The 287,562-nt window shown below is 42.4% G+C and overlaps 16 protein-coding genes, 1 long non-coding RNA gene, 1 other non-coding gene and 1 pseudogene across 30 annotated transcripts in view; 13 read left to right on the top strand and 6 right to left on the bottom strand.

Annotated features, from left to right (window-relative positions):
- LOC110979278 (tetratricopeptide repeat protein 8-like) overlaps positions 1-2,197 on the top strand; it is a 112,366-nt gene extending 110,169 nt beyond the window's left edge. For all 4 annotated transcript variants that reach the window (XM_087144177.1, XM_087144188.1, XM_022234936.2 and 1 more), the window contains exon 12: positions 397-2,197. In XM_087144177.1, the coding sequence (XP_087000303.1) occupies positions 397-513 (117 nt within the window). In that variant the 3' untranslated portion in view covers positions 514-2,197. The remainder of the gene's footprint in view (positions 1-396) is intronic.
- Positions 2,198-3,398: 1,201 nt separating this feature from the next.
- Positions 3,399-17,608, top strand: LOC147800302 (uncharacterized). The gene is made up of 3 exons (XM_087138503.1): positions 3,399-3,536; positions 9,777-12,397; positions 14,001-17,608. The coding sequence occupies exons 1-3, from the start codon at positions 3,479-3,481 to the stop codon at positions 14,397-14,399; spliced, it is 3,078 nt and encodes a 1,025-aa protein (XP_086994629.1). The 5' UTR covers positions 3,399-3,478; the 3' UTR covers positions 14,400-17,608.
- A 121-nt stretch (positions 17,609-17,729) lies between these two features.
- Positions 17,730-25,974, top strand: LOC110979262 (QRFP-like peptide receptor). Its single transcript, XM_087138520.1, has one exon. The coding sequence runs from the start codon at positions 19,071-19,073 to the stop codon at positions 20,145-20,147; it is 1,077 nt and encodes a 358-aa protein (XP_086994646.1). The 5' UTR covers positions 17,730-19,070; the 3' UTR covers positions 20,148-25,974.
- A 162-nt stretch (positions 25,975-26,136) lies between these two features.
- On the top strand, positions 26,137-28,546 carry LOC147800301 (protein trapped in endoderm-1-like). Its single transcript, XM_087138512.1, has one exon. The coding sequence runs from the start codon at positions 27,467-27,469 to the stop codon at positions 28,544-28,546; it is 1,080 nt and encodes a 359-aa protein (XP_086994638.1). The 5' UTR covers positions 26,137-27,466.
- Positions 28,547-32,285: 3,739 nt separating this feature from the next.
- On the top strand, positions 32,286-55,601 carry LOC110979234 (G protein-coupled receptor 84-like). 2 transcript variants are annotated; one of them, XM_087138508.1, is made up of 2 exons: positions 32,286-33,194; positions 53,898-55,601. In XM_087138508.1, the coding sequence occupies exons 1-2, from the start codon at positions 32,286-32,288 to the stop codon at positions 53,916-53,918; spliced, it is 930 nt and encodes a 309-aa protein (XP_086994634.1). In that variant the 3' UTR covers positions 53,919-55,601. The 2 variants fall into 2 exon arrangements, with proteins under 2 accessions (XP_086994634.1, XP_086994632.1); XM_087138506.1 differs by lacking the exon at positions 53,898-55,601 and having other exon boundaries at positions 32,286-38,604.
- A 21,309-nt stretch (positions 55,602-76,910) lies between these two features.
- On the bottom strand, positions 76,911-84,799 carry LOC110979264 (uncharacterized). Its single transcript, XR_015427243.1, has 2 exons — positions 84,577-84,799; positions 76,911-82,617 (listed from the first exon to the last, which is right to left on the bottom strand). It is a non-coding gene; the product is annotated as an uncharacterized LOC110979264 (long non-coding RNA).
- A 3,306-nt stretch (positions 84,800-88,105) lies between these two features.
- mok (MOK protein kinase) lies at positions 88,106-114,932 on the top strand. 2 transcript variants are annotated; one of them, XM_022234890.2, is made up of 14 exons: positions 88,106-88,363; positions 89,379-89,493; positions 89,944-90,033; positions 91,407-91,477; positions 95,213-95,291; positions 96,842-96,890; positions 97,698-97,712; positions 101,046-101,131; positions 102,365-102,457; positions 103,063-103,164; positions 105,339-105,515; positions 109,965-110,136; positions 110,513-110,731; positions 111,186-114,932. In XM_022234890.2, the coding sequence occupies exons 1-14, from the start codon at positions 88,357-88,359 to the stop codon at positions 111,270-111,272; spliced, it is 1,362 nt and encodes a 453-aa protein (XP_022090582.1). In that variant the 5' UTR covers positions 88,106-88,356; the 3' UTR covers positions 111,273-114,932. The 2 variants fall into 2 exon arrangements, with proteins under 2 accessions (XP_022090582.1, XP_022090583.1); XM_022234891.2 differs by lacking the exon at positions 97,698-97,712 and having other exon boundaries at positions 88,107-88,363.
- A 52-nt stretch (positions 114,933-114,984) lies between these two features.
- On the bottom strand, positions 114,985-123,605 carry LOC110979255 (uncharacterized). Of its 2 annotated transcripts, none has more exons than XM_022234883.2 (10): positions 123,392-123,605; positions 121,316-121,481; positions 120,466-120,522; positions 119,235-119,345; positions 118,584-118,689; positions 118,162-118,231; positions 117,564-117,741; positions 117,110-117,175; positions 116,435-116,545; positions 114,985-116,197 (listed from the first exon to the last, which is right to left on the bottom strand). In XM_022234883.2, exons 2-10 carry the CDS (start codon positions 121,455-121,457, stop codon positions 116,094-116,096), a joined length of 945 nt encoding a protein of 314 aa, XP_022090575.1. In that variant the 5' UTR covers positions 121,458-121,481; positions 123,392-123,605; the 3' UTR covers positions 114,985-116,093. The 2 variants fall into 2 exon arrangements, with proteins under 2 accessions (XP_022090575.1, XP_022090574.1); XM_022234882.2 differs by having other exon boundaries at positions 120,466-120,525; positions 123,392-123,591.
- A 10-nt stretch (positions 123,606-123,615) lies between these two features.
- LOC110979256 (MAD2L1-binding protein-like) lies at positions 123,616-129,758 on the top strand. Its single transcript, XM_022234884.2, has 2 exons — positions 123,616-123,895; positions 126,078-129,758. Exons 1-2 carry the CDS (start codon positions 123,686-123,688, stop codon positions 126,756-126,758), a joined length of 891 nt encoding a protein of 296 aa, XP_022090576.2. The 5' UTR covers positions 123,616-123,685; the 3' UTR covers positions 126,759-129,758.
- Positions 129,759-130,145: 387 nt separating this feature from the next.
- Positions 130,146-155,497, top strand: LOC110979253 (uncharacterized). Of its 3 annotated transcripts, none has more exons than XM_087145396.1 (17): positions 130,148-130,295; positions 133,967-134,164; positions 135,066-135,218; positions 135,910-135,977; positions 137,317-140,219; positions 140,903-141,133; positions 141,294-142,267; positions 143,026-143,230; positions 144,044-144,166; positions 145,307-145,423; positions 146,935-147,144; positions 147,416-147,478; positions 147,976-148,098; positions 149,231-149,302; positions 149,976-150,080; positions 150,798-150,938; positions 152,050-155,497. In XM_087145396.1, the coding sequence occupies exons 2-17, from the start codon at positions 134,016-134,018 to the stop codon at positions 152,203-152,205; spliced, it is 5,793 nt and encodes a 1,930-aa protein (XP_087001522.1). In that variant the 5' UTR covers positions 130,148-130,295; positions 133,967-134,015; the 3' UTR covers positions 152,206-155,497. The 3 variants fall into 3 exon arrangements, with proteins under 3 accessions (XP_087001578.1, XP_087001522.1, XP_022090569.2); XM_022234877.2 differs by having other exon boundaries at positions 130,149-130,295; positions 140,855-141,133; XM_087145452.1 differs by lacking the exon at positions 150,798-150,938 and having other exon boundaries at positions 130,146-130,295; positions 140,855-141,133.
- Positions 155,498-157,850: 2,353 nt separating this feature from the next.
- LOC110979226 (uncharacterized) lies at positions 157,851-166,846 on the bottom strand. Of its 2 annotated transcripts, none has more exons than XM_022234835.2 (3): positions 166,336-166,846; positions 159,773-160,691; positions 157,851-159,402 (listed from the first exon to the last, which is right to left on the bottom strand). In XM_022234835.2, exons 2-3 carry the CDS (start codon positions 160,637-160,639, stop codon positions 159,205-159,207), a joined length of 1,065 nt encoding a protein of 354 aa, XP_022090527.1. In that variant the 5' UTR covers positions 160,640-160,691; positions 166,336-166,846; the 3' UTR covers positions 157,851-159,204. The 2 variants fall into 2 exon arrangements, with proteins under 2 accessions (XP_022090527.1, XP_022090529.1); XM_022234837.2 differs by lacking the exon at positions 166,336-166,846 and adding an exon at positions 164,090-164,185.
- On the top strand, positions 157,855-224,154 carry aqr (aquarius intron-binding spliceosomal factor). Of its 2 annotated transcripts, none has more exons than XM_087145554.1 (39): positions 157,855-158,232; positions 170,188-170,406; positions 180,106-180,146; positions 181,066-181,147; positions 181,806-181,880; positions 182,494-182,634; positions 183,328-183,396; positions 184,029-184,129; positions 184,507-184,583; positions 185,088-185,152; positions 186,864-186,977; positions 187,604-187,717; positions 188,330-188,433; positions 189,215-189,317; positions 190,176-190,296; positions 191,090-191,182; positions 191,804-191,904; positions 192,763-192,889; positions 193,352-193,522; positions 194,340-194,506; positions 194,896-195,137; positions 196,349-196,486; positions 196,811-196,880; positions 197,813-197,923; positions 198,418-198,527; positions 200,080-200,215; positions 200,558-200,680; positions 201,131-201,178; positions 202,608-202,649; positions 203,131-203,268; positions 207,367-207,438; positions 208,663-208,850; positions 209,275-209,446; positions 210,781-210,951; positions 211,383-211,468; positions 211,956-212,067; positions 212,320-212,388; positions 214,798-214,911; positions 222,183-224,154. In XM_087145554.1, exons 2-39 carry the CDS (start codon positions 170,269-170,271, stop codon positions 222,435-222,437), a joined length of 4,401 nt encoding a protein of 1,466 aa, XP_087001680.1. In that variant the 5' UTR covers positions 157,855-158,232; positions 170,188-170,268; the 3' UTR covers positions 222,438-224,154. The 2 variants fall into 2 exon arrangements, with proteins under 2 accessions (XP_087001680.1, XP_087001638.1); XM_087145512.1 differs by lacking the exon at positions 157,855-158,232 and adding an exon at positions 167,291-167,387.
- On the bottom strand, positions 217,331-220,722 carry LOC147800300 (uncharacterized; annotated as a pseudogene).
- Positions 224,155-231,130: 6,976 nt separating the features above from the next.
- Positions 231,131-240,494, bottom strand: LOC110979235 (uncharacterized). The gene is made up of 8 exons (XM_022234850.2): positions 240,318-240,494; positions 239,290-239,421; positions 235,711-235,840; positions 235,025-235,137; positions 234,089-234,230; positions 232,984-233,168; positions 232,042-232,213; positions 231,131-231,712 (listed from the first exon to the last, which is right to left on the bottom strand). The coding sequence occupies exons 1-8, from the start codon at positions 240,429-240,431 to the stop codon at positions 231,573-231,575; spliced, it is 1,128 nt and encodes a 375-aa protein (XP_022090542.2). The 5' UTR covers positions 240,432-240,494; the 3' UTR covers positions 231,131-231,572.
- A 733-nt stretch (positions 240,495-241,227) lies between these two features.
- On the top strand, positions 241,228-245,993 carry cinp (cyclin dependent kinase 2 interacting protein). The gene is made up of 5 exons (XM_022234899.2): positions 241,228-241,406; positions 243,302-243,473; positions 243,662-243,797; positions 244,715-244,841; positions 245,103-245,993. Exons 1-5 carry the CDS (start codon positions 241,277-241,279, stop codon positions 245,297-245,299), a joined length of 762 nt encoding a protein of 253 aa, XP_022090591.2. The 5' UTR covers positions 241,228-241,276; the 3' UTR covers positions 245,300-245,993.
- An 879-nt stretch (positions 245,994-246,872) lies between these two features.
- On the bottom strand, positions 246,873-261,538 carry LOC110979277 (uncharacterized). Of its 2 annotated transcripts, none has more exons than XM_087135659.1 (8): positions 261,395-261,538; positions 258,133-258,430; positions 257,426-257,623; positions 256,384-256,517; positions 255,571-255,676; positions 253,532-253,735; positions 251,226-251,714; positions 246,873-250,297 (listed from the first exon to the last, which is right to left on the bottom strand). In XM_087135659.1, exons 1-8 carry the CDS (start codon positions 261,487-261,489, stop codon positions 250,106-250,108), a joined length of 1,716 nt encoding a protein of 571 aa, XP_086991785.1. In that variant the 5' UTR covers positions 261,490-261,538; the 3' UTR covers positions 246,873-250,105. The 2 variants fall into 2 exon arrangements, with proteins under 2 accessions (XP_086991785.1, XP_022090624.2); XM_022234932.2 differs by lacking the exon at positions 261,395-261,538 and adding an exon at positions 259,162-261,186.
- On the top strand, positions 261,394-261,481 carry Trnay-gua (transfer RNA tyrosine (anticodon GUA)). The gene is given in 2 exon segments: positions 261,394-261,430; positions 261,446-261,481. It is a non-coding gene; the product is annotated as a tRNA-Tyr (tRNA).
- Positions 261,539-262,374: 836 nt separating the features above from the next.
- On the top strand, positions 262,375-281,842 carry LOC110979265 (putative monocarboxylate transporter 5). Its single transcript, XM_022234898.2, has 6 exons — positions 262,375-263,014; positions 269,273-269,569; positions 271,154-271,605; positions 272,114-272,339; positions 275,121-275,264; positions 276,986-281,842. Exons 1-6 carry the CDS (start codon positions 262,711-262,713, stop codon positions 277,213-277,215), a joined length of 1,653 nt encoding a protein of 550 aa, XP_022090590.2. The 5' UTR covers positions 262,375-262,710; the 3' UTR covers positions 277,216-281,842.
- A 2,983-nt stretch (positions 281,843-284,825) lies between these two features.
- The window catches only part of LOC110979286 (uncharacterized), a 5,801-nt gene continuing 3,064 nt past the window's right edge, over positions 284,826-287,562 (top strand). Inside the window, exons 1-3 of one of the 2 annotated variants that reach the window (XM_022234948.2) lie at positions 284,826-285,019; positions 286,271-286,448; positions 287,123-287,253. In XM_022234948.2, the coding sequence (XP_022090640.2) occupies positions 284,944-285,019; positions 286,271-286,448; positions 287,123-287,253 (385 nt within the window). In that variant the 5' untranslated portion in view covers positions 284,826-284,943. Of the gene's footprint in view, positions 285,020-285,047; positions 285,388-286,270; positions 286,449-287,122; positions 287,254-287,562 lie in introns of those variants that run through there. The other variant, XM_022234949.2, reaches the window with a different exon arrangement.

The raw sequence follows: 287,562 nt of genomic DNA, 5'->3' as shown, positions 1-287,562 counted from the left end.
CTTCACAATCTCCCCTAATCAAAACAAAACCTAATTCCTTGATTTAAGTAATCAGAGTTGTTCTTTTTCTCTTTTCTTACTTACTGTAGACATCTACGTCATCATAAAGTAATCTCACTCATAATTTTGTTAACAGAAAATGTACAAGAAACAATGTCTTTGATGCGACTTTGGAAAATCTGTCAGATACTGGAGTGGGTTTCTTTGCAGTGTACTTCTGAAAGGAGCCCATTTTGTAGACTGAAAATATGGGAAGTGGCACGAACTTCAGCAGTCATCATATTTTACATGTGCTTTTTCCAGACGAAGTGGAAGAAAATTGATCCAAAGTTAGTTTCTCTCAACCCATCACTGTCTTATTTTAGATCTGAATTTCCTGTATGTTCTTGTCATCAGGTTGGGGACTTGCAGAGTAGCTACAATGCCACCAAGAAGGCCATCGAGGCTTACCCCGATCACTGCGACTCTAAGGAGCTCCTGGAACAGCTCAAGAAACACTTCTCCATCCTCTAAATCTGACCCCCGAAGCTTCTCCACCGTAGTACTGAGAACGACAGTCCCAAAGCGGACTGGCCAGTCAAGGCATGCCGTAAAGACGCTGGGATGCACAAACATGCGTTTTCCTTGTGTGGACATGGAAGCAAAAGATGTCCACACAACGCAGGCAGTGAAGACTTTGTGTAGACTGGTCCAAGTCCACACATCATTTCTCTGCTCTATGAAAAACAGATTCAGAGGCCTTTTGGGCTTAGGGTTAGCGTAGCAAAAGGAAGATAAAGAGTCCAGGAAACCATCAACAAAAATCCAGTGTATGGCAAAGAAATGTCTACTTGTGATGCTCACGTGGTCTTGGTCGTAGTGGGCTACACTCTGGAATTCGTTGGGAGTCAAAGTTCACATTCAAAAAAAGGGGGAGAGAGGTGGTGGAGCAACGGAATATTGAAAAGTTGGTCCCCCGGAATTCAACCCAAAGCCTGCTGAAATCACTCTGACACCCGCCTGTGATTATGCTCATGTCCAACGCCCAGCAGAGGACATCACTTAAGCCTGATTTCATCTCAACAAACCAGGTTGTTTTCTTTCCAGTCGTCACTGGAGAGTAATTTTCTTCACCTTGGAGAGAGTCATGTTTTTTTTGGTGGTGCGAGCACATGGCACTTGCACACAGACTCTGTGTGCATTGATTTAGGCCTCATTACTTTGCTCATGGCTGAGCACACTTATGAGAAGTTTTTATGAAAGTCATCGGCTGTCACCAGCACCCTTAAGGGCAGTGGGGCAAGCTTAGCGCGTGATCCAATAATTCTCATGGCATAGGAATGGTGGGGGGGGGGGAATTCAGTCATTTAGACTCTCACTCAAGCCACTGTGAAGTTATGTTAAGTCACCAGTAGAGATTGCCATCTTTTGCCTGTTTGCCATAACCTAGAGCAGGCGTCTTTGTTGAAACATACGCAAGTTCTTGTTCATGTACACAAATCCGAGTCATCATTCACAAGTCCCCATTCAAGTCTCCATTCAAGCAAAGATGGCCGCTAGATGTTTCAGATTCCTTTATTCACATTTTGTTCCCCCGTTCCCAAGAGCCTTTTAGATGCAAGCTGTCCATACCGGGCTTGTAATTGTCTAGCTGCTGCACCTGTGTTGTGTGTCCATCCAACACGACATGTAGAATTCCCCCAGGGAGTTGATTTTGTTTCTTAATAAAACATTTGTGATGAGCTGGGGTGGCAATCATTTTGGCTTACCTTCGTAAGCTTTATGCATTCGCAAATGGGGGTAGCCGTGTAGGACACAGGAAATATTTTGCCGTCAAACTTTTCAGATATATGTGTTGGTTGCATTTACAATTACCATTTACATCTTGTAACCACAACGTGGAAGAAGTGTTATCAAACTCAGCAAATAGTTTAGAGAGCCTAACCTTAATGACACTACTTGCGTCAATAGTAGGTCTTTGAAATTGAGAGAGTTTACCACCTTGAATGTTTTGAGTGTTTCATTAAAGAGAAGGCATCCGTATGTCTCCTTAACTTTTTTTTTTCGGGGGGAGCATTACTCATGTGCCACTTGACCTTATACTGTACATATTTTATTTCTAATGTCTTTACATAAGGTGTATACATGTTTCATAGATTATTCACAAAATGTGTCTGCATTAAAAGTGGTCAAGTGTGAAGTTTGTTGTGGAATGAAAGGTGTCGTGCTCTTGATCATTCAGTTCCTGAAGAGAGATGCCGAATGACGATCAACTAGTTCATAGCTTTATGACCGATTATGGCGAAGAACTAAATTTTCATTTGTCTGCTACCAGTTGGTTTTTTTTTTACCGGAAGATTTGTCTTTTGTCAGTCAACGTTCGAACGGTTGACTCGGTCATTGAAAGCACATCACGCAATTTCCAAATCTAATTTTTTTCCGGGGGGGTTGAAAAAGCCTGCACGATAAATTTGTTCATACCCATAGTTTGCTCAGCGTTGGGTCAAAATAACAGCTACCTGCCTCTCTTGGGCAGCTTTTGCCTGGAAAGTTTCACCCCAAAACACCCTTCACGCGTAGCTCAGGTAATTTTGTACCAACTGTCCGTTGAAATAACACGTTGCGCCATTTTAGCGAACTGAAGATCCGCAAATTGTTTGTTGACGTGCAGTTGTCATTAGGCCAAGGTTTGTTTGTCTTCGCTTATAAAGCCCTCGGAGTTCTGATCCCTGAAGATTCCACAAAAGCTCGTCCGGTCCGCGTGCGCTGTTTGGTTTGGCCCACCCTCTCAGAATTCCTTCCCTCTTGGGGAAAGACGGGCACCGTTCTGCACGTTCAGCTGTGTGGACCCTGGTGATTTAGGGCGTTCATTTCCTGAATACGAAAGTAATTGCCCACGTTATCAATATTCAGAGATAAATTATGACCCCGTGCAGATGGGGCAAAAAAATGAAAACATCTCGAACTCTCTATGGAGTTTTGACTCCGTCCGTTCAAAAAGATAGTGTGAATTCTTCGTGCATGCAGCCAATAATGTTACGAAAAAAGGCCTTCAAGGATTTTGTTTTACTTTCGTTTTTGGTTTGTTCTCGGGAGTTTTTTGTTTTGTTTTGTTTTTTGGTTTTTTTGGTGTGTATTTGCCCTTTCTTGTGCGAAGGAAAATGTTAGATTTTTTTCACGTAGAAAAATATAGCACGGCATTCCCTTTTTGCCAACTTTAAAGTTACATCGTAAAGAACAAATAACCATCAAGCGAGCACTGGAGGTTCATTCCTGATCAAAATTTCTCCACGCAGAATCTTGGCGAAGCCTCGTACACGAAGGAAAAAATCCATCCGGAAAGCGAGCCTCTTGACGTCATTGGAAAGGTTGGGGCAGCGGTTATAGGTGCGGTAATGGGGTCTGTGCGGCATGTCGTGGTTGAGGCTTTCGGTCTTGATAAAGCTCGTTATCGAATCGCGCGGCTCATTAGAAGGTTTTCTAGCCACGCCTGTGCATCATGGAGTTACGGGCCACGTTCCTCGTCGTTCTCTGTATGTTATCAGCCAGAGTCAGAGGTAGGTAATTATGTTGTAGCATGGAGGCGGGCAGATAGATCAGATGGAAGTGGTAAACTTGGGTGGATGGAGTGGTGACACTTTCCCGTTTTTCTTTAATTTTAAATTCTTTAATGGTGCTAAATACAAATTATTGCAAAGTACTAGTTCCCGAATTTGATAGAACAAAACAAGACAAAACAGAACCAGTGCCGAGATGATGGACAAAATCCCAATCACTCGAGTAAAGTCGTCACCGTTTTCAAGAAAAGCCACGAGTAGAGTTTGAAGAAAAAAATGGTTTCGAGAAGTTTCTCCTATTTCAAAACTGCAAATTAATATACTATCATGGAACGAGTTTATGCAATGAAAAATCCCCAAATGATTCTTTAAGAGATAAACCAAGTAATTAAAAATAAGCCGAATCAATTACAATTTTTTTTGTAGTGAAGATACGCGTCCGTTCGTGAAATCGAAAATTCACGTTTTCCCACATTTTGGCCCTTCTGTTCAATGTATTTGTCCATAGTGAAGGGGTACGCACGTACGTTACGTGCGCTCCGTTGTGAGTGTAAAACAAAGATGTGTGCCTCTTCGTGAAAATGAAAACCTCAGTTGACCTACTTTTCAGCCTTTCCAGTCCATAGGTTTTGCACGTGTTCGAGGGGGCGCCCGATTTATATCTCTTCGTGAACACGCAAAATGCTGTTGTCGAGATTTTGACCCCTAACATTTTGACGTTAATGATATTTGGCTTGAAGAAACATGTCACAAAGGTTAAGTACGATGTTTTAGAACAAGATAGTGACAACATCGAAATCGAAAAAACAAATACCATTTTCGAAAGTGTGGCTCTTCGTGAAACGGTGACGGACTGAGGGTAAAGGCATCTTTCTTTGTTAGGAGAATACATAGAGCAAATCTGTCACTTTCTGAAAAACAACGTGTAGAGAAAGTACCGTTGAATGGGGAATATTTCAATACCAATTGTCCGTGTAAATACGGCTTTATCAGGGAATCCTTTAAATAAGCCAGCCTAATGCTGCTTTGACTCCATTGTATTTGAAGTAGCAGCGCGGACGCGATTTGCTAGGAATTATACATAATGCTTTTAACGGAAACAGCGCGGTGTCAGCATAAATGGCCTTCTGGTTAAGCTCACTGTCAGTAGACTCTGCTGCAAGATGACTTGTTGGTGGGTTCGAATCCCGGGCGGATTTTTTTGGTTCTTTTAACGGACTCTTTGCCATAAGTGCGAATTTATAAATGATTTAATTTGCCGTCCTAAAATACCAACAGTACCTTAGCCAACCGGGTAAGCTCTTCTGCTGGGACTGTCCGCGAAGTCCAGGTGAGCGCCTTAGTACAGGTTCGAGACGTATGGCCGACTCGGCGGCCAAGGCTTAGGGGCCTGTCTCGTTTCCTCCCTTGCATGGTCGCTCGAATCCTTTTTAGGGTTAAATGGATGGGCAGGGAGGAAGTGTGGTGGGCCGGGAACCCCGAGACCCCAGAAGAGTCCTATATGGAAGCCGGTAACTGCGATTCGTAGCGAATTTCAGGAGTCCGTGCGCCTGAATGCTTGGTCAACACCGCATAACTTTTGGATTTTCTACCGCCCCACCTTTTTAATTAAATTTCGATTTAATTTTAATGTTTATGTTTTACATATACATGTTAATATATATTTTTTTGCGACCCACTTGCGCATGTAACAGGAAAAGTGGTCCGAAATCGAAACAGTTTGCCCATACACAATCAACTCTGTCAGGTTATCATAATCAAAACCATATACAAATTCAAATAAACTATAGCCCTGGCTAAACTCTTGAATAAATCCTTTGACTTCCACAACAGAGGAAGATTTCAGTAGTGGCGACTTCCTTTAAGTGATTTGTATGGAGGGAACAAGGAAAGCAACCCACAAATTGCCAAAATGGTGCCTCCCTTCTCATTACCCTCATGGGTGTATGATACACGAATTATCCTTTCCCACTTGATACGGGAAATAATGGCACACCGGCCCATATACGTCTGTAAATTGTCTGACTTGTTCCACTTGGAAACTATTGAAGCGAACCAAACTGTTACGCGTATGTCCACATGGCGTGCCAGTCTTACGAAAAATGAACGATAATTTCTAGAAAAAAAATATCGTGCTTGGTTTGATCATTTGCTCATTCAATCAAGAGGAAATTTCGCCGAAAAGGCCACGTATACGGGACAAGACAAACAACATCGTGAATTCGGGCGGTTCACTTGTTTCCCTGTCTCCTTTTCCCCAGACACATGTAAATAGACTGCAAACTATTACAATTTTATATTTTAATTATGCTACATTAAACTCTCTTTCACAAACTAATTCCATTTCAAAGAAAAAGGCCCTATCATTAACCACTTATCCTTCATACATGTTTTTTTTATTTCGATAAAATGTTTCCAATTCGCTTCTGACTCAAAGTTTTAAATTTGCATGAATGAAAAAAGCAAGATATAGGCCTATAAGGGCCGACCTCTTACAATCGGTTATATACGCGTGACTCCCCAGTTCCTTCTTTCTACCAAAAAGGATCCACATCGTCCAGTGATTTATTTCAATTACATTTCTTGTTTTCCTAATCAAATTAGCCTGACAAATAACTTCCTTTCAAAAACATGTAATGGCCTTAACTCAGTCCCAGGCATATTGACCAACACTCATCTTCCTTTTATCTGCCGTCGATCGATAATTACTTCATTTTGAAAAGGAAACTAAGTGAGATTTCTTGTCTCTGAAAGAACACACACTGGCTCTTTCCGAGATCACCATTTCCTACCGGTTCCTATAGCCGCACAAGAGGTAGCAGTGGAAAGTTTGATCATTTGGATAAATAGGTTTGATAACAGACGTTGGGCACAGAAATGTACCAGATTTCTCAATGGGAAAAAAACCGCGCATCTTTGTATTTTAACACCTGCAATTGTGGACCCTCCTGTTTTTCTGTTCCTCATCCCTCGCACCGTTCGTGAAACCTCTCAACATTTTGCCTTGTAGGACGTACATGCAGTCAGTCGTGGACCCTAAGTGCCCTCTTTTGTTTAGGGTCCACAAGTTGATTGCGCAAACAAAACTCTAAATCAAAGACGGTCAACGGCCAGGCCGATTGAAGAAGTAACTTTAGCCGATGTAATTTAAAATAAAAACCACTTTATTGACTTGATTATTTCACGTTTTCCCTTATGTTCTTGCCCTCCCAAACTCACAAATGTTCAGGCGCACAGCATGAGGTAATTTTAGAACTGATACCATGTAAATCACTGCCGACCGTACTGGACCTTCCGGGTTGAACCCAAATTACGAAACAATTGTTAACATTTCCAACCACAAATCTTGCGACGACTTCCAGCACATCCATAACGGGCAGAATACCACTTCGAATCCTCAGTCAAGTTCAGAAATAGTAACATAACCTGCACACCAAACTACTCGTCATATTTCGACCATTCGTCCAAAATTTTAAATTTCAAACACAGTGACATTGAACGCCTGGTGCGGCCTATGCCGAAGGCAAAATTTGCAATCGTGCCTCACCCGTGAATGATAATTGACGCGAATAATTCTCAGCACACGAATTCGGTGTAAGCTGGCACGAACTGTACAAGTGGGACCATTCGGAATGCATTTGACAAATGGCGAAACCTTGACTGTGTTTGTTTCTTAAAGAGCCACAGTGAAAAAAAAGCAGCAGCAAATCTGAAAGGACAGACAAACCGTAATTAAAGTGTAGCTCAACCGGAACGTCTGTCCAACCTTTTGTTTTCGTATCTCGTTCAGACCCATTTACCCATTTTGCTTCGTGCGTGACGGATATTGCCTAATGTGTGGAAACACCCCATACGAGCAAGCTGACGCTGCACCAAAAGTGCAGTTACAGTCGATATTTATCGCTCTTAACTAAAGTACAATGGCCCAGGGAGGGACAATTTTCCATGTATGTTGGCTGTCTAAAATTCCAAGACAATCGTGGACGTCAGGCCACGTGTTTACTACACAGTGAGTATTGCCCCCAGCTATGGCGGAAACGTATTGGCAGCCATAGCAAAAAAACGTTAAAAATTCATACCATTGCTGGGGGCTTTATTGATGCTTGCTGATCGCCTTACGGCTGAGTACATCACAGAGAACATGTAAACAGCGTTAAAAGCTCAAAAGTGAGCAGTGCGTCAGAAATCATCCCAGCAAACATGAGTGTACTGGTTCTATGCTAGTCTTGGTTCCAAGACCTTCCAGTAGTTATTCCGCGACACGAACCACACACGTACACTGTTGGAGGGCGCTATCACCACAGGTGATAGCGCCAGGCACAGCTGAGTGAGGTGACAGCGCCCTAGTACATACACGTATGTACATGTACAGTACGTGGGATGGTTCGCAGTGTCATGGAACAACTGGAAGGTCTTGGAACAAAGACTAGGTCTATAATTCGGCTTATCAGCTTGTCCTGGCAGTAAGATTTCACGGCACAAAACTAAGGGTGGATCCAGAACAAAATTTAACTCTAAAAAACAAAAACGGGTTATTTTTGCCCATCTCACAGCCGGGGGGGGGGGGAATCCGCCCCTCCAAAACTCAGCTGTGCCTGGCTCAATTTTTTTTTTAAAACTTGGCATGCATGTAAAATATTCCTTATGATTACAAATATATCGGACGTAGTTTTGTTATAGTGCGTGCCAGCCTGTGCGCATTTAGCACGGCAGTGGAAAAGTGTATTTTTTTTGGCTGACCCGTCTTGGAAAAATGCTTGCTGCGCAAGAACGGTATATCCGATTTTTACAAGTTTGGTGTCAGAATTTACCGCAACGAGTTACTCTAAATACCCCTAAAGGCTCAACTCCTGGAAAAAAATGCGCTGCGGTGATATTGGGAAAAATGTTGAGGGGGCGGGCGGATTCCGCCCCCGGCCCTTTTGAGATTAAGCGGGAGGCACTTTGTCCGGCCAAAGTTTTGAATGTCTTCACGTAAACTTCCAAACCTTTTCCTAGGGCGGGGGAGACGAACTTTGAGGGCATCTCATACCCTTGTGGAAGAAAGAGAAATGAAAATGTAAAATCACCTTTCATTAATTTGAAGATGTACAATATCGTGTAGAAGAAGGCCAATGTTGGCATGACCGCGGCAAACCGATTTCATGCTGTTAAAAAGGCCCAGTGAAGCTCTTCATCAGGTTCAGTTGCTGCATAATAAAGCACAAAATTCGGATGCTCGTAAATCACAATATAACCTTAATGTGTTCCAACTGTCGTAGAATTAAAAAAAAAATGATACCTTTACATTAATGATCGCGTATTAAATTCAACTTGTAATCCTGTCATGGTCTCTTCCCATCTCACTCACTTGATTCACGATTAAAATGACCCAACGTGGTGGCGGGATCGCTGTTGTAGCTGTTTTCCTTTCATTATCTCCAAGGTTTCTCCAGTGAAAGTCATGTAATCTGGTGCATCTTGAGCCCGAATGCAATTACGACCTTCGCTTTCTATTTAGTGAACGTTTTATTGATTACTGTTAAAGGAAGCCGTCGATTAAGGGGCGTCTATATGCCGCTGTCGCCGCTTGATTGGTCCCAACCCCAGGATTGTGCCTCGTTTGCAGAAAATGCTTCAGCAAAGAAAAAAAAATTAGCAGTGCGCTTGCGAAGCCACACTTGCCTGAAAGCGGTGAGGCCATAGCTTCATGGAGGGGGGGGTGTCCAAAAATTGGTTTGGGGATCGTGCGGGGGATTTCCATTTGATTCTTATGAGGTTTCAAGTTGGAAATGGAAGAGGGGACATTGCATGCAAGCGGGAAACGATGTCACATGCATGTACTGGAGGAAAACAACACATTTTTAACAGCCTTTAAAATTTTGAGGGAGGTGTGAAATAATATTTGTTATACAGTGAAAACGTCTTTGGGACATGTTGGTTGAGAACATCATGAACACCGTCCGGATAAAAGACGATTGAGTCGGATCAAGGGACCTTTACTTATGAAGCATACATGATTAGACTGCTAAAAAACATTAAAAACTAAAATATTGGTGGATTAATAATAGCATCAATAATTCGCTGACCCCACGCCGTAAAGGGCTTCGCGCTGCGCGCTCGCGGACCTTTTGCCATTGCTACTTTAGTTCACGCCCCCCCCTTGGAAAATCCAGGATCACACCCCCCGGAAAACTCTGGATCCGCCCCTGGTAAGGTACAAAGAACCCATTCCTCAAAACCAATTGATTATTTCTGCAGGTTTACAAATTCAACTCGGAAGCGTAAACGTCAGTTTGACCCCTGATGGATCCTGCTGCGGACCCTCAGCCCATCGATTCAACCGGCATTGCAAATGCGATCCCTTCTGCTCCGTTTATGGCGACTGCTGCCTGGATTATGCGCTCTTCTTTTACATCGACGACGAGACGCGGGCGACGGTGTCTGAAGCTGGGTCAAACTGCAGCGAAAGTTCGGCATCAGGAAACTGGACGTCACCGAGTGAGGGCGGTGCGGCAGGGAAGCTGTGCACCGTGTGGGAGTCGGACGAAGCGGGGGTCGTTGACGAGGCCGTGCGAGAGTACATCTGCCTACTGAGGGCGCTCTGGAGACCAGTAATACTCCGGCGCAGCACAAACCGGCGCTTCGTCCCGGCGCCGGCCATTGTAAGTCTAAGACACAAGAGAGTGTTACTTTTGGAAGACTGTGGGCAGGATGCTTCGTTGAGGGACACCGAGGCCTGCAAAATGAACCGCTCACTTGGGAGCATCCAAAACCTTCATGACGTCATATCACTCCTCCCAGTGACGGCCAGAGATGGTTTGCACTATAAGAACATACACTGCGCTAGTTGTCATGGTTACGACTCCCGAGATGCCACCTTCTGGTCTTTGGACCTATTGTGCCATCCTCCCGACCTTAATGTCACCGCCCTCTTTGTCAAGAACATCTCACGGGTGGCCGCCAACTGTTTGATTTCGCACCTTACTAAACCGAGAGAGATCCCGTGGACGACTGCAGAAACCCGCCCCGAACCGACCCGAGGATTTGAATGCGAGAAATCGCCCGAGAACGCTGACAATGCGGCCGCATGCCACGCCTACTCCTTGCCCTCCAACAACTACCCGAACCCTCACTGTGAAATATGCATCAGCACCAACCGCACCACGGGTAATGACAGCAGTGTCAGTGATGGACCCGAATGTAATAATTGGCTGTGTCAGGGCGGCCAACCAATCAGTGCGCTGTTCGACTTCTCTCCCGCGACGGGTTCAAGCCTGTCCATGCGCGGGAAGGAGACGGCGTTCATTGTGCCCGACTGCGACCGCGGCTACGCCTTCGACATTTCCACGGGGAGGTGCCGTGCCTTCCACTGCCCGTCCGGACAAACCCTTGCTGACGACGGCAAGACGTGTGCATCGCTTGGCAACCAGACCGACCAGTGCACGACCAGGACAGAAATCATGGGCGATGCTGGCTTCTTCGCCTGGAATTTCTCTGTCGAAAGTGATGTTTCTCCACATAATGCCAGCTGGAGAGAAATCGTGAACCACTTTCAACAGATGTTTGCTGGACAGGTCCAAGAATGGGGCCTGGAGGTCAACTCTTTAGGTCAATCAAGTGGTTATAATCATTGCTCCTCTTTGACACCTTACGCATACACCTTCACTTTCACAGGTCACCAAGCTAACACAACCGTAACCTCGTTCTCTAAGGCCACCTCAGAAGCTGTCAAAACTCGGTGCTGGAAGTTCGCAAACGTGACAGTCGCCATCTTGGAGTTGACAGTCAGGAATTTTGAATGGGAGCCCCTGACCAACGAATGTGCCATAAGGGGACGAGAAATTGAAGAGCACACCCCTGGAGAGACTGCCGAGTTGAGTGTTGACGGCGTCCCTTACGTTCGCATCACGGCAGATGACAACCAGACAGTGGCCTGTCCATCACTCGACACCTTTCAAGAACTTGTCCTGATATATGGGAGAGAATTCCCGACGGAACCGTCCGTTTTCTCGTGCAGAGCCAAACTTTATTGTCCCATCACCGTGCTGAATTCAAGCGAGCTCATTTGGCTCACCGACAACGGCACGAAGTTCGCCACACACGTGGCCAGCGGCCGTAATTTTTCTGCCGACAATTTCATTGAGATGACCGGCAGTGACATAGCCGTTTGCCGGCCTCCGCTGGTGACGAATGCCCCTGTCGGCCAAGCCCCAGTCCCCTCCACCGAGACGGTATTCTCCATTGTTGGAATCATGGTGTCGCAGGTTTTTCTGCTGCTCTCTCTCCTGAACTACTACATGTTCCCCGAACTCAGAAAGCTTCCTGGCAAAAATATGATCAGTTTCATCGTGGCCCTGTTCTCGTTGCAGCTGGCGTACCTGATTGGCCTAGGCTCACCGCTCTCCAAATACACTCTGACAACCAAAGCTTCCTGCCTCGCTTTCGCTGTCCTCACACATTACTTGTTACTGACAGTGTTCTTCTGGAGCAACGTCATCTCGCTGCATTTCGTGCGCACCTTCGGCGGCCGGCTTCGTCCCAGGTCCACCCGGTCAAGGCACGAACGCCGCGTCTTCCTGCTGTACTCTCTGTACGGCTGGGGCGCCCCCGCCGCTCTGGTTGGGACGGCCTGTGCCGTGCATTTCACGTCCGACGCCGGCGGTCCGCGGGATGGGGTCTTCGCCGCCGATTTGTGCCTGATCCCGGGCGGGATACTGTACTTCTTTGCCATCCCGTCCTCGGTCCTGCTGTGTCTCAACGTGGTGTTCTTCGTCGGCACTGTGGTTGGGATCAGGAGAACCAGGCGAGCTGCCAGCTTTGCGAGGAAGGAGAGGACAAGGCTGGAAACGATCAAGATGGACTTCAATCTTTGCCTCAAGGTACTGTATGAATGAATCAAGAGGATATTACTTTAGTACCGGACTGAAATAATATCAAAGTAATACCAGGTTCTGTAAATAAATTCTGAGTGTAAATAATGGTGATGCTAAAAGAAGATCAGGCGAAAAACCCAAAGGAACCGAAGGGCAGAATTTGCCTCTTTGACAATTTGTTACAATATCGTCTCAATAAAGTTTTTCACAACGAGCTTTCATTAGTTTAAAAGCAATGTTTTGCAGTTGGCGCCAATTTGCGTTCACATCGGATGTAAATTTCTGTTGACATCATGCCCATTTCCTGTGACAGGTGGACCCCAAAAATTATTTTCCTATTGAATAAATTACCATGATAACAAAACCGTATATCATACCGTATTGGATGGAATTGAAACTTAACAGATGTTATTGCGGGTTTCTGTTAATGGTGCTTTCAGCTACCCAAGCTATTTGCGCCAATAACTATACATTTATTCATAACCATTACTAATCAGCATCACGTACTACGGAGTTAGGAAGAAGGGCCAGTTTTAGAGGCAGGACGAAACTGGAGTAGACCTACCCGGAGAAAACCTGCGAGAGCGAGTATGCACTGGAAACCAAATGCACTACAGCCTGGGCCAAGCCGGGACTCGAACCCGGGCCTCATTGGTGTAAAACGACGAAAGAACCACTACGCTAACCGGCTCCCCCGCTTTACAGATGCACCCATGGCGAACGCTTTTGTAAATTTACGTTTTCAAAAGATCGACTGCGTAACAGCGGAGGCTGTGGGGCTGCATATTCTGCCACTCGGCTGTGAGATAAACCTTAAAAACTCAGTTTGAAAAATTCTCTTAAGGGCATGCGTGTATTTCGAAAAGGTTGGAATTCAACCCAATTCCTTTAATACGTGCGCACAAATTTGAGCCGTTTCTCTTCAGTTCAATTTGAACCTCGAAGAGGGTCAAATCTATTGCAGACTGAAATCCTCCGTAAAAATACAATTCCATGACAGATACTTTTTTCAGGGAAAAGGGTTTACCCCTAAGTCGTTTAACTACATAAAACATCGTTTCATAACTTGAGGAATAAAAACAAAATACCTGAACCAGAACGTTAGATTCGAAACGCAAGTTTCGGAGTGGGTAAATTTTGTAAAAATAATTGGGCACGGTGGAATGCCCAATTGACTTTGTTCTTGGTTGCAGTTCCTCAAAAATACTCCTAGCGGAGTTTTTACTGGAGGTGGTGAGGGTAGATTTCCGATGACTTTTTTGAAACAGAGCCGTCATAAATTTAACTGCGCCTGTTTGTGTAACTAGAGTAGGGTAGACTATTCCATGCTTTAATTGTACAGGAAAAGAATGAATTTTTGTCCACTTCTGAGTTTGTGATTGGCACAGTCATAAACTGAGTTGAGTGACCTAGTCTGCTCCTAGTGGGTTTTGGCTGGGTGTGGGCCTGATAATCTATGTTGGGATTTCCATGTAGCATTTTGTAGAAGCAAGTCAACGTGTGCTTCATGTCTGTCCAGGAGGACATTCAAATGAACTCAGGAGTTTGGTCACACTCACTTCCTTTTTGTAGGTGTTGGTCACACTTTCATAGTTTCCTTCCACTGCAGGTCTCCGTAGCCACTGGCATGTTATGGCTCGTACTGTTCATTCTGGGTAGCGTAAAGGTTGAAGGTATGTCCTACCTGTTAACCCTCGACTTCACTCTGCAAGGCCCCCTTGTGTTCTTCGCCTTCGCCTTCACCGGGAGAGTGCGCGGACTGTGGAGGAAGAAACTGTGCGCGGGCGCCGCCAAGGAATCGCAGCGGGCCAGCCAAGACCGCACCTGCGGCTCCGGGGGCACGAGGAGTACGACAGACGGACTGATGGGGGGAGACACCGTGGACGAAATCCATATCGTGAAGTTGCAACCTGTCCATAGTGATGAGAGTACATTCATCAACCCTCTGTACGGTATGGTAGACACCAAAGCTCAAATTCATGACTCCAACGGCAAAATGAACCTGTAGATAAGTGATGCAGTTTGTAGTTCGTAGAAGGCTTTTTCTCATGTGCGTACTGTAACGTTGGTGTCTACTGGATGCTTGTCCTCCTTGGTGAGCAACAAAGTCAACGGAACAACACTGGCTTTCCAAATCAAAAACAACTTAGGGGTTTTTATCTATTGATAAAACTTTCACGGCAAACCTCCAAGTCAACTACTGAGTTGAGGTACAGTGGACTTACAAATAAACGTACAAGAACGCAATTTACTTTACAAAACTGTAACAACTTTTACCTTGCCCTGGAACCTTGCCAAAACTTCCGGCGTAACTCAACAAAAGAGCTCAATAAAATTGTAGAAAGGTTTGCATGGCTGCCATCTTGTAACCCAGTGCTTTTGTTCTGCATGATATGCACAAAAGAGGTTTTTATGTGGAAGAAGAGAACTGCCCCGCATGATGGCTACCACGCAAAGCCTAGCTACCGCCAGTTGCCTGCATGTGCTCTAGAACATCGCGCACACAAATATCAAAATAACAAACCAAGCATGGTTACAAAACTTTCTTATTTTCAAAGAGAGACACTAGGACTTGACTAATTTGACTGAAATTCATTCTAAAGGTAGATTTTCAATAGTTGGTTTCTCTTGATCTCGGAACCAGAGTGTGGAAAATTGTAGTTGTTCATATTGCCGTTGGACGATGCTTTGGCTTGTTTGAGCTTGTCGCCTCATTAAAAAAAAAGACAATGGTCACAAGAGGGCGCTCTGCAGTCTAACCGTTAAACCCATACACTTTATTATAAACCCATAGGGGTGCAGTGTCCCAATTCAAGGAAAATTCTCCGCCTAGCGGAGGCGCACAAAAAGTACCCCCCAGAGATTGTTTCGAAAAGAGGGGTCTGTTTGGGCCAAGAAATGGTGGGATTGTGCCAGTATGGCCCAGGATTATCTCTGTAGATATAGGGGCACCCATGTGGGGGCAAAGCAGACAAAAATGGGACTGAAAATTAGTCAGAAGAGGCCGAGGAAGTCATTTGAAAAATGGCCGCTGGGAAGGCTTCGCAACATTCACTTTTGGGGGTGAGTTTGTTTTGGGCGGATAATTAAAAAATTCATTGGTTAACCTACTAACAATTGAAAATCAAATGAAATCTGAAGGACCAAACAACACATTGATTTTTGTTTGAGAGGCCTCAGGGACTTCAGTTGCCTGCCATGGGGCTCCAAACTTGGTTGATTTTACACTATTTTCAATGGAGCTTGAATGGCTGCAGTGCACCCATAGACGGAAAGCTCCTATTCAAAACAACAGTGGGGTACCATAGCCGAGACGGCACCCGACTTAATCAAGAAGGTCGACTTCGGGCGGCCTGTTCTTGACACGGGTTTCTTGTTCTCGCGCTTGAACGGCGGGAACACGACTCAAGAACACTGTTCTTGGAACAGGATCACACACTACCTCCTCGGCAAGGTTTTACAGTAACACACGGAAAAATTCGGGATATTTTGATTTCTGAACACCTGAAAAAGTAGAGAGATTGCTTCGTAAGCCACAAACAATGGGAAGTTTTAAAAATTAACATTAATTATTTTCCTAACACAGAAATGAATGTTCCAGTTTAAATAGAAAAGAATTCAGCCAATCCAAACAATCTCAAATAACGTAAATGGCCGCCGCCATGTTGCATGTTGCTTGTCACCAGCTGCCAGCAATAACTGGTTGTTTGTTCCCGGCGTTCGAGCGGCCGACCCACGACAACAAATCGAGCTGTTTGTGAACATACGAGAACAAGCCGCTCGAACTCAGCCTAAGTGAAACTGAACGAAACGTTTGAACGATTTCCAAAATTTCAAAAACGGTTTTAGTCAAAGTGACCATGGCGGCTAGTGGACCTAAGGCATCTCTTGAAATAATCGGTATTTTTGGTTTTGGGAAGCAGACTGAATTATAGGTGTTTGAGTCCTAGGGCCAATCCAGGAGCGGGGAGGGTGGGAGGCAATGGGGGCCATGCCGTCCAATAAAAAACGATGAGGATTTAAAAAAAAATAATAATCAGAGTGAAAATATTAAGTGTCTAAACTGGAGGTTGTTTTGTAAGGACAGAGCCATTTTGTTCGTGAAATTGTTCGTTGCTTACTTGTTTTGCTCCCCCCCCCAAAAAAAAATCGGGTCTGGATCCGGGTCTGTGTACCACCGTTGTTAGTGACTGGTCTCCTCAATGTTCACTCCCAAGCCCTGTCTACACAGGGTTTCGTTCGTTGGGATTTCCTTTCCTTGAACTGCCCTTCTCCAGTGTTGTAGTACTCGTACTCAGTACTAGTACTCGAGTACTACTCGAGTACAATTTTCAGATTACTCTAGTCTTATACTTGTACTCGAATATCCAAGTACTCGTACTCGAACAACAGTTCTTGTACTCGAGCTGCAAAATATTCGGAATAAAATTGTACTCAAGCATCGAGGTTCTCGTACTCGATTAACAGTATTCGATGAAAAATCCTTTAAATCCCGCAACAGCCATTGTACAACGATACAAGAAAACCAATTCTTGCAGACCGATATTCGGTACAGTCTGATAAACACAAGGCCTACGCATTTGCCATCTTAGCCAATTTACGAACGCGGCGTGGAACGCCAATGTATTCCTAGTCTTGGTTCCAAGACCCTCCTGTTTATTCGGCGACACGAACATCACCAGACGTAGCGGCCGGAAGGGGCACTGCCACTGTGTATGGCCTTGTAAAGTACACGTACCGCAGTGTCCAGGACTAGTAACACTCAGTTTAGTTGTAGTTAGCCTAGTTCCCGGACCTGACATAGAATCTAGAAAATAGGAAAACAAGGACATAGGCATATTAAGTCTGGAAAGCAGACTTCACCCGTTGTGAGTGCATAAAATAACACGAGTCGGAGTCGTACATGTACATTGTACCAATCATAACTTCATTGTGTAATTTTTTTTGGAATGTTATTTACATGTTTTTTGGTTGGACATGACTGTCACCCAGAGTTTTGGCTGGTAACCCTTTGTTTTTGAGCAAGTGTTTTGGGCATTTCAGCAGAGTTTGTACTTGTACTCGTAATTAGAATTACCCGTACTCATGCTCGGAGGTACAAGTACTCATGCTCGGAGGTACAATTACTCACACTCGGAGGTACAAGTACTCGTACTCATACTCGGAGGTACAAAAACTCGTACTCATACTCAGAGGTAGAAGTACTCATACTCAGAGGTACAAGTACTCGTAGGTACAAGTACTCGTACTCGGAGGTACAAGTACTCGTACTCGGAGGTACAAGTACTCGTACTCGGAGCTACAAGTACTCGTACTCGGAGCTACAAGTACTCGTACTCGGAGCTACAAGTACTCGTACTCGGAGCTACAAGTACTCGTACTCGGAGCTACAAGTACTCGTACTCGGAGCTACAAGTACTCGTACTCGGAGCTACAAGTACTTGTACGATCTTAAGGTGAATCTTCAGCACCAGTGGAACATGGCAATAGGTGCGAACGATCGTGACATTTGTATAAGTGATCCGTCTTTCTTGTTAGAAAACCTTGTCTCCTGATGTTATACCTGTGGTCAAGAATTGCCCGTTTTGCGTTTTGAAAAGAATTAGTCAGATCCATCTTACATATGATTTTCACGATTTGTATCTGGCATTGTGAGGGCGCTGTTCATTCATAGAGCTATATTAAATTATTAAATTGCAGAAATTTAGAATTCATGCGTGTTTATGTACAGCATAACAAATATAAGAACTGGGTCTACTCAAATTGTCCATCTTAGTTTGTGCACAAAACATGGATGTGCCCAGCAGGCTTCACCTTGCACAGCAATTAATCAGCGCTCTAGTAATAAATTATGCAGTCGTGAATTTCTTGCTGAACCATGACATGATGAACTACCGTACACAGCCAGCACCAATAGGCACTATTGGGACGGTGCTTTACCGAGTTTCATCAGCGAACAATGGTGGAGTCTGAAATGCTAAAGGTGATAAAGCTCGCTTGGTTTGCTGGCGATATCGTTGTTGGCAGTGATGTATGGCGGTGTGAAAGGGATTATTGAATCACAGGGTTACGCTGCCAACAAAATTGGAACTAATGACGTGCGCACAAACGTCGCTCAGCGCGAAGCGATTCTAAAAAAGTGTGAATTTAGCAGCCACTGAAGGTAATTTTGTGAAACCACGCGGCAACGTCAAAGGAGGACTTCCTCTCTGGCAAGAGACACTGTTAATATAAAAGGGGTCTTGCGTATACCCTGGCTTGACAGCAACACTGCCTCTGATGTACCGTCAACTGGAGCGTACCCAGCAAATACTTGCCCCGGAAGAGGAGATCAGAAATTGGAAGTGTAACTTTCGTCTTTTGTGCGACGTGGTATACTGAAATGCTGGATGTTTGCAAACTTCGAGTGCTATCTTTCCCTTTCGTCTTGTGATGTTTGTATCCTGCCCAACGCGCTATTTCACTAGAAGTGTCCACATAGCAAAAGTCTGCGCCCGTTTACAGTGTCTTTCATCTAATTGGGTACCACCAGACAATCTGCCCGCCATTATCCGTTCTTTTCATTCCGAGGCTAAGATAAAGTCTATAGGCGTACGGTAAGTTCCTGTTTAAGTTGAATGTAACTCATCAACGTTCCAAAACCAGAGTGTATCGTTCACCTCCACCCTGCAGAGTAAGCATGGCGGCAGAGTCCGGAGTAGGTGGGATTTCAATCGATGATAATGGTACGATATCCAACTCAAGGAGGGAAGGAGAGGAAGGAGACGTGTTTGTTGAGATGCACCCTGTCTGGATCGCCTTCATGTGCGTTTTTTACATCGTGGTGGGATTCTGCGGCGTCTTTGGCAATTGCATAGCCTTGGTCGCCCTGGCCGCCACCCCAAAGCTCCGTAACACCTGCACGGCGCTCATCGGTAACCTCTGCGCGACCGACCTGATCACCGCCATCCAGCTGCTCTTCCTGATGACTCCGACGCAGCTGAATAAGGGTTTCCCCGAGAACTGGGCCCTGTGCAAGTTCATGGTGTACCTACCGACCACGACCTATAGCGTGTCGCTCACCACACTCATGTTCATCGCTGTCAACAGGTATTTACTGATCACGCGGCCACGGACCTGCTTCAGGACCTGCTGTGGTAGCAAACAGGTGGCCGTACACATTGCTTTGATCTGGTTCATCAATTTTGTGGTCGTCGTGTTATCAGCTTTTACAGGCGTTAGCCCTGCAGTATACGACCGCGAAGGGCAGGGCTGCTACGCTGAAACTAACTGGTGGCTCGGGACCATCACGCTGTCCTTCTATGTGGTCATTCCCGCTTTCGTAGTCGTGCCGTTACTTTACGGGTTGACCGTGTACGCCGTAAGAGCCAGTCACCGGCGGGTGCACGCCCGAAACACAACCGGCGAGCATGCATCGGCGGCCCTGTCGGTTCAGGGCAGCGACACCAGGGTTATCCCGTCGTTATCCAACAACCAGAACGTTACGGCCCCGCATCCCCACCAAATCAGCAAGCGAGAGATCAACTTCACCAAGGTCCCCATCCTGATTTTCACCGTCTTTGCCGTCTGTTGGATGCCGCAGCTTATCTACCACATTGGAAGCCGCTTCGTGAAGGTGTCTGTCTATTACCGCAAGGTGGCATTGCTGTTCATCTGGGCCAACTCGGCCATCAATCCGTATCTATATGCGTGGACCAACCGGAATTTTAGGCAGGCATACAAGAGGATCCTGAAAAATTGTAAGAGGAGACCCTAAACTCTAGGTTTGTTGTAGACTCAGACGATCTAATTTATATGCAGTTTGAGGTATAGGTCCTTACAGGAGACAGAAATGGTTAGCATGCTTTAAGAACTTGAAAGGTATTACACGGTATAAAAATAATATCCTACTCAGCCGGTACTTCGCACCCTATTACTAAGTCCTGAACTTCATTTTGAACAAGCAATGGCTTGCAGAAGAATAAAGGGACATTTTCCAATGCAAGGCTTCATAAACATACACCAGTTTTGCTCTCAAATCCCTTTCCAAAGTAAAGCTGAAATATACGGTGACGTAAAGTAGGGATTAGGATAAGTTAACGAGGAAGCTATACAGTGTCGGATGACTTACAGCTTCATATTAAGAAAGCAGAACACAAGTGTTTGAGCACACATACGGAATAGGTATGCACGAACTCCACCGATATATACGCCAAGAACTTAACAGCATCAATTCCGAACAAATGTTTCGTCATTTCTGGTATAGAGATTCATATGAGACACTCAGATTTAATAATCCTAAAAAAAACACTGTAACTCCGTCCATACTGTCCAGTTAACTTTGCCAGGCTTGTTCTTTCACTAACCTCGTATTTTGGCACACTGTGTTGGACTCGAAAAAGGACTTCATTGCTTCACATATTGTACACAACAACATTCTCACTCCGGTCAATTTTGACGGAACTCAAACTGCCTTGGTAACAAACGGATGATAATTGTTGCAATCCAGACTAACATCAATGTAAGGCTAAGACCCCGCGCCCCATATAGAGCGCCAAAGTGACTACGTCACACGCACACTTATGTGTGTAAAAGGTAGCAGCGAGAGTACCAGCGCGTGAACCAACGCGCGCTTACTTCATTCGTTTGTAGGGCATCTACTGGTTCTAAATGACGTCACATTCGGTACTCTCTGGCCGAGTTCGGGCGGCTTGTTCCCGTATGTTCCCGAACAGTTCGATTTCTTGTTCGCCGGTCGGCCGCTCGAACGCCGGGAACAAACAACTGGTTAATATCGCTGGTCGTTAGTGACAAGCAAGATTCAACATGGCGGCGTCCATGTAGGCTACGTTATTCGAGAGTTAATGTCTGGATGGGCTGAATTTTTTTCTATGTAAACAGGAACATTCATTTCTGTGTTACGGAAAATAATTATTGTTAATGTTGCAAAACTTCCCATTTTCTATGGCTTTGGGAGCCATCTCTCTACTTTTGCAGCTGTTCAAAAAGTCAGAATCTCACGAGTTTTCCGTGTAACCCTGACGAGGAGGTGGTGTGTGATCCTCTTCCGAGAACAGCGTTCTTGAGTCATGTTCCCGCCGTTCGAGCGCGAGAACAAGAAACCCGTGTCAAGAACAGGCCGCCCGAACTCGACCTATAAGTCTAAGCTCGTAGCAAAAATAAAATTCAGAAAAAGGAAAGAAGCGAAAAATCTCTTGAGGTTAATATACTATACGGGTAGGGTCCTCTTTGGTATGTGTTTTACAGTCAAAGTAAAGTGTACTGTTTTGCACTTCAAAGGTCCCAGTATCATGGGGAACTTTGTTTAGGATCCGTCTGTATACGTTCTTTGTGCTTATACCGATCAAACGTACTATGAAGAATCCAATTCACTGTCGTGATCGAGGGTTTCATGTTTTAAACATTTCACGGTGAAGATTTTTTGCCGTTCTTGTACTGCAATGTGAATCTGAGGTTATTGAACAGTGATTGCATTAGTGTATCTGAGCTTGAAGTTGTGCACCATATTGACTGCACATTTAAACAAAGTATTCTGTTCTTATAGTGAAGCCTAGCCTGCAATCCAATTTTTTTTCTTAGTTTCCTTTAAATAATCTCTCTAGACCCTCTTCCCCCCTTAGCGCGTTTAAAGTTAAACGAATTTTTAAAATGGCTTATTTCCTTGTTGGCTACGTTCTTCGTTCTGTTTTTTTTTTTCGGGGAAGGGAGCATACGCGGAACTCAGTCTCTTCTTATGAACGGTTTGTATACTGTGAGAATGGTGAGAGCAGACTCACGGATGGCCCCTTAGCCTAAAAATAGAAGAGATATAAATGTGTCAGCACGGTGTGTTTGCATTCACTGATGTACGCGCCACTGCCTACCACACGCCCCCGCAAAAAATTATACCCATGGACCCAACTTCTTGTATCTCCTTGTGTCAGCACAAAAGCGGAAAAAATTAATGTCCGGCACTGAAATAAAAGCTCGGTGTTTACTCTACGCTTTAGGCTCCGAGATTAAAAATAACATATAAAAGCGACTCCATATTAAAATGGAGTCGAGTCATAAATGGCACGTGAAATGGTGTGCTTTATAAAGCAATTTGCAGGATCCACGTGAGCCAGTGCCATGCCTCGCGCTCTATTTTTTTTTTCATTCTGAAAATGCTGTATTATCAATAATGCATTTCCACCGTGCTCAGTAATTCGAAACTACCTTAAACAACCGAGCCTTGATTTGAAGTCTGATAAATGAAACTGATTAATATTTTCGTGATCTTTTGAAGTTTGACTATCCTAAAGATATGGTGTCTTGTCGGAGGGATAAGAGCGAAGTTCCAAAGGAACTCTTGTTGTCGAGTATGTCACTGTTCTGCAATGCTTGCAAAGATCATGCAGATAATGTCGTTCATCTGAAATCCTTGGGAGGCACTTGTCGCAAGCGGATTATTAGCAGAGCAGGATTTATGACCTTCGCCAATAACCGGGCACCTGGGAAGGAATATGCACATAAAGCGACCCTACATTAAATCGCTCACATCAAAGCGCAATTTATGGTGATGAATATGTGGCGCTTGCCGATTGTGTGCGGTTAGGTCCAGGTCATGGTTGGGGTGAGTGGGGGGACGGGGTAAAATGGATTTTGCTGTCCAGAATTGACTGTCCAATTTTTAGTCTGGAGTATTACCATGTTTGGACAGCCTATTACGTGACAATCTCGTGCAATCTGACCAATCACAAGGCTTGTTCAAGCAGCCTGCAACGGGTTGCATGGGTGTTTCTGGGTTACAAGGTGCTTTTCTTACACGTTGCAGCATATGGAGCAAAAAAATTTCAATTACAAAAATTGGATTGACTGTGCACAAAAAAAACCTGACTTCAAATAAAAAGTAAAAATTCTAAAACACGTTTGTACCAATGGGATTAAAAATTTGTCGTTGCCAACTTGAGTTATTCAAAATTGAATTTTGACAAAAATTACTTGCAGTATAGGAAAGGTCACTGTGCTCATATGTGGTAATACTCTAGACTGATTTTTCATCGTTGAACGAATGCTCAACCCCCCACCAAAAAAGGGGGTGGCAGCACCGTTTGTAAAATGTTGGCTCTTTCAATCACTCGAAAACAAAAACAAAAAAAGGAAAAACCAAACCAAAATACGAACAAACCCAACCAACCAACCAACCGAACAAACAAAACCATAAAGAGCAAAGAAAGATTAGTTATGTGTCTTCTGGATGGGCAACGTACCCCCCCCCGCTTGATACACCAGTCTTACGATGCCAATGTGGGAACTGATTTGGGAGATTTCAGTTGCCGGCATGATTGACGTTTTTCAAAGTGACTTTGTGATAAATTCTGTAGGCGTTGCTTTATGTTTAAACAATTACGCCGTGATCGGCAGAGCGTGCACCAAACCTAACTGATAGCCGTACGGATTGCGTCAAAAGTGAGGGGTGAATGAGGGGAAGCGTTCGCACAGTTTGTCAGCAGTGATCACTGTAGCTTTGCACTGGAGATTTTGTTGTTCTGAACTTCGACGAAAAAATCCTAGAATGCTGAGAAGCAGTAACTGCAAAATTGAGATATTGAGCTTTCCGCGGTAGCGTCGTCACTGATATTCTTCACATTATAATCTGCATAACCCGTTACTTTTTTCAAAATAATTTGAAGTCTTGAAGTAAAAGAATACCGTTTGTCTAACTTTTCAGAAATTGTAAATTATGCAGATCAGTTTTGCACAGTGAAATTTCTAAATGGCTACAAAGCTCATTTCCTGAGACGATGTTATGAGCTTTTTTAACAGGGATAAAAAAGGACATATTGAACAATACCCGAGTATTGCATCTGGTATAAAACCCAAACCCATTGTAGACATACATGTACATGCTCACGTTTGTTATCAGTAGACCTTTCTATATGAATATAATTCTAAAACGGAGGTTATTTCATTAAGAATTTCAGTAAAATAGTAAAACTAGCAGTGTGAAAACGAACTAGATGAGGACATGGCATGTAAATTCAATCATCGTGTGCGCACGTAGTTGTTATGGGCTTCAGAACTGCCACGCGTGGTCCATCGTTTCACTAAATTTTATCTATTATATGAGTGTGAACACACTAATCCAGTGTCGTGAAAATCGCGCACATTTGCTCTCTGTTAGTTGTAGTTAAGCTGGCGACTGATGTCGACACCAAAGTTCTTTGCTATAGACCTTGAGTATAAGGGCATAAAAACTTAACACCAGAAAATGCATGATTTGTTTCCTGAGTACCACACCTGGAAATGTTTATGAAAAAAAATTAGGGATTGATAAAAGAAGAAAAATGTGCGTTTCAATGAGCGATATAAATATGGATGAGCAATATGTAAGCTTCCGAACTGTTTTGTCATGACCAGGAGGCAAAACAAAATTATGAAAATTTATACAATACCTACATGAATCCCTGCATATCATCTGATTGGTGGATAATTAAATTATTTGTTCAACATGTATCATTCCACTGCGTACCGTTGAATAGAACTTCATTTCACTTGCCTGGTTAACGCCCTAATTTCCTATGTATATTTCACTCCCAATAAGGAAGAGCTTAAATAATGTAGGGAGGGAACCAGTCTAACTTTACACGGAACTATCAATGGGTGGTGATTCAGACACAAATCATTTTTGACGTTGTTATCTGACGTAATGCGCGAGGACCGTTAAGACTGTGTCTGTGAACAGAAGAACAGAAGAAGATTTATGCAGGTTTCATGAATGTTTCACATTAACATTCGCATGTTCCCATAAATATTCATCTATCACTTCATGAAATTATTCTTGCCATTGCACTCATGATAATTTATTTTCTTTAAATAATACCTGATACAGTATACCTTAAATTAAATGTTGTGTTGCCTGTGAAAAAGTATCAGAACTTAACCTGACGTCTCGTTCAATCTTACATGCTCGTATATACTTGTATATATCTTATTTGGAGATCGTTTAAAACCAAAAATGAATGAGTAACAGGAGCCTTCATTCAGTCACCTCATGAAATTATGACTACCATTGCAGTCACGAGAAATCATAATTTTGTACATTACATCCCGTATGATAATGCTGCTGTTTGAGTTTGATGCCCAGATTTCCACAAAGGACATAATGGGCTCCAGAGGTCGCTATTTGGTCTAACCATTCAGAGCATAGTGCTGCGACATGAGTGTCTCAGTTGTTGGAACCAAAATGGTGGATTATGCGTCAGTGCACGAGGACAATTTTGTTCACAGGAGCTGCACGCTGTACTACCCAGATAATGAACAGCCATTTTGGATCGAAAGACTGAGGTTCAGTGTTGTATTCGAGTCCATCACAAGTCCCTTCACAAGTACCTTCACAAGGACAGTCATAAGTAAAGATGAACAATGACAAAGGAATGCTTTTGTCACACTTCATTTGAATAGCTTGTGAATTGGCTTAAGACTGGATGACTTATGATGGACTCGAATACAACACTGCTGAAGTTTGTGCTACCCCATTCAGAGCTGTATATAAACCCGTAGACATCTTACAAGCGTACACCGTACCGCCCTAGAAAATTCAGTAGATTGGATTGTTTACTTTTCATAGTTTTTAATTTGTATATAAAAATTTGCGTATCCACGTATTTCCAGCAGTGAACACAAGCCATCATGCTATGAGCATGCATCATTGGCCTCACCAAAGACTAAATGCCATTTTGTAGGAAACGCACAAAAGAGCGCAATCCGAGACAGAGTGTTCCTTTAAAGTAAAGATGCCCGCGCATGGCAAGCTCTTAATTGGCTCTGAACCGATCGACTATTCGAAATTGTATCAGAAGACTTCGCAAAAGAAAGAAAAGGGCTGGTAGGCAGTGATTCATGTGTCTGGCATGATGCATGCACCGAAATTTGGGTGCACATGTACACAAAAGATCCAGCGAGAGTTCGAAGCTTCCACCAGCACCAATTTAAACACTGTGAAAGGAAGAAATGAAACCAACACGAGATTTCAATGTACCCCGTCCCAAACTTGTACATGTATTCTTATTCCAAATGTTGCCATGTTTTGTTTACTGAGTTCAAGGGTTACTTAAATGCAGATTTTTCGATGGCCACGGAGCCGATCGAGCTAACGGAGTTGCACTACTACTATCTAGGAGGCCTAGATATATAGGCCCTATATCGTGTAGTTGAATTGGTCACCAGTTGGAGATGTTTAAACACACTTCTCCCATGACGTCATAAACAACAGCAGCAATCGCTAGGACAACAGGACACCAAGAAAAGCATTGAAACACCGAGTGTCATCACCAAACAATGGTGTAGTTTAAAAATGTCAATGGTCATGAACCTTGCACGCGTCAGATGATCGACGTCCTCAGTGCTCGTAGATTCCTCCCCTCGACTGAGTTTGATTGGCTGGGAATGTCAGGGCTGTGATGATGGGCGGTGCTACTTAAGGATGATTGAATCATTGACTGCACTGCCAAGAACATGAAGCACGCACGAGCGGAGCTCAACAACAAGCGACTTTCAGTGATTACGAAACCAGCAGCCACGCGCTGATGGTAAGTTTCTGAAACCACGCGTCAGCCTGGAATTTAGGCAACTTCCTCGCTGGCAGGGGGAGCTCTTCCCACAAATGGGCCTGGCGTACGTGTGCTGCAGAGTGAAACTGTGGTGGGCCGAGGTTTCGTCGTGCAGTTCTGCCTCCCATGTAGCGTCGACTTTAGGTGCACACCGAGCAACATTTGCTCGGAGAGAGGGATTTGCAAACCCCAAGTGTAACGTTCGACTTTGAAGAGACTGGGGAGGGGGGGGCAAAGCCCACTCACTTTGTCGAGTGATGTCAATATCCTTTGACGTTTCTGCGTAAAACAAAAAATATATATTTAGCATGTAATCAGGTAATTTGCCAACTACCAGCAGCACTTCTTTATTGGGAAAAAGACGAAAAAAAAATCTGCTCGGAGCGTGTGGTTTTACTCCCCAAAAGACGGAGGTAAAATCCTTACCGCAGGATTCTGCAAACTTTAATGTCAACCATGGACGTTTCAACAGAGTGTAACGTCTAACTCCGACAGTGTAAACATGGAAGCAGCATATGTTACGGATGACAACGGTTCAACATCCAACTCAACGGAGGAGGGTGAGGAAGGAGACGTGTTTGTGGAGATGCATCCTGTCTGGATCGCCTTCATGTGCGTCTTTTACATTGTGGTGGGATTCTTCGGAGTCTTTGGCAACTGCATAGCCTTGGTCGCCTTGGCCACCACTCCGAAGCTCCGTAACACCTGCACGGCGCTCATCGGTAACCTCTGCGCGACCGACCTGATCACCGCCATCCAGCTGCTCTTCCTGATGACTCCGACGCAGCTGAATAAGGGTTTCCCCGAGAACTGGGCCCTGTGCAAATTCATGATGTACCTACCGACCACGACCTATAGCGTGTCGCTCACCACACTCATGTTCATCGCTGTTAACAGGTATTTACTGATCACGCGGCCACGGACCTGCTTCAGGACCTGCTGTGGTAGCAAACAGGTGGTCGTACACATCGCTTTGATCTGGTTCATCAATTTTGTGGTCGTCGTCCTACCGGCTATTACAGGCGCGAGCCCTGTAGTATACGACCGCGAAGGGCAGGGCTGCCACGCCGAAAGCAACTGGATGCTCGGGACAATCATGCTGTCTTTCTACGTCGTCATTCCAGCTTTTGTCGTCGTGCCGTTACTTTACGGGTTGACTGTGTGTGCTGTGAAGGCCAGTCACCGGCGGGTGCACGCCCGAAACACAACCAGCGAGCATCTGTCAGCGGCCCCAACGGGGCAGAACGGCGATTGCAGCGTCATCTCCACGGTGTCCAATTCCTTGAACAACCAGAACGATACTGCCCCGCATCCCCACGCCATCAGCAAGCGAGAGATCAACTTTACCAAAGTCCCCATCTTGATCTTCATCGTCTTTGCCGTCTGTTGGACGCCGCAGCTAATCCAACACGTATGTAGCCTTTTCATTAAGTCTGTCTATTACCGCAAGGTAGCCTCGCTGTTCATCTGGGCCAACTCGGCCATCAATCCGTATCTATATGCGTGGTCCAACCGGAATTTTAGGCAGGCATACAAGAGGATCCTGAAGAACTTAAAATCAGATTGTAAGAGAAGACTCTAACATAGTGAGTGACAAAATCAAAGGTTTTTTTAGTAACTCAGGAGAGCCAATGTAAATCCTTACAGAGGACAGTACGTGCCTGCCAAGCTGCGAGAATTCACACGGAGATTGATTACAAGGTACAAAAATCCCTGTGCCATACGAACTTCGGTTGGCCGTACTTAAGTAATTACAAAGAAGGAAGCTAGTGAATATAAAGTGACGTTTTCCAGTGCAATGTCAGATCATTTTTGTCAGTCAAATCCCTTTCCGAGTCTCAACGTAAAGCTGCAATAGAAGACGAAGAAACAGGAACCATGAAGGCCAAAGTATCAAGACAGTTAATAATTGGCTGAGGTACACTCAGGAAGAAATACAAGTGTTTGAGTGCACAGATGCAATGACTAGGCAAGGAATATTCAGATAGTTGTGAAAGAATTTGCGTTAAAGCAAAAGGTAACCTTAAAACCCTTTCTGTACCATCTCACAACTGTGGAATGAATTCCACCCATGTAAGACGGACGATATTGTTGGTTGACATCAAATGTCAAGCGATCAGGCTCTCTCCACATAAGCAGAACACACGTCTTTAGAATAAAAGCAGAGGCCCCGTGTGAGATTAATTTTCTAAATAAGTAGAACTACTTTTGGGCAGACGTATTTCACCGTCGGAAGAAACCGCACACTTTGCACTTGTGTTATTTTGTGGAACATGTTTGTATGTATGTATATTGAGACTTATTATGCTAATTCACTCTCGTGTTTTAAGTCTTTCATGTATTACGCAGTGTTTTTTGTGACGATTTCGTGTCTTTCTTGTACAGCAACGTGACAATTGGGGGATTCCAGTTTTGAAACAACAGCATTTATACCCGAGCTTATATTTTTGTGCATAATATTTCTGCACATTTAAACAAAAGGATGGTTGTTTACACCGCCGGCATTGGATTCACTTCACTAAAATGAAACTGCCATGATTGGCAACCACATGAATCTATTTTCTTCATCGTCTTCATTCACTTTCCTCTTTAGACCCTCCGTCCCCCACAAAGTTGATTGATTTCTGTGCTAGATTTTGTCCTAATTATTTTTAAAGCTTCCATTGATCCAGACCCCAGTTTACAGATTGCATGTTAGCGTAAATGACGAGAAACAATAATGTGTGATTTGCATTCACCCACATCGCTCCACTTCGTTTAGGTGCTTACATTGCGTCTTTGAAGGTCACGTATAACATGTTAAAAGACCTGCCATACGCCGACCGCTAAAATCTAATACATGTGCCTACCCAACTTCGTACCTTCGCTCAGGCGGGAAAAACAATGTATCGTGAAAAGATGCTAGCTCGCTGTGTATTCTCTGCCGAGGTAGCCCCAGTGCGCCGAGCCAAAAAAAAACAAAAAAACCCAGCTAAATTGCTAACAAAATAACGTGCTTTTGTGAAATGTGAAAAACGACAGGATCCCTGTAGCGACATCTATTAAAAAGCCATGCTATACAACTTGTTTTCATGTTCTAGAAATGTAACTTATTTTTTGAACAACACACATTTCCAGCTGACACCATGTAATTCGAACTTAATTTAGTCGATCGCGCCTAGAATGAAGTCTAGCAAATATGGCTGAAAGAAATCTTTATAATCTTTTACGGTTCTATATCCTAGGGCGAATCCAGCCAAATTTTTGAGGGCCAAACTTGTTTTGGGTGCGAAAAAATTTGGACATTTCTTTATGTGACCTTTAACGGCTTTCGAGGGAGGGATAATGATAAATGTGTGGGGCTTTTGTAATTACATGGTCTGGGAAGGAACAGAAGTGAAATAGTCCTTAAAGACCTTTTCTTAAACCAAAACCGTTCCATTTGTCCCCTGGATCCATTTACGCCTGTATCAATACCCTATAAGTAATCGTTTTCAAGCTCAGAGAGATGATCGTGGTCTGTGGCAATCCTTCGTATTAAATGGTTATCACATATGTTGTAGACTATATCAACTCTCATTGAGAATCCTTGGGAAGCACCTGCCACAAACGGGTTATTAGATGTGCAAGATTTATGACCTTCGCCTATAACCAGGTGCTGACGAAGGAATATACACAGGAAGAGACCTTTCGATGAAATCATTCACATCAAGGCACAAATAATGGTGATGAATTGTGGTGCTTATCGATTGTGTGGTTATGAAACTCACGAACTGATCCGAGGGTTTTGAGCAACGAGCTTGATGTTTTTTCCCAAACGAATTTCTGGTAAATTTGCCTACCATCATTTGCAGGTTAAAAACAAGCAAAAGTCGTGACTGGCGGAGCACAATGAATAGGGAACTTCCTGGTGTGCCAAAATTAATAAATATAAATACGCCTACGGGTGGATCACGTGATCTAGTGCTTCAAAAGCGCGACGCTTGATGTAATGAAAATCTCACATGATGCACTTGCAGTGTTCATAAAATCATTATATGCGGCATTTTTGTTCTTGACTTCGACAAGAAGACCAAGAATACCAAGAAGCTTTAGCTGTGCACAATAGGCATAACTAAATTTCGAAATTGTATCAGAAGACTTCGCAAAAGAAACAAAGGGCCGGTAGACAGTGATTCATGTGTCTGGCATGATGCATGCACCGAAATTTGGGTGCACATGTACACAAAAGGTCCAGCGAGAGTTCGAAGCTTCCACCAGCACCAATTTAAACACTGTGAAAGGAAGAAATGAAACCAACACGAGAGTTCAATGTACCCCGTCCCAAACTTGTACATGTATTCTTATTGCAAATCTTGTCATGTTTTGTTTACTGAGTTCAAGGGTTACTTAAATGCAGTTTTTACGATGGCCACGGCACCGATCGAGCTAACGGAAATTTGCTACTACTATCTAGGAGGCCTTAATATGTAGGCCCTATATCGTGTAGTTGAATTGGTCATCAGTTGGAGATGTTTAAACACACTTCTCCCATGACGTCATAAACAATAGCAGCAATCGCTAGGACAACAGGACACCCAGAAAAACATCGGAACACCGAGTGTCATCACCAAGCAATGGTATAGTTTAAAAATGTCAATGGCCATGAACCTTTCACGCATCAGATGTTCGACGTCCTCAGCGCTCGTAGATTCGTCTCCCCCGGTTGAGTTTGATTGGTCGGCAATGTCACGGCCGTGATGATGGGCGGTGCTACTTACGGACAATTGAATCATTGACTGCGCTGCCAAGAACATGAAGCACGCACGAGCGGAGCTCAACAACAAGCGATTTTCAGTGAGTACGAAACCAGCAGCCACGCGCTGATGGTAAGTTTCTGAAACCACGCGTCAGCCTGGAATTTAGGGGACTTCCTCACTGGCAGGGGGAGCTCTTCACCCAAATAGGTCGTGCGTGTGCAGTGTCGTGAAACTGCGGTGGACCGGGGCTTTGTCGTGCAGTTCTGCCTCCCATGTAGCGTCGACTTTAGGTGCACACCGAGCAACATGTGCTCAGAGAAAGGGGTTTGCGAACCCCAAGTGTAACGTTCGACTTTTGATGAGACTGATGTCAGTATCCTTTGACGTTTCTGCACAAAAACTATATTTAGCATGTAATCAGGTAATTTGCCAACTACCAGCAGCACTTCTTTATTGGGAAAAAGACGAAAAAAATCTGCTCGGAGCGTGTGGTTTTACTCCCCAAAAGACGGAGGTAAAATCCTTACCGCAGGATTCTGCAAACTTTAATGTCAACCATGGACGTTTCAACAGAGTGTAACGTCTAACTCCGACAGTGTAAACATGGAAGCAGCATATGTTACGGATGACAACAGTACAACATCCAACTCAACGGAGGAGGGTGAGGAAGGAGACGTGTTTGTGGAGATGCATCCTGTCTGGATCGCCTTCATGTGCGTCTTTTACATTGTGGTGGGATTCTTCGGAGTCTTTGGCAACTGCATAGCCTTGGTCGCCCTGGCCACCACTCCGAAGCTCCGTAACACCTGCACGGCGCTCATCGGTAACCTCTGCGCGACCGACCTGATCACCGCCATCCAGCTGCTCTTCCTGATGACTCCGACGCAGCTGAATAAGGGTTTCCCTGAGAACTGGGCCCTGTGCAAATTCATGATGTACCTACCGACCACGACCTATAGCGTGTCGCTCACCACACTCATGTTCATCGCTGTTAACAGGTATTTACTGATCACGCGGCCACGGACCTGCTTCAGGACGTGCTGTGGTAGCAAACAGGTGGTTGTACACATCGCTTTGATCTGGTTCATCAATTTTGTGGTCGTCGTCCTACCGGCTATTACAGGCGCGAGCCCTGTAGTATACGACCGCGAAGGGCAGGGCTGCAACGCCGAAAGCAACTGGATGTTCCGGACAATCATATTGTCTTTCTACGTCGTCATTCCAGCTTTTATCGTCGTGCCGTTACTTTACGGGTTGACCGTGTGTGCTGTGAAGGCCAGTCATCGGCGGGTGCACGCCCGAAACACAACCAGCGAGCATCCGTCAGCGGCCCCAACGGGGCAGAACGGCGATTGCAGCGTCATCTCCACGGTGTCCAATTCCTTGAACAACCAGAACGATACTGCCCCGCATCCCCACGCCATCAGCAAGCGAGAGATCAACTTCACCAAAGTCCCCATCCTGATTTTCACCGTCTTTGCCGTCTGTTGGACGCCGCAGCTAATCCAGCACGTATGTAGCCTTTTCTTAAAGGTGTCTGTCTATTACCGCAAGGTAGCCTCGCTGTTCATCTGGGCCAACTCGGCCATCAATCCGTATCTATATGCGTGGTCCAACCGGAATTTTAGGCAGGCATACAAGAGGATCCTGAAGAACTTAAAATCAGATTGTAAGAGAAGACTCTAACATAGTGAGTGACAAAATCAAAGGTTTTTTTAGTAACTCAGGAGAGCCAATGTAAATCCTTACAGAGGACAGTACGTGCCTGCCAAGCTTCGAGAATTCACACGGAGATTGATTACAAGGTACAAAAATCCCTGTGCCATACGAACTTCGGTTGGCCATACTTAAGTAATTACAAAGAAGGAAGCTAGTGAATATAAAGTGACGTTTTCCAGTGCAATGTCTGATCATTTTTGTCAGTCAAATCCCTTTCCGAGTCTCAACGTAAAGCTGCAATAGAAGACGAAGAAGCAGGAACCATGAATGCCAAAGTATCAAGACAGTTAATAGTTGGCTGAGGTACACTCAGGAAGAAATACAAGTGTTTGAGTGCACATATGCAATGACTAGGCAAGGAATATTCAGATAGTTGTGATAGAATTTGCGTTACAGCAAAAGGTAACCTTAAAACCCTTTCTGTACAATCTCACAACTGTTGAATGAATTCCACCCATGTGAGACTTATTATGCTAATTCACTCTCCTGTTTGAGGTCTTTCATGTATTACGCAGTGTTTTTTTGTGACGATTTCGTGTCTTTCTTGTACAGCAACGTGACAATTGGGGGATTCCAGATTTGAAACAACAGCATTTATACCCGAGCTTATATTTTTGTGCATAATATTTCTGCACATTTAAACAAAAGGATGGTTGTTTACACCGCCGGCATTGGATTCACTTCACTAAAATGAAACTGCCATGATTGGCAACCACATGAATCTATTTTCTTCATCGTTTTCATTCACTTTTCTCTTTAGACCCTCCGTCCCCCACAAAGTTGATTGATTTCTGTGCTAGATTTTGCCATAATTATTTTTAAAGCTTCCTTTTATCCAGACCCCAGTTTACAGATTGCATGTTGGCGTAAATGACGAGAAACAGTAATGTGTGACCTATGGCCTTAAAGCAACAAAACTAAAAATGTCAGTCTACAGTTTATTTGCATTTACCAACATCGCTCCACTTCGTTTAGGTGCTTACATTGCGTCTTTGAAGGTCACGTATAACATGTTAAAAGACCTGCCATACGCCGACCGCTAAAATCTAATACATGTGCCTACCCAACTTCGTACCTTCGCTCAGGCGGGAAAAAACAGTGTTTCGTGAAGAGATGCTAGCTCGCTGTGTATTCTCTTCCGAGGTAGCCCCAGTGCGCCTAGACTAAAAAAAAACAGCTAAATTGCTAACAAAATAACGTGCTTTTGTGAAATGTGAAAAACGACACGATCCCTGTAGCGACATCTATTAAAAAGCCATGCCATACAACTTGTTTTCATGTTCTCGAAATGTAACTTATTTCTTGAACAACACACATTTCCAACTGACACCATGTAATTCGAACTTACTTCAGTCGATCGCGCCTAGAAAGAAGTCTAGCAAATATGGCTGAAAGGAATCTTTATAATCTTTTACGGTTCTGTATCCAAGGGCGAATCCAGCCAATTTTTGAGGACCAAACTTGTTTTGGGTGCGAAAAAATTTGGACATTTCTTTATGTGACCTTTAACGGCTTTCGAGGGAGGGATAACGATAAAAGTGTGGGGCTTTTGTAATTACATGGTCTGGGAAGGAACAGAAGTGAAATAGTCCTTAAAAACCTTTTCTTAAACCAAAACCGTTCCATTTGTCCCCTGGATCCATTTACGCCTGTATCAATACCCTAAAAGTAATCGTTTTCAAGCTCAGAGACATAATCGTGGTCTGCGGCAATCCTTCGTATTAAATGGTTATCACATATGTTGTAGACTATATCATCTCTCATTGAGAATCCTTGGGAAGCACCTGCCACAAACGGGTTATTAGATGTGCAAGATTTATGACCTTCGTCTATAACCAGGCGCTGACTAAGGAATATCCACAGAAAGAGACCTTTCGATGAAATCATTCACATCAAGGCACAAATAATGGTGATGAATTGTGGTGCTTATCGATTGTGTGGTTATGAAACTCACGAACTGATCCGAGGGTTTTGAGCAACGAGCTTGATGTTTTTTCCCAAACGAATTTCTGGTAAATTTGCCTACCATCATTTGCAGGTTAAAACAAGCAAAAGTCGTGACTGGCGGAGCACAATGAATAGGGAACTTCCGGGTGTGCCAAAATTAATGGATATAAATACCCCTAGGGGTGGATCACGTGATCTAGTGCTTCAAAAGCGCGACGCTCGATGAGATTAAAATCTCATATGATGTGCGTGCAGTGTTTATAAAATCTTTGTAGCGGCATTTTTGTTCTTGACTTCGACAAGAAGACCAAGAATACCAAGAAGCTTTAGCTATGCACGATAGGGATTACTGAGATTTCGGCAGTGACGTTAAAATTGGTATCGTCTATTTATATGTATTTTTCCACAATAGTATTCGAAGTCAAGAAGTGAAATAACCCCTTTTTACTCAATTTACAAACAGCAGAAATGACACGCACATTAATACCAATACAATATTCAGTTATGCATTGTACAAATTATTTCCCAGTGTGGTGTAAATCATCAATCTTATGCTTTCTGAAATAGATTATGAAAAGCATATAGTATTTACAAGCTAACTTATTTTTTGGAATCCGTCTGTGTTTGTCCTTTGAAAGGAGTACATAATCTCGAGTTATCTTTTCACTACACATGTCTGTTAACTGATTGCAGGGGGGTGATGATTATAATTCGTTTTGCTTGGCATAAACATATCGGGGGCATAATTGCATGGTCCATCCTCCTGTCAAAAATGGGGAATTATTCCCCCGTTCCAGGGATTTATGTCAATGTAAACTCCATACATTTCTTAATGACTTAGAAAATCCATTTTTGGCAAAAATAGAGGATGCATTGGGTCCTTTGAATAGAAAAAAAGCTAGCTTATAAAAAAGTCTAGTAAAATATTTTCTGACGATTACTATGTATGCCTTATCATGCTAGCTGTGGTATGCTCATGTATTGACCTCTTTAATTTTTGTCTTCAGGATGCTGATCCATGTGATGATTATGTCGGTATAAGGAGGTTATTGGTTTAAAACTTTCCTTAAAAACCAGTGCACATTGCGAACATTGTTTAAGCGAACTACATCAAGACATCTGGTGTTTTATCATTGTTTGTGTGCGTAGTTTTGTATGCTTTAGAAATTGCTTCCCACGATACAAAGATTTGTGAAATTGAATCCAACAGGTACACACAGTGCGGTGTTACCATAGAGTAGGATGTTGTGTTACGAAACCTTCGGTATAGTTGGTTCTTGTTCTTGCTGTTTAGTTGCGTGTCAACACACCGTAGTTGTTCTCGACTTACACTCATTACCGGATGTATAGAAATATAAAATCATTGAAAAATTGTGATTTGTGTAATTTACTGCTTGTGTACTTTGCTCATGGGTAGCACATCACTTAAAATTATTTATATTTTCTGCTCCATAACCGTAAATCGAATCAACATTATGAAACTATGACCTTAAAGATTGTAAATTGTTAAAGCTTAGTCAAGTTAAACGTTTTCGTGAGCGTGAGATATTATCAAAATATTACATGAAGTGTAGGTCCAGTCGTATATATTCATGCTCTTGTAACGGCTGAAGGTATCACACTTATATTCTCGTGGCAGTTTATAGCATTCAAATAGCGTGTATTCAGAAAATCTATTTTCTTATTCCATTGTGCATGCTTGTATACTGAGTATCATGAAGGCGTATGTAGGTATTTAAACAAGAATGCTGATAAACACCACTGTACATATTCGAGTTTTGGCGTGAGGCTGAGGTAAACATTTTTGTTTGTAGAGCTGCATCGTTCAAACAGAAACGAGAACCTGACGTTAGTTCCAATATATCTATTGTTTACAATGGCACAAAGATCGTTAATAACTTGGCTTGAATTGTACTTTGTTTACTTTTGGTTTTTATTCGCATTTCCAGGCGTGATACTCAGGGGCGTAGCAACCGTCAGCAAATAGAGCTTCGGTTGGCATAAACGATATACCTTGACCGTTGGCATTTCCCCTAAACATTAAAATGTAGCGAATACCACTTCCTTCTAGAAGTCGGCAAATTGGCACCCCCCCCCAGAAAATGCCTTCGCTACGCCCCAGGTGATACTTGATGTAGAAATGGTACAAAAGAAATAATTATAATGCACGAACTCGTTATAAGACATGTAGCTCGCAAGCACAAAACCAACCAGGAATCAATTTAATAGAATAGTAATATCCAATATTTACGACTGACCAATGATTTTTTGGGCTGTAGCTTTCCCAGTATGCAATTAAGGCGCGTGCGTAGTTGGCTTTGCGAGCAAAGTGGTAAAGCAATTTGTGGGTGTGTTTAATTTGAGTTGGAACGCAATTGGGGGGGGGGCGCAAATGTAGTCACGAGAAGATACACTTCCTCATAGGCAGTGAGTGGGTGAATGGTGACGCGCGTCTATTTGTTTTTCATTTGAAATTTTCACTGCTTGACCATGTTGGTCTCTGTCACGTTGAGTTAATTTTGCAGCTTGGCAGAGTGTACGTGTTACGCAGGAGGCCGTCTGATTTGACTGCACTGTAAAATAGTTGGTTAAAACTTGTTGCTGGTAATTTCACGTTTAATGCAAAGTGCTATTTTAAGTGCTATACTGTTGAATGTCCTGTAAAATATAGAAAATCTTGAAAAATATTTGCCAAGAATACAGGCAGTTGATAATTGGGTAAATGTTTGGCTAATTACCCGGTGGTGTAGACTGAGGGAGGTGGGGGCACATCCTCATTTGAAATTTTGAAATGTATGCAACCTATGTACAAGCCACAGTTCGTTTGCTTTCAGTGCCCTCTAAAAAAAAACAATAAAAAATAAAGCACCTGGTTGCCCCTTCAGAAATTTCAACCTATATTTACGCCACTAAAAAACATAAACGGTTTCACGCAGATTGAGAGTGTAAAATCATGCGTCCGTGGGAGAGCATTTCTGGCATTTCGTTTCCGACGGTGAATTGATCCAAGTCAGTTAGTTATCAAAGTTGGATTATTACCTGTTAAATTAGTTATCAAAATTGGATTTTAAACTGTTAAGAATCAATGTCCATTTTTTTGGAAACGATCGTCTAATAGTAATGATCATCTTAATTGAGTTTGAAATTTACTGTCATGTAAAGGATTTTCTGTGCACATAAATCACGCACATTGTACGCTGAGGCTGATGATACTATTGCACTTAAATAGGTTTATTAAAGTCACTTGCAAAAATTATTTTCTGCGTGTTAAAAGTGCTGTGTGTATCGGGTTATTTTAAACGTATAAAGGCATTAATGTCAAAAATCTTATGAGAGGTAAATTTATGAAAAATGCAATGAACAGATATCAGAAACCGTTTTGATGAAAATACCACAAAAAACAACAAAAAACAGGATAATATGTGTTTCTGAAACACACCAAATTGTGGAAAATAAAAACCCCTATACTCAATTACAACACAAGAGTTCAGCGAAAACGTGAGCGGGTAGGCCTAATTTGAATGTTAGCAGGATTCGGTATGCGATATAAGCTTTTGTGCACTCAAAGCTGACTCCACCATATGCTTTCGGTTGACTCTCGATTGAGATTTGGGAACGAAACATCGAATCATATTGAACACTGAAAACATATCAGGTGCCGGGGATAGCGCTATACCTTTGCCGTGTATTTCCATGGCACGATTTTGCTTCCGGCATTGTTGATCTTGGCCATCCTTGTCGCCTGTAAATCGGGTTGTACAACTTCTCAAGCCCAGCGGACCCAACGCACAGCAGACTGGATGAGGCCGGCATTGCATCTCAAGAGTACATGCACATCTGATTGGAAGTCCCCTCGGGGGATATGATGGTGTAGACGGCTGGCACGGTAGGCTACTCCGTAAACACTCATTACCAGTTATCTCTTGATCCAGGCCTACCGCGGCGTTGTGTGTTTCCGACACTACCCTTACACATGCACGCCACTGATGTTGCGTCTGGAATGTAAAAACATTAATCAATGGGCCAGTCGATCATATAGCCAGTCAAGGGCAGACCCAGAACCAAATTTGGGAGTGGGGGGTTCGTTACTTTTTTGGGGGGGGGGTAATTTTGGTAATTCTTTATGTAACTTTGTATCGCCTTTCTGAAGTTGAGGCTACTTTTTGTGCTTTTATACAGGGTTTTGGAATGGAGGGTAAGGAAAAAGACGCCAAATATCGCCCTGTCTCATTATGTGAAAGAATTGTTTGCTTCTTTGGGGGGGGGGTGGTCCCCGTTTCCCCCTCCCATCCACCTTTCCAGCCTTTCATACTAACCAAATCAACCGACCAAAGATATTGATCGACAGATATCGACAAACGAAATTATCAAGCCACTAGATTTATTAAAAAGCTGGCACTCTCCAAAGAAAGAGACAACCTTAACCAAATCAAGCATTTGACCTTTAATTTAGGGCCTCTGGTGAGCCCCCGTACGCCACGGCGCCACAGTGTGTGTCAACGAGTAAGTGCGGTCAAGGTTGCTGCTAGAATCACAGTTGAATGAATGAATGACTAAAATTAATTAATTAATAAATTGCAGTCAGGCTTCATGTGAATGGAATATAATGGATATTCCTCACGAGGAGGAGACTAGACTCGAAAACGACGTGTGCCATTAACACAAATCATTTCCCACAGTGGCGTAAATTTGTGTCGAAAATTGGCGGGGGATGGGGGATTTGGAAAGGTGGGGGATGACTTGCCCGACCACGACAATTTGAAAAGCAGGGGGGGGGAACCACGTGACTCCATACAGAGATCAATGTTCATGATATTAATGTACATCTGTAATATGTATTTAAAATGGCACATTAGGCCCATGGCTTTTTAAAATTGTTTTTCCTTTTTTGTAATTTTGAATGCATTTTTATCTTTGGAAGTCTAAAACATTCTTCACAATCCGCTTTCATTTTTTTGATCACCACAAGAAAGTGAGGGAGGGGTGGCAATAGCCCCCCCCCACCTCAAAATGTAGGGGGGGATATATACCCCCATGCCCTCGGGATTGTCTCACAATATTGGTTTCTCACAATATGACACGACACTAAAAAAAGAAACACAACCCATCTTAGAAAGCACGATTCTTAAATGAATATCTTTTCGACTTTTCCTGAATTCTTCCTCTCCTTTGACTTCTTAAACTCAAGATTACTGAACAAAGATTGCTTTCACTTCGCCAGAATTGAACAATGGTGTTAAAATAGTTACTCAAACTAAAAAAACTAAAACTAAAAGTACGTCACGTTTTATGAAATCAGTACAATAAAAGTACTGCCCTTACCGTAGGCTCTAAGAAAAACTGTGTGGAGCCGAATTAGGGCAAGTGAATATTTCAAATGTATTTAACTGGGCCCGGCAACTTTTATTTCTTCCAAAAGCGCATCGTATCATTTGAGACCGAAGAACTTCATAATCGGTCTCTTTATAAAGCTTTTGCAATACAGCTATGAATGCGTATAACAGGGCCCGTTCTGGAGGAACCAACCTGCAAAAGCAAAACCAAATTTTTGTGTCACAGAGCAAGCGTTTCCACAGCACACCGGTGTCGGAATGGGGTTGGCTTAGGCGGATCGGAGATGTTAGAGGTTTGTAACAGCTTTCTTGTACCGGCAAAAATTTTATAAGGACAACGACACGACCCCTGTGAATCTCCCCACTTACAACCTTAGTACCTAGACCCATACTGGATGGCGCGTGCAGGCCATCTGCAAACCCGGCGGGTCTCGGTCCAATCAACGCAGGGCGTGCTTCCCTTCAAAATAATCAGCGAATGATTTTCTTTAATTGAGGCAGGTAATTAATTGAAAGGCAGCAGGTCGTTTGCTAATTCTTTCTCACATTCTCGGTGGTCATGTGAAGTTTGCCATAGTCGGCCACTCTGATAAAATGCACTAGTCACATGGTAAATTGCACATCAGGATGCCTCGCCCGTTTAATGCATGAAGCCTCCGTAGGCCTCCTAACAGAAGGTCAGATAAATAATCACTCAAGTGACACCAGTTATAAGATTAATTGGCAACGATACACATAGCTCAGTTGGCTTGTTACCATGGAATCAAGGGTATCAATTAACTTCTTCAACACTCGATCGGTTTTTATGGATTTAACAGCAGAGAGGCCTTAAGATAGGCTGTCCACGTTGGCTCAAGCCTGGTATTCATCCAGGGGCCAGTCCATATGCTGATTAATTGATATCAACACGGACATTTTTATCCCCTGTGGGATGAAGGGGCTTAGCTCAGTATCATTGGCCACGATCGACACGTTTAAAATATTTCCTAATCCAGGTAATTTCCTGAGGGAGTATACAACCTGAAAGTAAAAGGTCACGCGGCTATCTTCTGGAACTCCCGCCTATGGGAGTTTTACACGTTCTGTACTTCCTATTAGAGTGATTTATTGACAGAAACCACTCCAAGAAACACCACAGCGTGAATGGAATGCTTATATTCTTCAAGTAATAATGGGGAAAAGTCACCCTGAAATGAGTAAAAAAGAATTTCATTGATGACCTTCCACTTCCCGCATTATTGGTCCCATACGTCTGCTTATTCACGCACGTTTGTTTTGACTTCATGTACTTACGTGAAAACAAGAATGTTGCGGAGATTTAGCAACCTACAGTCATTGGTTCCAGATTTAGTCGGGCTTACGTGGTTGCATTTCTTGTCAGCAAAGGTTAGAGTAGAATATTGTTTCGTAAATTCAGACTGTACCTTTTTATTGTAAACTGCTAACTCATATCTATATTTAAGGTAGAAGGTTTGCGGAATAACTTTTAAGAACCACACGTACTCAAAGATATATTTTCCACATGGTGTATCCGCAAACCCTCTACCTTATCGTATTCCATCATATATATATATATTTTCCTGGATCTGTCAATTTATTGCTCTCCAATCAACTAATATTCAATGACATTTAATTGCAATGTTGACTAAGAATATCTCATAGCAATTAAAAGCAGTTACAAAACGATGCTTCATTACAAAGTGTAGATAATTTTCCCATTTTAGCAAAACTTAAGGGTAACGCCATTGAAAATCAGTCTTCCTCAACATTGCCCAAAACACAAACATTGGAACCCAGCTTGTTCACTTCAAATAAAAACGAATTTTTCCCATTTGTGCTGAACTTCCTTGCAACCTTTTTAGCGGAAACAAGGATATCATACAGTCATCGAGAACTTTTTATATCGTTGAAAAACATGAAAGTTGAATGGGCCTAATTGAAACGGAAATTCGCTGTCAGTGAGAAACAAGTTATGAAAAGCAGTCTTACTAATCTAACAACAGCACTATGTTCAATAAAGGTAATCCAAACATTAAACTTGGCCCTAAAATCTGTCAGTGATAAAAACAACCATTGTTGATCTACAGAACTTATATTGGTGTCCTGGTTTGGTGTCAGTTGTTAACTGAAACAACCACGAAATCGTATATTGTAACTGATCATCTTTGTTCGGGCACACTGAGTTGCACTGGTCTTCATGCGTTTTAAGATTTCTAAAAGCAGGAGATCAACTTCTGGCAATTTGTTAAAACTTAATTCTCGGTTGTTAAATATAACCCCTCCCCAACCCAAACCGGTGTAGATGTTGCATTTTAATTCTGCCTGTTAAAGAAAGTGTTTCCGTGAGCCTGGGATGATGCCTTTTTTATTTCAGACAGTGCACAGAAATGGCACCTTTTAGTTACCCACAAATACTGCAGTCTCAAAGGCAGAGGACATTATGTGTAGTGGCCGCACTGTACTATCTTTTTAGACATTTTGCTTGGCGTGGTCGAGACTTTACGCCACATACCTATTGTCATCTACATGTATACCGTTCCTACCAATAGGAAGTAAATACAAGGAACGGAAACACGTTGAACGCCAGAGTATATTGCCTATTAGTGTTTCTTCAGATTAATTTACAAGGGACATTAATTATCTTCGGATCATTTCTTTGGATGACATTTTTGGGACATGTATGGAAAGTGGCCCAGCGAAGGGGGTTGGGGTAGCAATATGCAATTGGTTGGACAATAAGCGTATAGTGTAATTTGACAACCAGAATTAGAAGCCATTACGGTGGCACAATGCTCGAGGACAGGTGGTACGCGCGCGTTACTTGACTCATCGACCAATAAGGTGTCGTGATTTGCCAAAGGCACGCGCGCGTCAAGCTAAAGAATGTGCACGTGAGTCTGGCCACCGCAGTCATGACGTCTAATGCGATTGGTCTACCCAAGGGTGACGTCGCTGAACCAGAGAGTGCAGTGCAAACGAATGGAGTAGACGCGCGTGTTGATTCATGCGCTGGTTCTCGCAGTAATGCCTTCTACACACGTAATATTAGGTGTGACGTGTTTACGTCAGAACTCTTTACCTCCTCATGATATGTGACGTCCTACTTTGTTTACATGTGCACTTTCCTATGGAGCATGGGGTCCTTGGTCTATACTGAGCACACATAGGAAAGTACACACGTGAACAAAGCGTGGCGTCGTCAGAACACTACCAGCACCTTAGGCCTACCCGTGGAAGGTTGACTTTTTACAGATCCAAATAATTTGAAAAATATCTTCAAACCAGAAAAATTCCCAGTTTGAACCCTTGACTCCAAATCTGGATATGCCACCTGGCAAACGGGATTATAATTAAAAAAAATGACGTTAGAAAAGATGACTAAAAGCATTGAATGGTGTTAAAAGAAGTATTTTCCAATCGATTATTATTTTCAGTAAATTTGGAATTGAAGCTTAACGGGACAATGGTCTATTTGCAGCGGCCAAACGAAACATGGCTGTGCGCCTGGCTTTGCAGAACTAAATACAAACTCCACTTAATTGTGTACGATAACGTGTCATGCTGGGGCGACATGCTTCGTTTGTCGTCCAGAGATGCACTTCAAAACCGAAATTTTGGAGATGGAACTTTAATCATGATAAAATGAATCAGTTTAACCCTACCCTCTTTGGGTCTTCGTTGTGGAGTATTGTGCTGTGTACTCTTAAATGAATATGCCAGTATCTTGATGCTCCAGACCCCCCCTCCCATGGATTACGGGTTTATATTTAGAACAAACTGCTCTAAAATGGATTGATTCTAGTGTGAGGGCAAGAGGGATCAACGTCTGATATCCCCTGGGAGGTATGAGTCCGAGTAATTGAGACAACGCTCAGTGCTGGAGTTGAAAAGACGCATAAATGTATGGAATGGAAACCGCCATTTACGTCACTGTACAAATCCTCAAAACTTCGGGCGGACGACATGAACGCAGTGAGATAGTTGATGGAAATGGATAGATAATTGAATAAACCAGTGAGAAAATTGAATCAGGATTTAGAATTTCGCTCAGCTTCCTGTCAAAATTGCAGAGATGTATAGCGATGACTCGGTGGATAGAAGTGCACACATGTTTTGGCGAAACTGATATTATACCGTCTGCATTTTAGGGAGTGTCCGTCGTGGGTTACCCTGAATTGAATGGAGTTTTGATTCAGTTGAACTCTCAGAATAAAAGGTACAGGAGGACTTCATGCTAAAGCACGTGGGAAATATTCAACGTGCTAACAACCTGTGTCCATTAAATGGTCCAAAAACTTCCTGTTCTCATGCAGTAAGAAGCAACACCAGTGTGAAAGCGTTGTGATTTTCGTGAAGAGTGCAGTGATGCATGGATGTAGCAATAAAGCGAAAGTAGTTTGTCTCTGGGTTCTAACTTCGTCTCGTCATAACCCACCCCTCCCCCGAAAACGGCAGAAGCGGAATTTGTCGACCAAATAAGAGCCCAGTTCTAGTTTATTGTAAACTGGTTTTTTAAAGTCGTATTTTTCCGCGAAACTTATAGGTACATACAGTTATTGTCATATGTGAGTTTGCCATGATCAAAGACAACACGATGTAGCAATCTGTGTCCAGTGTCATCAGGCTTAACCCTTCGAATTCCCTGGGGGAAATATCAATGGTTCCTCCTTCTAAAGCCTTCGAATTCCCTGGGGGAAATATCTATGGCTCCTCCTTGCCGTCCCGTTATACATTTCTGCTGTCGCTGACTGAGCTTGGGGGCCTAGATGCAAACGTAGTAAATTTAGTGATTATTATCACCAGTCTCATTGCTTCAGGCTCATTATATTTAGGCTATGCCCCCCTCTCTTTCTGAAAACACGCACCAAGATGTGCGTATAGATTAGATCTGTAATACAGGCCTTGTCGTCAGAGACAAAAGTAACTCGGTAGATGGATTGAAAATTTCTGTAGGATTTGACAAATGCCTGTATATAATTGCAAACTTGATAACAAGAAGATGATGTCATTGTAGTAGGCCTACTTTCAGGTAAAATGATGACCCATCAGTATACCGGGAACATTTCAGAGGCGTAAAAGGATGGGATTGTAAGGTGGGAACACTGTTTTATTTATGATAAAAAGTCCCCTTTGATTAGCACTCTTTGGTGTTCTTTGAATTTGATATATATTTGCCTCAATATATATAAAATTCATTTATTTTAAAATGATAAAGCGAAACTGGAAATCATATTAATTTGGATGCAAAGGAATGTTCACAAGAACTGAAATAAAAAGAAAATTACACAATCAGGTGCCTTTTTAGACAACAGATACAGGAAAGTTTGTACAGAGGCACTAAAGGTGGCATAATGTGATCGAGTCGACACACGTTTAATTTAGGCGAAACAGCTAGGCTTTCACTGCGATAATTTAGATTATTGCCCATTTTAAACCCGTGCGACATGCTCTAAAACAGCAAATAAACATTGTGTTTGCCCCTCTCATAGAATCAATATGCACATATTGATACTTATTTCTGTGCATCTCACAATTATGATCAGTTTAATACTTTGTGTGGGACTTTTGAATTAATGTAATTTGTTTTCAGCCCAGTTTCCAATACCTCATGGGGTCATCGTGAATGTATTTTAACACCCTCTGACTCTGTAAAACGCTGATTTCCCATGTTTTTTAATCACCTTTTAATGTTTTACAGCTTTAGAGGCTCCTTAATCTATCGATTGGTGAATTGAATATGGGAGAGAAAATTTAAATGAAAAAAAGACGGAAATATCGGAGGAAGATATAGATTTATGTAATAATGTCCTCTTTCAATGATCAGTGAATTCAGAAATGAGTCAAAAACAGGTCTAGTGCATGAAAGACTGGTTTCATGTAACTTATTATGCAAACAAAGAATGTTTGTCAAATGTCTCTGTCATCGGACGCTACAGCACTGTGAAATGTCTTTTGTCGGCAGCATGAACAAACTTTCCACGACCACCTGATATATCCATCTATAGCAGACTCGCTGGCTGTAATACAGAAAGCGTCCTATTCAAGTTGATTTCATCGCCTGAGTTGCTGAACATTCTGCAGGAATAGCGGGAATATCCGATTTCTGATTCGTAAGCGATGAATTGAATGGGCTTAGAGAAGTACCGGTACACTGCATATTTTCACAAAGGAGAGACGGACAGAATAACAAAGTCGGGAGGCTTTCCTGTTGACACTTACCTTCCTGACGGCTATTTTTTCCTCTGCGTAAATGAACAGAGGAACAAGGAGAAATGAAAACGGTCTGAACAAATTTACTGAGTGCATTTAAACTGAAACCTGTTTTGCTGCTGCCGGATCCCCAGCGATTGTGGTACTTTTAGGATGGAATTGAAATTTAAAGGTGAATTTTTGTAACAACCACACAGCGACTGCAGAGGCAATCGTGTGGCGCAATCACGGTACAAAAGAATAGACGAAAACTTGTGAAATGGAAGCCCAGTAAAAACCGTGTTTTCTTTTAATTTTCAGTTTCAAATCTTTGAAACCCATCATATCGTTGTTATCATTACGCCGTTATTAAACAATAGCTCTGTAGTCTCGACCTAGATCTGAAGGGATTCCAAAACAGAAGCTTGGCATACACAATTCACCAACCACACGGTCAGACTGGAAGGTAAAACAGCTATATAGGGCTTCACAAATTATGCAAAGGACAACACAAACGCTGTTTTTAAAATTTGGGTTCAGTTCAAGAGCACATCTGACGTCCGCCATTTTGTCTGTTTTGACAGGGAACAGTAGTTCAAGAAATTGAAAGACGTAAACACGCTGTGAATCCTCAGATTGAAGGAATGAATGCAAATTTAATACTGGAAGCAAATCAGGACAGCGTGTGGATATTTTGGGGACGGGGCGTTACGATCGACAAACTAGATCAGCTAATAAGCAACCAGGCAAGACGCGAAGCATACAATGGCCTTAAGGCAAGGCACGGCAAGCAGATTGCACGTCCCTAGGATCTGGTTAATCACACGGGGCGAACTGGTTAGGAAAAAGCAGGCTAAGAAAACAAGGCCACACCCGACCTCAGCCAGTAAATTTATATAAGAACATACATACAATAAAATCTTATAACGTTAAGCGCGTGTGCACTGCGCGGCCCCCGCTTGGCAACACTCCAAACGTATTCGTGGGTGATTAGTCGGTCAGCATTCTCGGTATCTGCAATTCTGTTTTAATCGATTAATCGAATGTCGTGACTTGGCAGCTAGTCCGGCCATGTCGTAGCATGTTTTTGCCCACCCTATCAGGTCACGTACGGCGGCGTTCACCTGGATTTCGCTAAAATGAAGTAGGACTCAGATTCGGTAGTCGCCTTATCGTCATTTCCGGGCCCCCGATCGCAATCCGAGCCTGAATGCAACTATTAATTTATGACATGAAAACGCAGAAAGTACAAAAAGATAAATACTTAAAGTCATCGAGAATTATTTCGACAAATTTAGGAGGACCATAGTACGGGATGACGCGAATGCTAGAGATGTATATGCGACTCGGATTGCCGACTGTTTCATTTGGAGAACTACGAGGATTTGTACGAAACGGTCAAGAGCAGAAAATGTAGGAATATATTCAGTAATTACTTCCGAGCTTTCTTAAATCGCTAAATAAGGTACACAGTAGTCGATGAGTCAACGTGAAGCTTCATCAAACACTGGGTAACATCTTGGTAGTGTGCTTTTGTTCAGGATTGCTTTAGGTGCACAACCGAATTGCATATTTGAAAATATACCTTTTTTCTTGGAATTGGATTGCCTCTGACTTTCGCTCTCCAGGAAAATTCCTACGAGACTAGTGTTTGTACAAAAAGGAGAATCGAAATAAAAGTGCACATTGCTTTATATTATTTTGAGAGCACTTTGGTCCCTAAAAATGGACTTCTAAGCTTTGTCCAAATTTTGTGCTTACTTATGCATCTTTCTCCCGAACTGGCTTAGTCGTCATATCACCAAAACTCCAGTCCTTGGGTGGCAAGTCAAATCTAAAATAAACGCATTTTCCAGCTGAAGACAGTGACCGATTTCTCACCTTGTGTACACCAGCTTTTGCAGTATTATATTTGGAAGAGTGTATGTTTGCACAGCCTGGTTAAGTCGACCGTTGTTATCATCGATCTGCTTGCACTTTTATTGCCTTTTTAACTGATGGGATCGATTCTTTGCAGGGTTCTCGAGAGTGCTGGACGATGCGTTTCCGTGTAGTACGCTAATCCGTCGGGTGCAACATTCAAAACTACGGTTCTAAGGGTTGCGTCAAAGCTTCGTTTCACTGGAAGTGACTGCGAGAGACAATTTATGCAGTAAATCCATAAGTGTCGCAGTCCGTTACTACGAATCTATATTGGGGACATGGTGAAAAAATTCTCTCCTTAGCTCGTACTTACGAGTTATATCTTCGTAAGTACACAACTTACCTGTCGTACGTACAAGTTTGCTGAAGGAGGAGAAAAGCTTTCCAACATGTCCCGACACAGGTTCTTACGTTATCCTGCACTTTATCCTATCTAAAAGCAAGGTTGCATTGCATGGTTGCGCGCAGTGAGGCCATACACAGTAGTTGTGGTAAATTTTTATTCACAATCTTTTTTTCACTGTCATTCAGTTCCAAGCTTCTCCTTTAATTTGAGAGGAAAAAAACTTTGAATACGACACTCTTGAAGTGGGCCCCTTGAATTATTCCAATCCTATTGTTCATAAAGTTCTAACTGTGGCCGACAGCAAGCGCAGCAGCAAGCAAGCATTTTTAAAATGTGGCCTTCGAAACTCGGACAGTTTGGCGTGCTGTGTTGTAATACCATCTCCCGAAGTTCAACTGGTAGCGTATCCAACTTTCTCGATTGTTTTCGTGCATGTTTCCGTCGGTTGGAATGAAGCGCTTCCATGCGTGGTTGTGCATCATCAGCGACTAATCGGGGATGATCTGTGAACATGCACGGAGACTGAAGCTTAAAAAAGTAGCCAGTAATAGCAGTGGCCGTCACGACTTTAATTTTCGGGGGCTTTTGCATTGATGAGTCTTTCGTTATTCATGAGCAAACTGTAATTTCATTTGGGCATGTCAACTTGGATGTCACTGTGGGATTACATTAATTTTATTTCTGCGAAAGAAATTCTCACTTTTGCAACTATCCCGCTGCGACTTGCGAACTCATCTGAGCGAAATGTATTTTTCTTTAGGAATTTACACGATCAGATGTGATGTATGTTTAGGTCCATTCTATTCATGAATACCAATTGTTGTAAATAAAGATTGTGTTGAATGATCATCTGGAATTTTTTTTGGACCACTACTTTATTTGCACAAAAAGCTCGTTCAGTTCACTTTGCAGGAAAGGTTGCCAAATTTATGATGGATAAATTTCATTATTTTGATGACGTTAAACTTGGTTTCCTTGTGCTCGCACATTAACTCCTCCCACCCAATTTCCTGTGTAGACTGATGTCCTGTGATGCAGAATTCACCCTTACAATGGAACAACGCAATCAGTTGTTAAACGTTCCCTGGATGGATTTCCTCCTGATTGCACTTCGCACACCCCTTAAGCTCAGTTTCCTATAACTGATGAAGTAGATTAGAGACTGCGTCGACAGAGAGAAAGAAGGGGTTGGGCATAAGGCCCAGGGTTTCAGTCGACTGAGTAAACATTACCTTAGGACTGAAAACAAATCCATCTGTGCGAAGTGACGGCTTTCTTTTTTCCGCCACCACCACTCCGGAGTGAAATTGATGAATTTGTTCGATGATCGCTGGCTTGCTAATGCTCGTAGCCCGACCCGGATGATGGATCAGCCTTGTCATCGCTCAACAAATTATACGCGCAAACATCTCCTCAACTTTCAAGGCCTAGCCAGTAAACTGATAAACTTGAGTGGCAGCACTTTGTGAGAAGAGAATTCCCTGTCGCCAGGATCGAAGAACTGTCTTATCATTCAAGGTAACAGTGATGGCTGCATGTGGTAACGGGTAATATTCAAACAAGCACGAAAAGTATTTTTTACAAATAAATGGGGGAAACATTCTAAATGTCAACACATACAATACGGCACACCCACGATGTGCCCTTTTTAGTAATAATAACACGACGAGGGAAGCGTTCAGCGATTACAAATTATAAATAATATTTCTATATCCTAATAATATTTTAGATATAAGTTTCACGTATCACTTACTTGGTATGTCAACTGAACTGTCGTAAAAAGGGAATTTTATATATTATTTATCAGTGTTGGCCTGTCAGCCCACAACCAGATTAAGAGAAATTAAAACTCGTCATCTTATCACAGAGTTCCGACTTGTTTATATATTGGTCGATTTACGATACTCAAGCTATTGAGGCTTTGCGTGGTAGCCATCTTACAGGGCAGTTCTTTTGTTCAATAGGATATGCACAAAGGAGGTTTAGCAAAGTTCTATACTGTTTTTTTTTCTGATTGGCAACTGATGGGGGACAGTATTTTCACCCTCACAAGAACAACGAAAGCAACACGTCACAAAGGTGCCTATAACCCTGAAATCTGAAAATACTGTCATGTGAGGCTATTTGTAAACTTCAGGTGCTAATCAGGAAAAACAGTATGGAGGCTTTGCATGGTAGTCATCTTGCACGGCAGTTCGTTTGTTCCACAGTTAATTTATTCGGGTGAACAAAGAAACGTTGCCGAGACGAGGCAATACAAGTAAACAATAACACAAGTCCCAATATACTCTACGTCAGTGGGCTAAATTATCTGATATGGAAATTAATGGGAAAAACTAAAACAAAACAATAACCCGAAAGCCAAGGATCTTTTGCTCGGATAATTTGTAAACGATGGCGGAACACGTCTGTTCTGCTTCAAACCAAATAAAAGAAATTCTAATGCTGTAACGCTGTTTTAATCAATGATCAATATATAAATCTCAAGTCAATCCATTGAAGGCACCTGCGTAACTATGCAGGTAGTTGGAGCCAATGGTAGGTGCCTCCCATTGGACACGTACCCTAGTAATGAACTACCTTGCATTAACAGCGGTTTAAATTTGTGCCCTATAAAGTTGAGCCTCCAGAGCAGCTCCCGGTGAAAGAGCAATTAATGCGCCTGCCGTTAAGGCCTTCGTTCATGCCCTTGCATGTATTGGCTGTTGAGACTGTGGCCTTTCAAACAATTCTAATGATTAGAATCTTTCCAAAAATGGAGGCAAAGTTTTTTTCAGTTTTGATGAAAACACCCTGTCACTTGTTCAATGCAGTGTCTGATATTTCAAGTGGCGAAATTCCGCTTCTGTGCTCAACACTGTCGATTTCATCCATAAAACATGAAAAAGGGGAAAACTCCAAATACCATGGGGTTTGTGAGAGACGTTCACACTTTGTCCTCTCGATCAGATTTGGTATGTCTAATTCCAGATCTCATCTTACGAGAGACAATTTATTTCTATTTGACAAAAACTGTTTTCAGGAGAACGCCGTTATTAGGAACTGAATTGTATCAACAGAACCAGAACTATCACATTACAAGTCATCGTCACGACTCTTGATATTTCCATCTAGACTGTAAATTTAATTTCAGCGGGAAATCTGTCTTCGACAGGAGACATCGAACTTACAATCGGGTTTAAGAAAAATAGAGCAAATCTCTGGGAAACATCTATTTTTTCCCCGACGTGAAATCTGAAAAATAGCATTTCCACATAAAGGTAAAAGGAGAACAATATTAAAAGTGCAGCGGCCGTGATGTGGGGGCGAGACTAAGATGGAGACTTGTGAATATCAGCAAGATTCATCAGCAATATTCCCCTTTTTAAAACTAGATGGGCACTTTGCATCTGCAGGACACAGCTGAAAACCCTTTTATGTTTGTTTGGGGTATGTATACACCTCCAGGTCTTGGACCAGGAGCAGGACCAAATGGATTTTTTCCCCTGAAATGTCTGTCCAAAGCAACGTGGTGCATTCTGTAATGATGTTGATTATGGTTCAATTTTGTTCATAATTATGCACATGCATTCATATTTTATAAATGTCTGGCAATATTGTGTTCACTCCTCGTTACTGTTGGACCGTGTCGCTAGACAGCAATAAAGCCATCCGAAGATGATTTTTTTTTATTAATTAGCCTTACGGTTCTGTGCATTGTTTGCATAAATATCTCCTTATGAAAACAGAACTAGGAAATTTAAACATGAGATAATGCAAAAACTGTGCTTAGTGATTAAATACTTTTTAGTTTGTAAACATACGTAAATAGGCCTACAAGACATGTTTTGCATAGAGTGTTTAACTTGGTTACTGACCTTTAGGAACTGGAGCCGTAATGTTAAGCGTTTACAGAGTGCAAGCAAGATTGTGTTAAATTTCTAAACACAGTTTTGGAGTGCATCTTATGATAAGGATTACATCAAGGTAAAGGCTGGTCTATTACTACAGGCGAATGCGAAAGCGAAGCTGGCGTCACGCAAAGATTTGCCTAAAGACCAGTTTGTACTTCAGGCAAATTTGAAGGCGAAGCGAATTTGACGTCATGAAACGTTGGCAGCGAAATTTCCTTCGGTTGAAATGTGTTCAGCCTTCGCGAATTCGCAGTACCTCGCACGGAAGGCTGGGTAAAAGATTCATAAGGCACTCTTTTCATATTGTCCGTTTTTTGGTCAGTTCCTGGTGCACATTCACTTATGATGTTCCATTCCTGTACATAAAATATAGAAACTGCCCACTACTTGCGCATACGGACCAGAACGTGCACTGAAAACCAGTGTGTATGGAAAGGTATGGCGTGCAAAGTTAACATTTAATCCGCGTATACAGATATCTCTATACCTACTCGTGCTAAGTTAACATCTATTCCCGGAGTGGAGATATTTCTATTAAAATAGAGATATCTCTTTTATTAATAGAGATATCTCTCTACTCCGGGAATAGAAGTTAACTTGGCATGTCGTCTAGGTAAAGAGATATTTGTATACGCGAATTAAATGTTAACTTTGTACGCCATAGTAGTTGAATGTGGATGTGTGTTTTGTAGATTATTATAGGCAAGACTTGTACCTCGTATACTTACAGGTGTTGGACGTGATCGGGAAACAATATTAGTCACCTGTAGCGTGTCCTGTAAAGTAAATCACCGTTGGAAAACACTCCTGTTTTTACCGGTTTAGGCCTGATACTGATAAATGATATCATCATTTCTCCACACAGATGATATGCGCAATCTGCTAATAAATTCTGCTAGCTTGACAACCTCAGTGAACCCCGGGCTGGTTTATAATGGAAATGCTCCGTGACAGGTGTCATGCATCACTATCAATGGTATCAACATCAAGAGGGAACAGTGGTAATATGATGCCGGCCTCCTCACCAACAGTGCAGCGACAAAAACGACGCACGATCTAAAAATGAATGGTTTCAGCTTTGTGAGCGACAAAAGTGCATGGATGCATGTAATAATGGCCATTTATGTCATTATAAGAAAAATGTGAGATAAATTGTCAGCTTGTGAGAGAGGACGTTCATTAAAGTGTAGCTGCGATGAATTTTTCTTAGAAACAGTTTTTCTTCAACTTTGTATTCTTCTTTATTGTATGAAATCTCTTATATTCCTATTTGGTTAAATGCACTTTTTAACAATTAAAATTATCCGAGCTTTCCTGGACAACTGAGGGCGCTGATACTGTAAAGTCATCTAGGGAAGACGCAGTTCAATGCGTAGGCTTAGGCTGTTCAAATTGCGAACCCAGAATTCACTTACTGAAAACATGTCTCAGAAAGGGATTGATGCATGCTCATTGCTATGCACGCAATTAACAATGAATCAGCAAAGCAGAGAAAACCGAGTCCAGCAATATCTACAAAAATGTAGGACTTTCGTGTACAAACCAATGTAACATTGAGGCTTCTTCCTGGCATGACATGACAGTTTTGTTCATGAATATGGAAAATCATTAGCATAAAACCAAAAAGGCAGTAGAATACCCATAGTGAAACAAAAGTTGAAAATAAGGTCAACTGGGACACAAGATGCAGTTTGAAGGTTTGCACAACAAATTGAGTGCAGCTACTCTAAGAATAATACGTGTGCCTCAAAGTCACTCACCTTTTGGGTTTATTGTTGTCTTTAACAATCATTTTGCCAAGAGCGAAGTTTCTACTATCATTCTGCATTAGTTTATCCTTTCCACGCAAACTTTCTTTTATCGCTACTGCAATCTGGTCTGTTTATTGAAACCTTCAGCTCTTCACAACGTTTTAATGAAACTTCGTGTATACATTTATGGCAGTCTTCCAGTAAACCAAGTTCCAATATAAAGTTCGAGTATTAAAATATGGTCTCTTTTCTTTAATGGCATCTATTATGGTGTGGTTTAGGGTCAATCGTCTCTAGTGGATATCATGGATGAGTTGCATATGGACCGTCTAGGGTCTCTTGGCGGTCGTATAACCGGGATCCCGTAATTACGTCTTGCACAGAGACTAGGCTGGGCAATGCCTGATTCAACCCCGCAATTTAGGGCGACCATGTCCCACTAATATCAACATGCTTCATTGGAAACTATTACGATGTTTGAAGCACTATCCCATAGCTAATAAACCAAGAGTGGTATGTTGACGACTGGAGGGTGGACCATCAAAGTTCCACGAGATCTCAGTTTAAAGAGGATAATTATTTAAAGGCAGCTTCTTTTTATTTTTTTATTTTTTTTTGCATTACACTGAGACATAATTACGGCGATGGACGGCAGAAGGATGTTTATGGGTTTCCTTCACAAAACTACTTGCAAACTATACTGCATTAGCAATTTTAAAAAACACCAAAAAAAATAAGGAAAAAAGAAAAATCGACATTGTCAAGAACGCATGGATGCATGGGCTTGTATAGACTAATTTTTAGAAGATGCCATAACTGCGGTGGTACCTCACTCACACGCACATTCTTCAGCTTGACGCGCGCGTATTTGGCAGATTACGACACCCTATTGGTGGAAGAGGTATGAAACGCGCGCGTGCCACCTGTCCACAAGCGTTGTGCCACCGCAGTAATATTGTCTAAATCTGGTTGTCGACTTCCACTATATGCTAAAAATAAGAGAAAAAAATTGCGAACCAAAACTGAAGTCAATCATTAAGTTGCTTTACAAAACTCACAGTACCGATACAAGGTATTTTTCTATTTTTTTCCAAATAACAAACGAACCAAAGTTGATTGGAAAATCTGTGGAATGATGAAGGACTAGAAAAGATTTGTGTTGAAGAAATGCTGAAGCAGATAAATCAATAGACCAACAAACAATCTCCATCACTCGCTAAAACACTGGCGTATCCAGGGGGCCTGAGGGAGGTGCAAGCCGACACTTAGGGGGCCAGGCAGGAATTGAAGACGTCAAGACTTCAAGACATGGCACGAGCACCTTTCTTCAGGTAAGGATAACAAAAATGAAAAAATCTCTATTTTGCCTTCCGGCCTGTGGACGTAGACGCGCCGCTTACCAAACACAATAAAATGGTAGCAACCAGCCGGGGAAACACCGGTTTCCTCAGCGGGTGTTGATGACCACACTCCTTGACAACAGGTGTTTCTTAATTTTTCCCGTTTGATTTAGGCGTCTTATTTGCTAGAAGTGTGCATTTAAAAAAGTGCACCTCTATACCCCAAAGGGGCATCTACACACGAGTGCCGTAAATCTGTGTTGGAAATGGGGGGGGGCATGGAAATTTGACAAGGAGGGGCGATACTTTATGCTCTGTATAGGGGGCGATGTTGATGATAAAGATTTGCATCTGTAATGTGTATCAATTTCATACAGAATCTTACACCAGAATGGCATATTTATGGCTTTTAAAAATTGTTTTCCCTTTTTAGTAATATTGCGAACATTTCAGTCCTTGGGAAATCTTGAAAAAACTTTGCAATATGCTTTAATGTTTTTACTCATCACAAAAAAGTGGGAGAGAGATGATTCGATAGCCTGCGTTTTAAATCTTGAGTTGAAAAAAAAATATGCATAGACAATTCAGTTGTTTTTAACGCCCCCTTAATAAGGTTGGCATCTCAGGTGCCCGCGTCCGAAATTTCATTCCAGCTACACCACTGAGCAATTTGGATAAAGTTTTTCTTATTCGCAAATGACAAAAGCATTGCTAATATAATTGCAGCTTTCAAAGCTGAGGAATACTTACATCTGCCCACCAGGACATTCGTTTTACAGCCATTGGACATTGACAAATAACAGTATACATGACGTCTTGATGAATACACCGATTGCGCCCGCTAAGTCAAGTGACCTAGAGTGGGAATTATTAAACCAACAAACACGGCGTCCGCCCACCAAAAGGAAAGCATTTCACTAGAATCATTTACCAAAAATACAGTCGACGGTAGGTACTGTACTCAGACAACATTCATAGAGCTGCTTAAGCACAAAAGTTGCTTAAGCGTGAAAAAACCTTGCTTAAAAAGCAAAGGTTACTAGCTCAAACTCTATCTGATTGTCATGCTAACCAGAAGACAGCTAAATACCTGATTTGTTAAGTAAGGTTTTCTCGCGCTTAAACAAATATTATGCTTAAGCAGCTCTATGAAATTGGCCCGTGCACTGCTGGGTACCATACCGTAACTTGGCTGTATTGTTTGTTAATTTACACCCATTGCTGTTAAGTGACGTCTGAATGTCGTGACGGTCTGAACGGCAAATAATTCCGTATGAAAAAAGTCGATAGGTCTGCAGAAATCCGGCTGAAGAGGACGGCCGTTTGGTTACCACTGTCCCCGGAAGATTATTTTTTCCTTCTGTTTCATGAAGGAAAGTTGTTTCAACCAAGCTGGTTGGAGTGGTCTCCTATCCAGTCGCGTCTTTGAAACAAATGCTCTTTATGGAGGTGTGTTAACTGACCCGGTGCCCTCCTCCGTCTCAGTACTGTGTATGGCACAAACACCAGGTTGGGGGGGGCATGCTGATCACTAGAACACTGACAAAACATGAACGGGCGAGTGCAGTCAATATCTATGGCATTTCCCATCAAATTGGAAATTTTCATCTCGTTTCATCTCTTCTTTTCACTTCTATTGCCCTTTCATTTCATCCTTGATTTAATTTGGGGAAGGGACACAATTGACGCGCATGTCCTCCTTAACACGTCCTATGTGCAGTAACCACCCTCAGAGGTGTTTGTCACAACACTAATAGCTAATGTGAGAGTGCATGCCTGAAACGTTCTTAACCCACAACATTCTGTGATGACTTTGAATTTGGAAAAAGTTGGACTTTTGTTTGGACTTTCCTTTACAGTAATAAATATACAAGTGATAATTAATGACATGCTGCCAAACTCGCAGGACGGCAATTTTGTAAGGAGCGGCTCCTGTGCATGGGCTGCTCGCATCTAGCAGTATATAATCCGATTCGTGAGTGACTTCGCCACACAGGCGAACGCGCCACAATTTGCAGGCACTCATTGGACAATCGCTGAAGTTGCGCGTTAACTTCCGGTTCCATGGTTCCAGAGCCGTTTTCCAATACTCGACTTGGCCTTTGTCGGAGGCTTCAACTGTTTTTTACCCCCTGACTTTGAGGTTATTAGTGCAATAGTAAGTCTGACAGTGCCACAAAACATCAAGTAAGATGCAAAAGAACTCAACCTTACAGTATTTCAATTTACGTTCAACGCTTCAGGCCCGCAATCGAGGATTGGTTTCCTACACGAAGCCCGAGACGGAGACGAAGTTGAGTATTGGATAACGGCCCGTGGTTCCATGCAAACGGCGATCAATGCATGTAACCCTACGTATAGTGCACGTGTGCAGTGGGCGTGGTTTAAACTGAAGTGACGTCACACTTACGAACCAGATAGGAATCACAACGGGTAGTAATTGGCGCGTGTTGTCAATCAGAAACAAACTCTAAAAGATGTCCACTTTTGTACAATATATTCACCAGTCTACTTCATTTCGGCACGTCTCAAGAATCGATAAGATTGTTTCTCCTAGCGGTAGGCCTGTGTCTCTACCTGCATTTCGTTAAATTATGAATAATGAGCAATGTCTGTTGTTTTCGCTTTGTGTTGTAAATTACTTAATGTTCCTCGGCAATTATTTTTAGCATGTAAGCCCACGTGTCACTGCACTTTGAGGAAGAAAACTGACCGCCAGGTCGGCTCCATCCTGTGTTTCATAATACAGGCGACTAAATTTCAGCCTCGGATTTGGTAACCTGGAAACGTGCATGCCGCCTACAGTGGGGTGCCTACGAAAAATAATGGGACTTGGGGGCTGAAATGGTTATAAGCCACAATTGCTTCCAGCCATAAATATTGATGAACACATAAATGAATAACAAATTGAAACAGTGAACACCCAAGACAATTTGCCCTCTCTGAATGGCTGATTCTATCTAACACACTGGGCATGCGCATTATTTCTTATCCAGAAAATTGTCTTGTTTTGGAGTGCACAATGATTTAGATGGTATTCAATTATTTAGCTTATAGGCACATTTTGAAAGCATTTCTTTTCATAAAAAACATTCTAAAGAACGAATAATATCAATTTTCTTGAAAGAGTCTTTAAAAATGAAGTCGGGAAAATGGCATTCTATATCAGTGATAGAATGCCAGATTTGAAGCTCTGCTCAAACATATAGTTATGAATTGGAATAAATTGTGATTGAGCATGGATATTGTAAAAGTCATCTAACAAATGCAAAGGTCGAGAGCGAATGCCATTTAGAGTTTTTGAAAATGAAGCAATGGTAAGTGTTCAATTTTCAACCGATTTCAATTTCTCAGTCTGCATGTACGAAAGAAATCACAGTTTCAGCTACCCGCCATAGTTTGGCGTTTTGAATAACTTCAAAAATCGAACGCTGGTAAGGCCCTCCCATGTAAAGGTTTATAATCGCATTATTTGTCAGTCTCGCGGATCAGTCTTGTGATCAGTCAGTCTTGTGGATAGCGTGACGCGGTCACTACCAGTTACAGCCGCTTCCGGGATTTTACACTTTTCCAACTCTCCAGCTCCCCAACATTTGATACATCAATGGTGATATACATACACATTGCCTTCTAAGACTGTCAAGAAGAGCTTTTACTTAAATACTTTGCCTTGAATTTATGACGTGGAATTTAATTTGACTGGGAATCTTGATTTACACAGTCCAAATTTGTATTGTCAGATACGCGGGGGGAGGCTGTCCGGTAATAAAATGGCAACTCCTAATTTGTCGTTTTGTCTTTTTTTTTCAGAAGGCTCGGGGGAATTGGATTCTAACTATGTAAACTGCGCCTGCGATGCGAAGAGCACTCACAGCGACCTGACTTGCTTGGAAAGGTGAGAATGCCAACGGAACACTTCGTGCTTTTCCTGGTAGGCCTACTGCATCAAGCCAAATGTTCGTCTCTGCGTACCACGCCATCATGAAAACCCGTGGAGGCATTGTCCGTCCTCGACCTGCTGCGTCAATTTGATCGCTTTATTTCCGCAGCGGATATGCAAAAGCAAAGGAGACAGTTGTACGCAAATCTTCTTTGGGACTCTCAGTTCACTTACAGCCTAGCTGAAAAGGACAAGATTCGAACATCCCAATCGCTTCTGGCCGATGGAATCGAAGGATGTTTTTCCCTCAAACAGAGAGGACCCCCCCCGCTTATCGCGCGTTCGGGACACTGATTGATAGAGTAGTGAACCCCGTTTAATACATTGATAGAGCACTGACCGATTCTGTTGGCGCTCATGAAACGAGTTCTTTGGTTGTGCAAAAGATGATTATAATGGCCTCTGAGGTTCGTCAATATTATTGGATTTAAGTGCCAGTTACATCACATTTGCAGCCATACATAATTAATAGATAATAATTAGCTGGCGTACAGTTTGATGCATGGGCAGAAATCTCTCCTCGATCGTAGGGCAATATTTAAACTTTTTTATGCACAATGCGTGTTTATTATCTTATTCCATTTATAAAAAGTGAAAAAGAAAAACCCTCTTTCCATCGATTCCTTTTATTTCGTTTTGCTTAAAACACACGGGGGGGGACATTCGACATAGTGTCCCCCCCCTACTAAATTCATGGGGGGGGCGTGCCCCCTGCCCCCCCGGATTTCCGCCCATGGTTTGATGACATCCCTACACCTGTTAAAATACTACATCTTTCTTACATGCTTACATGTAAAACAATTACTGTTTTTTGTAAATACATTTTCACGTTTTTCTTTCTTCTTCTAATTTTCAGCGTAATGTTTAAGCCTACTATCAGCTTTCTTTACCAGAGTTTTCCAACAAGATTGAGGTGTTTTACTCACAAGTTTCTGAAAACCTGGAAGCACATATTTACCAGTCTACAGGACTGCATGGAAACCTCCAAAATAATTCCAACTAATATTGTAGTCATAAAAAGTTGGAAACGGACGGGTTCGCCTTAACCAATCTTGGGCGATCTAAGTTACAATTCCCACAACTGAATTAAAAATGGTTCGCAATGTGAGGTTTGATTGATTGTGCCTGTATCTATATGCACTCCTGAAACAAATGCGATTACTGAAATACCCTGTCGGGTGGAGAAACACCCCAACTTACGGTCGCTAGTCTTTAACGGTCAAGCTATCGATCTACTGCAGGACGCTGATTGTAAATGGATACGTAATGCAGGAGGGCGCTGATTGAGGCACTCATTTTCTGGAGAGGGGATACGGTCACAACTGAAATACTGACCATGGTGGACTGTCCCCATATTGTTTTCTTGGTCTAATTTTTGGGGAGGGGAAGCACACAAGGGACACAATCGTGCATCGAATCGAGGCCCGTTCCCCCCCCCCCCCGTTTGTAACGTCGATGGTATTGAATGACCGGGAATCTGATCATGATATCTAGCTTAGTCGCAACTTGTTGAAGGACTGTGGGGATCTAGGCTTACACAAAAACGGATTGCACACTTCTTAGCTTGTTGGAAACCTACCGTCTATAATGTTACATCTGTGTCAAGAACTAGGCGATGCTTTTTCGTAACTTTTAACTTTTCTCCGCGCTCATGAGAGTCCACGGCTTTTAATAACACCGAGTTTCCAGCAGATAAGATAAAAAAAATGTATATTAATAAGTTACAGAAACCACGAATTGTGCAGTTTTGTGTTGGTTTTGATTTAAAGGGCCAAGGTGAGATTTTTGGGCACAGTGTTTATGCAACTTTTGCGTAATTTGGAATCCTTTTTGATGCGAAAGTACTCTGCTTAATGTTTCAAATTATCCATGCTCTTCCGCACAACAAAGAGCACTGTTGCTGGGAAGGCACTGCTCAGTGTACAGGTTTTTCTATTCAAATTGTGAACCCCTAAAATATTCAAGCGGGTGAAAGGTAACTAAATGTAGAACAGTAAAAGATTAAAAAGCCATGTAAAAAAGAGAGAAATCGGTGATCATCCCCGCCCAAACCTCCAAAATGCCTCCAACCCCTTTTTACATTTTTTTCTTCTCCAAACAAAAAGGGGTGATGTAGACAAAAAATGCAGAAAAAAAATTACACAAGAAACGATCCCAGCTTACCCTTCGGTCTGAAAATTCGCGCAAGACCAGTTCATTTTCGATCGGGGGCTGTTCCATTTATTGGACACGCACACTAGGAAAAGGCAAAGCTCCGTTCAATTTGAGGGAAAGGGTGATAAACGGAACAGCACGGCTGACTAATCAGACAATCGGCTGCATCCGAATAATTGGCTGTGGCTGCATGTACAAACGTATAAACACATATGGAAAATCGAGCAGGGTTCGACTGTACCAGTGTCCTGCATAAACTCGCCGTGATTTAAACATATGTGGACATTTCTTCAAAAAAAAAACACCTCCCCCTACCCTCCCTTAATGGGCAAAAAGGATGATCACCAATTTTTTTTTACGTGGCCTAATTCCAGCCGATTTTGCATAGATCGATTCAAACTTGAGAGTTTCTTCCTGTATTAACATACAAGGTTTGCACGTGAATACGGACACCAGCATTAGCAATAGGAAAACAAAAATTGATTTTGTTTTAATAAGTGTGCATTTTCAGCGGTTGTGTTAAGGTAATCATATTTCAAAGACCTTTTAACATTGGAATCAATAACATACATATATGCACTGAATTATTATGAAGAAAACTCAGTATTCCGTGAGCACTACATTGAGAAAAGTGCCAGCTCAAACTCAAAAACGTGCGTAAAATAGCACTTGAGGTTACTTCTTGTCGCAATTATCACTCCCGCGGAACCCGCCCGGAGGCTGTCCATCAATCTTCTGCCTTGATGAAGAACCTCCCGGTTTACATCCCACGTGAAGGTCAAATTTAATCGTCCAGGCTCCTTTCCATCGACTGTAGAAACCCATTATCGAACTTTGCATCTGGCCTTATCAAGTACTTGCATCTTTAGGCGTGAAAGTCTTTTGCCCTCTCTCTCGAAGGTCACGATTGTTGTCGTTTTGTTGCTGTCGCTGCTGTTTTCGATGTATTCACTGTTGTTGCTGAAGTTGTCGTAAATTGTCCTTGTCTCGTTTTGCCATTTCCTCTCGGTTGTTGCTATCATTCTCGTTCAGTCGTTTTTTTTTTTTTTTTTTTTTTGTTGATCCGCAAAACATTTCTTCAACATGTGAACAAACAACAAAGCACGATTTCATGCCTTTAACCAGGAATGGTACTTTTCATCCTGTGGCAACGTAGCAGCATGTCAGAATGAGTTCATCTTTTCGCAGATAGAAAGATACCTGGAAACTACAAATCGTCATGGGAAAAGGAAAATGGAAAAGAAGCGCAGAAGAAGAAAACAAGTTTACTTTCCAACGGACTACTGAGAGTAATGGCACAACACAAAGGTTTGTCGTCCGCTGGAATGACATGTCAGACATACGAGAATAAAAACCCTTCCTTCTCTGTTGCCTCTGGCTGCAGCAACACCTATGATCGATATCGAGGCTATAAAAACACTCACTTCCTGACGGAAGTTCTCGGGGAAAGCATCGTCAAAATAACAAAACGAACGCTGAAGAATTTAACTGGTGCAAAAGAAGTATCATCACAATATATTAAAAAGGATGGTGCTTTCTGCTTGAATGACTAGTGCGATTTGTAAATTGAGACAAAATTGCCCCAAGTAACAAATTTAATATGTGGTTACCGTAAGCCTATACTGCATAGACAATGGAGAAAGAGAGAGCAATATAAGGGATTTGCAGTGACATGTGCAGTAGGGGAGCAGGTTTTTTTAATGAAAGCACCGGCTTCCTGGGGGGGGGAGTATCATGTTCCGGATACAAAAGGCAGTCGTTTTTGGAAAAAAATCAACTGACGCCACTGAGGATTTACCTTCAAATTAGCCTGAGAGGACTGCTCATATCGCTTAGAAATCTCAGAAGGTGCTGAGGTAAAAATTGCTGGCTGTAGATTGAAATAATGAAAAGGGGGCATTAGACGGGAGTTAAACATAGTTAACCCTAACAGTCCTCAGTCCTCCAACAGGTGAAGGATTAAGGAGTGTTAGGGTTAATAAACCCTTAATAACAGAGCCGGGGTGGAATCCGCCTCTCGACAGTTTGTCCAATATTGATACCGTGTCGGGCTTTTTGGAGGTATCTCAATGACGTCTGACGATTATTTTGACGTCAACTGTATGAAAATCGGTCCTGCCACTATCAAGAGATGCCTAATTTTGTTTTCCACGGAGAGGTTGGCCACAACTATTAACTGTTAAGGTGCTCAGTACGCGAGTTGACGACCCCGAAGCCATGAACACCGAACTATCGTAACAAAATCCTGAACTCAAACTTCACAGATGTACCCATAATGAATATTTGTACATGTACATTAAAGTGTAGCTGCAATTAATGTTTCTTAGACACAGTTTTTCTTCAACTTGTATGAAAACTCCTTTACTTTTCTACTTGTTTAGATACATTTTTTGTGTACAAACCAATGTAACATTGAGGCCTCTTCTCGACATCATAGTTTTACTCATGAATATGGAAATACTCATTAGCAGAAAATCAAAAAGGCAGTAAAATACCCTTTGAACTAGTTAAATAAAAGATGAGAATAAGGTTAACTGAAACACAAAGGTGCATTTGAAGGTCTGAATTCTAATAAAATGAGTGCAGCTACCCGTTAAGTATTAAAAGGATAAGGCACGAGCCTCGTGCCACGAGACCAGAGCTCTTAGGAACGAGGGGAATCCGCTGATGAGAGATGGCCCAAAAAACCTTGGCATTTTTTTGGATTCAACAAAGTTAACAAACACCTCTGTTAACCTTTGCTCTCCCGGCCCCTTTGCTAAATCACCACGACCAAATGCATGGTGGATCGAATCGCTGAAACCGAAAAAGACTACAAAAATTTCAATGAGCCGTACAGCTGGAGTGGTGTCATACCTCACCGTTTGGTTTCCTTGGTGCGCACGCAGTCAGGTGGGGGAAATAAACAAAAATGGAAATACAACATGAAAGCCCTTTGAGTCGGTGCTCAAATATGATGCACGTGTCCTCATTCATAGAGATAAACCATTTTGTGCACTGCATTATGGCTATGGTCGATCAGCGGAGTGGGCCAGGATTCTCATAGCTCACTGAGAAAGGGGCGACTATAGGCTATTGGATGTCACGTTGTAACGAGTTCCACACTTGCCGTTTTTCTTAATAATTGAATTTTATCTGTCCAGTTCTCCAAAGCCTGCTTATCGGTTCTGCTATTGACTTTGGATGATGTGCATTGGCAAATATGCATAAGAACTGTCAGAAAAGCTACCGATACGGAGAGTGTACGCACTCAATTGTTGCTTGATCGCATGCACGTTTAAAGTTTAATAAAGAGCAGCTGCAATCAATTTGTTTTAATACAAACCTTCAAAGTGCACCTTTGTGTCTCACTCAACCTTATTTTCAAGTTTTATTTCACTATTTCAAAGGGTATTTTACTGTCTTTTTTGTTTTTATGCTGATAAAATTTCCATATTCATGAGCGAAACCGTGATGTCAGCCTAGTAAGAAAGCTTGAATGTGGCATTCGTTTATACACAAACAAATCCTTCATTTTTGTAGATTTTGCTGGACTCAGTTTTTTATTCTTTGCTGGTTTATAGTTGTTTATGTGCATAGAAACAAGCAAGCATTAGCCCCTGTCTCCGAAATGTTTTCATTGAGTAAGTTCTGTGTTCACAATTTGAACAGAAAGACCTTAACACTGAGCCACGTCTTCGCTATAACTATGACTTCCCAGCATGCAACAGGGCCCTAAGTTGTCCTGGAAGGCATGGACAATATAAACTGTTTATAAAAAGGCGCACTTTTCAATGCATTTAAGCCAAGAGGAAATTAAAAGAGTTTTCATACACTGAAGAAGAAAACAAAGTTGAAGAAAAAATTCATTGCAGCTACTCTTTAAGCCTCGCTCTATCAGCAATCTTGGGGGAAACGTGGAATGCGTAGCCATTAATGCCGTAGTAATTGTTTCTTCGGTTGTACTCCAGGGTTGTAAAAAACTGCAAGACGGCATTATGGTGAATGTCATGGCTATAAATTGAAGAGTACCACTCCCAGCCATAAATTCAGTTTCATGCACGCAAGAAACCCAACTGTATCAACACTGCTGCAGTATATGGGCTCATTTCAAGTGCTCAATGCATACATTTCATGCCCCTGCACTGTACTAAATTGATCGGAAATTTTACGCCTTGCCGTTGGAGCACATTGCCCCAAAATAACTAGCAATTAACCCCAGTACCGTCAGCCCAATTAAACAAAAAGAGACCGGGAATAGGGAGCAAGAGTCGATATTTTATATTGTAGAGGCCTTCACAACCGCTGTTTTTTCCAGTTCACGGCTATCCCAGGAGAGCGAATGGGAACGCATCACTTTCACCAATTTCACTGGACCATTCTATATGTTAGCGTCCACGGGACTCTACCCAATAATTGAAACTCCGATCCAGAGCCATGTTGGGTCGTACCCTGTTCCCCTAGGACGGTAACGGCAGATCTTGACATGGCGCTCGCAGTCCATGGAGGCCTGCTCTCTGCCTTAATTGCCATGGCTCGAAAGTGTCAGGCTATTTGAATTGTAAATGAAGCAGAGAAAGATTGCCCTCCATTAGAAGTCTTCGAAAAGAGCAATTAATATTGGACTGGATGTTTTTTAAGTACAGTGTATTCAGTATCCCACTCGTATCAGTTACTTTATATCCAAAGAATAACTTTTGATCTGCTTGAAAAGCAATATTTATGTCACATTTATGTCACTTATACACGATGGTAGACTTCGAAATTTGGTTTACCCCAAGCCCCATAAGCTTATATGTCGTCCAAAGGCCGGTTAATAATATTGTGCCCATGTCCCAAAAGTAAAAGCGATGTAAGATTCAACGGGGGGAAACGATCATGGCACGATGGATAGATCATTTCTAATGCATCAATCTGGTTGTTTTCTAAAAATTTCACCCATTGCTGTGATTCAAGTTACAGGAAGATACTCTTCGCGGCCGGGGGTTTCTTGTTTACATTATGAGCCCAATGAAGTTGCTCACTGAAGATATTGATGAGAAAACGGCTAACTGACCTACTGTCATGAAATGAAACAACAGCAAATCACCAACTGGAAGTACATGAAATATATGCCCGCACAATAAAAGCAGAAACAGTTGTATTGAACACTGCCTTTTTCTCCAGAAATATGAAATTTTTGTTGGTATGAAAAAAAGTCCCAAATTGCTCTTAGAATGGCACCACAAAACTTGCACAGCAGATTTAATCGGACACAAAGGAGTATTTACAAGAACCGCATTAAAACACATTAAATGCAAAAAATCCCGCGCCTTGATGTTATCGGATGTCAAACCCCGCCTTAATGAAGTCACATCAGTTGTGAAGCTAAGACGACATTTTGGAGGAAACACGCTTGTTCATTGATTGTTCGAGTTTCCATTCAAAAAATATCCCACGCCTTGATTGTGCCCCATGCACACGTTCGGATTGGTCTTTCATTTCTGACCTGTTTTATTCTTGTACATCAGAAGTTAATCTTTATTTTGTTTGAACGCTAATTGAGTCCTTTGTGATTTACTGGAAAAAGAAAAGGCGGGAAAATTCAATTTACATGTACCGGAAACACACGCTGAACAAGGTCGATGAAAAACACCAGCAATGATATTCTATAACGAAAAAATGCCCATTCTTATCGACAGTGGCTTTACTAGCCGAGTGAGGTTTGCCGGTTAAAATGTTCTGTCTTCGCGTGTGCGCCAAGTTTTTCCCACCGGCCTGTCTCTTCTTGAACGGTGAGGGGTGCTTCTGGTCAAACTGATAGTCCAGGAATCCAGGACTGCAAGTCGTTTGGATGATGCGACCACAGCTCTTTGGCATTATCCGGCTCGAGCAGAAGCACGCTTTCATCGGCTGAAGAGAGCTGCGTTGGTTGGTATGTTCAATTCGTTGGTAGCGATACGTCCGTGACGCGTACATTTTCGTAGTCCTTCGTGAACCAGCGAAGTTCAGTTCCGACCAAAGAAACCTCCGTTACTAAGGAAATAGCGCCCTCTCTTGTCTAGCTCAAGGCCCATAGACTTTATACTAAATGACAAAAGTAATACAACTCACACATTTTTTTCAGCCTCAGTTGGGTTACATTGCTTTCATTGATAAAAAAGATGGCTACCCCATGATAAAGCTGTATTGTGTACTTTCATCCAGATTTTAAAGAAACTTCATCACTGAAGTGCAAATTATTCAAAGGATTCTTGCAGATGCAGTATATACATGTAATCTACTTTCCATGAATGATGCCACGGCGCCACATCACCAAACTTTAAAAGCCAATACATCTGATGGCAGGCTTTGGTTGACAAGGCTAACCTGTCACTTAAAAGCATGCTTTCTGCCGCCTGGACGGATTCAGAGCAGACTTTCAGAAGATCACCTGGGTAACATTAGAATCCACATGTGCCGGAAAGGTTGGATGAAGAAACAGCTTTCAAGACGACGCTCAGTCAAAGCTGGTCAGATTTCGGTCCATCCCAGTAACTTATTATCTCTTGAGGCGCTGATATCCATTTTCGTCCTGTGAACGTCATTGTCAGAGATGGCTTACGAGATTCTGAATGGTAATTGTCAGGTGATTGGAAAGGTGGTTATATCTAGAACTGCAACTTGTACAAGGAAAATATCTGCATAATCGTCTACGGGGAACGATTTCTTGATATAGAATACTGAGTTAGAGGATACATATAGTTTTTTTATCAGATGTCAACTCCGCCTTACTGAACTCACATCAGTTGTTAGGAAACAGCATTTTGGAGGAAACACGCTTGTTCACTTCATTCGGGTCTCTATTCAATGTCCTGTGGAAAACAGAAATATCGTCCAAGACACGGGAATCACTTGGTGCCAAACAGCATTGCGTCTACGATGAAATTTCAGAGGGGCACCTGGGGTGCACATACAGGCTTTCAACGAGGCACTGAAAGCAGCGAAACTGTGGCTTGCACGTAGGTTGTGTGCCACAGTTGTAACGGGTCAGTTCAAGTTGTGACTCGAGTCGAGTCATTTGGCAAAAAAGATCGAGTCAAGTCGAGTCACCAATATTTTGTATCTAGGCACTACAAGTACGATAACAGAAAACAAGAGAGAAAGTCTTTTTTGTGTCTTAAATTTACCACATCTTACTCTTGATGATAGTACCACATGACAAGAACGTCGTAAACCGGCACTGTGAGTCACTGCAAAGATGTTTGATTTCATTTTTGGGACTCGAGTCTTATTAACGTCGAGTCATTTGATCACAGTGACTCGAATCGAATCATTTCATATTCCCATGTGTACTCGAGTCGAGTTGCCGAAAATTGTGATTTAAGACGGACTGGAGTCGAATAATTGCCTCAAGTTATTCAACTCTGTTGTGCACATTCTAAAATTTCACATGGAGCCACGGATGGATTAGGCTTCCCCTGGGGCACGTGCCCTCCTCCCCGTCAAGCCATATCAAATATGTTTGACTGATAAAAAATACCAGTAAACATAAATCCATTTGCAGCTGGGCGAAGTCATTTCTGTTTTGGTATTTTTTATATAGAACATCTTTGGCCAGTCAGTATTAAAGCGACTTCTCAAATGTAGTTAAAGAAGTTTTGCGTGAAACTTTATATGTACAATGTACACGTGAATTATCCTTGCAGAAGGGAGTGATGTGTATTAAATTAATCAAGGAAAGTACATCTTATCGCTTGGAGATACGCATATCAATTGAAAGGTCCCCCATCGGTTTGAGACACACTCATTGGTTTAAAGATGACTTCACCATCTGTTTATTCCTTTGTTGTTGTTGTCGTTGTCGTTGTCGTTGTAGTCGTTGTTATCGTTGTTGTTGTCGTTGTTGTTGTTGTTTGTGTGTCCTTTTTGGCGGGGTAATTCATATTATGGCGCTAAGTACATGTAAGTCCATCTTCATCTGACCCCCACATTAATTTGAGGTACATTACGGAAAAGCCAGTAGAATAAAAACAATTAATAGAAAGTAAAATTTTGATGACTTTCACGCGCCAAAAGCTGATGTCTGTAATTGGGTTGCCTTACGGATTTCATGGGCGAAGGTCACAAAAATGTCCCCGAATACATATCGAAATGAACTCTGTCACAAGACTTGAGGTTTTCTAACTTTGCGATAAATGATAATAAATCAGCCCTCTAGAAAGAGCATTAGGAAAGGATACAATTTACTTTGTGCCCCCCGGTCCCAACCTAACCTTAGAAATAGTACTCGGTTTACGGGAATATTGAACGTTGTCACTGTGTCCTTGCAAATGATTTTATCACTGTTTAAGAACCTGGGGGAAAAATTGACCAAACTGAAAAAAATAATTGACCTCATAAATGGCTTGCTTGTGTTTGAGGTTTATGAAGGACTATTAGAAGGGCGGTTTCATTATGAACGGGTTTATGTATGGATATCTTAATTAGGACTGGAGCGAGAGGTTGCACCTGACCCCAGATTGGAAAGTGGCTATATAAATCTGAGGGACAGCTGGGGTGAGTATTAATGACCAAGGTTGTGCTTCATCTGTCGTCCGTTATGGTGCTCTGAATCTGCCATGTCGCATTTCGCGTTAAATGACCCGCTGTTGCACAACAAAGCTTGAAAACGAGTGATGGAGTGGGAACATTATTACATGACATGAAACACTGTAGCTTGGCCGCGGCCATGGCGGAAGCGCGCACGCCATCATTGGATCTGTTTGTTTCACACGGATCTGGGTCTTGATCACTTTGATCCTATTACTGGTTCGCTCCATCCATTAGGCGGGTTTAGGTGTGTCAGTTGACCAGCGACGGATCACTGATCGCCATCCAGATCCGTGTGAAACAACGAGGCCTTTGTAACAACTTTGATACAGTGCATTGAATCGATTGCGTGAAACGAGAGCTCAGTGGAGGGAAGAGGCAAGTCACGAAATGAGAAATTCGATACGTAAGGCGAGATCTGTAAAGTGGGATGCAAGATACAAGATGCAAGATGGCAGATATAGAACACCATAGTCCGTTTAGACTCAATTACGAGATTATAGTGAGATGAACGAAACACGTTTTCGCTCATTGGTTGTTTTTCAATCATCTATTTGCAACGTCCCCGTTTTTAATTTTGCCGGCCCGGGGTGCTTTCAAATTATACCTGCAATGGTGTACAAATTCTAGTAAAAGCTGCTGCGGGCAAGAAAATGTATTTAACTTGCCCGGCGGGCGAGTAGGCCTTAAGGAATACCTTCCTGTTTGAAACTGCCATTTTGCCATTTGTAAAAAAAAAAAGAAGTTGCAAAAATAATAGTACGTGATCCTGTTAAGTGTAACAGTTTTGAACTCCCCATTAGTTTTAGAATTGACTGCAAGACCCCACATTAACGGTTGAAATAATGACGTCCATAAAAGTTTTAGTTTTGGTTTTAAAAAAGCCGAATAGGCTAGTGAGAATTCTTGCGGGCAAGTAAAACAGTTAACTTGCCCATTGAGCCAGTTAAAACAAAGCTTAGCTTCCAGGCCTGCTGTTGAGCTCTGCTACCCAGCATTCCACACCCCCTTTTACTGCGATACTCGATATCAACCACAGTGGTTGTAACGCAACACAGGAAAGGAACAGACGTTCAAGTTCATTCTTACTTCCACCTGACAACCATAAGACTTGTGCCCGTATTAGTTCAGTACAAATACATTCCTCCTGGTGATTCCAGCTGGTTAAATGAGATTGGAGAAGCAGAAAAAATGCCGACTGGCCAATTTTTGGTTGTTGGAATTGTCAGAGAATCTATGGCTGTAAATTTATTTTAGACCGCTTGTTTTGGTTCATTACCTTCTCCATATGAAAACCATCCAGCATCATCTAAAAAGTGCTCGTATTTGAGCGGTTAAATTTGTCCATGCTTTCCCGGACAAATAAGGGAACTACTTCGATGATGTTATTTGGGGGAATGCAGACACTGAATCTTCAGCCAAAAAATTAAAACATTCAAGAGAAAGGGTTGATCGATGGCTTGTGGCTGTGTATTTACACAGCAATGGATCAATAAACAAAAGGAAATTTTGGTTAGCAAAAAAAAAAGTCAAAAAAAAAAAATCCGGCAGATTTTCCCGATGTCAAACGTGGAGTTTTTCTCCCTAAATATCACAGTGTTGCTCGTGAATATATTGGAATTTACCGCAGCATTAAAAACAAAATGGCACCAAAATATTTTGAAATAGCAGAATGAAAATAATTGAAAATAAGGTGCACTGAAAACAAAAAGTGCCTTTTCAAGATTGCACCGCGTAGACCTTTCAATTCTCTCATAGCAGTAGATGATAATTCTATTTAAATGAATCCCCTTAAAAACCAAAGAACGTGAGAGCGCACTTTCTCTTGTAGCTGCAACCAAACACTAAAAACAAACGAGGACAGGATTTAATTATCTTCGGTATAATAGGCAATTTGTCGTTGCCATCCCATTAATATTATGCTGGCAAGTCGCCTTAATACCCTTGACCGGGCTTAATCAAATATTGGCCTGGGATCCAGACCTGATGCATGGCGGTGGCATGACGTATTGTTGGGAAGGGCATCCTGGGGGTGCACACTTTTTCCAGGGTAGTGAAAATTATTGAACGACGTTTTTCCATAGAAAGACGCTTTCCCTTAAAATGATCTTCAGTAAAATATGGCCACGTTTGCGCCGTAAGGTTGAGAGTTAGTATTTCGCACGAGACGTCCCTTTATCTTTTTTAAGTAACACCGCTAATTTCGGTTACACTTTGAATAAAGCGGGCGGTTTTCATGACGGACGTGTGAAATCAGAAGACCCAATTATGAGTTTTCCGATAATGGGAAAGACGCACTGAAGCTGAAATTCTGCCGTTGAATTGAAAAGATAATTTCGAAAGCTGAGAAAAAACCTAAAAGGTGATTAAAAGGATTTACACTCTCAGTGGAGTGGGTGGCACGCTGCCTCTAAAAGGATGACATTGGTTCAGTGCTCGTGAATAGTCACTGCTTGTAGCTATACAGGCCATCTAAATTTCCTTGGCTTGGCTTCTGCCAAGAGCTCTGGATCCATTGCAATTTGCACTCGAGGTAAAAGGAACACGCCACGATTGAAAGAACCAGCTAGTGCCCTAGGCTTAGTTTACTCGTGAGGCTGCTTCTTCTCAGCAATTATTCGATCCGTGTTTAAAGTGAGAAGAAATGACGTTCCCGGTAATGTATCTTTCCTGTGTGTCGATGCTTGTTTGTCCTCACCAGAAAAAGAGTAGTAGAAGTGTGGCCGGTGCAACCTCGTCCCCAGAGGTTATTTTGTTGACGAAGAGCAGGTAGCAGTGGGGGCGCACCGTGAAAGGAGGTTGAAGCTGGTGGGACCGAAAATGGCGTCCACATTCAAAACAAAACCCGTGCACGCACGTTCGCTAAGCCTTACAGGGAGCTGATTTTTAGATAGAGTTCAGTTATATAATAACATGTACACACAAAACATACACACCTTGATTCAAGCAGCAAGCAATCCACGGTGCTTTCAGCGTCTGTAACTGTGAAGTACCCTTCTTTCTTCACAAAATTCTGTGCAGGCTGGGAATTAGCCCCACCCAACGGTGGGCTATCCAGGTTTTTAAAGTCGGAGAACAAAATGGGATTTTTTTCAACGCAGAGTATCCCTGCGTCACATATGCGGCTTTTACCCACACCAAGTGGTTGGCAAATCTATGGCTGGCCATCAGTACAAAAACCCCAAAATCAAATTTCTTCTAAGAATCTCACGCAAATGTTACTTTGCATACATGGCTGCCTTTTGACACCAATGAACCACAACGAACATCATAAGGCAACCAGATGTGAACTCTGTTAAAACTTTGGCCACCCATAGCCAGCCGAATTCGATATCATTCATCTCGGAAACCAAATCGCTAAAAGACTGTAATAATGAGAACTAATTAACATAATGCTTGTTGGTTCTTGCTGAAAGGTGTGACTCAAGATCATAATATAATTACGTACTGCATACGGGGTCCCAGCTGCAAACGGTTTTGAATATTTTGAAGTGTTTGAATGTAATTTCAAAATAACTGAAAGGAATATTGGACAATCCATAGGGCGTACGTTTAAGGGTTACAATCAAATTGAACAGGTACCCTGACCCCCCCCCGACCAAAAGATGTGTGTGTGGGTGGGGGGATATACCACCCTCCTCCCGGATTAAAGCCCGCGGTCCCTTTTCGATCTCTTGGATCAAAGCTTGCTATATACGCCACGCCGGCATTGTAACAGAGGTGGATATACCAGACTTTCGCTTTTAAACCCCATTCTCGTCACCCATTTGATAAAATTCTACTCAGAAAACGCCACCTTATTGGTATATCAACTGCCAATGTGCGGGTGCGCGTTTCGTCTTTATCTTTCACCTTGATCAGAAAATAATTTTTTGAGAGGCAAATGGAGGCTTGGAATGCATCTCAGTTCCTCAGTGAGTGATAATTGCACAGGTTACATTTGCATGATTTGAATGATCTGTTAACAAGGCCAACATGACTTGGACGCCTGACGACATACGCTTGGTTTTGCTCATTATGCAAGTGCTTGCTGGTTTCAAATGAAATACCCAAACGATTCCATCTCACGTATATTCCCAATTACTTCTTGAAATTGACATTATAAGATATACATAAATTATTCTTAATTATTTCACTTACAAAGAACATTTCCAGTTGTTTTAAAATCCAGCGTTTATTTCTGCCTAATTTACCGATACCGTCCTTACTTAGAGGAATCCCGGGTCATGGGTCAAGGGTCAAGGTCGTGTGAAAAGGATAAAATGGAAACTGTGGAGTTTAGAAGATGATTGTCACGTATCACTAAATTTAGTATTAAATTATAGATTTATCACTTAAGTTATCAGTTAGTTGTTTGTGATTGGGATTTGTTCATTAGCTCGACAGGCCTCGTGCTACACTATTTGGGCATAAGAAGACCGACACTTAACGTTAGCATTGTGGAATATAAAGTAATATTTGAAGGGAACGATGCAATGTACTTTGCAGTGTCGTAAATGGGTTCCGGGGACTGGCCATAGGAAGCAAGATATGAGACAGAGAGAACCCCCTCCCTTGCTTGTGTTGGTCATTATTTCACTGGAATCTGAGGAATTCTTTTCAGACATCTAGGGATATGTGTTAGATAACAGTAGTCTAGAGTGGACATGTTGGAGGTACCCCTCGGTCTCATTTCTTGCTGGACATAGGACTGGATGGGATGGGAATGACTTCAGCAAATTGGAAAAGCGCGGGGGGAACACCAGGGGTGCTATTCACGATACAAATCACGTGTTTACTTAACACTCCTAAAAAAAACTGCGTATCTCATGGCTTTGATAATTTTCGAAAAAAAGTACTTCTGTGTGTGTGAGTGTGGGGGTTATCCAATGCCTATCTGATCCAAAAAGCGGCGGGGATATATCCCATGCATCCCCGGAATTTTTACACCCCTGGTACTTTGAATTTTCAGGGGAATCAAAGAAAATGTTGGGAAACCTCAAACCAAAATGAAGACAATTTCGCTTAAGGTCAAAAGGAAAAGGGCGTAACAAGCCAAACAAAAACAAGAGAGAAACAAAACACAACCAAAGTCTCCCCCCAAGTAAAGGCAAAAGGAACTTTCCTGCGTTGATTGTGAGTGAGGGAGGGCGCACAACCTCCATCCTCGCTCTTCAGCACAGCTGAGGCACGGATCCCGAAGGGGTTCGAGGATCAATCCCTCCCCTCCTAATCTTGCCAATTTTCTTCAAGGGCCTATGTCTAAAGGCTGGAAGACTCCTCTAAAAAGTATACACGTATGTAGGGGTCTACGGTTAAGGACGAAACAAAACTTTCAGTTGGTACGTTTTCTCTCCTATTGTTTTCCCCATCAATTGGAGATTTCAAATGGGACGCAATTGGTTTCAATTGGCATTTTTTCTTTGCTGTTTATTTTTCCTCGATCAATTGATAATCTCAAAATTTATGGGACGCAACTGGTTCCACTTGGTTTTCTTTCAGCTTTCTTCCCCAATCAAATGAATTTTCAAATGTGACTCAGTTGTTTTTAATTGGTACTGAAATGGTTTCAATTGGTTCTTCGGTTGGTTACAATTGGTTTGTGAATTCGCATTAAAATGGTGTCAATTGGTTTCGAAATTGTCCAACTGAGAAAAGGTCCAAAGTTACTATTCAAACCAATTGAACCTAATTGGATTCCAATTGATTCTATGCAAAGCAATTGGTCATGGAATTTGTATACTAATTGATAAGTGAATTGGATCCAATTGGTATGTGAATTGGTCTCAATAGGTAAATGAATTGGACACTTTCAGTAAGGAATGGCTTTCTCCAACGGTGTCTCCCGTAGTATTCCGACCCCCCCAGCAGATAATCCTGGATCCGCCCCTGTGATTCCGAAGATGAACATATGAAATTCAAATAAAACAGTCACAGGCAGATAACAAGATGGTTTCGTCTCGCACAACAGGGAGCTGGATCTTGATTAAAATTCACGGTGGGCTTGACAGGCAGTTATTCTTGGTTGCCAAAACGGGTCGTGCAGGAATAATTTCATTCCTCCACGGAAGGGGCGCCAATTAAAGCGCGCAGAAAACAGTATCCAAATCACGCATCTGTAACTTCGTTCAGCATTACAACAGATCCGCAGACTGCAAAATAACTGTGAACACAGCATGCAGCACTAGGATGCATATAAAATTGCTGTTTGATTTTTAATTGTGTCATTGACCACAGAAATCACTGTGAAAAAAAATACATGAAATACATGTAATGGAAACAATGCATACTTCTATAAAGTATAATGTTTACAAGATTACGTCCAAATCTAGGATCTCGTCAAACGCCCTTGCAGTGTGCGGGGCCGAGGAGGGCTGAAGTGTCAACTCATAGACCCAGGTCCTGCTCAGGAGGGGACTGAAAACTGCTTGTTTTTTTAAAAGAAGTTAGAGGATGAAATCGGACAGAGCTGTGTACAGAGAGTGGCTTCAGCCTCCGATATTGGAAACAAAGTGGCTGATCGCTATGTGCGCAGTAGACTTTGCGGCCCTTGTGCACTGGCACACACACCTGCTAGTTTGTTTTCAACAACGGTGACTCATACGTCGCAAATCTCCAGAATGGGACAAAGTACAGACCTTTGGAAGAGACACGGAAAGACAAAACCCTCTCCACCCCTAGTTACGCCACTGCCTTGGTCAACACTTCCATCGTATGTGCACAAAATGAACGTGTGTTGGTTATTAAACAATCATGTAATTTACAGTGGAAAGCTACCCAAAAAAGCTTAACCTTTCTTTCACTAACTTCTAGCAGGAAGTAACTATCGATGTAATTATGTACGTGTATAAACAGACCAATAGATACATGGAAGCTTAAGGGAAAAGTGAGTCAGCTTTTCTGTTAACTGCTTCTACACCGAATCGAGAATTCACACTAAGTCATTTCAAAATTACTTTTAGAAATATATCAGGGACCTTACTTTACTGTTGATACCATCTTGTTGACAATACCAGACTAAAACAGGCTAAAATGCCATCAACATCAAGGCACTGTAAATTCCCCACCTTAACAGCATAATTTCATGACAATATGTGACACTAAACCATTTCCAGTACCCTGCTCTTTCCGGATATCAAACTGTATGACTTTTAAACACTGGAATCACATACTTCATACTGCATTACTTCAAGATGGTAAAAATATCAACATTTCATAGGCAAGCAACCAAAAACCGCACTGAGCCTAGCACAGCCTATACCATCAAACCTTCCAGATGTACACAAACAGTGATACAGTTCCTTGAACAACATCCATTTTAAAATGTGACAAGATGGGGCTGGAAAAAGGGCTTTGCTTATGTTACCAGTTAGCGCACACCAATTTGTAGTTGTTCAAACGGCAATACTCTAAATAGGTTACACAAGTAGTGCACCAAGGGTTATTACACAAGAAATCAACTTCGTACTTGCCCTAAAAAAGAAAGAAAAAAGAAACAGAAAAGTACATGCATCTACAAGAAGGCAAACTTGGGTTTTAAACAGATCTAGTTGAAAACTGCATGTTCAACCCTGTTTTTCAAGTGCAAACTAATAGGAAAACACATATACATGTATCCTACAACCAAATATGAACATCTGTTTTCATTTGTTCATAACAAATAAATAGCAAACTAACAGAAACATCCAATTCATGTAAGGGAACAAGGACTGGATAAAACATATAGGAAGATGTTGGTTGGGAAAACTACGTTGAAAAGGAATAAACCTTGAATAACTGACGGCATAAAAATCAAAGAAATGTTTGAAAATAACAAATGGAAAAAACACAATCGGAAAGATGGATACCACTGCAGTTATAGGCTTCTAAAATTACTGTTAAGCCGAGGGGCTAATTTCATGAGTGAAGAAAAGTTTCCTGAGCCATCGGAAAGTTCACTCAGCAAAAAATGGGTTACAAGCCACTTCATGCTCTGCATGTATATACCGCTCACAGCAAGCTAATACATGCATCTGCTTAACATAGGTATCTGTTGAGTAATGTCCTTTGACTTACAGCTCCATGAGAAATTAACCCTCATGGGGTAAAGTGGCTGGACGTACAAGTTAAAATATATGCTTCTCAAGCAGGGCCTTTCCCTGTATTTTTTTAATACTGGAGTCATATCAAAGCCTAGAAGGCATAGAAGTGAAACATTCGCCTCGCAAAGTGTCCAGTCACAAACTCTGCTTTCATCAGTCCAATTAACAGTGAAAATGAAACGTGACACAAAGGACTTCAACCTTGGAAAACACTCCAGCAGAACGACCACAGTTGAGGCTCAGGAAGTCCCTTTACTTTCACAAGTGCATAAAATTTCAGCTAGCCTGTTACAAAGATTCAATACATGTAGGTCACTTTCTATGTCTGTGGAATTTGACAACAATATGCCAACTACCTGTAGCATTGCCGATCTTAATTCATTTTAACGCAGTTTTCACAGGAAGGAAAAAAGAAAGAAAAACACACCGGCTGTTTTCACAATCTACAAAGTTCAAAGTCACTCTCTTTTGCTCAAGCTTTGAATCTAGAGAACAATGCACTGAATATGTTTCTTTGATTGCAAAAAGAAAGATTCCTAGCAAAGTATGTACAGAACTTGCTCACAGTCAGCAAGAGAAATGTGCATTGCTGTTCACCAAAAAAAAAAGGAAAAAATCACATAGTTATACATCAACTATTTAACAAAGCAAGATACAAAAATCAAACAAAACCCAAGCCTCTGAAAACTGTTTTAACTTTTTATGATGACTGGAAGCTTAAAACAAAATATGTCCTTCTTGTCTTGGTCAAGTAGTTCCCACTGCACGTAGAGTTCAAGCTGCAACAAAAAAGCACAAACGTCAAAATGTAATTTGAATAACAAAGCCTTGTGCATATGTATGTATCCAACTGCATAGAGAGGAATCCAATGATCATGGTAATGCTATGACTGGTCAGTGGCATAACCCCTCCCCGTATCCCTCCCCCCCCCCAATTTTGTTGAAATACACCCAACCTATGTACAAGCTACAGTTTATTTGCTTCCAGTGCCCCCCTTGAAAAACTGTGTTCACTCCTGAGTGCAGCATCAGAAACTTCAACTCCTAACTACTGTCACTGGTCATTTGCGGTGGCCCCCGGTAATGGCAGCAAAGCATTGAAATAACTGTACAGCCATAGTTCTGTGACAGACACACCATACAAAACCTGGCACTAAAGTGTGGCCTCTGGAAATGTCCAGGAAAACATTGCTGGATTCATCTACAATGATTTAACAAGCAGGTGAACAGCCATTAAGGCTCATGTGCTGATCAGCAGGCAATCTAGGGCATGTTCGAGCAATGGTCACTTTGGCTCGGTACCCAAGTAATATTTTTGTGCAGTGATTACCAAGGAAAATCAACAGGCTCTTTTGCTTAGTCTTGTTTCTAGATTAATCTGGTCCACAATTCTGTTTCATTCTCCATGTGCCAGCTTTCCAAAAAAAATTAGGCCAGAGAGGAACTTTGGTGGTTTTTGAAATGGATTTACAAGGAACAGCTAAATGGTTGAAGTGGACAGATTGAAACAGAAAAAGCCAGATAATATTGGGGGATGCAGAATCCACAGAAAAACTAGCAGAGCGGTTGTAAGAATGACAACACCACACAGCGACTTGTACATTTTCACATGAAATCCACCTGGCTGGTTGGGCTGTGACAGGGAATTTTCATTTTAAACCTGATTCACATTGGGCCAGAAAAAAATCACGTGTTTCCACAACTTTCTAGTTTACCACCCAAAGCTTGAAAATCACAAGGAAATATGATATTATTTTCTACAAAATATTAAACAAAATAAAAAAGTATGGTGCCCACCCAGACGGAGATAGTTTGCTATCATGTGTTTAAACCTTTAACCAACCATTACATCAGTGACTATGCAAAGTATAAAATAGATCAGAGAGTCACTTGCAAAAAAGTTTGATAAACATTACTCCCACCCTAATATTTGGCCTCAAAATTATCCACCAAAGAAACATCCTTTTGGCAGCATGTATGCTGTGCAATCCACCCTGAGCTGAAGTGCATCCTCACCGGCAAAAGAAAGACAGATGGTACTAAGTTTTCCAACCAGGTTCTTGCACGTGTTCGGCGTGCACGCGAAGGCCATACATTCCAGAGTAAATTCATTGTGTGTACTAAGCGTGCTCCACGTCAAACGCGCATAAACTTACGCGCCTTTGCAGTGAATGCATACCAAAGGACAGTCAATTTCATTTCAAACACGCCCCCTTTTGTTCCTGCTCGGAGCGGATAGGCTCATGTGCTGATGATGTCATACTCTACTTGCATGTGCACATTCCTCTGTAGACAGTCTGAGTGTCACCTGTTCTACTCCACCATGTGCACAGACGTCTGGTAACCGCATGCATGCAGTCTTTAGGCCGTGTGGCGTATCATCCAATCAGAGCTGTCATTTTTCATCCGAACGGTGGTGGAGTATATTGATTGGTCAAATCATGACTTGGCAGATGATGGCATTAATGAAGGGTGACTCTTATTTTAGGAATTGCTCAACTTTAACCGAAGTTCAAGCTATGGACCAGATACATCAAGAATTAGGCTTAAGTGCTTCTATTATAGTAAAGTAAGTAAAATTGAAAATCTTGGGAAACAACAGTTTCCAAAAAGTTTTTAACCGGACCCTGACTCCAACCCCACTACTTGCATGCAAAATGCTTTCCGGCCAAAGGTACAATAAAAGACACCTCCTGATCAGCCAAAATCACAGGGTCTTGCATAATTAATCATGAAATCTCCAAACATGTAATAGAGATTCATCTGCAAGAGTCTGTCTATTACATTATAAGACAATATGAGCCCTTTGCCCACTGCAAATGGGAAAGCATCATGGGAAAGCTCGTATGCAAACAATGTGTGGCATTAGTCGTCAGTGCAGAGGTCTATTATCAGAAACTCAGCGACAATGGCTGTTTCTCATCACTTACGGAGGATTATCTTTCTTCACGTAGAGCTTCGGCTTCGTAGAGATTTTTGCTGGATGGCATCAAGGGGGCATTTTGATATTTGCTTTATCGCAGGCATCCGTGTAAGCTGTCTTATAGGGCAAGAGCACACCATCGATGAGCCCATGAACGCTTGTGTTGGCCGTCTTTGCCATTGATCACCTGTTGCAGAAAGAGGTGTGGTAGACAATAGAGGATTTGTATGGTAGGCACGTTGCAAGGCAGTTATTTTGTGCATACCCTGTGGAAAACAAGCACTGGCTGCATAAGATGGCAGCCGTGCAAACCCATACAAACCTATATGACTTAACATTGACTGTAAATGCGATGTGAATTTTGATTTACTCACAATTCAAATGACATGGCTGACTTGGGATGTGACCTATTGACTCGTGTGATGTATGACTGACTTGTGATTTGAATTGCGAACTTGACAACAGAAAAATAATGCAAATCTACAGGAAGCACAACAGCGCAGATTTTAAAACTAATAGGGTAAAAACAATGCGATTACTCAATACAGTTTTGTCTGAACAGGTAGTCATTATTTGAATTAGTTTTACATTGTGGCGATCATCATATTTTAGACTTTATTCATTTGGGTTATTTTCCATGGGCATAAAGGATTCCTTTCAGAACTCATAAGTGAAAAAAACTGATTGAATAAAATAAGGAACAGGTATCCTTAATAAAAATTTTGAATGACTGGAGTGGGGGATTCTCACACATTAAATGCAATACTCACTTTTCATAGTAAAGTCAATGGCAAATGAAACGTTGTTCCCTTTTTAAAACAGTGCACGGCGGAGTAGGGCCGCCCGACACGGTGACCTTGTTGATAATTCCTGTCAAGGTTTTATCAGCTGTTTTCAAGCAAAACGAGACCCCAAATTAGTGATAAATATCAAGCACCAGTACACTCATGTTCAATCTCCATATAAAACATTGGAGAGTCAAGGCGGACGAAACAACAGACAGAGTCCTAAATGTCAACACGGTTGGACATGGCAAGTCACACTTGGGCGTTATCTGTGACAAGGCATGGGAGAAGATGACATGACCGTGGGAATTTAAAAAGTGCAGGGGGGTGGACATCTTATGACACTAGTAGAGGGGTGCTGTTCACAACACAAATACATATCTTACGTATACTTACTCCCCTTAATCTTACATTGAAATGGCGTTTTCCAAGCTTTTGTCATTTTCTGCCCTTTTCAGTACTACAGAATACATTCTGGGTATTGAGAAGTAAAAAAAACACCTCAAACTCCTTTTTTTTCTCACCTCAAAAATGGGAGAGGGGAGGGGAAATGATCCAATAGCCCCCCCCCTGGTCAAACAGCAGGAGATACATGTACATGTATAAACATTTACCCCCAATCCCCTCTCCTCCAGGAGAGAAGGGGGGGTCACCCTGCTGGTGACCACACCAGCTTTCCTTTTCACTGCATAGGGGATAACAGTTATTCATCAATTGCTGTATTCACTAAACATTTGGGTGTGCAGGATTTCAATGACCACAGGATGACGAAACCACTTTTGGCTCATATAGATTAGTAATGCAGAAAAGTCAGCACTGTCAGATCTTGATCATGCTTGGCATAAATGTGCATCAATTTTGGGAGCCGAAAGGGATGTTTGCAATATCAGAATTTTCATTGTAATGATGTTTATTTAGTCACGTTAGTATAGCCGTGTTCCGCGCAATCTTGACTCTTACACAAAAATGCACTGGAAATAGGAACCAGACAAGTCTAGACCAACAACTAATGGATCATGGATTTTATTTCCTTAAAAAAAATCCTCCAGGGGTATGAATCTACTAAAAAAGAAAAACACAAACATATGTAAGAAGTAAACTCGTTATCTAATTGAGCAAATACATGTAAAACAATTAAGGGCGAAAAGGGAAAAAAATCCCATGACGAGTGGGCTCGATCCTAACATGTCAGGACTGCAAGCGCAGCGTGTGTACCGTTTGTGCCACCGCAATGCCAAGACATTGGGAACTTGAAATCTTATACAGATTGGCAATGATAATTGTGTAATGCTGTAAGTCACATTACAGTTACCGTAATGGAATCAGGTCCCCCTTACCGACTCGCCCCTTACCGACTCGCCCCCTCGCCAACTCGCCCCCTGACCGACTTGCCATCAGTGTCAGATTGCGTATGTGTCGAATTTACTATAGCCGCGCTTCCTCCGCATCTTGGTTCGACCATTTTCGGTGGCGAGGTTAGCATCTTTACTTGTTTTCATTGCATGACCGCCATCAGGACACGATGCGCAACATGCACTGGGCTGTGTAGCTGTGACAGACTGTGAGACTTAGAAATCCCAAGCCACCGAAAATGGTCGAACCAAGATGCAGAGCAAGTACGGCTATTGGTAAAGCTCGAGACGTGCGCAATCTGATAGGTGATAAACACAACGGCATGAAAGTAGCGATCGATGGCGAGTGGAAGTGAGAGACTGGTGAGCAAAAATCTCATTTTTTTAAAAAAATAGGCCAACTCAGTCTCATGCTCTGAAACCTTGTTCCCCCTTTTCATAAGCCTTGCTGTCAGGGGAAATTTTGATTGAATAGCTTTGTTTCACCTGTGAATCATTCACCTATCAAGTTTGATTCCAAAAAGCCATAGCGTTACGACACCATGTAATCTGTACTGGCGCCGTCACACCATGGAAGGAAAAGCAGCATGACGGAGTAGTGACTACAGTGTACATGTACTTTACTTTGAGTTCTGGAAGTAAGAACCTGCTTGAGCATTGTTGAGCTTGAGTTAAGCCCTACAAATTTAGTTTTTTTACGGATAACTTACTGCATGGTAGATATTGTGTCGCGTGGCATGTACTTGCTGCCACTGCCAACACCAGGACCACAAAATTTGTCAAGTTTGTAGAAATCATGGTGATTTTGAAAGAGATCGTGACAAAGTTTTACGTTGACCAACTACCGACCGACTGGCCTCCTTTCTTCCAGGACTTCTCTGAAAAGCCCACGTGACATATCACAGTAGTGAGTCACGTGCCATCAGGTGATCCTATCACAAAGAGGGCGCTCTAAAAAGCACTGGACTTGAAGGGTCCAGTCCACTAATTCAAGCCCCATTGAATACACTGTAAAATCAGCACCGTTCAGGGCCCAATAGCATGCACGCCAACATCCCTGAGATTTCTGAAACACAAATGAAATTCTTGTCTGGTCACTTATCTTTCAATTTCTTTTCAATTTTTTGTGGGTTAACCAATTACATTTTTAATTATTCCCACAAAACAAAATCACCCCCCAAAAAGTGATTTTTCCGAAGTCTGATTGCAGCCATTTTTCAAGTGGCAACCCTCAACTTTCTCGGGCACTTAGGACCATTTTTCAATCGTAGTTTTCAGCCCTTCTGCCCTCATATGAAAGCTCAAAGACCCAGGGAGTTGATCCTGGCGACGATTTACACAATCTCACCATTTTGGGGGCCAAACAATCTCTTTTTTCAAAAGATACTGTGGGGGCACGTTTAATGCTAATGAGCTGGTCAGAAATTCTCACTTGAATTAGTGGTCTGCACCCTGAAGCTCTTTCGACAGTTGTGACAAAATACCCCACTTCAGAGATCAAGAAAGACATTCAGGAATTTCCCTGGTGTTGGAGACACATCACATCAAAGCTCCTTTTTGTCATCTTTCATTTGGTTTTCAATTTTAGTGTGCTAATTGGTGACTTTCGAAGATATCGCTATCCAAACATGATCACCCCTAGGCCCTAAAAGTCCTTTATAATTTCAAAAGAGTGATATGCCACACTCAATTGTCTAGTGTTTCCAGAAAACAAGCCCTCAGTCCTACTTTTAAGTCCAACCCTTCTTTCCAGCAACCAGTTTCGTCCTTAATTGAAATAGCAAAGAATTCGAGGGTATGTCAATCGTAATGTTGACCCCCCAGGTACCGTTCTGCTACATGGCCTGAAAGTCAAGATTTTGTCGACCAACAGATCAGGGCGCGCATTGTTTGGGTCAACCAAAATCTTGCAGCACAATATAATACGGCCGTTTCACAATAGTGCGCCACCAAGAGTTTGCCACGCGTTGGCCAATCACAATGCGCGACAGTTGTCGACCTAATGCGCGTTTAGAAAGGGTCGACAAATTTCGAGCGTTGTGATTGGCCAACGCGTTGCAAACTTTTGGGGGCGCCCTATTGTGAAACGGCCGTATTGTAATCAACTGCACTATTATTATGGCAGCTGACATAAGGCCTAACCGTGCAGCACTTGGGGGATGTCTGCACAATTATTATTATACCTAGTCTCGAGATGCCACAAAGTGTTGCTGGCCCTGTAATGGTGAGACTTAGTGAGACTGAACATAATCACTTTACCAGTCAGTATGACCGGAACCCGGCGAATTCGGGGACTCCTTTAAACTCCTATTACAAATCGGCGGAAGATTCATATTGGAGGACAAAAGGAATTGTGGACCCGCCGTGCCAAATGGCGGGACCGCCACAGCTCAGTGATGCAGTCAAGTACTTAGTACAAGAACTGATTTTCAACTTGAGGTACGAGTACTTGTATCTCCCAAGTACAAGTACTTCTAATTACGAGTACAAGTCAGAGTCCAGGTAAATATTCAAATTTCTTTGTCAAAATGTTTTAAATTTGCAACTGATTGTTTTTATAAAAATCTGCCATAGCATTCCCAAATGTTTAGGTGAAGTTGCAGATTATTTAGTCCCAAAACTGTGCACGTGTATTTTTGGCTCCTTGGCAAAACATACAGTAGCCTACCTCGATGCTCGAGTACAATTTTATTCCGACTATTTTACAGCCCGAGTACAAGAACTGTTGTTCGAGTACGAAAAGTTGGACATTCGAGTACAACTGAGACACGAGTACTCTGAAATGGAGTGGTACGCGACTAGTAGTACTCGAATACAAGTATAGGCCTACCGATTTCGAGTGCTACAACACTGCTGCCGCTGTGGTCCATCATGTATAGTCCTCATGGTGTTAGGTTGGCACCGCACCGCTGGCTGTCATTACTATCTTCAATTATCGGTAGCAGTATTATATTAATCAACAACACAGCTATTGCGTCAGATAATTCCTGCATTTATAACAGTATGGTCACTGATGATGAAACGGTTGAAAAATAGTGATTTGGGACTCATACACAGCAAGATAAGAGTAAAAGTTAGCCAATTAGTTCACGATAGGACCAGCTTACATCGGCTTTACTCATTTGCGCCGAGGAAACTAAATTCACAAATGGTGTTACTCAAATAGAAAGAGTTGCTACAACAATCAAGGCTCATCCCGTTTTACAGTCGTTTCTCTTTAAGAATCAAGACAAAGGAAAATGTTGAACATAATAATTTTCTGTGAACATTGAGGATATGGTTTAATTTTCACATCGACTTAAGTTTAGAGCATCATTTTCGTGAATCGCCACCACTAAAACTTTTAACAGTCACTTGGCCCAATCATTTTCAGGGGGCCCACCGCTACAGCAGCTTCTCATCGTACTTCCGCACTCTCACATGGCACGTATGCTGAGGTTATAGAGACCACTCCCGTCAACTTCCATCTTAAACATCCCCCCAGCCGACTAGCGCCAACGGTATATCCAGAGAAGGTTGGGCCAATTACCCCTCCCCCCCCACATGTTACCTTTTTTCTTTTTTACATTCATTTATTTTTTTTTAGGGATTGAAAGCTCTAGCTTGTTAAAATCGGTACGACCACTTAATCGAAAGGGGGACCGGGGTCACGTAAAGATTCTTACAAAACTACGGTTGGGCAGTCGTTTTGGTGGAAAAGCCCATCCCCCAACCCACTGATGGTCTTTCTTGTGTTTACAGCGAGTTGGTAGACACCTTATTACGATTAGTTGTACTACACCAGCAGATACACCTCGGGAAAGCAGAATAACCTTCGGAAGCTAAATTTAAATTCACCATGCATGAGCTCGTAAGATGATAGGATTCAACACATTGATCTCTTTGATTATAGAGAACGGTGATTCAACACCACAACGAATTTACAGAGCGCCCTCTTGGTAAACCGGCTGAGTTGACTGTTGCTATAGTCACCATAGTTCCTGTTAACACCCCCACTCTCCTGTAGTACGCTAACGGATATAGGCCTGATCATTTCCCCACTAAGCATCTAACAATTAAGTAATTACTTTTTTAAAACCCAGAAGGAAAAGTAATGTGAATTTTAATAACAAAGTGCTATTTTTATTCAAGATTTTGAATGGTTTCAGAAATACTTTTATACTATTGCAAAAGTGATGCGCCGTTCATCCATTAAATATAGTTCCGGAGTACGCGAAATGTGTATTGGATTAGTTCCGGTATATATATCGCATGTAATAATTACGAGCCTTGAACAGGTGTACGTGAGCTGCATGTACAATGTCCATAGCAGGTGAAGATAAAGTGCTTCAGAATGAGTTGTAATTTTTTAATCCTGGTTACTTTACCTTTGTCTGTGTGATGAAACTATGGATTGGATAACTAACTGTTCAACTGTTGTAGTTGCCTCTGTCTTAGCCACTTTCCAGCTAAATTTATTGATGCTGAATTGGTGAATTACCTGCGACACCATGCACAGTGAGTTATGTTTACCATTTTTATCCGTAAGCCCCCATGATCATATTTTTGTTTGTTGCCAGACTTCGAGTTTTTATGCTGTATTGGAAACATTAACTCTATGCCATGTTCTAAATTTGGCTGTCCTAGGTCGCAGAGTATCCCGCCACCCAAAAGCATGCCTGAAAATTTATGCATAGGTGTAGGCCAGTGAAAGGTGTGAAAGCACTGCCGCGCACATGGCCCACTGCCAGTGAGAACAACTGCGTGAGTTAGAAAAAAGTTGAATCCAAACGGACTACTTTGTTGCAGGCTACGTAGCTATGGAGTCAGGGAGCAATAAAAAAAAAAGATGTGAAGTGATGTGCAAGTATGAAACTCTTTCCTGCGAACCAGATGGGAAATTTAGTCTCCACCGGGGAGTCCAACGTCAGCACTATACTTTGAGAACTCAAACCCACTACTCCATCTGACTTACTTTGAACCAATACATACAATTTACATGGTGGTGTAACGCTATTGGTTTTGGAATCAAACTTGATAGGTGAATGATTCACAGGTGTGACAAAGCCATTAAATCAAATTTTCCCTGACAGCAAATCTGAGTAATCTATAGCTGTTAAAAAGGGGGATGAACAGGGTTTGAGGGCATGAGACACAGTACTTTTGAAAAAAATAAGATTTTTTCTTACCAATCCCACGCTTTCACCTGCCAACGATCGCTCTGTTCATGCGTCTTGTTTTTATCAGATTGCGCATGTGTCGCGTCCATCAATAGCTGCGCTTGCTCCGCATCTAGGTTTGACCATTTTTGGTCAGGAGGAAGATTTCTAAGTCTCGTAATCTGTCACAGCTATCCTGATGGCGGTCACGTAATGAAAACTAGTGAAGATATAAAAGTTGCAAAAGTTACAGTACCCATTATTTGATGCTTGCAATCGTAAAAAAGTGTGATATTTGCAAAATTTGCATAAATGTCCATTATTTCCCTTGTCTTATACAGTGCATATGTAAATGTTTTTCTCTCACTCTGTAGAGTATCGAATCCTTGGGAAGAAGGGTGAGGGAACCTTTTCAGAGGTTCTAAAGTGTCAACACATCAAAGATGGGACCTACTACGCCTGCAAGAAGATGAAACAAACTTATGACAGGTACATGTACATACATGCACATCTGTGCAAGTGGTCATTGATTAGTGGAATTGGGGATAGACACCTGGGCCAGTAAATCGCACTGCATTTTATGCAAGCTGCAAGAGATTTCGTGTTTTCCGTCTTACTGTGTTGTGTTATTCCCAGGACTAGAGAGTACTTTTGAGAAAAAAAGCAGTGTGCTGGATAGTTTAACTTATTTGACGGGATTACATAGCCCCAAGAGTGACACGTACGTACCCGTACGTAGGAAATTGCAATATGGTTTTCAGTAAGCGACGATTAAACAATTAACATTTATAAACATCACAAAAATGTAACCCTCATATCATCAGAGAGTGCTTAAGTTTTGAAAAGAAAAGTTGGCAGCCCTTTCCCTCCTCAAAAGAGAAAACAGATGTTTGCATTTGATGTGCAAACTAACAGCAGTGTGTGTTTGGTCTCCTTTAGTTTGGAACAAGTCAATAACCTGCGAGAGATCCAGGCCATGAGGAGGCTGAGTCCGCACGAGAACATCCTGGAGCTCATTGAAGTCATCTTGTAAGATTTGTTCATTTCATGAGATCTGAAATACCAGTCTGTGCAGCAATGAAAGATGGCATGTTTTTTTTTTTCTACCTAACAAAGATGTCCTTGTGATAATGCAGACACAAAGCGTGCGTACAACAAGGGTGGGGATTGGCAGCTCTGGACATGGCCCTCAACAAAAAAAGGGGGATAAAATAAATGATGAAATTAAGACCATTTTTGGCTCCATTTTATATTTTCTTTCTTTGCTTCCTTCACATGTAACCTCACCTCTCAGAAAGGTCGTCAAAGGTTTCACAAAAAATTCCAAAATTTTGAAAACGATTTTGGGCCTCCCCTTCAATATTTGTTTTTGGATGCACCCTTTACAAGCGCAGATTGGTACCCTTGACACTGATGATGCTCAAAAGGTTGTAGGCTCTGTGCTATGAAGAAGAGGGAATTGTAGTAAAGCAAAGACTTCATTTGGGCTAGTACTTACACTCCACTGGTTGATACGATGTGCCTCACCTCATTTACCTATTCAATGTGTGAATCAACTCATTTGGGAGGGCTCCTTAAAATTTGGATGCATGTACATGTACATTTACCTGTCGGCAAGTCACAGCACCCTATTGGCCGAAGAGGCTTGTATGATACTATACATGCATCTCCTGCGTGTGGACGTTTGCCATCGCAGGAATGGCTTCTGGTCCCTGAGGTAGTCTGTACCAAGGCAGATGGAAGACTGTTCTCATCCTTTCCGTTGCTGCAATGTTTACATGTATGGAGATGGAAACCAGACAATCAGCCCAGAACCATTCGCTGGTGAAGGGTACTTGCATGTACATGTATTCATAAAATCAATGGGATGTTTTAAATTTTTTCTAAATCAGCATGGCGTTATCTTTTTGGGGAGGTATATTTGTGATCCAGTCTAACAAACTGAGATGTATTCACCTTTTGAGTTGCTTACATGTAAAGGCCTTCAGAAGAATCTGGCACACTGTAGATCACTTGGAACCATCAACATTTTTGCACCCAACCAATGTCCGTTTTCCTCAGGATGCCAAAACAGGCGATACGTCAAAACAAAGAACTCGGTGTGGTCTTCGTTTAGAAGGCAAACCGAGATTAGATGAAAACACAACCTTCAGATTTACACGTATTCTGTAAAAACTTAATGGAAAAACAATCATGCTTTTCTTGAGAGAAAAGTAATGAAAAAAAAAGCCTTCAGGCGTGCACTTTTATCTTTTTTTAAAACATACTTTCTGCTCACTTGTTAAAAAACCCCCGAGATTGATGATATCCCTTCTGTACCCCTGTCTGTGGCAGGTTGAAATAAAGCAAATTTGACCTCCTCTTACAGTGTTCTCTCCATTTATCTTCCCTTTATTTGGCAGTGATAAAAAGACAGGGACCCTAGCTTTACTATGTGAGCTAATGGACATGAATATATACGAGTTAATACGAGGTAAGCAGTATTCCATGCTTATAAATAATCCATCAAAAAAGAGATCTATCACCTCTGCATCAATGAATTCAATACACTTGGTGCATTAATTGTATGGATTTTCCTTCATGTAGATTAATGACATCCATGTAATAGATCCTGATTGGAATATTTCGTCAATATCTCTTTTCCGTAAATAACTGTACATACTGTCGCATCAGACTGCAGTTACAAGAATATTTTGCACCTTTTTTGGCATTGTAAATTAATGTTATTTCCCAAATTCAAGAGTCCTGCAGTGTTTTTGTCTGTTTGGTAACAATCACGGGTACATGTACATGTTCATGTATAAAGTGAGACATAATCACGGCAACCTGTTGAGCTAATGTGAACTTGTAAATCCATTGTGGCATAAACCCTCAGGAGTCTAGAGATACTGTAGGCAAGTCACAAAAGAGAGTATACTTTAAACTCCAAAAGGACAAGATGAAGTTAACTCCCAAAGTCTGGCAAAATGGGCTTGACCTGTAACCCTAATTACACTTTAGACCCCATGGAAGCAAGTACAGTACCTACATGTAGTTACCAATACTTGGAGGCTTCCACATACAATGCAGGTACATGTATGCTTTGATCCTGTGCCAAACATGCCCAGCGTATCCCCAAAACCTTATAAATAGGCATGCTGCAATCCTTGGAGTCAGAGGCTGCCACTGTGATGTGTACTGCTGTTAGCATTTTAATTCCGTGGCATGGGGATTTACTGTGCATTGGAGTGTTAATTCACAGCAGCGGCTTTATGTGTCCAACGTCTGACTAGCACAAAAGGCAGGAGTAAAAGAAAATTGTGGGTGGTTCTAAGAACGGAATGTTGGATTTAGGAGTTGGTTGTGAGGAGAGGACTGGAAATGCAAATTTAAATATGAGTGTGTGTTCTTTATGCAAGTATATCACAAAAGTATGCAGATTAACAAATGTTCATGCTTCGGCATCTTCCTCCTTCTCTACACCTGTGCCTACTGAAGTGTGCCAGTCTTTTTTGCTTATCACAATTTGATGAATAATCACTTTGAAAGGTGTCATGTAAGTGCACCAAGGCATGACTAATAGCAAAGTAACTGCACTGTAGCCTATGCATATGTGACTGGCATCTGAATGCTGTTGGCAGCCTTGTGGTTGCTAAGGCAACCAGGGTGGTCTCCAGTGGGAATGTTTGACATTTGAATGCGTGCATTGGATTATGCAATTGTTTTTTCCCCCTAGTTCTGCTGTACCACTATCAAAAAATCTTAACTGTGGCATGGCAGTCTCCATATGGCATCACAATTTTGAATAGTGTGGTGTAGTTGCTTACATGTACACATGTATACATGTACATGCATACATACATGTACATGTTGGAATAGCCAGAACATATATGGAACAAGCAAATACATGTACATGTATTTGAATAGGTCACTTAAGAGTATTGTTTGTTTACTTTTACATTTAGGGTCAAATGTGTTGGTGCCTCTTAGGGGATTTTTATACATGTAGATAATTCCATCACTAGATGCCAACAAGTACTTCACTTTGTAAAAGTAACATTGCAGATCATCAGTGTTGTATTTGAGTACTTTTTTCCGAGCACAGAATACTGCCAAATACTTAAATTTCCAAGTACCTAAAAGTCCAGGGACTTTACCAGCTGAGTAACAGAACTGATTTTCAAGTACGAGTACTCGTATCTCCGAGTGCATGTATGAGTACTTCTAATTACGAGTACAAGTCACAGTACTTCATGTCTGGGAAATAGTCAAATTTGTGTGAAAATGTTAAGTGAGTATGAACAATGGATCTACAAATTTTTTTGCAACTGATTGTTTTCATTAAAATCTGCCATAGCATTCCCAAATCAGTATGTTTAGGTAAAGTTGCAGATTAGATTTAGTCCCAAAACTGTGTCCATGAATAGGCTCCTTTTCAAAACACAGAAGTACAATATTTATACAGCAAGAGAAAGATCATCAATTCTGATGCATTGACAACAGCAAAAGCATTTACTCAGAGGTACATTGTAAAATGGAAAAGCATCAAGAGTAAGCAAATGCCATTGATGCATGGCCCAATTTCACACAGCTGCTTAAGCACAAAATTTGCTGAAGTGCCAAAAAGGCCTTTATCAAAAACAAAGGTTACAAGCTAAATCTCTGTGTGGTTGTCATACCGACCAAAAACATGTAAATAAGGCCACTTAAAAAAAGATACAAACCTGTAGTTTAGCATCAGTTGTATTTGCAAAAAATGAGGAGGGAGGAAGTTTTTTTAAAAAATACTTTGGTATCATGCTGATCTTGACTGCCGCAACCCTGGAACGAAAGTGCCATGTTCCCTTCAGGCTCGTGCACAGAAGTGCATGTGACAGTGTGTATGTACTCAGGTCACATGTGCGTGCATGAGGTTGTGTGGGCATTGTAGAAACTACAGGGGACGGCTAAGGACATCGGGAAAGACAACTTTTAAAGAAAAAAAAACATGCAGCAAAATTTTTTTGAGGCGGATGCTGATGCTAAACTAATTATTTTTTATGTGGCCTAACATTCCAAAACAATATACATGTACATGGAGTTGTGATTGGTGATCTGTGCATAACATCACACGTGGCCATGTGCAATGTACATGTACCAGTATGACTCTTGACTCGTGATGCATTATAAACGAACAATGTGAACACGTAAATAAGGATGCGTGAAGTCTGCTTTTTATTCAATTTTATTCTGAGTATTTTGCAACCTGAGTACAACTGTTGTTCGAGTACAAGAAAGACACAAGTACTCTGAAAATAGTACTTCAATAATACTCGAGTATTAGTTCTTAGTACGAGACTCCACGAGTACTACAACACTGCAGATCATATAAGTACTATATTTCTATGAAGACATTTGTAATCCCCTGATATTTGCTTTTTGGTATCTTTAGGAAGATCTGACAGGTTGTCGTAATAATAGCAAATCTACTCAATTTTCCAAATAAACTTACGTGTTGTGTAGAAACCTGGTTCTTGGGAATCTTGCGTCTGAAACATGTATTCTTTCACTTGCGTAGATTTTAGTTTGCTCTACCATGTCTATGGTCAAGATTGACTTTTAGACTTCAGCAAGTCCTTCAGCTCACCTGCCTTGATTCTCACAAATCTCAATATCACTGGTGGCAAACACCTGGCAAGTCGTGCCCTCTCCTCGGACTCTCTGACACAAGTGTCCCCTACACCTAGAAAATTTTCTACACCCTGCCAAATTTTTTTACCTATGTCACCCCCGGTGTTTATCTATTCTTCTTGCGAAACTGTCTAGTTTTAAATAAAAAATACTGCATGGAAACATACTGGTGCACTAGCCAAATTAAATCAATAATTTGTTTCTTTACATGCACAACTCATTTAACTTAGAACATGTTGGGCTACTTTGCGTAGAAATGTATGTTGTATGAAAAGAGTTGTTTTTCTACAACAAACTAATCTCACTTAGTGACACACGGTTTCGCTTTAGTGCATGTGTTCGATACAGCTGTGTGCAATCAGTTCAGGGGGAAAAGTTTTTGTGGAAGCCCGCAGAACTCAGCAGGATCCATCAAAATGGGTAGGCTGATTGCTGAATATGAGCAAATCATGCAGTTGTATCAGCCTCCAACAAGGCTTCCCGGCTGTTTGGCATGATTGGGATGAAAAACAAAACCTTGTCTGATAATTGGATTGTCTGTGCTGTTTTTCATTCACAGGGAGACGGCATTATCTGGCTGAAATGAAGGTGAAATCGTACATGTATCAGTTACTGAAATCCCTGGATCACATGCACCGGTAAGTTGCCATCAACTGGGAGTGTGCATTGGACCCAAGTACTCGAGTATCCAACCATTCATGTCAGAAATTTTTCATACTACTTGGCAGGGTCCCCATAACTTTTCAGAAAGTAAATGAAAGATTGTGAAGGTTTTGGGAGGATATTTAGAAATGCTGAAACAGATTTCACTGTAACCTGCAAAGATTGTTGAGAGTTTTGGTAAATTAGAATTTACCTCTAGGATGTTCCCTTCATGTTTTTTTTCTGAGAATTTGGTATTGGCTTTCTCCTACCAGTCCCTGGGTACAACTTTTCTATTTCAGTAGGTTACCCATTTCCTGTACTTTGTGAAAATGCACACAGTGCTATCACAAACGGCAATATTTTCAAAGAGCTGCATTCTAGGGCTGAGTCAATTTGAATAATTCACTATTAGAATATTCAACCTTCAATTTGATCAAATATCCAAATATTCAGTCTCACCAACAGGGAGGTTGTTGATGAACAAACCATATACAAAATCAGTTGCAGTAGCACACAAAGTCGTACATTATGATCAATGTAATAGTTTCTCATATCTAGGAGTATCTCCAGCCACGATTTAGCAAGATTTAAGAGATGAACAAGACTTCTTGCCCTGTTGAAAATTTCTATTCCTTTTAAATTGTTTACAGGATAAGGTACTTTTTACATGGTTGTAAGATTTCTGACGGTTTTCATTTGAATCTGCTTGAAACAAGCCTCCATAGTACAATTCTTCTCATTTAAAACAAAAGAAAATTTTGCATTTGAATATTCAAATTTGGAACACAATATTCGAATATTCGACAATCGATCAAATATTTGGTTATTTGGATATTCGGCATAGCCTTACTGCATTCTTCACAAAAAATTCTCACTTACACTGTGTGATTATTTGGTCATTTATTTTAAACAAAATTACTTATTCTTCCAGTGCAAGGCACTTGACTGGCCTCGTGATACTGGCTAAGCATACAGACAATCTTAAAACTGTCAGTGTGCATTGAATTCCATCATGTAGAATCCCTCCAGAATTTATAATGTCACTATAATGAACATTATGAAACATGTTTGTTTTGCCAAGAAGGCTTCCAAGAAGCCCACATTTTATTTTCATCCCGCAGAAGCAAACAATGGGCATCTTTTATCCTCGTATCAAATCTTTATAAGTCGCAAAGAACACAATTGCAAAATATAGTCAGAGGGACTCATGCGGTAGGCCATTACTAATGTTCAGCGTTGTTGCTCTATACCACCCAGACAGGGAGAGCCATAAATACGGTAACAAAAGGCGTACATTTTATCACGATGGTGGTCATTTTCAATTTCCATGGAGCCAGTCTGTCTTCTCATGCGTGTTCAGTCATGTATTGGCGAGAGATCAGGTCCTCTCAGTTTTAATGAGATTTGATGTGATTCTGGCTTTGATGGATGAGTCTTGATCATTACAAATATGCAGGTTACAACCATATCGCAGTCTCATTAAAGAGAATGCATGCATTTTGTAAAGTTTTTTCTTTGAATTGCTCTTAAACATTAATTTCAGAAATGGAATATTTCACAGAGATGTCAAGCCAGAAAACATACTTATTAAGGTGAGTCTCTGCATTTTCTTTCCTTTGACAGTCTTGTGAATGGTAAGAAATCTGTTACTCTTGCAACTATGAAAAACAGAGACTGTTTTCACTTTTCGTTTCCAGGATATGTAAGCTTATTTATGTCAGTTACCATGACAGCATGACAAAATGCTGTGGTTTTTTGTCATGGCATGTAAATATGGCATTATGTCTCTGGCAGAGAATGGATGAAAGAGCACGAAGGAGTGATGTACCTGTATGTACATGTATGTGATCACGTATGCAGACTTCTGCAATTGTCCTTGGTGGCATGTCATTTTTTATGCAATCTGCCACACCAATTTCATGCTTCATCGGGGGGGGGGAGAGAAATGGACTAAAAACTCAAAAACAAAACGACAGTGCACGGAGATGGTACGGGAAGTACACAACTGCTTGGGAAGTCTGAATATGTACTTGAACTATGCAGATATCGGTTTCTGTGGTTCCAGTGTACTGTAGAGAACAGGCTTTTGAATGCATTGCATGAGAGGAAGTCATATAACGTGAAATTATCCTCTTTGAAAAAATGGATTAATCTCTCTTGTGTTACCAATGTACATACAGTACATGTAAGCATGAGAGGCCAGACATAATGTTTACTGATGTTGCATGCTGTGTAATGCGTAGGCAGTGCAGTTATGCTGAAAACCAAGCATACATGTAACACTGAACTGAGTAAAGGATGAACCGCAGACGTGACTCACAAAATGTTGCATGATGTTAATGAGCATAATTCCACAATTTGCTTTCTTCACAAACCGTGCTGTGCTCCAAATGATAAAGCTGGCCCGAGAAAAGGTAAACGTACTTTGAAGCTTGCAAATCTCATTTCTCGTCCACATTCATGTGTGCAGTAGAATCATACAATAGATACATGTACATCTGTAGCTTTCAGTGAATACGTAGTAGCTCAAGCAGCTTGAACGAGCAACTTTAAAACGTCTTTGCGTATAGTGGACATTAGGCAACAAGCACAGTAGAATTGGTAGCTCGGATCATGAAACTCCCTACCCCAAAACACCCCAAACAAAAACAAACACAGGTGCCATGTACATCAGATTGCTGTCTGTGTCCCATTCACACATTACTCGTAGAACTAGAAAGACACATTGCTTTTGTTGGACTTCGTCATTTCAAGCTTGACTGACCAATTTGTAATGGAATGGGCACTGATGTTTTGTACCTTAAATGAGAACATGTCTGAATGGGCAGAAATAGTACTGAGTTGTTTTGCCGTATTTTGTTGGTTGTTTGGGAGTGATGCTTGAAGTCAGTATTTTTGTGGTATCTGCTCCATACACTTTAGTAACAGTCACACAGCAAAATGGGGACATTTATCACCTATCGTTATCTGTTGTGCAATTAGTTGCAGACAGGACTGAATTTCAATGGCACATCAGGTCAAATTTTTGCAGAAGGCAACAGTTTTCCTGTGCCTGATCCATTGAGCAAATTCACACGTTATACCCTTTGGGGACTAAGATTTGTCCACATAATTAAGTACTGCATTAGTTATTTTCAAACTTGTTCAAACTGCAGCCATATGCAGTTGTTTTTAAGAGAGAAAATGTAGGATTAGCCAAGTTGGGCACGTCTTAATTACTAGCTGGGAAATGGCTACAGCCATGACCATAGACGCATGCATTATTTCAAGGCACAGCCTTGTGCTTCTAAGTTAAGAAAGAGTCTGCTTATTAAAGTGGTCATTTCTGTCACTGAGAGTATTTTATTCTCTGTAATAGAAAATAGCATGATTAAGTATTCACTTTTTTCGTGCTGCATCGCATGAATTCATCCCACAAAACAATTCCACTTGTGTGTAATCTGACTTTAAAAATGCTTGCCACATTTGTGCGTCCAGATGTTTAAGTATGAAACATTTCTTTTGTAGCTACTGTACATGTACGTGTAGACATCTTGAATGTGATTCTGATCATGCTTGTTGCATCCCAAACCTGGTGTAGTTTTGTGCTAATCCAGCATTTCAAGGATTTCAGTGGAACATTGTCAATACATACACGTGTGTAATGTGTTTCAGTTCATTAACTCCTAGTGAAATTGCCTTGCAAAAAAACAAATGCATGTAATTAGATTTAAAAAGAGAAGAAAACTACATGTAAAGTTAAAACTTGCTGAAATAGTTATCTGAGGTGTGGGTTCTTCTGTCTTCGGAAGGCATGCATTCGTCAAAATTTCTCATGCACAATTACATGTATTTTTAGAGGTACATGAACATACGATACCTGTGCAAAAGCAGTCATATTGTTTAGACCCATCCTTTTTCCATTATACATGTATCACATTTTACGTGCTCTGCATACAGTGTGTACATGTACATTACACGTTCTTACTGGTACTTAGTGACAAGTGGGAAGTCAAATTGATGTGGAAATCAGACACGACGGTTTCATTTTCATTTTGATATTTCATTGTTTTTTAATTGTACCAATAGTCACTGTCATGCACTTCTGTAAGCATTATTGCTGATTTTGGAGCTCTGAAGACAATGCCACTGTGTTAAACATCAAACATTTCTCTGTCAAAACATGCATACATGTACATGATAGAATCATGAGATCTTAGTATCGTCCGAATAGTCATGCAGTGTGTTAACAGTCATGTGGAGGGGATGCCCTTGCCTGTACTTGGACCTAGTCAACATTCTACCAAGGGATTTCTGTTTGGAACTGACAAATGTCAAATAGGATTCACACCTTTAGCTTTTAAAGGCTAGGAGGCAGGTGTTACCTGTAAATTTGCTGTGTGTGATGTGTAGTTGAGTAAAACCTTTCTGGAAGGGTGGGAGAGAGGTTGTGACCTCACAGAAGAATTTGATGCATCAGAGAAATGATTTGAGGGGATTGTAAAGCCAAATCCTAACAGACTCATGCCCTTAAGTACATGTATTTCAAATCTCTGTCGATAAGTTTGTTTGTGAGGAGGGTGCTTTGAAATTGGCATTAAAGCATGAATCAATCAACGAACAAATAATTTAATTGTTCTTTTTCCATAATACATGTATGTCAGTGTGGAATCTTGTATCTTTATAATATTTCGTTCAAAATGGGGAATTAAACAGTACAATTTCCTTTATTATGTTCTCCAAACTACGAGTAGAAAAAGAAACTAACCATCCAATCATTTATCAGTGTTATCCATGGCCGAAGATTTTGGCAGGGCGGTAGACAAAATTGCAAGCGCGAAGCCCTTTTGGCGTGGGGTCCGTGACCCGCTTAAGGGCCCGGAAAATTTTGGATTCTAGATGCTCTGTGGTGCATTCTGGGGCAATTTCCAGTCCACTTCCGTCTGTAATTTGGCCCCAAATCTGATTGCATTTACAATGTGAAATATTGGCTAGGATATTCTTCAGGAGGAGTTTCTTCATCAAAAGATTTGATGATGAAAATATTTTAATTTCCGGAGCCTTTTTAGCAGAACCTCATGTTAGTGACTCGAGACATGCTTGAGATGAGCAGAGCATTTCTTGATCAGTTGAGTATGAAAAGGCAGATTAAAAACAAGCCTCAAAATGCACCCTTGAATAAAAAAGGACAAAAGAAATATGTTCAGGCAAAGGTAAGTTTACAATTTCAAGCTCACGTCATAAAAACGAAGCAACCCCTCCATCGGAGCAGAGCGTGGGGGCTGCTCAGGCATGGCACGGTCCTTCCACTGGCGCCCGCGCACACTCCGCAAAACAATGTTGCGCCGCGGGTACCAGTCACATGCACTGCGTGTACATGTACACGCTTGCACAATTCATTGTACGTGTACATGTACAAAACATATGCGATCGTTTTTCGGGACTGCTGACTATGCATAATGGTAGGCAGCCAACAATCACCATTGTCAGTACATCATGCATGTAAGCCTCGATCCACAAACTGCAGCAAAGCTCTTTTTATTAAAGTCTTGTGAAAGTAGACATTCAGGGAAAAATACACTACTCAAAAAAATACCAGGGTGGCACAAATTTTAGCAGGGCGGCAAAATTTTCGCGGGGCGGCCCAAAATTTTGGCAGGGCGATCCGCCCTGCTAAAACAGCTCGTGGAGAACACTGAGTTATGTGTACCGGTAAGCATGTATCTACTGCAGAGTTTAAAGAATTTTCCCCTTTTAAATCTGCACAGGATGACTTGTTGAAGTTGGCAGATTTTGGTTCATGTCGTAGTGTATACTCCAAGCAACCCTACACAGAGTATATATCAACAAGATGGTAAGTCCTAAAGTACAAATGTATACATTTCTTTTCCTTTTCATATATGTGTATCGGGTACATGTGTGTTTGGTGTATCAATGAGCATTTCTGTCACCCTCATACACTCAGTACTGAAAACTACACAAGTTTGAAAAGTGCATTGTGCAAAATGAAGTTGGCTTCAAATGAAACTTTGTAACTTTGGGTGGAGTCCTGAGACCAGTCAGTGAGTATGGGAAAGGGGCAGGTCAGCAGTCTTGACATTGGGTTGATATGTATCCAGTGTGTACATGTACATGTAGGCCAGATTATGCGGCATACATCATACATGTACCACACAGTTAACATTCTTTCTCCCTCCTCGATCGGAAATAGCTTTGAGAATTAAAAAGAATCCATCTACTCGTTTATCACAACAATATACATAAAGTAAGCATTTGTGTGCCCCTCCCACTTTAAGCAGTTACTTAGGAATAGTGCGGAAATAGGAATCTGTCTCCTTTGTGTGTGGAAGCACCCTGTCACTTTCATTTCCCTTAATGCATGCTGCATTCCCCAGTCCATTTGTGACGGTGTCTTGGTTTCCTCTTTTTTTTCATTGCGATTTTTACCTTTTTTTTTTTTTTTAAGAGGGGAGGCTTTTTGACAGTAATTATGTTGATTGTGTTCTGTTGTTGTGCATTGGTAATAAAGGAGATTGCTCGTTGTCATTTATTCTGAAATTGCCCCTTGTCAGTACTATCAGGTAATTTTCCTTTGCCATGTGCTTGTCAGGGATAAAATAAAAATCCATTTGGCAGTTGCATGAGTAAGATGCTGTTATTGTCTAACTGTGGAGTGGAAGTGGGAAATGGCTTGTTGTTTCACCAGGACAGTGTCTTTATCATGGCATTGCTAAACCCAAGACCAATAACAAAACCAAAATCTAAAACCCCGTATTCAAAACCCAAACCAAAACATCCAAACATACAAAAACCCCAAATTTACAAAAACAAACAAAATCCACATTGGTTTTTGCAATTTTGTTCTTGTCTCCTAGTTTACATGTACGTTATAAATTTATGATTTGGGGTCTAATGTACCCTCAGTTAGTTGATTGTGGATAGTGGTTACAATTATGATGCAATTCTAACCCCTCTCCCACTTGCAAACCCATCTATTATGATTGTTAAAATGAATGTTTGCAAATCCTTCAAGGAATAAAGGATTTCTTGTATTCAAGACTTACATTCATTATATGTGCATCTACAGGTATAGGGCCCCTGAGTGCCTCTTAACAGATGGGTATTACACGTACAAGATGGATCTCTGGAGTGTGGGCTGTGTCTTCTTTGAAGTCATGAGGTAAATATTTAAGCTTACATCCCAACCAGGTTACCAGACCTCTGTCATTCACATATTCCCAAGGATTTACAACCAGCAAAGGCCTAGATCTTGCTCGAGATGCAAGATTTGGGAGTGGAATAATGCAGTCGTTTTCAGCTGCAATGATGTAGTAGCGGGTCTACTCCTTTTTACATCGTAGAAGTTTTTTGGCCCATCAGTCTGTGACTGACTGTTACTACAGAAACAAAAGAATAACTCACTCATTGTTAAAAAATCTCATGCAGCTATCAAAATAGCAGAATTTAATGAAAATACAGCTCTCTTTGAAAGGGACAAGGCAAAAGCAGAGGTAAATTCTGACACCAATAGACAATATAACAGTGTCTATTTCCAAGCTAAGACCAGCTGTCGGTTTGCATCGACCCGCGGTTATTGCCCTCAAACCAAGTTACTTATCACCCAGTCCTGAGCAAACCAAGGTCACATACATATTACAGCTTCAGCTTCCACTAGGACAGAGCTCAACTGCCTGGGACATCATCACAAAGCTGCTCAACGAAGAATAATAGTAATTTGTGTCTTCAGGCAGTCCTCCTAACGTCTGGCAAATTTTTCTCCCTCAGCCTACATCCGTTGTTTCCTGGTGCCAATGAGGTGGATCAGATTGCTAAGATTCACGACATCATGGGAACACCGGATGCCAGCATTCTTAACAAACTCAGAAAGTAAGTGGCTCATGCTCTTCAGATTTACAGTCGACTCTCGTTATTACGAAATCGGCTGTAACGAAATTCTGTTATAACAAACACACGTCTTTGGTTCAGTCAAAAATGTGCACATTTCTACGGGGAGAAAATGAACTCGGACTATTGATCAATCCTGCTCATGCAGCTAGTGTCGAAAATCTCCCTGACACAATTTGTGTTAGAAAGACTACTTGCATGTACATGGATGGGGCTCCAGTTGATGAGTCTTCTCAGTCTCTCAGGTACACACAGGCTTACATGTGCATGCCGTTTAGTTACTGTTAACTTCGTCGTCATCCATGGCAAAGGAAAGTCTTTTAAAAATGTGTGGATCGATGCTTTCACACCTATGTATTTGCTTTTTATCACACATGTGCATTAATAATAATTATATAATGTAATTGAAAATTTATAATGCGCTGTTTCCATAAAAATGATTAACGGCGCAGTACAAGTTGAGGTAAAAAATAATGGATTTAAGAAATGAAGGGATGAATGTCACTGCGCTAGTACCCAAACTGCCGTATGGGGATACGTCTGTCCAGCCCACAGGGAGAATAATTTTACCCAGATCTAACCCTGCTGGAATTGGTGATGTCTCGATCTTTCCCAGGGACAGACGCCTCTAAACCTACCTACGCTAAAAGAGAAGTAATTATACCAGACACGGTGACACTTAAATTATGAATCACAGCTAAACCTACATTAAAATTAAAAATAATAATAACCCTACTAGATATAACTAATAAAATCAAGAATCTTGCAGTGCAATACCACTGTGCAAATGCAATATTAAAAAGGCGAGTTTTCACTTTACATTTGAAAACGACAAGGCTCTGCTCGCATCGTATGTGCTATGGAAAGGCATTCCACAGTAAAGCATTAAACATGTTGTCGTATGACAGTGAAGTTTGTTATTCTAAACACATCACTATATATTTGAGTAATCATAACCGAGAGATCTTTTTGATATCATTAACATCAACCACGCTCATATTGGACGTTGCGTTGTACACAATTGGACCTCCACTGTAGTTATGCAGTGCACCAAAGCCATTGCACTGCATTCTGCCTACAACAAATTTCCGATACAACAAACATTTCTACTTGGTCCCGCGGATTTTGTAATAATGAGAGTCATCTGTAGTATGTTCTGTATCCCTCTTTAAATTCATCAAAGCCTCAGTAGAAATATACATAATTAGCCTTCCCTTCCTGAAATGGTATCAATGTGATGTGAACCAGTAAGGAAATTCACCAATGAAAGACTTGAGCTTGCTCCACACGATTTCTCTGTACATCTTTACCGACACAGCGATTTAAAGTAATAGCATTCAGTTTTCTGTTAATTTGATTGCAGTAGACAGTTGACTTGTTTGTAGGCACTGCAAAATGTGAATGATGTGTGGATTCATTAGTTTGAGTTGTCCACAATTAGTGAAAGCTTGAGGACCTGTAAACATGATCTAGCAGTCTGCATGTTCGCAGGGGCAGCTGACAGGTTAAGCTGCTTGAGCTTGGCCACTGCATGTGCATGGCCTGTTGTTATAGCATATGTTCCTCTGTGAAAGCACTTCCGAGTGTTGCAAAATACAAGGTTAGCGTCACAGTTGTGGTGCAGATGTTGTTCCACTGTGCTGCTTGGCTCTCCATGTATATCAAAAGTTGCCAGCAGTGTCTTGGTTTTTCAAAGTCAAAATATTAAAGCTGGCACATTTTTGAGTCTCTTGGCCGATACAAATTGGGGGGGATTGAGCAGGGGCACTATAGCCTCTCATTTCCAACCAGCACCCAATTTCATGGCGCTGCTTACCGCAGAATTCGGTGCTTACGATCTCCATTCTGCGCTAACCACGCAAGCAGAAAAATTCTGCGCTAACCCTTTAAGCACAGGTTCCTTAGTTATGGGATGTACGTATGCGCACAAGCCAAAATTCCTCGCCAACCCATTTGTGATGCTTATGTTCACCATAAGCATAGAATTTTTCTGCTATGGTAAGCGCCGATTTTTGGCTTGCGGTAAGCAGCACCGCAAAATCGGGCCCATATGTACAAGTACATGGAGATCTTTGCCCGCCCAACAGCATGCGCACAACTGCTTCAGTCGTTCCTGGTTGATTTTGGGTGGATGAGTTTACCTTTTCTCTCCTCAGCAAAACGCGAGGAATGAACTTCAACTTCCCGCCCAAGAAAGGCTCAGGGATTCAGAAGTTGCTGCCCCACGCATCGCCGGAGAGCATTGAGCTGATGTTCCAGCTCTGCACGTATGACCCGGATGAGAGAATATCAGCCAAGCAGGCCCTGAGACATCCCTACTTCAAGGACCTCAGGTCAGTTAAAATGAGCCAAAGACAGGTGTTCTGCAGGGCTAGTGTGAAGAATGTTAGCCAGAGAGTTTTCTTTCATTCAGGGCTCCAAGTGGACTCTAACTGGACCACAGGTTGTGAGGGGAAGGTAACATTTCCTCATAGTAAGGTTTTAGCTTATCTCAGGAGTCCACGTACATTTAGGTGGTATAAAGCAGCCGGTCATTCATTGTGACCTGTGTCTATAAGCAAGCTATACCTTAGTGTCCACAAGGATACCAACTAGAAATCTGCTTCAGTTTTACAGCTTTTCACGAATTTTTTTTCTCTCTAGAATATCACTTCTTAACTCATTTCTCAACAACTTACATATGTTATCCTGCATTTAACCACCACAGCTGCTTTGTTGATTTAAAAGCCTCTGCAGTACCCACCATGAGTAATCGCAAAAGAAAATAACTAGAAACACTCAAACCGTGCCCTTCCTAAACCTGAATTTAAACTGCTTATAAACCTAACCCCCTAGGGACCATTGAAATCCTGCATAACCTTGTTGGGTTCCCGCATGGTTAGGGTTAGTCCATGCTGCCTAAAGCAAGATGAATACTCTTCAGCAATGCCTGTAAATACTTATTCATTTGTCCCCTGGGCTTTATGCGCTGTGAGCAGTGCAGACCTCTTCTTTAAATGCCAGCTTCGTGTATTTTTCATTGCTAGAAATGCCTCCTTCCTGCAGGCTTTTTTTCAGTTTTCATCTTGTTATGGAAGGACTCCCTAGTTTCAGACAGGCTTTTGCAGTACTGACAGGACATATAAATAACATTCTCTCTTCCTCTTAACCGGTGCCAATTATTAATGAGCTTGGAAGGAAAATTGAATAACGTTCTCAAGAGGGATGGCTGGAATCTTAGAAGAAAGACTTAAGTTGCTCCATATGTTTGTCAACCATGAACAGAAACAAAGATTACTCATTCAGGGGTAATTCAATGTGTAGATATACGGGAAAGCTGGTATGCACTGGTTTTTTTAGTTGTGGGATGGGTCCCAGGTGCACTGTGCAGAATTGACATCTTGTAATTAGGGATGTTGGAATTTTCCACAGAGCGTACATGTCTTCTTTAAAGTAACAATGCCAAAGAGATTGATCATTTTCAGATATCCAGAATATACAGTACATGTATGCAGGGCTTGAAATTAGCAGGTGTAGGTAGAGCGTTGTGTCTCTCCTAAATGCGCCCCTAAATTATAAGAAAAGCGCAAGTAATAACACCTGTTTGTTTCTATTCTTGCCATGAAAAATACCTGAAATTTTTCACTTCAGATCCACCCTTGTCTTGGAATCACAACATGTGTACAATTTTTTTTATGATGTCACCGATGCCACGCACGGCCAACAGTACTAGAGCTTCATAATGCATGCGACTGAATCAACTGTATACACCTGTGCAGTACTTGCGTATATGTACATACAGTGTAGTGATACGCATCTGCTGTGCGACCATTTCGTAGTGCAAGCCTTGTGTGTAACAATATCTTGGGACCATCTGGTCATTGTGTTGTGATTGGCTGCCAACGAAACATCAATATTAATACATGTGTCAGTGGGACTCATTACAGCCGTTCCTGCGTGAGTGGAAGCACATGTAGTGACTAACAATCTTACTATAACTCGCGGTAGCACACATTTTACTGTGAATTTACGGCCTGAAATAAGGTTCTTTCGCTGAAAGAGGGTTTTGTGGCAACTTGTGTGGGGCGTGCAAAATTATTGTGTCATGCATCGTCACGCGGGTTGTAAGTGCTTCATGTGCATTGTTTTGTACGAGTTTTCAAAAATTTTTTCGATATTAGCCACTTCCTGCCGGGGACTCCGGGATCGGAGACGTATGGTTTATATGGGTGGCTGGGGTCTCCGAACTCGGACAAAAGAAACAGGGCCCTGTAACAAAAGACCGTACTTCGAACAAAAGACCAGGCTGCTGGGCATTACCGACATTTTTCACTCTCAAACCGGTGATAATCCAGCCTTGTTTTGAAACCGTATACCAGGGTTTGGGGCACTGAGAGCGAGTGGATTACCAGCCGAACAAAAGCGCTCTACCACAGCAGCGATGAGCCACACAGCACCGCTGCACACTAATCTGGCCCCTATTGAAAAGAGGTCAGCAGTGCACTAAGACAGGTTCGTGAACAAAAGACAGTTATACAACACCGCACAATCTGGGCTCTGTTTACAAGGCTGCTGGCCTGGCTGAAATACTCGGGCATCAGTGAGGGTTACCTGTCAACTTAGAGTAGTGCCTAAAGATTACTTGGTGTGGCTATAAACGACCGTTAAATGAAATGATGAATTTTTTAAGGATTTTGAAAACGGAAAAAATGATAGTCATGCCGGCCCAGCATCATCAACATTGAAAAATGCCCCGGCACGAAGTAGTTAAGTTTTTGAATTGTCAGTGCAACACAAGTGTATATGTGTATGAGGCTCTGACGTGGATACAATCTTTGACAAGACCAATCCTCAAGTTCAGAATCTGCAGGAAAAATAGTGAATAGAATACACTGTAAACCATCAAAATCACTTTTCATTGGTAGTCCCCCTAATTTAAAAAACAACAAACAAAATTTCCTCACCCCAAAAATTTTGACCCAAAATTTTAGAAGACAAAAAAAAATACTACCCCCCACCCAACCAATATGTATCAATATTGGCCTAATCAGAAGCACAACTATTAGTTTGTTTGGCCTTAAGTTGTTTAATTTTCTAGAACATATATGGCATATGAGAGCTACTTGCTCCGTAAACTGACAAATTCAGCCGTCAGGGGAGCAAGTACTTGCTCCCGTGATGGTTAGCCCAATTTCGAGCCCTGTGTACATGTACGTGGCTTCTGTTGCTGTAGATGCCCAATGCGAACTGTCAGTGTGGAGGTTGAGAAATAACACTGTACATCCATCAATGTGGGTGAAAGGTCATAGACAGTGCTCAATATAGTGGAGGACTCTGCCTGATATGTTTGGCCTTCATGCATGTTACGCATACATCATACTTTTGATTTTTCTTGGCTTCACCTCACGTAAACTAAGTAATCTGCATTACAGTAGATGGAGCACTCGACATTCACTGAAGAGATTTTCGGATGCTTTCTTAGTCAAAGCTTTTACTTGAGTATATACAACTGTTGCATAAAGTGGTTTCTTTGTATGGGGTGTTTCATATCATTATTGACTATCCATGCCCATATATATTTAATCGTCTATGTTGATAGTGGTACAGGTGCACATGTACAGAAGACATCTGTATACATACATATACATGTATGCATATCTTCTTATTGCTGATACCTGCATACATGTACATACAGTTGTACTGCAAACACTGCGACATAAAAATTATCTGTTATTTTTCAAGGTGATTGACCATTTCCCAACAACCAGAATTGTTCTGTTGTGTCATAAAAAGGAACAGCTCACATGATTTCCACTGTACACATACCGGTACGGTACAAACATGGTGATGTAAGTTGAAACAAGTGAGGTTGTTTGCCTCCCAATCCACAACCTGATAAGCTTCCAATCAGTCAGAATTTGTATTGGTGTTAATGGGTGGACCTGTTACCTCGGTAGTACTTACATAAAGTTATCTTAATTGAGCTGGCACCAGTGGTAATACAGTACACAGCTTTCTGAGGTGTGTCATTCACAGCTCAATGAAAGGCAAACGAAGGAAGGAACAGTGCCACCTCCATGAAACTTGTAAGGGGTCTCCTCTGTGTAACAGGTCTTATTGTGAAATGCATTACGTGCTGGTAGGTAATTCTCTTGGTACCAGAAGGGAGCACTTTAACCACAGGTACATCGATGTTTCTTGCTGTATGACTAGGCAAACGTGTACATGTGAACTTAATTATATGCCTCCTCATAGAGCAAGGGAACGTCTTATGCAGTAGATTTTATGCAAAGTAAATCTAGCACCTTAAGGGTTAAGGACAGATAGGTTATTTACGTTATCTGGTGAAACAGTGGCTTGCAGGCCACTCATAGATTTTGCACTTTTTTGACTTTCTTAGATGCACATGCACCAAGCACAGGATTTATATACCCGGGAAAAACATTGGTGGACCATTGCCGTCTCACCGTGATTACATTATGCTTAAATGAAGCAGAAGCATAAGATGTAGAATTGCTGGGGTGGTAGGCAAAGTGACTACATTCTATGTCCAGTGCATCTATAAGGCCATAATGTTTACTGTCTGTATTAAATACCAGGTATGGCCAAACAGGACGAAAACCTCATTTCAGTTAAATTGTAATCGTGTATAATTCTGCCAAATTCCTAATTATTGCCGTGGAATGCTAATATTCTGGTCTCTTTTCCATAACTCTGTATCTGCAAATTGCAGATTTTTCCCAGCAGGTGCTGCAATGATTTCAAACAGGGGAAGAAATAAATCAGTTTTGTTCTTAATACAGAGAGGCAGACAAGAGGAAGCACCAACAGGCCACGTCCAAGAAGGCTGAAGAGGAGTCCGGGAAGATGTCACCCAACTCGATGGAGGAGACGCACGCTAAGACCACTAACAACAACCACATCATCACCACCAAGGAGGTGGATGCAACTTACCAGCCGCAGCAGAGAAGAAGAGTAAGTCTGTACCTGAATCCACGGGAACCACCGACATTCATCTTGACTGTCCATGATTGCCAAATAAACTTTACTGAAAAATTGAAACCTCTGACCCCTAGAATATGACATCAGGGTCCTGCCAACAGAGTTAAAAGTCTTGATGGGATTGGGGAGGTCTCAATTTGTGAGGGTGTACCTGACAGAAACCATGGGTCGCATGCAAGCCAGAGAAGCCACCGGATCCCACAAAATGAATCTTTTTGTTTTGATCTTTTACAGTGTTACACCAAAAATGCTGGTTGAAAGCTCAGTGACATAACACTCCAAACTCCTGCCTGAAAAGTATAGCATTGCCTTCATTTCTTTCCTTGGTTTATTCTCTTTTCAAACCCAGAGGAAACCCCGTCGGTTCCAGGAGACCGACAAGACCTACCACACCACCCTCCTGCCCAAGGTGGCCCAGTCCAACCAGCTCACGACCTCCAACGTGACCAGTTTCCCCACCATGTCCTCCTTTCCTTCCTCCACCTTCCCTAAGCTGCACACGGGTCCGTCCATGCTGCCCAGCATAGCCAACACCCACTACAACAAGCACCACCAGCACACCAAAAAGGTAGGTGATTCACCCACATCAGGTTCCCTACACTCCTGCCAGACTAATCAGTTCTCCCGGTCAAGGCAAACTGGCAAAATCCCAGCAGTCATGAAAACTCCTTGTGCAGAGTAACAGCCATGACCCTCATGAGCCAATAATGGTTCAAATCACGAGCACATCTTCATAGCTAAAGATGAGCAGTGATGACATAACTGTTGAACTGTGACAAAGGAATGCCTTTTTCACAATTCATTTAAATAGCTGTGCCTTTTTTTTTACCTTAAAACCAGTTGACTAGTGAGTGACGGATCATTGCCTGGTGATTGACTTGTGATTACTACACAGTTGATATATGAGGGATTTTAAGAGCTTTATGGTTACACTGCCTTCATTTCATACATGCTCAGTGCATCTTTCAAAACCTTGGGGGATATGTGCAACTGTTTTCTCATTTTCGTCCTTGCTTTTACAGTCCACCTCCTTCCAGGAACCCACAAAATCAATGTACGGCCACTATCAGCTTCCGTCCATACACAAAGGAAAAGGGACGCAATTCTGAGCGAGTGGACCCTCCCCGCCCTGTCCCACCTTGGTTAGTGATGTCTTCCTCGAGCGTTGTCATCAGTTACCATGGAAACACGTTCTCTGGTTCCTTGAGCTGTGTTTGTGTCATTCCGTGTTCCGCGTTTTTAAGCCTGCTCTTGGAATGAACGGAAGAGGAGACTAAAGTGAAGTTTGCCGGTGACATGTTTACTTGTTCAGTGGAAGCAGGAAGTATTGTTCCTAAGAAAGTATTGAAGTTGCAGTGCACCGGATATTTCTTAAGATAAAAGAGTTATCTTCTTGATGTTGGCCTAAATTCTGGATCGAAATAGACTCTGCAAGTGAGTTTCGCAGGCACATCGTCAAAGTTGATACATTCTGACCGACTTTTATGGAATGATCTACCGTTACCATACTGGAACTACCGTGTAAACAGTGACTGAAGGATTCCCCCCCCCCAGTACAATTAAATCAAAGTGTCATCATTAACAAACGTGGTGTGTGGAAGCGTGGATGTGTGCATCCTAACACTCATTTGCCTATTTGAAGTATGGCGGACACAGTAGGAAGGTACTATTTGAAGTGGTTAAGTTCTGAGTAAACATGGAAGATTTTACCCAACCCAAATAACGCCCTCGTAGTGTGTCCGCCATACTTTATATTGGTTGATTACCTACATTTTAGTGTCATAAAACCGAGGCTGATATGAACATGCGTGCAGTATCATAACTTGACCATAGCTGCACTTTTTATGACCTCTCGTAATTTGATGTTCTCAAAATGTGAATCGCTAATTGACCTCACCTTTTTAACATTCCTTTTGATATTTTTAACATTAATTTATATGTAAAATGTGTGTGGAAGGCCATTGGGAACACACATCACACTTTACATCTTAATAGGGTTTCTCATTTCCAATCTCCAGAGTGTGTAGGGTTTACTTGTGGAGAAAGAAATAACCGTTAAGAGCGTACTTGAGTGTTTAAAGTAGGAGAAATGGATGCCATGTTAGCCAATGCCCACATTATGCAGTGACACTTTGAATGTGCAGAGCTACATGTAATCAGTGGTGTAACTATGGGGGGGGTGAAGCATTCCTTACCCTTTGCAGGTCCCCACCCCCATTTGAAATTAATGTACACATCTTATGGATAACCTTCAGTTTAGTTGCTTTCACAGGTACCTCCCCAGAAACTTTACTCCAGCTATGTCGCTGGAGCTGTTGAAACAACGGTCTAGTCACTGCCTCTAGAAATGAGTATATACCGTGCACTGGTAAAGAAAATGATCATGTGCATGATGTACATGGTTGTTTTGAAGCCACCACATCATGCACATTGTGTTAATAGTAACCAAATGGGGCATATAGATACTCCTTTCACATGTATCTCTCCCCTTGAACATTGTTGTCATGTTCTCACATTATGCTCAGAGCACGTAGTGACATGTACGGACCTCATCTAGTCCAGTAAATGAGAGATTTTTTTTTTTGAATTGGAAGTACTGTACATGTTTCTCTGTTGAGTATACGTTTTACAAAAGACAAACTCATTGTGAAGCAAGGCACACTGTGAAGGAGTGTCTATGGGTACATTTGTAGTACTTGCATGCAAGGGGTGGATCCAGGGTCACATGGGAAAGAAACAAAAATTTGGAACTGATGTAACCCTTTTATGGCCTTTCGGAGGGATGAGGGCTATATTTTGGGACTTTCTATGTGCTTTTAGACAAAAGGAATGTAAATAGACCCAAAAATCACCTTCTGTGCATTTTTTTCAAAAAGGGTTTTGCTCTATTTGGGAGGGGATGGCCCCGTTGGACCCTTGGATCCACCAATGCATGTATGGTTCGTAGAGAACAACTTTCTTGTACATTCTAATAATGTATAGAAAAAGCTTTTAATTGTGTATATATGTATTGAAGAGATTCTGTATGTATAAACTATTTTGCTTGTTGATTACTTGCAATTTTTAAAAAAAATAATTTTTAGTTAACAAGTTTCATCAGACTGAGATGCATTGTTGCCTTGTGATGAATTGTGTAAATAATATGCTCAAAATGGAATCGCTTATAGACTCCTCTACAAACTTTAGGTTTAAAAAGGAGCATTAGCCACTACCTGCCGGGTGGAATTCTCTTGAGCGGGATGTGATGGCGGGACCTTTTCAAGATTTTCTGTTTTTAAAATTCTTCAAAAATTCATGTGTTCACTTACTGGACGTTTACACCCACACGAATGACTCTCTGGTGGCTATTCTAATCGGTCAGGCAACCTTCATTGATGCCAAAGTATTCAGCTCAGGCCTGCAGCCCTGTAAAAGTGAGCCCAGAATTTTGAGGTGTTGCATAATTTCCTTTGTTCCAGTGAATGCCAGTAGCATCTTTTCATAGGAGGCTGGATTAGTGAGCAGCGGCGCCGTGCCACTCATCAAAGGGGCCCTGGAGCACTTTTGTCCACGGTGCTAATCTGCCGGTGGGCTATACCCCAATACAGTGGCACATGTATGCTGTTTCAAAACAGTGTCGGATTACCTTCGAAAAATGACGGCAATTCCCAGCAGCAAGTCCTTTGTTCTGAGTACAATCTTTTGTTGCAAAGACCAGCTCTTTTGTCCGAAACCGGGCACCCCGGCTCTGCGTATGAACACACAATGCTGGAAACCAGGCTCCCCAGCAGGAAGTGGTTAAACATGTAGGTCGCTTTTACTTGCGGTACACAACTCGAACGTTGGATCCCGCTCCGCCTGTACATGTAGGTCACAGGGTTGATATTGAGGTGGGGTTTGACCATGCGTTCGATTTAGTTTTTCTGCTCCAAGATTAAAACCCTTGTTTGTCTATGTCTTTTCCACAATACCCTCTTGACACTGTGACTCGGAATAGCATTGCCTCCAACCCCCACCCCATTACAAAAGATGGTATGGCCCTATTCAAAGAAGCCTCAATTTCTCATGTTAAAGCACCAGAGGAACCTGCTATCATAAAAAAGGGAAATTGTGAATAAGTTTAAGTGTGAAGGTAAAACAATTGTGATACTGTAAAGACCTGTTGGGTTCTCCAGCAATCATAACTTGCCAACAATTTATGCAGTTTGTTAGTGGACTTGCGAAGGGACTTACGAAAGGGCTTTTGAAAGCCCTGGGGAAAAAAATCAGCAGCTTGGGTTGTCCTGAAAAGAAACTATGATTATTCATTTTCATGTACGATTACTGATTGGCTGTGAGCGGAAGTGCACTAGGTGTATATCCTTCTTAACCAGTAATATCCTGTAATTTTCGATTTTTTATTTATAACGAAAGTACAACGTGAACTTTGCGATTCTTACCAGAGTGTGTGAAGATAGTGAACTTTCAAGGATTTATCTTTTTCTTGTCCCAGTCTGTTTAGTTACTCAAGTGCATTGATGAATTTGTAAAAAATTCCCTTTGGTGGAGGTTTCAGTTTTAATCATGTTATGATGTAGGGTGAGATTATGCCAAGCTGATTATTTGCTTCAAAAATCTGGTTTTCCTAAAACAGATCTTATACATCGTGCTCCAAGAAGTGAACTTGCTCGGGCACTTCCTACGTGATTTGTTCTTGTCTTCAACTTGCCTTTGTGTATCTGCAAATTTTGGTTGTTTACAGTGTGTCTGTTTGTGTAATAAAGACCACCATCTGGTGCTAGAGACAAAAATCTTCCACTTTAAGATTTTGTTCTTGAAATGAAACACTGTTGAACAGGTACATGTGATTTGATAGCTGCACTAGTGCTTTATTAAATCCCAATGTGACTGAGCTCTGTGGTTTTAAGCGACACAAGACAGTCACCACCATTGCTTCTGTTTATACAAAGTTTGGCCGTATCTTGGGTACAACCTGTAGAGCTACTGAACACAGACGCTTGCAAGGCACAGAAGATATGCTTGGCAAAAATGGGTTACCAGTCGAAGTGCCATGCAAAGCACATTACTTGAGGCTGGTTCTCTGCTCACTCGGACTTGGCTCAAAATTGACTATTCAATGTTCTCTGCTTGCCAGCTCAGTGAAATCACTTCCGACACCAACGAAATCAAGAATAGTATTGGTGTTCGACAGCCTGCACTGTCCACAGGAGATTTGAAAGCAGCCTGCGTAGGAGACATGACATGAATGGCTGCAAACTGGTCCAAGTGCTGAATCGCATCACATCAACCAGAAGAAAAGAAACATTCTAGTCTGTCACAAGCAAACAGGACTATGTAAGAAATGGTCTTTCACTGGTTGTAGGAAAAAAATCTCCATTACGATCTGAATGTCACACACAACTGTGCTGGTACTTTCTTATAAAGTGTGTATATCTCACTGTCAAAATAACTATCACGACACCTGTCTAACAAATTTAGGTTTGTGATAATATGTTGGCCAATATGTTCAACCTGTTCTTGAGCACATAATATAAAAATCATATATTAATCCAACTTTTCCCCATAGTTAAGCTCCGAAATAAGCATGGTGCACTTTTAAAATTCAAAAGAAGTTTATAAAAATACATCTTTGTTCAAAGCTGGTGGAATTACATAGTTTGATACATGGAGGTCTTACAGTTAGGCATAATTATCCCAGTGAATTCCTGATGAAGCATGAAAATACCGAAATAAAAAGTGGCTCTGGCCGAACTATAGTTCAACATTTCAAAACATGTTGCTGAACACCACCGATGCAATCTACACCCAGTAGATCGGCACCAAACATTGACCCGTTAAGAGCAATCATTTATCAGTACCGTGGCTTTGATGCAAGCCAGTCTAGCTACGGTTTTAAACTGTGCTGCGTCAAAATCTCTCCACAGTTACTGCCTCTGTTGAGCTGGGATTGTTTATTGGAAAAATTCCTTCAGGACGGCTACGTATTCCTCTACCTTGTAGTCCTTGACGATGAACGAAGTCCCATTGTGAGCCCCACTGATCATGGCCGAGATTCCTGGAAGAGGCACACGGACACAGATTCACTAAAATGCACTCTTGATCTCTTTGGGCTGGGTAGGCAGCACATAATTTCACGTATTTCCAAGCTGCTATCAAACTAATTGCTTTAGGATCCCAAAACGCATAGAAATGCACATTAAAGTTAGGTGTTCGGCATCATTTTTGCATGTAAGAAGTTAGGCCTTCCGGCCCAAAACCTCTTCGGAACGAGACTGATGCCAGACCCACTTACGTGAGTTATCTCGTGACCGGTAAAGACACAGTATTCTCTTGTTCATTCCAACTGCCCGGCCGATCTCGTATCCAACACCAGTGGACACCTGTGTAACCTCCGCAACCACATCTAAGTCACGAGAAACAATCCATGATGATCTAGTTAAACCTTCATTCAACAATTTCTTGACCCCCGGGAGAACACAAACATGTAGGCCTCGTCAACCTGTATGAGTTCAAGTGCATATAGCAAGGCTGTGTTGCTACTGTTCTGTTCAATGCTAAATTCAAATTTGGTAAACAGAGGATTATGAGTCAGAGGGCCGACTCATGGAGGCCTATGAAACTTCTTGGGTGACCCTCATACTTTTTTGCTTGCTGGGCACCTTCGTAAGCAATTAAAATTATCCGAAGGGACCACATTAAGCCAAAGAAAGGTTTATTAGAGAAAGCGAGAGATATTGCTCCGATGAACTTGTGAAATTTGACAGCTTTTCAAGGAGAGTGACAAGTTTTGAACCGACACTGACAACTCCCTCTAAAAAGTTTTGTAATGCCCGAGAGTGGAGCCCTCAACAATAGTCTGTCAAGTTATGCTTTAATTTGTTTCAAAGTGACCATAAATTTCTTTACTTGCAAACTGTAAACCCCCGTTCCAAATCCAGGCAAAAAACTTGGCATGACTGCAACTTACCTGTGGACGACTGAAGCCATTTCATATCCATCTCGTGGATTTCTTTGTCAGACACTTTCTGCCCATCTATTGATAAAGAGCAATGCAAAGGATTGCCCCTGAGAGAGATTAGGTAAAAACACCAGGCCCTCTGACTTCTAAGTCAGATGACTCCATTCTGTACTTGTCAGAAGGACAGCATTTTGTTGCACGGACAAAAACTGGAAGTATTCTATTTTTGACTTTGATCGGGCTGCTGTGCAAGTCATGATCTACAATTACAGAGACGCACTGGCCTGATCCTCCCAGGTGAGAACAAGGAATGGTTTTGCTTCAGTATTTGAAAGTTATAGCTTGAAATTGAAACAAAACAAAACAAACTTTCAAGCAAACAAAAAAAAAGACTCTAGCATCAGTGTATTAAACATAACAGTGAAGCGAAATTCACTTTAGGGCAAGCAACTATGTCACTTACTGACAGCAATGATAGGATCTTCTTTAGCCACGTTCTCTGTGAGCACCTGCCCATAGCTAGTCTTTATCTCTTCAACGATCTTACTGTAGATGCTGGCATCTTGTCGACCCCCTGTGATGCTACCACAGAAGTAGACCTTCCTCTCTTTAGAGGGACTACTTTCAGTGTCCTGGGACTCCTATGAAAGGTAGTTTAAGAGTTGAAAATGACATTCCTTTCTTGGGATACTTTTCACGGCTGAAGTAGTCCCAGTCAACTGGGGATTGAGCCGATATACATCCATACTTTGTTCAAGATCTGGAATCCAGGATTGGGGGTCAGATTCCAAGCAGGCTGGAACATGGCCAGCTAATAGTGTGACAAGCGTTTGTGGTTGCAACATGGGAAATCTCTTTTGGGAGTGCATGAGGTTGAGAAAACAACCAATGGACTCTGCGTTTCCGACAATATGTTCTGTCTGTTGTCAGAGACGTCCTTTTCTCCCATCCCGTTCTGGTAATGCTGCTTGTGATTTCATTTTATCTGATTTGATTTACTTACAACTCTGCTTACATTAGGACTGCGGCAAAAATTCCCCACAGTCAAATGTTTCACGTACCTTGTCTGCTCCATCATCAGTCATCTTCATTTTCTTGGCTGCAACTGGTTCATCCACATTTTCTTTTGATCTAAAATGTCATCAAACAAAGAAAAGGAAACCTGATAGTTAACATGGAGATGTTGTGCACTTCAAAGCTGAGTACTTTGGTAATAACTGATATCTTGTATTCTGCCTTGCAAAACCAACAAAAATGGCAGAGGAGGGTTATTTCTTTCACAGCTTTATGTCACAACTATGCATGGGTTTTCTCACTTTTATCTTTTTTCCAAAACTGAAATATCAACAAATTACTTTGCACTTATTCTGTATGTTATTAATATAATCAATTTCTGGGTGCGACTGGTTTGGTGTGGCTATCAGAACAAAAAATGGCGACATATAAATCTTTCGGAGGGCCTTTCAAGTTTGGGCGGACTCACAATTGATCAAAGTACTCCTTGAGTATGCCTGGGTACTCCTCTTCTTTGTAATTCTTGATGGCGAATGATTCTCCATTGTCAGCTCCATTCACCAACCCGGAAAGTACTGAAACACATCAGCAAAAAAAGAAGACTCTCACAGCTAACCAACAAGCAGCAATTAATCATTGTCAAAAATCCCTGCCAACTTATCAAAAATACATCTTAAGGCTTTTTACCCTCCTATCTTTGGATGTATTCTGTACAATGCTGCCTCATCAGTCAAATGCAATAGATGTCTCTTTATTTAGCAGGAAAAATGAAAATGGAACAAACTTTTAAGTGTCTGCGACCACAGGTGTTGTGTGGGGGGGGTGGGGACATGGGGACCCACGTAGAAAGAAAACAAAAATTTAACATAAAATGGGGAGAAAAGAAAAAGCAAGAGAAAAAAACATTGGAGAAATTGGGAACGAAATCACCAATTTGCTTGAAAATAGCTCTGAACTGACTATCTGAACCACCAACAACAGTTTGTCAATTTGCTGCTGACTACTTTGCCAACCCCCCCCCAAAAAAAATCCTGGCAACACCCGTACCAGTATCTACAAGTGTCACAACAGCAGGATTATTATTAGAAGGAAGTGCATTTTTCTTTACAGTACCACTTACATTTGCCAGTGTCTGGCCGGAAAAGACAGAGAATCTTCTTCCCCATGGCTCTTGCCCTGCCCAGCTCGTACCCGACGCCCATGGATGGCTGCGTGACTTCGGCGACGACGGCTGCAAAGAATGGAACAAAAGATCTCCAGTGATGAAAGAAGAACGAGACCGGCATCTCTACAGAAAATGGGCCTGGTTGGAATGGAAAATTCCAGGGGGGAAAAAAAACACCACCCATGCAGAGAACTGGCTGTTGGCAGCTTTTCTTGAGCAAGGTTGCTGGTGCTATGCTTCCGCCATTGCTGAGGGATTTCATGAGGCTATGGTGATCTTGTACTTAGATTGGTCAATACCACAAGGCAATTCAGTCCAGGTTAACATGCATGTGCTTTCCGGCAAATCAGTTAATCACAATGATACAGCACTGAGATATGTACGGTGCTTAGCAATCTGACAACACTTCCCTGCTCATGGGGCTCATAATATCGGAACATTCCTACAGCCATCTCAGGTGCCTAGGGAGCAGTGTTCTAGCCAGTGGGTGGTGCTGGGCAGTACCACCTGGTACTGTAAATTTGTGCCCAGCTCTTTGCCACCTAACACGGATTTTCCAAAAAACTGAACTGAAAAAGTGCTGAAAATGTACCAATTTGATCATATTTCAAGCTTACAAAGTCGCAGTTTTGCGCTAGTTTGCAATTTTAAACAAGTAAGTAAAGATGTAAGAAATATATTTCTCATTTTCTTCGTAGCAAATCAGCCGCTGATTGCAAAAGCATTATTGTACACATGCCTTCACAATGACGTAGGGGGAAATCCCTTCTAGGATTCCCTAAAAACCTACGGGCTGCGAGAGCTATGCTTGGTAATCCAAAAATTTACCCGGCACTAAAATGGTCCTCGCTAGAGGACTGATGGGGAGTATTCCGGTCAACAACTCTACATCAGGCATAAATGGCTGTCAAGCACAACCTTCCGTACCCTCATACTCCTGGGTCCAGAGAGGCCCATATGGGGCTAAAGTAATTTGCCAAATCAGTAACATGTAACCAGATGTTCGATTCAACTGTGATAAGGAGCTACAATCCTTTTCCAACTCTACATGTATCCTCTGAGCCACATGTCCAAATAACTGTATAAATTATCACAAATGTTGCCAGTTACAAATGAACTAGCTTAAGTCTCAAAAGTACATAACACCAATTATTCAATTAATTAAGATTAACGTCCGGTGACCTACCGTCACATCCTTGGAGCCACTCAACGTCCCTGTCATGAATTCCCTTGTCATCTAAGTCTTCTGGTGAATAAAGCACATCAGTGAGTGTTTAAAATAATGGGTGTAAATGGGAAAAGTCTTAGACACATGAGTATGTAGGAAGTACAAGTTCTAATGTGTAATTCTCACAGAATGAGAATCCAATCTCACCAGTTACACTGCTATTACATTTTTGAAAGATTCATTAGAAATTTTCCTCAACTTACCTGTGAATAAATATCAGCACTCGGTTTAAGAGAATTAAATTCTGGGGAGACAGGGGGTCAAACTATGAGCTTGTTTATTTGAACCTGTCAAATGTGACAACATCCAACAGACCAACTGTCCTAAGGCCTACCATCCACAGCGTCTGAGGTTGCCAGCCACTACTGGATCTGACGATAGTGGCATTGTTCCATGGGACTTTTTCTCAGAGCTCCCACTGTCTCAACACTGGCAGTTTATTCTGCTGAAGCTATATGTATTCGTCCGGTGCAACAAGTTCCACAGACTTTCATGCCTGTGGCACTTTGTAATATCTAGCAGCGTTATGGATAATGTAAATTCTAGTGAAGATTCTATTGCTGGGAAAGCAAGGCAGTACTACTCTGGAAGTGACTTTCTCCTTGAGGGTGAACGGCTCAGGAATCACTTCTAAAGCACGACAATGGGCACCATCAGATAAACGAAGACGCATGAGACAAGAAAAAAATCACCAAGGGATTAACAGAGTAGACCCTGGTGAACCAGCCTGGGACTGCCCTATGCATTTGACATTACAGAGAGAAAGTTAAGGAAACACATTCTCCTATTACATGTACATGTACTGTACCATTTTTGTCTAAGTCATCATCCCCAACATGCTCTGTCAAGACTTGGCCATAGCTGCCCAACGTCTTGATGATCTTGGCGTACAGTCCCACATCTTGGCGGCCACCCCTGATACTCCCACAAAAGTAGATCTTACGACTCATGGCTCTTGCTGCTCGGTTATTGTTCTGAAGACATGACAAATGGAATGTGACAAAATATGTCATTAATTCACTTAAATATCAAGTTGTTTATCTCAGCTTGCATTGGGTCAGCCCTGGCCCTACGCTCCTTGGGTATCTGCCAATTCCCAATGGGCCTTTTTGCTATTTCAGCTGTAGGTCCCCATGTGTTTACATCATGATTACAATTTCTGTTGCCAAACACAACGTAAGTGAGCAAAATTATAGCCAGTAACAAAGCAAACAAATTGTCTTCTTTCAAAGTGGGCCATGTTATTGCCATGAACTAGTTCCATAGTTTCAATGACAGCACGCACAGTGGCATAGTCCAAAGACTCCAAACCAACTAGCTACATGTACAGGTAGGTCTATCCCGTTTGCCGGCTACGTGGCCATGGTGGCGCAGCTACAAGGTGGCCTGAGAACGTTTCATGAGGGCAATTGAAGTGTGACATGTTGACCTTGTAGGGTCTTGCTGATTACGAGGTGGATTATGCAGGTTGTAGGGCATCCTCATACTTGGAGGAGTTGTTTTCAATCCTCCAGGTCCATGGATGCATGTATTCTGCAATTGTTCAGGTCTATGAATTCTACCACTCAGTTACCAATGTGAAGTTAGTTACTTATTCCTTGATCCTCGTTTGACATTCAACATTTAAGTAATTGATGTTCAACGTTAAGTAAGTAACCGTTTGACATTCGGCAACCACTCAGGATGCACATCCCTCAAGACGATGGAGTGCAAAAGGGACAAAAACAAACTGCTTGTTTGACCATGAAAAACCCCATGCCCCTGTAGCCTTGTTATGCGTAGTTGAACTTGTAGGAGAGAGTTGTGTGTGCAGGCGTGTACACATCCATGACATCATTGTGAATGTACAAACAATGGCAAGGTCATCAAGGTACAGGTGAAAGGATGTGCATGGTGGCACAGTTTGGTTTATTTGCTCTCCATCATTTCTAGGGGTGTGCATCCTGAATGTCGCACGGTTACTTATTCGAATTCAATGTTGGAACTACGATAAAAAGGCAAGGCCCGATGTTAAAATGGTCGAATGAGGAACCAACTTCCCATCGGTCACCACCGTGACCATGCTACGGAGTTAATTTATCAGTCTGCACCCTGGCCCTAATCATTCATATCATTCTATGGGGCCGATATGGGGCAAAAGAAACTTGCCACTTCTGTCAAAGGCCACACATAAAAATTCACTCCATAGAAATAAACAATTTTTGTACACAGGTATGCTGCAATACCCCTTACTGACTAATCACGTGCCTAAAAGCAAGTGATTATCTTTATAACAAAAAAGAAATTGACATGCACAGAAACTTGGTTACTGAATCACAAGTCACAGAATATAACAGAAGGAGCCTCAAGTTTTACACAGAAATCAATGTCACAGGACGAAATAATGAAGTCGCAATCATTATGTTTCAATATTAGGATGGCATCCCTATACAGAAACCACTCATGCAAATCATTTTGACAAAACAGGTGTTCACTTTTTTATTGGTTGTTTAAAATGTCCATTCATGGGTCATTTTTGCTTGGTGGAGAGTGCTTTTCTGTTACATTCTGTGACTTGTGATTCAGTAACCAAGTTCCTGTGTATGTCAATTTCTTCTTTGTTATAAAGATAATCACTTGCTTTTGGGCATGTGGTTAGTAAGGCGTATTGCGGCATACCTGTGTACAAACAAAATTGTTTATTTCTATGGAGTGAATTTTAATGTGTGGCCTTTGACCGAAGTGACAAGTTTCTTTTGCTGTCCAGTGTACTTTACTAAGACTACAATCTTTAGGCCAGTAGGCCCTAACATGACTCAGAATTAGAAATGTAACAAATTGTAAATTTTGGGTTTCATTATCACTAGGGGGCTTAGGCCTAGTATCAGTGGAAACTAGTTCTCACCCAAAGTTGATGGCTATCGCGTATCGCCAACGGTTACTGGGCATGGGCCGGGATCAAGTTCCCGCGATCCAAGCAGCTATAGTGAGCTCGTTCCCCGTCGATTCGATTGACTAGAACCATGGAGCCTCTAAAGCGCTTCGGTTTACCTTTAAAGATAGGGTTGCGAGGTTGAGCTTTGCTTCCCCTTGCTGGCCTGATACCTATCTTCATAGTCAAAAATCCCCAAAGATGCACGTCGATGGATCTGAGGTACCATGCTCTGACCGCGAAATATGAAGTTGAGCAAAATGCAAAATGGCCGCATCAACTCGTAAAAAGGAGCAACAAATTTCCACTTGTAAGGTGCTTTTGAAAGGAAGAGTTGCCCCGCATGTTCAGGCTAACATTGTAAAAGAGATGTTGAAGCACCTCATGTTTCAGAGGAATCAGATACCAATGGCATATGAACAGATTAAATGCGAGTATGAACGACGGAAGTCTGGTTCTGCTGCGGCTCTCGTACATGTACGTATGTAATATGTATGATGGATCTGACCGCGGGTCCTTGCTCTATGCTTTACCTTTTAAGTGGAGAAAGGTCTTTTCCTTCCTCCATGCTTTAAGTGACACAGTGACATTACAAGACTGTGTGATATCTGCAAGACGCACATCAGAACTCAGAGACTGTCTTTCAAATATGAGAAGTCCTTTCATTTGGAGACGTAATCATTCTCCTAAAAGAGAGAATGTCTCCTTAAAAGGAAGTAGGCCCTACCTCCAGAACTGTGGGGTCTGACGTCCGCCCCGCTCGGGCACGTCGGGAGCGGGGCGGACGTTGGACTCCACAGTTCTGGGGGTAAAAAGGATGGAGACTTTTGTCCAAGTGGGTTTGGATAAAAAAAAAAAAAAAACACATGCAGTCAACATGATAAATTTTTCCCATAGGGCCTATTTAGGCCCTAAGTAGAAAGTTGTTTTTATGAACTTTGTACATTGTAATTTGTACCATGTCACTTGACATGCTTGATTTAGTTTTGATGCTGTCTTTGAAATAAACTCCATGCAAATTGCGAAATAAAAAACACAATTAGACAGTGAAAATTTAGTACTTTTTCAGTTTACATTATTTAAAATGGCCAAATCTTATACTGTTTCAGAAAACCATAAGATTGTGTGGAAATATCAGTAATGACAATGACCGTACCCTTTTGTAAGCTGAAAGTTAGGAATTTATATTAAATAATTACTTGGTTTAAATTAAAAAAGGATGGGCAGCTGTGCTAGTCAGGCAGCATCAGATGTAAGAGTAAGTGCTACCTTGATCTACCAGCCCATCCAATCACCTACTGATGAACACGCCCTTCAGTCAGACTTCGATTAAATCGCCACATGGAGTGACATGAACGGCATGAAGCTGAATTCTCGAAAGACCACAGTCATGCACATGTCTCGTTCAAGGAAACTTCTCTCCCTGAATACATTCTTTATGGCTCTCGCCTTACTACCACAACCACCTACAAGTATCTTGGAGTAATAATCAATGACACCTTAACCCGGAACAATCACATAGATACAGTCATCTCAAAAGCAGACAGGACTTTAGGCTACATTTAGCGGATCACAGGGGGTATGTCTTCCTCAGCCCTGTCATCTCTCTACAAGTCCTCATACACATCAACAGCAATCACCAAACTAGAGAGAATTCAACGCCGAGCAAGCACAATGTGCTTGAAGCAACGCAGAGGGGCAATAGATTATGCCGACAGACTGCGCACACTGAGATGGTCTTCACTGGACTCTAGGAGGCAACAGCTCACTGTAACTTTTGTCATTAAGTGTTTTCATGGTCTAAGTGACTGTAATTCGGTTATTAAAACACTAATGTAAATTCCCGCCATCACGATGTTTTAACCTTCTGCCATCACTTTGCCAGAACACTTGCAATGAAGAACACCCCAATCCATTCATTTCTACGCATCTAGATAAGCTTCCCATCTCACATTAAGGACTCTGCGACAGTTGACTCTTTTAATAACATGTTTCACTCGAAACCTGATTGCCCACTTTTATGACCTGTAGTTTGCCTTTATACATACTTGGAAATGTTCAGAAGTTTCTTGTTAAACTGAATAATGACACTTCAACTTCCAGCTTGTAAAGGTTAATTTTATAAAATTCTAATTTTATATCAATTATATAGAAATGCACTATTCCATGTATATTGTCTGTTGTCTGGGCCGTTTCACAAGGACAGCGACTGGCTTGAGTTGGATGCATCTTGAGAAAGGTGGGATGGGTTTGGGTTGGGGTGTGTGGGGGTGTTGTGCGGTGCTGAGTGAGGTTGGGCCCAGAGCACTGATAATATGCAAATATTTTATCATATATGTTCTGTGTTGGCATTTTAGGTTTGGATATGTCCTTGGACCAGAGTGTTTAATTATACTGTTGTCTGTCCAGGCCAGCTTATAATGCTTATATTTAGTCCCTATCTCCCTTTTGCCTATTTTTCTCTTTCTTATCTCTCCATTTATCCACCTCACTATCTATTGTCCTGTTATCCTCTGTTTTTGTTCAGTTTGTTTGATTTCACTGCCAGTTTCTGTATTGTTTTGCTTGATGGCCAAATAAATAATAATAATAATACCCTAGAAAGCAGGTGGGAACAAGAAACTAATTGGTCTTTACTTGGCCTTTTTGAACCATGTAGGAAAATGGAAGACATAAAGAAAAGCAAGATTTGTCCAGTGCAGCCTACAAGCGGTTAGGGCAGTTTATATCGACCGTGGAAGAACTGCTGGCAAATATTGATGCTGTCTTCAACCTCAGCTTCGTGCCCCGAGTGCTAATCCTGCTGGGTGCCACGGCCGTCAGCCCAAAGGAGGCCCATGAGATCGTTTTCCATAACCAGGTCTCGGTGCACGACGCCAGCCTAGTGGACCTGCGGACCAAACACTGCGTGCGGGCCCTGATGAGGACCCTCATCACAGACTCTCCCATCTGGGAGGCCAAGCAGCTGCCCCTGACCAACACCCTCCTGCTGGTGCGGGCCCACCGGGACAGTGGGCTGAGCTGGTTCCAGCCCAAGATGGCACTGAAGGCACCAACGCGGGGTCAGCTGTACCGCTGCGAGATACACTGCGGGCACGTCGAGCACAGTGTGGGCTTTGCCGGTGACCACAAATTAAATCATGGAAATGACAAATGTTGTGGTGGTCACCACAGCTGTTGCATGCTTGAACAATCTAAGGTTGAAATAGACGCTGGCACTGCTGTGACAGAAGCTCTAGTTGAGAGTGATGATTACATTTGGTACCAAGCACCACTCCCTATCAAGGGAGTACAACCATTTACAGTCAAGTCAACGGGAGCGAGCGAAATATGGGCTTGAGAGTCTACACAAGTGTTGATTAACTTCTAATCAGGTTGTGAATATGAAGTGCTCTATTGTTATTTCTAAACTAATAAAATATAAAATCTTCCCATGTTATCCAAATCTCTTCAACAATCCTGTAATGTATAAAATTTGTGGAACTACACATGCATGGTTTCAATCCTCAGATATCAAATACTTTTATATTATGTTCATTCATTCTACATTTACCCAAGTCCATCAGGATTCATATCTATTGTTTTCATTGTTTTGTTAGAAACTCTTCATACATTGTACTTCTTCAAGATAAGGGAAGTAAGAGCTCGTCTAACCGCTCATTCACTGAAGATGGGACATTATCTCCTAACTTTGAATACACGCATAAAGAGTGTTCCCTGAACTACAAAATGTTTCATTTTGATAGATCTTGGGAGGTTTCATGTGTTTTTGTGTTAGGGATATTGGATACGGACAAAAGTACATGAAGCTTGTCACTGATGTGTGTTTCATTATCCTTACATTTTACTGTATGTCCCAAATCCTACAAAATCCATCATTAGGTTCTGAAGAATTTTCAGGGTGGAGGAAGATGCATAAATGCATACAGCCCAGGCATGATGAATCACCATGTATCAAGGGTCTTGGATCCCTTAAAGTCTAAGTATGTGTATACACAATGTACCTAAAACAAACCAAACGAAATGTGTCAGTGTTTTCCTGCACAGTGATGGATTTTGAAGAAAGAGGAAAGTTGTAAGTAAACATGTCTGGGAAGATTAATGGTGTCTCTTGTTGTGATTATGTTGCTTTTATATCTGTACATCATGGATTGAGTATGACTCTTCTATTTACAATGCAAATATATGCCAAGCAATTTTCAGCCACCAACAGTGGAAGTTTCTTTTTGAAAATTCTATTGTTATAAGTCCTGATTAATTTTCTTTACAAAGTAATGTGTAAAGTTAGCTTCTATGTTTTAACAATTTAAAATTCTCAATTTAGAATGTGTTAAATGCCGTGTTCATTGACAATATACATGTATAGTGCACGGCATATGAAAACTGTATTGGACTTAACAGGTGTGTGTGTGTGTGTTGAATAATGATTTCAAACTTGATATACATGTAGCTTTTACTTTTATTGAAACTATTTGAATCACTGTTTTGTATATGTGTATAATTTTGGCAAGTACTTAACAGATTGATTTAACATTACATGAAGTCATGTCTGTGAATTGCTGGCTAAATGATTTTTGAAGAATCTCTGGGCAAGTCACTTTACTCTCACGTACCTCTCTCCACCCAGGGGTAGAAATGGGTGCCTGTCAGAGCTGAGATGGCTGTTATGTATGACATTTGTGTCTGATACGGCAGCATCGCGCTGTATACTCTCCAGGGAGCTGAGATGGATTAAGGAATGTTTGTGACCAGATCAGCAGGGATAATAATAGTGACGAGTACCCTGTATCCTCTGGTAATTTGACACTATGAAAAAGCAATCATTATCATTATTTTGCAAACTCTATGCTTGCTCAGCTCCAGCTTGTTCAATACACTTGGAAGCTGTGGACATGACTGTGATATAGAGTGTGAACTTGAACAAGTTCAGTGACCCTGTAGAATAGTAAAACTACCCTTCCCAGATTTGCTGCTATTGTTTGTATCCTTTTCTCCACCTCTGAAACCTCGTAAACGGGGGAAGTGATTTGTTTAAATGATTTGTGCATGTTTGAAACTGTATACAATGTACCTACACAGATATGTTCAGATTCTACAATGTAGTTCATAAATGCACCAGAGCAGGTTTATTTTCTATCAGAAACTTACGTTACATGTACTTTCTGTCCAAAACCAGTACCACTAGTATGAGGTACATGTATGGATAGCAAAGAGCTTACATACAATGGTAGCAGCTCCCATGTTTGAATTTGGGGTTTTCTGACTTCTGGAAGCATATGGACAATTTGTTAATAATAGGCCAGTTCAGTATTTTCCAAAAAAAACATGGTCATTTGAGAACAAAGCCCCAGACGTCATGATAACCTCCTGCACTTTGAGTGGTAGAATTTTGTACCCGATAATATACCAAAGTGTGAAAAGCAGAGATCGACTGGCTTTGCACTCATTTGCCGAACTGTTTGAAACAATGCGTCAATTTGTACCTACATGTACATGTAGGCCTCATGTAAAACAAAAGTCAAGTACTTTCTGATGCATATATCTACATGTAGCTGTTTTAGATGTATTTTATGACATGGCATCAGAAGATCAAGCAAGCTCTAGATTTCAATTTAATCTTTTAGTCTTGATGTGAGCAACATTTATTTTCCACCAAACCAATGTTTATTTCAAAAGTGTTAAGATTAATTAGATTTAGTCTAAAATGGTCCTGAATTACTCATACATTTTTACCCCCAGAGTGCACTTGTATTCTGTTGCTACATCATGTTTTATGGGGAAAAAAGTTTAGATACTGTATTAACACTCAAAAATGAAAGAAATTCAAAACTTTGTTCAGTTTGTAGGTTTTTATACCTCTGCACATATCTATCAAGGATTCACTATTCACTTGAAAAGTTGAAAACTGTTGAAATGGGGAATTGTTTCCATCGTCTTTATAAATGCATTTGATCCAAAGATCTTTTCATAGTTTTTCGGGGGGGGGTGAGGTCAGGGGTGGTGTGGTTTGGCTAGGTTTGTGATTGGTTTGATTCGGTTACAAGCTATACATGTAGTTTGGTTTAGTTTGATGTTTGGTTTAGTTTTGTTTTTCAAACTTGGCAGGAGGTGTTCTGACACCATCTTTTTCATATCAAGATATGGTATTGTTGGGATTACTTTTTTGATATGGATCTTTTAATGCAATGTCTGTAAAGTGAGAGTGAATTTCAATTAGTTTCATGCAATAGAAGTTTTTAACTACATTATTTTACTTACAAAGATGAAGAAAGTGTTAAAAAAGCTCAGGAATATTAGAAAAATAAATTGTTCAACCTAGAATACGGTACATGATTTTGAACCGTTTTTCACAGCCAGAATCATTGTTGTAACTTTGGGAGGGGAATGTGACCCATCCCATGCCCTGCCCCCCCCCCCCAGCTCAGTTTGATCTGCATTTTACTTTCGGTAAAGATGCCCCAGAAGTTTCATCGCAGTTCAGTGTACACTATTGGTTGGAATCACGTGTTTTGAAACAAATCACTTTCGTCTACTAAGAGAAGGAAGTTGACATTGGAATGGAAGATGGACTTGTCTTGCGCTCATCGATGCGTACTCAATGCATACAGTTCATGTACCTGTATATTGACCAACAGTTGGTGAGGCGATGTCACGTACCGTCTTCTTGCAGTGTTGTACCTGTACGTATCCTTATTGTTCTGCATAACTGGCGATGCCTAGACTGGTTCCTCTGAATATACCAACATTAAAATGACAAAATCTAAAGTTGTTACACAGTATACCGTAAACGTAGAGCATGCAAGGTCCGCGTCCGATCCGTGCAACCTCACTGTAGCGCAGGTACTCCGTACTAAGCAAGCGTTGGAGCTTGGCATGGGTAAAGACTTTAGTTTCTCATATAATTCTACGAGTTTTAAAAAGATGTTTGCGTCATACACGAATTACTGCAATTTAGCTGTCAGCGGTATCTGAAAGCACCTGTCACCAAGCGAAGTAGGCCTACTTCACAAAAATGTGAACGCAGCTAGCTGCACGTGACGTAGCCTAGGCCTACCCCCAGAACTGTGGGGTCCGTTCGTGGTATCGGGGCGGACGTTGAATCCCACATTTCTGGGGTACACATAGCCTATAATGTGTACCTAATCTGTTAATCATCAGCTAGTGTTAATGTTATACACACTAACGACATCAGGGGAGTCAGGTTGGCGTAATGGTTCTTTTCTCGCCTTCCACCTCTGCGGCCTGGGTTCGAATCCCGGCTTAGTCCACATGTGGATTGTGTTTTCAGCCTGTACCTGATTCTGTGGGTATTACCCAGAATATTCCTTTAGGGTTTTCCTCCCACCTCTAAAAACTGTAACAGCTTCTCACTGTCTCCTCTCTACAGGTTTTTTCAGGCTTGCGAGCTACTGTGCCTAGGGCGCTTTTGAGGATCCTTAGTGTCATTACCAGAAATATATAATAATAATAATCAATAACCCTTATGTCAGACCATGTCACTGGTTTAGATTTTCACACCGCAGCCGCTCAACCCGGGTTGAATTGAACCCTGGGTGAACCCATGAAGCTACGTTTACACTATGTTCCAGGCGGCCACGGCAATCACGTTTCTGGCCACCGTGGACAAAACGGTATGGACGTGAGACAATGCAGGGGGATGGGATGGGCAAACGTGACAGTCCGTGATTACTGTGGATGCCGGGCCAGATTTTTAAACTGTCAAAAATTTTACCACGGCAGTCACGGTGTGGATGAGAAATCTACATGTAGTAGACCTACCCTCAGAACTGTGGGGTCCGACGTCCGCTTCTCTTCATGGGAGAGGAGCGGACGTCGGACCCCACAGTTCTTGGGGTATAGTAGGCCTAGGCTGTAGTAAAACGTGGTGAATGCAACAAAAAGCAACAGTACATGGGACTGGAAGCATGTGGATTCCCCGACATCTCATGGTCCTTTCAAGTTTAGTCACGTTCTACCTCATTTAGCAGGTATTTTGTCACGGTTGCTATTCACTTTTGTCATGGTTCTCATGGTAAGCTAGGGTGTACAATAGCCATTTCTTCACTTCAATCATGGAGCGTCCAGATGTGCGACGGTTTACAGGCCCGGTGCGATGCAGTGCGTTGCGTTCTCCTCTGGGTTTGATACAGCGAGCACGGTCTGGGAGGGAGTAGGAAAGCCGAAACAGGCAGGGCAACTTCATGCAACATGACAAAAAACTACTTTCGAGAAATCAATTGAAGACAACTTCAATAGCCCTGTCTACCACCATTAGAAATGTGCGGACTTTACAATGGCTTATTACGTAATCCGAGCATGATTTGTATGGGCAGTAAAATAGACCATGAGAATAATTAGCAGGATCTAATAAAACTTGACTATGGAGAAAAAAATTGCCAAAATCCCAAGGCGCACTACGTTTCAGGCAAACTTGATTGCCGTGGCCGCCAGGAACATACATGTAGTGTAAACCTAGCTTCACTGCCGCCCTGGGTTTAACCCTAACCGCCAAGCATATTGTTTGGCTTACACTACTCAGTACTACAAAAGACTAAGTAGAGCCTGAAGGACCTAGGGCTATAAATTACTACTTCTGGCTAGGTTACTTCTACTATTGTACAGAGAATAATAAAGCCATGCATTAATAGTGCCACAGCACTGTATGGTACATTGTCTTATCTATTGTAACTTACGGCTTCACAGAACAATAAAGTCATGTCTTCTTTACAAGCGACAGGGCTGAATACTACATTTTACTACAACTAGTAATTTGTAGTATTGTGTAGGGTTAGGGTTAAAATTGGACTGTTCAACCCCACATTCAACCCAGCCTTGTTTCGCACACTTTTGTTATGTTTGTGCAAACTGAACTTTTTATTACAAGGCTTGCCATGCATGCCATGCTTGTCGAATACATGTACGTATCAGGGTGAGTTCAACCCAGGAATGAGCATGAACGACTTTCAACCTGGGATGAAAAATCTCAGCCATGCACGGTCTAGAGCGGGGTTGAGTTCAGCCCGTGTTGAGGTCAGTTCTCGGGGTTGACGCAGGGTTTGGGTGAGGTTAAAAGTTTCCATGTGTGAATCGTTGCCAGTTTTCAACCCTGTCAGCCTACATGTATGTCAGCCCCAAAATTTGTCTTGAGTGGAATGGCTATACATGTATTGTACATGTACAGTACGTGTAGATGCATGCATGCCAATGCTAAACGTTCATGCAATCAAGACAATTTTCGACCTGAGCTAACCCCACATGGACTGAACAGCATTACACATTTGCTAACTGTATAAACAGGAATGTAACACAACATGTAATACTGCTTGGCAAGTTTGAGAGTTGAATTCACATTTGATTGTAGATATTGGTCTATCCGTGAGACCATTAGGCATCACGCGCATGGTGTTTAGTGTCATCGTCATTGTACTTCGAAGGGGGAACAGGTGTAAAAAGTGCAAACTTTGAGGTGTTTTTACCCCATAGTTCTAGGCAATGTTGGTGGACCAATTTTTAAAGTAGGGGAAGGGACAGCAAGTCAGGGGTGAGATTTCTCAGCTTTTTAGCTGATTTCGGCTTTTTCAGTTTTATATTTCAGCTTTTTTTCCTTACTGGTTGTTTACTAAAGTAAAGGAGATTTTCACAATTCAGCTTCTTTATGCCTTTTTTCAACTGCTTTCAGCTATTTCTATCATTGGTCAATCTCACCCCTGAAATATACAGTAACCCTTGATTTATTGGGCTTCTCACCATGCACACGCTGCCTCCCCAAGCTTGGAGAAGCAGAACAAGGAGCCCCCGTAATTCAAGTGATTGGACCAAGTCCTGTCCTGAGATCATGAAAATACTCGGCCTCTTTTGACAGTGTCATAGCCATGTGCAGTTCAACATGGAGACCTTTGTTTTGTGCAGACTTCAAATTGACCAGTCATTGCACAAGATTAGCAACAAGAAACCAAGTTTAGGCAAACAAACAGTTCACATGACAATGTTTTGTACAGCATTGCTGCAAAGACGGGCAAAGCATCGTGTGGACAATATTACTGTAGCCTTCTATATGTAATTTAATGTGGTTAAATTTGTGTATTAAGAACATTAGATTTCAATGTCGTCTACTACAGCTGTTCCAGCAATAATTCTCAAAATGTGGCTGCTGATTCTTGTATGATCAAAACTTCAGGCCCACTAATTTATTTAGTTTATAAATATTAGTTAGAAATACAGGTTGCCATATTGTCCAAAGACCATTATTAGCTGATGTCCAAATAACAACTTTCCAGTAATGTTGTGAATATGCTACGCATTGTCAGGGTGTTACCCTTCACCACAAAATATTGAATACCGAAAAATACTAAAATCCTGACAGAAAAACGTCCTCCATATGTGACACCTTTGTAAAGCCACAGAAATGATCAAAAACATGGGAATTGAAGGAAAATGCTCAACTCATTTGCCAGTGTCAATAGTCCTTTTTATTTTCTGTTTTTCATGTATAATTAATATTCCAGTGGTTTCTGGTAATTAAGCCATTTCCATTTATGCCTCCCTCAGATCAAGATCCAAGTGGCAAAGACTGGACGGTTAGATCTTGCCATCCAGCATGACTGAAGCTACGATGAGCGGGGCCCCCGTGAGCGGCGAGGGCTTCCTGTGCCAAGTGTGCAATTTGGACTACGGCACCTGGACCCAGTTTGAGGAGCACTTCTGGTCCATGATCCACCACAAACAGCTGGAAGTTCGATACGGCAGGTTTGTGTGAAAACAAGGTTCTGGCCCAAGGGTCAGTAGCTTCACCCTTGAACTGAGCTGAGAAGTTCAGCTTCCCTGTACGTACATGTAGCTGTTAAATGATGGATTTGATTTCAATATTATTACGAAGTATTTCTAGTAATGACACCGAGGATTCCTCAAAAGCGCCCTAGGCACTGTAGCTCGCAAGCCTGAAGAAACCTGTTGAGAGGAGACAGTGAGAAGCAGTTACAGTTTCAGAGGTGGGAGGAAAACCCCAAAGGAATAATGACTACATATATCTTATCCATCATGCCCCCTCTTATCTGTTCTTTTTATTAGAAGATGGATGGAAATGAAACTCACCCTATTATGAACTGTTCTGAAACAGGTGAAAAAGATGCCATTATGTGCTGAAATCACCTTTTGTAATGGTCAGAATAGTGTGGATCCTCCATAAGTTTGAGGTGCATGGGAGAGCATTAATAAACAAGATTACTGGCCTGGATTTGGGTATACATGTGTTGGCTCTGAATTGCACTGTCTGCAGATTAAATAGCCACATCATACACATGATTTGCAACATTTTTATTTCGAAATCTCCTCCTACAGTGAGTGCTCCCTTTGTAGGCATCAAGGTTAGCTTGCCACTTGGAGTCGCATTCTCGTCACACTGCAATGCACTTGTAGGTACTGACCTCGTGTAAGGACAGTGCAACAGACTGTACCCCTTTTAATAAATCAAGGACAAGATAAGTCAGTCATCACGTCACAGACTTTGAAAGCTGCAGAGGTTTTACTTACACAACACAGGAGTTGCTCAAGGGATCTATGTGAAATAAAAATGCCAGAAAGTACCTTGATTGAGCCTACAATATGGTCGTTGATGCAGTGTACGTCTGTCCTTGCTTTCCCTCTGCAGCGGCAAGACTCACGTTTGCTGTTTGTGCCGATCCAGGAGCGACTCGCTGTCAGATTATGCCAAGCACCTCATTAGCTTGACACACAGAGACGCAGTTGATAAGCGCAAGAAGCAAAAACAGCTGGAAGTGGCTGCAAATTCGTCGAGGCAAAGGTAAAAACCAAGTGAAAGAGCTCGTTTGGGGGACAAGCCTTTCAACCAGTGACAATTTTCCCTCATTATTCCTATGTACTGATGATGTCACACTTCAAGCTTTCTTATGTGAGCCAGGAGGGGACAGCAGATTTGAAGTTCCATGGAAGAGCATAATTGTAAACAAAGTGTGATCTCATCAAAACATAGGCCAATCGTGAGACAGGTCTAAAATTGCCGACCATTACATCCATTGCTCTTGTCATCGCTCTAATGACCCCATGAATTGGCAGTTGGATTTTTCGAGCAAGTACATATACCTTGGGGGAAATTTCAGTGGTCCTTGAGGAGTGAAAACTCCCGACCTGAAAACCAACATACCTGTGCGAAATGTTACGATAACTAACAAATCAACTTTTCAGCTGGATTTAAGTCACTTCTCTGCTCAGTCCCAGGTTGGCCAATTCTGCGTATTCCTCAGAATTTATATAGAAGCTCTCTGATCAGCGCAAGAAGGGTTAAAATGAATCCGAAACAATTTCTCCAGGCCTGCATCTGTAATGTCTCAGGCTGTGTCGCACACTTTCTGCTGTCTGGCCATAATATTGTCATATTTGAGCTTCATCCGAAGTTCATGTCTGACAATTATGGAGGAACTCTTTATATTTGGAGCAGCACTATGTCTTATTTCTTCATTCTCTTTTATTTCTAGCAAAAAGAATGAACCACAGCCTACAGATGCACCGGGCAGTAGACACCAAGGGAATCATAACCCTACAGGTTGGTTTTTCATCCATAAATCATTGCTTTCAAGTTGTCTAGATTCACTGTGTGTTTCACAGTCATTCATAAAAGGTAGAACGGGTTGGGATTACGTGGCTTGATTATTCCACCACCACTGACGACATTTTAGAGTGACAGTGTTGTATTCGAGTCCATCATAAGTCATTTAGTCTTACAACCAATTCACAAGCTATTTCAATGAGCTGTGACAAAAGCATTCCTTTGCCTTTGTTCACCCTGTTACTTGTGACTAGCTTTGTGAAAGGACTTGTGTATACCCAGCAAGAAATGAGACCGAGGGGTACCCCCCCAACATGTCCAATCCCTATACACATTCCAGACTATTGTTACTTAACACATCCCCCCAAGATGTCTGAAAGGAATTCCCCACAAAGAAGGGGGGGTTCTCTCCGTCTCATACCTTTGCTGCATATGGACTTGTGACTGGACTTGTGAAGGAACTTGTGAGAGAACTTGTGATGGACTGAACACAAGATGGGTGACAGATGGTGTGGGAAATGAGGGAGCCTTAACATTGTCAAACAGTGTTTGTGATGGAAACCATCCCATAATCACAAGACCAGACACAGGACCAAGACCACAGAAGTAATTGGTGAACAGTGACAAAGGAATGCTTTCTTGCTGCTGTTCATTTCAATAGCTTGTGACTTGCATTGGGACTGGAGGCCTTGTGATGGTTTTTACATGCAATTGATCTCAACTACAATAATAAAGACAAATTCAGTACCACAGAGGGGGGGGGGTGAAGGCCTCAACTTCTACCCCCATTTTTGTCTTGTATGTTTGTAAAAAAAATCTTTAAATGCCTGCATTTGGAATTTCTTTGCCAAGAGTACAATGGTTGTATTCCAAACAAAGAAACTTTTTTGAGTATGGATTGGGGCCCGTTGTTTATACATAAGCCCTTTGCATCAATAAAACTGTGATGGGTGACATTAACAAAAATGATGGAACTGACCTTTTCTTCTCTTGGATATTCATTTGTTTGGAATTTGTTTAAATGGGACAGGAGCAGTTTTGAACAAAATAGCCATTTTCCAGGCATCATGTAGTTCAGCTTACCCTTCGGTAGGCCAATACCTGGCTTTTATGGGAATCGACCTGGGGGGGGGCATGGTACAGCAAGTATTTGTAGATGTAATGATACACCCTGGGATCTATCTCTTCAAGAAGAGATGATGGGGTTCTGAAAAGAATTGAGTGTTAATTCGACGTTTCGACTAGGATGCTGTAGCTCTAGCCATCTTCAATTTTTAGAGGGGGGTCTTATTTTCATTGAGTTTCAACATACACAATCAGCTATGGTCTTTTTCAGGCTCATGTAATGAACTTGTCCCCAACCATCCACATTCGTGGTCACGTTGGCCAGTACAATCACCACAGAAGTTCAGCCGTTTCAGCCTGTGGGGAGACAACTACGTTGACGACTCCAACATTCACCAGAGTTTCAAACTCTCCTCGGCCCGGCAGTGGAACTGCGGGAATGGTCGAAACAACATTTACTGTGGAAATAGAACGTGGACCCCCATGAGCAGTCATCAGTTCTCCCACGACAGTGTTAATTACTTGTCGAGCAGGCCCAATAACTCTGAGAATACAGTGTCACGCATAACCCAAAGAGGTCCAGAGTTGCCAGGAAAGCACCTTGCAGAACAGAAGTCTGCTGCCAGGAGTAAGTTGGTCATTAAATTGAAAAGCCAAAATGTATCCAGCAAAAACAAGACGGAATTAGAAGCCAAGTCAAACCCCAACACTAGTATGAGCAGAGAGCAGCCTTCGGCAAAGCCTTCATTGAACCACAATTCAAAACCTGTTGCTAAAACTGCTTCCTCAGGCTCTAGACAGTCCCATGCAGCTAGTTGCCATGGAGATGGTCAACCTGCCTCCAGTAAACCAGCCGATGCAGGTACTGAAACAATGGCATTGTGCTCCAAACCAGACCAACTCGCTCCATCAGATCAAACTACAACCAAAATATCTGTTGAGAGTAAGTCAGCTACTGCTTTCTCAGCTAAGAGGGAATGGGACATTTCAGCAAGTTGCCATCCACAGAGAGACAAACCGGGACAGGAGGAGGCATCTGACAAAGGAGACAACAGCTCTGCTGAGGACCAAGATGAGTGTCTCAAAGGAGCTGCTGCATATTCAATTATTAAAAAGAAAGAAACCAGCAAAAATCCAATCACTCTACAGAGGTCTGATTCATTGCCAAGTACCTCCACTGTCCTGAAATCTCCTCCTGAGGTGACTAGACTGAAGCTCCCTAGAACAGACTCTGATCCCTTTGGTAAGGAGTCAATTAGTAATTTGTCTAGCAGTGGTCCTGCTGCTGTCAGCGAACAGCCTGCATCATATCCCACGGAAAGCTTTGACGAAGAAGCCAGTGTCACCAGGATCCAGCTGCCGCCAAGCCTGCAGCGGGAATTGACCAAATTGCTGGCCAAAAGCCAAGGGTCCACGCCCCGTCCCAACCTGGCCACCGCCCGCAGCCGACTCCACGCCGGCGAGCACCACCAGGCCAAGGTGGTGGACTCCCCCGACAGGATGGTGCAGCAGCTGCTGATGAAGCTCCTGGACTCACCCAAGTCCCAGCATCGGAAGCTGCAGCAGGTTGAGGAGCTCCAGCGTCTGGTGCAGGCCTCCAAGAAGGGTAGTGAGAGGGCCAGATTTGCCAGTCAACAGCCACAGGAGGTCCATTTGTCGCTGCAGTTCCTCGAATCTTTGCTGCAGACAGGGCAGTTGAAGCCTCTGCTCTCTGAAGATGCTTCAACAAGCAGCACCTCAGCTCGTCAGGAGCAGCTCCTCCCAGACAACAAGAAGACACAGAATGGCAGCATTACTGGAACACTTGATCAGAAACCCTCAATGCCATCAACAACAGATCCTGAATGTTCTGATTCAAAAGCAGCAGTTCAGGCACTCATTCAGTCTACCTCATCACAACAGGTTCATGTAACAAGACACGATGATGTACATGTAGCTTCTAATAAGGCTTCAAAGTCACTTAAAACTACGTCTGGCATCTCAGCCAGATCTTCAACTCAGTCCCCTTTGCATAGACAAGAAGAAGGTGCTTCAGCTGAAGCCGTTAAAAATCAAATGATGTTGGAGTACAGAGGAAAAGCTTCAACAAAAGGCAAATCAAATAGCTCAGAGACGTCCACCGTTCCATTTCAGGATGTTACCCTCAGAACTGAGCCAAACAGTGGAAGCAACAAAGTCAGTGCTGAAACGCCTAATAACTGGGCTTTGGGTTTTGAATTCGTGGACTCTAAAGAAGCTGCTCTGGCATCGATCCAGTCCACTGTATCCAAAGAGAAAGAAAATCCACTCACAACCTCATCTACATTGGTGCATGAAAACGTGAATTTTAACGAGGTTACACAGTCAGATATGTTTGCCTCTAACACCCTAGCAGCTCTTCCTGCTTGGCCTTCTTTACTGAAGCCACCATCTGAAGCAGCAGTGGTCCAAGACAAAGCCACAGTGGAACACAGTGGGAGTGCCAAAACACAAGGTAAACCAAGTGGCCCTGAGTACTCTTCTGCTCCGATCATGGACGTGACCATCAAAACTGAACCAAACACTGACAGCATTGATGGAACAACTCATGACTGGACTCAAGGTTTGGAACTCATGGACTCCAAAGAAGCCATTTTGGCATCCATCCAGTCCACCGTATCATCTAAAGAAAATCAGCTTACAACCTCATCAACGTTGGCGTGTGAAAACGACAATTTTGCTGGGACTGTACAGTCACAAGTCTCTGCCTCCAACACCATAGCAACTCCTCCGGAAGCAGAAGACGTCAGAGACAAACTGACAGTTGAACACAGGGACAGTGGCAAAACACAAGCTAAACCAAATGGTCCAGAGTGCTCCTCTTCTCTGATCGTGGATGTGACCATCAAAACCGAGCCAAACACCAACACCAATGAAATCAGTCAGGGAGCACCTCACGAAATGATCCCCATCTCCATAGCAACTGTCACTGACCAGCACAATGCATCATGGGTACAGTCAGTCGAACAGAGCGAGAGCGGCGCTGTTAACTCAGAGGAAATCCTCAACTCCACTGCAGCCACGAATCCTTCCTTGCCAGTACCAGGATTGTCAACACTGAATGCATCGACGGAGGCAGGGGAACCCGTTAGTACAGATGCTGGCCAAGGAGGGACCATCAGCATGATAGCAGTCCCAGATCTACAGTTGGGAATGGTAAGTTTTACTGTTTTTTCTTCCATCATTCAGTTTGATGCTGTAATACGATACTGTGTGCTGTACATGTGGACACAAAATGCCTCTTATTTTCTCTCGTGTTAATTTTCGCCGAAAGATAAATTCATTGTATATTAGTTTCTGGGTAGCCAATCTACCTCTCAATATGCATGTTTTTTTATTAACTGTCAGACTTATTGTTGCATTAAATGTGTTAAAAAGGATGAGAACGCTTCTTAGCTATGTGTAATTTGACCAGCACTGGAAATGAGAAAGATGACTTGATTGTTAGAACAAAACGAAATTTTTTGTAGAGTAGCATAATTTTCAGAATATAAGCTGTGGCTTATGCATTGATTCTCACACTAAAAATATCTCTGCGGCTTATACACTGGGCAGTCTATATGGCAAACTTTGAAGGATAAAATCAGTCACAAAGGCCGTGGCTGGGCCACGCATACCACGTGCAGGTGGTACAGTCTTGTTTTTGTTTGACATTTAAAACATGAGATTAAACTGGTAGCAAAACTGAGCAAAGGTTGGCATATCAGGATAGCTGTGGCCTGTTTTCAGGTAGACAGTATCTTAGTTGTCGATACCTACAATGCATTCTTTTAATTCTTGTAAAATCACAGCCAGTTGGAGTCCTAAGCGGTTCGGAAATGACACCCGTTTGTCCGCAGACAGCACCTCCAAGGAAGGGGCCGGCACAAGGGAAACTCCCTCTGAAATCACCTCTGAAAAGGACCCCAGCTGGAGGGAAGGATCTTCAAGAAGCCCTGCTGGAGCTGTCTCTCCAGGAGGAGCTGCTTCATAAAGAGCTTGGCACAGTGGACAAGCGCATGAAGACCATCAAGGAGCTCATCCGGAAGAAGCAGCTGCTGTTCAAGAAACTGAAGGATCAGAAAAATAAGGTGAGAGCATGCCTGCAAGTTCTTGGGAATATTTAGTTTGGACAAGTTCGGTGTATTTGTACCTTTCGAGGCTTCTTGTCTGTTGCTTCTGTGAGCTGGAATTGCTGAGTATGTCTGAAATACCTCTGAATGATCTCTTGACGTGCTCTCTTTTGAACAGATTTCAGCCGATGCATTAGGTATCAGAACGAGACGCCTGCAGCTTCTCTGGGAAGCTGCCCCAGGACCATCCTTACCAGCCCCACACTCTTTAGCAGTCCATCCAGCGTGCATTGAGCAAGACCCTTGCAGAAACTCTCTAGCTTCTACTTCAACTGCCTTTCTGTCGCTGGAAAACGCAGCTCACTCTTCATCTCGTGAAGGGGCGGTACCGAGCTTGTCAGTTGTGGAGCCATTTCCGATCAGCAAACCTCCAGGTCTTGCTGTGTCGGGTGAACCCTCTCGCGAGCCAAGTAGCCTCAGCGGGTCAGTATCCCAGTCTGGTCTGGAGAAGCACAGCAATGGTCCAGTGAACCACCGACCGGGGATTGGCAAGAGTTGGACACAGGCCAAGGTTGCAAAGAATGCAGCAGGAGAAGGCCGTAAGAAGGCTGCCAATTCTCGTAAGAGAAAGCTGACGACTCAGGATGCAGATGCACTCATCACCACAAAGGCAAAAATTGCCAAAGTGTCTAACAGGCAAAATCTGGGCAAAACTGACAGTGTCGGACTGTCACCAGCGACTTGGGCTGAGGCCAATTCCACCCGGGAAACTCATGTCACTCCAAGCAATGCTTCACCCTTGAATCCACCACAAGACACCAACTCTGTGTCGACAGGTTTCTCCCTGGCTCTCCTGGAAGAAACGTCCCCCAACAGGAGGTGGGCAACCGAAGTGAAGCCACACAAGATTGACTCACTACTGAGCAGCAAAACTACCAAGGACCAAAAAGCTCAGAAATTTGCAGATCGAGAAGCGTCCCTTAAGCCGCCAAAGGTAACCCGTCCTTTCATCATACCGGAGAGTAGACTGGGGCGAGGCGCGTTAAGAGCAAAGACACAAAGCACTACCAAGCATGTTGATTTTGAGGTGTTTGAGATTTCATCAGACAGCGATGATTTTGAAGCTCGGAATACAAGTTTGACGAAAATGAGGTGAGCAAGTATTTGCCTAATATTGGCTGATTAATTGCAACAAGTGTTTGCACCTGTCTAGCAAATTATAGTCGCAGAAACATATTTAGTCATAGAAGCACAAGATGGTAAATTTCAATGTAAACATTTAAACTATGGCTGAGAAAGATTTAATGGTGTTCAAAGTACCAAGTCCTTTCTTTGCTTTGATAGGAAAATGTCAGAATTTGAAAAAGAAGACAATTTTTCACAATATTACCTGCAATAAGAACAAACAAATTAATCTATGATGGCTGTTATGTCCAGAACTCATGCAGTATAGAAAATGCAACAGACAATGTGAAAGAGGAAGCCTTTTTGATCCCGTTCCCCAACTCTGCTTTCCAAATTGTTCACATTTGACTTAAGACTATGGTAGTTTAGGATTAGCATGAGCCTCTGTTCAATTTTATTTTCAAATTCTGGCTCAAAACATTAATTTATGTTATATCACAAATGATAAATGATTCATCAGAGTAGATGGGTATGTATTTGTCGTGAAATTCATGTTGTTTCTTTCATTGATGCTGTCAAGTTACCAAAATGACAAGTTAACATCTTCAGTTTCAGTGAGGCCAACTAGTGAATAAGGTTCATTGTCAAGTGCACTTGTTCAAATGCTGTGCTGCTGAATCAGGTGTTTTCGGGGGAGCGGGTTAGCGTAGTGATTCTTTCAGTGCTGCTTTCAGTGCTTTCTCTCTGTTCTGCTTTACTTGCCATCCTCGACCCTCCGCCCACAGACAAGCGAACCCATCTCACTCATCAGTCACAGTGGTCCAGGGGCCCAAGCCGACCAATGCAAGGCCCACCCAAGCCCGCACCTGGCCCCCGTGCGGTGTGTTTCCCAACCACGATGGCGCCGTGTTGGGGATGCTGCTGTGCGTTTCTAAGCAGAGGCTGTACACCGCAGGTGCAGACCACACGGCAAGGGTCTACGGTATCGACGTAAGGCACTTCTGTGAATATCTGGAAAAATTCTGGATTGTGAAAGAAAAATGGTGAATTTGAAATCGAATTGTTTTGCCTGTAGACAGATTCTGGAGAACTATGCTCGTCAGCAAAGCTGTTTGGGATACTCATTTTCATCCCCATGGAGACTGTATAGTCCCCGTAATCCCGTAACAAGTATGTGTGTACGTACATGTACATGTAAGTATATACATGTACAGGTATGAACAGTCATGGTGATGGGGTATTGGTGTTTCTGAGCACTTTCTTTTATTGTTTTGCTAGCAAAAAAGTCAGAGCCCAGACAAAGATATCTTGGGGAGATTTCTGGAGAGGAGAATTGATGCTATTTTTCTCATAAAGTTGTGAAACCGCTCCCTTCTTTGGATGTGAATTCCAAATTTGATCATTTTTGCTTCATCGTTGGGTATTGTGAATAAAAAAGGGGGCTGGATTTGACTAGAAGGGTCATCCCACTCCGACAGCTCCGACCCAAATCTAACTAAACTACCTCCTAGGAAATAGTTGAACCACATTCAATCTGATCCAACCATGATCCGATCCAAGGTTGGATTTGGATTGGTTTAGTAGTGGGATCAGAAGTGTACATCTTCTGTTCAGAAATCTCTCTCATATGAAAAGGTCCTTTTTACGTACACATTTTTAAGGAAATTGGTCCTCAGATTAATCTCATACAGCGCATTTATAGTTGCCCATGAATGTAAGAAGAGGACGTGAAGTGTATTTGCGTGATATTCCGGAAAGATTTTATGTTTTGGCTTGAAATTCTCCATGTTCATTCCATGCCAGGATTTCAGGTGTAAGAAGGTCTTCAGCGACCACACCAAGGAGGTGACTTGCCTGGCCATGTGGACCGCCAAGTACCTGTGTACAGGCTCTAGTGATCGCAGCATCCGTGTGTACAACACAGAGGTGTGTCATACACTCATTGAATATCATTTGGTGTCCAGTGCCATCTTTGCATCATGAGGAATCCAGAACGTTATCCTTGCTGCTTGAGTGTGAATTTTTTTTGGGGGGGGGTCAGATGGCTACTATGTGCCTCTAGTAATGAACCCATTGCGCATTTGTGCATTTAGCACGTGCTCTTTTCCAATGCCACACTACGTGTTCCAGCCGTGCGTATCATATGTGTGTGCGTGCATGTCGGACATTTTGTGTATGTATGTCGGACGTAAATCACAGCTGTGATTGGTTAGAAAACAATGGGGCAGGGCTTAATGGATCTGTGTATTGTCAGGGCATCTTATGGCCAACAATTTTTTTTCACAGTCCTCATGTACAGACATGACTTGCCGACGTGAATTTAAATCAGATCACAAACGTCAAGTTTTTAGTCATTGCTGTGTAATTCATTTATGCATCCTTATTCTGGCTAACCAGAAACTCAGATTTACTCCCCCTCTCCCTTTTGGTGACGCATATCTTCGTTGAAATTAGACCTTTAAAAATCTCACTGCTCTCACTTTTTGAACGTGCATTTAAACATGTGTCAGTTCTTGTTCTATTACTGTAAACCTTTGGTATATTTATTGCCTGTTATTTATACATGTAGCTAGACAATATTGCATATTGCACCGCAAGCTAACTTGAAGCGAAGCTTTGTGTATCTTACAAACCAAAAAAGGATGTTAAATGTGCCTTCTATTGTCCGCAAACAGTTCAAAACTAACTGAAATATTAACAGATACATTTCCAGTTTGGGTGTAAAATTTATCCCTTGAACTGTACAAGAATGCTGTCTCGTAACAAGGCTTTTCCCATTTATTCTCTGTTCAGATGTGCTGCAAAAGAGCAAAAACAAACAATGACTGAATGTAACATAGTCTTAAGCCAATTTAAGGTGGAATCACTCTGTGAAGTGAAGTGTGAATCCAGGGTTTTTTTCTCTCTTATTTCCTGGGTAACCTCTTCTAGTTTGCACATGGCCAGTGTATGTAAGCTTAGCTTTCACTACCTGATGACTTCCTGTGTTTCACCTTTGTCATGGAAAAGTAAAAACTACTGGCTTGAATTTTACCAAGCGTGTATGAAACTTCCTCCACTTTTCAGACGATGACCCGTGAAACCTCCTTTTTCTGTGAGAGTCGGGTGACGTGCCTTGCAGTTCAGGGCGAGTGGTTGTTTGCGGGGCTGGCCAACGGCACCGTTGACGTCATTGATTTACTGGTGAGGGTCATTTAATTTATTTTCAGCACTTGTTTATTTAATGTGTACTTGGCTAGTTGTAAGTTTTATCAGCTGCTGATTTCCCAAAACATGGCTTAACTTTGCACCATGCCTAAGCCTCATGCCACAAATTTGTAGGGTAGCTGCACAATGTACTTCCAGTCAGTTCCATGAAAGTTGCTTAGCTGTGTAACGTTATAATTGTGTCAAACATCTTGGACATGTTGGACAAGGACGATCCTAGCTGTTCCTTTTCAATATTATGGTAATCTAAACATTCATTAACCCTAACTCCCTAGGCCCTTTTTGCTAGGGACCCTCCTCAATCCTCTCAAATCCTCCAAAACCACCCAAAGGATTTTAGAGGAATCAGGAAGGTTAGGGTTAATCCTAACAGTCCCAAATCCTGCAATTTCAATACGATTTTACACCGTAGAGGATTAGGGTTAAATTAGCTCAAACTGCCACTTGTAAAAGTTGTTATCTTTTCTTCATTGAAACCAGGCAGAAAATCTCAAAGTACTTGCACAGCTAATCAGGTGTTTTTTATGACTTCCAACACGTAAGCTTTACAGTTGTGTAATCCTTGTGAAGTTGAGCAACGATTATTTGTACCAAACATGATTAGTGAGTAAAATTCTTCCTTTTTCGATTTGTTCAGCAATAAATGTGCTGCCTAAAATGATCAAGTAAGTTACGCTATACGTTGTTACGCTGGGTGCGGACTTGTGTAAAGCGTATTAACTGTCGTGAAGTGTGGCATGATTTGTTGTTCACCTGGTGCAATAGAATGTGGGATATTTGACATGAAGTGAAGTGGAATCGACCACACGTGTCATATGCAATTGCAGAATTTGATCTGACGGGATATCCTTTCACACATTAAACTGCCGTTGCTGTCCGAGTTACCGGGCATTTGTTCATTTTTTGCGGGTTCAATTCTGAGGCCTGTAGATGTGGAAGGTGTCTTGTGCTATATAATCTTTGCCCTGTGCCCAAACGTTCTTGACTGCATTCCAGGGTAAGACATGGGCCTTTGGAGGCAACTGCCTTGTGACTGTGGCCACTTCCCATAGACTTGTGTGTTACTGTTAGCCGTAGTCAATACCTCTTTTGGACGTGGCAATCAATATTCCAAACGTTGAAAGGCGAAGCCGTCCTCCTCCCCCCCCCAAAAAAAAACCCCCAATTTTTTTTTAAGGGAGTACCTTTTTGCTTTTATCCTTTTTTCTTTTGCACCCAACTTTTTATTTAGTTACTTAAAATATAAAATCGATAAAATTTGCCCTACTCATACGTTTGAATTCATCTGTGTACTGCCCCCCCCCTTTCATAAATGTTGGTTGTCCCTCTTTTTGTATTTTTAATGCCAAATCTGCCACTGGCAAGGGTAGGTGCCTCGTAAAACCTTGAAGGGGATAAAGGTAAAGGCCATTTGACTACCCCCCCCCCGCCAACATGAAAGCACAGCCATTGTGAAATCGGGCTTCAAAATTGTCATTAAATCCCAGAGATGGCGCATGGAGAAGAATCTGACATGCAAGCCAGAGTGCAAGATTGAAGCGATGGTCCCAACCAGACTGGTGCCCCACCTGTGGTGCAGGGTGAACAGAGGGCTTCTGATTGGCTACGAGGATTGGACCATCGGCGTGCACAGTGCCACAAACGGGAAACTCCTGCGAAGTCTACATGGGCACAATGGAGTAGTTCTGTGCATGGTGGTACGTAGGGTGTAACAGGCATTTGTTGCGTCAACTCTGACAGTCCTCAATCCTTCAACCGTCGGAGGATTGAGGACTACTGAAGCCCGCCATAGTTTTGCCAACCTCAGGTAGGGGAAGACTGCTCCAGTAAATGGGTTTGTAGTGTTTGGTGAGTGTTGCACTCAATACACATTTAGTGAAATTTCGAAAATCGTGGACTCGACAAATATCCTAAGAACCCTGTCAAAGTACTTTTTATTTTATTTTCCCTTCCTATTTCTCTTGTAAGATGCTGAAACATCTCCTGTACAGTGGGTCTGCTGACAAAACTGTCATGGTTCACGATTTGAGGGTAGGTTTGCATTTACAGCACCTCCTGTAATTCTTGAAGTTAATTTATCAAGCACTGCATGCCGAGTGCTTCTCAAAAACTTTAGGGGAAATATACACTCTCTTGCTTGGGTAAAGACGCAAACCTACGTACAAACTCAAACATACAATGTACTTGAAAGCTTGAAGCTCACAGCACTTGGTGAATTACATTTGCAAAGGGCGGGCCAAGCATCCATTAATCATTTGCCCACTGCCATCGTTCTAATAACACGTGCTTCTAATTTTTTGCCTTCGTGTGTTCAGTCATAATTTACTTAAGACAAGTGAAGGAATGCATTTCAAACTTGTAGATAGGTATTTCTAAGTGCAAGTACATCTAGACAGCATTACATGCTATGTCTATTTATGGAATGGGGGAAGGGAGGGGCCTTAGGATATGGAGAGAGGGTTTTCACAAGATAAACCCACCTATTCGGAAATTCCCCTCTGAATTACTGCTTATCTTTTCAATACCAGAGCAGCCAACACGTCCAGACTATTCGTCTGGACAGCCCTGTCACTGGCCTGCACCGGTGTGGGGGAAGCATTATCACCGTGTGTGCGGAGGGGAAGATACATGTACACGTCTCTGACCCAGAGGTAAGGCCAGGTTCATATTGTGCTGCTGCGACTAGGTCCAGATCTTTGCCAGTTACAGGTGCGTTGTCACATGATGACGGCAGACATAGCCATAGCTCTTTAATCCCATTATGAACATAGCCTGGCTAAGTTGAGACAGAAATGAATAGAATCACCAATCTGTACTTTCACACTGGTTTTAAAGTGTTAAAAAAGAGAAAGGAAACAGAACAGAAGGAAGTCAGCATTTAGACCTCCAAATTATTAGGAACCTAAGGAAGAACTATCCAGCCAGCTATCAGCTGCTAGAGAACGAATGTTGTAAGAGACCCGTTTGTAATACATCCTAAATTAAAGGCCGCCTATTATTTTTATTTTCAGTTGCTTTGAAGTTCAAGCCTTGTTTGAATGAATTGTTAGGGACATTTAATTGCTTCCCTCGTGTTTGTTCTGATTTTTTCCTTTCGCTATTAACCCTCCTACGCTGAAGTCACTCTTTGGGTCACTCGGTAAACACCTCAAAGAAGCACAGCTGTGTTGTGTTGTGCACTGTACCAACAGTCCCTCACAGGAATATCAGATTGCACTTTTGTGCTGCCCAACAACTTTGCTTCACTGTTTCATGTGCGTAATTGTGCAGTAAACCAAATGCAGTGAAGAGGACTGCACAAAAGACCCTGGGTCATTTTGTGCTGACAACCTACTGTGTACACACTGAACCTGTGCATGTTTGAGTTCCATATAGAAACTACATGCTCACCAGTGACTGTGGGCATTTGTGCACATTTGTGCCATAAAAACCAAAGGAGGGTTAATATCCTCTCCAATATCTCATCGATTTTGCACATAGTCTTAACTGTACAGTGCCTTGGTCACTCACTCAGGGGGCATCTTCATCAAACTCCCCAAAGACAGACCTCATATTAGTTATGATCCCCAGAATAGCAATGACCTGACGATGTCGTTTTGAGTCATGCGACTTACCTGTAAAGTCGAATTTTTTGCCGGCCAATATCTCAAGTCCGATGGAAATAAAACTTGGCATTTGCCTGGAGCATTGCATGCTGTGTGAGAAGATTGGCGCGGCATCATAATGGCATCGTGACGAGAAGACACTGATAATGCAGGTCTTACCTCTTTTGTTTTTGAACAGAAGGTTGACGCTGGAAGAATGATTGCATCCTTTCCTCAGAAGATCTGTTGCATGGCGCTTCATCGCAAGACCGTAAGTCTGAAACATTGAACTTATTTGGTTTTTCCTTTTTTTTAATTTCCAGGTTTTATACACAAACTGATTTAGAAATCAAACAGATGCTGGAATGTTCAAGTCAGGGTATAAATTCAGAACCACAGGGAAACACTGCCAATTTGAGGATAAACCGAGAGATCATGCCCATTTTTCAGTTTTTGGTGTTCATTTGGTAGAGGCTACACTTCAGCGGTATTGCAGTCAAGTCCAGCACAAGTTCCTTAAGTCCCTGACAAGTCATTCGTTCTTAAGCCAAGCCGCAATCGTTTCAAAGTGAACTCCGGCAAAAGGACCCCTTTTGCCATTATTTACCCTGCTACTTATGACTAGTCTTGTGAGAGGACTTGTGACGGACTCGACTACAACACTGAGCAAAAGGAGACACCACTGGTGCAGAAGAACCACGCTCGTGCTTGTGTCACATGTGTTCTGACAGAGTTTGAGACTTGAAAAGATTTTGGGTAGCCACAGCAAATTGATGGGGAAGAGGCACTTGACGTACATTTATGAGTCCTCTGTGACTCCAGGTGATACAGTCAGTTATGGTTCTTTTTTCGTTCTGCCAGATTTGTCCGCACCAAGCTGAAACTTTAGGTCTGTTCTGACATGTTTCCTAACGTCAAGGGTTTTTTTGCTTTTGTGAATGTAGGTTTACATTGGGTGTTCCGATGGCACAGTACAGGCCATTCCTACACAGCCTTCAGAGAAATCCAAGAAAAAGAAAAAGTCGACACAGGCCCGAGTAAAGTGTCAAGTAAGTTGGGGTTTTGAAGGCTCGGGCAGTTTGTATAGAGGGTTTGCATGGCTGCCATCTTGCAGGGTATGCGCAGGAAATTTCCCTGTGGAAGAAGATAACTGCCCTGCAAGATGGCCACCACGTAAAGCCTCTGTTGATGACAGGGAAATTCAATTGGAAATGGCAAAAAAGCATGCCACTCTAAAATCTGGGGTTCTCTGTTTTATCAGATGCATGTCATAAGCTTTGAAGTACCAACAGAAAGCAAATCCTGTCTGGGAAGACGGCACAAGGTCAAGTGTTAGTGAAAGGCAAGGCCAACCAGTTCAGTTTTAACCCCCCCCAGCCGAAAAATTGCAACTTGTAAAAAAAGGCAAGATGGAATGGCCAACTATAGACATACAGCCAAATGCCACAAATAAAGACTCACTGAGGTCATCGTAACCAACCCCATAATTTTCAATACCCCGTGGTGCCTTCAATGAAGTTAGTTGCTGCCCAAACAACGGGTCGTGTACAGTGCCCAAGTTGAACACATGGTCCATTGCCACAGACTTAGAGTGTGTACCGAACAAATAGGAGATTAGCGTGCATCTCTACGAATAAATGCCCCATATATGAAAAAAAACTTTTGCACACTGCTGTGAGAGCGAGAATTAACCATCCACTGTTTGATCAGTTTATAGAAGTTTGCATTTTATTCTCAATCCATTTTTGTTTGGTTTGTGGTTACAGTGGATAAGTTGCACCACTCAAAAGTCTAGCCATTCCAAGATGTTTAATCACCTGCGCGACTTTCACGTTCGGCAGAGCCTCAGCAAGCAGTGTTGTTGGGGCACCTGCGGAGTGGTGTTTGCCAACTTGAAGAAACGTCAGGTAGGCCCCGATAAACCAAATTGGACAGTGACACAGCCATCTCAAATTGTGTTTGATGTATTTTTGCTGATTTCTGTCTTGTGTAGCAACACTCTTTCCCACCAGAAATAAACTGCATCAGGTACTATTAAATGAAACACAGATTATTAAAAACTACAGCATAAATTTGTCAGAAATTACTGTGATTGCTTTTCACCACTTTGTGCCGGAGGATGTATGACTCCAAAGAATCAGCATTTGTGGCATTTGGCTGCATATCAATATTGGCGGGTATCTGTTGCCTTTGTCGAGAGTTGAAGTTTTCATCCCAAAGTAATTCTGTCTGCAAGTGTTCAAGCAGTGGGTGAAGTACTGATTACCTCCATTACCTGACTTTGCTATGATTCCTGTCAGGTGTATTTAAAGTTGGGTGCTAAAATTGAAGGGTCCCAGCAGTAAATTTTCTCAGGTTGCTTGTACAACGTCATAGACTTGTTGGCTAGTTGGCCATATTAAAATAGAAAGCGTGGTTACTCTTTATTTGTGAAATTTGCAAGTAGAAATGAAAGCAAACAAATGAAATTCACGACAAATTAGTATAACGTACATGTACCTATCTACTAAGACGAAGAGTTTCAAATTTGTGATTAAAACCTTAGTTTTAATGCCAGATTTGAAAAAATATATTGGAAGAAAGACTTGGAATGCACACAAGCATAAAATAGTCTGGTTTCATCCAAATCAACTGTTTGCAATTTATGAAACAGATTCAGGGAATAAGATCAAAGATGACAACTATGCAAACAAGGTCTGTACTCCTCTTGTTTCCGTGGAAATTGCCCGACAACCTTTTTGGTTAAACACAATGAAAAGAGCACTTTTTGAACAGTACAGTATTAATTACAAATGCATTCAGAAGGCCTGTGTGTAAACCTCAATATCCACTCACATAAAAACTCTAGTTTATTCATGTGGATCCCCCAAAAGAAGGTGAAAACAGACCAGCCGTCGCTACCGTTTGAATTGACAGCTGTCACCCTCCCCCCATGCTCTCGGAAAAATTACAGTTCACTATATATTTATAGCTATATATTTTTCTTGGTTTTTATTTCCTTGTCTTCTTTAAATACAGATTGACGAACATATCATTGGCCACGTGGAGGATCTGTACAGTGATTTTGAAAGAGCCGAGGTACAGAAATTAAAGGGACAACTGAACTCTCATCTACAGAGAAAGTGCAAGAAAAGAAACCAGGTCAGTCATGTAAACATTGCAGGCCAGTCCTAAAAGTCTGACACGTTTAGGAGGTTGCATTAAATTAACAACACACGTTTCAGAACCCAGCAAAAGTAGCATCCGAGTGTTTTTGTCCCACTTTTTGCTCAGAAAGATAGTACACTAGATATGTATGTTTTTTCTGAAAGGAGTTACCTTTTTATGCATTCAAAATGAGAAACTGAACTCTGTGGCCTGGCAGTTTGTGAAACAAGCCCTATACCAAAGAAGGATCCATTATATATGCTTGTTTGCGTGCATCTGCCTTGGATGATGCACAGTTTGACAAATCTGTAGTGTTATTTATATGGGCACAGGGTACCACTGATATTGGATTACCACCCAGCCTCTGTCTGTGTCTTTACTGAGGGGTGCTTGTGCACAGCAGTATTATAGTTGAGACTTCTTAAGACTATCACAAGACCAGCACCAGATTTCCGGTCTGAATTTAGGTCACAAGCTGTTCAGATGAACTACATTCCTTTGCCATTATTCACACTGTAACTCTTGATTTGTCTTGTGAAAAGTCTTGTGTCTGGTCTTGTGATGGTCGCGACTACGAGACTGGTGCACAGACCATCTAATTGAATTCATTATAAGAGCCTTATCACAGAAGACTGACCGTCTCGCTGCATGTGCCCGGAGCACTTTAATGGCTGTCTGCCGCCGCCTTGTTTCAGTTGCTTTTGTTCAATACTTGAGAAGTTTCAGTGTAAAGTTTCCAGCAAACAGTTGCCATAGTGACAATACCAATCAGACAAGCAATGCAGAAGTTGCTAATTGTTTTATTGCCTTCAAGAAAAACTAGAGACAGCAGGGATTTGATTGATAATTTTGTTTGTTCGTTCAGTTTAGTGTCATTTATTATTTTTGGTATTCGTGCCACATTTCACGTGGCCATATGGTGTCTTTTGAAGTTCATTAAGTCATGCTGTGAAGGTATGACTGATACAGTTTCAGTGCCTGAAAAACTCGTACAAATTGCCCAAAAAAGAGGTACCAATATAGGGTTGGGTGAAGGTATCATCTTGTCCAGTAGAGAAGTTTGGACTGTCTTTACCAGTCATTAACAGCAGCCCTCCCAGATCCTTCAAAATCCATTGCGTGGTAGTTGAAGATCTTGCAGGATTGATGCAGGTGGAGCCCTACCACTGTTACTTTGCATGGGGTTTGATGCCTCTTGAAAGGACAGAGAATGTGGCATTGGTTTACCAGATTGGAGAGAATTCTGGGAAAAAATTTCTAGCAATGATGATAAAGGACCTAATAATAGCTTGGGTGATGTTAACCCCCCCACCATTGACTAGGAGCCACGCCCCTTCCTGGTCACATCGGTGACCAGGAAGGTGACCCTCCTGGTCACCAACCCAAACTTCCCCCTCAGCATTGCTGCAATGAATCAATGCCACTTTTGATCCACTCAGTAACAAGGCGTCATCCCCATGCACAGTCCCTAATCCAGCAAAATCAATCCAAACCAGGTGTTGGATTATGGTGAATTGGGAAGGTAGTGTTTAGACTCGTGTAAAGATTTGGGTTATATCCTCCTACATATATTTAAGTGTATGCGTCAGAATGACTGTATACGCAATGATATATCCCGTAACAATAGTATTACTACTGATCATAAAGATATTAAATTATTTATTGATACTGCAATAGACATTCATAAAATCAATTGAACCCAATTAAATAGATATAAATATCATTTTTATTCTAGGAAAAGTTCATTTTCAGGGTTGCCAGTCGTCTTGTACAGAGAAATGAAGTTGTGCATACTTTATTTTACACCACGTCCCAGTTTCCTGAAACTTGAATGGAATGGAGAAAAACAAGTGGTCTCAGTAACTCAGTTGCTCAAAAACCGGTCAGTTGGAACTAGTTGACAGCAATATGGTCCCCAGAAAGTATGATTAAATTACATTCAAATGAATGTATCAAGTTTTCTGGAAAGGTTTCTTTAAAACTTGTCTTATGGTGCTCGGAATTCAAACATTGGCATGAGACTTAGGGACGAAAGTATGGACTAAAACATGGCTAAATAACTGTAGAAATGTTTTGTGCTTAATTTGTTGGAATGGGCTGTTTTGATTTCCTTAAACCTCCTTCAAAAAATATGGAGAAATTCCCCGACACAAATTTATTCACAGTCGTTGCACAACCAGTCAAGACTGTATTTGTTCCTACATTAAATTGGGGCCGATGGGTACCCCCCATGTCCAATCCCTATACACACTCTAGACTATTGTTACCCAACACATCCGCCCTAGAAGTCTGTAAAGAATTCCTGAGATTCCGATCAAACAATGACCAACACAAAGGCAGGGGGGGGTCTCTCTGCCCCATATCTTGCATCATATGGAAGTCTCAATCTGGTAGCTTTACACAATAAATAGCCCGTTCAGAGATTCCTGTGTACGTTTATGCAATTTTGCGCGTGCTGCCTTAGTTCTTATACCATGCGATTGGACAAGGCGATTCTGACATAATTGTGCAAGTTGCCAGTTCGAGGCTCTGCATGCCAATGGCGGCAACGTGCAAAGAGCGAATGCCACCCCGTGCTATGTCCAAGTAGAGTTGCAACGTCACACAATGCAGACAATGCCAAACGAACTGACCAGCTGGCCAAGCATATAAATACAACGTAATGTAAACATCTCACATGGTCGAGGTGTCTCAGTGGTCGAGTTTTCCATAGTCGAGTTGGCAACGGTCAAGTTGTCCGACATATGAGGGAAAAAGAGATGGCAGCCTCCATTCTTTGCCATTTTGTTTTCCTGCGGGAATCTGGATGTGAATTCGCCCTTTTCTAATATTGTAGGAGATGCACCCAAGTATAATGGCACTTCTTTTGAAACTTAAGAAAGAATTTTCAGGTTGCTGACGTTTTGTTGACGCTAATCGTGTTGATGATGCTCGTTCACGCTAATTAGCACGACTGTTTTTGTGTAGACATGTATTTCAAGCAGAAAGAACTTTTGACAGTTATTGCAATAAACAATATTTATGTACATTTTCGTTATTAAAACACCTTGAGTTTAATGTTTCAAAAAAATTACGATATGTCTTCTGTAAATGTAAAATATTGAGAATTTTTTTGGCTTTTATTTTCTGTTTTGATAAAGATGAGAAATGGCATTTTTGGATGCAGGTTTTATTAAAATGTCTGGTAGTTTTCTTGGTTGTTTTCTATTTTGTAATATAACTTGTAATTATTTGGCATCGTGATGAACAATGCTGAAGAACTTTAAGACAAGGGACAAAGCATTGAGGAGAACGAAATAAATTCCATGTGTTACATACACTTTACTGGTCACATTAATTGATTGATTTTCTTTTCGACCTCCACTGGCCTTTTTTACCTACAGGTTTAATGTTTCAGGTCAAATCGTATAATTTAATTGAGAGGAAAAGTCGAAACCACTCGTACTTATTACCCAGAAATTGCATGTATACAGAAAGCTTTTATCATTTTTTTTTACTTTGCGGAGGCTTTGTTGTTGTTGTTTACCCCCATATCTGTCTCTACTTCCCAGTCGACGTCATGGGTTTAAAGTCCCAAATTATAATACAGGCATCAAGTAATTAAGAAAACTTCAGATATACAGACTTCAAAACGTCTTCATGATCTTGCCCTGCTCGATTGCAGAAACTTCAAAAATAAAAAGAAAAACAAAGCATCATGACATAACTAATTTATATAACGGGATTTGCCCTTACCCAACGTATATTAGTAAGCTCTGTATGCTCAATGTATGATAAATTAACATCTCCCAGACGCAAAATACATCTTGAAAATGACATACATGTAACTACTTTGAATTTTTTTTCATGTCTTTACTTGTACCACATCTTTTCCACTATTGAAGTGTTAGACTTACCCTAGCCCTAAATTAACCCAAATAACATTACCGTGTACTCAATACACAGTTTTGGAAGTTTTTAATTTGACCCTCTGTTGCAACGGCCATGTAGCAATTTGTTCATTTATGATGACATAAATCATTACTGTCAGGCATGACTGTGGCCTTGAGTTGACTGCTTATTGTCACGGACCGTTTCAATGGGCCTGCCGAAGTGAAGGTCGCTGATAAATACAAAAAAAAGATACATTGTATTCCCCTCAGGTCGCAGAATTGCTTTCACTCCCACGAGAAATGCGTTGACGTGAATTCAAGGCTGGATCATTTTTGCTGCTTTTATGTTGAACTTAATTAGTTTTTGTGCGTTCAGCAGGTAGCATATTTGAACTTCATTAATATGAGGTCCTTGCAGATTATTTTGTTATAACAGAAACCTAGTACTTGTATTATTAAAGATGAAAAAGAACGGATTGGGACCAAAAAATTGCTTGCTAATGTTACAAGCAGAATGTTGTACTAACGGAGCTCAGTTTCAATGAGATTCGACTGTACAATTTATGAATCTGGTCAGCCGCTGGACTTAATAGGCCTACGTGAAATTCACGGAGAGTATGGTTTCACCGTACGACTCACCGCCGCAGCGAGTCGCGTCTTCTGTACCGACTGACTGCCTCGTAATCACCGTCGTTCGGTGGAGAGGCAGTGCCAATGCCTCTGTTGTCAAGGTTTTCAAGTAATTTTCCGATTGCCTGCCAGCAATTAGTCAGAGCTGGAGATTCGACTCGAATGAGTGGTGAGATCGCCCTCTCTGTGACTGTCTTGGAAGTCAGGTTTACCCAGTGGCACAGGGGGGCCTGGGGGCACATGCCCCGCCCACAAATTCCCGTTGCTCCCAGGTGCCCCCCTCCACTAAAAAAAAACGGATGAATGGATATTAAACAAGGCTAACAAAGCTCCCCCCCAAAAAAAAAAATGCTGGTGCCCCCTTGTGCCCCCCACTGGTAAATTCCTAGCGACGCCACTGGGTTTACCATACTCATAAATTGTATTACATGTACTCTCAATCCATCTGGACGAATCAAAATTCTGCACCAATATTTCATTCAGCAAACCTGAACTGCTATCAACCCGGAGTTTGGAGAAACCCGGGCCGCAGCATTACTCTTTGGACTAGAATTATCCATACAGGCTACCTTGGCTGGAAAACAGGCCAAAAAAAACCATTAAAAATAAAATGCACAATACTTTGCTGTCCTCCGTCTTCCCACGTACAGAATTCCCGAGTTTTGTTACGAAACGATGGAAAGGCGGAGGTTCCATGATTCTAATTATACCCAGCAAGAAATGAGACCGAGGGGTACCCCCCCCAACATGTCCAATCCCTATACACATTCCAGACTATTGTTACTTAACACATCCCTTAAGATGTCTGAAAGGAATTCCCCAGATTCCTGCGAGACAATGACCAACACAAAGCAGAGGGGTTCTCTCCGTCTCATACCTTGCTGCATATGATTCTAATAGCCGAGGATGCGAAGCGTCTAAGCCATTTGAATCAAGAATCTCCACCTTTTGATTCTTTTCTCTGACTATATGAACAACGTCCCTTCCTCCACTACCTATATTGTACAAGAGAACAAACGTTTTTACTGCTTTGAGCCAGGAGGTGGATTCCATCCGTCGTTCAGCGTTGTTACCCGTTACATTTGCATACATGTATATTCAGATTGAAAGCCCTACTCTTGAAGCTCTTGAGTAACTCTTCGGCTAAGCTGGCCGGTGCACAACTACGAGTTTTCATTCACGTTTAATAGCAGAACGGAACTTGCATGGTTAAGTCACACACAGAGACCTGCGGTCGACACCATCAGTGAATAGTGGGACTCACATACTGTCCCCATTACCTCACAAGTCGAAATGGACTTAACATGTATAATGTCAGCTACAGAAATACGCTAGATTCGAGTTACCAAATGCTCTCAACGTGTCTGTGTGGAGTTGGAGACTTTTTACACTAACAAGGAAGTCTGGCGAACGGCTAATTCAGGAACCACGGTTCACCGTCTCTTCAGATAAAGACCACGTTTACATGCAGCTTGAAATCCCTCGTTCACCGTAGGAAATCATTTCGTTTGAAATACACTTGCCTTTGGATTATGCCTGAGAAGTATCATAGGTGAGCTTCTGAACAATTAATCTGTTTTGTAATTATACGTGGCATGCACTTAATATTGTCGTCGGTAAAGTTAGTTGAGGAAGAGTTAAAACTGATGTTTAACTGAAAGTAAACTGGGAAAGAGTTCCATATGCGGACGCCGCTTGACACCCTGTGCACAAACCCTATGAGACTGGTCTGAAAAATTCTGTTTTGTAAGTAAACCACTTAATTGTTTCCTTCCTAAATTGAACTTTTCTAGACATGTTTTTATTTTTTGACAGCTTATAGGTCATTGAAGGGAATAATTACTGGCGTCCGTATATGGAACTCTTCCCGTAAATTGGCTAAATGCGAATTTTAAAAAGAAAAACACAAAAACAAATAAACATTATATGTTACAGTTTAGATACGTAAAAATGAACTTCAAGAAAATGATGAAATTAAACAAAATGGAAGGAGTATGTATAAAAACGAACAAGACATTAAAAATGTATAAGTGTAATGAAAGGAGTGTTTCACTTTAAATGAAAATCACAACAGAAAATGTTAGTGCGTCAAATCTAAATATTCAGAGAGAACATCAACTCGTAGAACGTTTAAAACGGTGTATTTAACTGTTGTTAGCGTTTCTCAATGTGTTTGACGTAGAAATAATTCAGTGTCACAACTGCTTTTTCTGTGTCTATCAAGTCAATTTGGATCTGTCTGTTTTTTTTTAAAGACTGTACAGCTTTCTGTTCATTCTTAATACAAATAATTGACACTTTTCTGAATAGGGTGACGTCACAAGAGTGGTTTAGATCCTCAACCAGCTGCCCAAATCAGTCAACCGTTGCTTGCAGCCGAAAGCCAAGCAGGGATTGGTTACCAACTCACATAAGGGAGATTTGTAATTCGCAGTTTCTCATGCACGAAACGTTTCTTTCCTCAACACATAGGAATTTTGTCCAATTCTGTTTCTCTCCTGTCCGCGCCCGATCTCCCTGCTTTTCACTGATCGCCCTCCGATGAGCTACTCTCTCTGTCCCGGAGACCCTCCCGGATGCGAGCCTTCAACTTATCCATCACTCTCTTCAAGAAATCCGTCTCGTCGATATCCCGCTCGTCTAGTTTCTTGACCACCACGAGATCGGTGAACATGACCCGGGCCATCATCAACATGGCGTGGGCTCGTTCGTAGAGGGCAGCCTGTTATATGTTTATAAAGTAGTAACGAAAAAGTGAGTTTGTTTACTCCCAGAACAAAAATTTACGACAGCAAACGTCTTATGACGTTTTTCCTTTGATAAACTTGTTCGGGTTTCCACATACATCTAGCGTAATACTGTTTCTTTTTTTGCTAAAATTTAAAGAAAAGTTGCAACATGGACGATTTTGTTCTGCTGCATTAGCAGTTCTAATAAACTTCGATTGAACTTCACATGCAATCTAAATAAATTATAGAGTAAAATAATATAAGGCCGAGTACAGCATCGAAAGGTAATTAAGTATGTTAAGTTTTGTCCCTGTTTGGTTTGAATGATCTAATTAAATTGCGGTAAAAGCGCGCTTTACTTACATCGGTATAGTCGCGGACTTTCATCACTTGCCGTCGAACGTTCTGCATCTGTTCAAAGACTCCCCACGTCCCGTAGCTGGTGTGCAGTTGCTTAGAGCTGCTATAGAAGTCTTGCAGTCGAATGACGTCTTCCTCTTTGTCTTCCCACATGGTCATCTCCGGCTCGATCCTATACAGCCGAAGACAGAACTCTGGGTCTACGCGGTTGACGAGCAGCGTCTTCCTGAAGGACGAGGGGAGCGGTTTGCCTACTCGAGGGAGAAGGATTGCGTCACGCTTTAGCACGATCTGGCTGGTCTTGGTGCCCTCGGCCTGCACCAGCTCCGAGAAGCTGTAGACCATCTCGAAGGCCCGCAGCTCCTTCAGGGTGCCCACCCAGAGGTAGAACCCCCAGCGGCAACACCGCTCCAGGATCATGTAAGCCAGGCGGGCCATGTCCGATCGGGGTTCCCGCACGTCCGGCTCGTAGCCGGTGCTGCTCTTGCGGATCATCAGCGCGGACACGAAGACCAGCTCAGGTCGCCTCTTGGCCAGCATGAGGTCCACCTTGGGCTGCACCACCGTCCTGCTGCGGAGGTACTTGAGCTTCGGGTGGTCGTACTCCAGGATGATCTGCTCGAGGTCCTTCTCATGACGAGAGAGGATGTAGGTGCAGGTGTCGTACAGCCGACCCTGCAAGAACTTGGGGTCTTTGAGTAGTTCCCTTTTACCCAAGTGAATATCTTGAAGGATGATGCCGTGTAAGGCCAGGCAGGCGTCTTTGAACAGTTGCTCACTGTATTGGTAACTGTCGCTAACGTTGGGGAATTTGGTGGGATGGTCCTTGATCTTTTGTAACTCTTTTGTCACCCGCGCCGCGGCTGCCATTTTGCTACGGAGCCTTGTTTCCTATCCACTCACTGCGAAAGCAACAATCAGACTGTTGAAAGAAAAGAAAAATGGAAATAAGTTGGTCATGTTTCAACTAAGTCTTTATCAAACTTTGAGAAATCCTTAAACCGTACTCGACTCTTCTGGGTTTTGTGAATGAAAAGTATAGCTCTTTTGGAATTATTACGAGACAACCCTTATTTTTCATTGAAGTAACTTCTTATTTCTACCTCGTCTTCTCAAAACAAAAATTTAAATCGTTAAACATACCTCTGCAATTTATTAGAGAATAAAAAGAGGGAAAATAAATACTCGTGTCGTGTTTTGTGTGAATTATTGTGATTTGCTACACCAAAGTTAATGAGATGTACATTCGAAACTTAAAAAAATGACACAAGTCTGGACATTCATTCTTTTCAACAGTCAAAAATGTATGAAAGTAAAAGAAAACGTGACCGCGATATCATAATGGTACCATTTCCAACTTACAGAGGAAGTTCCAAGCCCCTTAAGACAAACTATATCTAACTAAACTCCTCTGTCCCATTAAACCAAGCCAAAAGTGACGTTTCCGAATGCATTTATTCCTGTAAGGCATGCTTTAGTGACCAACATGTTGTTTTCTCGAACTTGCCTGCCATCTTATACCAAAACATTTCGCATGCATCACGGAACTAGGATTTATTGATTTGTTTTATCTTTTGTGGACATGCTTCAAGCTGTCTGTAATTTTGTACCTGACAAATAATAATTACCAGTTGGGATATCAAAATGGTGGGGGCTGTTGGGTACGTGGTTCTCATTTTCGACCGACATTATTTTGGGCTCCCAACCTATAAGGAATGCATCATTACAGACCATCGTATGAAATATACCCTCGTTTTCAAAAAATTTAATATCTGAAAATATTATGAACATCAAATTCAGGCAATAATTCAGGCTCTTGGTTGTTTGAGAATATATTAATTTATCTCTACTTTGGGCGTATTCTGTCCGATGAAATCCCAGAAAAGGCCGTCGCCTACTGTTTATTACACGCACGCAAGGCTGCAATCTGCCGACTGCCAATGTTTAGCTAAATGTTTGTGACGGTATGGTGTAGATACACGTTTTTTAACTACAGGCTACACCCGCCTTGATAATGAGGGCTTTAATAATTTATTCACGTGCATAAACTCGTAATAACATTCTTTTCAGTTCCATCTGAGCATTTCGTTTGTCCTCAAATTTTTTAAATTTTTCGCTGACATGCCTACCGCAATGGCAGAAAAGCCATTTGTAGAAATAGAATGGTACACGCTATTGTCCAGATAAGAAAAAGCGTTCCTTGAAATGGAATGCTGGGCCCTGCTGCAGAGTGAAAACTCCGTGAAGAATGACGTCAAAGGTGCCAAAGGTATTATGAGACTTAACCGTTTTCTTTGACGCCGTGTTATTGTTTTCACCACTCCTTCGTTTTCTATCTCGGGGGGGGCGACATTCTTAATAGGCAGACAAGCATTTTGTTGTTACGTAACTCATTCGCTGGTATGCAAAGCCATTGTAGAGCAAGATGGCGGGCTGTGCCAACGGATAGATCCGTCAGGGTGAGAGTGTGACACAAAATTTGTTTAATTCGGTTGCAAGATGCGACAAGTACCACACTGATGCAACATGCTCCCTACACAAAAATTAGAAAAGTGTACTTGTCAGCCCATAAGTTCTGGTGAATTATACACAGTGTATTGACAGTACCACTTGCCCTCGACGAAAACGTCATTTAATCTGACTGGAGATAAGGAGATAGCAAGAATGAACCCAACAAAAAGGTAAAAAGTAGTGCAAATAACCATTGTTTATCATTAAGGGTTTTTTCACTAGAGTACCGTTATTCAATAAAATTCACTCAGCCAAAGGAAACTGAAATAATTCCTCAGGAAAAAAATAGCATGAAAGAATAGCAGTCAAGGTTGGCCACTGCTCAGCTCAATTTAGAAACGGCTCACATTTCAGAAAGAGACCCATTTACGGACAACACTATAATTTTCCCTTAAAATGTTATAACAGCCGTCGGAGAGTGATAACATGTCCTAAAAGTACATAGAAAACACTTTTAGTTTTTTCAGACAAGTCCCATAGGTCTGCGCACAAGGCCTTAAGTATTGTCTGTATATGGAACTCTTTCCTAAATGTCTTTTGGTTAAAACACATAGGCCTACAAAGCTCATCGTTTCAGTAATTCTATGGAAAAACAGCCACAAATGCATTCTGTGTCTTTTCTAAGAAGGTTAATGTTTGACATTAAAGAAAACATTACGGATGCCTAATTTTCAGAGCCATCGTTTCTAAATCATTCATCAGATTCTGGAAGCCGTTTGAAATAACATGTCATTATTCATTTAATACAAAAAGATCCATTATCGATTCGTGTTGTGTAAAAGATTTTATTGAATGAAGTAATAAACCAAGAAAAGCTGTGTCCTCCCAAGAGGCGAAAATACTGCAGAGGACACATATTAAATTAATGTCCAAATTTTACTGTTCAGTGATTAATATCAATATGCATTGATTCGTGGAGACATCGCCTTCGCAAATATTGAAGAAAAAATGCCTCCTCTCCCATTCGCGCAAAACTTAAACGGAGTGGCGAAATAATACCTTGACGTCACAGGTAGATCTATATCATGAAGATAACGCGTGCCACATCAAAAAGCGCGCAGTGGTGTGCATTAAAAAATGGGTGGAGCTAGGACGCCACTGCCTGGAACAGTCTTGTACGAGGTGGCCGGTGTGCCATGGCTGTTGGTCTTAATTACTATGTACTGTGTAACGTTGCCAGCGAGAAGCTGGAAAACATGGGCTGTAGAAACGGTGATCGTGACATATGATAAACATGCTACATTCAAGTAGCGATCCCGGGCATAATTTCTGTTAAAAATTCAACAGGGTGTTCCCCCAAAAATGTATCCCAAAAGTAACATCTATTTCCTCCCAAAATGTTAAATTGAACCTTTAGGTTCAATTTATGATTTGAATTCGGTGATTGCCTAATTATACACCTGCAAGGTAAAACGTCTATTGGATAGAACCAAAAAGATAAGTTGTGTTGCACAATTGAAAATATGTCCGCAAAGTAACACAAACTTCAAATGAATCTTTCAGTATAAGTGGAAAACACTATTAGCTTAATATGATACCAAAACAACACTATGTGATGATTATTTTTGGAGAAAATAAATGTTCCTTTTGGGTTGCGTTTTCTGGGCGACGCCCAATATATTTACGAGCACTGTTGTCGACAGTTCTGCAGCCTGTGAAAAAAAGCCTTTTATCAGAAAACCCGTCGCCAAACGGTACAATAGCTGAAAAATCGCGAGGTTTCACAACAAACAATGATCGACACCGGTTATCCCATTCCCAACACAACACTGACTCTAATTTACACGTGCACTTTCGGTCAATACTTACTGGATGTTTCGAATAATCTCATCGTTAACGTCACTGGTCGTTAATGAAAAATCGATACTGGTAGTCTTAACATGTGGTCTTAACATCAAGAGAGAATCCTTGTTGAAATTGCAAACCTTGGGCACACTGTTTTGTACATAGACCGTTACTGTGGCAACGACGAACGTTGCCAAAATTATATTAATTTTTGTAATCAATTATGTAACGGGTCAGCTGTAGCTCAGATGCTGTTCTGCTTACTCATAAAAGATTTACGGCGTGGAGCAATGCAGCAAGGAGACGGGAAAACGCACCAAAAAGGTCGTGAAATAAACATTGATAGCGCAGGTTCACCTTGTAATATTGGATGTGAATTTTTATAACATAATTAGAAGGGAAATCAAACCATGCAAGGCTAAAACAGATATGAATCAAAACCCGGAAGGATTATAAAATAGTGACATTATTAAGGAGAATTTTATTTTTTCCTTGGGTCCACTTTTTTTTCGAAAAATATCGATGCTATCTTACGTTTAATGTTAGTGCGATTAAAAGCTTTTGAATTGAAATAGTAGTCTCTCTAGGGGGTGAACAGGGACGGAAAAATTTAACACTGTGTCGTACCCTATATGACTGTGTTTTACAGTAAAATAAATGTGACTTCTGTATTCTTCTGCTGTTGTGTTTGTATCTTTTTGTTGTCTACAACCTTTACCCCTTTATCGGGGGGGGGGCTGGAATCTCTAAGCCCCTCCCCATCGCGTCTGTCTGTACGACACCAACTTGATCATTACCTGCATGGATCATGGAAAACGGGAATCCTCTATTTCGAGAATTATCTCTCCGTTATCAGAATTTTGCCCCGAGTTTTATACCATACTTTGCGTACCTCGACATGCACTACCCTCTACACCGAAGTGAAAAGGATCGTGACATCAGGGTAGGCGCGTAGCTGGGGCCTTGTGGCCAGGCGCGTTTTCCGGCGCTTTGTTTTCCAACACAATTTCAGTAGTGACTCGGGCGCATTTGGCGCTGCATGTATTAATTTGCCCGAGTCACTCATCAATAACCCCAGTGATTTCGTATTCACGGCGCCAGCCTGCATGTGTCCTTCGCTCTTTCTCATTGGTCGGATGTCATGGTGGATAATCTTGCTTTTACCGCTGCTGATTAAAAGTTAATGTTATTTCCATGAAAAGGGTCTGTGTATCGGCAAGCTGAGAGCCAGTAGCAAATTTACAGGGGCCAAACTTGTTTTTTTTTCGAGGGGAGGGACAGGCATTTTGGAATTTTTTTCCATGTGACCTTTTATGGCATTTCTTGGAGCTGAGGCTACACTTTTGGGCTGTTTACCGCCTTGCAGGAGGAAAAACTTAAATGTAGCACAAATATCACATAATATATTTTTCATATCTCAGTGTAACTTTTTATAGTAATTTTTTTTGGGGGGGGCATAGCCTCGTCTGCCCTTTTGGACATACCTTTGTGTACCTTTTGAAATTGTTCCAAACAATCCGTGATCTGCTAATCACAGTCATGAAGCTGTTTCTCCAAACTGTGCGAACACGCCATGCAATTTAAACATGATCGCAAAATACAATGCACTCTTTTTTAAAAAAAAATCTCCCCAATACAAAGAAACGCAACTTTCGTTCAAACCACTTTGACCAACAGAATGCAAAAAATATTTACATATTTCCCCCTAAGAATTGGATGTGGATGCTTAGTTTTGGGACAGCACCTAGCTCCAAATGTGCCGCTCCGCACTGGACACTGAGCTGGACATTTCCGAAACGTCTTTTCATTTAACTAGGCAAAGATGGCTTATTTTGTTACCTCTTCCAACTGACAAAAAGACAGGTAAAGAACAAACAGGGGGAAAGTGACGCGTTCAGTTGGATTTAACGTAAATATAAGAAACTGAGGAGCTGTCTACTAACAGTATATAAAATGTGCCGGGATGACCTTTTGGATGAACAGCTTCATCACATTCAATGTAAGTTAATGCAAGAGCCTCAGCAATTAACCCAATGTTTGGCAGTTGTTCCCTTTTTCAAGTCCAAGTTGCTTCCCCAGTGAGGTAAAGACAAAAAGTCAGAGGAATTTTGTTTTCTACTTGGGGAACAAAAATGCAATCCCACCCTCGGGTCAGTGTCATAACTTGCTCTACTGTCCATCGCGTCAACGAAAGCTATAAAAGTTTATGGCGTTAATTAACGGGACCCCTCAGAGTGCATGGTCTCATTGAATTGACGTCAGTCACTTACCTCCCGATACTGTCAGGACGTTGACAACCGCAGAATACAGAGAATGCCGACAACTCAGAACTCCCTCTCGCAAGTGGGGAGGCTCGTTTTTTCCCGGACATTAATAGATGCTGCGGCATTGCAGTTGTCGTCACAAAATCAACTGTTCAAATTTCACGACAGCATACAGTACTTTTCTTATAAGAAGCTCGTCTCCTTTTTTTAAGAACCGGCCTGGAATGTGCAGTACTTTGCGAGACTACCGCCCGATGAGAGTTATAACGCTGTGGAATAGGTTCAGTGAAAAGGTTAATCGATTATGTGACGTATTGGCTTTGCTCGTTTAGAAATATACTTAGCCGTGTGCTCAATGGCTGGACAAGACGTACACAGGCCTCTCGTAACTGTTATGCTGTGGCAATTATGCCAATAACCGCGGCAATCTGTCAGGGAAGCATGCTCAACCGTATTTTACCTGTGTTGATCGATTTTTGTCTGTGGCAACAAAGGGTACGACGACTGTATGGAGACACACTCCAGTGGAATTACCGAATCATGACATATATAGTTTTAATTAATTGATTAATGGCGGGCTTTGTAAAGGAAATAGCTCATTATCATATCAATATGGAGTACGTTTTCACTTTATTAAAATTTTATATTAAAAAAAGAAGAAAAGAAAAACAGTGGTCCTGCCACCCCGACCCAAACGGACGGTCTCATCTGTACCTTGTAGATAGATTATAGTTCCCCCTTAATTGTAGATGGGTTTACAGGATCCAACAAAATATCGTTTCATTAAAAATAAAAGATGGGGGGAAAATGGATTATTCCTCCCATACACTCTTATCATGTGTGATGCAGTCTATCTGCTCTATTGGAGTATAAATACATCCAGATCCACATTTTATACATGCCCTAGTTTGCAAACAAGTGCAGCACAAGTGCACGATCTTGTGAGAGCGCCCTCTGTAAACAGCTCTGTAATCAGTCTGTAAGACATGGCGGCATCCATGGCCGTACAATGTGAGCCGGGTAGTTTTCAGCTTTAGAGTTCATATTTGTTGGAGTAGGTAAGCTAACATCTAGAATAAGGAACTGAAGTTCTATTATGTCATGTTGTATTAGGACTGATTTAGAGGTGACATTTCACGCAGCTCGCAAAACGTGTCACGGTCAGGCTAGGCGTGTATGTACGGTGATGTACATACATGGTTATTGTTAGTCCAGTAAGTTAGTGTATTTAGCCTTTATGATACGTGTACATTTAAACGTTTCCGTAACGTTTTTGACCATGCGTACACCTTGTTGTAAGTAGGCCTGCATGTACATGAAGCCTACCTTGTATTGTAACCCAGTGGCGCCCTGGTGTTAATAAACCCCTTGGTTTGGTGTTCATTTATAACATGATACCCTAGGCCCTACAAAATGTTTTTCTTGTTCCTTGGCTGATCAGTGACTATTTATCAAGATCAAGCAAACTGGCAAACATGGCCAAATGATGTTGGCTATCTTGTCCACCTCACACACTGTCAAACAAATGTAATGCCCCAGTCTTAGTCAGGACACTACTCACAAGTTACTTGTCATGCACATAGCTAGGGCCTAATTACTGACACCAATTTGTTTAACGTACATCTTCTTTTTTAAGAGTGTATTTTGCCTTTGTCCATGTCATCCGGTCACAGATTTTTCTAAACCGTTGGCGTTGCCATGATTGAACTGTCCATATAAATTGCTCAGTTCCCATTTGGATGGCACTAGCATTTAGTCACACTGGATGATGATGCCTTACAGTGATGTCCAGTCAACAAACTCAGATTCTTAGTGTGAGTGCGCCGTGGGACAGTCATGTACCCCCAGAACTGTGGGGTCTGATTTCTGTCCCACTCCAAGTAGGACTATAGGCCTACTTGTAGGCATGCCTGAATTCCATCTCATGAATGTGAATTTATAATGGAAATGTAAGCCTACATGTAGGCATACATGTACCACCAACCAAACAGTCTTCACAATAAAATGTGTAAGTCTCCAAAATTAACACTACCCATGATCCGTTGCCTTCCCGGCTCAACAGCACGAGCAAAATTTGAGCTGCATCCCTCTCAAATATCCACTGCCTTTTTTTTTTTTAATTGTCAGGATAACTCGATATTTTGCCACTTTGGCTTATTTTTCCTTCAAAAGACTGCATGTAAAATTGTTACATCTCCTTCGTGATGGGGTCATTGCATGGGGGAATGGTTGAGTCCCAAAGTGCAGAATTCCGTCAGGACATGAGAACATGGGTTGGAGATTGCGTGTGCCCAGTGGAACGGTCCTGCGGTAACATTCGCAATTGGGAAAAAAGATTTTTGGCATTCATTACCTAGACCCTGTGTCTGAAGGACGGCAGCTGGAGTGTAGCATTTTGTAATTTACTCCTCATGAAGGTTAACTTTTCTCCCTTTTTTTTCATGTTCACCATGGCATAGCTTACCAATGATTTTAGAGTATATCTGGACACCGTTAATTTTATTTTGTTAAAGTTAACGTCTGTACTTGCAAGTGTTTTATTCATTGTCGGGTTTGCGTGATAGAGGGATTTATCATCGCAATGTTTCCACGCATAAGTATTCCGTCATATCAGAAACAATTTAAAAACCTAACCTTTAATTGAAGAGATATGGAGTGAGGTCTTCAAGTATCATGGAAAAGGTTGGACGACAGGACTAAAGCAATTAAGCTTGACCTTGGTATTGCAGCCTATAGCCCAGTAATACACACACCGACATGTACATGTACTCTGCATGAAGTCGGCACGTATTGATTTTCACTTTTGTATCTCAGTTAAAAGCAAAATTGCCAACATCACATTAACAAATTTTGCCACATTTCCATCTTAGGTTTAGCTACAATTCTTATTCAAAATTAGGCCTATCATAAAAGCAAAGTGGTTTACCTACGCTCGTAGGCTCCGTTTTTGGACATTGGCTAAGATTTGTATATGGTCGATATGAAGCTACCCGAATGGGGACGTTTCGATGGGAACGTGTGTTCCCGTTGGACCGTTCTCACAAGGGAACACAACGGAACGGCGAACAGTTCTGGAATAAAAACACAGCGTTCCAATGGGAACCTGCCGACCATTTCGAATTATGAGACGCTCCCTTACACAGATGTGCTGGGAAACGTGTCCGCCTTTTAACCCTAACCCTGCCAGATGCAGCACAGTGCACCAAGTGAAAAGTTTGATGCACTTTGATGCACTTGGCAATCAACAGCAGTGGCACACACTGGCTATGTTGAGACAATGGCAGCTAGTCCTATTGAACAATGCCACTGTTGGATAGTGTGGTAACTGGCAACCATAGACCCCCAGGCTATTTGGCCTTGGGGAGAGTAGAACTGGTGGATCTTGTTACACTGGGCAGGCAAGCCACTTTGGCAAATGATGCAGACTGAGGTGTCTGGCAGGGTTTCTAGCCAAAGTAGGCTGGATGGTTAGGGTTAAGTCTCGCAACATTCTGGTATACCTACCCATGAAATTGCCAATAGATAAAAAAATGTACGCACCTCCATGGACATACATGTACATGTACCGTAGTATGCATCCTTACATGCCTTTGCCCATCATGTTTCGTCACGTGATAAACCTCTGTACATGTATGCCCTTTCCATCAATTTTGTTGCAGTGTGGGGCTTGCTCGATGATGGCGACATCATCCTGCAAGATGCCAAGCTGTGGTCTCTGAGCTTTTCCTTAAGAACACAGAATTTCAATGGATCACTTCAAAGATGCCAGTAGTTACAAAATCCCATTTGAAACTCGCAATTTCAGAACAAGATTTACTCATAACCCATTTATGCTGTTTGCTTTTGTTTCCACTGCAGTTGTGTAATCAGTTACCAGAGCAAGTCACCATTTTTTCTGCAAAAGACGTACGGTACCAGGCAGTCACTAGGTAGTTCCTCATGAATGTGACCAAGAAAGGAGGGGGCAGGTCCCAGGCTCCCACCGTTGAGCAAATCAATGCCGATATCCTGACACAGCTGGCCAGTGAGTATTGGGCACCACACAGCCATCTCCCCAGGAGGCCCTTTGATCCCAAGGTAAGGTTGCAGACAAATTCGGCATTTAAGCCTGTGGCTCCGATTTTTTTTGGGGGGGGGCTATTCTTTGTCATGCAATAGAAACACAACGTTTTGTGAGTCCAAGAGAATAAATCTTTCGTGTAACTACCTGTATCAGCTTCGTCTGTCGCCTCTTTTGTCTTTGATGACTTTGGTATCATTGATCTTTTCTTTACATTAGTGTTCCCCTCCTCCATACCCCGTTAATTTTAAGAAATTCCTTTTTGAGAATAATTTCATGTCTTGTTTGTTTCGGAGTCGATATACATGTACGTGGATTATTACTTTGTCATAAGTTTTTCTCACCCGCCGTACTGGCATGCTTTACAAATGTTTAATTTTAGTTCAAAGTCCTAACACTGTTCTTTCTTATCAGCCAATTTGAATGTGCAGATGTGTACATGTACTAGTATGTTGAATGGACATAAACATTAAAATTTACTGCCCGGATCAGGGAGCACACCTTGTCTTTGATTGACAGATTGGTTTCAACTAGGAGGGGTACACCATAATTATAGAAATCAAAGAACTGTATGGTGCAAAAGTCGCTGCAGAAATAATTGTCAAATGTCAGCTTTCCATGTGAGAAATAGAGAACGTTAAGAGGGCATCCACTTCAAGTCTGCGTAGCTGTCTGCTCCATTGTGTCAGAGAAGCCTTACAGGTGTGGAACTGAGGGACTTTAATCTAGCATAAATGCCGAGAGTTCAGATTTATTGCATGATTTAATTTTGGGGATCCATTAATTTCACTGAGACTGAAATGCATTATACACGGACATCTTGAAAACAAAGTTATTATTTGTAAACTTAAGTAGATGATAAGCTTTAACGAATTTGATGTTGGCCTGTTTAAAAAGGTTTTATTATATAGCTTAGGGAATAAAATCCTGTGTGGTACATCTACCAATGTTCAGTCAGTTGTCATTTCATGTGGTGAGTTGTATGTTCCGGTGTGTTTTTGCTGAGTCAGTGTTTTGAATTACATTTGCTGGCGATTTGCTGTGGTGGCTATGTGTACTGTACATGTATACATGCACAGTTCCCATGGTTTTCTGGATGACACAGTTCCTGTTACTACCGCTTGACCTGCCTGTTGGTGCTGTTGATGTTACCACCAGCTGACCTACCTGCTGCTGCTGTGGTTGATGTTACCATCAGCTGACCTGCCTGTTCCTGCTGTTGCTGTTACCATCAGCTGACCTGCCCTCTGCTGCTGTTGCTGTTACCACCAGCTGACCTGCCTGTTCCTGCTGTTGCTGTTACCACCAGCTGACCTGCCTGTTCCTGCTGTTGCTGTTACCACCAGCTGACCTGCGTGTTCCTGCTGTTGCTGTTACCACCAGCTGACCTGCCTGTTCCTGCTGTTGCTGTTACCACCAGCTGACCTGCGTGTTCCTACTGTTGCTGTTACCATCAGCTGACCTGCCTTCTGCTGCTGTTGCTGTTACCACCAGCTGACCTGCCTGTTCCTGCTGTTGCTGTTACCACCAGCTGACCTGCGTGTTCCTGCTGTTGCTGTTACCCCAGCTGTTACCACCAGATGACCTGCTCGTTCCTCCTGTGCATGTTACCATCAGCTGACGTGCCTGCTGCTGTTGATGTTACCACCAGCTGACCTGCCTGTTCCTGCTGTTGCTGTTACCATCAGCTGACCTGCCTTCTGCTGCTGTTGCTGTTACCACCAGCTGACCTGCCTGTTCTGCTGTTGCTGTTACCATCAGCTGACCTGCCTTCTGCTGCTGTTGCTGTTGCCACCAGCTGACCTGCCCTCTGCTGCTGTTGCTGTTACCACCAGCTGACCTGCCTGTTCTGCTGTTGCTGTTGCCACCAGCTGACCTGCCCTCTGCTGCTGTTGCTGTTACCACCAGCTGACCTGCCTGTTCTGCTGTTGCTGTTACCATCAGCTGACCTGCCTTCTGCTGCTGTTGCTGTTACCACCAGCTGACCTGCCTGTTCTGCTGTTGCTGTTACCATCAGCTGACCTGCCTTCTGCTGCTGTTGCTGTTGCCACCAGCTGACCTGCCTGTTCTGCTGTTGCTGTTACCATCAGCTGAGCTGCCTTCTGCTGCTGTTGCTGTTACCATCAGCTGACCTGCCCTCTGCTGCTGTTGCTGTTACCACCAGCTGACCTGCCTGTTCTGCTGTTGCTGTTACCATCAGCTGACCTGCCTTCTGCTGCTGTTGCTGTTACCACCAGCTGACCTGTCTGTTCTGCTGTTGCTGTTACCATCAGCTGACCTGCCTTCTGCTGCTGTTGCTGTTGCCACCAGCTGACCTGCCTGCTGCTGTTGATGTTACAACCGGCTGACCTGCCTGTTCCTGCTGTTGCTGTAACGATCAGCTGAGCTGCCTGTTGGTGCTGTTGCTGTTATCATCAGCTGACCTGCCTTCTGCTGCTTATGTGACCACCAGCTGACCGACCTGTTCCTGCTGTTGCTGTTACCACCAGCTGACCTGCCCTCTGCTCCTGTTGCTGTTACCACCAGCTGACCTGCCTGTTCCTGCTGTTGCTGTTACCACCAGCTGACCTGCTGCTGTTGCTGTTACCACCAGCTGACCTGCCTTCTGCTGCTGTTGCTGTTACCACCAGCTGACCTGCCTGTTCCTACTGTTTTAGTTATCACCAGCTGACCTGCCTGCTACTGTTCATGTTACCACCGGCTGACCTGCCTGCTGCTGCTGTTGATGTTTCCACTAGCTGACCTGCTTGTTCCTGCTGTTGATGTTACCACTAGCTGACCTGCCCGTTCCTGCTGTTGCTGTTACCACTAGCTGACCTGCCTGTTCCTACTGTTTTAGTTATCACCAGCTGACCTGCCTGCTGCTGTTCATGTTACCACCAGCTGACCTGCCTGCTGCTGCTGTTGATGTTTCCACTAGCTGACCTGCTTGTTCCTGCTGTTGATGTTAGCACCAGCTGACCTGCCTGTTGGTCCTGTTCATGTTACCACCAGCTGACCTGCCTGCTGCTGCTGTTGATGTTTCCACTAGCTGACCTGCTTGTTGGTCCTGTTCATGTTACCACCAGCTGACCTGCCTGCTGCTGCTGTTGATGTTTCCACTAGCTGACCTGCTTGTTGGTCCTGTTCATGTTACCACCAGCTGGCCTGCCTGTTGGTCCTGTTGATGTTACCACCAGCTGACCTGCCTGCTGCTGCTGTTGATGTTTCCACTAGCTGACCTGCTTGTTCCTGCTATTGATGTTACCACCAGCTGACCTGCCTGTTGGTCCTGTTCATGTTAGCACCAGCTGTCCTGCCTATTCCTACTTTTTCTGTTTGTGTTTTCATGAGTTGGTTTGCCCATTTATACTCCTGTGTTTGTGTCAATAGACTTCACATCTTTTTGAAAATTTGTGGAGATAATTATCTTAATTTTTGTGCCCAGGATTTTATTCACTACAGTGAAATCTCGAAGGGTTGAACCTGAGGGGAATGCAAACTTTGGGGTGTCTTGGTTTTAAGATATCAAAATGTCCCAAAGCTTTATACAGTCAATTTATGATAGCACTCACATATATATAAATTTATGTATAGTGCCTAACAACCATACCAGTAGCTTGCCCTGTGGTGGCTATTGTAAAAGTTATCTTCCTTTCATTTATGCAACTGGGACATGATTTTGCTCGCAAAGAAATTGACTTGGCCGGTGGTCCAAAACGAGCAGTTAAGAGTAGCCAAGCCCGTTCCTGTTTATAAAAAATGTATTTCTAGAAATTACGGGTCTAAAAGTGTGAAATTTTTGTGTCCTTGTTAGGTAAGACCTTTGTTCTTTGACATGGAACTATCACTGGAATTGATTTCAAACTATTACTATTTGTTTGGCAGGTAATTTGCATTGATTCATCACTCTTGGAAATTAGATATTGTGTTCTGAACTTAAAAAATCAGATGTCAGATGTGATAGGGGCACAAAACAAATTGACCCCTAATTTCTGGAATTACCGTAATACCCTTTGAGTCAAACAACTTTAAAACCGTAAGTTTGATGTTGTTGTACAGTTTAATTTTTCCAACACCCCCTAGTTATCTTCTGGTATGTTCCTTGTGTGAGTTCTTGTAAGCTATCTTCTCATATGGAGATCGTCATGCACGTGGTGTATACCGCATACTGCCAGCCAGTGGTTTATCAACTGGCTTTAAGACCGGCCACGTGATAGGCTCTTTACAAAAAGGAATGTCTAAACTTTCTTTGGTATTTATGAATGAGATTTTATGTTGGTCTTACCTAAAAATTATGTTTTAGTGATAAAAAAAACCCCACTTAGACAGTACCTTTGTTAGCCATTTTTTTGGTCATTTGTTCTATCAAGTTCTGCCTGCTCGGTATTTTCCTGATGGCTCTTTCTGATGGCTCGAGGCTTACCATCTATTATCTTGCATTTGAGTTGATGATTGGACTGCCAGCATGTGGGCTAAAATTGGGCCCACAGTGGCAATCATGCAGGCTTAAAACCAGCAATTCTTTCTGTTCCTCTGGCTGTAATTCCCGATCCACCCGACTTGCTTGCAAAGCCGTGGTAATTCTGCTTCTACCACATGATCTGCCTGGTCCCTGCTTCTGTTCCTAATCCTACATGTACCTTTCCTGCCTCCCTGCTTGTCCCTGTATCTACAAGTTGACCATCTTAGAATTTTTCAAATTACTGGAACATCTACTTGTCCTGGGTGATGCAGCAAGAATTCCGAAAATAAAAACAATTGTTTTGAAGATATGTCTGCTGCAGTTTTCCTAAAAAGCTGGCATACAGTGAGAGAGATCTTTAAGTTACTTGCTGTATGTTAGCTTTATGAAGATGCCGTCCTGCAAAGGGATAAAGTCCAGGGTAGTACAAACATGCAGAGGGTGAATGAGATTTTTATGAAGCAATGTACAGACTTAAAATGCTGCAGTGTGGACCCACAAACTGACATCTCTGTTGCCACCAGGGAAGCGCGATGAGAGGTTTGGCAGAGACACTTCCAAGCGGACATGTTGACAGAGGGAGGAAGCCTGTTGACAAGTTGCCACCAGATGACAGGAGTCTGCCTTGGAGACGTCGGTTATTTCAGTTGATCTTTCTGACAGGGCATCACAATGTGTATGTGATACCTCAGTGGGAACAGGTGCAGCTTAGTGAGCAGTTTGTCTTAATCAAGTTGGAAATTCCATCGGAAATGTTCACGTCAGCAAAAAAATGAAGTTTCAAATTGCGTTCAAGCTCTTAAATTTTCTTAAAAAGTAAGGTGTAAATTTTCATATTCCAATAGATAAATGATTTCCACCAGTGAAAATACTGTATAATGTCTTGCAATAACACAGAAATGTGGCTGTTTTTGAAGAGTTCATTCTTCACGTCTCTAAGAAGGCCAAAAATGTCCACCTTCGACTTTCACACAGTTGTTCAGTGTATATGTATATATCAACAGAAAATCACAATGGATTTTTATATCATTCATTAATTTTCAAGCCATTGCTCCTGAAAGTTGTGTGATTACTTTAACATTAGAAGTGTCATGTCTGTTAAGTTTTCATAGCGTACATGAAATTTTTATGAAGTTACTGCAAATCCAGCTTCTATGTTAAGATTAAATCTCCTTACATTTGTCACAACCGTTATTCTTTACTACTTTTCGTTTTCATACCAATGGCGTAACAGGATGACCACCAAGTGGCAGGAACAACATTGTGGCTCAGTGTGATAGACTGATGATCAGTCTCAATTGCTTGAGGATAGTGGGATGTAACTCATAAAATCTGCATGCTACCCGGTATATAAGAAACAAAATCAACTAGAGTTTCCTTTTTACCCATGGTCCCTTGTTACATAATCTTATTCCAACCTCTTGTACTATAAATAGCATTGTATTCCATGTACATGTAGCTGTTAGATCGCGGCAACCTGCAAAAAGAACTTTAGATGTGTTGTTCAAGAACATTAATTAATAGGCCGTAGTTCTGTGCTGTTACTTTCGTCTTTTTAAAGTTTGAAACAAAGAAGTGAAATTACGTCCATTACGTTAGTGTATAAATACTGTCTGTCAAATACTAAGCCATAAAGAAAAAAAAACATTGTATCAAATAATAATGTGTTCTGGGTTTGGTATGGTGGGTGGTAGTTAGTGGAAATTTCTTGTTAACTGTAGCTAGCTGGTGCAGAAGCAAGTTTGCTTTATAGTTTTCTTGTTTTGTAAATATTGAATAAAATACCTCTGACAGTACACAAATATATGAGATATTACAGAATACCAGTTACGATGTGTGTTCCTATTGATAACCTTACTGTGAAAACAATAAAATATCTGCCATACCTTGTAATAGAAAAATTATGTTAGCTCACAAAAAGTGGACAAAACTGTCATGTGTCTGTTATACTAAAGTGTCATGTCTGTTACCCCCCATTTTGAGCTCTGGAAAAAGAATACAATGTAAAACTGTTCACATACTTTGGATTATATATCAGGTTTGGCTTTAGGGAATTAATGGGGGTACATGTACATGTACTTCAGCAATGAACTGATATTTAGTGAGGAAGTAATGGAGAGAGTAAGATTTTAAACGATATCGATTTTGACTTTAATTTCTTAGACCGAGTGTGGAAGATTATTTTCAAATTTAAACATCACTATATAGAGATTGTTTTGTAGGGTTACTTCCATTCATGGGCACAGTTGGTGCTGTGGTGTACATGTACATGTACTTAGAATTTCTAAGTAAGATAAATTAAACGGGCACATGAACTCAAATTGAAGTTTCATTTTTGTTGATGATTTTGATTATTGAGAGTGAGATTGAGATCGAAGCCAAGATTAAAAACTGTAGGGTTAATTCCATTCACAGGTACATTACAATGTGGCATTACAGTACATACATATTGGGGTAAAATACCTGTAAATGTAACCACAATAACTTAAACTGGAGATTTCATTATGTTCATGATTTCAATTTTGATTAATGAGATTGAGACTGAAGTGGAGATTGAACTGGAGACCCTAGTGGAGATCCAGTTCAAAACCAAGTGGAGATCCAGGTGGGGATCTACATTTAGGTGGACATGTAGAGAACCAGGTAGTGATCCAGGTGGGGGGGGGAGATCCATGCTGAGATCCAGGTGGAGATGCATGTAGAGATCCAAATGGAGATCAAGGTGGAGCTGCAGGCAGAGATCCAGGCAGAGATGCAGGTGGAGCTGCAGGCGGAGATGCAGGTGGAGATGCAGGTGGAGATGCAGGCGGAGATCCAGGCAGAGATCCAGGCAGAGATGCAGGTGGAGATGCAGGTGGAGATGCAGGTGGAGATCCAGGCAGAGATGCAGGCGGAGATGCAGGTGGAGATGTAGGTGGAGATGCAGGTGGAGATGCAGGCGGAGATCCAGACAGAGATCCAGGCAGAGATGCAGGTGGAGATGCAGGTGGAGATGCAGGTGGAGATGCAGGCGGAGATGCAGGTGGAGATGCAGATGGAGATGCAGGTGGAGATGTAGGCAGAGATGCAGGTGGAGATGCAGGCAGAGATCCAGGCAGAGATCCAGGCAGAGATGCAGGCAGAGATGCAGGTGGAGATGCAGGAGGAGATGTAGGCAGAGATGCAGGTGGAGATGCAGGAGGAGATGTAGGCAGAGATGCAGGAGGAGATGCAGGAGGAGATGTAGGCAGAGATGCAGGTGGAGATGCAGGTGGAGATGCAGGAGGAGATGTAGGCAGAGATGCAGGGGGAGATGCAGGTGGAGATGCAGGTGGAGATGCAGAGTGAGATGCAGACTGAGATGCAGGTGGACATCCAGGCAGAGATGCAGGTGGAGATGCAGGAGGAGATGCAGGTGGAGATGCAGGTGGAGATGTAGGCAGAGATGCAGGTGGAGATGCAGGTGGAGAGCCAGGTAGAATTGCAGGTGGAGATGCAGGCAGAGATGCAGGTGGAGATGCAGGTGGACATCCAGGCAGAGATGCAGGTGGAGATGCAGGTGGAGATGCAGGCGGAGATGCAGGTGGAGATCCAGGTGGAGATGCAGGCGGAGATGCAGGTGGAGATGCAGGTGGACATCCAGGCAGAGATGCAGGTGGAGAGCCAGGTAGAATTGCAGGCGGAGATGCAGGTGGAGATGCAGGGGGAGATGCAGGGGGAGATGCAGGTGGAGATGCAGGTGGTGATGCAGGCAGAGATGCAGGCAGAGATGCAGGTGGACATCCAGGCAGAGATGCAGGTGGAGATGCAGGTGGAGAGCCAGGTAGAATTGCAGGTGGAGCTGCAGGTGGAGATCCAGGCAGAGATGCAGGTGGAGATGCAGGTGGTGATGCAGGCAGAGATGCAGGCAGAGATGCAGGTGGACATCCAGGCAGAGATGCAGGTGGAGAGCCAGGTAGAATTGCAGGTGGAGCTGCAGGTGGAGATCCAGGCAGAGATGCAGGTGGAGATGCAGGTGGAGATGCAGGTATTGATGCAGGCAGAGATGCAGGCAGAGATGCAGGTGGAGAACCAGGTGGCGATCCAGGCAGAGATCCAGATGAAGATGCAGGCGGAGATCCATATGGAGAATTTAGCTGGAGAACCAGCAGGAGAACCAAGTGATTCACTAAGTGGTTCATACATACCGGACATGTACATGCCACCAGCTAATGAAGGAATAAATGCTAACTGAGATCCATTTCTTAGTTTCCTCAACCAAATCAATGCCTTTAATACCGTATACAAGCATTTACTCGCGATATTAGGCAAAGTTTTCCTATTGTCTTGGTTATTTCTCTCGGGCAATGTTATGCTTTAAGGTAACTGAACGTATTATTTTATATTCAATTCAAGAAATAAGTGTGAATACAAACTATATTTTGAGAGTATATTTTGTTTTGTAAGTATATTTTGAGATTGAAATATACAGTGTAATTGTATGTCTCTGAAGCATGGGACAACCTTTAACTACTTTTGGCAACTTTTACTCCACAGTCAACTTGTCCCCAGTGTGGTATTATTTTTGGCTGAGACTTCTACTTTTTGAATGATACAGTACCACAAACATAGTCAGAGTTGGACTCCACAGATGCTGATCTTTGCTGGATTCTGTTCATGAATGTTTTAAAATGTTTTTTACTGCATGGCTGCTTTTATTAAAACTCTGAGACAACCTTTCGGAGTGATGTTTGCCTTGGCGGCCGGCTAAGACACATGAACATGTCCATGGTATGTGGCCACGGTATGTGCACGATCACAGCGTGACCTCTTGAGGGCTCATTCATGCTCAACCTCCTTAGACTAGTTAAAGTTGCTACATGTATGTGTGTACAAAGTCTATTGGAATCATTCAAATACAGAGAGTATAGACATCACCCAGTGCTACATACCAAATTTGTCATGGCGAGTTTTAAATCCTCTGTTACTGGCTCTTCTGTGTTTTCAGCACTGAGAAAAGAATTTTAAATTAATAAAGGTACATGTACATGAACCGGTACATGAACAAATGATATCAGGTTTTCCATTTATTATAGGGCGACAGTACATTGTTCATACCTTGTCAGTTTTTCTACAGCGATGGGATATTCAAATATTTGAATAAAATTATGTAAAAATTCATGTAGATACAGTACTTCTGCAATATGGTGCTGGGGCCGTTTCTTTGTTATAATTCATTTATGGGATAGATGTTTAATTACTATTGGCACGTTTCTGGTTTTTGTTTTTCCCACAAAAAAAAAACCACTTGAAGGTGATTGAAGATGTCTACCAGAAAGAGCTCATCCAAAACAGGTAAGCTTATTGAATTAGGAAGCAGTAAACAAATGTACGTGTATGAAACATGAAGATCAACTAATACCAATTCTGCAGACTGACAAGACAGACTAGAGTTTCCTCATTCAGCAGGTTTAATCAAGTACTTTTGACAGAATTTAGCAGGATTTTACACACATTTCATTCTCCGCTTTTTAAATTTACTTATGTTGGGAATAAAGCCATATATGCCTTTCATTTTCGTGTAGAAGGATGTTTTTCTCCAACTGTGAGGGCATCTTAATAGATACATGAAACTCAGGTTTAGAATAAGATTAAGTTGTGTCTGGTCCTTGAAGTTTGTTGCCTCGACTTGAGGTTTTATGGGTAATTTTAGATTACTCGTGGCTCACATCGAGCCTTGCAAGGTGTCAAGCGTTGTGTCATCAGGCAAGACACTTTGTCAGTAATTTTGCTCACCATCCTGAAATTTTAATTTCATAGGGCCACAAGGGATGTAGTATTTCACTCTGCCCTTGGCTCCATAAAGGGGCAACAGTACCGGTAGGCCGAGACCACTGGAAGGGGCCTCACTGCTCTTTGGCCTGGTGTTAGCACATTGAAAGCCAACACTTGCCCGCATGCGCACATTGGGTTGTACATTCTCGGCTTCACAAATGTCCACTTGGCTCTCTGCCTTGAGCAGGTGACCTTGTTGGTTCAGAATAGCCAAGCTGCTGGGGTGTGTTCATTTTGTGAGAACTGACGTGACCGTAGCGCATGCATTCCATAGTTACTTGTGAACCAGCGAAGTGCAGTTTCCACTGTAGGAGCCTGCATTGCAAGGAATATTGCGCCCCATCTTGATCCAGCTTGGGGCTCGTAAAGAAGGGGAGGACCATCTCTTTGCTGATTCGGGTCTGATTTTTGATTGATTGTTTTTCGTCGCACCTGCCAGGTTTGCGATTCGCCGAGTCATGCTTCTTGAGTTCAGCCAATACTTGGAGAATTACCTCTGGCCCAACTACTCCCCGGACAAGGTTAGTGACCATCTAGACAAGCGCTATACATTACAGGCAGACATTCCTTCCATGGGGAAGTAGACTAGAGAAATTTCCTGAGTTTGTGGGGGGGGAAGATATCTTGTGCACTGATTCTCTGCAGTCATGGTTGGAACATCTAGATGGATGCCTCTGTCACTAAATGTCACATGAAAAGTGAAGATTTTCATTGCTGCTCATCTCTCTTGAAAAATTGAGATTCTACCCCGTACATTAAGAAGGGAAAGGAAAAGTGTCAGATTTGGAGGTCATAAATGACTGCTGTGATCAGGAATTTTATTCATTGGAAAAAGCAGGAAGAAAAATGTGCAGTGTTTGTGCAAGTGATTAATCCTTACCACTCTTCCAGATTTGAGATGGTTGCATCTGCTGTGGTGCAAAGCATTATGTTATTGAAGGTTTGGTACACCACAGTGTGCCATTTGACTGTGTATAAGCAACTGGAGGAAGCCTCACAGTCGTCCCTGGCTTACCTAGCCTGAGTAAGTCATGGATACTGTACTGCTGACACCAAATTAGTGCCAAGGTCTCATCTGTGATCAGGGAGGACTGAGGTCACAGTGACCTGCATGGGGTCAAGTGCAACACTTCAACCTGTACTTGAACACGTCCTTTTGTTTTGTGTTATCTTTCAAAGGCCAGTAAAACCCATGTCATCTCCATCCTGGTCATGATCAACGAGAAGTTCAGGGAGGGCGTTCAACCATGGGAGGTAATTTGCAGCGTTCGACAAATAATGGAAGGGGCAAACTGTTTCAGACTGGTGCTCCTATGTGTTGGTGCCAACCTTATGTACATACTTAGTAATTGACCTGTCACCAAGAGAACGTCTCGTATTGCAGATTGTGCAAACCTTGTATGGACTACGCCAGGTCTGGAAAACAGCTACAAGCATTTTGGGGTTAGGAATATCTGTAGCAAAGAGAACAGGAAAAAATCAAGGACACCATCTCCAAAAATCTATTGTAAAAAGAGTGTTCACAGTGCAAGAAAAACAGCTATTTTCACCAAGTTTTCTGAACTTCACCAAAAAACCCCAAGAAATATCCTCGTGAGGTGGGTAACGCAAACATGTACGCATGTGTGATTTTGTTTTGTAGGACCCTAAACACTAGTGGACAGTAGAGCCCTGATTTACCAAGAGTTCCTGATTGAAAGTAATGCACAGGTACAATACATGTGGAAGGCCTTCCAAAAACAGTTAATAAATGAAAGAGGAACAACAGGGGGTCCCAAGTTGCAGGCAGATACACACTTTGGTCATGGTTGGGGAACATTTGTGTCTGTCAACACTTCTCTTGTTTTGTTGCTGCCATTATCTGAAGGCATGCAAGGCTAAGCCAGAGCACTTTGCCGGGTTCTTCCGTCACGTCATGGAGCTCTGTCTCGAGGAGGATGCAGCCTTGGTGGGCATCAAAGAGCAGACCATTCTCATGGGCTTCCTGATCCACTGCTTCAATAGTCTGGTAAGAGCACCCGCGGCTGAGCCTGGCACTTTTTGACTTCCACTTCTGTTCCTCCCATTAGCATGCCTCATTGAATTAGCCTTATCCACAGACCTCAGTAGCCATTTCAGGCATTGCTTGCATGACTGTCCCGGTAGTCAGTTTGTTAAAAGCAGTACCTTCTGCAGATTTTTCAGAGCTCCTGGCAGCCATAGTGTTTGAACACAACATTATGACACGGTATAAAATTTTAAAAACCAAATACTGTAAAAATACCATCCAACAGAGGAAATCAATTCTTGGCATAATGACCAAGTTTTTGCTTCGTTTTAACTTGGCCTTTACAATGGCAGCTCTTCTGGATGGCTTGTATTGGTACAGTTTCAAATATTGCATATTCACCCCGCATACATGTAGTCTTACGGCTATCATTAGCAAAACCTCATGGAGGGAGCCACATGTGAAGCATAATAGTGAAGACAAGCTTGTCTGCTGAAGATCAAATAACACCTCAGAAGATCAAAGGTCCCCAAACATTACCATAACTGTGTGTTGGGTGATTTGTGTGCAGTGCACATGGTGTCCATTTTATTGTTGTTCATACATATACTCGAATGAGACTAACACCACTTCCACCCTCGGTTAATTGGTTTATGCTTCTTTCTGAGATCAGATATCAATGGCTGATTTTTCTCCATTTGAATGATTCTGCAGGAGGTTGATCTGATTAGGGAACAGGTCCAACGCCTTGTTTCTCTGCCCATGTGGGTCTGTCTGCTGCCAGTAAGTGCTGTATTTCTCTGCCTCGCAATGTTTAAGTGTAAAAGAACCGGGTTGGAGGGCAGAGTCCACCTCCCCTCATATTTTGTTCAATACTGTTGCAGCGTATTTTTCATGCCAAGCCCGTCAGAGTTTTTCCAGTGATGTCATAGATATACCCTTCTCGACAATGCCACTTTTCTAACACTGGTCCGCCAAACATGATAACTTTTCTGGTTGATACATGTATGTTCAATGCCTATGGGCCAATACATTTGAGGCCATCAACTATACCTGTACATGACTGTAGCAACAAAATCCTATGTTGTATGGAGTTGAAACCTCACAGATGTATTCATAATGAATGTCCTTATATGCCTATTACCAGGAGACCAGAAAAAAATTTTGAATTCCACCAAAATCCAATGCGAAGTTCACTAGATTTTGTTAGATTTGGGACTGTAGAATTCAGCCACCAGTTGAAGTTACATTAAATATTTGACATTTACAGAGAAGGAGCTGTTGCTGTCCAGGGTTGTTCTGTGACATCATTGATTGGTCAGCACGCTTGATAGATTTTTAATCTTCAAAGTCCCAAACGATTTTGGGTTATTTCAAAAGTTTCTTGATGCTCATCAACGCTTTTATTCTTTCAGGGACGACTTGAGAAAGAGCTGCAGGCATATCCTAAGTACAAAAAATTCTGGAATATTATCAAGAAGTCTGATGCTAAGGCTGATGAGAAAACAAAAGCAAAGTAAGAGGACAGTCTGCCTGAGTATTTGGAGATCATCCAACTTGAAAAAAAAAACAATGTTTAAAAGGAAAGGGGTTTGAGAAAAAGAGAAAACAGAAAATCTGGGAAAGTTCCATTATGGAAAGTTATGTCACACTGCTTGCTGAAATTTTTAATATTTTAAGATTTTTAAACTTCATTCATTGTTAGAATCAACTGCAGAAGTTTTGGCATTGAGTAAAAATTTAAAACAAAATCTGGCCTCTCCATAGTTCATCAGATGTTATTTCTCAACTAACAACAGTTGGCTGCTTGTCAATTTCTTCTCGTGCCAATTGTAAATCAATAACTGCTTCTTTTGAGTGCTGGGATGATGAATGTCTGTCGTGATTTTTCAGGAATGACTTTGAGAGGAAGTTCCTTTCACAGTTGATACAGCGGTTCTACAGGATTCTGGACTCAATTCCAGAAACAGGTACATTTGGAGAACCAGAAATTGTTTGCTGTTACCACCTCGGTCATGTATATAACCCTTAATGTCAACACCACGTCAGGGCCAAATGCCAATGTTCTACTTATAAAGCTGCTTATCTCTTCTTTGGCCCATCACACTACTGTAACAGTGCTTTAAAGGCTTATATTTGGTCTTTATGTAGTCTTTTAAATACTTCTTTAGTTGGAACACTGCAAACAATTTCAGTGATGACTGGAGTGATCACGGTGTGAACTAAAAGGAGGTTGCTTTTGTGGTCTTTGTGATATTTGGCTTTGATTTTCAGTCGTCTGGTGATGTTTTGAGGTGCTGCCTGAATGTATGGAGAAGGATATCTGTTGGGTTCATTCAAGTTCTAGCTTCTTCATGTTAAACTATCATAAAATATTCAAAAGAGGAGATTTAGAGAGGTTTAATGATAAGACTGATCATTAGAAGATGTGGATGCTGGGGGTTTGTTGAAGTTCCGATTCCTTTCATTTTCAGGCAGTGTTCAAGCCAGCACAGTCCACTATTGTGAGAGATTTGTGGAGCTCGCGGTAGATTTAGAGGTGAGAATGGAAATAGAATCTATATGCATAGCACAAATTATGCCTTTGCCAAAATGTGGCTGTTGTTTCTGGTGCGTGTTGTTATTGCAACAACAAATGTGATTTGTAACAAAAGTCTTGAAAAGGACGAACTCGCCCTTGCCTATTACCCAAGCACTCAAACAGGTGGAAATGAGTAATTTTAAAGTCACCAGAGCTATTCTTGAGTTACACCTGCCGGGGCAGTTATCAATGTTGATGATGCTGGGCCGGGATATATATCATTTTTTTCTGTTTTCGAAATTCTTTAAAAATTCGTTCATCAAATTCATTCAGCTTCATTTACTGGACACTTACAAACACATGAAGGACTGTCTGGTGTCCACTCTAGCCTGACAGACAAAATCTATTAATAGCTGAGTATTTCGGCCAGGCCTGCAGCCTTGTAAAAAGAGCCCAGATTGTGCAGTGTTATAACTTTCTTTTGTTCATGAACCTGGCTCAGTGCACTGCTGACCTCTTTTCAGTAGGGGCCAGATTAGCATGCAGCGGTGCCGTGTGGCTCAACGCTACGTTGTTGGGCGCTTTTGTCCCTGGTGGTAATCCACTCGCTCTAAATGCTCCAAACTGTGGTATACTGTTTCAAAACAAGGCTGGATTATCTCCACTTTTGAGAGTGAAAAAATGTCGGTAATGCTCAGCAGTCTGGTCTCTTGTTCCGAGTATGGTCTTTTGTTACAAAGCGCTGTTCCCTTTGTCCGCGTTCGGAGACCCCGGCCACGCATTCAAAGCATATGTGTCCAGATCCAGAATCCCCGTCAGGGAGTGATTAAAGAATCTGGCACCCTGGAAATATAAAGGAAATTTGAACATTTTTCACAGACATGATGTCCGTTTTCATCAGGCTGCCAAATTGAATGATATATCACCACAAACCGCTAAGCATGCAACTTGAGACGAACACACTTAAAAGAAAACAATGGCCTTATGACTCATTTTGCAGAGTGGATCATATACATGTATGCGCTTCTTATTAAAGATCATTGGTAATTCATCATTTCACTCTTTATAAAGATTTCTACTGACATCACAAGCCCGAGTTGAAGTCCTCCACGTCAGGCAAACTGAAAACAAAAGTTGTTAGGAGCATCCAATAGAAGACTGTTTTGAAGATGTCACATTACGGCTCTGCAATTGCAGCCTGGAGCATTTTTCACTTGAATTTGTCCGCCGGGCTTGTAGTATTTCGAGGCCTGGTCGGACAGTGAAAGTGACTTCAAATTGCTTTTACATCGACAATGTTGATCAACAAATGTGGATCATATGATAAAGTTAAAGTGTCCCAGTTTGAACCAGGGTAATGTCCTGATAAATTTCAGGCAGATGGCCGTGGTCATTTGCTGAGAATGACACCTAATTTACTTTAGCCATTTTTCTCTCTGTTATCATGCTACAAAATCCCTATTACAACCCCATAGGTTAAGAAGCTGGGGGAACGAGGGCCATATTATGACATCATCAAATGGTTAGATTTGTTTGCCGCCCTCATCGATGCATTTTTTTACTCTGAGCATTCTTGTGCAGGAAATGAACCCACAAAACCTTTTTTCCATAAAAGCGAAAAGTGATTGATCTTTAATGTCAGAGGAGAGCAAAGCCTAGTTATAACAACTCACTAGATAGGCATGGCGTGCTAACGAGAGATTTCTTGTGACCATCACCGTCACACTAGGCACAGCTTCCCACCAGACGCTTTCTCAATGTTGTCTTGGATGACAGCCACGTGGTGGTACGGTGTCGCCTCTCCAAGCTGGCCTTGCGGAAGGAGGGTAAACTCTTCAACCAGGTACACCTCTCGAAATACGTTTCATGTAAATAAAATCCATGAATGAAGTGCATTTTTTCTTAGCGAACGATATTTTGATTTGGCAAGTTATAAGTTTGCAACATTTCACAGGAGTTGTGTGTTAAATTGAGGGTTTTGCTAGTTTCGTGCTATGAATCTTCCTCACAACATGTAATCCACCCTCACTCAGCTGGACCTGTCATAATACTCCAACATCTGCTATAAGAGAATAAGGGTCAAAAGAGAATAAGGGTCAAAAGAGAATAAGGGTCAAATGGAATAAGGGTCAAAAGAGAATAAGGGTCAAAAGAGAATAAGGGTCAAATGGATTAAGGGTCAAAAGAAAATAAGGGTCAAAAGAGAATAAGGGTCAAAAGACAAGGGTCAAAAGACAATAAGGGTCAAAAGACAATAAGGGTCAAAAGAGGATTTTCTGACTTACTAGTGGTAAGGTCATTACCTCCACCAGCTTAATAGTAGGTTTAGTGTACGGGGGGAGGGGAGGAGGGAAAGGATTGGGGGGGGGCTGGATGTCTGGCTGTCAGGATTGAGTTGTTGGTCACCTGTTATCCCCTACGGCGGGGAAAACACTCAAATTGCAACTGCATTCGTTCTTTTCTGCAAAGCTTCTGGACATGCTTGCCTTCTACACCGGTTTTGAGATCTCCGATTCCACTGGCACCGCTCTTACTGACCACCAGATGACTGACCTTCATTACGATAAGATGAGCTCCTTGCAGGTAAGACAATACCAATGTGCCATGTCTATTTTCGGGGTATGCCAGCACCCCCCTCACAGAGTGCTTTGAAGGATGATGTTTCCAATCAGAAATCCCCCAATGGAGTTTCCTCTGAAACATGACAAGGTGGGCATCAGGTCGGCGTAGTGCTCCTTTCCTTGCATGGGATTCCCGGCTTGGTCCACATGTGGATTGGGGCTCCAGTCTCAACCTGATTTCATATGTTTTACCTAGAACATTCTTCAGGGGTCTTCCTTCCACCTGTCATGACTGTGACTGCTTTCCACTCACCTACAGTGCCTGTAGCACTTTCAAAGAATCTGAGGTTTCATCACCAGAATGTTTAATAAGGATGTGATTTCTATGGAACTTCCATATTTCAGGATTTTTGACCCGGAAATTGTGGACTTTTTGTAGAGTTTTGTAATGGTTGCCTTTTGCTATGTTTTACCACAGTGGACTCGCCCAAAAAACAAAGTTCTTTTTCATGCCTTGTTTGCAGTATTTGTTGAAACCCCCCCAAGTCACCTTGCTTTATCATTGACTTTTCCTTCTCCCCTAATTGCAACCGTGCAAGATTCAACCTTTGGGAACATTATTTTCTCTCAACAGAGGGCAGCGTTCAAGTTGTTTGAGGACCTTCGGAGGTTCTCTCTGTCCAACGTGGCCAGCGTGGACACCCGGAAGGCTCTGTCTAGTCATTTTGAGAAGCTCACGTAAGTATAGTTTTATTTTATTTGATTACTATTCATGAGGCTTGTAATCCACAGCCACAAGACCAAAGTGTGAAAGATGCAGCTAAAACTTGTCCACACCGAAGGCTTTTAAAGTTCCTTGGGTAGCCACCAGACTATGGGTGTTTAATCACAGAGCACAACCAGGGATTGGAGATGTTGACTTGTTGAGAGGGAAGACAGAAACCCCCCAAAAACCCTTGTGGCACAGGAGAGACCCAGGGAACCACTCTACTCCATCCAGCCCATGCTGGGAATTGAACCTGAGCCACAATAATTAAAGGCAACTGCTTGAACACACTAGTCATCCGTGCCACTTGCAAGGTGCATGCCCAACAGTTTGATAGTACTTCTTTTTATCCACTGGAATGAGAAAGGAGGAGATATAACAACCCAACAACGTCGTAGGAGCTACAACATTGTAGTCAGTACCTATATGTTTTATGCACGACTCTCAGCAAACCCATTGGGCACCTCAGGAATCTAGTCATAATTGGGTCATTCCGTGAGGTTGGGGCACCGTTTGTGATGGTATCAATTGATACATGGGTTCCGTAAAAATGAAGTTATTTGTTATACATCTTGCAAGGCTGAATACAGAGGTGTGTGTTATTTTTACAGAGTAAATGACCTACTCTGCCATTCATGAGTTTTGGATGTATCAAGGACGCCGTCACAAATTGTGCCCCAACCTCATGGAATGACCCATTTCAGTAGTCAACACCTGTAGTTTCCACCAATCCATTCTACTCTTTCTTTATAGTACCAGTCAGCTGCACCAGTTTGCTGCTCATCTTCACCTCCTACCCCCGCTCCCAGAAGGCACCGAGACAGTGTATGAGAAGGAGTTCCTTCTAGAGCTAATGGTAAGCTGTTCACTTGTTCCTGATGTAATATTCATGAACATTCAAGGGACATATGCCTTGAGGTGTTGCCGTGCCCCATCTCACAGCATTTTAGCACGGTTGTTTTGTTAATGTTTTGCTTCCCTGGCTCAGTAAACAGGGCCAAAATCATCAAAATGAAGTGACAGGTGTTCAGTTACACATTACATATTCAACAAGGGGATTGTTGGCATTGCAAGTCCAGTACCGATTAAGTAAGTGTTGAAAGACAGGGTACCAAACGTCTGAAGGAACTTTTAAAAAACATGGTGACTGCCACAAAAAAATCAAGTTAACTTAATACTGTCCTTACCAAACTGGCATACCTGGTATTCCTAAGAATAGTAGCATTCACCAGTAACAGTATGTGGGTGTGGCCTCTGACAGTACATGCATTGCCCTAACGTGCCCAGGATTTGTAACAGTGCCAATCCCACTGTGTTTTTAGTGATTTTGCACTGATTATTATCTACCACTTGGCCGTTTCCATGCCTTGCTGAGGTTTAAGCAGTGGTGGAAATAACCTAGGTACTAATGACACAAGTTCTCTCTGCTCCTAGACATATTTGATTCGCAAAGCGACTTACGGTCGACATGATGGATGAAACATGTATTATGTCACGCAATTAACATGAAAGGTTGCACAAGCTTCATTTTGGTGCAGACAGCACCTCTTGAAAACTTGACCCCTGACCTTTCTGGACCTTGAAATTCAAGCAGTTAAGACAAAAAAGTGGCCAGAGTGCTTGGTATCGGCGGCAAACTTCCGCCCTCACGTACTGTCTCAGAAGTGTTTAGTCCTGAGATTTCCACGACTGAATCTTCAACCATTGTCTTTAGGTGTCGAGGCATGAGCGCCGACAATCTCAGATACAAGTCCTAAATGAGACTCCACTCTACCCAACGGAGGAGGTGTTATGGGACGAGAATGTGGTCCCCACTGAGTATTTCTCAGGAGAAGGTAAGCTCTTTTCTATCTGAACGATGTTTTCATCTTCTTTTTAAGTTGATATCAAAGGACAGGGATTCCTTGTCTAATTCTGAAATATCTCAGCACCCTAAAACACCCAGCTCACCGGGCCTTGATACTGATTCTTCAAAGGGGCTCTCCAAATAATCAATAAAAATTTTAGTCCAACAACCATAATGACTCTGAATACGGTGCATCCCAAATTCAGAATCTGTTTCTTTTTAAGTGTTTCAGTGTTGGAGGTCTCAACTTTCATTTAAGTGGGCCAATATCATGATGATAGTGTAGTTTTTAAAGTACTGAGTCCCTGTTAACGAGTTTGTTAATAAAGTCTTGGATGTGGAAGGCTGGTGAAGATTCTTAATGGCACCAGGGCTTGAACAGACAAACATTGGCATTGACGGCAAATTGATGCGGCCATAAGCTTATATTAACACATTTTTCAGTGACGAATTGGATAGTAAGCAAAAGCAGTAAATTATAATTACATGTACTTTAATACACAACAGCTTTTCATAGATGTTTGAAGTAGTAGTGAAAACTTCACTATGCTCTGTTAGAGGACTAGAGTAGGAAATAACCCAAGACCTGCATGTCATATTGAAATAGAATGAATAAATTTGACATGTAGAGTTGAAATGAAGAGCAGATGCCCAGAATTGAGGTTAAATTCTACCCCCGTGGTAATACTTTGATTGATTTGTAAATTTTCTCCTCACATTATGGCCCAGGATACCAATGATTCATTCTGTCTCTGTGCATGTGTTTGGCTCCCCCTTCCCAGGTTGTCTGGCCCTACCCAAGCTGAACCTGCAGATGCTGACCCTCCATGACTATCTGCTCAGAAACTTCAACCTCTTCAGATTGGAATCAATGTGTAAGTAGTAGTTTTCTGTCCTCCCCGCTCTGTCAAAGGCTTTGCAAAGACATCCACTGCACACTGAGAGGCTCCGGGTAGGGATGTGGATGTACATGTAGGTGCCTGAGTCAGGACAGATCGGAGCAAGGTCACGGTGTAAACTCAGTGTTCTGGGCTCCAGCTGTCAGTGACCGCTGTTGTCAGATGGTGAATAATTACCATGTTTGGTTTAACCCTGAGCAGTTGTTTGAGAAATCCCTGATTGATTTTTATTAATCAATTTGCACAAGGTAAGAGATCAAGATGTGAAATCACCGTACAACCAAATTTAGTATTATAATTTACAGTGACCTCTGTTGCCAGATGGTGAATAATTACCATGTTTGGTTTTAACCCTGAGCAGTTGTTTGAGAAATCCCTGATTGATTTTTATTAATCAATTTGCAAAAGGTAAGAGATCAAGATGTGAAATCACCGTACAACCAAATGTAGAATAATAATTTACATTTTCCTGAGGTCTTAGAGATATATGAACTTGGTCTTGAAGAAACAGTGTTTTGGATTGTCAATAAATTATGACCCCAAATTATTCCTGTATTCCATCCTTGTTTAAATATGTCCTTTTTTTTCAAACTTTAGATGAAATTCGGCAGGACCTTGAGGATGCGATCTTGCGTATGAAGCCCTGGATTGCTGAAAATGGGGAAACCTTCTTTGGCGGCTGGGCTCGCATGGCACAGGTGAGACACATGAATTCCTTTAGTCAATTGCCAAACAGCACAAATCCAGAAATGCTCACTTAAAGCTACAGTACACATATACAAAGGGTCCTTCAAATATTGCATGGGCAATATACAATACATTGCAAATGAATGTTGACTTTGTGAATCTGTCTGGGAAATTTGGTGAAAAGAATTCACTTTCACATTATTTTCACAAGTTGAGAAAATGATTTCCCACTCGTGGGAAAATCTGTGAAAATCTTTTCCCACTGGTGAACAAAGGTGTAAATAAATTGTCCAACTTGTGAAACAAGTTGTGAATTTCTTTTTCTCACAGAGGGGAAGAGAGTGTGAACATTTTTCTCTTTGAGAGGAAATTTTTCCACAATTTGTGAAATGAATATTCATTTTCCTGGATAGAAATATGTGTGAACATTATTCCCCTTTTTGGGGTTAACTTTCAATGGACCATATTCGCGGGGGACCCAGTGTCAGTCAGATTCCCCAAAATAGTGTACTTATTTGAAAAAGTTAAATCTAAAGAACGACACTATTATTTGATTTCATTCTGACCCCCCAAATCACCTGGTACCATCCTGTGAAGGGTTTCAAATGTATACAGTATGTTCAGGAACATGACTGAAATTAGGTACCCCGCGATTACAGTCTATTGCAATGTAATCTATGTTATCACGCATTAGCTTTACACCTGGACCTCATTGGGGCTCTCTATCCAGTCCAATATGTGCTCTATCATAATTTTTTATCAACACTTTTTAAAAATACATGCATTAGAATTGGGTCAAAGTGACTGCAGCCAAAGATAAGCTTGTGATTAATCATCATCTTATATTTTACTACTTTTTACCTATGCAGCCAATTGCAGCCTTCTCTGTTGTGGAAGTCGCCAAGCCCAACATTGGTGAGAACCACCCGGCCAGTGTGCGCGCTGACGTGACCATCACGCTCAATCTCCGGCAACAGATCAAGCAGGAATGGGAAGGTACATTGAACAGTCAGACATTACCTCCGGGGTCAAGCTCTACCACAAAAATTGATACTTTTCTATGGGCTGCAGTGGATTGCAAAAAAAAGGCTGCTTACTTGTCTTTATTGTGATGGTTGGGCATTTACAGTGCTGTAAAAAGTAAATGTGATTAGCTCCATGCAAAGGTGAAAAATTCACCAAGGCAATGTTTGCATTTGTTAAAAGAGCTTATGATATGAGCTGTGATTCGCTGTGATATGGGGTATTCACCAGTTTTCTGTTATGTTAATGAAGCGTTAAATGTTGTAAACGTATTTGTCGTTGGCCTCTGTATAATCCAATAAAATTATACAAAATGACTTGAAATTCAACTAAAGTATGCAGTGTGCTTTTGATGTGTGAGTTTGTAATTTGTAACCAGGAACTGAAAACAATGTACATGTATGTGTTCTTTGTTGGGTACGCATTCGTATGCAGCTCTTCGCAAGCACGATGTAGCCTTCCTCATCAGCGTCAGGCCCACCAAGAAAATCGGCACCAAGTTTAACTTGAGAGAGGAGCACTTCATCGAGGCGGTCGGCCTAGTTCATGTGCGGGGCTGTGAGGTGGAAGGAATGCTGAATGAAGAAGGCCGAGTTATCGAAGATGGTAAGAATGGGGGAGGGACACATTCTATGAAAACTCTTCAGATTCTGAAAATTTCCATTTTTAGATGGAGCTCTAAAACCGTGTAGCCAGTTCTTTCAAATATCACTTTGGGTCAATTTTGTAAAACTACTTATAGTTACACTGCGCCGTGAAGATGTTTGCTGAGCAAAAGGTTGATTACTGGCCAAAATGTCAGGCATAGTATATTTATTTTTGACGTGGGTCTCTGCTAAGTTTTGCTCAGCCTGTAAGTTTGCTAAGTGCAGTTTTCCCGCATAGCAGCAGGTTTGGACAGATTCTACAGAATCATTATTTTCACTTGGGATTGGATATGGTCGGAAAGTTTTGGTACAAGGAATGCATCAGTTTTTCCTAATCAGCAGAGGATTTCGGAAGAACAAAGATATTCTACTGAATCTCAAAATGTGGAGGGCCTGACGTTTCGATCCTAGCAGACTCTTTCGCAAAGGCAAAATGGAAAAGGCAAAATATTCTATTGAAATTAAAACCACACAGAGTTTGGGTTGAGGTAGTCTGAGTCAGTTGATTGTTTTAATGAATTAAGTTGTTTTGCAGTTAACATTTCAACATATCCAACATTGTTATGGTCGAGACCATCAAAACATTCCTGCAAGTCCATCACAAGTCATCTGGTCATGAACCAAGTCACAGGTTTTTTCTAAAGACACTCCATTTTCGCTGTTCACCCAGCCATGTAGATCTGGTCTTGGGATGGGACTTGAGAAAGGACTAGTGAAAGGATGTGAAGGATTTGACTGCACCTCGATATTCAAATCAACATAATCTCCTTCCTTAGGTCCTGAGCCCAGGCCAGAGTTACCTGGTTCCCAGCGTACCTACCGCGTGTGGTTGGATCCCAATCAGTACCAGCAGGACATGGCCGGTACTGCTGCAGGCGGGGAGGATGTGTACGAGTCGTTCAACATCATCATGAGAAGGAAGCCAAAAGAGAACAATTTCAAGGTCAGTTGGAAAAAAAATTTCCTTCCCCGAATCCCCCATTCCCATCTACTTTGCTCATTTTGAAATGAAATCCAGATCTTGATTTTTCTCATTCTGTATGTGTTGATGTGACAGTCTACGACGTGTGGCTGCTTTACCTACCCACTCGAAATGGAAAATTCTACCCTCAAAGAATGGATTCATTCATGCCTTGATCAGCTAACTTGTCACAAATATTGAGGATACTTTTGCAACCTTGAGTCGGTTTAGAGTCGTCGTACAGCTTCAGGCCGTCAAGAACCCAGCATTAACATTTTGTTTTTCCATCAGCATGTGATGACCTTGTATGCAAAGTATCGTTCTTTTCACAAGCCATTTCTTTTTGCACGTCCTGCATTACGGGATTACAGGCTGTTCTGGAAACCATTCGTAACCTGATGAACACGGACTGCGTCGTCCCTGACTGGCTGCATGACATCATCCTGGGCTATGGTGACCCCGGGGCCGCCCACTACTCCCAGATGGAGCACCGCACCCCGACGCTGGACTGGAATGACACCTTCCTCAGCTTGGACCACCTCAGGGCCAGCTTCCCCGACCACGACGTCAAGGTCACCACAGAGGACCCTGCCAAGCAGAAACCACCGTTTAGGTATGGACAAATCCAGCGATGTTTGACTGGACATGGCTCATGAGCCCCCATGCTAGACAGCATTTTCTGGGGTTTTGTGTGGAGTGACTTTCATGGGACAGTGGCTGCGTACATGGTTAACCCCTTCATACCAGGAGCCATCCACAGTGGCGGCTTTGTGTGAGGATTAGTGCATACCACACATACATTCTATTCATTATGCACCTACTGTTTCAATGTGGGCTGGGTGCTGGACAGAGCTTTGCATACTGGGCATACCACAGCCCAGCAGTCACGGACAAAAGAATCCCAGCGTGAAGGGGTGAATCACAATATTTGGTCATTCTGTAAATTTGGGGTCCAATTTTTGTCGGGTCCCTGTTATATCTGACGTATGATTTGTACACTTAAAACGCATTCTTTAATTTCCAAAAGTGGTTCAGTAATATGAAAATTCTACGGTACTAAACAGAAGTTTGAAGTCAACTTCATTTCGCAGGTCTGTTGTAAGAGAAACACAAAAATGTCACACTTTTGGACCCCAAATTTCTAGAATCACCCAGTGTCTCTTCACTGATGGGGCCATTGCAAATGACCCGTGAGAGCGTTTCCATGGTCACAGGATTCAACTGTAGGAAAAAACAAATTAATTGAACCCTAACTCCCTGCGATGTGTGTGTAATCATTTTGAGATTGGAATCCTTAGTGGTGTTAGCGCTAGTTGAGTGTGACAAAGAAAATGCCAGAAGAAATGACTGGTTATAATGGCTCGGCTGAAAGGATTGTTAACAGTTCATAAGTTAGTTTTGAATTTTACAGATGAATAAAATATTTACTATTGATAGCCTTCTGCTGACCTTGAAAGTAAAGTTTATTCCACAGTGATGCCAAAGAAGAACCCAACTTTGTGATCTAATGCACTTAGAATTTTATCAGATTTCCTGTAGTTGTGGCAGTATTGTTGGGGGGCTTGTGTGAAGTTGGACTGCTGAACAGGACCGAGCAATGGAATGAAAATGTTCACTAACGTCATTCTTGTCAATGCAATCAGGCATAAAACATGTCCAGCCACTGATTCTTGAGCCAACTCTGCTTAACTTGATATACATGTAAATATTTTGGAGATCCATTGCAGTGGTGAGATACTTCTTCATTCTTGTCTGCATTGTCATCGAAATGAGCAGCAGCACTTTGTAAAATCAGCCCTGTTGCTTTTTGCCTTCTTAATTCAGGATTACCTTCCCGGTCACTTCTGGTGGAGGAAAGAAACGTAAACAACCGGGCGATGATGACACGGAGCAGAAACAATTGGTTGTCGAGCCTCATGTTATTCCCAACAGAGGCCCCTATCCTTACAACCAGCCTAAAAGGTACATTTGACGTTGTAATATTGAGTCTGATATTTTTATTTCTTGTTATCATTATAACCAGTCTTTGTTTTCAAAACAGTAATTCCCCCCCCCCAATCTAGGGCCAAGTTCAAAGAATTGGCTTTACAAAAACTAGCCAAAATATCGTATGATGCATTCTGTGTTTGATTGCTCAATTTGATAGGATTTGTTTGTTGCTTGGCTTCTCCATGACATTCAGGCAGTGTGAAGGGACTTCCCCTTTATAACTTTTATACATGAAATGCCTGGCTGGGTTTGGCTTGAGAGTCACATTTGGAAATTCTTTTTTGTCTGTCTGTTTAGGAATGCCATTCCCTTCACACCTACGCAGATTGAAGCCATCAAAGCTGGCATGCAACCAGGCCTGACCATGGTAGGTTGACTTTCATCATTTGGCCTGGTCTTTACGGGCGATATTGGTGAAACTCAAGCTGGTGTTGTCATCGAGATCTCTTGAAACCATCCCGAGACTTCACAAAACCATCCAAGGATCTCCAGTCTGAATTCAAGTAACAAGCTATATATTCAAATGAATTGCAACCAAAGCAGTCCTTTGTCATTGTTCAACATGTCACTTGTGACCGGTCTTGTGATAACCTCAGCAACAGTAAAACCGACGCAGGCTTGGTTAACTCCACAAAGTGTTGTGCCAAACATGTTCTTCCAAGACCAGATGAAAATAGGCAAGTGCGTGTGGTGGGATAAGTTAGGCACATGTTACTGAATGATTTAAAGGAAGAACAGAAATACTGATGTGGCTGAATCCCACAAAATTAATCTCAAGGTCATATTGTCAGTATTAGAAAGACCTGATTGAACTTTTTGATGCGTTACTCAATTTGGCATCCTGAACATTGTGTGGATAAAAATTTTGAGGGTTCCTACATTTTTCAAATTCTATAAACCCCTTAATTTACAACTGGCAGTTGGGACGTGCGTGAGGGCCCCTTTTGCTTCATTGGGTTACAGTTGTCTGTGTAGTGCCATTTGTGTTAGTGTGATTAACTGTCTCCCACAAATTGAATGGGTACTCCATGTACACTGGGGAACCTGAGTATTGTAGGAACTGATGGGTTTTAAATGCCATTGCATCCTTATTTCCAGGTGAAGCATCCTGATAAATTTAAACTTGAATGCTAGGAAAAGGAGTGTATGCGCTGCTCAGGAATTTGTGCTCTGAATGTCGTTTGGAGGGAAGTTTCCACAGGTTGTCCCCGAAAGACTTTCGTCCCATTTTCTTTGTCATTCTGTGACAGTTTTGATTCATATCTTGCATTCTGTTGTGTCTGCTTTCCTCTTCCCAAGGTTGTTGGTCCACCGGGAACAGGCAAGACTGACGTGGCCGTCCAGATCATTTCCAACATTTACCATAACTTTCCTTCACAAAGGACGTTGATTGTCACACACTCCAACCAGGTACGGCCCACTGCCACCAGTTGTGATAACCAGATACCCACAACGTAACAGTCAATTCATTAACCACTTACTGACTTTTGGTTGAAAATCTTGATATGCTAAAAAGGCAAGATATAGTGCCTAGGTTCTGATATTCAGCCAAACGCCACAAATGCTGATTTCCAAGAGTCATTTGAACAGTATTTATCGTACTTTATTTCTTACCGCATCCTGATTTTTTTCAACACTCCGGAGTATGCCCTCAGAATATTTGCTATTACAAAAGGCCATGCATAGTGGCTAAATTACAGTTCAAAACACAGCTCACCTCCACAGACGTTGTAGACTTTATGTGCGTGTTCAAAACAAACAGGGGATCAGCAGTTTTAGATCTTTGGAGGTGAGTTGAGGTACGCTCGACGTCTTGACCCATCAGCCGGCAGAGAGGAAACACTCGCTGTCCCAGTGTCCCAAGGAGTACATTATTTGTGGATGCATCTGTTTTTCTCATATAGGCCCTGAATCAGTTGTTTGAAAAGATCATGGCGTTGGACATCGATGAGCGACACTTGCTACGTCTTGGCCATGGGGAGGAAGCTTTGGAAACAGAGAAGGACTTTAGCAGGTGAGATCAGTTTTTCACTAAACCATGGAATTCTGAATAATAATGCACAGCATACCTGAATGACTCAAAGCAGCACTGTTCCGCACAGTGCAGAGGTCTTGCGTAATAGTCAGTCCATAGTCAATAAAATGATAATGGGCATCCTTCATCATCTACATGTGAAAACTGATAAGTTCATCCTGTCTCAGGTGTAGAGGGTTACAGAAATACCTTGCAAGGATTTCTCTTCATCAAGCTTTCATCGAGCTCTCCCACACCCAAGACCCCCAGATCGACTGGAGCAACACCAAACTCATCATCCGCATTGAACATTGGTAGCCTTGTCGCATGAGAGAAGCCATCGAAATCCTCAAGCACGGCACGGCACCGCAAGACATTGGTTTCACCATCAGCGACATCTGGCATCCCAGCCTCTCATCCCAGTCTGATGGGTCTGCATACACTAGGACATGTTCCCAGTCTTTGGATCTCCAATACCCTTGACAACCTTCCCCCACGCTTCCCTCCTCCAGACTGACTCACTTTGCAAACCTGCCAGCATCCCTTGTTCTGCTTGAGTGCTTTGGGTTGAATCCGGAGTTAGCATCCTCTTCACACCTCACGACCTCCAGACACAATATAAGCATCTTCAGCATCGGAACCTTTGACAACGGACAAGCGTTGAGTACCCTCTGGTTCTTTTCAGAACCACACATACTCACAAAGAGAAATCCTTGCATGGTGCTACCGCAAACCTCTACAAACTTGCTACCCTCACCATGAAAAGCTTCAAAGCGCATTCATCCAGTGTCCCTCAGTGCATCTTGAACCTTGCTCGAGTCTCCTCTCACACCATTAGCGCCTACTTTCAAACAATTCAGTCAGCAGAAAAAAATTTTGAAAAATCCTTGTTGATGTACACAGTGATGAGACCTCTTGGGACCAGCACAAGACCCCACTAGATCATGACAAGACCTGTTACGAGACCTCCAAGCTCAAGTTACACATTATTCAAACAAGGAGGAGTCTTGCTTCTGGTCTCTTAATAGTTACGACTACAGCACTGAACACTACATGCATTTGCTTCCAGTTATGGACTCAAGTGGTCTCAGGTCTATTTTAGGTTTTGCTGTGATTACTATGGACTTGGACAACGACTTTACCACTCCACTGCTGTACAGTGGATGTGTCTTTTCCTCTGACGTCCCAACTAACAGTAAAGGCTGCTGTCTGCTTTTTAGCTTACAGTTGGGCAATTGGAATAACCAATCTTTCCAGGTAGTTCTTTTCAAACTGCCCAGAACGTACTGTTTGGTCAACTGATCAAAAGTCAGCATTTTAGTACATAAGGTTTCATTTATAATCTGGCCATATACATTTTGTAAATTCCAAGTTCAAAGTGAAGGAAAAAATAACAGAACATGAACTCACAAACCTCTCAAGGAAAAGCAAAACTCATGTGGTTGATCACTAGATCTGCCTGGTCAGCCAGTCAAGTTTGTGAAGAGTTAAATGTTCTTTTCCTGTCATTTAAAGATTGAATTCATTAGTAATGAAATGTATAAATCTACAGATATGGCCGCGTGAACTATGTCTTAGCACTTCGCTTGGAGTTACTCAAAGAGGTGGAGAGACTACAAAGAAGTCTAGGTGTCATTGGAGATGTTTCTTATACATGTGAGACTGCAGGCCACTTCTTCTTGTACCAGGTACTAGAACCTGTCTTTGAAAATGCAATTTTTTTAAAGAAAACATTCTCATATTGTTTTGCTCCTTCATTTTTATGAAAGACCCTAAGTTGTATCAGGTTTGTCAGCACTGAAAATGTTTTGCTCAGCTCTGGTTTTAGCAGAATTTCCAATGAAGTTTTTGGGCTTTAATTTTGTAGGAATAGATTGAAGTTCCAGATTCTTTGGATGGGTTGCCTTTTGTGGCTATGACAGTTAGTTTTGTGATGTCAGAATGTCTTTGGGGGAAACTCTGGTCACCTCTTAGGGCAGAGGTTGGAAACGCTAAGACACTGATTTTTGTGTGATTGGCTTCATCCCCAGGTGGTTGCCAGATGGGAGAAGTTCTTGAGTAAGGTGAAGCCGAGCGCGGGAGGCAAGACTGGGAGTACCGAAGCCATCCAGGAACACTTTCCCTTCCACAAGTACTTTGAGAATGCTCCTCAGGTAGGCAACAAATGCTCAGTCCTCTCAAAAGATGTTTGTCTCCAGGAATATCAACATGGAGGGACTGCTGATATTTTTTGTGTACATATTTACATTCTACGCTAATGATTGAGCAGCGTAGAGGACAGTCATGTACTTTGGTTCAACCAGCACAGATTTTCCAATTTCTGGCAAACTTATTGCTATGGTAAAATGGGAAAAAATGCACATTTGATTTGGGAAAACCAAACAGTCTTATTCTGTGAGGTAAAAAATTATGCATTCTGGGTTAATGAAATTTCCTTTGCTGGAAAGGCCCCATAGAATGTATTACCTTTCAGCAACGACCATCTTGTGCTGGCTCGTTGATTTAAAGGAAGATGTGTCCAGAGTTTACTGGAGAAACTCTCCATCAGCAATGCAATCCACTCAATAAGAAATTAAAATGAATTGAAACTTTTTTTACAACAGCCAGTCTTCAGGGGACGGACATTTGAAGAGGACATGGACATAGCAGAGGTAAGACAAGTGATTTTCAACTTTGATGAAATATCTGAAGCTGTGATCAGTATCAGTGCTGTGATTTCAAGGGTTATGGCTGATTGATGTATTGACTTTAGATTCATTTCCAAATCAGTCTACCAGAGTGTGAAATGGGAATGATGATAGCTTCGTGAATGTCATTTGCGAAATCAAATTCTGGGGAAAGAAAAAACAAGTTAGTTTATCCAAAAACAGGTTCTGTGTATAAAAAGTGGTTTAAATGCACTGTGAAGTAGCACCAGGACCAGAGAGTGAAATGGGAATGATGTTCGCTTCGTGAATGTCATTTGCAAAAGCAACTTCTGGGGAAAGAAAAAAACATGTTAGTTTATCCAAAAACAGGTTCTGTGTATAAAAAGTGGTTTAAATGCACTGTGAAGTAGCACCTGGGATCCACATGTTTTGTGTGTGCTTCAGTGTAGAGGCCATAACTGGATTGAGACCAGAGAGTGATTTCTAGCACTGATACTGCAGTGTAGAGGCTTTGCATGGCGGTGGGCCACCTCTTTTTGTTTCTTTTTGTGCATACCCTGTGGGAGAAGGGCACTGGTCTGCAAGATGTCAGCGATGCAAACCATCTGTAACCACATCGTGCCGGGGTTCCTTGTACCGGAGTTCTTACGTTTGTACATATAGCCGGGGTGTCCAAAGTTGGACAAAAGAGCTGGGCCTTGTAACAAATGACCATACTCGGAACAAAAGACCGAGCTGTTGGGAATTGCCATCATTTTTAAGCTGGCATTTGCGGAGGTAATCCGTCATTGTTTTGAAAAGTATACCACTGTTTGTGGCATTCAGTGCGGGTGGATTACCACTTGGGACAAAAGCACTCCAGCACTCCAGTGATGAGCTATACAATACCTCTGCACGCCAATCTGGCCGCATTTTAAAAGACGCTAGCATTGCACTGTGCCAGTTTCGGGAACTAAAGAAAATTATGCAACGCTGCACAATCTGGGCTGTCTTTACAAGGCGGCAAGCCTGGCTGAAATCCTTGGGCGTCAATGGAGGTTGCCTGTCAGATTAGAGTAACCACCAAACAGTCATTTGTGTGGGTATAAGTGTTCAGTAAATGAAGATATGAATTTTCAAAGAATTTTGAAAAAAAATTAAAAAAATGAAAGATCACACGGCCCAGCAAAATAAACATAACTAAATGGGCCCTGCCTGAAGTGGATAAGCCTGTCCATTTTGCTATGATTCTCACCTCTGTTTTCCATTGCAAACATACTTGTCTTGACCACGACCTCCTTTTCAATTATTATTTCATTATTTTGTGGTCGTTTGTGGAAACAAAACAAAGTTTATTGTCATTTTTCAATTTTAGAATACATTTTTCTGTCTCTTCGATCAAGAGAATCTTAGTTCCAAAACACTCCCGGTGATTCGTTTATTATTTCTACAGGGATGCTACCGGCATATTAAGAAGATTTTCCAGCAGCTTGAGGTATGTATTTCATGTCTTCTATAAATCCCTCTAGTCTGAGACCATCATTGCTAGCCAACATCTCTACTGCCCAATGAGAAAATTGGATGTGACGAAAATGTTGTTATGCTGGCTCAGTTCACAAAAGCTGTGGTCCGTGGTTTTTACGTAGGACAGTTATATGCACATATAAACTTACCGGTGCTTTGAGTGGTCTTGAGACAGACCAATAATAGGCCTCGTTACTGATGACATCTTTGTTTATGTGTATACATTTCTATGGAGTCAATGGGGGTAAAAAGATACAGTGTTTGACTATGGCTTTGGTGAGAGTGGGTAAAGAGGAATATAAAGCTGAATTCATTGGATTTTATTTTGGCAGCATCTTCAGATCTGCTGTCTTCATTTTACCTTCCGCTTTTTGTAATGTGGGTTAATGCACTTGGTATTGTTCTGGAACAGAAGGGGCTGAATATATACACTCAATACACTTGCTGTTCAGGAGTTCCGTGCCTTTGAGTTGTTACGGAGTGGGCTGGATCGTTCCAAATATCTGATGATCAAGGAGGCGAAGATCATTGCCATGACCTGCACGCATGCCGCCCTCAAGAGGCACGACCTGGTCGACATCAATTTCCAGGTGAGGTTCTAAAACGTGAAGTGTCAGAGGGACTTGACACAGCAATAATTGGCCTTTCATAAAAGCTTGTTAACTCTTAGAAGAGATAAAGTGTTGACAGACGTAGACTTTAGTTGGCCTCTGATACAGGGCTGAATAAATACAAACCTACTCTACCATTCTTCTTCAACTTTCAAGGGGATTCAATCCCTGTGTTTTAGTTACAGGACTTGCTTGTTAACCACTTCCAGCTGGGGGCTCCGGGACCGGAGGCATAGGCCTTGTATTCGTGGCCGGGGTCTCAGAAATTGGAACTTTACTAAAAAAAAAAAAAAGTTGCTGGGCGTTTCTTAAAAAGTTTGGCGCTGTCAGTTAAAAAGTTTAGGCCATCATTGGAAGGTAAATAAATTGGTCCAAGGCAATAATGGGTTGCTGGGGCCAGAGAATTGGGACTTTATTTTATAGCCGGGGTGACGGAACTTATCAAAGCCTGGAATAAAAGTACAAGCTGCTGAGAGCTGCCGGGCACTGCCAATCAATCCCTGTATTCTTTCAGTGCAGAACGCTGCAATTAGCGGAGGTAATCCGTGTATTGTTTATTCAGAGCGCATTTGTTCGCGCTGCCGGGTGCTCGTAGCGGATTATCGCTGCCTGCACTGAAGACAAAGCGCGGGCTGTGCGGGCTCATTATGCACCTGTGCCCCATGAATGACCCGGCCCGGGCGCTGCTGGCCCTTGCCACGTTGACTGACAGGGCTCGGCCCTCCCTGCTTGAGAATAAAATCGCTGTGCTGTGGCTACAAGTGTGCATATTGAGTATCGTGTTATCAGAGCACAGACAACATAGCTGAAGAGTCCAGTTCTTCCAGTGAAAGTGACCTTTATCTCAGTTCAGACGAAGGTTCTTCGTCTTCTTCATCACCGCCGTCACCTGCTCAAGTACAGTCAAGTACAGAAATTGACAGTGATGTACCCTTGGCTGTATATGCCAAGCGCAAGAGACAGTCCTGTACACAGACCGCCGCGTCAACCAGCAGCAGTGCTGCACCGTTCCGGTGGACAGATGAAGACAGTACACCACTGAAGTACGGCTTCACCAGTAATGGTGGTGCCGTCGATCCCCGCCTGCATCGCAGCTCGACCTGCAGTGAAGCCTTTGAACTGTTTTTTGATGACGTTCTCTACAACAAGATAGTGCAAGAGACCAACCGGTATGCCGTGCAGAGGCCCGCTACGACATCGGCGCACATGCGATCATGGACTGATCTGAACACTGGAGAACTGAAGGCCTTTCTGGGCCTTTGCATAATGACGGGCATTGTGAAGCACCCCACCCTTCATAGCTTCTGGTCCACCGACCCACTACTGAAGATGAGCCTATTCCCATCCGTCATGCCCCGAGATCGCTTCCTTGCCATCACTTCAACGACAACACCGCCATGCCTGAGGACTTCGATGACCGTCTCTTCAAAGTGCGCCCAGTCGTCGACCATCTTGCTCAGAAGTTTGCCACTGTCTACGTTCTCAACGGGACATTTCCGTCGACAACTCCCTGTTGAAGTTTTACGGGCATTTCCACTTCGCTACCTACAACCCCAGAAAGAGGGCCCGCTTCGGCATCAAGATGTACAAGTTGTGCCAGAGCACTGGGAGTGCCGCCGGGTACTGCTACAACTTCAACATCTACACCGGCCAAAGTAAAGGAGACCTCCCAGCAACTACACAAGTGGTGATGGACCTGGTGAACGACCTAAGTGGCAAGGGCTACAACCTTGCCCTCGATCAGGCCTTCAGCAGTCCCGATTTGTTTCAACGACTTCACAACCAGAAGTTCAACGTCGTCGGCACCGTCATTGCGAATGGAAAAGGGATGCCGAAAGACCTGCAGTCCGTCAAGCTGAAGTGGGGCGAAACAGCGTTCCGGTCAGCCGACCTGGGCGTCAGCGGTTCTCTCCTGGCCATGGTCTGGCGAGACGAGCGCAACATCCGTGTGCTCTCCACCATGCATACTGCAGACATCCGTGGCACCGGCAAGCAAGACAGGACGGGGGAGGAAAAGCAGAAACTGACCTGCGTCATCGAATACAACGCCCTGATTGGGGGCGTTGACAAGAGTGACCAACTAGCAGCAAATCATCGAGCTACTCATAAGTCCCTCGAGTGGTACAAGAAGCTCTTCTTCAACCTGCTCGACTTGACGCTGGTGAACAGCTACGCCGTGTACCTGGCCGTTGGTCACTGCCTTTCCTTCCTCGACTACCGCTTGAGTCTTGTCTGTGAGCTGCTGTTTGACGAGCCCTTGCCCGAGTACCGCCCTTAGCACGATACTCCACCATTCACCAACTCCCGCTTTGTCGGCTGACACTTTCCCTTGGACTTTGAGAGGACCAGCTATGGCAACTTCCGCTACCGGCAGTGTGTCCTCTGCACTTCCTATGGTCAGCGAAAGAAGACACACTTTGAGTGCGACACGTGCCACCAGCCGCTCTGCATCACCCCCTGCTTCAAGGAGTACCATACTGTCCACTAATTGACACTTTGAACATTTACTTTCATGGACATTTTCATGGACATTATGTTTTGTGTTTTTCATGACTTGATGCCCCACTTATCTAGTGTAAAACAATATGTCATTTACTGGTAGTTTTAGGAGTTGTCATAGTTTCAACCTTTGAAAAAAATGACGGAAAAGACAAAGTTTCTGGAAAGTACTGCTTAGAGGATGTCGTATTTTCATCCTTTTCATTCCTTGCACCGGTGTTAGGAGTTTGCTTATTCTTGCCTTTTGTTATGAATTTTGCTTTTTATTTGATTAGAAAGAGTGGACATTTATTTTACTACTTTTATGAGTTCAACTGTTTCAATGAGAAATGAAAAGAAAAACAAGAGAAATGACAAGAAGAAAATAAGAGAGAAAGAAGTTCTCTCCAAATATTTGTCTGTGTGTGTATTTCTATGTGTACTTGATTTTATTGGTTTCTAAGATTTTACTTGAAATTGTTAGGGAAATAAAGTTTGGGAAGGGACATATCCATTTTGAACTAAAACTTACACTATGGGAGGGAAAATGAACAAGTTGGGAGATAAAATATGAGAGTGGTTTGGGGGAGATATAAGTTTGGTAGATGGGAAAATATATAACAGAAAAAAACCCCAATAGCTTAAAAAAATAGCAATTATATGCAGCAGTGCCGCAAAAAACTGTTACTTTTAGACCCCATTTTTTACAGCATGATTCATTTGTCCATCATTGCCCGCTCTCATTGAACAGTTGACAAAGCCCAGTGCACGTGCACAGCTTCCCATTCACTCACCGCATATTACACGCTGAGATCTTGACCGTCAATCACTCTGCATAGCAACACGGCAGCATAGCAACGCACTGGGCCAAGGCCCGGAACAAACGAGCCCTTATGTAACACTACACAATGGGGGCTCTATACAGAGCGGGCGGCGTGGCCGCAAAACCGAAGGGTCAATGGAAGTTGCTTGTGAGGGCTAGACTCGCCACGGGACACCTATTTTATGGGGTTTAGGCGTTCAGAAAAAAAGATATGAATTGTTGAAGATTTTTGAAAAACCAAAATGTGAAAAAATGGCCCGGCAGCGCATATAATGGTTAAAAAAAGCACCCGGCAGCAAGTTGTTAAAGACTCAAGTCCTGCAAAATCCTTTGAAACTTCCTGATTGATTTTGAAAGATCTGAGAAGATTTGGTCGTTATCTTGTCTTTTCCTTTCTTTGTATTACAGGGTTGTGGTCTTTGTGGAATTTTGGATTTTTAGGGGTTTAATAATTCATGTTGTGTTACTTTTTGGAGAATACTCACATATTGTTAGCTTTTTTTAGCTAATAAACTGTGAGTATTCTGCAAATTGACTAAGAGACAGTGCCTTGAAAAGTCTCTGTATTTTAATCTTATTTCAGCCCACGTGGTACATGTTTCATGGATTTCTCATCGGTCCCCAATTTCACCCCTAGCATCAAAAAGAAGTGTTCCTAGACAGTGAAATTCTTAGCCAAGAATTAGCTTCTTCCCCAGGCAGCATTACTAAGAATAAAACGTTTGACATTTTACTTTTCGCCGGTTGAAATGTGGATTTGTTTCTGCTCATTTCAGTATGACAACATCCTAATGGAGGAGTCAGCTCAGATTCTGGAGATAGAGACCTTCATCCCTCTACTCCTGCAGGTGGGTCACCTGTAAAAAGCGTTGCTGTACTCGGACAGTGCCTATCCCTTGTGTGCCATCCAGTGTTGTGTTCGAGTCCATCACAAGTCCTTCCACAAGTGCCTTCACAAGTCCCTTAACAAGGCTATAGTCATAAGAAACAGGGTGAACGATGACAAAGGAATGCTTTTGTCACAGTTCATTTGAGTAGCTTGTGAATTGGCTTAAGACTGAATGACTTATGATGAACTTGTGATGAATTCAAATACAACACTGATGCCAATTTTACTTTAGTGTGGAGCCATGAATAAAAGAGGTCCACATAATGCAGGTTGTGTGAGCCTTGTGTGGTCTAAGCCCGGTCCCTAAAGGTTTCTCTTTTCTGGAAAACTATTAGATGCATGTTGAGGTGAGGGTTATTGTTGTAAAAGGAGGATGGCCAGTCAAGGTCACCTACAAAAATCCAGCTTCAAAGAGTGTTAGCATTGTGAGAAAATAAGTATTTCCACCAAGTTTTCTGAACTCCAGGAAAAAGAAGGAATGTCCTCACAAGATTTTATTCACTAGCTGCACAGGGGTACTTGAGTTCTCCGGATGTTTGTCTAGGTAGAAGATGTAAGCATTTTGTACATGTATTGTCCTCCAACTCCACTAGATTTGGTGTTCTCTCCACTGCAAGGAATGCCCTGACCTGTCAAAAAGTCTTCAAGTTGTCGACTTTCATCCACTCACATGAAACTTGTGGCAGTATCAGCTGTGACTTTGCCAACCATGTACATGAAATATGCCCCCCCCGTAGCAATCTGTTGGTTGTACTCAACGGAAAGAAATGTATGATTTGTAGCACATTTTGAACACATTGCCGAGCAAGACATGCTGACACGTAGGTTCACATGGAGGTTACTCTTACCGTGTCATTGTTACACCTAAATTTCACCTCTAAAGTTTGGTCGTGTCGGAATCTTGTGTGTAGAGTTAGGTCTAAGTTTTCATTAGTTGAGAATATTCTGGCACTGGCAAAGCCGTAGCTCTGAAAGCCTGTGTTGGACAGAGCCCAAGTATGGCTTTTGAAGTACCCCGACAGGTTATTTTACATACACCCTAGGGGGTTGGGTTAAAGAGTACTTCTGGTCCCTGTAAAAAGTGACAGAAGCTGTAACGACCAAAAACTTCGAGCCAACCAATGCCAGGAATCTTGGTCCGACAGTTTTGTCAAAACAAGAGTGTTATTTTATGCATTTGCAGAATCCAGAGGACGGTTTCAGTCGGTTGAAACGCTGGATCATGATTGGGGATCACCACCAGCTGCCACCTGTCATCAAGAATATGGCCTTCCAGAAGTACTCCAACATGGAGCAGTCGCTCTTCACACGGTTTGTCCGCCTTGGCGTGCCCACCGTGGATCTGGATGCCCAGGGTAGAGCCAAGCCCAGGTAGGTCAGAGGTTATGGAGGTGCAAGGATGAAGTTCCACTGTCAGGAAGGTGGAGAGACCTTCCAGTGGACCTGGATGCTAAGCACACGTAGGTCAGAGGTCATTTTCGTCTGTAGCAGATTAGATGTATCCAGATAGGCAAGATGGATGCTCAGGGTAGAATGAGGCCCATGTATGGTAGATGTCATGCAGGCTGTAATTGTTGGTCAAATCTGCCGTCTACAGTGGACCCTGTATGTCCATGGCAGAGCTGAGCCCTGTTAAGTGTCTGGTCGTTAGGGCATCTTTTTACTGTTTATCTTGCAAAGCTTCTTATCCTTAGGTTAATTTCTCAGTTTTTAAGAATCGGTTTTTTTTTTACGTCAGCAAAGCACTGTAATAACTTTGGAATTGCTCTGTTGCATCACCGTATTTCCCACGCAGCATTGCCACGCTGTATAATTGGCGCTATAAGAAGCTGGGTAACCTCCCTCATGTCCACCTGATGCGGGAGTTCCACATGACCAACCCCGGCTTCCAGTTTGATTTCCAGCTGATCAACGTTGAAGATTTCAATGGCGTCGGGGAATCAGAGCCCAATCCCTACTTCTACCAGGTGAGTCAAGACTTGATGAGTCTTGACAACCCTCCACTCAAATTGTTTGGAGGGACAGAAATTGGTTCATTTTATGAAAATGTTGCATTTGGCTCTTTGTTCTGAGGCAAAAACTTGCTGAAATTTCTTTCTAAAGTAAGAAGTTAAAAGCTGTTACTGCAGTTTCAGCTTTCTCGTGGACAGTTTGTCAACAGGTGTTGCCTGTCTCTTCAACTAGTAGGGTGTTGCTGTTTGCCAAAGGTGCTCCTCGAAAACTATTCTGAGAAAAAGTTATTGCCACATACAGCCCCAAAAAACCCTCAAAAATTCTGCCAGTTTTTGGTGCACAAATCAATGCAATGTTGAGCTTGAGTACCTGGGATGAAACCACAGTTTTTGCTCGTAAATATGGAAATTGGCATTTTAATAATGTAAAAACCATAAAATAAAATAATTACATTGCATGGACCCGAGTAATGACATCTCCTCTGATCATCCGCACCAGGCTGAAACATGAGAGGCGTGTGTCCACATAGCAATGACAGTTGGTGGGAACTCACCACCTGAACATGCAGGTTCATGCTAGGTCGGCACAGGCCGCACACAGTAAGCAAGACCAATTGGTTTATTGGTCTGGATTATTGTATGATCTGTGCGTGTGCACTGTGCATATGAACGAGCCCAGTTGGAAACCTGCCAGCCTGGCTTTTCTTTGCCGGTGAGGGTGTACTTCAACTTGAGGCAGAGAGCTTTATTAACCTCGTGGGAGCAACCTTAGGGTTCATTAGACATGATGGGCTATGAGTAATCTGACTTTCTGCTTAGAAATGACTCAAGAAAACCTCAACACAATCTTTATGGGTTCAACATGCAATTTAGTTGTGTTTGAGTGGGTCACTCATATGAGTTACACTAACGAGTCCACAGGCATCCTGAGTAATGGCACCGGAGTGAGTGATTATTTCTACAAGAAATCAGGGAATATTCATGTGCTTAGGAGTTAAAGACACCGTGTCACTCCAAAATTCTACCATGGTAGGCCTGGTCTGCATGGACCAGAGATGAGCCTATCAACTACCTCTGTCTCTCTTGCACAGCTGGATGGCGTGCAGGGTAGTTAAGACCGGTCCGTTCCTCAGGTGAACACTACAAAGTGAAAACAGTTCAATGTCGTGAAACCAAATTCACTTGAATTAAATTTTGTTCAACCTCAGGAATTCGCAGTGTAAATATGTAATTCGACGTCATAAAAATTACACAAAGTGTTGACTGGCTTTTACACAGAGAATCCATAAGAGGAGAAATGTGATGCTTACCACTTACAAACCTCATTTTTTGGCTCATGTTTCTTGTAGAACCTAGCTGAAGCTGAGTATGTGGTGGCAGTCTTCATGTACATGAGGCTCCTGGGGTATCCGGCCGAGAAAATCAGCATATTGACAACGTACAATGGGCAGAAGCACCTGATCCGTGATGTCATCAATCAGCGGTGTGCCAGCAACCCTCTGATTGGCCAGCCCAGCAAGGTAGCGTAAAGAGAAATACAGCCAAGGTCAAGGAATCATGTTTATTCATGATCATTTCATAGCCCCAGGTATTCTTGCTAGCAACCTCCTGATCCTTCCAAAATTCTTTTCTGCAGGAAACCAGCGGCACATTCTTTGTACTTTAACCGTAAAAGGGTTTCACATTTGAAAATAACTTTTCCCATCGAAATGTGCTCAAGGCACACAGGCTGACACACGAGACAGCACGAACCACAAATCACCATGAAAACAAACCCCCATGCCAAAATTGAATTGAAACCTAGATAGATGTAGTCATAATGGATGTCTTTACACGACACGTCACAAATGGGACCTCAAAGTTCTTGGGAGGAATCAGCAGCAAGATAAGGGTTGAGGTCTTCTTATGGATTCCCAGAGTAGTGTTGACCATTTTTTTCCTCATTATTTAGGTGACTACGGTGGATAGGTTTCAGGGCCAACAGAATGACTACATCCTCCTGTCGTTGGTCAGAACGAGAGCTGTAGGTCACCTCAGGTTGGTATTCCATCACTTCATATTATTATCGCTCCACACAGACCAGGCTAGCATAAACAAGCCAGTGGAACGATCACTGGGTGTTTTTTGCACGGTAAGTCCAAGTAAAAAAAGATACAACAGCACAGCGACACATTTTTGGTGAAAGGTTTTTATATAAATCCCTCATTTGTTTTTAAAATTGGTGAGTTTTTTTATTTTGGTCATTGTATATTTTAGGAGGGATGGGGGTTTCCGTTACTTGGCTTTGTCTGTCACCAGCTTTGCCTGATTTTTAATCCCTTGACTTTGAAGTTGTTAGCTCAATAAGTCGTTCAAATGTCAAACTGCGTATTTGATTTAATGCTATAGCCAAAAGCAGGCTTTGATTTCAGAGATTAGCCTGAGATAGCGACGAAGCCAGGTATTTAAAAATCTCAAACAATGTCTAAAGGTTTAATAACAATGTCATAAGTGAACTTGGCTGTTATTTTATTACTTTTCCCAGGGATGTTCGTCGCCTGGTTGTAGCCATGTCCCGTGCTCGCCTCGGCCTGTATGTCTTTGCCAGGGTTTCGCTTTTCCAGAACTGTTACGAGCTTTCTCCAACTTTCAACCTGGTTAGTAACCAGGAGTCTGTAAGACTCATGGAGTTTTTGCCTGTCATGATATATATGAAGCTTACACAGCTATCGAACCGCCCAGTCAAGCCTTTGGCAAACACAAATGCACCGTGCTGCTCATGTTTCAGTGTGCGCTCATTCGTATTTGCCCCAAGTGCGATGAAATTGTAGAGTATGGAACTCTCCTGGTTGTTGTGACTTAACAAGGGCAGGTAATAAATGACTGAATTTCTCGTTTGATCCTTACAGTTACTAGAGCGCCCTCTGCAGCTTCACCTGCAGGTTTCACCGAGTGAAATGTACCCACCCACTAAGAAGGTAAATACAATCTGAAGAGGGCGCTGCTGTTCTGCTGTGGTCATCTATTGTAATCAGTTCTTCATTCGTGATATATTCATTATCTGTACTCCCTTTTTTTCTCTTCAGCTAACCAAAGCTTTTGCCGCACTTCTGTCCATAGCTTACAGTAATATCCTCTGAGGTTGTTACGGCTGCATTAATTGATTGGCCTCAGTTATTTTATTCTAGTCTGATAAAGAACTTTCTCGGGCTTGAAATGTAGCAACAATTCAGCACTCCAGGAATGGTTGTGGAACAATTTTTTATAAAGTAGAGGGGCATTTGTGAGACCATCGGGTTTCAGCCATAGAGGTTACGCATTGCTAGCATCTCCATGTTGACTCAGAAGCTGTTTTTATTTGAAGTTAGTTACAGTGAATGCAGGTTTACTTGAGCCTACCCCAGTGATTTTGCCCTCTGAGGATGCATTAAGGTGTAACTCTATTAAAGAACCTGCCAAAAGTGTTTGGGGGGGCTATTACCAGAGCTGCCAAGTGGTACGGATTTTGATCATGACTACGGGAGTACGGACTGCCGCCCAAAAATTACGGAAAACCCTCTGGCGGTCATGCATAATATCACAGCGCACAAACCACGCAAAACGGTTTATACTCGACTCGGACCGTGTGCGGTGTTCCGCGCTCGCGTGCGGCCGTGAAACATGTGAAGAACGACTCCCCAGCGATCCGGACATTTTACGCCACACGGTAACATGTACACTGTACATATACATGTACATTGTGTGATACGGTAACCAGTGAAACATACATAGGACTACCTGTGGCGGGCTGGTGCCCGACGACACACACTCACACACAAAACGCTGCTTTTACATGGGACAACTTGACATTGGAAACATCAACCAATAACACAACTCCAATGCATGGACAACTCGGCATCGCAAGGCGTAGTGCAGTATTGTGTGTGCACATTGATATGGGCCTGAGTTGGTATGGGTCCGAGCTATTTTTGGTCCGAATTGATGTGATACCCATTTCCGCAACAATCACGGCATACGTGTGACGCGTCGTGCATGACAACACCACGCCACCGTACTCGCTCGGATATTTCTACAATCGCACGGACTTCGTCTTTCTTTCTTGGAAAAGAAATGGCTTCTGAGGCTACACGCATGAAAAAGCTGCAGACGTTTAGAGAAGAATACCACAAAAAATGGCCATGGATCACGGCATCTTCAAAAGGTGAAAATTTTGCACGATGTACGCTGTGTTCCAACGATTTCTCGATCGGACACAGGGGATCAAATGACGTCAAAGTACATGTCAAGTCAGTGAAAAATCGGGCAGGTAAGGATGATAGGGAAGGGAATCAGGACATAGCAACATTTGTTTGCGCCCTCAAGACAGTGGTACCATTCCAGCTGAGGTGTTCATGGTGCAGTTTCGTACCGAGTATGTATGCACATGTTACAATAAGAATTTGGATGACCTGTATTGCAAACATTGGTTTCTGTGCTTATGCTGCAGGTGCCCTGTGGAAGTACACACATTATCAAATGCTGTACATTTGATTTATAATTTGGCATGCAAAGCAAATATAATTCAAAACTGTTTTTCACTAAAATATTACTTTCCACATACTGAAAACTCCCATAATACATGTACAATGTAAACATGCTGTGTTGTACATTGCGCATCAAATAAAAATAGTATTTTCGTAGCCAATGGGCCCTGCGAAAGAAATTACTGATTTCCTCTGAAAGTTACTGATTTTTAGAGTTGAGATTACTGAAATGCTCCGAAAGAACTTGGCAGCTCTGTATTACCCCTAAATCAAAAAAGAGGGAGTCGGTTTCCCCCTTCCACAGCCAGTGCGTTCCAGCTCATCAGCAGCGTTCAATTATTCTTTATTCCCTGCTACAGTTTGTTCTGATGGAGAAGATATGAATGTGTGCCATCTGGAGGGATTTTGATGTTCAAGTGGAAAAATAATCACAATTTCATAGTTGAATACGTTACCCAATTTTGGGTTCATGTATTTATGAAGGACCCTAACATTTGCTTTGAGTTTTGTGAATTTAAAAAAACATTCAAGTCTTACCTTTTTTGAGATGACTTTAAACACTTGTTGAAATTTTTTTTAAGTTTTGAAAGTGAAAGCCTAGATCTGCAAACCATCAAATCATGCCCAAGTTTAAAGTTTGGCATTACATTCCTTTAAAATAATTATTTTCCAGAAATGGAAACGTAGACTGCCTACAGGCCAAAGTCTGTCACTTTGGGTACATGTGAAGCTTGTTTGCATGAAGAATGTTTTTAGTCGTGAGACACTTTTTTTCCCAGTAATGTAGCACTGTGCAGATGTCAGGGCATTTGCAAGATGCGGAAAGTGAAACTGGATTTTCTTCAATTCTGTTACCCTTACCAGGTAGACGAGCCTCGCTATGAGCCACCCTTGGTCATTCGTGACATGCCCCACATGGCACGGTTTGTCTATGACTTCTACCAGGATGAGATCAGGATTCTTCAAGCCAAGCATGGGGTCAGTACTAGTTTATTGTCCTTTAAAGTAACAAGAAAACTATTCTGGCAGCATTTTCTAAACCTGAAATTACATGTTTTGATGATATGTCAGAATTACACGCCCTTCGTAAAAAAAAAGAGGACCGAGTTGTAACAGTCTCGTAGTTTCCAGCAGAATTCATGAACTGTCATGAACTTGTTAAATGAACTGTGACTAGAAGTCATTTCCTTATAATCCTTTGTTACTGTGCTACCCTGTTAATTGAAACCCGACCCGGTGTTTCTGGAAAGCGACTGATGCACATGTAAAGATTGAGGGAGCTGTCAAATGCTACTGCAGAATTTGGCATTTGGGACGGACCTACAACTTAGCCGTGAACATCCCTTGGAAAAAGTTCCATCTCGTATCCATGTGATGAAAAGGATACACAGGCTAGCTATAAACTAAACTTAATTCTGGAGGGTAAATTCAACTTGTCATCAATTATTTGAGAAGGTTTGTTTCTGCAGTTTCTTATTGAGCAAGAATACAAGCAACTACACCCTAACAGTCCCAAATCCTCCAATTTCAATATGATTTTACGGACACCCGAGGGGGTTAGGGTTAATGTTGTTGTGCCATAAACTACGATTTTTGTTTATTAATTTTTGGACATTTGCAATATCTGCACTACAGAATTTCAAATTAGCAAGCAAACTTCTTCCATGGCCATGTATTTAAATTTGTAAACAGTTAATTAATGAAATGCACAATTTCCCTCAGAGGTTCAGAATAACATCTTTTTTACTTTTCGTTTAAAAATGTAAGATTACAAATTTTACAACAGAATTTATAAGGAAAACAAGCCTAATGTATCTCCCGGTAATCAAAACCACCTCTTAGCAAGAAGTGATGCATGGAAAATCATACACCTGTACTGCAGAGATCACAAAACTCTTACAAGCCGTATTTCTTGTATGTACGTGCATTGATAGCCACCAACCGTTAATATTTGAATAGCAATGAAGGAATGTCAGGACCACTTTCTGTATCTTACAGTTCCTAGAGAATTACAGCGGGTGATTAAACCAAAGCAAAATTAGAATAATGCTAAGTAACTACTGCCTTTGCATACCAGAGACAATAAGGCCATTTTTTTTTTGGAATTTTATCAGACAATGAATTAACCAGCGATCTTGCCGTTTGTAAAATAGACCAAACCACAGCTTTATGTAGGAACAAGGAAAGACACACTTTGCTGTGGGAGGATTCTATATTTGCTGATGTTTGGTACCGTTATAGATCACGTTTCTTAGTCAGATCATTCACAAGAGAACAATCTAGCGGTAACTGTAAACTGGGCTGGGCACTCTTGACTTGGCAGTGCTAAAACTTCTAGGATAGGTCATTTCCTGCCCCCGGCCGTAGTTCCTTCTTTTGGGCCAATTAAGCTCATCAGGCCAAAGTTTATCTCTGTTTTCTTGGCATCAGACGACCGAAAAATAATATGCCTATTCCCCTCCAGACGGGATGCCAGTCCAGCGCAGGTTGCTCCTAAGCTAATACAGGTACCCTTGTGTACTCTTGGGTGGAGAGAGACAAGCGACTTGCCCGAGGTCACAACTTACGGTCAACAGCTGCATTCGAACCCCTGACCCTCTAATTAGGAGTAACAGACCTTAACCACTTTGCTACCGACACCCATTGTTTACCCATTGTAAAGAGCTATAGACGGACTTTAGATCAGAAGCATGAAAGACAGCCCTAAGATACTGTGTAAGGAAACCGGTGTCTTCGTTCCTCCGGGTGGGTCTGATCCACTGCTTGTGTCCTTGTCAACGTCACCGTAGGCTACACACTGGATCATTACATATAAATGCTTTCAGAAATTCAGTCTTAACGATAACATCCTAAACACCCGTACCTTCCAAGGTGATCAGGGGTGAAGTGTGGTTTATAGTTCGGGACATCCCCAGGTCTACTCTGTCTCCCAAAATTAAGGTCATCTGATCAGATTCTGATAAACGCCAGGTCTGCTCTGATGAGACCCGATCTAGTAAACGCAAACCGGTCCACAGTGTCGCTGCCCCTATTCAGTTTCTCGGCAATGCTGTCCCTAACCTCTCTCATAAAGGTGTCTTGGTCGTCCGTCACCGAGGCTTGCTTGAACACAGTGAGCACTGCGATTGCCAGGAAGCATCCGCTGATGGCAGTGTCCCGGAAACTCTTTATCAATTCGTATAGCTCCGAGACGAGGGTCCCTTCGATTGTAGTAGTACAGTCTTAATGTTTCATTACTATCACTGTCACAGATAGCTTCGTTCAGTCGAAATTAGAAACGTGTAATTTCATAATTGTTCATAAGGCTTTTGTGTCCTTGCATAGTCTGTGCCCAATCACCAAAGTATACATAAAAAACGTGACGACAGAACCCCCACCCAAAAAAATTTGGGGGGGAAATAGCTGTAACACGGGTTTCCTGCAATTTGGCACAGAATCGCCAAAGGTACCAAAATGACCTCAGTATGGCACCACAAAAAGTGAAAATTGGGTAAGCTGGTCACAATAAGCAGTTTCAAGATGAAGATGACATTTCCTGGGTCCTCTAAATCAGAAATATTTCCTGTTATTCTTGACATCTCATGCAGCCAGTAGTTCCTCTGATGTCTTTATCTCTTTGGATTGGCGAGCTTCTCTGACCTCCCCCAACATTGCTGTGCGTGTAGTTGTTGCACTTTAGGTCATTGCATGCGCTCAAAAGACTCAGTCTTGATGATGTCATCGTAGTCACCCGATTCCACCACGGACGTATATAAAAAAAACCTGGACTTGCAACGCCTTTGTATGAAAAAGAAGCCAACCAGCGGCCATTTTACCGAGCCGAATACAAAGGCGTGGGTTGGCTCCCTACTATTGACGTCAGGAAGAACAAAGGCGGGCATTACCAGGAAAGCTTTGTATTCGGCTCGGTAAAATGGCTGCGAGTGGATTCAATGACTCTATAAGCTGATTAAGGGCATTGCGAGTCCAGATTTTATTATACACGTCCGTGGATTCCACAGCCTCTGCGAGGTCCGTCACAGTGTCTTTGAAGGGGATTGGTGGGGAGTTATCGATAACGTGGTCAGCTTTGTCTTCCCAAAGTGCGATCATTTGGCTGGACTCTGGCGGGCCCATGACCTTAGCTGAGACCTGAGTAAAGGCAAACCAGTCTGGCGTGTTGCTGTCCTATTTTAGTTTCTCTGCTATTTTGGGAGCAGTCTCACTTGCGAAGGTCTTTTGATCGTCAGCCAGCGAGACCGTCTCGCAATCGGGCACAGCTACAAGTGTTAGGACAGCCGAGTAGCGGCTGCTTCCACTCGGGTGAACCTGGGATTTCAGTCGAAGTCTAAATTAATTTTTTTCAGACCATTGTTTCTTTGATTCATTTTTATCTTGCCCCAGTTCCTGAAGGATAAATTGGAGCTCAATACCAAGATTTTCCTTAGGTGAACCATGATTTGCCGCTACATAAGCAGCCCTTCACAGCAGTGTCAAAGAAGCCCTTGATGGATTGGTACGTCTCGGAGAAGAATGCCCCTTTGATGGTCCAAAAAATCCTCCACCAGTCCAGGGCATCCAAGGAGCAAATGGACGGTGCACCGGGGGCAGGGGAGAGGTAGCAGCCGGTGTGTGACCGGAACGCTGCTGCCTGTATCTCCTCGCATGTTAGCGTTTCCCACGGACGGAGGACATACACCAGCTTCACCTGAAGACACCTGCGAACAGCATCGATCCATTGTTTAGCTTTATCGCTGAATGTGTGGTAGGTCTTGTCGTAGGCCTCGCAAAAGCGCTCGCCAAAGGACAGAGCGTAGTCGTATTTGGAGCCGTCACACGGTTGCTTTACGTTCAGGCATTCACGGTACCAGCTGCACGTTTTCCCGGGAGGGTTGTAACACCAGCTGGACAGGAAGGGTTGCGTTGGAAAGATCTCGTGCCGGGAACAGGTGCACCTGCCGGACTTGTCTTCAACCGAACACGGGCGCCAGCAATATGCCGCCCCGTCACGGCAGTGGTCAGCTCCGCTTGTCAATATCCAGAGGTAGTCATCGTTCATGCACACGTACCATTCAGGTTTGCTTATTGGAGAGGACAGGTTGGAACACACGAATCCGTCGTCGGGTCCTGTAGCTGGATTGCAATCAGTACCTCCGCATGCCGCGTGGAGGCAGCCCAAGATGACCAAGAGAAACATGTGTCTCATTTTGCCCAAACTGAGCCAAATCTAGCGCAGTCCCTCTGAAGAGTTTTCCGGTCAGGCACTCTAAACTTCACCTAGTCGCTCGATTTCCCTGTTTGTAAGTTGTCGTTCTGTATGTTTTAAAACAGATACAGTCAATGTGCCATGGTGTGTTATGTAAGCAAAAGAGTGAAAATTAGCTCGATGGACACTCTTTTTGTTCTGCAAAATGTATTTCTGAAATTGTTAAGTTTAAAATGTAAGGCCGCTGGCAAATCTAGCATAGGAAAAGGGTATAAAGTCCGATAGACTGCATGCCAGGTCAGTGTGATCTTGCTCATGCGTAAAGTCACGTGGAATCCTAAACACTGAACTTTGTAGCTGAGGGTAAGCCATGGGGAACTTGCCGTGACCAGTTTTATTGGATGTAGGTCGAAAGCTCCAGACTATTTGTTTGCTTTTATTTGCTGCGAAAGGGCTTGTTTTACTTCGTTTTAAATCAATCGTGAACCCTGAGCGTGTGAAATCACAAAACCCTCCACCCTCTTACGCAGAAACGCCAAGTTCTTAAAAGAATAACATCAAAACACATTGTATTCTTGGATTAATTGTAAAGGAATATAACCGATGCTTCCCCAGAAAAACTGCTAATACATTTCTCTAGCTACATACATAATTACATAAAAAGAGTTTGTCAAAGAAAACAATGGCTTGGCACAAAGTACCCGAGTTTTAATGAACAGTCATTAACCAAGCATTTGGTAAAAGCAACTTTATGCACCATTTTATGATATTAAACTTTCATTGATTGAAGTATTGAATGCATTGTACATGCATGCCCCTTATATTACAGCTCTACGGAATATCAACGGATAGAGAAGAATTTAGCCAGCCACAGAACGATGTTTCTGTATATGTGAAGGCCGAATGAGTATGATATAAGTACGTGTAGTTAGTAATCATTGTCATAGCACCCACAACGCCGGTATTGTGAATGGCATTGTAAGGTTGATAAATGTTTTGAACATGGGTGCTGCCTCTCTTGGTTATAGAAAAGCTCGAATGAATCCTTTATTTCCACAGAGCATTATGGGTGAAGACGGTCAGAATGGAAAGGAGGAATGTGATTTTATGCTGATTTTTCCCCGAGGCAGAATTGTTAGGGGAATCCGTCACTCCTGTTCCCGGCTGGCCACAGCTGAGGTTGCTGCATTCAGTAACCGAAACGATAATCAGGTTGCCGTTGTTCAGTTCCGGTTCTCATATATGACTGGGTCATATCACCAAGCAGGCACGACTGGATCAGCTGGCATGTATTCGGTGGGCACGTTGCACTCGCAATCGCTTGTGAGTACGCCCTCATCCAAACAGCCGTACATCCAATAATTGTAATTGTTGTCACACCGATCACCACCTTTAGACCTTGCCATGATGTAGGAATTAGAGACGCAGGAAAACCAGATCAATTTCTCGGCAGCAGCATCGTAGAAACAAATCGTCTCCCGCTGGTCGTGAGCGTGGATCGCAGTAGTCTCGACTCGAGCACGGACGGCAGAGCAGCAAAGCAACGAACTCCAGAAAGTACTGACACACTAACTGCGACATTTCGTCCATCGGAGTGAAACGTCTTACACTTTGTTAGTTCTGGGATCTTTCCTACTTTCACTGTCTGACACGAAGTACCCTTCTGGATTGTCACTTGGTTTTCTGATACACTCTGTACACTTAGTATTGACTCGACTGTTTACACAAAAAGCTGAAGTTCACCCCTTTTTCAGTGCCTGGGAAGGAAATCCGGTTTGAACAGAAAAAGGTCCAGTGAAGCATTAACTAGGAACTTGCTAAACCAGAGTCATGGTAAACCCGCATGCCTGAGTTGTCCAAATAACCCAGATCCAGATTAAAAAAAAATTACCCTCCATTATTTTGCCGGGACACAGTTTCGGAGCACGGTATCGGAGAAAAAGTGCATTACGTGTTTTGTGTGGACACACATATACGTATTACTGTAGTGGAGAGTGTTCGTTCAAACTATTATGAGGAAAGTTCAAGTTCGACAATGCCACCAGTGCAGTGCTTCATTATAAGGTCAGGGTTACGGATTCTAAATTCACCAGACTCAATGCTCTGTGCGCATTATTTGGAAATTTCCAGTGGATGTGTAACTGCAGGTAAAGTGCAACACTTTAGTGTATGGAGTTTAAATATATTTGAATAATGTAATCATCATTAATACCATCATACAATGTCACTGCCTAAAACTCTGAATGGCATCATGCCTATACCCTTAAGATTGACATTTTATAAACAGAAACAATTTAAATAAAGGTATCGTAGTTTCTTTACTGCGGTCCTCTGTCACAAACAAGTTGTTTCTTGGTAAGATTCAGGGTTTTGGTCTCATACATGGGCAGGCAACCTTTTATCTTAGCATCTTCAGGGAGCAGTGTTCTTCGCTATACGGTGGTTGTCTGTGGTTGTGAACACCTCTCTCCCAGGTTTATGCCAGTCACGGTTTCGCGGGTACTCGACTGTTGAATATAGCAACGAGTAGCCGCTAATAATAATTTAGTAAAAGCAAGCCCTAACTTGACTCAAGTACTGTACCTACGGTACGACAAAAAGTGTATTAAGTTTTGTACACTGAGACATACTAAAACATGGAACTCAGACTGCCTTAAAATGCTGTGACCTACAGATAACCTACGGATGTGCATTTCCCCGAAACTGGCACATATCATCAGTGCCTTAACACTTCGCCTGATTAGTCAAAACACTTGGCTCTGATTGGTCAACGTCCTTTGCTGTGATTGGTCAAAACTCTTTACTACGATTGGTCCAATCTATGACGGAATAGATCCTGTGTTTTAATTGCAACATGGGGGCAGACTGCGTGTATAAACAGTCCAAATATGTCAACAATTATGACAGATGGTTGAGACAATGAGTATAACCCCTGAGGGCAGTGTGAATTGTAAAATAAACCGTATAGCCCGACATGCCCACAAAATTGTGGAAACACCACTGTGTAGGAACATTTTCTAATCGCCACTAGATATTCAAGGATGTGATTTCTGTTTTCTTGTAGTATCAAAGACAAATGCAAGCGCAGCTGGTCAAACCGCCCGTCTCCCGAGATCCTTGTCCGGTCAAGCCAGCGACTCCCGAGCGGCCAGAATCTTCTGGAAGGCCGGACGACCAGGAGCCGTCAGAAGGGGAGTCTGAGGACAAAGGGGAAGAGCTGGCGAAGGAAGTGAGTGACGACGTGTCGGCGACCGGAGGAGAGACAGGAGAGGAAGATAAGGAGGAAAACATGGAAGCCGTGGAGACCAAGGAGCGTTAGTTGGGGACAAAAGAGAAAAACAGGAAGCCGTGGAGACCAAGGAGCGTTAGTTGGGGACAAAAGAGAAAAAACAGGAAGCCGTGGAGACCAAGGAGCGTTAGTTGGGGACAAAAGAGAAAAAACAGGAAGCCGTGGAGACCAAGGAGCATTAGTTGGGGACAAAAGAGAAAAAACAGGAAGCCGTGGAGACCAAGGAGCGTTAGTTGGGGACAAAAGAGAAAAAACAGGAAGCCGTGGAGACCAAGGAGCATTAGTTGGGGACAAAAGAGAAAAAACAGGAAGCCGTGGAGACCAAGGAGCGTTAGTTGGGGACAAAAGAGAAAAAACAGGAAGCCGTGGAGACCAAGGAGCATTAGTTGGGGACAAAAGAGAAAAAACAGGAAGCCGTGGAGACCAAGGAGCGTTAGTTGGGGACAAAAGAGAAAAGGAACCAATTTCCACTGTATTTTGGTGTTTGTGGGGAAAGCTCACATACTAGATATCATGCATAGTTCGATGATTGCGAAGAGACTTCTGTACGGACCCTTCTTTAATAGGCCTACATAAGAACTTATGAACAAGAATTGTAACCATTGTGTTCCATTTCTCCGTTCTGACTAGACTTGATTCGAGTTTACGTTCTGACGTGTTCATTCGAAAGAGTATTTTATATAACCTCCCTTTCTGTTTGGAGTTGTCTTTGTATACAGTGGCTTTGGACATACAAGTACGCTTGGTTTCGTCAGCAGTAGAACTCCATTGCCAGGGGATGAGGGGGGGGGGGGAGTGCGTGCTATGTTACCTCTGTGAAACTCTTTAATAATTGATTAACAATAAGAATTAACAGATGGTTCGTATAAAAAAAATAATCACAGGGCCTCTCACGGATTTCTCATGTCTGCCTCACGTTCCTCGACTCTAGTCGTAGCTTATGGCCCGATCTTGTTTTATGGTACAGTGGCCGAGGATTAAAATTAGGGAAGGTGATCGTAATTATTACAGGATAATTGAAGCTATACGTATTAAAGTATATACAAATAAGGGAGGTTAAAGTCGAGGTGAAGTTACATCAATATCGTTTGTTAGAGAAAAGACCTGTAAACGCTTGGAATCGTCGAAGTTGCTCAATTGTAACTTTTCTGAACTCGATCTGTTGTACATATGTATTTGACTACTTTTTACAGGAGTTCTGTGTATTTGATAAGCTAAAAGGTGCTACCTTTGTGTAACAGTTAACGCACTGGTTGGTGTTCATGGGGATCAGACAAGAAATTGATGGCAAACATTGGCGGCAGCATGAAAGCTAGTTTACTCTTGTACTCTTTTGGTCCTGGTTTTCTTGATTTCGTTTATGCAGTCAGCTATGCGCCAATGTAAGTTTTGTACGTTCTCGTAGTGACTTTTTTTGCTGAAATGTTTTGTTCCTTTACGCTTGGCCTGTGTGAAGGATCGACCCTGGGAGCTTCACGTCACGCCTAACAACAGTAACCATGACATCACAGCCACAGACGTTTGTCTTTATTTGTGTCAGAAATGAAAATTAACCCTAACCCTCCTCAATCCTTCACCTGTTGGAGGATTGAGGAGGGTTAGGGTTAAAGCATCGGCATTTTATGCGTACTTGTACATTTCCAAGTGAAATGAAGTTTCCTGTAGAGGAGTTTATCTTTTCACGGCAGTAGTCAGCGACACTTGACAATAATATTGTACCAGTTTGTATTAAAACAAGGTCACGTCACATCGACGGTTGTCTGTTTTGATTTTATTTCTAGAGTGGAATGACAGCGGAAGCCCCCAGTGGTGGTTGTGGTCACGTACTTGAACTGCCTTGAGCGAAAGCACCCCCCTCAACGGTTGAGAAGAGCCATTAGTGGGGAAGTGTTCATTTTGTTGATAGCGATGTGACCACAACGTATGCTTTTCATTGTCGCTCGTAAACCAGCTAAGTGCAGTTCCCAACGAAGGAGCCCGAGTACCTCCCGCTCGGGGCACATAAGTGGGTGCAAACGTTTGTTGGAAGAACTTCCATGTGCTGTGACATGTCGACCGTAGGGAACGGGGATACAAGAAAGTGTTTTCGATTTGAAAACGCATATCAAAAAACTCTGGGAGTTTAATAGTTCGCATAATTTTGTATATAGATTTTAAATGACGGATAATCACTTCCGACTGTTTTTTTCAATTGATGCAGAAAATTTTTTAAACAGAAAAAAGGAGATTCCGACACAGTCCTGAACCTATGTTCGATTTTAAGTTGAAAAATGGTATTAGTCCCTGGACTTTCTGCACAAGTGCGGCCTACTGGACTACAGACGCGACCGTCCTGGTTTGCGTAAATTACACCTGCGTTCCGCTCAGGTGTACATAGCGTAACTCTGTGTATCCACGATCCAACAGCTTTTGTGATGAAGCGCTAGGTCCATTGATTGTTAATGTAGCAGACCAGTCCCATGCCAATTGAAGGCGGATGAAAGATCCCCGAAGTAAATCGGACGAGCACTCTCAAAGTATAAGTAAATGGCATTTTTTGACAAAAGTGGGCACAGTAATAATTGCCGAATGACAACGGCAATGACTGATGTAATGTGACTATAGGTCAAAAGTTAACATATGGCTAGCACAGCTGTACACTACAATGCAACGACAGTACACTGCACAGACAATCACATGTCGCCACACTATAATCCTAAAATCACACAATTTCTCTGACAAACGATCGTGAATAATAAATTACGTACAACAGTACTTAATCACTGGGAATTTCCAGGATTGTACTCTCCTGCCTGACTTAGTGTTGCTGTACCAATAGACAGCGGCCCCTAACGTGACGTACTCTGATTTTCGACTCAAGTGCCCTGTCGGAACACTTTTTTACCTCGAATTTCATCGTAAGTGAAATTTTTATCAAACTCTCAATATTCAGATACAAAAATCTCTAATTTACTCACCTGCTACCAAGTTCGGATGACATTTTATTTTGGCTCAATTTATGATTTTTTTTTCTGAAGTGAAAGTGAACTCTTTTAAACTGTGCCCCATGCGAATGTAATTGAATAACGAACTCGTTGTAAAGTATGAAATTGAAGGTAATAAATTTTTATTAGAAGTTATCAACTTTAAAGAATTTTGTAGAAGTTTTGAATTTTTAATAAGTGCGCCACATTAGCGAGCTCAATTCTGCTCAATTTCCGGACGGCGAAGTTTTTGAATTTCGGACGAAATTTCATGACACTGAAATGTTTCTCAAAGGTTCAATAGAATGTATCAAGAAAGCTAGAGTACCAGTATTTTGCGAAAATGAATTTGAAGGATTTTCAACATGAGATTTGGCAACACTGTATGAGGAAAGTCAAGTGAGTCAAAGTGCGCCGCGGCAAGGGGACTTGATTGAAGGAAAATGCAAAGAGAAAGTTAAGTATGGCTCAACGCTGTTCGAAACCCACAGGAAGAGAGACTGTGAAGTTACTTAAGTATGAAGCAAGGTCAAAACAGAAAGTAGCAACTTGATGTAGATAATTATAAGCTAGGTGAAAGACACATGTAAAAAAGAAAAAAGGAAGAATTGGAAAGACGAGGGCGCCCTTACTCAGACTCGGTCAGAGCAGTCTACATTCCAAGCACGGTCCCATCCCCTGCACTAAAAATTAGGAGAATTGCCCCCTCCTTGCTTTTAATCAGTTTCAAAATATATTTTTATCAAAGCTGGAAGCAGAAATAAAGCTTGAATAAAGCCATGTTCTGATGCTTATACCCTCTGGGAGGGTGTGCAGGTAATCTGAGTCGCTGGGGTATTTTTCAGGGGGGGGAGTAAAAGTCCTCATTGACGCAGCAGCAACCTCAAAAAACATCAACTTCTGTTGGAAGAGGACCAATTTCGTGGTACATGTATTTTCAAACAATTGTTGACTTTCATCCTCTCTTCTCCTATTTCCTGTTTTAAACATTTACTTCTAATCCCTCATCTTTCCCGTTTAACCCATGTGTTTGTCCAGTATTGCATTACGGAGGAAGAACGGAGCGCTCTTTGCTCCCTTGCTGCACTAGTGCGCCCCCATATTTCAAAGAGTCGAGAATTCTGACAGTGTCTACACGACATCGTTTGTTCATTTTAGCCCTTTTGCACCTAAATCTGACGGGGAATCCCAGCCTGAGTCTCATGCACATTCATAATCTGGCACCGATTGTCAAGTGTTTGTGATTGAAATAATAGTGTTGTGATTACCATTTCAACTCATCAGATATTACAGATAATGTTGTTATTGTCAAGTTTTGAATAATTATGTAACCATTTCTTACAGTATTCAAACGCTTGCATTTGCACAAATAAAAGTTCCTGTGTTAGGATAATAATGAAGTTCCGCTGACTTAATTTAATAAGTCGATATCTGGACCGTTCTCTTAATTTTGATCTTTAAGCAGCTACACTTGCAGTGCACCTTAAAATGTACATGTACATTTAGTTCATGGATTCACGTGGCCTAAGTGGCCGAGTGGTTAAGTTGGCTGTTTAAAGATCAGGAGGGTCCGGGTTCGAATCCCGGTGCTTTCATTTTGATTTTCAATGGACGTTCCTGGTCACTATAAAGTGGTTAATTTTCCTTCTTAAATTACCAACAGTACCTTAGCCTACTGGATAAGCTCTTCTGCTGGGACTGTCCGCGAAGTCCAGGTGAGCGCCTTAGTACAGGTTCGAGATGTATGGCCGACTCGGCGGCCAGGGCTTAGGGGCCTGTCTCGTTTCCTCCCTTGCATGGTCGCTCGAACCCTTTTTGGGTTAAATGGATGGGCAGGGAGGAAGTGTGGTGGGCCGGGAACCCCGAGACCCCAGAAGAGTCCTATATGGAAGCCGGTAACTGCGATTTGTAGCGAATTTCAGGAGTCCGTGCGCCTGAATGCTTGGTCAACACCACATAACTTTTGCATTTTTTCTCTTTAAATATGCATCCACCTCATTTTTGCTACTATCAGAAAAAAACTGAGTAGAAAAGAGAAATTGTCGAATTACCGAAATTTTTAATATTTTGCTGTACTTAGAAATAAACGTTACGGAACACAGTTGTTCTTGGTATTGTGACTCAAGCTATTGATTCACAACCCTAACCCTATTAACCCTAACCCAAGGGGAAGGGAAGGCCGGGAACCCCGAGACCCCCAGAAGAGTCCTATGGTTAGGCCTAACCCTAACCCAAGGGTTAGGGTTAGGCCTAACATGGGATGAGTGGGTTTAGGGCTAGGGTTCAGGCTAGGCCAACCGTCAAGGTTAGGGACAGGCCGACCGTGGGATGAGTCTAATGGGTGGGGTTAGGGTTAGGGTTAGCCCGACCGTCGGAAGAATTTAACGGGTGGGGTAAGGGTTAGGCTGATTGTGTAGTGATGAGCGTTAGGCCGATCTTCAGATGAATCTAACAGGTGGAGTTAGGGTTAGGGTAGGGTTAGGGTTAGGCCCAACGTTGTATGAACTGAATAAGTTGGGTTGGGGTTAGACCGACCGCCGGAGGAATTTAACGGGTAGGGTTAAGATAGGGTTAGGATTAAGCCCAATGTTGTATGAACTAAATAAGTTAAGTTAGGGTTAGACAGACCGCCGGAGGAATTTAACGGGTAGGGTTAGGGTAAGTTAATGTGGGATGATTTTGACAGGGTTAGGGTTAGGCCAACGTAAACCATCTGATGAATGTAACGGGTGGGGTTAGGGTTAGCTGACGTGGGATGAATTAGGTAGGGTTAGGGTTAGGGTCAGGTTCTAGGGTTAGGGTTGGTGTTAGTCCGACCGTGGGAAAAATTTAACGGCTGGGGTTAGGGTTAGCTGACGTGGTATGAATTAGGTAGGGTTGGGGTTAGGTGTTAGGGTTACGGTTACGGTTAGGGTTAGGGTTAGGGTTAGGGTTCAGGCTAGGCCGACCGTGGGATGAACCTAATGGGTGGGGTTAGGGTCAGGGTTAGCCCGACCGTCGGAAGAATTTAACGGGTGGGGTTAGGGTTAGGCTGACGTGGTATGAATTAGGTAGGGTTGGGGTTAGGTGTTAGGGTTACGGTTAGGGTTAGGGTTAGGGTTCAGGCTAGGCCGACCGTGGGATGAATCTAATGGGTGGGGTTAGGGTTAGCTGACGTGGGATGAATTAGGTAGGGTTACGGTTAGGGATAGGGTTAGGGTTAGGGGTTAGGGTTAGGGTTCAGGCTAGGCCGACCGTGGGATGAATCTAATGGGTAGGATTAGGGTTAGGCCAACGTAAACCATGGGATGAATGTAACGGGTGGGGTAAGGGTTAGCTGACGTGGGATGAATTAGGTAGGGTTGGGGTTAGGTGTTAGGGTTACGGTTAGGGTTAGGGTTAGGGTTCAGGCTAGGCCGACCGTGGGATGAATCTAATGGGTAGGATTAGGGTTAGGCCAACGTAAACCATGGGATGAATGTAACGGGTGGGGTAAGGGTTAGCTGACGTGGGATGAATTAGGTAGGGTTAAGGTTAGGGATAGGCTTAGGGTTAGGGTTAGCCCGACCGTCGGATGAAAGTGTAGGGTAATGGTTAGGCTGATTGTGTAGTGATGAGGGTTAAGCCGATCTTCAGATGAATCTAACAGGTGGGGTTAAGGTTAGCGTTAGGGTAGGGTCAGGGTTAGGCCCAACGTTGTATGAAGTGATCAGGTGGGGTTAGGGCTAGACCGACCGTCGGAGAAATAAAGGGGTAGGGTTAGGGTTAGCTAATGTGGGATGGTTTTGGCAGGGTTAGGATTAGGGTTAGGCCAACGTAAACCATGGGATGAATGTAACGGGTGGGGTTAGGGTTAGCTGACGTGGGATGAATTAGGTAGGGTTAGGGTTAGGGTCAGGTTCTAGGGTTAGGGTTAGGGTTAGCCCGACCGTGGGAAGAATTTAACGGCTGGGGTTAGGGTTAGCTGACGTGGTATGAATTAGATAGGGTTAGGGTTAGGTGTTAGGATTACGGTTAGGGTTAGGGTTCAGGCTAGGCCGACCGTGGGATGAATCTAATGGGTGGGGTTAGGGTTAGCCCGACCGTCGGAAGAATTTAACGGATGGGGTTAGGGTTAGGGTAGGGTTAGGGTTAGGCCCAACGTTGTATGAAGTGAACAGGTGGGGTTAGGGTTAGACCGACCGTCAGAGAAATTAATGGGTAGGGTTAGGGTTAGCTAATGTGGGATGGTTTTGGCAGGGTTAGGGTTAGGCGGTTTAGGGCAGGGTTAGGGTTACGTGGGATGAATTAGGTAGGGTTAGAGTTAGGTGTTAGGGTTAGGGTTACAGTTAGGGTTAGGGTTCATGCTAGGCCGACCATGGGATGAATCTAACGGGTGGGTTAGGGTTAACTGACGTGGGATGAATTAGGTAGGGTTACGGTTAGGGTCAGGTTCTAGGGTTAGGGTTAGCCCGACCGTGGGAAGAATTTAACGGCTGGGGTTAGGGTTAGCTGACGTGGTATGAATTAGGTAGGGTTGGGGTTAGGTGTTAGGGTTACGGTTAGGTGTTAGGGTTAGGGTTCAAGGTAGGCCTACCGTGGGATGAATCTAATGGGTGGGGTTAGGGTCAGGGTTAGCCCGACCGTCGGAAGAATCTAACGGGTGGGGTTAGGGTTAGGCTGATTGTGTAGTGATGAGGGTTAGGCCGATCTTCAGATGAATCTAACACGTGGGGTTAGGGTAGGGTAGGGTTAGGGTTAGGGTTAGGCCCAACGTTGTATGAAGTGAACAGGTGGGGTTAGGGTTAGACCGACCGTCGGAGAAATTAACGGGTAGGGTTAGGGTTAGCTAATGTGGGATGGTTTTGACAGGGTCAGGGTCAGGGTTAGACCGACCATATAATGAATGGTTTAGGTTTTAGGGTTCATGCTAGGCCAACTGTCGGATAATGGTAAGTGGTGGGGTTAGGGTTAGCTGATGTGCGATGAATTAGGTAGGGTTAGAGTTAGGTGTTAGGGTTCAGGCTAGGCCGACCGTCGGATGAATCTAATGGGTGGGGTTAGGGTCAGGGTTAGCCCGACCGTCGGAAGAATTTAACGGGTGGGGTTAGGGTTTGGCTGATTTGTAGCACTGAGGGTTAGGCCGATCTTCAGATGAATCTAACGGGTAGGGTTAGGGTTAAGGTAGGGTTAGGGTTAGCTAATGTGGGATGGTTTTGACAGGGTTAGGGTTAGTGTTAGGCCAACCATGGGATGAATGGGTAAGGGTTCATGCTAGGCCAACTGTCGGATGAATGTAACTGGTGGGGTTAGGGTTAGCTGACGTAGGATGAATTAGGTAGGGTTAGGTGTTAGGGTTAGGTGTTAGGGTTACGGTTAGGGTTCAGGCTAGGCCGACCGTGGGATGAATCTAATGGGTGGGGTTAGGGTTTGGGTTAGCCCGACCGTGGGAAAAATTTAACGGGTGGGGTTAGGGTTAGGCTGATTGTGTAGTGATGAGGGCTAGGCCGATCTTCAGATGAATCTAACAGGTGGGGTTAGAGTAGGGTTAGGGTTAGGCCGAACGTTGTATGAACTGAATAAGTTGGTTTAGGGTTAGGCTGACCGTTGGAGGAATTTAACAGGTAGGGTTAGGGCTATGATGATCTGGGATGAATTTGAAGAGGTAGGGTTGGGGTTACGATTAGGCCGATCGTCGGATTAATCTTTCGGGTGGGGGTCGGGTTAGGCCCATTGTGCAGGGAGGGTTATTGTTTTCTCCGATCGTCAGATGAATTTTTCACGTAGAGTTAAGGTTAAGGATGAATTTAACCGGTCGTGTAGGTTTAGGGCTATTTTTATTAATTAGTGATTTCGTTGCTAAAGGTACAAATACTGATGAATGACGGGTGCTTGAACATCCAAACGATTGACCCAAAATGCCTTTACCTTTTTCCTATAATTATCCCGATTTCTTTCCCCGACCCTACTCCTGTCCTCTTTTTGTGCACTTACACGCGCCCTCTATCCGGCCCAACATTATCCATTAAATTCGCTTATCATATTCCTTTATTAAAAACTCCCCGTTCTTGATAATAAACCATACAAATGATAAGTCCATTTGGTAATTGAATTCTGGAATATTTGTCTTTCCAAATAGTCTGCTGTATCTGACTGACACAAAACGGAAACAAACGGAAACAAAATGAACTGTGTTGGACTATCCCATTGAGTCCCGAATGGTTTTGTCGTTTTAACTCGCTAGCTACGGGACGTACAATAAGAGATTGGGCGACTCAGGCCCGGGATTCTTCACCACATTCGGAGTGGCGTCCTTCAGTATCTTAGCCTTCACCTCAGGCGCTGTTGAGGTTGGATCATTGCCGCGGGTGATCACAGCAGCTCCTAGGTTTGGAGGGGAAATTCGAATGTACACTAAGTTCATACAAACTTTACTCACATATTCTGCGCTACATTCTGTCCGAATTCTGGGTTTGTAATTAATGTGTGGATTTCCGTGGCAAAGGACAGAATCTCCATTTTGGATGCTGTGCAAGAAAGAAAAGCTCAGACTTAAATGTACCACAGGTCCATGGTGTAATTCCATCTCTAGAGATCCGGCTGTAAACGAACCCAAGTTAAAAATTTTGAACTGCTACCGGTCGTAATTTGATGAATGCACCTTCCAGATTTTCATTAAAATACAGTAGCTGTCGGTAGTTTCATTGGCTTACCGCTTACGTGAGGACAGGACATGGATGTCCCACTGATTGTGTTGACGGCAAAGTCTCCTCCCATCCACAAACTGGGAATGTCCACGCCGGGTGCAAACAGGTCGACACATTTGCCGTAATTTGAGAAGGACGCCCTCTGGTCTTCGATATCGGTGGCACCTACGGTTATCGCCTGATTTAGATTGATGGAAGGGGTTTCGTACCAGAATTCAATTAATAAAGGCAGCAAAGTAGGCCTCAGCTCAAAAGTGGAACAAAACGGATCATGGCCAATATCAGGTTTAGCCCTGCCCAAATTTGACTCTGTAGATTTTGGCATGTACACTTTTGTGGTTATGACAGTTTACGATTGTGAAGACCGGAGGCTGCCCCCGAAGGTACTTGCTACGGTCGGTAAAAACAAGTGCGCCTATTTCTTTGCTACAACCGTTCAAAACCACGATCTTCCGGCAAAGCCACAGTCCAAGTCAAGCCCGTACATTACAGGTAGGCCTAAGACTCAGCCCCCCTAAATACGCCGCTTCCGAATTTGGGGATCGCAAAAATGGCTTCCGTTTACTTCGCCTTATTTGCCTGGACAGGCCGACAAGCACTCGACAACAACGCTGGTACACTCTAAAAGCACCTGGGTCAGACTGACCCGCAATCTGGGTCCCATGGGGCTTGACTCTTTTCCGGATAAAATTATGACCTATTTTGGGTCATAGTTGACCAAGAAAGGGTCCAATATGATCCCAAAGGGGATCTTAATTTGACCCGGAAAGGGGTCAGCCCTTATATGGGACCCCGATTCTGGGTCAGTCTGACCCACCTGTGTTTAGAGTGTAGATCAGGTAGTTATTTGACCTCAGACATGCGAAGTGACAAATGCTAAGTTGAGGGGTTTGAGCCCGTAACACATCCACGTTTTCTCCTCTTTGATAACAATCTTTGCACCCATACCTCTTTTGCGCTCGCCGGGGATTGGTTACACGCGTCCCCGTCGCTGTTACCAGCAGACACGGAGACTGTTACGTCGGCCTCTACAAGCCGCCTGACTGCCTCTTCCATGGCTTCTGACTGTGGTGACCGCAGAGACATCGATGCCACTGCAGGGTGCTGGGCATTTTTGGCAACAAAATCCATCCCTGAGAAAAGTACATGTATAGATATAGGTTCAAAGTGCTATAACAAAATAGGTTCACAATGCATGTGCCACGGGTTGCTGATGTGGCCCCAGCGTCAGGATAGAAGAAAAAGATGAAATGAAATACGAATGGAAAAAATGAAAGCAACTATATAGGTGCTTGCGGCGCTAAAATTTATAAGGCCTACCGAGACTGCATTAGAAAAATATGACTTTGTTCCTTTAAACTGTTGTACTTTCCATCTGGGTTTTATGGGGTCAAATCATCTCCCTTAAAAGTTTGAGCGAAACAGTGAGCGCATTTCACAGTTTAATCAGGTAATTGAGCTTATGAACATGTCCACAACTTCAGATTTTTTGCTTACTCAGTCAGCGAGAAAATTTTAAACTAGCTTTGGAAGTGCAGAATGTTGATCGGAAGGGACGAATTCTATGGTTAGAAAATCTCTCATAATTGTTATTTCTGACCCAGATGAGGATGTTACTCCAAAGGACCAGAATCCCGGGTAATCTGAATTCTAAGTTAATTTTAGAGCGTGCGATGAAAATGATGAATCGTTCCCAAAGATAATAACATTGACGCTATCCAAAAGCCTCATAAGGATGTAAAGATGTAGTGAAATATCGCACTAGTCAATGACCACCATCCGTTTGATCTCAAAAAGTAATAATTCTGCTACTGAACTGTTGCGATACTAAAACCTAAAGCATAAAATTATTTGGGGAATTAGCTTAGTAATTTAAACAACGAATCAGAATTTGTCTGCTCATTGTGTAAACTGCATGGCTGCCTTAACTGGTAGGCCTACATGGCTAATTAATATATAAAAAAATTAAAATAAAGTAAGTATTAATGAAGATGAAAGAGACATAGGGATGCATTTAAGGAGTTGAAATACAACACATTTGGCAGGGATATACCGTCAAGAATGTTAGATGTGAACCCGCTACCGAAGCAGTCCAGCACACGGACTCCGTACAAAGACGCCTCCCTGGCGATACCGAATACCTCGCCTCCGATTGTGCCGGCACAGTGGGTACCATGGCCGTTACAATCGATACCCTGCCGCAGATTCAACGGTTATTGACAGTTTATTACAGATGTGCTGAATAGGAGAACAGAACTCTGTTCAAAAAGTTTAGTCCATGGTAAAAAATAAAGAGGGAAGGGTTTAAAGGTCTTGGCTTGCAAAAAGTGTTCAAATTATAAGAGAATTATGTGTATTGAATTACAGTACTTTTGAGACAACAAGTAATATTGAAGGGATATTAATTGCCACGGTGGCGTGCACACCTGAGCACAGTGCATGTTTTATCACCCAGTTATAGCCAATTGCTTTCCAATTGCTTGATAAACTTTAAATCAAACAAGGTTAATTTATGCAGTGATGCGGCAATTTCGATTATTCTCGGCGGTTATCCCAAGTTGCCTAGCCACCTGTCAAGATATTTTTGTTTCACATGCTTTATCGCACAATGTAACTAATTAACCGTGAAGAGGTTAAGAATCCAATTATTGGATTAATGGTCTACGCAGGTGGGCCTTACATTTTGAGAGCTATGTAAATTTATCTGTCCCAAGTCTAAAACACTAAAGAAGATCAATGTTTCTTTTCTTTTTCTGATGAACGTAACCTTTACCTATTAAAAGAAGACAGAAAAACAACAGAAGTAGCCTTTCAGTTTTAAACCGAAGAGAGTTTAAAGTCGTTTAAAAAGCAGGGCAGCACAGGAGTCTGATGATGTCGACCTAGCAATATCGACTGCTGTTTGGACCTTTTCTTAAGAAGGGGGAGTCATATGGAATTATGCACTACCCTCTGTGGTTCGCCCTCATTCTCTGCACCAATGTCCTACCTTCTTCCCGTCACCCACGTTGTCGTAGGCAACATACGCCCTGTCCGAGAAGAATTTGTTGTCTGGAAATATACCAGTATCGATGATGTAGGCATTCACACCTTTACCAGTGCCTATATATTAAAAAGGCAGGAAAAAGACAAGCGGTGATATTCAACCATATAAAGTGACCATCAACGGTTTTTTTTTTCTTTAATGGGTCAAAAGTGGAGTAAAATAGCCAAAAGATGGGCATGGACAGATCGTTTTCCACGGGATTTTTGCCGGGGTTGAAGGTAATACCTGGTTGAGAACTGCAGAAAACAGAAAATCATTACCGGTGGAAGGGGTTCGACTCTCCCTTCCTCCCTTTTTTGTTTCTCTGTCATTTTCTTTCATTTCTTTTCCCTGCCATTTTCTTTTTCGGGTGGGGGGTAAAGGCGTCGGGGAAAAAACAGGACCGATTGAAAGGTTAAACTGGAAATGAAAGCACAGGAATAGGAAAGAGGAGTTGGTATGGTGCGGTGCTTGATGTAATTGCTCTGTGTCCAGGCACACTATCCAAAATACTGCCCTGCATTAAAACCACCAAGCAATATCATCTCTGACCTCATCAGCGTTCCGAAAATGCCATTTTTGCGCCTTTTTCAGAAGACAGAAGGGAACATGTGGACAGATAAATGCATGGACTGTTCTGTAGTCCCGACCTTCAAACTCGGCCTTGCCGTCTAGGGGTAGTTTCCTCTGGTCTACCCGGTCCAGACCCCAAGACGCGACCCAATCAGCACGGACGATGGAATCCTGCTCTACGAAAGCTACTTCAGGGTCCTTGCGTATCTGTGAGCAATTTTGATCATAAACATTAAGTCGACAACATAATGATCATTAATCCAACTCGGCCAGTATTTGGAAGTTACTGGCAGTGAACAACCGTTTGTTACTTACTATTAAGGCTCGTAAGACCATTGCAGTTTGATGATTTTTATTTACATACTGTGATCAGGAGTAATATAGGCCTACTGGGTGGGTCACAAAGGGCTAAGAACTACAATCCTGGAAAAATTGTTGTGCATAAACGCTCTCCAGCCGCCAACTCACTCCTCTTGTCAATGTTGTCACGTCCAGCCGAGCGGAGACCGCGAGCATAGACCAACATTGTGTCTGCCGTTCCGTTTGGCGTTTGTTTTCTGGCGTTGTTTGTAGGAATCAAAAAATGGCAGCCGACTGTTAAGTATAGACAAATGTATATTTCGGGCAAATTGTATAACAAGAGAAAGCAAGATAATTATCCATTTTGTTTTGTGTGTGTACTGTCACAACTGTTTTGCAGGAATTCATCGTAGACGACGCGCCGTCTCACTGCTGCCCGTAACTGTGCAAAATTTTGGTACAGAAACGACGTGTGGTGTCCGTCATGCCGTTGAACTGCACAGCAACCAGGAAAATATGGAATGGTCAATACTTGTATTTCATTTATCAACATTTGAGAAATGACAGGTATATTTTGGAGGTATTCTATTTGAGTTCGAAAAGGGGCATACTTGACTATGTAATGGTGACTTTTTGCCGTGCCATTTTTGTAATTCCGAATTCCGATATTAAACTTATGGCCAATGAGGCACGGAATAGCTAATTAAGTTTCAGTCTGATCAAAATTAAATAAAACAAGGATTACCGTTGGGGAAACCGTACGGCAATGGGGGTAAAACCAAAAGCTTTACTGATTTGACATCCCATTGCATTTTCCGTGTCATTTTCTGTTGTTGAAATTCCAGTAGCTGGGGACTGTTGGTTTCTTTCGAGTTCATTTCGTCATTTTCCTCCTTGAAGTTTTGGGCAGGCCTGTCTGGCCATTGATAGCTCAACTATCCACAAGAGAGAGCGACAGTTGCAATACATTTGTTGCAAGGTGGGGGGGGTGACCAAAGAAGATGCGGAATGTATCTTTCATGAGAATTTCTCTTTAAAAATATCGAATTATTCCGTGGTTGAAAGGAAACGAAATTTCCGTCAATGAAATAGGGAGTGGAGTGCGGCCCGACTGTACCAACCGTGGATCTGTTACTGTTGACTCATCAATAAATAAAGTTAACATTCACTATACACCTCACAGCTTCTATGCCGAGGAGAAATGGACCCGAACACGGTTGGAATTGGTTTTTATTTAGGTAATTAAGATTATAAATGAGAATAAATCAGCATTAACCCTTTAGCTCACTGTATTCAAACCAAGAAAATTGCCTTGTAGGTTCTGCGCCCAGGGAAATGAAAAAAAAATGGTGAGGGGGGGGGAATGCAAAAGTTATGTGGTGTTGACCAAGCATTCAGGCGCACGGACTCCTGAAATTCGCTACAAATCGCAGTTACCGGCTTCCATATAGGACTCTTCTGGGGTCTCGGGGTTCCCGGCCCACCACACTTCCTCCCTGCCCATCCATTTAACCCTAAAAAGGATTCGAGCGACCATGCAAGGGAGGAAACGAGACAGGCCCCTAAGCCCTGGCCGCCGAGTCGGCCATACGTCTCGAACCTGTACTTAGGCGCTCACCTGGACTTCGCGGACAGTCCCAGCCGCAGAGCTTTCCCGGTCGGCTAAGGTACTGCTGGTATTTGACGGGGTGAATTAGAGTCTCTTATAGCTACTGACTGACAGCAAGCGTTGCGAAAATTTAAAAAAAGCCATGCCTGTCCGGGATTCGAACCTATCCTCCAATGATCTGATAACCGTGAGCTTAACCACTCGGCCATTTCAGAGACATTGGCTCTCGGTGTTCAAATTAAGGAGATAACAAAATCATTAGCCTTACTGCACAGAACGTTTCTGTGTAAAGACTGAGTGATTAAAACGCCACGTGCAGCAAGTAGCAAAAATGCACATTAACACAAACAATGGTCGTCAACGTTAAAATGTTCTCCTTAGTTTTAAATGAACACGCATCAATATGGGCAAGTCCCCGGACCACGGCTATACACCTGTCTACATGTCCGAACTCTTTCATAGTATATTATGTGAACGACACGCCACTTTTGCTCTTTTTGGGGGGGAGGGCGTTGTCTCTCGTTTTCTTTACTAGCATAAAATGACAGCCGAAGATTGAATCAGGACCCCAATAGTTTTGCTAACATGTTGTGTTGGGTGGTGGATCTGATGTGTGGTGTAAAGCTCTTCAGACACGTTCTGAGAATAAGAGAAACTCTTTACTGTAACAGAAGATTCCATCTCAGCTCAGTCCCGACACCCCAGCTGAAATACCGAGACAAATGATAAATTTGTATAACTGTTTTACTCTTGCTAAGGCTGACAGTCACCGACTCTACTTAACAGGCGTTTCGTTACTTACAGCGAATAAAATACACCCTATATCAATCAAACCTGTTCCTAAATACGGTTTTATAAGACATTTGAAATCCTTTAGATATAATTCATTAAAGTAAACCCCAGAGACAAAACCTTGTCTCGTGATTCTATGGACAAAAACTCTGGGAAATTCCTGTCCGACCCCCTATGGCGATCAAGCATATCCGGCTCAAGGGCTACTACGGATGTCACTTGAAATCATTATTAAAACATGTTAATTCTATACATCTTGTGACCTAAAAAAAATAGAACATTGTGACGTGGTGACTGCGAATGCCACTCCCCTGCATTCCAATGCCTTATTTAGCCACACCCTGCTCCCGCTTCACTGCACACCCACTTTGCATATCAACCAGCTTCTCAACAGCTTGGTCTCACCCTTGCAATCAGAAAGTAATTCTCTTTCTATGTATACATGTCAAGAGAAATTGTAATTCTTTATACAGATGTGGTTGAACAAGCACTTTTCCTGTCATATTATAATTCATTTTCAACAACGAGGCCTTCAGTTGTATTTTCATTCTTGTGAAATATTGATGTGAATACGTCAGTGTGCTTCTTCGTATTATTCAGGCCGCGCATCGACATCCAACATTGAGGGGGGCGGCTAGGCCCAACGAGATTTGGCCAGGATTGTAGCTTGACCTCATTCTTTCACACTACAGATCTCTTGACTACAGATCAATTGGATTTTACCATTTTTTCCCACTAATTTCAGATCTGATTTTTAGGCCCCACGTTTCCTTTATAGGACAGTCTGTCGGACAAAGTGATTATGCACTTTGTTAAAACTACTGCTATCTTTATGACGAGTTTGTAGTAGGTTGTTTCTGGTGTTGTTGTTGTTTGTTGTTGTCGTTGTTGTTGTCGTTGTTGTTGTCGTTGTTGTCGTTGTCATTGTTGTTGTTGTCTTTATTCGAAAACCTACCATCTGTAGAGCGTCGTCAGTCATTCCAGCAGCAAAGCCTCTGAAAGCCGCATCGCGATATTTCATGGTGACTGTAATGCCGTCATTTGTCACCAAATTACCCAGAAAGTCGTCCACATCTTGACTCCCGGCCTGAAAGAAAATTCCAGTAGTTACTTATTTTTTGGGTAAACACATGGATCGCTGTCACTGGATTAAGAACGGTGAATTAACAGGAAAAAATTTGAAACATTTTTGACCACTGTAGATCGTCTCTGCTATCGCTGGCTGGGTTGGTGGCATGATGGCGGTGATAGCAAGTGTTCTCATTTGTGCCTTTAAAATCTTATTATGTACAGTGATTTTGAAATATTTAAATTAAGATGGAATAAGGGTTTGAAGAATTAAATAAATAATGAATGCTAAAAGATGGAAATATGGTTAATAACCTTTTGCCATCCCCTACCTGATTCAGGCATAAGAAGAGCCACAGTATCAGCTGGGGGGGGCACATCACAAGAACAAAATACAGCTTTTCACTAATAGGGGAAGCTTCCCGCCAGGGATCCCGACCCCCTCGGGCATTAAACATTGATATCAGTGCATTTATGTGGTTACGCATCACCGATTTCCTTCATAATCTTGAAAGAGTACATAAATAGCCGGTACTTACTTTGGATAATCTATAACATCAATAACATGTAAATGAGCCATGACGACACATTTTACGTTCGCATGGTGACTCAACTAAAAATGAGCAATAAGGTTTTGCTCCGAAGAAAATTCAAAGTTTGTACTGTGTATGGCCTCCATGATGGGCCCTCAATTGGCTTGTCCCGATGTCCTGACATTTGCCAGAACCATTTCCTTGGAAAGACGAACCCTCTTCTATAGAAGACTTTTTTGGCGGATCAACTTGATATATCATAATTTATGTAAGTCTTGAAAGCCACACGTCAGCTGAATGTACATGTACTTGACTTCCGTCCTTATAGTGTTTAACCCAAAATGAGTGGGGCAGCAGAGGGCCACGGGACGCATCTACGTACCTTAAGGGCGACTATGTATCGTCCCTCTCTCTCGTCTGTTGCTGGAGTGTAGAGTGGAGCAAGGTCAAGTTCAGCTGCCGCCATACAGGCAACAGACAGCAGGAGAACGATCATTTCTGCAACCTGGAAAGCTCTCTGTTGCGTATACTATGCGACAAGTGTGCTTGGTAACTTGCTTTCGTGACAGTAAAAAGATTGCAGGATGGATAGGTCAAGGTTCGGTTTGGACTGTAAATGAACAATAAAATTATTACTTTTTTCTAATAAAAACGTCAGGTGTAGAATATATAAATTCGCACTTCAAAAAAATAGTAAAAAGTCGGACTTGCTTGTCAGTGTGGCGTGTTTACGAGTGGCTAGAGGAGCCACTAGAAATTTAACCAAAAATCCTGTCGGGATACTCAACAGGGGTGAGACACTCATGCATGTTTTTCTGTAGAGTGATTGCAAAACCGTCATTTATCTGCACACTGTAAAAACAACACTTTTTGCACCCACTTTTTAAAGACGCTTAGTAAGCCATGCCATGTTTATTGAAATGTGTTTGTTTAGCTTTTTTAAATCCGCTTAGCATTAAACACATTCCATAGAAAGACATACCGTGGGTTAAATGTGTTAAAAAAGTGGGTACAAAGTTTGCTCAGAAATGTGTTTAAACTCTAGGGGCTTTTTCAGAGCTTGTGCTTGAAATGATCAAAGTCACTCTGTTTGAAGTTTTGGAAAATGACATGTGGGAAGTTGCATTTTGGTGTATCTTTGAATTTAGAATGTAGAACAGTCCCTTGGTTGTAATTTATTTAGGCTAATAGATGAACACAATGCCACATCTTCTCTACGCGAGAACTTCGCTTGGAAGCAAGCAGCACTTCACTATACCTGGCCTGGGGGATAGAGGGCGCTTCAAATGCATAGCACATGTCCGTGCGTAGCCGGCCCAGGGCCTACGTCGTTGTGGTTTGATGATGGCGAACTCTGCGAATGCTGGAAGTGAAAAGAGCCGGGGGAGAATCTCTAAGAAAAAGAAAAGGCAGTCGTCATCCCGTAGTCAAGCCAATTATGAAGGGTCGGGAGATGACCCGGAAGCTGAACGTAAGCCCAGTATGAGTATTTAGTGTTACGACGAGATCATGAATCGATTGTCAGACCATGGTCAGACTTGATGAGGGGAAATTCCCGCCTAGTACAGGGAGCCTGTACATGTTCTGTACGTACTCTAACGGTCACACAAAGCTAAATTGCCGTGTTAGCGGCGTTTCTCCAAGCTACAGAAGTTAGAACTAGACTCAGACTAGTTCTAGCAATGCGGGTTATAATAATATCTGATTTCCGAAAGCTGAAAAAATTTTAAACTGCAGACTGATTGGAATAAGCATAGAGCAAGGAACAGAAGCATGGACATGATGGAGGTACATGTAGGAAAAGAGCACCATCATGCATGTGAAGCAAACCTTTTGGGGAAAATTCCATTCTGATTCATCGGCCTCTTTTTAAACATTTTTTAACCCTTACAATTTTAAAGGCCAACTCTAACGGTGCTAAGATTTCTCATATTTAAATCTTATTGAGAAGAGCCAAGTCTACTAAAATCAATATCTCCCTTGCATTTCAATACATACATGTTTTTATGTTAGTAAAACAATCTTTGTACCCATTTTTCCTGCAAGTCCAGTCCTGTATTGCAAAAATGGACGTGTCATCATGTCTCATAAGCATCTAATGAATATTGATTTCTGTGACGTATTACTTTGGAAAGGAAATACCACAGTGCATGCGCTTTAGGCATGCATAGCATGCGTAGCCAGGAACGACAGCATGAAGTTTAAGAATGCTCTCATTCTTCGGAAACTCAAAGAATTTCAACCCGGTTCTTTTGCAGAATTCATATGTATACACCCACCAGTGAGGGGCACAAACTCTCAACGAAAAAGAGACAATCTGGCCAGTAGACCTGGCACACAGATCGATCCCTGGTTCACAATGCACGCACATGTATCTCCATGTTCATGTACATGTACATTTGTAGCAGAACTAGTCTTGCCAGGGATACCAGTTTCATTGTTTTCTCCGGTATTACAAATGTTATACAAATTTCATTTCTCAACAGCGCCACCAGCAGTCAGATTGTGGAAAGTTTTCATAAAACTCGAAGACACAGTTCAAAAGTTTACAAAAATTACCAAAAAAATACAGACGCAATACAGACATGAATTGGTAATAAATAGATAATTTATTACACACTGAACACAATAATAGTTTATTTTCAAAACTTTTAAAACTGTTGGAGTTGGTCTTTAAACTGGGGCAGCAATGTATTTTGGGGGAGGGGGGTCTACAGATATGAAAGGCAGTTTAGTATTAACTTAGGGGGGACAAGCTTGAAAGAAGAAAAGAAAAAGTGTTCTTATTCCTCCATGTTTATACTATATCTGTGGTCATTATGGCGGCCTTTCACCTGTGGTTGATCGCATAGGCATAGAATAGTGCTCAAAATCATCCTACATTTATCTCAAGACGTAGACAGAGCATTCAGCTTCTTACAATTTCAAATGAATAGCAGGTTAAGTTTTTTATAGATTAGTCTATAAACAAGTATTACAGACTCCTGGGAAAGTGGCCCATGAGTATGAAATGTTTTCCAAGGAAATAAAGAAATTCATAACCGTACACCTTAAGGGGGAAGATTGGGGTCAAGAGAAACTTGAGAGGGGGAAGGGGCAGATGTCTCCCATTGCTTCCTGGGGAATTTAATAATCAAGGGGTACTTACATGTAAGCCAGAGACATGCCAGAGGTGTAAATTTGTGTTCAAGAGTTGGATGAGGGGATGATGAAGGCATTTCTAGAAATTCCTAGCCCTGCATCTTGAAGGTGGCTAATTTCTTTCCTGAGTTAAAAGCAGCCACCCTTGCTGCCATTTGCTTGTACTCGGGGGACAAGAGGCAGCACGCTTTCTCCATGTGTCTTTTCATTGCACTGCTTTTGCAGTCGTGGTGGTCACTGTCCCAACCAAGTCACCGTCAGCTCCCTTGCAAGGCAGGGCCCGGATCATCAAAGACCACTGCGCTGACTGGCACAACTACATCGACAAGTGGATTGGGCTGAACGAAAAGGGTCTGGCAGTGGTGAAGCAGATAGTCACTGCCAAGCTTCAGGCACAGTGAGTGGCTGACTACAGCCTTGGTCTTTCTTGCATGGTTGGACGGGCTTAGCTTTGGCGAGTGGTGTAGCCCAAATTTGACCCAAATGGTTTGTGTACCAGATGAGGGTCATTGGAGGGAAAGGGTTTATATAGTGTTTTCTCTTGTACCACCTGTCACTTCGAGGTTTTTTTTTACTCTAATGTAGTGAATCTTCCGAGGTTGCTACCATGACAGAAAAGGCCACCAACGTGGAAACGGATTCCCATGTTGCCACGGCTACGCACATGCCAGAAGGACTGGACGACCTCTGTGTTGAACTGACGAGCATCTACATTTCAATGGTAGGCTCCAGAAATTTGCCTCTCTTGAATTAGCTTGTCAGATGTTAGCCTCTGAAATGTCTTCAATGTCCTCATCCTCAGTAAGAAAGAGGGTTTGGGAACGGCAACGTCCAACTGGGCTGTAGGCTACACGTACATGCATGAACACTGAACTGAATAGGCCACTTTGTAATGTAGCAAAGGTTCATCTAGTTTGAGCTGACACCATCGGAGAGTGTTTAGTGCACTATGCCTGGTTGTGCATGCGATTTTATGCATGTTTTCTAAAAAGGGCAGTGCATATATAGGCCTATTTGCCCAATTGTGAAATTTCAGTCAGTTATATACATGTAGATGAGTCACTCATTTACTGACGCATGTTGCCTGTTTGTTGTAGTGCAAGCAGTTGATACACAAGTCTTGACAATGTTACAATCTTGTTACAAAAGTGTCCCCCATGATTAGAGGCATGTACATGCATTGCCGTGTCTGAATTACTTGGCTGTGGCTTGGAATTACACAAAACTCTATCTGAAGTGGTTGCAGCCACAGCCTTAGGCTCATGCATGTGTATGTGAACCAGGAGAGGTGAATAGACTGTACCCAGTCTGTCAATATTGTCATTAGACTACTTGTAAGGCTAAGTAATAGTTGAGGCAGGAACCAGAGCAGTTAGCCCAGTCCTTTTGTTCACTGGCAGACGGAGCTGTCAATTTGAAAAAGAAAGGAAAGAGCTGTATGTCTCATTATTAAGTCGAAAGCAGCATGTATGAAACTGGCTAGAAGATGCCAAATAAACAGGCAGGTGTCATGGGTTGCGTTTGGACAAGAATTACCATAAAATACTGAGAGAAATAAAACATGTTTTCACAAACTATTCCATGGTTCTTGTCAGCCTGAAAAAAAGAATGAATTACTTGTCTCTGAATGTTTGTCAGGAGAAACTCGTCCATAAAATGGCAGCCATCACTAAGCATCTCCAAGGCGTCAGTGAAATGGAGAGAAATCTTTCTGAATCAGGGGGAGAGCAGCCTTTTTTCCAAACATGGCCAGTTCGTCTATTTTGTGAGTTGATCAAATTATTTCTTTTTGTGTTTTGGAACATTTTCATGACGGTAAGCTGAACTTAGCTTCCAAAAATTCATTGCCCCAACATACAAAAATGAGTTTGAAGTCCACCAGAGCTCCAAAAGGTTGTAGTGTATAGAATCCAAGATATGTTTGTGATTTATTTCCAGTTACATTATTTGAAATCTTTTCAGTAAACAAGTACATGTAGTTGAGGTATCAACAATGATTGAACATAGTTTTGCATTCCTTGTGCAGGGGAAACTTCTTCACGTCTAGGGAACATGTACGCCAAGGAACTATCACTGAAGAAGGCCATTGTGGAGGATGTTGCGCATACAAGCAGCCGGGATGTGCTCATGACCTACACCTCAGCATGGCTACACCAGCCTTACATCGATGACGAGGCCACCGTGATTCTAGAGAGCATGCTACAAGAAACGGGCCACAGGTGACAAGCTGTACCAACAGAACTCAGACCTCAGACTGCCTGATCATCATTGGAAAAGGCACTTGGATTGCGTAAGCAGCTGTGTTGTACTAGTGGATTTTCAATCCTGAGAGTCAAGTCACAGCAGTTTCTCAACACCAGTGCAAACCGGTTCCTCGATAGTCGGACACTGTCTGTCTTAGTGCAAACAGGTTCATGAAGACAGTCACAGCAGTATCTGAACATCAGTGCAAAAAGGCACAGTAGCTTACTGGCACTCCCAGGATTTGTTAAGGGGGGACGTGTTGAGGGCTTGGACTGGAATTAATCCCCTTTCAAGATAACCCTGGATGGTCAAGCCCCACCCACACCCCCACCCTCAGTTGCACCACGGGGGACTTACATATGTACAGCTCAATAAGAGCCAGTAATTGAAGTTGCAGGTGTATATTGCATCTTCATTTGTCAGAAAGTAAAAACAGAAAACAAAACTGACCACACGGGGGGAGGGGCTTAAGCTTTCCCTTTGGTGCACCACACCAGTACAAACCGGTCCCGCATGTGTCAGATTCAAGCCCCTGGGTACCGGGTAACTGCAGTGTACCCACGTTACTTTTCAACCCAACATACACAGATCTGCAGCTTTCCAAGTTCTCTTGGAATTGGAATTGAGAAAAATAAATAGGGAGTGTGGACTCCTTGTGGAGGCTAGCACTGAACTACCTTCGTCTGTCGGAATTCTCTTTGCACATGACACGTACAAGATACTAGTACAGATATCCTGTTCTCTCTGGAAATGTGCCGTCTTTATACCATGTGCCACTTCAGGGTTGTGCAAGTTGCTTCTTGTCCTATCCCAGTTCTGAGAGATGACAAATCATGCAGTGCCTACCAGATACGTGTAGTTGATCACACAATCATGACAATACAACTCGAAAGATCGTGGTACATGTATGTCACCAAGACTTAGGAGAAAATAAACACAAAAGTGAAGACTTCAGAAAGACTGATGGAATAACTCAACATTCTATTGATTTTAAAAGTGTTTCAGCAATCCCAGATTTAATGCATTCGTCGCCAGAGTTTACAGTGCATAGGGATACAGTAGTGACATGCTTAGTAGATCAAATATCTGAAAGTTTCCTAGTCATCCATGGGACATGAACCATAAGCCATTTCCTTTAACAAAACTAATTTAAGGAAGACTGCACAGTTCAATATGGAGCTTGAGGAAAACCTCAAGGTTTATCAGGGGTTTTGTGGGGCACCTGGGGTAAAACCTCGAGTTCATCCTTGTGTAATCTTCCTTTAGTCTAGATAACATGGTCAGAATTATGCACCTTTTGCACGGGACGCGCTGAGCTATTTTCTGTTGGAATGTACGGTCTCCCGGAGTGCACCAGACACCCACTGAGGGGGTGTTGGAGGCAGATACATGTATGCATGTATTTCACTCCTTCGTTCCAACAATGCTGTTGCTGCATAGAAGGGCAAACAGAACACAAGACAATGTCTCATATCTTCAAGACTTCGAAATAAAAATGTCACTTAAGTCACAGCGTTACTTCCAGAGAACACCTGTACTGAACACATCTGACTTAGTTTGAAAACAAAATGTTTATTCAGTAGCAAATAAATTTCTAGTATGAATGGACGCTAATTGGGCGCTAATCATACTGTGGGAATGACAGAGGTACACCTTGCTACAATGTTCCTACATGTTCCTAAAAATTTCTGAAAATCATGAAACACAGGAAACACTGCAGGGGGACCTCTGCAAGGTATTTTGCGTCAAATGATACACCTGTTGGAACAAAACTGAGTTAACATATGAAAATAAGTTCACATTTCAGAATGCCGATGATTTTGTACAATGGAAATTTCTGGTACAAACGTTTAAACACTTTCATTTGTTTACAGTTCTGTAAGATCTTTTGATCTTATTAATGGAATTACAAATTGCATTTTCCCATTTTTAACAGGATATTGAATTATTGCAGTAAAAGCCCAGGACAATTTTACACAGCCGCCCAGAAAATTATGCCCTAACCAGTGCTACCACATGCGAACCTGTTTTATTTCTTTCTATCCAAATGCACTGTGGAATTATAGGGTCTTGATTTTAAAAAAATTGCAGTTGAGACCAACATGAAACCCAACAAGACCATTGTCAGGGTTTTTCCCACTACTAGACTTTGTCTCCAGCTTTGTGAAATTGATCTCCGAGTGAAGGCTTGCCACGATCAAACTAAATAGAAATACTTATTTTTTTTTAACTCTATCGTCTGACTTATTATAGAGTCGACACCTTAAAAGTTTAGGGTTGAAATCAAGCAAAAACAATCTGAATTCAAATGAAAGGCAATACATGCATATGCATTCTTGTGGGAGTAGGGCGGGGGCATTATTCCGTTATATAAGACTGGACTTGAGTGGGCTTGAGATGGTCTCGACTACAATTATAAAAATTAAAAAATGAAACTTTCCATCTCCTGAAAATGTAACTAGGATGTACGTATACATGTAAAATTTAACTGGTTGAAATATGGCCCAGGTATCTTAAATTGAGTTTAGGATGGATTTTTCTAACCTTGGGTCTGTCACTGGATTTGTCCCTGGGTCCGAACTCATTGGTAGGCCTTTGGGGGCGAGGAGGGACACCAAAGATTCAGCAATGGCCTTGATGGTCACCATAAAGCTTTCTCTAGATCCTTTATTTGGCAAACCATCAAAATGTGACCTAAACAGATACCTTTGTTTAGAGACTGTAAATGAAAACATTCTATTTTCACAGACACATTTATAATCTAGAGCAACATACATGGAATTACATGTACCTGAACGTCCAGTTACACAGCACATTTCCTTTAGCTCTGAATCCATGCAAACAAAAGTCACTGCCACAAATTTGTACAAATGCACTGAATTCTAGATTCAGAAAATTCAATTCAAGAAAAATCCATGATTCACTGTGTGGACACGGCCGTGCATGTACTAGTGAAGTGTACAGTTGGCTAAGACATTCCAGCCCCGCATCCATTCTCATATACTTCGGAACACTAACACACACTAAAAGCATGTTTCCTGGGCTGCACTCGTGTGGTTGATGTACTCAATGCATCAACAGGAGCAAAAAAGCCAGTCATTTGGCAACAAAGCACCAACTCCGAAATGTTCGGAGCGCCGAGTCGTCCTACAGACGCACTAATAAGGGCCAACCTTGCTCGCATGTAAGGATGTTCTTGAATGACCTACGTGAATAGCGTGGTTCATTTTTAAGCATAGGCTTTTTGAATGCATTCACTCACTGACGTAGTGTGAACACCCCTACCGAAAGCACACCGGTAACAATCTAGCCAATAATCCCATTCTAGTTCAAACCGTACCAAGTGCGTTCCCTAAGCCCTCCAACCAACGATCATTGATAGCAGCACTTTGAACTTGCCACAGATTGTATCAAGGCTAATGTGTCCCCAGTACAAGTGCATGTATATACATACCTTGACGTCAGGTCATTTGACCACATTTTCCTACATGACTTAATACATGTACAGTACATAGTGATGCAACTTTCATTTTATACATGTTATACAAAGTACAGACTTTTGTCACTCCAGCTGGAAACCGTCTGCTCTCCAAGGCTGGTGAGGTTACTGGTGCTCTGCCAATGCTTGATGGGAAGAAGTTGTCTTCTAGATCTTCAAAGTTTGTTGTGAAACATTAAAAATGCTGGTCAGATTTATTCCATCATAAAATCGTGACAAAAATTGCTGCTACACCCTTTGTCTTTGTTTTACTCACGAAGTCTTTTCCCGTTTTGGAGATTTTTAATGCAGCGCTGGTCTAATGCAGTGAAAATGGCATTAGCTGAAGGCATGGTCATCGAGTGCCTTACAGTGCACCAGCTACGGACTGTCAGACTCCATTAGTATCCACGTGATCTGATATCCACTCACGTATCTGCACACGACTTGGTTCTTTCTTATGATGAAACCAAAGGTTCCTCAAAATGTATCAATCACTTCAACCTTCTTAGTGGCCTCAAGAAGCCTGAAGAAACCCGACAGCAAGAGTAAAGTTGAAGGAGGAGTTCAGTACAGGATTGAGGACAATTTCCTAAATGATACACCAGGGGAAAATCATTTTAACCACTACCTGCCGGGTGGATTTCTCTTGAGCGGGATGTGATGGCAGGACCTTTTCAAGATTTTCCGTGTTCAATATTCTTCAAAAATTCATGTGTTCATTTACTGGATGTTTACACCCGCACGAACGACTCTCTGGTGGCTACTCTTGTCTGTCAGGCAACCTTCAATGACACCCAAGTATTCAGCTGAGGCCTGCAGCCCTGTAAAAGAGAGCCCAGAATTGTGGGGTGTTGCATAATTTCCTTGGTTCCGGTGAATGCCAGTTGCGTCTTTTCATTGGCAACTGGATTAACAAGCAGCGGCGCTGTGTCACTCATCAATGGTGCCCTGGAGCATTTTTGTCCGCGGTGCTAATCCGAAGGCGGGCTATGCCCAAAACAGTGGTATACTGTTTCAAAACAGTGCCGGGTTACCTTCAAAAAATAGAAGTCGAAAAATGATGGCAATTCCCAGCTGCAGGTCCTTTGTTCCGAGTACAGTCTTTTGTTACAAAGACCAGCTCTTTTGTCCGAAACCGGGCACCCCGGCTCTGCGTATAAACACACGGTGCCCGAAACTGGGCTCCCAAGCAGGAAGTGGTTAAGTAAGGACTGAAAACTGGGTGGGCTTGAAACGGCAGGGACTGGAAAGCAACAGAGACCAGAAACCAGGGGCTGGGTTGACCATCTGGTGTCGCCTTCTCATCACTGCCCGGCCTCCATTGACAGCAGCTCCTGGACCGTCTCGATGGTCATGCCCTCGGGGGTGTGGATCTGCATGGCCGTGCCGTCGGGCTTCTGGACCAAGAACGTCCCATCCTGCATCTGCATGATGGTACTTCCCTCCGGCACCACCACCGACGTCTCCTGCTGGTGAACTGTGTCGGTGGGGTCCACCTGCCAAAAGAAGATCCAAATTCTCCAATAATTTCACACAAATACTGACTACTTTAGTGGAGTAGTAAAACTAGACTCCGGAGGTGCTCCATGAAGAATTCTGTTATCCAGCGGTGAAGCCAAGGGATAATAGAATGCTCCATGGAACAACAAATGTTCTATGTTTCAACTCTCTAGGACTCTTCTTTGGCTAGCTAAGGGGAAAACAGAGCAATTTTTGATTCCATTTCGGTCACTGTCATCCAGTTATATATAGAATGTGCGACAATGAAATTTCTTCCCGAAGCTCCACTTAAATCTTCCTCCAGGTCTAAACACGAAGTAAATAAATTATTGCTCTGTACGCACATGTGTGATGCTCTGTATTTCACCCTAACACTCCTCAATCCTTCACCTGTTGGAGGACTGAGGAGTGTTAGGGTTAATCCAATATTAACCCTCCTTTGGTTTTACAGCACAAATATGCACAAGTGCCCACAGTCACTCTTCTGCATGTATTTTCTACATGGAACACAAACATGCACAGGTTCAGTGTGTACACAGTTGGTTGCCAGCACAAACTGACACAGGGTCTTTTGTGCAGTCCTCTTCACTGCATTTGGTTTACTGCACAATTACGCACATGAAACAGTGAAGCACAGTTGTTGGGCAGCACAAAAGTGCAATCTGATATTCCTGTGAGGGACAGTTGGTGCAGTGCACAACACGACACAGCTGTGCTTCCTTGAGGTGTTTACCAAGTGACCCAAAGAGTGACTTCAGCATAGGAGGGATAAACCAGGAAAATAATATTCGAACATTCAACCAATGATTGCATATTGAAATATTCGGTTTAACTGAGATGGCATTTAGGCCAGTTTTTCTTTTCCACATGTTGACGGTTTTGAGTGTTGCTAATACTTGACAAGAATTTGACATGGTTGGATACCTTCATGTCACTCTGGTTGACGACATCAGCAGTTGAAGCCAGCGATTCCAGCTCCTCAGCGACATGTACAAACTGAGTCCCGCCATCGGATGATGTGGGCTGCCCCTCTCTCTCCCAGGCCTGAGACTGTTCTCCAGCGCTGCCTGCCGAGGTGTCCTGTGGAGGGGACGCTTCTGCATCCACTGGTGAACCAAGAGCCATCGGAGACCGAGTTTGCGCCTGAGGCAGTCCTCCGTTTCCTGCAATTTGTTCTTTGGCTGGGGTGTCCTCTGTTGCTACAGCAGATTGCTCTCTGGGATCCGTAGGGTTGAGAGGTTGCTGTTCTAATACCACTGGGGCTAGTGGTTGCTGTTCCAATGCCAGCAGGGCTAAAGGTGGTGGATCCCTTCGAATCACAGAGTTTGAAGTCTGGTTGGGAACCAGAGTAGTGGACGATGGCAGTTTTTCAGAGTCTGTCTGTTGCTGATCAGTTGTATTTTCTGCAGAGGCCTACAAGTACATGGGAATAAATTATTCTTAATAATTTAACTGAGAAACACTGGAGCTCAGGATGTTACTCTGTTATTACCCATGTCCATCAGACCAGAAATGAACACCTGAGTGTATGAAACGAGGAAAGTTTAAACCAAGCAACGATCTCCTATATCACACAAGTCTCACACAGGGAAAACTCAAAGCAATTTGTCAGCTGTACTTCCAAGAGATGTACTGTGCATAGAGTACTCTACACTATATTTCACTTCGCAGTGCAACCGACGAATATGGTAACTCTATACAACTCATGGTGCTCAACTGTCACCCCAGCCTAGTGTCTCATCTTGAGAGTGGGCAGGCAGGTTTTTACACTGACTCTGAGGAAAAGGCAGATATTTCAAATCCCACATGTAGATGAAATCGTAACCAAGCCACTCTATTTGTTATCGGCGAAGGGGTATCATGCATGCAGCAAATCCATCTCACTCCTACAGTCTGGGTCCTAACAGCTCATGTATACCCTACATGTGCCTGTAACATCGCACATTTTACTCTCAACTGGATTGGCCCAACTAGTGGCAAAGGGTTAAACCAAACTACACCAGCGCAAACATCAGTGAAAGTACCAACTGTATTGTGAGATCAGTGAACCATAACAGCTAGCCTTTTTGTCGGGTGCACCTGATATTTCATTCTTGAAAGTTTGCCCAATGCAAAACAAAGCATGCGTTCAAGTATCATTCAGAACACAATATAAAAGGACTTTAATAAACTACAAAATGATCGCAAGGAAAACAGTGTGTGAGTCCTAAAATTTTCACTAAACATTCATACACTCACTCTGGTACTGATTTGGCAAATTTTTTTATTTTTAAATAATTTTTGAATTTTGTAAGTCTGATTTTTAAACATTTAAATCTGATTTTCAAAAATTTAAAATGGATATCTGTTTTGGAAAATTTGGATGCAAGTCAGCCATTATCTATTCCAAAGCAAGCAAGTTTACCAATACATGTGCTAATTTTTCTTTTATTCATTTACTTTGTTACAGTGCTAACATGCAAATGTCAAAGGTTTGCAGAAGCACCATCACAAACCAAACTACGTTTACCAAGAAAAACTTGAAATCTCAAAAGTCAAACAAACATGTATCATAATTTTCCTTTGACTCTAACTCCCAGGCCCTTTTACTGGGAACCATCCTGAATCCTCCGAAATCCTCCGATTTTCAACATAAAAAATTGTATTCAGCCCAAATCCTCCAAATCCTCTCAAATTTCTCAAAAATGTCATTTGGAGGTGTGCCTAACTGCCCAAATCCTTCAAAATCCTCCAGCAATTCCTGTCATTATGTTGAGGCGTTGTGAATGGCATTCTTAAACTGTGCAGTTGATTCAAAAGAATTTGAATTTGATTCAAAGAATTTGTGCATGACTGAGCCCAAACAACATAAGCTCTAATCCACGACCTTCACGAAAGGCATCCTTCGAAATCAGCCATGCACTTTTGCCATACACCCCGAATCCTCCAAATTCCTCCACTTTGCAGAAAAGGATTTGGGAGGGTTAACTCAGGTAATTTGATAGCTCTTATCAATACTATAGGTACGGAAAGGCTCACAATTTTGTGTTTGCCATTCAACATGTGTGACACCTGGAAAACATCTAAATCGGTTAACAGCATAAAAACAAAACACTGCAATGTTTTTGCTCTCAAAATGTAAGCCATCATTTTGATTAAATTGTGATTATCATCCAACCGGACACTCCAATGATTTCACTCCTTCTCATCCTATTTCCGTTCCTGCTCATGCTTATCTGAATTGCACCTACCAGTCTCCGGTCTGTGCTTGAGAGGGGTACAGTCTCTCGGAGGGGGGCCCTCAGCGCAGCGATGGAGGGCGACCCTTGCTCCGTGGTGACCTTGCCGTTGTGGACATGAACTGTTATTGACTTTGGATCGCTCGTTGGGCCTGGCTTGGGTGTGGACTTGACCTGGGAACTGACTTGGTTTTGAACTGTGTTGTTTGTCATATCCTACAATTGATGTTAATGGAAGAAGTTTTCAGAATTAATAAGGACATTTTCCATGGATAAACGGTTATTTTTTGTTGGAGGGAGAGAAGGGAAGGGCAAGAGGACGGGTTAGGAAAATTTTGCTTTAATATAACAAAGGACACACGAATGTTCATCTTACCAGGTACAGGAAGGGATGATTTGCATTGGTTTTGCTTTTGTACCCAGTTTGTTATTTTCCCGGCCCTCCTATGCAAACATCCATTCTGGATAAAGGTCTTCTCCTAGTCTAAATCAGTCAGTTTTGAACAATTTAGAGTCCCCTGCCTACACAAAAACACAATGGACTGGCTAGGACCTGTTGATATAACTTGGTGCAGCTGTACTTTGACTGTTGATAATTAATAAGCCACCTGTGTCTACCAGTCACCTGCTGTTGTCAGTTGATGGAATTCGAATGTTGATAGACTTTGGCTTGTTGCAGTACCAATCACAATTATGACCTTACTGTAGGTGGCTCGCCTGCGCATACAGTGTAGCGGGGGAAGCCGGTGGAATTTTTGACTGTGACAGCTTTTGAAGGAGCACTTCCATGTTCCAAATATATCTTTGGTAATCACTGATGTTTTTTGACACTCTAATCATTTCCTATTTAAAAAATTTTTATAAATGACAGTTAACCCTAACCCTCAAGGGTTGCTGGCCCTAACCTTCCCATTCACACAAAGTTAAACACCCATATGGGACTTTGTGCACAGAGGCTGTTGGACTTTGTTTTTCTAAGGTATGCCAAACCCAATGCAAAAGCAAGCTGTTATGGGCCTACCGGACTTATCCACACAGAATTAAACACTTTACTACTGTTTAATTCTGTGTGGTTGGGGAAGGTTAGGGTTAAAGGATCTCATGGCTGACTTCTGATCTTGGAGCTTTCAGAAAAGTGAAGTAAAAATTGAGAGTTTTGCCTTTAAGGAATACCTTTTCCCTCCAATTCAAAGTTCAAGTCATACTACTTTTAAGATAAATGTTTCCATGGGAATGGAGTGCCCTTTACTACATCACAAGCAATAGACCAAAAGCTGAAATCCTGCCATAAGAAGCCATATAGCCAAAGAATACATATTTGTTTCTTCTGGCTGGTGCAATGAAACTTCTCAAATGGGAAACTCATCATCCCCCGCAGAGTAAGCTCTTCTGACTACACGTTTAGTAACATTTGGGAAAAAAACATCCATTACCAAACATCCCCAATAGGCATTGCTAACCTGACTGGCACTAGCCAGCTTTTCAAAGCACAGCTGGCCAGCACAATTTTTGTTGCATTTTGAAGTTTTGACAGAGAAAAATGGCTTAGAAAAGACCACTTTTTTTTGGTCAAACCCTGTTTCTGGATTACTTTGCTGTGGCTTGAAAATATGCACAAGTTTATGGCAATGTTTGCAGCCACTTCCCATACAAATGTGGGTCATTTCAAACTGCGACAGAGTCATTCAAACATGACCAAAGCTAAACAGGCAAAGACTTTTTACAAAGTTTTTTCAATTTTCAATGGCACGAGTGTGAAGTGAAAAATGCGGAAATCAGTTCATCCGAGGAAAAGTTGCATGCCTGGTTACAGATACACACACTTGTAAGCACCCACATGAGTGTACATATGTACGCATGCAGGTATTTGGTTGGCAGGTGCACGCACACTGTGCATCCTTGCAGCTGGTACTCAGCCAGCTCAGCCATCCATCGTGTGAACAGCCAGCACTAATGTTTCCCTGACTAAAATCTTGCCACATGTGTACCACGCACTTTAACATGATGGATTTAGCATGATGCCTCTACCAAAAACCAAGTCTGGTACTAACCGGCTCTTCGGGCTCCACTTTTCTCAACTTGACGGGTGTGGCATCCTCATCGGTGAAATCATCTTTACTGATCGCCTCAGCGGTTCTCTTCAGCAGGCTTGAAACACTAACCAGTACGATAAAAAGAGGGTCACAGAAATTTTTCTTATTATTGTAATTCTGTGAGACCCTTTGAGTGCTCTTACAAAATAAGTCAAAATGTTCCTAAAAGTTGCAACTGTTGGTCATTACCCATTTTTGTTGTTAGGCCTAGTACAAAAGCTTCCATTTTAACTTTACTTACACAGAGACACTGAGCTTCTGTAATAATATTCTCTCAACGCCACAGAAACAAAATTAATACTTGTGTCTTTGGCCTACACACACAAGTATGAATACATATATAATTTGCCCTTAACCGTTTTCATTCACGCTGCCTAAAAATACCTTGGGTTTTTGCCTGCTTCCAGGTTAAAAAAGTACTACGAATTGACAAAGAGTGTAAATTACCTTTCTCACATCATAGCAAACCGGTGGGTGTGGACATTGCTGATTTTGACAGTTAATATGGTTAATCGTCGAGCAGTGAGATGATATGCTGCAACCGTTGTGTGGGTCTCTATGTACAATTTGTGAATGACGTGAACGACTTGCTTGCTTGAATGGCACCCATGGTGATTTCACCTTTTTTTTGCAGCATTTCCGATCTTGCGCCACTATGCAGCACTATACAGTCTTTGCCTGCCACTCTCGTTGAGTGTGAGAAACGGAATAACTGCTCAGGTCCTCCAAGTACCCGAATTGTTTTGAGAGTTTAATTTCATTAATTCTCACCTGAAGGGGAGTTCGGCAGCTCCAGCAGGGGGCGCACTGACCTTGTACCAACCCTTGTCAAACTCCAAGACCCTGGCCAAGTCATCATCCTCATCCAGGTACAATCCTCCCATCTCCTCATCCTCATCCTCCACCTGCATCGCAATCATGATCGTGCAATTTAAGTGCAAATTTGCTGACTAGTTCAACAGCTGAACAATTTATGGAGAATACAGTGAACATCGCAAATACACCTAATGTAACACACTTCATGGACAAATGGAGAAAGGGCAGTCCGAGTTATGTAACGCTTCCAATGAGTGAGAGAAATTTCAGGAACTTTGAAACAATCCATCTAGCCAATAAAACCTGAATCTACCTGTACCAACAACTCACACTGTTTAGTGTGACTGAACTGTTCTTTGTAACCGGGACACAAACCCCATGTGATGAAGTAGTGGCAATTTTGACAACCACCAAAAATCATACAAAACCAAGTTCTGGTTTGTTCTCCAAATCTCCGCTTTGCTTCCTTCCTTTCATCCCTTACTCTACAGTAAATTTCACATGTTCACTGTTAGAGCCAAAGGATAATCTGACAAAATGTGGCCCAGTGTCAAACAACCGAATGGTTCTGCTGCCAGAAACAAAGCAGCATTAAGCTTGAGGTTCCGAGGGGCAATTAAAGGTTCATTAACACAACCTCCAACAGTATTTTGGCTGGACATCCTGCCAGATGCATCTGTCTGCACCATTTGTCAAAGTGGCTGGCCTGCCCAGTGCAACCAAACCAACAGGTCAACTCTCTCCGAGGCCAGGATTGCTAGCCACCACAAAATCCAACGGTGGCACTGTTGAAGGGAACCAGCAGCTCCCATTGCTTCAACACAGGCAGTTTCATCATTAGCTGTTGGCTGCCAAGTGTAACAAAGTGCACAAGACTTTTACGCCTGCCACACTTTGCTGTGTCTGGCAAGCGGAGAGCTCAAATAAAATGAGGTCCAAATCCTAAGATGGAGTAAAACCGGAGATTTCAAAAACCCCATCCCCCCACAATATTGACCTTCTCCAGGCAATTCACAGCCATCTCTCTGACGTCAGACAGAAGCTCCTCAAACAGCTGTAGCACCTTCAACACCTGGGGTGTATCTTCCTTGAGAATCTCTGCCTTGCTGACCAGGAAGTCCCATGGGGAGAGATGGCGTGCCATGCGCGGCAGGCAGACGTCCATGTAGTCTTCCTGGTTCAGGAACTTCAGAGCCTGGAAAACATTGACCAATCATGAAACTCGGCATTGCAAAGGGTACTTTTTCAGAATATTCTGGTAAAGCAAAACGTAAGCTGAGGAAGTGGCAATCAGTCTGAAGCATGGAGTTGCTTAAATGAGAAAGGACACAAGCGTTTGGGCACACCAATAAAACGTGTATGCAAGAAATACACAAATATTTGTGGAAGGATTTCAACTCAAACGTGATCAGTAAAAATGCATGTTAATGCATGTGTACTAGCTCTGTGCAATGACAGACTGTCACTTGGTTATACCATGAACCAGCATGACAAGCATGTGTATTTGACCTGTCTGGATCCTCATGTGCATGCATGGGAATCAGCATAAAGAGTAGCAGGCATGCCATGGTGAACTTGGTGGTAAGACCATCTGTGAGAATTCAGTTCTTGATCATGCATATGCATGAGGTTCGGCGACCAAAAATACAGCAGCAATGCTAATACCATGTGGAGGGTTCAAGAGGTTTTTTGTGTTGTATCAACCTGTCTCATGGTCTCCTTGCGTTTGTCTTTGGACTTCACGCTGCCCTTGTTCGCAGACGTCCCCGGTCTGAAATCAGGATCGTCCTTGTTGGCGTTTGGTGGCCGGCCTCTCCTCCCACGCGAGGGTTGTTCTGGGGGAGGCTCCTCAGCTGGTTCTCCAGTGGCTTTGTCTGTGACCGGCTCTTCGTCTAGGTCCATGACATCCTCTTTCAATAAGCGGGAATGTTCGCCCTCATCTTTGGCAAGGCTTTGGGGAGACTCAGCACTCTCTTCTGCAACATCCTTGTTGTTTATTTCACTGTGGAATTCAGAAGAAAAGCTAATTGTCAATTGTTACCTCTATGAGAAAAGAAAAAAATTTACCCTAATAATATTCCTAGGTCCTCCAATTTTAATTTTTCAAATGTTTGAGGGTTAGGGTTTGGTTACAAGTGTGAAAATGAGCCCTAAGTAGCAGTGCTACTGATCATTTCAAAACATAAGCCCAGGACAAAGTGTCAAGTTTGATTGGACACTGGGCATTTTATGACTATCCGGGGCCCAATTTCACAAAGCTGTGTTAACAGCAGAAAAGCCATGCTAACTTTAGCAGAAAAATTTGCTACCCTTAAGCACTATTTCATGGCAGTGCTTGGCGTGGTTGTGCTAACGGCTGCGTGCGCATAGCAATTTCTATAGTTACGCCCCTAAGAGCCTCTGTAAGTGTGAAATTGTGTGCTAAGCAGCGCCATGAAATTGAGCCCTGAAGTATTTGTTGGACCAAAAGCAGATTGGATCTGACAAAATGCTTGATTGAAATTTCCAGGTAAAAGTCCAAAGAACAAAATTCTGCTGGCAGGATTCTTTGATCTCTCATAGCATACAAGCCCAACTGCAATTAAGACAAAAAAGTACAGCTCAGAAACAAGTCATCCAGTTTAAAGGTCTCCCATTTAGTGAGAACACTTATTTTCCAGTCTGCAAATAAAAAAAGACTACTGTCAGACTGTGTATTCTGCACACTTCCAAACTGGGTGAAACCAAAATGACCTGTCTGCAAGTTCATTGGAAGTATTTTGCACATCGCCAGCTGTAGAGCCGTCAAGTTTGGCCCCTGAACCCTCTGAGAGTGCATAGTCGTCAATATTGCCATGAGTTGGTTCGACTAGGAAGTGCCGTGCCAGGCCACCTCGGCCAATGTATGCCTTACTGCAGCTCCGACACTTGAAATTCTTGACACGGCCGCTAGGAGTGAAGGCCACACTGCTGCCAGTGTCGGCTTCCATATCGGACCCACCCTCGGCATCCGAGGATGGATTGTCAGGCCTTTCCAGGGGATACAGCATCTTGAAGTTTTCTGTGCGATAGCCCGGTGGCCGGGATAACCGCCCAGACCGGGTGCGGGATTTCACTGGTTGCCATGACACAGGGGGAACATAGTCTTCTTCTTTCCTCCGTATCTTTGTTCCCGGCTGCCTTCCCCGCCTCCTCACAGGGAAACCCTTGGCGTCCTCATCGGTGCCTGGTTCTTTCCTTGGCCGTCCTATTTGCCTGTGTGGCACACCACCGCCGCCAGGACTTCTGTTGGTCAGGACCTTGGCAGTGACCATGCCGGGTAGGTGTTGCCGCTTCTCTGAAGGGTCCTCCGGAACGCGCACAATTGTTATTGGCTGCCCAGGATTCCGCTTCAGCAGGGCCTGCACTTCCGCATTATTCACTATGCTATTGATCAGTGCCTGATTGACAGCAGGGGCCCCTGGAGGTGTCCGAATAGTCAGGGTCATTGGAGAAAAGACACTGCGGTTCCCAATGATGTTGGCACTATCTTGCTTTTGAACAGGTGGCAAGCTACCCACTTGGTCGGTACTTTGTGCACCAACGCCTGTAGTCTGTTTTGCATTCATCAGCTGACTTTTCTGCGTTAAGAAACTGCCATCGCTAAAGTTGACCTTCTGCAGCGTTGTCCCATTATGGATAAACTGGGCTGCACTACTAGCTCGAGCACCACTACCGTTGCTAGTGCTACTTTCGCTGTGAGCGCTTGTAATACCTGCACCAGATGCGCAAAGTCCTGGAGGCTGTGCCTCTGCAGAACGACTTAGGCTTTGAACAGTGGGAAGCGGTATCCCAGCACCACTCACAAATGTTACGCCAGACGCCGGCAGAGAAGCACTTGACATGTTAGCAGTTGTTAAAACTGAGCTGGTGTCTATGATACTGGCCAACGAACTAAACAAGGAGCTGGCACTTTCAGACAACCCTGGCGTGCTCGAGGTAACCGCAACATTTGTCGAAGAAACCTGGACTGATTCCCCACTGGGGCCAATGTGCACTCCACCGACAACCTGCTGAAGATTTTGAACATCCGTGAGAGAGATGGTGACAGGAACAACACACGTCTCATCTCCAATCATGCCAACATCCGTTCCTTGGAATGCTATTGCTTCAAGCCCATCTCCCCCGACAGACATGGGGACTACATCCCCGGCAGGACCCGGCTGATGCTCATCTGGGTGTACGACAGTTTCCACTTGCTCGATCTGTTCCACGTGCTCTATTGAACAGGTTTGGTCGGGCATGTCCGGAGCTTGATGATCATCGCCAGCAACTTGGGCCAACTCAATCGTCTGTTCTCCTTGGTCGTTGACGCTGATAATGGCATTGGGTGGAAGTGGGATTTCTATAGGACTCGGACGATTCTTGACCTGATCGCTTTGATGCACATCCACAATCTGATTTCCGTCCTCACAACGTACACTCTCTGCGGCGGAGGCATTGTTACCGGCTTCAGCATCTTCAGTGGTCGGAGAAACGCTAGAGCTAACCTCAATTAAATCACTCCTTTCAGAGACATTTGAAAACGCCATGGAAACTATATCCATTGTATTGTTCTCAGGAATTTTGTTCACATGCGCTTCATTCATTGCTGGTCAAAATAACCAACTAAACAACGATTCCGATATCATCAATCAGAACTCATCCTAGCCCCACTACAACATACGCGTAGACCTAATATAATTCTGTAATTTCGTGACATTTTCCGCCATGTTTCAAGAGAGCGGGAATTCAAATGCATCATGGGTAAATCAATGGAGGACTTGCTACATGCTTGGTGTTTATCCTACTGTTTTGAATTTGTTGATTTCTTCCATTTTCAAAAAATATACAAGGAATTTAATGAATGTATGCAAACAACGTAGTTTGAAAAAAAAATTAGAGAATTTGAAAATATTTCTTGTATACATAGTATAAACAAAATAGATTTCCCCCTTAACGTAAGTACCTCCGGTAGCTCAGTTGGTAGAGCGGTGGACTGTAGACGGTTGTAATTGACATCCATAGGTCGCTGGTTCGAATCCGGCCCGGAGGATGCTTCATCTTTTTATTTTGTTTTCTTATTCTCCCAACTTTTCCAAATTAGCAGGGCATGCAGACACATATTTCTGAAGACTTCATATTTTCTTTGTCAGTTTATAGCTTGGTAACAGGACTACATCTCAATGGTTCGCTTCGCGAATGCCGAGCCACTGCTCACACACAAAGCGCATGTTGCTGCAAGATGCGCGGTGATAGACACCATACAAAAAGACCCCCTCCCGATGCTAATTATTTATTCATTTTAGCTCATGAGGGCTTTGCCACTTAGACATTCCCTAGAAAAAAAAAGTGGTTTGGAAAAATCCTGGCGACGCCCAGGCTGTGTAAGTTCAGCCGTCGGCCGACACAGCACTCGTTCCACTTACACTTGTAGCTACAGCTAGCTTCATTCCCTCACTAACAATTATCATTCGGACTCATGAGATGGGTCATGAATACAATAGCCAAGTCCTTAATTATCTCATGGAGATTATATTGACCTTTCTGCCACAGTACGGTCCAACTGACCTTCATTGTATTTTTATGTCCTACAACACACTTGAATGATTGTTCAATCAGTCGCCTAAAAGTTGTTTACTACCCAGCTACCGCCCTCGAAGTACACGCACTTGCCAATTATCCATGGAAGAACCCAGTCACATGACGAAGGATTTCCCACGTCCCCCTTGCATTGTGCCAAACTAACAATGATGAATGCGTAAACAGATCGAGGGTCGGTCAGTCCCCAACAACAGGACCAACCGCGTAGCTGATTGGCTATTTACCGTAGTTTAACGATGACGTCTGCATATTACACGATAACATTATCATATTACTGCGTGAATATTTACTCTTTACACGTTGGTGACCGGAGCTAATGCCCGTGCTCTAGCATGTGACTACGCGGACCAGGACAATGACAGGTCACGCGGAATGACAGGGAAACCCTGGGTGTGTTGCAATCGTTTGAAGAGTCTGTCGCAACTACCAAGTGAACAGCTGATTGTGGTTTGAATGCTGGCGACTACGAACAAGCGGGCAGTCTTTGTGTCAAAGGCACCGCAAACAGCCATATGCCTCGCCGCAAAGTTGTCACAAATATGATCATTCAGTGAAAACTAGGGAGTAATATCACACCGAACTTTCAGGCGATTTCGTCGATTTTTGAGGCGTGAATTTCTGTCGCTCTGCGTATTTTGAACAAGTGTTGTGTACGTGCGTGCACATTGCAATTGCAGCACCATGTCTGCGATCCGGTTTCCGCGGAGGGTGAGGGCGAGTTTGGTGGATGCCTTACAGTCCGAATATCCATCCCGGATCAGACACAGCATCGTGGAGGCAATGGCGAGCAAGTACCCTAGGCGGGTTCGCAATAGCGTCGCGGAGGCTATCAACTCGGAAAAGCTGCAGGTGAAGAACAGGTGGGGCTGGCTGGTCACTTTCTGCACCTTCTTGATCATTCTCCCCGTCACGGGCATCCTCAGCGCATTCGGCGTGATCTTCGTCAAACTACAGAAGGAATTTCAAATCAGCGACCTGGCTGTTGGTGCGTACAACTTTCTTCTTTTGTTGAATGGTTTCTTATCGCTTTTGTGTCCCGCAAATATGTAATTGATGAAAGACGGCTTTTAATTAGGAGTATAGCAGAGAATAATGTAACAACACAAATCTCCGTACACGCTCAACTAAAATAAAATAGGGACCAGCATAATTTTCTACTGCAGGAAGCACAACTTTTATTAGGTGGCGCTAAGTATGAGTCCGGAGTGTTCATCAACGCCGTGAAGGAAACCATGCTCTCCTCCATTGTTATGAACTTGATTTGACTGTTATAAATGTTGCAGTTAGCGATGAAGAAAATTTGCTTTGTGACGGCAGCGTGTGAATAAGAATACCTACGATTAAAAAAAAACCCAAGCCTGGTCGGACCCCTAGTGGATTCACTTTCATGCACCGATGAATAATTGGATTTCAGAATTCCTGGGCCGTATAACAGGGACCCAAACTGCCTTTAATTATGACCCAACTGTGTTCTGCACATTATTGTGCATTCATCTTGTTTGTTGTTATCAGATATATACGGGTTTATCATTAATAAATGACTGCTCAGGTCGGACTAGATTCAATTGTATAGTGCAGATGGATCGTGGACCTAGAGTCGGGTTTATCTTGACAAACAACACAGATGCTGGCTAACGGAAAGACATGCCAAGCTGTTGTTTTCCCATATTGAATTTTCCATTCAGGTGTAAAAATGTGGACATTTTACAGAGGATGATCAGGATGATTATAATTGTGTTAGGCGGGTGCCCCTCATACGGCAGCCGGCAGTCATTGCGAAAGACATGGTACGAGGCGTGTGAGTTGCACCCGTGTGATGCAATGCACGGGATCATGCGCCAACTGCGCGCAGGATTGTTCACAGGAAAAGAATGCTGTTACATGCATTCGAAAAAAAAAACAGCACATGGAATTACCGAACTCAGAGTCAATTCGTCGGTTTTGGTCCGATGCTCCTTTTAAGAGACCAACTGACGCACATCTAAACCTGCATGTCAACGGTGTAATACCAATAGACCTACCCGCCTGGAAACAAAATGATGCAATCCATTTGCGGCGCAGTGTGCACATGCACATGGCAAAACATTATGCCTGGAGCCTAGTACCCGCACCATTACGTGGGAATTCTAAAGATCCAAGTCAAAAAACCTTGTGTCTGGTTTCAAAATTGTATAGAAAAGAAAAAAGTGTCCACAAATCCATGTTATGCACATGTATATTCTCTTGTGTAAGCGTTATAAGAGAGGAAAATTGGGTCATTTTCTTTTTAAGTTTTAACGATAACTTTGGAAAAGCTAATGATGGGTGGTTAGATATGGTGGTGTATGACTTCAGCTCAAACCAGAGAACCAGACCTTATCAACAACATGACAGAAGTCTAGACGGGTTCCGGCATTCCTTCATCAGCTTACAGTGTAGGGCCTACACTCTAAATTTAAACTGGATATGCATGCGAAAGTCTGAACAGCTGCACTTTTTTTCCAAATTACGATGGGAATGAACACGGCCACAACACCGATAACTATTCTTTGTAACCATTTTTGTCCCAATAATTAATGCTCTGTTACTTTTTGAAATTGTGTTTTCGTGGTTCATAATGCCACTGTATTCTATTCCTTTGGTTTTTCTGAAAGTGGGTAAGATATCGTCCAGCATGTGATCTTAATACAGTTGACTGTATGGTTGTGTTCTGTTTATAGCCTCATATTTTGTTTGTTCAGAGGTATGGCCATAAACATTATTAATTTAGCAAAAAAGTGGAACTTTTATATTTTTAACATTTGTGCAATTTGACTTGGTTGAACACTGCCTATGAGAGATGTGGTGTGCATTAGCATTTCAGAAACAAAAGCTGCGAATGCTTCTCCTCAAGGTTGAAAAGAGTTTCGCTGGTTGAGAGTGTTCATTTTGCTGGTAGCGATGCGACCGTAATGTGTGTTTCATAGTCGTCTGTGAACCAGCGAAGTACAGTTCGGACCAAAGGAGCCTCCGTTGCTTAGAAAATTGCGCCCTCTCTTGGTCCAGCTCGAGGCTAAATAAACTCTCTTTTTGAGATTGTATGTCTTGGTGCCAACAAGCATTCAGCTTTACTGCTAAATAAGCTTTACTGTTGCAGGACATGATATAATATGTTTAGGAATGAATAGCCTAATGTACTGTACACCCAAATAGTTCAATTACATGAAATATTTTTGCACAAACTGTGTCATAGATTTTTCAACCACCCACCAAGCACGTGAAGGTAAGCCCTATAATTCCATTTACTCCAACCTTCTCAAACATTACCATTAAAAAGTGTCCTTGTCTGCCGTTTGGCTGAAAAATTAGGCCAAAACATGTTCCAGTGATATTAAATTTCAACGTTGCAATTTCCAAAGTCAATTCAATTATTTGAGCATAGCTGGCCCACATTAAATTTGAAATTTCTACACATCTGTCTTTGGCCAGTGATTGTTCTGCCGAACAAAGGCTGTTGAGCGTGAAATTGAATATTAATAATAGTATGATCGCACATGTGCAATTTTTGCATTTAGAACGGTGATACATGGAATTGCACTGTTAACTGTGCTCGCCAGCATTGTATGCCTATAGAATTGAGCATGTCTTGATAGATGAATCTATATAATCTATTTATGTTATATGCTTATAGTGAACGTGGCCTTGACGTGTTTTGGGGCCAGTAAACTGTTCCAGGTCGTCCGTCCGTTTTTTTTTTGAAAGAAAATAATGACAGAAAAGACACTTTTGAGTCTTATTTTATCCCCCTCCCTTCAAAAAGCATGTGGAAAGCCCGAAAATACAGCCTCATTCCCCGAAAGGCTACAGGAAAAGATGTCCATTTTGTTTAGCCTATCCCCTCCAAATTGGCCTCCCTGAAAAATTGTTTCAGGATCTATCATTGATGCAATGATGCCGCTAGACTGACTACTGAAGATCACTGATGGCTTTGTGTAACCATGGTGTAACGTGGCCGACTCTGTCACAGCGAGTTATACCATTTCTATTGCTTCCTCTATATTTTCTACAGCTTACACGGCATACTTATGTAAAACTAAAAAAAAAATAGTGTATAAAGCAATCACAATAATGATGTAATGGTTAAATTTGGGTTCGAAAGTTAACATGATTGTACATGTGGTACTTCCTTTAATAAACCCAATGAAGCAACACAGTTTGTGCCTTCAGCATCTAAAAAAAACCAATAATGCAAATGGCGGCACCGGTAGGCATATGGTTTTGCGAGGGTGACGTGTAACTGAAGAACAAGTGACAATGTGAGAGTAAGGATTAATTCAGTGATCGACCTAACGAAAAGTGCAAACTTCTTTTATCACTGAATAATATATCAAGTTTTGTGTGCAAAGGAAACAGTGGACATAATGACGTATTTCTGTGTTTTATTCGTAAACAACCAAGGGAAAGTGTCATTGCATAAAAAAGCCCATAAATTCGCAGACTTGTTGTTACTGGAATCATCTCTATTCGTCTCTTGACTTGTCAAAAACCAAAAGAAACAAAAAACACAGAATCATGAATTTCAAATTACCACTTCCAAGTTCTATACCCCAATCTGCACTTTTGGGGGGGGTCCAGAAATGACTATTGTGACTGTGAATTTGATTGTAAAGTACATACGATCTGCAAGGTCTGCAATATGTCGTAACTCAGCTTGTAAGAAAATTACTGAGAGCTAAGTGAGCTTTGATGGCGGAGACATTGATGGTGAGGCCTTGTTAGTGCATCGTGTCAACACAATGGACACCAGGTGAAGCGTGACAGTTTTCAGTTTTGTACAGTACATGCATGTGTACACTGACTGGGATGTACGGTCGATATTCAATGTCGTGGGCCCGCATCACAGCTGAGGAGAAAGTGTGATTGCATCAGCTTTCCAGTTGTTGCGAAAGCAGGCTGGTTTGAACGGTTTAAACAATCCGCGATCTATAATTACCCTCTCGACTGGAGCCAGAATATCTGAAGTATTCAAGCGAAGCCAAACGAAAAACATGTATAAATGCGCCATTGTTAGACGTGTATAGGGGAGAGGTACGGGGGAAAGTCAGGTTGTCAAGGAAACTTATTTGGCTTCACTCTTGGCTTCTGATCTGTGTTGCCCACTGCTGTAGGATATGAAATTGTCATGTGCCGCAGGTGGTCCGAGATTCCGGATATATCTTGTCGCGAAGGGAATGAACAACCTCTGTCATCTTTCTGACCCCAGCCTTGAACGAATGACTGCCGCATTGAACCTTGATCTGCCTTTATAGAAACCTTATGTTAGTTGTGATGGGCAGTCCAATAATCCTGTTTATTCAAGTGTTGCTTAAATGCACTTTGCTGCACGTGAATAGTTCAGTAAATCCTCCCGCAATGGGTAACGGGTGAACGGTGGGGGCTACGTGTACATGGGAAACTGCCCCCCCCCGCCCCACAAACGATACTATCTTCGTTTATGCCCTTCTTTTAGGGGAGCCAAGTTATTCAGGGGAGGAGAGACATATTCCTTAAGCACCACCACAACAATGAGTGCATGCATATACATTTATTCACCCGGAGCATAGGACTAGATGTATATAGTAAACCATTCCCTGTTGTTCGACTTGCATTTTGGATAGCTGATTTGCATTCGTTAAGAATACTTTCCTGAACTAATGTTTGGGGAAACCCCTTCACCGTTTGTTGATGATACCCCAGTATGTATCATTTTTAAAATTAAATTTTCCTCACCATTTGGCTTCAGCTCGGCATACTGTGGTATTGAAAGACTAACGTAATTCAAAGACGCTGTGGATGAATAACCGGTTGGCTCCATGTGACACCAAAAACACTGCACTACGTGTATAAAGAATAAACCAGCCAGGCCTTCATATCTCTCGTGAACATTTGAGAGGGGACCACGACCGAAAACGTTTTGTCCAACAATTAATATAGATCGTTAGTGGAGGCAAGAAGATTCATGTTCGGTCACAAAGCAGGGGTTTTTTCAGTCAAAAGGCCAATTAATAGTTTACATTATCCCATTTCAAAAAGCAGACACAGTGACTCGGCAACAATAGAGTTTTGTGTGACAATAAAATGACAATTGGACAATAAAACTGATAACATACAAAATGGTCAATAAAAGATGTAATGGTGACAGAGCCCCCCACTAACCCAGACCTGTGCTTTCATGCCACTCCCCCTTCAATTTGTCTTTTCTACTGTTTTTCCTCCGCCTTTTGTTTCTTTCTGGAATATTTCCGTGTATACAATGGTGTTGAAGTGGGCGCACATGCTTGTCTTAAGCTGTTTTCCCTGTAATGAAACGAGATCCAGCAAAGCACGTTGTTTCAAGCTCAAATCAATATTTGTAGAAATCGATCCTGTTCGTGCTTACCTCATTTAGGTATTTGGAACTTGTAATTTTCCACAGGTTTGATTTTGATGAATTGCGATAATTGTACACATTTCAGCCTTGTGTTTGTGATACATAATTATGTGTTATTTTGGATGCTTAATGGTCCATGCATCACAAATTTTTTACTGCAACCCTTGTAAAGGCACCTGTGTGCTTCAGTTCAGCCTCATCGTCAGTTTTTATTTTGCTGTTTAAAAGAGGTATTTTTGGTGCCATTTAAGTTTCTATAGTATGCTAAAGTATTTCATCTTCATTAGCTTAGTGTGACGCCATTCCGAAGAGGAAGCGTCAGTGTTAATTGATTTATGCACACACAAAACAACAATAATAAAGTTGGATTCAATCAAAAGTTCTAAAGATGAACAAAGGAATTGGCTGGAGCGGGATGTGAACCTGCGACCTCTGGAACACCCTATTGGTGCTTTACCAACGGAGCTATCCAGCCCTATGTTGGTGGTTCTAATTCCCATAGCTCAGGATAGCTCAGTTGGTGGAGCACTGATACGATGTTCCAGAGGTCGCAGGTTCAAATCCTGGTCTAGGCAATTTCTTTGTTCATTTTTATAATCATTTTTGAGCGTCTAGTCATTTTCCTATAAAGTTTGTTTCATAATATAAATCACAAGTTGCTGGAATTCTTTAGCTAGCTGTCCTAATTATCATTTTCCTTGGTGAATCTTTGTTGAGTATTAAAGCACTTAAAGCGCTTACATTTTGAACAGAAAACCTAAAAACTCGAGCTTTCCTTTCCTAAATGACGTCACAGTAATGGTGCTATCAGTTGTCAGGAAGAGCACAGACTATTTTGAAAGTTTCTAAAAAGATTTTTCCTCTTTTCAACGGCAGGATGGATCGGCTCCTTGGCATTCGGTATCATGTTCGCTGCTTCTCCGTTCTCCACCTGTCTCTTCAAGCGCTTCGGCCACCGTGTCGTCACCATCATTGGGGTGCTTCTGTGCAGCGGGGGCCTGCTCCTCTCCAGCTTTATGCCTGATCCCCACCTCCTCTTCCTGACATACAGCTTGCTGTTCGGCGTGGGCAGCAACTTCATTGACAACACCTCCCTCAACCTAGTAGGGGCCTACTTCCCGCGGAAGAACAGCGCGAGGTCGACATGTTTTGCAACGCTCGGCTGGAGTGTCGGTAAGATTTGCCTGTCTTCCTGTCCTTTGGTTAAAACAGTACTGAGCAGCATTACACAGCTAATGATGATTAGAATTTGAATGGGCAACAGAACACAGTACAGCGCAGCAAACCATTTGCGCAATTTAAGCAAGAGAATTCCGACTCGAGGTATTTTTAATACCTATATACTTCACTTTCAACTTTTTAAAATCCTTTTTGAACCAATAATTGTTTTCTATTTCAGTATTAAATAACATATATTGAAATAGAAAACATGCTTTCTCATCGCTTATCTGAACCCCGCTAAAGGCTGTTCTAGCGTTTGTTTTTAACGTTTTTAGTTCATTTTTTTTAAATGAATTTCAAATTACCAGCTAATTAAAAACGGTGCTTCCACCTGATCGTGTGTGTGTGTGTGGGGGGGGGGTTGAGGATTCTTGTACGGATGCGAAAACTGATAGTTGTTTTGGAAAGAAATTCCATTCCTCCCAATCCAAGACCTGATCAGATCTTGGGTATCATTGCTGCATTCACTCACTGCTAGCTATACACTCACGCTTGAGTTTAAATTGCTGATTTTATAACACCGCAGTAGAAAGTCCTTTGATCGGTCAGTCGTTCGTTTACAGTGATTTATGAAGAACTGCTGGGAGGGAGACTAAGACTTTTCACGGAAAACCCTCGTCTCAGAAGTAGCACTGACCCCTCTGCGACGCCAGGCATGATGTTGCGTGTTATCGAATTCCAACTTTTGCCAAAGTACACTAATCCCACTTATTAGACTATTTCCTGTGGTCTGTCGTGCCATGAATACCGCGAAGCAGGTTGCTATCTCGTCTAACCATCTAGTGGTTGTTTTTCACACCCTGCGTTTGCCGTGCTTATTTTATAAGAACAGGGAAAACCGGCCATTTGCACTGTAGATAAACTTGATACCAAAGTTAGGTCAAGATTTTAGTCCGAATTTGAACGGACAGTTGCAACGCAATTACCTCATTCACCAACTTCTCTATAATTTTATAAAGTAGTTGCCCAAGACTTCAGGCAAGTCAGTTTCAATTTAGAGAGATGTCGTCCGAGGAAATAGGCCTATTAATTAGTTGAGGAAATTCTTTTCTTTTTAGAATTTAGAGAGATGCTTCCTTGTGGTGTAAAAGAGGCTGTTTGCTCTGACCAACTTGAGAACTTCTTTTATACAGTACATTTGGTACTCCAACACGCGTAAAGCCGATCTATACACGTACATGTGCAATGTACATGTGTCCACGTTTTGGGATGTTTGTTGGCGTGTGCATGGGTGGAAGGGGCTTCCTAGCCCTCATGTATATATGGTTCTGGAGTTGCTTAAAATAAATTTTGTCTTTCATGTTTTACTTAATGTTCTTCTGATCAAGCAGCAAGGGATACCATTTACTACTCGGTGAGGCCCAATCCACAAATCTACACCCTCCATATAGGCTATACATGTACATTTATGCAAAGAAGCCCAGCTTTTTTAAGATGGCCATACAGCCTGTGGTGTATATTATGTTAATTTTGTCTACCCCTCATGGCTTTGAAAGTGAATGCTAACATGTCGTAAACTGCGTCCTTTTTTTCCAGGTTCTCTTGCTCTCAACCCAGGCCTGGAATTCTTGTCAGACGAGGTCGGCTGGCGGAATACCTTCCGAATCTGCAGCGGCGCCCTCTTCGTCATCGGCATGATCAGCGCCTTAACCTTCCGGCCGCCTCCCCAAAAGTACTCGGACATGATCGCCAAAATGGAGCGAGAGCGCCAGCTGCAGAAACTGATGAGGAAGGAGTCCAATGCCTGCGCGGGGGAGGCGAGCAGCAAAGCGGTAGCAGACGGGGACGGCGAAGAGAAGAGCGGCAACTCCGGGGAAAGCTGCAGCGGCCAGGGGTCGGAGTACCAGCCCATCGGCCAGGACCAGAAACACACGTTGAAGCAAAACCTCAGAAGCTTTGCGAGGGCCTTCAAGGCTCCCGGATTCGTCTTATGGTTCACTGCTAACATTGTCATGAACATCTCGCTCATCTTCCCGTTTGTGAACATGGTAAATCACCAATCAAGAGAGAAGTCTTTTTCCTTGAAGAGCCCGGATGTAAAATCGACCCGAATACACTGGGAAAACTATTTCTTCGTGCTCACGGAGAAATACACAAAATTGCATATATTTTAAAGTACAAAATACACAACTCTTAGAAAGTCCCATTAAGCATGGGTCCCATTAAGCATGATCGATCAGGGGTTCCCAATCCCTTCATTACGTATTATAATAAAGGAGGTACGAATTAAATATTATGTTGAATTGACCTGCAGAACCGACCCAAGGAGGAAAGAGTGGTATATACCGACATCGATAAACCTGAAACACAAACTCACAGAAAATGCAATGTCAAAATGATGTTTGCAGTTAAAAGTTTGTCCCAAAAGTTATGCTAATTACTTTGGTACTATCTTGTTGGATAGTCGGTTTAGTAAGTAAGTGCCTTGTTTTTCATTAGGTCTGCCGGTCCGCTGAGAGCAAGTCTCTACATAATTCTCCCCCTTGTCTATTTCAGATTAAATTCATGACCACGATAGGCATAACGGAGGAGGAAGGGAGCTTCGTCTTAACCATAGTGGGCACAGCTGATCTAGGGGGCCGGTTGGGCTCAGCTTTCTTCGGGGACCACCTGCCAGTGAAGAGTGTGTACGTCTACCCCGTCTGCTCCACCATCATGGCCGCGGCCACCTTCTGTCTCCTATTGATCAACTCCCTCACTGGCATGTACGCCTTTTCCATCGGTAAGAGCCTACTGTTATTGATTGTGCCAAGTGTTTTTCTTGGTTCTTTCATTTCTGATGTGATACGCTACACCTAATGCCCAATTCCATTTGTTAGATTTCTCAGAGAAAACTGTGCAGGAAATGTCTTTCTCTCTTACTCTGTGAAAAAACGAATCTTCCACAGTAACTTTTTTGATATGACCTTAATGGTCCTCTTTCAAGAAGAAAAGAAAGAAAATTGTTCTTTTCAAGAGATTAAGTTTTGTCTTGACTTAGCATGTGATCAGTGTCGCCTGTCATTTTTCCGTGTTTGGGATACAGAGCAAAATAATGAACAAAGCCCCCTCCCCAACCACTTTTTGATTGAAGAAAAACACCATGTGCACTTAAATATGACCGTGTTGCTATTATGCATGTGCGGTATATGGAACTAGGGTACAAAACAACACAGGTAGATCTAATTGGGGGAATAAAAAAATCCGTGGCTAAAGTTTGTTGAACTTCTTCCCCCGAACAATCACGCCACGTCTCCTTTGCTCGACCCTGAGAAAAGTGCAGTGCCACACTCATCTTCCATCAGTCCACGGGCTTTTCCTGCTGCCAACTTGGAAAGCACCTCATCCAAATCCATTTCCTCACGTCCAAGTTGACGTCTCCGGCTGAGGGGGGCGAAATGCAAACACGTGAACAAGGAGACGAGGTGGCTGCGCGACCGCATTGCCCCATGGAGTGCACCGTGAAATGTAGTTTTTTTAGGATCAAAGACGAAAAACGTGGGAGCACGTGGCCTTCACAGATCAGGGTCCTCTTTGCAAAGCCTACAATTTGTGGTTCATCATGCTTTATATTCCCAGTCTGGGGCTCTTTTTGAAGACAAACAAACGAAGAGCGTCACGAAAGGAAATGTCTAGTTCGCCTTGTGGCTCCACTCGGCCTGGGAAACTCAGCGTGACTCTCGGTGTCTGACTGCGGTATACCGTCATTCTGCCAATTTACTTGCTTGTGCGAGACCTGTAATAACAGATATTTTGACTGTTTGAAATTTTAAAAAAATCATTGTGGTGAAGTGGCTAGGGACAGGGTCGCGCTTGTTTGTGTAATTACTATGGCCTCGTGGGTAGATCGCCCTGAATGGCGAAATAGGCCAAGAAAATCTCCCCCGACGGACTTCAGCCACAGACATATAAACTCTCAGACAGACAGTTCCCATTCAAAACAACAACGGAGTACCGTAGCCGGGACGGTACCCGACTAAATCCAAAAGCGTGGCCAAATTCATCCTTCGATAGAGGGAATTTATACAGTTGAAGAATTCCGTCCATAAAATTCTATGAAGCCATTTTTCGATTGTGGAAAAAATCCTGTGTTTACTTTATCTGGCCCCTGCAGATTCGAAACAGTGCGGTTGCGACATTTAAAAAGAAGAGATAGCGGTACCAACGAGTGAAAAAGTGAACTTAATTTTGAGAGCACGTCAACAAGTTAATACAGGCAATGTGAGTGCGTCTCGCGCAATTCACACTGAACGAGCTCAGTGCCACCCTTCGTTTCGCCCATGACTTGACCACGCTTTATGGTTATACGCGCAAGATGTGGTCTACGCGTTTTTAATCTGCGGCCGGAGCCTACTATCCATGGTATACGGGTGCCTCATAATAGTGTGCGCGAAGGCTCTAAATACCAACTGACGGAAATTGAATGTCATACAGAGGACACATTTGGACGGTGACTGTATTGAAGGAATGCCCGTCTTAACTTGTCGAGGGAAATCCACTCATTTCCTGGAACAAAACACTCCTGGCCTGTAAATGGTACGTGCTCCTGTATTAATTAATTGACTTGGTCCTGGTTGGGCAGATGAAGACAGAGGGTTTTAAACCTGTGAAAAGTTGCCGACTGTCCATGTCCGAACATCTGTTTTTATTTTTTTAAAGCAAGTTTACAAATGGAGATACAGAGCAGACTGCTCCGTAAACCAATTCGTTTGCATTTTTTTGTCACGCGTGACTAGTACAACGAACTGCGTGACATGACTGTGACAAACTGTTTGGCTTCCATGGCAACATAATTATTGGCTGATGAACTGCATTTGTCCCAGGCTCATAGTGCGAGCGTGCCATTCGAGAAGAGCTTAATCCCGGGAAAGTTCCCAAGCTATTATGTGTCAACATGCAGTCCTGGCGATCACAGCTCACGGGGTATGAAACGACCGAGCAAAATAAGGACACCAGTCATCATTCGCGGAGAAAACTGCAAATCATGTACGTTGAAAGGAAACTGGATTGGCTTGTGAGACCAATTTGACCGCAAGGAGCCGTTTTGGTACCATAATCGATGGTAATTCGCGACCGATTTTGAGACAATGTGACAAATTTGTTGGTTTTTTCGAATTAATGCATAGGTCTCCAAAGCACATCTGTATCGAATATTGAGTACATGTATTAAAACTTCTTAAGATCACGCAAATTTGCACCTTGTCGGATAGGCTGAAGGTGTTTCTAGATAAAATGAAACGAAACAGAGTAGGACCTACTTCAGTTAGGGTTTTTTTTCAGTTAGCTTTAGTTAGCTTTAGTGCAGCCTTGCCATTATGTGCTGAATTTAGACAAAACTCCAATTTTAGAGGACGGATATCACGAATTTGCTTTGAAACACCCCGGAGTTTATCCCCCTTGCACGGCCGTTGATTGTCAGTTTGCTGCTGCTGAGTACTTTGCTCCCCAACCCTTGCCCCTCCCCAAAAAAATTCTAGAGACGCCCATGGTAACAATTGTCAATTTCTCTTGATTTATTTGATAGTTATTGGCATCTGCACTGGTGTAGTTAATAGTATGCTGTTCAAAGCAGTCATGGACCTGTATGGCAGCAACCTTGTGGCAGAGTCCTGGACCTTTACACTACTGGCTGCCGGCGTAGGAATATCAGTAGGACCTACCGTGGCAGGTACGTGTGTTTTTGCCTCACCCTGAGTGAATTTTCATTGACGGTGTTTCCGCTTTGGAAAACTTGTGAAAAAATGTGTTATTTACAAATTTATGGAAACGTTTCGATAGTTGAGTTTAAATCTGCCTCAGATTTCTAGATCTGTGGATTCAAGAAAATGCACTCATAACACGAAGCTGTGAATAATATCGCAACCGAATACCGAGGGCTTTGGCTGATGATTGCATTGTTAAATTGTCATTGTCAATCATCATAATGGCATCATCGGTATCTTAACTGACGTAATGAAAACTCACTTTGAAAAAGGACGGTACGGTACAGATTCATGTTATCCCTTTACGAGGTTTACACATCAAAGTTAGCCCTATTCGTAAAACTAAATCTGACGTTGGTGTATATTTGGCACACAGTATGCATATCTTTCGATTTGAAGATAGCCGTGTAAATTTCAAAGTCTGACCAACGTTCTAACGTTCAAAGAGCATATTTGACAAAAGCGCCCACCTGTTTGCACTGGCCTGTGTAAAACCCCGCATTGCATTGCCCTGTTCGGATATTTACTAACAAACAGAATAGTGAACAAATAAAACTGATTACGAAACCGATAAGACTTGTGAAGGATAAAGTCATGACAGGTATCTCTAAATATCCCAATAGGATCCTTTGAAATCAAGGCAGAGTTTATTTTTCGAAAACTGATATCGACCGACATTCCCTGCAATAAGTGTGTGCATTAACTCGTAGAGTACCGCCTATGAGTTCACTTCCACACCTGACTGAATATACTTGTGCGTTGAAAAAGTTACCCTGCACTTCTCATGTGGGTTGCATGCCACTGCTGTCAAAAACAAAAGCTGTTTCTTCCTGTGAGTTGCGCTCGAAACTCATTGGCAACACGACCCCGCTGTCACACTCGAAAAGGGTATAGATAACTCCAACAACCTTAGCGGAAAGAACTCAAAGTGTGGGTGACCGCATGAGTAGCCTTAACAAACTTTTGTCGGGTCTCGGCAGACTTGTCCTCCCGTTTGAATTCAGAAAATATGGCAGCATGCAGTTGCGATTTAATTTGTACATGCTCGCTACACCTGAAGGAGGAATTAATCCCGAAAACTTGTCGGCTTTGCCCTCAGTTTACAGTACTATTTCTCACTTTTCAAGTGGAGTTGCAGTTATTAAGAGATCATAAATGCCCACGCAAAACATGTACACAGTGTAGGCCAACCTTTTCTGTGAAAATGTGGACAGGTTTGTTCATCCTTTTATTATATTCATGTGCGATGTATATCCTATGTACTTATCATGTAAAACCAGTTTTTAAAGAAAAATATCAATAGTTGGTAAACCCTGGAATTCCTTTCAATTGATTTTAATACTGTCTTATACGTCTTTCTTGATCACTCATATTACAAAGTATAAAGAATTAACATTTTCCATGAATTTTCTTTTTGGGGAGATTTCTGTTCAAATTGTGATCCCAATTTGAAAATATTTCTGCGTAAACGTTGCTCACTATATAGCCTGCTTTCATTAACTGAAACGACATCGATTCACCAAAGTGAGCAAATTTGGCTTTTTCATAACACGATGCAAGCTATCTTTGAGTAACCATCATGCGAGAAAGATATATGACGCTTACAGCCACTGAGTTGCGAGGGTTTTTCTACTTTAAAAGCTGGATTTTCTTCATAGATGTTTGTGTGTTTTTCTCTCGTCCTTAGGCGCGGCGTACGATTACACACAGAAGTTCGACATAGCATTCTACGTGGGAGGAGCCATGTTCGTACTAGCTAGTGTGCTCACGTTAGCTATTCCCTTCGTCCAGAGGTACAAAGGATGGGTCCCGCAGGTCATTACGAAAAACGACAGTAGTTCCTCAATGACGACCACGAGCATCGAGACGGTGGATACTGGTGAAGAGGTCGTGAAAGAGTGCGTGTGGGTAGCGTGAGCTGCCTTTTAAGGACGCGGTACCAGACAGGTTTCACTTTCATTATATACTGGTAACGTTCTCAGCGTAAAGTAGCCGTTGTGGCCAATTACATCATAAATGGCATTGTGAATTCTGGAAAAGGAGTAAAACGAGTAGAGTGCAAGCACGTCGCCTTGTTGCAGTGTGTCAACCGGTACCAGGTCGGAGCAAGTGACGTGACTATAAAAAAAGTGGTGTGAATAATGATTATAGCGAAGATATTATTTATCTTGCCAAATGTTTCACTGTTATGCGTCGGTCTCCAACAATTCTGAATCACCTCGTTTGTGGATTGAAGATCTGTGAACCTGCATTACATGGTTTTCTACACACTGCTATTGAAATGCTATACCAGAGTATTTTTCTAATGCGTTACAGGCTATTTCACAGCATAAGTGCCCCAAAAGTGATAGGCATGGTTGACTTGAAATGACGCTAAAGTGTCACATATGTGAGCAGTGTTACTCGACTTTTATGTCCTACGTATGTTGCAGGAGTACTTACTACTGGTTGGGTTTGTAAGACCAAGTTGGAAAAACTGAAAAAAAATAATTCTATCGACTGATTGGAGTGGAGTAATGTAGCAAAACTAGCAAATGTCATGTGACCGTAGCACTCTGCTAATGAAGATACTACAAATGTCGGTGAAGTGTACATGTAAATACATGTCAAATACTGACTTCATCGAATGGTGTAGCTTGCCTCACAAGCTGATCTGCAGAGCATTCTGTTTTCCCGAGGCAAAGCACCAGGAGATTTTTCTTCTATCACACCTGTCCCACAGATTCTGCTTTAATTTAAGCGAGTCACTGAGTAATGTGAGCTAAATGTACACCTAAAAGGTGCATCCGTTGAATGGAGAATTTGTTGACCCTTTGCCAGCACTTTACCAAACTACCTCTTCACGAAATGTCCGAACCTAGTTCATAGCGCTAGCACGCGTCATGAGGCATTTGCACACAATGCCGGTGGTCATTTGTATTTTTCTCTAATTTCTACGGGTATTGCTCTTTGGTTGCTGCGGGTATAGTGTAATTCGACTCAAAGCCAGATTTAGAAGCCATTACTGCGATATCACAACGCTCGCTGACAGGTGGTACGCGCGCGTTACATAGTTCTTTGACCAATATTGCCGTAGGGTGTCATGATCTGCCAAGTGCACGCGCGCTTCAAATTTAAGTGCAGTGCCACCGGTCTTTTCGCCGTGAAATGCAAGATAGGCCCTAGTGAAAATAGCGCATGCCACATACGTGACGAGCTCTCAGCCAAATCAGCTCAATCTGTGAGTGAGTCGTTATAGTATGTGGCTTACAACTGTGAATGGGAGAATACTCTGTTGCTGGAGTAATGTAGCTTTACTCAAGAATTTTATAGATGAACTGAGTATTCAATACGGGCGATTCACGATAGTGCGCCTCCAAGAGTTTAGAACGCCTTGGCCAATCACAACACGCCTCGTGATTGGCCAACGCATTGCAAACTCTTGGAGGCGCAATTTTGTGAATCGCCCGTATTGAGTATTCAACATTACTGTAAAATACCTTGTACACTATGCTTAAATACAGCGTATAGTTGAAATGCTCTGCCTTGCTACTTTTTCATCAGTGTATATGATGATAAATGCACCCACAGCATTTGATAATGTACTGAAATTATCGCAAAGTGAGTTGACGACTAATACCTCATGGTTGATTCAACCATCAATTTATAATATAGCTGCCTTGTACACAAGCAATACCACTATTGTGATACTTGTATTGCGAAAAATTTGAATTTGGCCATGCAGTCTATTTTTAGAAGATATGCTATACACTAAAACCTACTCGTCTCTTAACAGTATTCATGGGGAAGGAAAAGTTACATCGTCCGTTGTATTTGATTATTTGTTAATCATGCACGGAAAGGTGTACATAAAACTCATTTTTCGTGCTTGAACGATCTCTGGCTTGAAAACATGCATGCGTATTTCAGTAACCCTTTGTATGCAAAAATATCACATGACCAGGACCAGCTGGGTAAGGGGATTGGTTTCCTTTATTATGCAGTAGCCTATCAATGCCGTCTAATGTATAGTCTACAAGCAATCGTGTATTGTATTCAAAAGCTGGTAACAACTGAAACGGAAATTCGAACAGACCAGTGCATATTGTGGTCAGTGCAACAGGAACCGAGAGAGCCCGTTTCCTTGCGACCTTGAACAATATGTTTAAACCCCTTTTACCTCGATGGTTTGACGACACACTGCGGCCATTTTTTAGGGTTTCTCACAGCTTGTATTTCAATTGGGCTTCCAATGCTACATGCAAATGGGATATGTGATAAAGATCTGAATGATGCAAAAATGAAGTACATGTACATGTACACCAATGTCGCTTCTCGTATTGGTTTACTGTGCTTCTTTTGTGAAGATAGCAAAAAGTTCAATCCTCAATAAAATATTTCCCAACCAGTCGAGGATCTTTCGCGAGGAATGAAAGGCCTGAATGAATAAGCTGTTCTTGCACACCTGTTTTACGCAACAAGCATGCCTATCATATTTTCCTGTCGAGATAATCTGTCAATAACCTGATATCTGTCAAACGCGAATTACGTCACACGGCAATCTATTATCAAGATAGTAGAGGAAAAGATAACTAATTTTTTTCTGAATTGCACACTGTCCTTGAAATCTGGACAGGGATTCGATTTAGGTGTTTTGTCGCTGAGACTTGTGCTAAAGTTACGTGCGTGCGTGTGAGGTGTGGTTGAGTCGTGGAGAAAAGCTCGTTTAGAGGAGAAATCCTTCGCGGCAGGATAGCATGAGCCGCGTCTGTCCGGTGTCCACTCAGATTCCGCGCACCTTGCGTGGTTTTGATAATGCCACATAATATTCCAATAATAAACATGACTGTCCAGTCTACTTCAACTAATAAAAGAACAGCACAAAGGACACTGTTTAATCATAGAACTACTTGATACAGTTTAAACGTGGTGGCGGACATCATTGAAACCAGACCCATTGTTAAACGGCAATTCATTTGGCTAATGTTTTCTTTGAGGGGGAATTAATTTGTTAGTTTTCCTGCGAGGAGAAACTTCATAAAAAGTGAAAGAGAAAATTGCTTTCGAATTTTGAAAAAAAATACTTTGAAAAACAAATTATACAGCAAAAGGTACATTTTTAAACGAATGAATGACTGCAATGTTTAGGGCGTCATTTTAGGGAGGTTGATCAAGTAAAACGGTTGGCCGACTTCAGACAGTTTGCCAATCAGTGCAATTGTGTCTAATTACAAAATAATGACATAAGTGTGTGTGTATTTTATGTACAGTGTAATTTATATGTATGTATATGTAGATTATAAACTGTTTAGAGATATATAAGTAGTGAGAAGATACTTACAATGGTGCACCATTTACATTTTAAATATCAAATTTGTTATAACGTAACTCAGAGAAGAAATAAGATATTTCCAGCTTCCCTTACTTCAAATGACGGATTTGTTCTTGACTTTTTGTTTCCCTTAAAATACTTATTGGTGGTTGAATACATCAAATATTCTATTCTGCGTGTATTAAATGTTCTTATTTCAATTTTTATCCAAAATAAAACAAAATTATTGCCACCGTTTATGCACAAAATGAATCCAAATATATTTACAGGTATGTGGGTATTTGGATGGAAAGGTATTGATGTAGAATAACTATCGATTACAAGAAAGAATTTAATGCACGGTAACCCGATGTACAGGAACTTGAAAATCTCGGCGTAAAATCAATAGATTATTTGTTCAGTTACAGAGCATCAACCATACATGGACAGTATAAAAATCCGTAGAATTTGTTGCTGGTCCGTTAATGAAACTTGCACGTTTCAATGAGTTTTGTTCTCTACTTTTCTCTCCACTGGTTGTTACTCACTTAATTTTGTTATTTATTAACCAATTAATCGTTTTTTAAAGATAGACAAAGGAGTTTGATATTCGCAATCGGATTATTATTCAGATTAGGCTTAAGAAGTACGCAGACAGGAGAAGTGGGTACAAATCATGTACCTATGACGGGACACGTCTAGTGTAAAGTATAACGCATTATCTCATGCGCGTAGAAAGATTTGTTCTGTCATACACAGCCTGCGTAAAGTGCCAAACCAATCTGAACTGATATGTGGTATGGAATTGCCTATTCCAGAAACTAAAATAAGTAATACTGCTTTGGAATAAACCCTCAAATTGCCAGTTATTGTATACCTTACCCTTTTAGATCAATAATCAATAATACATAACCTGGGTGATGATCCCATGAAATAAAAATTGAGATTCTGTCTTCGAGTTCTTGTCAAAGTTACGGCACGTTTGCTAGGAATAGGATAGTCTCTTAATGTAGGCTGAGTGTGCTACAGTTGTTTTATGTCCTTAAAAGTAGCTGTTAGGAAGAAACTCATGTACAGTATATCCTTTATAAGAGAACGATTGATCATTCCTATATTAGGATATAGCCATGAGATTCCGTGGCTGAATAATATATCCAATTAGTTAAACGACATGCTGCTCAGATTGTTACACGTACGTGTTTATGGAAATTTAAACTATTTTCAACAATAAAACATCATTTCAACATTTCGTAACGGTTGCGTGAAATTTTTCGAATCTTTGTCGGGGTGATAGCGAACGAATTGAAAGAAGTTTTTCTCATTGAGTCTGATGGAGGATTCAAAATATCTTGGGAAAGTACAAGAAATTTTCATTCTGTGCTTACCCGGTTGAAAACGACCGAGGAAACAGACGCACGAGTCTTGCTTTAGAAGTGACAAATGATTCGGAAACCTGTCTTTTCGAGTCATTATTTGTTCATTTATATCTGATCACCCAAAAGCGCATTTAGCGCCAATTACAGGATTATCATCCTAATGATTAATACAAGGAAGAAATGTTCAGTTTTAGAGGGGGGAGGAACCTCGGATAAATGTTTTGGGGAAAACCGATGGAATCAGGTAGGGACTGAAAACCCAATCCACATGTGGACCTGGACCGAGCCGGATTTGAACCCAAGCCCTCATGTGGAAGGCCAGGAAAGAACGCTAGGCCAACATGACTCCCCAAATGGAGATGGAGGTTAATTCCGTTTTAGCGTTGCTCTTTCTTGGAGTAAAGATTTGAATCGAGTGGAATATGTACATGTGCCTTGTGGAATTCTTCAACGCAACGTACTGTTCTTGCGGAAACTCTTGAATTTTCGGATCGAAAAGAAGAGCACTGTGTTGGCACTCGCGAAAGTGAGTTTGAATCTTGCGCTGTGAATCCAAAATTGATCGACGCTGCTTTTATACGAAGAGATGAAAGATACGTCGACTCATGGGTTTTGCTGTGTGTTTCATTGATAAATTGCCTATATGCAGAACCCCAGCTAGTTTTATATCTGTATTCCACTTTAGAGTTTGAATTGTAGCTAGTTACAAACGGCTGAAGATTTTAATTAATACGAACATGCAGATTTGAGGCAAGGTCTGAGACCAAGTTGAATAATTACGAAAAACTCTCTAGTTCTCCCTTCAAACTGTGCTTATAGCGACTGGCTTGTCCATACAAATTCGAAGCAAAATATGGGACGAAGAGAAACCCCCCCCAGCTTTGTGTTGGTCATTGTTTGATCGGAATTTCAGGCAATCTTTTCAGACATCTAGGGCGGGGATGTATTAGGTAACAATTTTCTAGAGTGTGTATAGGGATTGGACTTGTGTGTGTGAGTTTGTTTCTGCATTCAATTGGGGACCCTGAACAATAGAGGACAATAAGGTCCCCGATTGACAGAGGGTCCCCGATTGACAACTGTGTACAAAACATATGGGTGGTCTTCTAAAAAAGAAAAGTACAAACAAAAGAGGAACAATAGGGGGTCCCCAGTTGCAGGCAAATACACACTTCAAAGTGTGTGGGGGGGGTTACTATCTTGCTGGGTAGAACATTTGAAGCAAGATATGGGACGAAGAGAACCCTCCCCCCCGCCTTTGTGTTGGTCATTGTTTGATCGGAATTTTAGGAATTGTTTACAGATTTCTAGGAGGGATGTGTTAGGTAACAATAGTCTACAGTGTGTATAGGGATTGGACAGGTAAGGGGGGAGGTACCCCTCCGTCCCATATCTTGCCTGGTATATGGAAGAGTGTTGTCGGCACACGTTGTTGAATCATTACAACTCAATCATTACAAGATGATTTTTTTTTACCATTTACGATAAATTCACTTCAAAAATACTTCATTCCTTCGGGTGGATGACAAATCATTTATGGCGACTTTTAGATATTAAACTGACTTCCTCAAAGTCAGGCGGTTCAGGCCAAGCCAAAATTTTCAAGCTGCCAGATTGTTTGATTTGGTTTTCTTTCCCACGTTGTGTTACGTGTATGTTTTTGGCGGATAAACAGGAACTTTAAGGGAAGAGGTGTTTTGAGGGGGAAATGGTTATACCGGCCGTCAGTATTTTCATTGATCTAAGCGCTTATCAGGTGAGGGTTGGGCGATACACATTTGTTTTTTTTTCTCTGTTCGTTTTAACCCTTGTGAAGAGTGATGGCGTTCCAACTGTGGATGTTGTTTGTTGGTGGGTGTTCAAAGTTCACGCTTAACTAGAACTATTCCATTCGTCAAATTTAGCTCAAGGTCACAGTAGTGATACGCAATGATAATTTCAATTTTCTTTCCAGCACTCAGCGAGTAGAATGCGGATATTCAACATGATTCATTACTCAAGCAAAGTAAACTCCAATTTCCGAAACGATTTTGCTCAATTATTTCTACTCGTTGGCATATACTTACTTATGAAATTAACCGATAACACTATCAATTTCTGGGTTTACGGTGGCGTTCTTCTCTTGGAAGGCGAGCGTTAGGTTATGTTGTTGGAGCGCCCTTGATAGAAAAGCGAAAGAGTCGAAAAGGGCGCCCTCAGCAGGTGGGCCAACAGAGGCGAATTACCATAAATCATACGTTGTCGAATCATACGAAATGGGATAGAGGGGTACCCCCCCGATAAGTCCAATCCCTATACACACTTCAGCCAATTGTTACTTAATACACACCCCCTAGATGTCTGAAAGAATTCCTGAGATACTAGTAAAACAATGACCAACACAAAGGCAGGGGGTTCTCTTCGTCTCATAGTTCGCATCGAATGACGTTGTCCACTGTAGCTCTGCATGGTGTTTGAAAAGGGCACCCTCTAACGACATCACGAGGACATTCACATCGGCAAACAAATTGCTAAAATAACACCCGGACTGTTGTGCGATAACTGAAGGAACTTTAGGTAGTCATTTGAAATATTTTTGTTTTGTAGCCTCAAACTGTCGACCGTTTTGGTTGTGTAATTTAGTAATTTATTTGGCATTTGGAAAAAAACACTTCTCAAAAAGGTTCCATTACAAATCATAAATTCAACTAATTCTAGACTCCTTTAAATACCAGTAACAGCCACATTTTAAAGTGGTTTGTCACGATAAGGAAGTGTATACTCTCACTAGCTCCAATGATTATGACTCATCGTTACGGTTGAGTAACCCCTTTGTGGACGTATGTATGACGTTGTCCCAACGGTTAAATCAAACTGGTACCCAGCAGACGCGCAGTATCCTTTCCATGTACGATAACTGCAGTACAACTCTCACAAGCCAGCAATCACAGAGGGCATGCACTCTTTCAGTGCTATACTGATGCAGATACCGTCATCAAAATGGCCCCGCAATCGTCAAAATCTAACCCCACCCTCACTGTGCTTATCACGACACTGATCTCCATCACCAACTACGGTAAGATTATTATCAACTCTAGCAACACGACAATTACGTAGGATGGTTTTGGACGGAGCAGTCGTTCGTCAGTGCTTATCAGTCTTCAACTGCTGAAATTCCTCCATGCTCCACAGTACTCAATATGCCCACTGCATCACTGAGGTCGTATGCTAAGTGCAACAAGAGCCAAGGTTGTAGGGTTAACCAATAAATCTCATTGTCACGTCTTGCTACTGGGGTAGTACTTAGCCATCATGTACAGGTCTTAACACAGCGAGGCTGGAATTTCACCGGTACAATGATGCTCTGTACCCTTAGCCATCGTTGAAGTTTGACAGAAATCATCCCCAAAACACCGATCTCCTGCCTTTTGTTGCCAATGACAGGTAGATGCTTTTAAAGACATTAGAAATGGAACTCATGCCGATATTTGCTGCCCATTCACATGCTGTTTACAATTATGTGGAATTTGAAGTAAAAATGCATGAAATAGCGCTTGCCCGCAGGCTGTAGACCTAAGCTTCGATGGTCACAGCTGCTTTCATTGCATGTATCGGATACATCGCATGGCGTTGACATGCAGTAAGTACAATGAAGTAGAATCTCAATGGCGCTTTGTAATCAAGATGTGATGCCTAAATTTCTTACTCACAAAGGGAGAATTCAGCTTCCAACCTACAAGCCTGACCATACACAAGGTCATGCAATTAATTACAGCACGAATTTACACACTTTGCATACATCAATATGAACACCGATGCAGGTGTAACGTTGTTCTCCTCTTAGTGGTTAAGAAAAACAATCAAAATCACGGTTTACGTAATATTTTGCAATCATAGCAACTGTAATCCTTCAAAAATTTCCAAAAGCTTCGCCTATAGTTGTTTGCAAATAGTACATGTACACGGTATATAATACAGAGCAAAGGAACAATCACTTGTCACTACACACCACGAGATTTTTTTTTGCGTTGTGGGGTCGCTATTTACAAGACAGACATGAAAACTATGGACGTTTTGAAACTGGTGGGGCCTTTATTAACTCTTACGATAGTTTTCTCGATGTAATAGCCTTTTATTTCAGGAAATCTTTAAGTGGTTTGAAACTGCCGTAAGTTTGCCTGTGTTAATTCACGCGTGTACTCACGAGACCGCCTGTGTGGAAGTTGTGAATTCGTCAGAGCAAACTGCAATTGTAGCATGATTTCTCCTTGAGTTTCTAAAGTGGCCCCACTCACTGTCTGCACTCCTAAATGCCCCCCCCCCCTAGCTTTTGCCGACTACTGTCAGGGATACACTGATCCTTTAACCGGCGAGTTCGTAACGGGATTCTACTGTCCTGGATTCAGCGATGATTACCAGTTCTACAAATGTTGCGGACCGTCTGACAGCCAGTACTGCTGCAACATTGAAGACTACAACAACTATCATGGACATTTCTATTGGAGGTTAGTATTGTTCGACACACCGACACTCACTTAGACGCTGTATTCCACGAATGGGGTTTTCTGTTGGAGAATGAGCCACGATTTAGCGAGCGTTCATGCGGACTGAGCATCGGCCGCTTTGGATTTATTTCTCAAAGTTCTGTTTCACAACAACAAGAGGAGATATGTTTCCTTTTAAGATGAACTGACATTAGTTTCTTTTGGGGTGGTAAATGGCAGTTCACCGCTGTTAGTTTCATTAAATGAATAAATAAGACGTGCCAATTTAATTCCTCGACAGAAAAGGCAAGTGACGTGTGAAATTGGCCATAAACACGATCTGTTAATTGAATGCTTGTTTGATTATCGACCTGATCGATCATCTAAACAAGTATAGTGCACATTATCCTTGGTCCGTCACAATCTTAGTCTGTGTAAACGTAAGGAGACAATATTTATGATACCTGTACATGTACTCAATGTTTAGGACTCGATTTACACCACCTCTGCACTTGGGAAGTTCCCAAGGTGAAAAGAGGTTTTAACAGTGGGCACAGTGATGAGACACTGTGGTGATAATTATGCCAAACTTACAGTGACAGAGATCTCGACACTATAGAATCTGCCTGCTGTGGTATACATGTACATGTGTTGTGTTGTGTGGTTAATGGAGAATTATTGTTGTCCCGGTGCAGTGTTGGAAAAATAATTGGCGTGGTGATCGGTGGCATCTTGGGATTGGTCGTCCTTGTCGTCGTCATAGCGATGGTCGTCTGCTGTTACGCCAGGAACTTCAAACGACGACAGCAGACGGCGACTACCTCTGGTGAGTGCGGCAAAGGATCGGACACTGTTCTTATTTCCCACATCGTCTTAACGATTACTAACAGCGTCGCCAAAGAGTCCCTGTTGACTATGGAAACGTTTTCGATGGACGCAATGAGGAACTCACATCCGTTTTAGACAGGCGTTCTAGTGTCGCGCCGAACCAAACAGAATTAAGACCGACTAGGGTCGACCCAATTAACTTTTGGTTTTAGATATACGAACCTAATACATACATTTGCATTGGGTTTAGCACATGAAAAGAGCGACGTCTGAGACCAAGTCGTTCTGGTGTCGTTCCGAGCGCCTT

This window comes from Acanthaster planci, linkage group LG01 (genome assembly GCF_054643075.1).
Source record: "Acanthaster planci isolate LZ-2023a linkage group LG01, COTS_SCS, whole genome shotgun sequence".
Lineage (NCBI taxonomy): Eukaryota > Metazoa > Echinodermata > Asteroidea > Valvatida > Acanthasteridae > Acanthaster > Acanthaster planci.
Note: the sequence above shows the minus strand (reverse complement) of the source record. Positions and strands in the feature narration are given on the sequence as shown.

Coding starts and splice junctions, on each gene's coding strand:
- LOC147800302 (XM_087138503.1), top strand. CDS start 3,479: ATGGAGTTACGGGCCACGTTCCTCGTCGTTCTCTGTATGTTATCAGCC. Junction 3,537..9,776: donor GTTATCAGCCAGAGTCAGAG/GTAGGTAATTAT, acceptor TTATTTCTGCAG/GTTTACAAATTCAACTCGGA. Junction 12,398..14,000: donor ACTTCAATCTTTGCCTCAAG/GTACTGTATGAA, acceptor CTTCCACTGCAG/GTCTCCGTAGCCACTGGCAT.
- LOC110979262 (XM_087138520.1), top strand. CDS start 19,071: ATGGCGGCAGAGTCCGGAGTAGGTGGGATTTCAATCGATGATAATGGT.
- LOC147800301 (XM_087138512.1), top strand. CDS start 27,467: ATGGAAGCAGCATATGTTACGGATGACAACGGTTCAACATCCAACTCA.
- LOC110979234 (XM_087138506.1), top strand. CDS start 32,286: ATGGAAGCAGCATATGTTACGGATGACAACAGTACAACATCCAACTCA.
- mok (XM_022234890.2), top strand. Junction 91,478..95,212: donor TATATACGAGTTAATACGAG/GTAAGCAGTATT, acceptor TTTCATTCACAG/GGAGACGGCATTATCTGGCT. Junction 103,165..105,338: donor ATTCTTAACAAACTCAGAAA/GTAAGTGGCTCA, acceptor TTCTCTCCTCAG/CAAAACGCGAGGAATGAACT.
- LOC110979255 (XM_022234882.2), bottom strand. CDS start 121,457: ATGAGTCGTAAGATCTACTTTTGTGGGAGTATCAGGGGTGGCCGCCAA. Junction 119,346..120,465: donor GTGGCTCCAAGGATGTGACG/GTAGGTCACCGG, acceptor CATTCTTTGCAG/CCGTCGTCGCCGAAGTCACG. Junction 116,198..116,434: donor CCGGTCACGAGATAACTCAC/GTAAGTGGGTCT, acceptor TGCCTCTTCCAG/GAATCTCGGCCATGATCAGT.
- LOC110979256 (XM_022234884.2), top strand. CDS start 123,686: ATGGCCGCATCAACTCGTAAAAAGGAGCAACAAATTTCCACTTGTAAG. Junction 123,896..126,077: donor CTGCTGCGGCTCTCGTACAT/GTACGTATGTAA, acceptor TGAACCATGTAG/GAAAATGGAAGACATAAAGA.
- LOC110979253 (XM_022234877.2), top strand. CDS start 134,016: ATGACTGAAGCTACGATGAGCGGGGCCCCCGTGAGCGGCGAGGGCTTC. Junction 140,220..140,854: donor CAGATCTACAGTTGGGAATG/GTAAGTTTTACT, acceptor GTAAAATCACAG/CCAGTTGGAGTCCTAAGCGG. Junction 150,081..150,797: donor AGGCCCGAGTAAAGTGTCAA/GTAAGTTGGGGT, acceptor TTGTGGTTACAG/TGGATAAGTTGCACCACTCA.
- LOC110979226 (XM_022234835.2), bottom strand. CDS start 160,639: ATGGCAGCCGCGGCGCGGGTGACAAAAGAGTTACAAAAGATCAAGGAC. Junction 159,403..159,772: donor AAGTCCGCGACTATACCGAT/GTAAGTAAAGCG, acceptor AACATATAACAG/GCTGCCCTCTACGAACGAGC.
- aqr (XM_087145554.1), top strand. CDS start 170,269: ATGAATGTGACCAAGAAAGGAGGGGGCAGGTCCCAGGCTCCCACCGTT. Junction 187,718..188,329: donor ATAAGATGAGCTCCTTGCAG/GTAAGACAATAC, acceptor TTCTCTCAACAG/AGGGCAGCGTTCAAGTTGTT. Junction 207,439..208,662: donor TCATCCCTCTACTCCTGCAG/GTGGGTCACCTG, acceptor ATGCATTTGCAG/AATCCAGAGGACGGTTTCAG.
- LOC110979235 (XM_022234850.2), bottom strand. CDS start 240,431: ATGATCGTTCTCCTGCTGTCTGTTGCCTGTATGGCGGCAGCTGAACTT. Junction 233,169..234,088: donor CACATCTAACATTCTTGACG/GTATATCCCTGC, acceptor TACTTTTCTCAG/GGATGGATTTTGTTGCCAAA. Junction 231,713..232,041: donor GTCCTGTCCTCACGTAAGCG/GTAAGCCAATGA, acceptor CTCCAAACCTAG/GAGCTGCTGTGATCACCCGC.
- cinp (XM_022234899.2), top strand. CDS start 241,277: ATGATGGCGAACTCTGCGAATGCTGGAAGTGAAAAGAGCCGGGGGAGA. Junction 241,407..243,301: donor AGATGACCCGGAAGCTGAAC/GTAAGCCCAGTA, acceptor CTGCTTTTGCAG/TCGTGGTGGTCACTGTCCCA. Junction 243,474..243,661: donor ACTGCCAAGCTTCAGGCACA/GTGAGTGGCTGA, acceptor ACTCTAATGTAG/TGAATCTTCCGAGGTTGCTA.
- LOC110979277 (XM_022234932.2), bottom strand. CDS start 261,035: ATGAATGAAGCGCATGTGAACAAAATTCCTGAGAACAATACAATGGAT. Junction 253,736..255,570: donor AAGTGGAGCCCGAAGAGCCG/GTTAGTACCAGA, acceptor CATCAATTGTAG/GATATGACAAACAACACAGT. Junction 251,715..253,531: donor CAAGCACAGACCGGAGACTG/GTAGGTGCAATT, acceptor ATGTACTTGTAG/GCCTCTGCAGAAAATACAAC.
- LOC110979265 (XM_022234898.2), top strand. CDS start 262,711: ATGTCTGCGATCCGGTTTCCGCGGAGGGTGAGGGCGAGTTTGGTGGAT. Junction 263,015..269,272: donor AATCAGCGACCTGGCTGTTG/GTGCGTACAACT, acceptor TTTCAACGGCAG/GATGGATCGGCTCCTTGGCA. Junction 275,265..276,985: donor AGTAGGACCTACCGTGGCAG/GTACGTGTGTTT, acceptor TCTCGTCCTTAG/GCGCGGCGTACGATTACACA.